The 255,085-nt window shown below is 41.2% G+C and overlaps 1 protein-coding gene and 2 long non-coding RNA genes across 8 annotated transcripts; all 3 read left to right on the top strand.

Moving 5' to 3' along the window:
• Positions 1 to 29,766: 29,766 nt before the first annotated feature.
• LOC119909590 lies at positions 29,767 to 60,172 on the top strand. 2 transcript variants are annotated; one of them, XR_005445487.1, is made up of 4 exons: positions 29,785 to 29,821; positions 48,961 to 49,008; positions 58,682 to 58,760; positions 59,137 to 60,172. It is a non-coding gene; the product is annotated as an uncharacterized LOC119909590 (long non-coding RNA). The 2 variants fall into 2 exon arrangements; XR_005445488.1 differs by lacking the exon at positions 48,961 to 49,008 and having other exon boundaries at positions 29,767 to 29,821.
• A 57,174-nt stretch (positions 60,173 to 117,346) lies between these two features.
• On the top strand, positions 117,347 to 215,241 carry fut8b (fucosyltransferase 8b (alpha (1,6) fucosyltransferase)). Of its 4 annotated transcripts, XM_038726715.1 has the most exons (12): positions 117,347 to 117,543; positions 135,526 to 135,613; positions 161,437 to 161,609; positions 167,671 to 168,287; positions 176,411 to 176,529; positions 177,625 to 177,787; positions 186,652 to 186,766; positions 191,258 to 191,495; positions 201,600 to 201,846; positions 210,627 to 210,803; positions 210,956 to 211,106; positions 213,503 to 215,241. In XM_038726715.1, the coding sequence occupies exons 4-12, from the start codon at positions 168,085 to 168,087 to the stop codon at positions 213,839 to 213,841; spliced, it is 1,752 nt and encodes a 583-aa protein (XP_038582643.1). In that variant the 5' UTR covers positions 117,347 to 117,543; positions 135,526 to 135,613; positions 161,437 to 161,609; positions 167,671 to 168,084; the 3' UTR covers positions 213,842 to 215,241. The 4 variants fall into 4 exon arrangements, with proteins under 4 accessions (XP_038582643.1, XP_038582642.1, XP_038582644.1 ...); XM_038726714.1 differs by lacking the exon at positions 161,437 to 161,609; XM_038726716.1 differs by lacking the exons at positions 135,526 to 135,613; positions 161,437 to 161,609.
• A 2,716-nt stretch (positions 215,242 to 217,957) lies between these two features.
• LOC119908460 lies at positions 217,958 to 245,866 on the top strand. Of its 2 annotated transcripts, none has more exons than XR_005445280.1 (5): positions 217,958 to 218,067; positions 222,348 to 222,474; positions 242,475 to 242,722; positions 244,278 to 244,421; positions 245,592 to 245,866. It is a non-coding gene; the product is annotated as an uncharacterized LOC119908460 (long non-coding RNA). The 2 variants fall into 2 exon arrangements; XR_005445279.1 differs by having other exon boundaries at positions 245,589 to 245,866.
• Positions 245,867 to 255,085: the final 9,219 nt, after the last annotated feature.

Here is a 255,085-nt window from a genome sequence, read left to right as displayed (position 1 = left end):
TTTATTGTGTTATGTGTCTTTTCTGGGCATGTAATAGATTTGCAAATTGAGAAAGCCCAAATTCCACCCCAAAGGGAGTCCCCATCTCCCACAGAAAACACTGCTCCTGAACTGCCTGAAAACAGCTCCATTGTAGTCCAGCCTTTACTTCCTTAACCTATCTGTGCCTATCTGTGTATTTAACAAATGTCACAATACTCGCATAGCTGCTAGTGTAGCAAGCCTCCAAAAAAACTGGTGGAGAAACACACTGAGCTGCAGCATGCAGTGAAAAGATGTCTACCCGCTGCCTCCCCTCAACCCCACCCTCCCTACAGAACGTTAGAAACCCTTCAGGCAGTCAGTAATAATATAATAATAATCCTTATTTGTAGAGCACTTTTCAAAAACAAGTTACAAAGTGCTTTAACAAGTGTAAAGAATAATACAAAAAAAACAAGATAAGAGCATGAAAAATTAATACAAAATTAGTAAAATACAATAAAATAAAAGGGATAAAATAAAGTCAAATAAGATCGGGAAAGGCTCTCCTATAAAAGTATGTTTTAAGAAGGGACTTAAAAGAGTTCACTGACTCAGGCAGGCTGTTCCAGAGCCAGAGTCAGTGGACATAAAGTAAACGTCTTGCTCCAGTCTAGCTTGCCAAGCTGTTTTAGGTTGTTCTGCCTGTGTTTCGGGATCATGAATGGCTGAACCGAAGTCATGGTTGCCGTCTGCAGCAGATTTGTTTTGGATCACACTACCTTGCTTGTCAGGACCTACCCTCTGCTTCTGATTGGCTAGTAGTCCTTACCTAGGTGCTGCACATCTGCAACTCTCAACAAAGATCTAATAGAAGTGAAATGCCTCACTGGGTAGCTAATATGGAGCCTTTAGCACACAGAGTGATAAGAGGAGCTGCAGCAATGTGCAGTTTGACAAAAAGATGGTGTTTTTTGAAAATGAAGCCATGTAAACCTTTTTCTGGTACAACCACTAAATAAAATTATGAAAATGAGCATTATATGATCTCTTTAAGCAAGTGGTTTTAAGCTGCAGCAGACAGCTGTTTTTAACGCTAAAGTTTTAAAAATCCACTGTACACTACCTGCTCAACACCAACATTATGTTTACTGTGTGCCTTTTTGAAATAATCACTGAAGTGTTCTCAAGATTTTTGGCAGCAAATGTGCATTTTTAATTAAACCAAAGTCAGTTTAGTCAAACTTGATCAATTTACAAAACTTGGGAAGCCTAGTTTCTTCTTAAATATCTATTTTTACAGAACATATTATTCTGAAAATGTAACATTTGTTGTTACATCACAGCTTGACTGTAAATGTTTCTTCTGTCACCGTCACTTATTCAGAAAGAAGTGAGGAAAGTATTTTAGTGCTTGAAGACATGTTAAAAAATGCTGAAAATATTATGTCTTCTCTTCCTACCCTTCAGGTTGTGTTTTTTTTCTGTCTCTGCACCAAAACACTGTACAGAATCCGTAGTCACTACTTCTGGTGCACTTACATTCTCTCAATGTTCTTGAGTTCTGCAGCAAATATGCATTTTTAACGCTTGATGCACACACTGTGACAGCTGCAAGCGACCCTCCAGTGACCAAAGGCGTTGAAGCCATGGTCTCCCCTGGCCTGGCCTAAATTTACATAGGCTTAGAACTTAGGTTGAGCCCTCGGGAGCCAAAAAGAAACTGGTTTAAATGAGGTTAGCGTTTCAGTCACTGTGTTTGTGTGGCTAGCAGCTACTTTCACAGTTCCAGCCTCTACCCATCTGCCACTGACCCTTGTTTTGCCAAAAGACCAATTGCGATTTGTGGCTTCCAGATTAGTCTGTGGTGACATAATGATTGTGTCCCACATAAGGGTGATTTGACATGCTCTGCTTGCCTGTCTGTTGCTCGCAGGCTCTGCTCCTCAAATCCAACACTCTGCCTCTGCCTCATTACTGTCAAAGACATCAGGAGATGGTTCCTCCGTTTGGTACACATGAATGCATGAGTATGTGCCACCGCATCCTAAAAATCTTCTTCAGTTATGTGTCTCATATTGTCTATTTAAATGCAGCTCTTATTTGGGAGTCTGTTATTTGTTCTCATCTGCATGATTTCTACTTGCTATCCATTATTCATGTTTTGTCCACACACACAACTTGCGTTATTTCGCTTTTAGGCTTTTTCCCATGTTAAGCTTTTATTTTCCCCCAGCTTCGCTTCTGTATTTGCTCTGAGCAGTGCTTTGATGTCATGTTGCTGGCCCAGCCCAGCTGTCTGACCAGGTGAGTTGGGATTTATTCTGAGTTAATTAATAACAGTTTAAATAACTTTAAATTCACTTGAACTAAAATACTTTTCATGGCCAATACTCATACAACTTAAATTCTGTGTGTTGTGCATTGGAACATTTTCACAAAATCAGAATGAGTCTGAAAAAATAACAACAAATCAACCAAAATCAATGAAAAGAAGCTTTGAAATTCTCGTTTAAACCATTTACAGTATACTGATACTTTCTGGCTCATTAAAATCAATATGTTCGCCAAACATCACTATGGAATTATTTTTCTACAATGCTCTTGTGATTGAGGATATCTAATAAGGTACAGAAAGATGAAACTTTAATGATCCCCATGGGGAGAATGGGCAGTGCGGTGTAACAAAACATAGCAATGCAGTGTAAATAAAGAGAAGGGGGCTACAGCGCTCTCCTTCTTGCTTCTCACAGATACACTTGCGCATAAGTACACACATACATAATTATGTAGGTTTTAAAATGTGGAGAACATAGATTTGTGCTGAACATAGCCATTTACAGACCCCTTTTTGGATGTCCATGCATTTTGTACCTCTCAAAAAACCTCTACGTGAACCTGTTTCATGTTCTTTATCCTTTATCAAAGGAGCAATAGAGAAAGAGAGATAAGAAGAAGGATGCAAACAGATATCGGGAATAAATCCTCCCAGGGAACAGTGGCAGTGGTGTAGGTAAGGTGTTGGCTGCTGAAAAAGCCCCCTCTTATCCTCCCTTCCCCTTCTACATACACGTCCCCCTGCCACCCCCACCTCCCCCTCGGCCTTGTGCATCTCCTCATGGCTCACTTTCATCTGCACTGCAATATAAACAGAGCTTCTTACCATTTCAAAGCTCATACATACCTGTAATGGCTCCTCTCTCTTGCATCCCATCTGCAATGGTGTAGGGCCAAGGCCGGCAACACACCGCAAGTACAGTGGGACAGGACCTGATCGCGCAAGTGGTGGGATTTTGCCAGGGCTTAAGAGTGTATGAGGAATGATAAAGAGCCAGACTAGAAGCACACAGACAGTCAAATTATTACAAAAAATTATATGTGGAGTATAAAGGATTAGAAACCCATACAGCAGAGCAGGTAAACAATAAGGTAGATTTGAGCAAGACCACAGTCTGACACATGTATCCTTGGTTTGTGTTTAGTCAACGAATGTGTAAATGTGGAAGGATGTCAGTGAAATACACAAGGAAGTGGCTGCATGTCATTATGTGTGTGTTAATGCATTGGTTTTTTGTATTTATTAGGCAGACATTTGGCATTTGGAAGCCAGCTAGGGGGCTTTGTAGCATATTGTGTGCATCCGTCTATGTGTTTGTGTGCACGCTGATACGTGAGTGGAGGTGAAGTGCATTAAAAGCCTGCCTGGCACTCTCTGTGGAGAGACAGGGGCCCTGTTCCAAGATGAAACTAGACTTAGATCAGCATCTTGAGTTTTTGGCAGAATTACATCCCTAAAAAATCATTTGCATATTGATTGTGTATCTGATGAAGCTAAATGTAAAAGGTAACATGTTTATTACAGCCAAGGGACTGACGTCCAGCTCTTGTGGCACATATGGCTTCATGAATATGAATTCCTTTGTTGCAAAACTTATTTTGGCTGTGAGTAAATATGATGGCTTACCAACTTTAATCCTTGCTCATATTTACGGCCTGTTGTTTTATGTTTTCCCATTTATTTCGTATATACATGTTTTGGCAAGATAAGCATTTCTTGTCCTGCGCTAATATAGGAAATGAAATTGAATTGCTGGGGTGAATTGAATGGATGAGTAGGATGAGTGTGAGAGTGAGAAAAGGAAGGGGTTGGGGGGGTGAGATTAGAGGGGCGGGGGAAAGAGAGAGGGATTAGTAGAGGGCAGAGTGAAAGAGAAAGAGTATTGCTCTGCCAGGTGAGCCGTGAGGTGAGCCAAAGCATTCAGAGATTATAATGGGCCACAGGTCAATCAGAGTGACAAGCTGTTAGAAACCCGGGAGGCTTTTTTTACCTCCCGCAGCTCGATCGCCATAGTGACCCATCGTCCGTTTGTGCCTCATTACCCATCCTTGGATCAGCATGTTCTGAAACAAGTTGCTGAGGAGAGAGGGAAGCAGCTCATTGAAGGGATGTTGATAGTTGTTGATGGAACAGAATGAGGAGGGGGGAGTCGGCGGTTAAAAGGGGGGTCGATGAAAATGGAGGGTTTGCAGTCTAATTTTGTGTAGGCATAGCAGCACAAAAGATGGGGGACTGGAGTAATTCCGGTCAGAAATTGTGAGGTTACGAGACCTTTTTAAGCTGAAAGGAGCACTGACCAGCTCTGTGTTAAAAACAGAATTGTTTGAGAAGCGATTTCTTTTTGTTTTCTGTCTGCACAGAAAAAATCACAAAGAATGTTATATTTTATATAACATAAGAATATATATAAGAATAACATACAGGACAAAACATTCCTAAAAAGGGACTTAAATGATAAGGAAATATTCTGTATTTTTCTTATTGTAAACAAATCGCGTTAAAAGAGTAAAACCACCAATGTGTTTATCCATCTCTTGATACTTTGACTTCCCTGCCCTGTCTGTGACACTCAGCCCAAGTCCCACTTGTTCCTGCTGAACAAGTAAATCCCTCCATACATGTTTTGAGACATATAAAAATACTCACTTGGAATAATACTGTGTATCTGGTATGGTTCTTCTCTACACGTACTTACAGTAAACTCAGATCTAAGGTGAGTGTAGAAAAAATGTCCTCCTTCAGCAGATGAATGTGAAAACAACCCTCTACTCAAACTCAGCAAATATATCATACTACTCAGTGAAGCTCAAACATCTAAGTGAAGTATCAATAAGAAAAATACATTTTTGAGTGGAGGAGGATTTTAAAAATGGGTTGCTGTCACCGGACGTTGTACGTGGGTTTGACTTAAAATAAACTACTCAACATGTCATGTCGCTGCAGCTCACTGATGTGTTTTTAATATTTTTTGGACAACAATGGAGCTATGGCTCAGAGGAATAAGCTATCTCAGTGTTTGGCTACACAGACAGCACTTGTTAGCAGAAAATCATCATTGGTTTTAGTCTTTTTTTTCGATTTGAAGACAGTAACAAAAAATTAAATATCACCACCCTTATCCTTGAAGCTTTGGAATAGGAACTTCATCACTATTGCAAACACAGCTACAAAGGTAGGTAATGTTATGCTGCATGTCTATTAGCAGTGTCAATGCACATGGTTTATTTTTATCTTATCCCTGTAGGATAGTTTGAGCCTGTGACCACTTCTACTGTTTGTCTTTGATAAGCCTTGATATCGCTTAATTCTTTTTTAATTGACAAACGCTGCAGTGAACTGGGATTCAAGCTAATATGATCCACCTTTGATTTTAGCTTTTGTTTTACGTCATTTTGTCTCGTTCATGTATGTGTATATGTAAAAACAGATGGACAAAATGTTATTATTTTCATAGTGTAGCCTACATAAATACACATTATATTACGAAACCTGAATGAAGCATCTTCACTAGATCATAGGTGTCATTTACACATGTCCCCACCACATTTTGAAATTGTGAAAGCCTTTATTAAAAATATTCTGAAAAATAGCTTCTCCAAAAAAGTAACAGGCTGCTGATTACTGCATTATATTCTGATGTATTTTTCTATTTATGAATTGCCACCTGCCTGCTGAATTTTTTGTTTCTCTTTTTATAAATGAAGTCATTTCCACCCTAAATTGGAGCAGAAAATGTCTCCAGAATGCAGGAAATCAAGTGTTTCATGCTCAACCACCAGAACCCCAACTCATATATTTCAGTATTTCACATTTATTCAAAATAGTGTGAAAAATCTTTTCATCTAGTTTTTGAACATCTTCAAGTCCCTTATGCCCCCATCACTTTTCAACACAAAGTGACGCCCTTGCATTCACGACATGGTCTAGACTGGTGACTCTGCATGTCACTTCAAATTAAGACACCTGATAAGACACATATTTTACATTATTCATACCAGTAAATGTCAGTGTGCTTCAATGTTGTCTTTGGTTAGAAATAGACTGATGTTACAGCCGAAACAAAACAACATATTAAAGCAAGCTACATACTGAGAACTGTCTAGAGGTTTAGATCTCACTCTTTTTAATAGGATTCCTTTAGTTCTCATTCTCTGGAGCTTCACACATAGTCCCAGACCAACTGTTTGATCAGCCTCTAGTGGCATGAAGGTGCAGCCAGCTAAGACCAGACCGAGCAGAAGGCGGGCAAAGGCCTGATATGATTGTCTCCTTTTGAACAGACCATGAGATCTGTGCATTGACGAAATCTTGCGTAAGACAGCTAAAAAACACAGTTCCCTCACCATTACTAATACTAATTAGCTTTTCCACCAGGCTTTCGTCCCACTTTGATTGATGATGTTTCTTTAGATTGACACTCTCAAATTGCAAGTTTGCCTGGAGGTAGACAGGCATGATTAATAACTTGGGTCTGGATGTGATTACTGTGGTCCCTGCTATGACTGCTGAGGGGCTCACGAGCACTGCGTTGAACATCAAGTTATTTAACATGCACAACAGGTGACTCTCCAGACTCGCACATACGCAGAAAATGGATTTGAACTATTGCTTTTTTGACAGGTCAGCCCTCATTTGTGTCACAGCATTGCTCCCCCCAAGCTTTTAAGTCTAAGAGTGCAGTGAGAGTTTATTATTAATTAATCGTGTCTAAAATTAAAAACTGTATCACTAAGACAAGCATTGCAGTATGTTATTTTAATAAGAAATACTTACTGTGGGGAATTATACTTGAAATGTCGTCCAGTTACGATGCGAAGACCCATAAATTAGAAAGGCAAATCAACTGCATTACAACCTAATAAATGTATATTTCATTGGATTCCTCTCTTCATTTGTGAATTTTAAGATCTTAAGTTTGACAGCCGGTTTTGATTTTAGACACAAAGTCAATTCATGTCCAGAAGTCATGAGTTAATGAATTTTATTGACTATGCAGCTCACATTTGGGTGATCCTAAATCATACAGTTTGATAGCAGCAAGAACCCTCGTGTTTCTTACATTATTGGCCTGTAAAACTTGCTAACACCCAGTAAATAAAATCCTGTTCTTGCAGTAGAACCTTGTTTTTAAGACATTTGTTGTAAAAAGGCCTGTTTAGAAATTCTGGTTTTCAGCCCAATTAAAGTACAAAACATGCATGCTTTATGAATTGCTATACTCAGTATAGTTTGTGGTTTAAAAATTCATTTAATTGCATGTTTAAACCACGGCAGCTAATCAGAGCGTTTTTGCTTCTCAACATTTTTTACTCATTATGCAAATTCAATGAGTGGATTAGATTAAGAAAAAAAGAAACTCAATAACAAGCAATGACAAATACATGTTAAGAATAACAAAGTTCTGCTGGATAAACTATGTTTTTGTAAATTTATGTTTTAATTTATTTAAAATTTATTTAATTTATTCTTCCTGTAAAGGCAGTGATACAGTTAAAAAGTGCAAAAGGTCCCAGGGCTGGTTGAACAGATGATGGATAGAGTTGCAGGAGGACGAGAAGTGCAGGTGAAATAATTAGAAGACGGTAAGAACGGGAGGAAAGATGTGAGGGGTAGATAATGGAAGAAGAAGAGGTGAAGGACACAAGAGCAAGATAAGATACAGAGATCAGCAAATGGGAGCTACAGAACATTGCTGTAGAAGTAAAAGAGGGAAGAGTTTGTTTGCTTGAATCAAGGTTTGGAACTTTATGTCATGTATCCTTCCCATTTTTCACAGTGGGTCACTCTGGGTAACAATTATAAAATAAAATATTAAAATAGCAATTATGCCTAAAATTCAAAACTCAATTTTTTTTCAAATATCCACCATTTGTGACGTGTTTTAAAGTGGTATTGCAGAAAATGTATCATTATTCTTTTTTATTTGGTCCCATCTTTGCTGCAGAGGTATTTCTCCTTGTCAGTGTGTCACTGTGAAGATGACTTTTTTATGTTTGCGCTCTGCACCTGCGACAGCACTGGCCAGGGGCATTATGTTTTTGGGTTGTCCGTCTGTCCATTGTGTACAATTATCATGAAAGCGATATCTCAGGACCGCCTTGAGGGAACTTTAAATTTGGCACATACATCCACTTGAACTCAAGGATGAACTGATAAGAATTTGATTTTCAAAGGTCACGGTCACTGTGACCTCCAAATTACCTTGACAAACACATTTTTGGCATAACACATGACTGAGGCAGTAATTATAACAACATTCACACAGATGTTTAATGTAATACAACAGTGAAGCGATTACATTTTCTACTAAAAAGGTCAAAGTCAACTTCATTGTGAAATCATAAGCCATTATTCAACACTTTTGACTTAAAGGTCAAAGGTCATTGTGACCTCAAAATAGATTTTTAGCCATAATTTAAGTATGACTTGGGTGATTCCAGATTCTACACACTGGGACACAATGAGTAAACAATATTTATCAATGTAGGGGCTTTCCTACATCTCATCAATTCTGCCTTTCACATCTTGCCTATTTATGATATAATTTTGAGCATCATCAGGAATCATGTGACTGCAAATAACGCATTGGAGCGTGCCGTTGGTAACAGTGATCCTGTGAGTGAGTTTCCGTATACAGTACTCTACTCTATATATCCCTATATAGAGAAGCTTTGCATCTAAAAATACCAGAAGAAGACAAAAGCACCACAATTTGTGTAGCTATGCTCTATATAGCTACTTTTACACAGTAAATAATTTCAGGTTGTAAACTGCAACTTGACCAGTTGGAGGAGGAATGAATTCTAATTTAGCTATTGATGATGTTGGAGTTTCTGTAAACACTGCTGTGTTCTTTGTCTGCTTGTCCAAAATGGCTATTACTGCTAAATAATGTGCTGCTGGAAACATTTTTTTTCAGTTTATTTGATAGGGACAGATGCTATAAACACAGAGAATTGTACAACAATTTTCCAATGCACAGCATCACAGCATTTTTAGTTTCTGCCAATTTCCAATGCCCGTCCCTAGAAGGGATTTTAACATTACATATACAACAAACATTAAACATAGTAACAGTAAAACAACTGAGCACATACATGTATACCACCCAACCATCCCTCCCTCTACCCTTCACCCCCATTGCTACACATGACTACACAACTGATTATCTTTTAAAAATTTCTTCAGTTTAGTTTTAAATTGTTGATGATTTTAGCTCACCATGCAGCTCGTTCCAGATATTAGCTCCCTTGACTGAAAAGTTAATATTAGTATAGCGCCTTTCTAGTCTTTTCGAGCACTCATAGCGCTTTATTCCACTACATCGCGTTCAATATTCACACACTGAGCCTAAATGCTCAAACAGAAACTAACATTCACACACTGGTGAAACAGCCAAACCGACCTTCCGATTAACAGGCAACCCACTCTTCCTCCTGAGCCACAGCTGCCTTAGGAAGTCTGGCCAAAGGATGTTTTCCTGTAAGTTATATTGCAACTCTCTGCAGTTGTATTTCTATACCATCTCAAAGGGGGCCTGAGAGGTCTGTCCATGCAAACACTTCATGATGAGGTTTGCGTTTGATATAATTATCAAAAAACATGTTCAGGTCTCTTAGGACGTGACAATGATGTCATCTAATGGGCTTTTTGTTTAATATTTTTAAGGCACAATTATATAAACCTTTCAACGATGTAATCACACCTATACCAGCCTGTGACCAAGAGGTAACACAGTAACCAATGTCTGAAAAAAATCATTGTATGAACAAATGTTTTAGCTGCATCAAGTGTTAAGCAATATCTAATTAATTTGAATATATATAAATTGGCTTTTATCGTTTTCCCAATTATTTTTAACATGTTTATCAAATTTCAAGTGAGGGTCCAACATTAAGTTTAGATATTTAACTTCTGAGACTTGCTCTATATGTTGATTATGTATCTTGACTTTTGCAAAACTGACTGTCTACCTGAGGAAAAACAAATAGACACAGTTTTTTTTTACATTAAGAGTCAGACATGAATTTTGTAGCCATCGGGCTATAGCCTCCAGTGATAATTGATCTGTCACTGCGTTAACTGATTTACCATATGCGTCTAAACATGCGTCATCCTCCTACATTTGGAGACCAGCCGCCATGCAAGAAAATTGGTCCTAACACTGACCCCTGTGGGATTCCTGTTTTACAATTTAAAAAGATGATGTTTTGTAATTGATAATAAGATATGATTTAAACCAAGCCAAAGTTTTTTCCAGAAAAATTTGGAAATGAGAGCATTATGATTAACTGCATCGAAAGCTTTTTTAAAGTCCAGAAAAACTGCCCCCACCAAATTTCCTATATCTATGTATGATATTATTTTTTCCAACAAGTAAAAATCAACCCAAATTGCAATGGGTGGAGATAATTATTTATTTCTAAATGATTGATTAATTGCATTGTCACAATCTTTTCCAAAACCTTTGAAAAGACAGGTAGGATACTTGTAATTACCCACCTGCTCAGCTGCACCAGATTTAAAAATAGGTAGCACTCATGCTTTTTTCCACATTTCTGGAAACTGTCCACTAGACAAAGAAATGTTGAGCAAGTGAGTTAGTGGTTCAGAAAATACATGACAATGCCTCTTCAAAAAGGAATTATTCAGATTGTAAAGATCATTTTTGAATTTACTGATAACAACTTGATTTTTGGTGATTTGTTGTAGTTTAAATACTCCGTCTTTCTCTTCAGTTATAGTGTTATCCATGGGCCAGCCAGGCTGTCCAAAGTTATTGTCAAGCTCCTCTACTGACTCGATAAAATACTCATTAAAAGCTTGTGCAATTTTTAGTGTGGGAAAAAACAAACAAACTTAATAAATAAATATTTAACTCTTTTGTAATTAGCAACTATTTAAATGATCAATTCATTGTTAAAGTCGTTTTTCAAACAAAAATGCCAGACAATAACTTTAGATTCACTACTGAATTTAACAAGAAATTGCATGACAGAAATGCCAAAATATATTTGATAATTTAGAAACAGCCTTTAGAAGTTTATGTTTCAGCTGTTAAGGGCTGTATTTCTTACATACTACACATTCCACCAAACATCAAATCTAATCATTGAGTTTAATAATTCTAATATTGGGACATACTAAACTGCAGCCTGTCCCAGCCTGCAATGAGCTTCAGGTGCAGGCAAACACATTCCCCGGCTATTAGCAATTTAGAATTTACCTGTTTTTAGACTGTGATAAGAGGCTGATGCAGCTGTAGATAAAACATGCATACCTGGACAAAAGATGCAAATTCAACAAAATGAGAGAGTTACGTATACAGCATATCTTCATAAACATAAAAAAGAGACAGTTGACCTGTACAGACTGGAGTAGGAGGCAAGGCCAGAAGCAGCAGGGTGGCAGCCAGCTCTGGTGTATTAGCCTTCCGGCGTTGTAGTGATAGATTTACACAATACTCAATCTCTGACCTTTCAGTCTTGCCAAAGCAGCAGAGAACGCTCACATTTCTCTTGCTGTCTCTTCCCTCTATCTTTACCTCTCTCTTCTTGTCCTCTTGAGTCTCCCTTTCAGAAGCCATAAGCTGCCTAAAGACTCTCCATTGTTTTCCCCAACTGGTCTTTTGCACCTCTTTGTGTTCATTAAAGGAGAGTTTGATCTGATTTAACCGTTGAGCTCCACTGGAAGAAGAACAGAAGAAGAGGATGCACATGAGTTAGCTCAGCTGTTTTTTTCTGAATATTGTATACTTCCTGATAGGAGGCCATGCAGGCTGAAATCCATCCACACACAAAACGAAAAAACCTCGAATCCATGGCTTCCTGTAATCACTTTTCTAGGAGGCATCAAGAAACCAAACAGCAGCTTATTTCTTGCCAACTGTGCTTCGGCTCCCTGTTTTGTTATTGTTCCCATTTTTTTCTGCTTCTATTTTTCTGCTTTCCTCTGCGTGTCTCTTTTCACATAGACCACATTCTCATTATTTATCACTCTTCGTACCGCGCTGCTTATCATTCGCTCTCTTCTCCTTTCTCCTTACCTTCTGTGCCACTCTCTCACTTAAAAGTGTGGCTGGGTGGAATCTCTCCTCCCAGTACCAGTGACCTAATTACTCTAAGTTGTCCCTCCCTGGTAGGATGTAGCAGTGTCCTTCCCTGGAGACTCAGCCCGCAGAACACAGACGATCCATCACTCTCCGCTGCCACCTCCCTCTTGCCACATTTATTACTGACACACACACACAGGCTTAGAGGCGTGCACATTCCCCTACATGCACGGATGCCCTCAGATGCTCCAGAAAAGACAAACACATCAATAAAACACAAATGCATGCATAATTAGACATATGGATGAATTTAATTTACATGCATTTATATACACGCACACATGCATATATTGTTGCGTAATTACTGGTGGGCGTCTGACACATGTTGACAATTATTTCTTTTTCCTCTGACACCTCATTACACCTCCACTCTTTGTATGTATAATCCTGTCTGGGTTTTTCACAATCCTGTCATTGGAATTTGATGAAAGGGGCAGGCATCATGAAGGCAGCGTGCAACCATTGATTTGCTGAAATCACCCTCTGCTGCTGCTGGGAGGAAAAAAATCCTGTTCGAAGTAGGTGTTGGCAGGTAGGGTTGCATGTAAAAGGTTTTCATTATCTATTCATACTGTAAAAAAACATTTCAGCTCTCTATGAACATTAATATAGTATCTTTAAAGGACAATATTCTCTTCATTTGTTGAATCTTAGATAAACAATGGTTTTAAATGGGTACAGATTTACTGTGTAAGCCACAGGAAAGCTCTATTGGCATTGCTTCTTATTCTGCAGAGGAGGGTTATACAAAAATTGGATGGTGGGAGTTAATATGATCGTCCATGGTTTGGGACTGTGCAGTTCCCTCCAGTCTGTAAAACAAAAACACCATTTGGTCAAAAGTGCAAATCTGTGTCAAAGTTCACCAAAATTGAATTTCAAGCTAAGGCACCTTGCAAACTTGGCCTCTGCAAGTAAATCCACAGATTGTGGTTATTCTATTGAAATTGCAACTGGATTACTAGACTTCTTTGGTCACTTGGGGGCATCTGAACAAACTGTAAACACAACATTAACGTGTTATCACCTTATAAAGTTTTAATAAAGCAAAACTCTCCTATATACACAACCAGCAAATACGGAGCTAAGCCTGAAGAATGTAAGTCCAGTATCTCTCCTTTCATCTCTGTATTGCTCTCCACAAATTCCTCAGGAGTTTTTAAATGTTCAACTATGTTCCCCAGCTAGTTGAGAACTTTGTCTATCTGCCTGTTTGGCTCTGGATAGGTAGCATAAAGTGTTTTTTTAGATTTAATTAAAGCTGAAAAAAGCTGCCTTCTGAATCCAGAAACATGAGAGTGGTGACAGTGAATCAAAACAGTAAATTGGCAGGCCATAAAACCAAAACAAGTAGAGCTGAGGAGAACTGCAGCTTCAGAGGATATTATTCTGTGGATTTGTCACTATCAGCAACTCCCTTGACGCTAGACATAGCCATTTAAACCTTTGTTTATATATAGATATTGACTAATGCAGCTTTAACAGATTTCTGTCTGAAATTTTATAAATGCTGTTGTGACTGGGCCATTAGAGAGTAAACATTTTAAAACTATTCAGTCACTTTCAGGCAAAAATATAAGTACTATAAATTAAATGAATCAATTTACCTTACTGTTATTCAAATCTACATGATTAATTAGGCCTACTGTTTGTTTGAAAGTAAGTCACATAAACAGAAATACAAAAGAACCAATTTTGCTTTGTTTAACTTCATCTTGAAAACCTATTGATCACTCTCCATTATAAACCATTGTACTGGTTAAATAAATTTTGCTTAGTAGCTCAAACAGGCCTCAGTACTCTCATCAACAGTATTAGGACTATGATGTGTAGTGGATGCAGCCCCAGCCCCAGCAGAGTATGGACACAACAGTATGTGACAGTTTGTGCATGTTAGTCTTTCTCAGCAACGAGCAACTCTGTCAAATCAGCAAAGGAAGGAAGAGTAAATAGGGTGCGGTGGGGAAACATGATTATCTCCAAGCAAGAAACTAGACCAATCAATAAACACTAATAGATTAATGGAGACAACAGGGGCCTGAGTTCCATCCCTAACTCTGGGCATTAGTTTAATGATCAGAAATGCTGAAACAGGGTTCGATTGAGTTTAGCCAATGCATTGCCTGCTGGACCTCTAATGAGTCCAAAGTTGATTTCTACTTCTGTGTTTCTGTCTCTGATTATTTCTCTGTGTGTCACTTCCCTTCTGGCTGTGTAGCTTCTTATGCTTCTTGCGGCTCACAGGCTCCATGGTGATTGACAGATGCTGGGAACAGAGGCAGAAGGGTTATCAGCCCATCTGACAATCAAAGCCTGCTGAAAGTAGCAGCATACAGCCTCGTGCAGGAAATAGGCCCAGAAGTCGGGAGGAAAGATGTACTGAAGTTCAATAGATGGTTTTTTAACCCTTTTTACCCAAAAAGGCTGACAAATAACACATCCTGCTTTCATACGCTGTGGATAAAATGAGCAACTTGATAGATCCAGAGTTGAGTGTATCATGGCCAAATAGCCTCGAGATGATGGAAAACAGCCCATGGAGTTGTCATTATGGGACCTCGACTGGTGTGGAGGCCCCCAGGAAAGACAAACTTGCTGCCTCATGTTCTCCCAGCATGGCAGCCGTCCAAGTAGGTGGGCTGGCCTTGAAAATATGTCCTGCTGAGCATAAAGGGGGATGAGCAGGGGATTGTGGCCAAGAAATCAGCTTACCTCTCTGGAAATCACCTCCATAAATATCTTGCAAGGTTGGTCCTTTGATACTGGACCTGCTGCAACTCCTTCTTTTTTGTCTTCCTCATTGTCCTCCTTACCTGTCATCACTGCCTACAGCTGAACAATGAATTTGGCAAATTTATGTGGATGCCTCACTCAGACAAGCTTGCTGGGCTGGAGATGTTCCAGATGGTGGAAGGGAAGTAGGATGTTGTTCTCTTTCCACAGGCAAGCAGTCTCAGCCAAGGCCCCAGGTACAGCACTAGTCTCCACAGTTGGAACTGCATGTCATGTGCTTGTGACCTAACAGGCAAGCACCAAAGGTTGAAACCTTTCGTCCAGTATGCAGTCAGTGAACATCTTTTATTGGAAGGACTATTTGGAACACGGCGCAGTGACAGAAAAAGATTGGCTTCTCCGAATTCTCTTGTCCCACAACAAAACAAACAAATCATGATTTTGCCTGTTGACCGTAACCCCCTTTTCCTCTCCAGCCACAGACTACAGCCGCAGGAAGAACAAGCTAGCACCTAGGTTACCCTAACATCAATCTAATTGGTAGAATGGTTAGCAAGCTTTACAGACAAGAACAGTCTTCACAAAGGTGAAATTATTGTTTGATTGAAAAATAAAATATCAATCAATAAAATGAATCAATCAAGAAAATATCTCAACATTAAATAAAACAGTGACACTGTTGCCTGAAGCAACATGTTCCAAGCTTTGTTTCTGAGGTGTTGACGTTATTGCAGGAGGTCTTCCTCTACCTGAGTTCTCTAACAGGATAATGAAGTCCTCCTCAAACCTTGGCATCAGCGAGTTCATTTGTAGACAACCAACCAGAGGAATATTTGACGATTATATTCAGTACCATTATCCTTGCATAAGCACCTCTCTCAATCAGTCTGAGGGTATAAAATGTTCTTAGCCCAAGAACCTAAAAATCCTTTAAAAGCAGTGATTTGAAGAAACTTAAAACTTGTGCCAAATATGATATATCATTAATCCAGTTGGGATAGGGGGATCTGATTCTCACTGGGGTCATAAAGTCTCCTACCATGAGGCCATAGTCTGAAGGTAGATCTGATGTTAATCCTCTGGGCAGCTTTTCAATGGACTGATTTTGTTAGTGCTCTAAAACATTGTACTGCATTTCCAAACATTTTTATGTAGTGGGTCCTCAAGGCGCAAATTATGTCTCAGAGGCACAGAGGACTGTTTTGGTACACACTGTGCTGTCTGTAGACACTAGCAACATGGGAGTGAGGGTGAATACTGACTAGCTGTGCCACAAATTCTTTTCCAAAAGACTGTGGCAGTTCTCTGTACCTTCCTGTTCTACCCCACTGTCCTCTGTAAGCAACAAACTAATTTGCAAAAGACAAAAGACTTCTCTTAGAACACTGTACCTTTCTTTACCACAAACTAGTAGTCTCAGCCAAGCCCCCTGGTACAGCACAAGTGACCACAGTCAAAATTGCATGTGATGTGCTTGGGCACTGATATCTAACATTGTCTGTATAGTGTGTGATTCCACCATGTGTCCAGTGGTATAGGTTTGTTAGATCACGAGCACACTAACAGTATGGTAGAATGAATGTCCTCTGTATGAACGTATGAAATACTAACTGTAACAAGTGGATGTAGTGCATTTCACAGAGCTAAAATGGTCGCATAACATAAAAAAGAAGCTAACAAGCACTAAAAACATTTTATGTGTTTGTTAGGAGGCGACTGTAGTGAGCCAACTGTATGACTGACCAGTACATATATTCCTTTCCTATCCAGACAATAACTGGCAGCACATAAATAGATGCAGGGCTCCAATCCATCATTCCTCCACCTAACACAACACAGTGTAGACTCAAGGGGTTGTTTAACTAGCCAGTTTCTGTGGTGTCCGGCTGCTCTCAGTTACATCAAGACACACATACAAAAGCATTACAGCTATAACAGCTCTAGAATGCAGAAAATGTATAATCACAAACACTCAGGAATAACAGTTGTCAAGATTTAAGCCATTAGGTCCAAGAAACAACTACAAGCCCTGTCAGAATATTATTCTTGTATGATTTGTGTGTGGGAAAGTTTCAGCCAGAGAAGGATACGCATGTGGATTTGCTATGGGCCCCAAAACACAGAAGGCTGAAACCTTTCTTGGCATACAGTATGCAGTCAGTGAACAACTTTCATTGGAAGGAATGGAGCAATATTTTGAACATGGTGCACTGAACACAGAAACAGACTGGCATCTATGAATACTCTTGAGAGACAAACAAAACAAACAAACAAATCCTGATTGTGCCTGTTTGCCATAACCCCCTCTTCCTCTGAGCCGCAGAAAAAAATTGCAGAAAATAACAACAACCTAGCATCTAGCTTACCATAGCATCAATCTACTTGGTAGAGTGGTTAGCAAGACACTGTTGACTGAAGCAACATTTTCCAAGCTTTGTTTCTGAGGTGTGGATGTTATTGCAGGAGGTGTTCCTCTACTTGAGTTCTCTAACAGGATAATGAAGTCATCCTTGGACCATGACATCAACCGTAGGTATATTCAAACTTACTAATGGAAAATCTTTTTTAACAAATGCAAGTTGATTTGTAGACAACCAGAGGAACTATTGACTATATTATTCAATACCGTTATCCTTGCATAAGCACCTCTCTCAATCAGTCTGAAGGTGAGAAAATGTTCTTAGCACAAGAAATCCTTTAAAAGTGGTGGTGTGAAAAAACTATAACTTGTGCCAAATATGATATATCAGTAATCCAGTTGGGATAGGAGCGTCTGATTCTCTGTGAGGCCACCATTGCTAAAAATAAGGGTGTTTTTTCATAAAGTCTCCCAATACAAGGCCATATTCTGACAGTAGATCTGACGTTAATCCTCTGGGCAGCTTTTCAAAGGACTGATTTTGTTGGTGCTCTAAAACATTGTACCACATTTTTATGTAGTGGGTCCACAAGGTGCAAATTATGTCTCAGAGGCACAGAGGACTGTTTTGGTACACACTGTGCTGTCTGTAGACACTAGCAACATTGGAGTGACGGCATGCGCTGGCTGGCTGACTAGCTGTACCACGCATTCTGCTCCAGAAGACTCTCTGTGGTAGTTCTCTGTACCTTTCTGTTCTTCCCCACTGTCCTCTGTAAGCCACAGCCTCATTTGTAAAAGAAGAAAGACCTCTCTTAGCACGCTGCGCCCTTCTTTACGAAAGGAAAAAAATTGGAGAGATTATGAGAGCTGCGTTAATATGATGTTGTGAGGGAGCTGTGCATAATAGGGTTCATGTACTCAAAGTATGTGTATTGCGTGGTATATTTGAGTGTGTGTGCTCACTAAATGAATGTGTGTCGTTTCATTTCTGTGTGTGACTTTCTGAGTCACTGTGTGTGCACTCCAGCACTCATTGCGAGAGTGGAAATGAAAATCTATGCAAGTGCATGTGTGTGTGGGGCTATCTATCTAAACGTCAGTGTGAGTGTGCGTGCCCATGTGTGTCACCGTGCTCCTGTATGCGAGCTCAGCAAGACAAAGAACCCATTGAGTCATTGCGTGAGACTCCCATTACAAGCAATAGCTCCTATTTTCAGAGCTCCCTCGCTCTCATTACGGGCTCACACTGCAGAGAGAATATGGCTGACATTTAGCCATTATACTCTGCCACATCCTAGCCTGTCCTAGCTCTTCTGCACTAATCGACTGTGTTAACGAGCAGGTTAAAGACCATGGTGAATAGAATTAATGACAGGCCAGTGTATACAGTGGAGGAAAGGAAGCCTTTGCGTACATGATGTGGGTGAAGGCCAGCTCGGAATCAGGCAGTGAGTTTTAGCCAGGCAACCAGGGGCTTTGTAAACTCCCTGAGGATATAGAGCTGTGCTGACCACGATATCAGGAGGTTTTAAAGGAGTGCTGCACCGTGTGGGAATCGCAAAGTCCATGGCAAAGCAATTAACACAGAGGCACCTGATGACCCCAGCATGTCGGCTGGGCAGCAGAAAGCACTGTGACATTTGTGTCACAGACAAACAAGTGCCCTGCCCTGCTGCTGAACATGATAATTTCTCTTGTCAGGATGTGATTATCTGCTCTGAGCTTGCGCTGGTCTTTTTTCCCCAAATTATGGTGCTCTGAGGGAAAAAGGCATCATGACATGAAGGCATAATGCCACAGCCAGTGACACTTTCCCACAGAGTTGTCATCTCAGTAGGAATGGGATGGAGATGGCGTGTTCCTGTACATTAATGATCAGCATCATGTTGCTCCTTAAAGGTCTACGAATGTTCTGCCCTGAAGCTTTCACTGGCTATGACCACAAGGCCACAACAGTAAAACAACGCCTTCCACTGCAAAAGGACTAAATAAGCAGGAACACAAAAAGTGAGCGAAAGAGATGAAGTCAGGGAGAGACACAGAGAGGGAGGGAGGGGATGGCTGAGCTGACTGTGCCCAGTCACCATGGCAACCCCTTTGACATGCAGCTGCCATACCTGCTGCCAATATCGGAGCTTTACTCAACCATTTACTTTGTGTCTTTGCATAAAAGACACACCAGACTATCATATATAAAAACAAAATATGTTAATTGAATGCATATACACCGTATGCATACTGTGTGTGAATCTTTTCAGCCTTCCAGTATTAATGTACCTTGAGTGCTTGCAGTAATTATGTCTGTGAGCTGGTGTTTGGCAGAAAAAAGCTGCTTTAAAGGGAGTTTTCAGACACCTCTCACTGGTAATTACTTTGAATTATTACCATAGTTTAAAGTGAGGGGCCCCGGTGTACGCATATGTGTGTTTATGTGAGTGTTTAGCGGTGTGCATTCTGCAGTGAAATGGTAAGGCTTCAGGGTAGATTTCTAAACTGAATACACCACTCATCTTACCAGAAATCCCCTCTGTGTGGTGGTGCTCTGTGCTGAGGAGTTGGTACTTGATATCAAAGGAAGGAGGACTGTCAGTTCTGAGTTGTGCAGAATGACCAGTAGGTACTGCCTGAGGGTGGGTGACAAACCTGACAAACTGTGACAAAACACCTGCGGCTTCACAACCTCAGGTGTGTCAGACACACACACGCACTGCATGCAAAAAGAAGATCCCTACTAAGACTACTGTGATATAGATGTATTATGTCTATGGAGTATATACACACACTGGACACACATCTGCATGAGCATACACACACATAAACGCACAAAGGAGTACTCTCACTGGGCCCTCAACATCTTGAAAATACCTGCATAGATGTAAATTTCCTGCGGGTTCTGCAGAGCTGCTGTGTTTGTATTTTAGAAGTAAATACACATGGACATTCATAAACACACACACACACACACGCACACACACACACACACACATATGCACCTGCTCACACACATGCCAACCAAGAAGGAGGCTTTTGAGCTTTGAAAAAAAACTGCAATAGATAAGATTCATGAACACGCCAATGAATTAATAATGGTGCTGTCAAAATCAGCTCTCCACTCATGCTGCTGTATCTGGGCAAAACTCTCCTCACATGTCACCTCTTTGTCACTCTTCACACAGGGATCGGGACACAGGTGGTCATGCAAAGCAAGAAGCAAAGTTGCACTTTCCTTTATCTTTCAACACCCTTAGGCAAACCAGACGGCTTCAATTGAAATGTCAATAATTCCCTAGAATATCATTCCTTAGACAACAGTGTTATATACGTTTGTGCCATAGTGAATGATAGGAGTCCTGGGAAGTATCTGAAAGCACACAATGAATTAGAATTAGGTTTGAGGTGAAATGAAAAACACATTTTCTTTTGTACTCTGCATGTGTACAGCATGAAAACGCTTGATTCTCCTTAGAGGCTAGCCGGCAAGGTAACAGGAAAAGGAGTAAAATGTAATCTAGTGCTGGAGAGTAGCTATGTGTTTACTACGATCCTTTTTCTTTCTATATAGTCCAAACGTTCTAATTAGTGCTTCCGCATAAGAGCTTCAGAACTCCCAGATTGACATCTTCTCATTTAAATAATCTTTGATGAAACATGCACACAGAAAAAAACAGATGGAAGGGTGGATAAAATAGACAACATCAGTGGTTTTACTTAGTGAAAACTAAGTGTGTAACAGACAACTGCTTTTATCGTGAAATGCTGGCTTTCACAACCTAATGGTAACAAAAGTTGAGTTGTGGTCAGAAAGGTTGCTTGATGGTTAAGGGTGGAAATTATATAATAAAATTGTTGATCCAAAGTCAAAAATTTTACAGCAGATGGACATGACCCTTATACAATGTTAATTCAATGGCATTTTTCAACATGTAAACAATATTATCTCAATGTGCCTACAACCAACTTTCCTGTCGATGTATTTTAGATGAGGAATGGGGGAAAGCATTTTAGGGGTGTGTGGAGACACATTTATTAATAAATAAGATTTCATTTTCACTCTCAAAGGCACCAAAAGTTTTCCACTTAAATTAATTAAAGTAATGTAAGATTTAATAGACCCTCCCAAGCTAAGGAATTTGGTGAAAATGTCTTTTCTTGCAAACATGTTTTAAAACTTGAACATACTGCAGTTAGAGTGGGGCCAAAAAGTATTTAGTCAGCCACTGATGCTAGTTCTCCTACTTAGAAAGATGAGAGAGGTCTGTAATTTTCATCATAGGTACACTTCAACTATGAGAGACAAAATGAGAAAAAAAAATCCAGGAAATCACATTGTAGGATTTTTAAAGAATTTATTTGTAAAATCATGGTGGAAAATAAGTAATTGGTCACCCACAAACAAGCAAGATTTCTGGCTCTCACCGACCTGTAACTTCTTTAATAAGAAGCTCTTCTGTCCTCCACTCGTTACCTGTATTAATGGCACCTGTTTGAACTCGTTATCTGTATAAAAGACACCTGTCCACAGCCTCAAACAGTCCAAAGTCAACCATGGCCAAGACCAAAGAGCTGTCAAAGGACACCAGGAAGAAAATTGTAGACCTGCACCAGGTGGGGAAGAGTGAATCTACAATTGGTGTGAATAAATCAACTGTGGGAGCAATTGTAAGAAAATGGAAGACGTACAAGACCATTGATAATCTCCCTCGATCTGGGGCTCCACGCAAGATCTCACCCCGTGGGGTCAATGATCATGAGAACGGTGAGCAAAAATCCCAGAACTACACGGAGGGACCTGATGAATGACCTGCAGAGAGCTGGGACCAAAGTAACAAAGGCTACCATCAGTAACACACTACGCTGAGAGGGACTCAAATCCTGCAGTGCCAGTACATGTCCAGGCCCGTCTGAAGTTTGCCAGAAAGCATATGGATGATCCAGAATAGGATTGGGAGAATATCATGTGGACAGGTGAAACCAAAATAGAAATCTTTGGTAAAAACTCAACTCGTCGTGTTTGGAGGAAGAAGAATGCAGAGTTGCATCCCAAGAACACCATACCTACTGTGAAGCATGGGGGAGGAAACCTCATGCTTTGGGGCTGTTTTTCTGCAAAGGGGACAGAAAAACTGATCTGTGTTAAGGGAAGAATGAACAGGCCATGTATCGTGAGATTTTAAGCCAAAACCTCCCAACAGTGAGAGCCTTGAAGATCGTGGCTGAACGTGGCTGGGTCTTCCAGCATGACCATGATCCCAAACACACCGCTTGGGCAACGAAGGAGTGGCTCCGTAAAAAGCATTTCAAGGTCCTGGAGTGGCCTAGCCAGTCTCCAGACCTCAACCCCATAGAAAATTTTTGGAGGGAGTTGAAAGTCCATGTTGCCCAGCAACAGCCCCAAAACATCACTGCTCTAGAGATCTGCATGGAGGAATGGGCCAAAATACCAGCTACAGTGTGTGCAAACCTGCTGAAGACTTACAGGAAACGTTTGACCTCTGTCATTGCCAACAAAGGTTATGTTACAAAGTATTGAGTTGAACTTTTGTTATTGACCAAATACTTATTTTCCACCATAACTTACAAATAAATTCTTTAAAAATCCTACAATGTGATTTCCTGGATTTGTGTTTTTTTTTTTTTTTTTTTTTTTTTTTTTTCTCATTGTCTCTCATAGTTGAAGTGTACCTATGATGAAAATTACAGACCTCATCTTTATAAGTAGGAGAACTTGCACAATCAGTGGCTGACTAAATACTTTTTGGCTGTGTAGGTTGTGCTCAAACTGGTAAAATTCTACACATCCATGTTTATACTTTTACACTTCAATGCTAACCTATAATTTCCTGTCAAAAGAACATGACAGACTTATCAGGGTAGTTCAAGTCCAGAGAAACAAAATTCTTCAAAATAATTTTACAAAAATTTTAAGGGATCCTTTCTATGGGTTCCTAATCAGGACTCATTTTAACAGTATCTACTATGTGAGCTGACACCTCCTTTGAGTCTGGTGGGCGTGTCATACATAATTTGCACTTGATTTAATTCATAAAAGTAAGTCAAATTATTGTGCAAAGCTGCGCAAAATGTCATTGTTTGCCAACAATGCGAAGTATTTTTAATTTGAATTACAATTGTGTTTTCATAAGAATCCATCTCAGGCCTTATTGTTTCCCCACAACTTGAAAAGGTTTGGTTTCCGGTAAGTAATTAGTGTTGGTTAGGTGTTTACATTGTTTCAATATATCAAACTCAATTAAAATTCATTATTTTAGATAATGGCCACCCTAGCTGCTCTGTGAGGCTGTAGCTTTAATGTTCATTGTAAAGAAAAAACTGTTAGCTGGATAAAAGTAGAGTTGTTTTTTAATCTTTCGCAGTCATGGTGAAGTTAATGTAATAAATGGAGGATGGTGTCAGAATAAAGGTCTTTAGCAACCTATAATGGCAGCGTTCATTATGTTCGTGTAAATAGATGTCCGCTGCTGTATTGCATAGTTTATTTGTGTGAAGTTGGTGTAAACAGAAAAGTCAACATGTTAAGTGTTGGTGCCAAAAAATAGTTTGTCTGACAGAAGGCACTGTTTATATAACGTTAAATCCTGTCAGCTAACAGTCGACTCAGCACATTATCGCCTGAATCTGTTCCTTTGCGGCTCTCGCTGAATTTGATTCACAGCATCTTTGTGTTATTGTGATGAAAAAAACAACAACTTGACAGCAGGAAGGATTTTCTTAGAAAACAACTGATATGACCGCAACAGCAACATAAAACATATATTCCCACAGTGGCCTGTATCAGAAATAGTCATCAGCTAGTTAGCATGTCATTGGTAGATGTGTTTAAATATTTCAGTAACATTTCATCACCCTTAGAGGCTTTTAGCTTACAGGAGGCTTATGTTTTCTCATTACAGAATTTAGTTTTTTTCTACCTGTACACTGTAAGGCAGATATAAACGTTTGTAATATTCATGTGTCTGTCATTTTATAAAGACAGAAACAAATGTCTTGATTTCAGACTAGAATTTATTAGATTAGACACAGTACTTGAAGCTCTCGGTTATTCCTCTGATAATATAACATTGAGGGAGTCTGTCTGAACAGGATGTATTCCCTGAATGAGTCTGATTAAACTTTGAATTAACAGCAATTTCCCATCCTATACAGTACCAAAATAAAACAGGGAAAAGCTCTCAAAGGTGGCAGTTGTTGTTTTCATAAGCACACTAAAAGCTTCAAGTGCCACATCAAACCACCGTGATGCATCTGCTATGTCCTCAGTTTGCTTGCAACATCAAAAGAGGCCCAAAATGACTACTTTTAGTGAATTCTACCTTGAAAAACTGACCATTCACTGAACTGCTGCTGATCCTTCAAATGTTCCACCTGCAAAGCAGAGGGACTGGATTAAAAGCATAAATAACATGCATCAATTACTGCTGTAACGCACTGCTGGTGCGTTAATTCTTATTATAACCAAAACCTTGAGAATATTAGTAACCTACATATTACTGTTGTGAGAATGAGATAAATGTGAAGAAAAGGACACTGGAAGCAACTGGTTCTGGTTCATGGGGGGCCTTCATAGAAACTGTTTGACTGCCTGACACATATAGAAGCCATATAGTAAAATGATTTGCCTTTGCTTTAAGAGTGATAATCGTTAACTGCTTAAGCTCAAATGTTAAGTAAGAAAGATGTTTAATTTGAGATACTCTTTATTTCTTCAATAAGCCCTACATCTCTTCATCTCTTGTACCTGACCTCCTCTTTAGTGACCTTAGAAGTGGATTTAGTGATGAAATAGCGTGTGGAAATTGTAAAACAAGTTCTGTTGTTGTCTTCTAAAGAGAAGACCAGCTGTTGTTACAGTTGTAGCGTGTTGCATTATGGGAAACAGTACGTGAGATAGACTGGTCTGATGCATACTGGAGATTTTTCCCAGATCAGTACGCCATCCGGGTATTTTTGGCATACTGGAGATTTTGCTTTTGTTTGCATACTGCATACTACATACTACATTTAGGCCAAAACAGTACATACTGCTAGTATAGTAGGCGGTTTACAGCCATTGTTTGAGAAAGAGGTGGGGTCCTCCCTGTGTTTTTCTTTAATTAAGTAGCTGACTGGTAGTTGATATGATTTGACTTTGGTTGTATATAGAAGATTTGCTCTGCTGTTAATTATTTTTCTTTTTGTGCACTTAGTTTAAAAGGTCACTGGTGAGGAAGAAGAGGCACTCCTTTTTTAAAAGGGGAGGAGCCTACTGCCTGAAGGTCCCAGGTGGAGCCTAGGATGTTACAGAGAATTTTTGTGAGAACTTTGTAAACGCTTTTTAGCATTAGTTTTTTAAATAAATACGTTTCTCTTTGGGTGAACGCCCCAAAAGGAAACTAAAAGGCTTTTCCAATTTGTCTTCATTTTCTTCCCCTCTTCTGGACTGGTAAGTTAGTATTTACTTACTTTAACATCCACACTGCCTAAACCAACACACCTCATTACAGATACCCAGAGAACTGGCCTTTTGAGGAACTCATTCCATATTATGAGTCCAGTGTCCTACTCTCTGGAATCTAAAGTGAGAGAGGATTGAAATGGTTGCCTAGGAAACTTTTCAACCTGGAGTTAGAAATTTAATACAGTCAGGCCAGTATTGAAACTAGCGTGTTATCACCCCTGATAACAAGCTAGTTTCCTAAGTGGTAACTGAAGTCATATTGCACTAAGGGCGCCGGAGTTTGGTGACCCGAGAGAGCGAGGTTTCCTTGCAGAAGGGCCAGTTGTTGCTACAATACACACACTGACGTACTGAATGTGTGCTTTGTACCAAAGCTAGAAGAGCACAATCTATACAATATATGTTCCGTTTGTTCCCGACAGCGCAAGCTTTTGAGGATCCTGGAAATGCTCATGGGATCTGCTGCAGAATAGTGGAGTGAGTGTTTGTTATTGTTCATCATTTTTATGTCTTGTTGTGCCTTTGTCTTGTGGCAATTCAGTATCGTTCATTAACTTCATATTGTTATTTTTGTTGCTCAAAAGCGAATATTTCACTTCAGTAAAGCTCATTTAAGTTGGATTTGAAAAAGGAACAAAGACAAACAGAGACAGAGAGAGACAGAAAAAAAGAGACAGTGACAATATTTCTGCCTAACTCTGACAGACTAGAGTCTTTCACATCTCCACTGACTTTGAAAGTCATGAATGGAATACTTAATATGAATATTCGCATTCTCTTTCCATTGTGTGCTTGTGTTTGTGACTGCTCAAACCCCAAAGACGGACACTTTCAGCAGCCTATATATTTTGCTGTTGAGGCGATACGGTAACTGAGATAGAGGGTTTTGTTGCAGCTCATTGCATAATGTCAATAGACAATTAGGCATTTACTGGATTCTACCCACAAGCTAATTAGTGTTACGTAATTAGCGGAGGGAGAGTCTTAAGTGTTCCCAAATGGAGCACCAGATAGCCACTTACGCAGTGCTTAGCTGTGCTTCGGCCTGACACTCCAATCACAGCCCCAGAGACACTCAGACGAGGACTAGAGGTGCTTGACAAGGCTCAACATGGCGTTAAGTCAGGATAAGTGGTGTTCAGTAGTGACAAGGCCGCAGTGCTGCTTGGAATTTTATTTTTTTTTCAAAAATGGTCAGTGCTGTTTCTGTATGGCCTGAACACTCATTTTAAGCAACGTCCTCAAGCAAGGAGGAGAAACTGAAAGGCTTTACACTAGATTTTCACTTTGGAAAGGAGTGCTGCTGGTCTTTGCAGAGTTTTCTCTGAGCACACTTCTTCTCTGGAATGACATGTTCATATAAAAGCTGACTAAACAACTTTTGAAGATGCCAAACACAACTTTTCTTAGTTACATATTCCAGTCGTGCTCATCCGTTTGACCTCGCATCATCTTGCAACACATCTTGTTTCTTTGACTCCCTCTCCCCAGCCTGTCTCCCTTGGGTTCGTTTCAAAAGTGCCTCATCTCTTTAGCTCTGATGGACTTCCAGCTGTGATGCAAGCATTTCCAAGACTGCCATGTCTCTTTGCATCGCCCCTCTGCCTCCTTTACATCTCTCTATCTATCCGAACTCCTCCATGTGATGTGCTTAAATCAACAATTCAGTCACATCTATCCCTGGCTATCTGTCTCTCGTCCATCAGTTTATTCTAGATTCTTTGTCTTGTTTCTCAGTCGGAGGCACCAAATGGCAAATTCAGGTCAGACAGCCAGGCGGCCATCAAATACAGCTTTCATGAATGAATGAATGAAAGGAGCTTGGGGCAGCTGTGGCTCAGGAGGTAGAGTGGGCTATCCACTAATCAGATGGTTGGTGAGTCGATCCTTGGCTCCTCCAGTCTTCATTTCATAAGCTATGTTCAGACTCCAGTGATCTAAATCTGATTTTTTTTTTTTGCTCATATGTGACTCAGATCAGACTTTCTACAGTGTGAACAGCCCAAGGAACACATCGGATCTTTTCCTGTTCATATGTGGTCCAAATCAGATACAGGTCAGATTTTTTGAAATGCAACCTCCTTTATCACTCTGATGAACAGTTGACTCCACACACACAGTGTCAGGAATAATCTCTGGGCAATAACCCTGTGACTCTAACATCTACCTGAATATTTAGTACTTACTATTTATTCCTAATTGTAGCAATCAACATGCACGCAAACTCCTCACCTTTTTGCCGTCAGTCGGTTATATCTATCGAGTCCACTCGGTTGCATATGCCTAACCAATCGTCACACCTAATGGCTAAACCCGTCAGCCAATCAGAGTCTGAGTAGGGCAGGTCTTTTGTCAAGTCTGCTACACTGCGGAGTCTGACAACTGAACACATTAGCATGTTACTGCTGAACTGCCGAGAGTTGTATGTTACTGTTTTTAGGGTTGTATTTGTTTATTTATTGATTCATGTCAATGTACAGCACTTTGGTCAACCTTGCTGTTTTTAAATGTGCTTTATAAATAAAGTTGGACTGGATTGGATAGTTTTGATTCTGATTTATATTTTCAGTCAGATCGGAATTTATGCAACTCTGACATCACTCTAAAGCAACCGTCGTCTCAGTTCTGCGTCTGGGCAGAAACAGTAGAGAGAGAGTTGTAGGGCTTATACATACAGTACAGTGCCAGAAACTGTAATCAATGCAATGGAAAGTACACAAAGTTGTGAACATTTGTCATAAATCAGGAGAATTGTGACCCCGGGAGGAAACAAGAGAGGGCAATGAAAAATGGGACGTTTAGCAAGAATGAGCTAACCTTTGTGGCCTCCATGTTTATGTCCTTAGGATTGCGTGCTGCGTGTGATGTCGTATTATTATATTATCTTTTGCGCTTGCGGGTCACTTTCAGGCCGTGGCCAGTTCACACTAAAGTCTGATATGGGCCACATTAAAAAAATAATGTGGCAAACTATCAATCAGAAACACTGGATCTGGACGATAAATCGGAATTGAGTATTAAGGCCTGCAGTGTGAACGTAGCCAGTGTCCTTGGGCTAGATATATGCGTGTTTGAATCCATCTGATGAGCAGTTCGCATGGGAGCCACTGCCATCAGTGTATGAGTGTGATGAAAAACACTTTGAGTAGTCAGAAGACAAGAAAAATGCTATACAAGTACTGTTCATTTACCATGTATGTGAAATGGCTGTCATAGTCCATTCGTTTTAAAGGCCCTGTGCGTCCAAAGCGAGAGCTATGCACGGATTCTTGGCAGTAAGTTGGGCTCGTTCCAGGTGGGGATTGGCCTCCAATGGATGATGGATCCATCCGTGACTCCAAGGGTTTTTCTTTGTTTTTCTTGTGTATTTTGTGTCTCTTTCTCTTTGTGGCCTTTTGTGAATGAGTATGTGTGAGTGTGTGTATGTGTGTGTGTGACTGGGTGTGGCTTTCCTAGGACAGCTGACAATCTCCTCATCATTCCAGTGTTTCCCACGCCTTCAGCTACACCACACGGCAACAGGACCACTATTGCTATACCTGTTCTTAACCTGCCAGCTTACCTCTACAACCATCACACCGTCCTAATCCTCTTTGAAACCTTTGTCTTTAAAAAAAATTTTTGGCAACAAACCCCTGCAAGTCTGTTGTTGAGCTGTTGCTGCTGTAGTGGTGTGTACCTCTATGCAGACCCACAGGTGTTTAGCTGCTCTTGAACGCACCTCTAGAGCATCAAATTAGCTCCACCCAGAGCAAACCCCCTCATTAGCAGATCTTATTTAAGGCAGCTGTGTTATCACATCTGCCTTTTTGCCTTTTACCTGCCTGTAGGTTGCCACATGTAACCCTCTGTGATGTTTAGGTAGGTGATTCAGTTAAAACGAACCTGTCTTATGTTTGCATTGTGGTTTCCCAATGACTGAGGTTGTATGTTTTGCGGCAGTCTGCTGCCCAAGTGTTTCATGTGGTTTGGCTGATTCCAAGGTTCCCTGTCTGGAGTGGCGTGATGTGTTGTCCTGTACAGAGCACTGTGTGTTAAGGTATGAGAAGCTTAATGAGCAACAAGTAGGGGATAACTACCTGAGGTGACATTGCACATCTATTACTTTTATAAAACTGTTGCTAATATGTATGTGGTTTTTAATTGTAATTTGTCAGCTGCTGTTTTGCATTTCATCACTACGTTCTTGTTGAATTCTGGCAGTGTAGATGCCAGAGATGGGGACTCGAGTCAGAGACTCAGACTCGAGTGCTTAAGTCGCACAAAGTGACTTCAGACTTGATTCGGACTTGAGGTGCGGGACTCGTGAACAATGTTTATTTTTTAGGAAACTTCTGATGAGCTTGCTGTTCCCTCACTCCGTTACCTATAACCTGCCTACGTAACATCTGCTGCGTACGGCTGCACGTGAGAGGACAACAAACAGTGGCAGCTGCTGAGCCATTCATCATAAACTTTGGCTTTAAAACTTCATACAAGACCCAAAGAAAGAAGTGCTGAACGCAAATAGGTTAGTAACCTGTAGTGAGTAAACATGTTTAGCTCAGCATTGGCCATCTAACGTTAGCTTGCTTCTTGCTTTAGCTACGACCTACAAGAGGTTTACTCCGACTGTCGTTATGACCGTCCCGCTGGCTGCCGTCACCCATAGTCTATGCCATCACCTTAATTATTGCCGTTGGCTGGAAAGAGGTTACAGGTTTATTGTTGTTCATGTAGCCTTACAGTTTTATTTATAACATTACACTGGTTTGAGAGTCTGCAGGGTGTGCTGACTCACAGTAGTTTAAGCTGTCATTAACTGCATTGCAAATAACATGGTTGTGCTCTGTAAGTTAAAAACAGGTTACAGCTTTATTGTTGACCATTTGACTTTACGGTTTTATTCAGTTAACTTTAGACTGGGTTTGAAAATCAACAGGGTTTGTTTACTTAGAGTAGTTTATAAGTTGTCATTAATTGTAGATGCATTGTACATTAGGCTGCATTGTTGTGCTGTTAAGTTAAAAATACAAATTTGTTGATTATGCAACATCAGTTTTATTTAGTTAACGTTACACTGGGTTTAAGAGTCAGAGTGACTTGCAGTATTTAATAAACCAATAATTGCATTGTACATTACATGGTTGTGCTCTGTGAATGAAAAGCAGGTTACAGAATTCCTTATAGCTATGCAGTTTTATTAACAACCTGGATTGAACACAGCAGATGATACAACATTCGTAATAACCACGAGAGACTTGAGAATTGACTTGGACTCTAGCTCAAAGACTTGTGAGCATCTCTGGTAGATGCTCATCACTACGTTGAATACATACGTTTCGAAGAAGGCAAATAAGCTTTGAATCGCAGCAGTCTTTTTAGTCATTAGATGGTGGATGAGAATATAAGACATATGTACTCCCTCAGATAATTTGATTGGTTAGCTCAGTCAGTAATGTGCAATACACTCACCTGGAATGTTGTGTTTGATCCCACGGTGGGTACATGTCTTGCACTTTTATTTTATTGGCAAAACCACTAAAGAGGAAGTGATATTATTGCTGGCGGGCAGTTTTGGTGAGGATACATAATCAGAGAAACAATGTTGTGAAATGCTTTTTAATAAACTTCCATTCCACAATCTACTATGTGGTTTATAATGGACTATGTTGCAAAAACGGTGACAATGTTGCTCACTCTTGGCTTTCATTTTCTATGTTATCTGTCAGTGGCCAAGTCGAAATAACAAATGGTTTTACTAAATAATTAAATATAATTTATTATATCTAAAAGAAATGTAATTTCTTGACTTGCTACTCTTTGCTGTCTCAGAGTTTTGTCCTGTGTCAGCCATACTGGTTGGAGCGGTAGACTAGACAGTTGGTTGCAATTAGCAACCTCACCACTAGATGCCACTAAATATTACACACTTTACTTTCACATGTCAAACTAGAGAAGCAGGAAGTGATCACTTTGAAGTACAAGTCCTGTAAGACAGCAACTCATCTCTGGAAGACTGATTTGATTGGTGAAAATGAATAAATGACCTTTCAACTGAAATGCTTTTTGATCAACTTTGAAATACACCAAGATCGACAGATGCTGTAGACAGGAAAGGGAAAAAAATACAGCATGTCACTTAAGAGTCACTTAATCCAGTACAAAGTGAGATCAATAGCTGTTATGATTTGATCACTTAAGCATTAAAGAATACATTTTCATGCTTCACTTTTAAGACCGCATGGGAAAGAAGTTCCAGAAGTGCTATGATTAGAATAACTACTAATGAGCTCGCACGTTAGACCGATTAGATCATCACCATGACAATTCACCAATATCACATTTGGATAAAGGATTATAAAACTCTGTGAGAACTCCTATGTTAAAGTTTATTATAGGAAGAAACATGGTTAGAATCTGTTGCTGTCTTGAGGAGAAATCCAACAACTTATTTTTTTTGCTGTGGGATTTTAATGCAGATCGAAGGAACAAATCAGCGTGGTTTCAAAGCAAGGAACTAGTGTGTATACATGATTGCAGTGAACAGTTTTTCTTGGACTAAGACATTACTGTTTTTTTGTTTTTCTTCATATAACCTAATTATCCTTTGTTTGTACCAGAATGTGCCATGGGCTCGTACAGATTTTCTCCTTGTTCAGGTCTCTTTTTTTCAGTGTCTTGCATTCTTCTGTCCTCTCGATCAATTACCTCTGTATTTCCCTTTGTTTCATGCCATCCACAAGTGATGAACCCTCAAGCCAACGGTCTATAATGCCAGTGGCTTGGATTCAGTCTCCCTCTGAGCAGAAAAGGGTTTGCATTTGGACTCAAGCTTCAAGCGCGAATCTGTCTGCTCCTGATAGAAGCCTCGGCCTCACTTGTTATCATCAGACACTTCATAAGTGATTCACAATTGGACGCTTTTCTGAACCGGGACCCAGAAATCAAATCGTGAATGACTTTGACACTGCAGTATCCCTCCAGCAGTGTGCTTAAACAGCTCTCCTTCCTGCTGAATGACAGCAACCTGCCAATAAAACCCATTTAGTGTTTGAAGAGGGGACGTTGTCTACAATGGCTGCCTGGACCACAAGTCCTTATAAGTCTAATATATAATTAGAGTGGTATTTCTTCTTAATATATTGTAGGTTTTGTAAATGTAAGTTTACACAATTACATTTGAATTGTGGCTCAGACACAGCATGGGTCTCATTTAACATCTTGTCAACAGCAAGTTCTGCAACAGGAAATCAGTGTGCACCCATTAAAGTCTTCTGAATTTGTCAGAAATTTGAAGTCTCCTCACTCTTTGTGTCAGAAAATATACTTTAATGATGCTACTATGCATATTTTTTTTTTTAAAGGAGAGAAAAACAATTTATAAGTGGGAACAGTGGCTGAGGTTAAGGCCTCTCAATTGGCATTTACCATGTCTGTGATTGACAGGCATCTGAGGGCTGGTGTTGCTAGGAAACACACCTACATGGTGTGTTATTGACTGCAGCATTTCATCCTGTATATTAGTCCACTGTTGTTACAGGGATTTTCCTCCCTATTTAGCCAACATATCAATGATTATACACCATTTAGCTTGATTTAAGTCAGTCCCCTTACAACATTCATTCAAGATTGTATTCCCCTCAAACTGAAAGCCAAAATGGGCTAACTTCCCCTACAAAAAATGCTTCAATAGCACGAATTCCCACTAAACTGCCAATGACTGACTAAAAAGAGGGGTCTAGCCAGCAATAGCATTTCTTTCATGGGACCAGTTGTGGTGGCAAATCACCAAATGATTAAAACTTGCAGCAGTGGGTAGTCCTGAAACAGCACTTTGTGCCTTACCCTGCAATTTTAATCACAACACAAGGTAAATACTTAAAGCCCCCTCCAGCCAGTTTAAACTGCTGTTTTTGGTTAACGTCTCAAACAGAGAATGGGGGTGCGATTAATAGTCGGACGTAATTACCATGACAACCAAAAACTGACCGGCTAGAGTGTTCACTAACGATATGCTGTGTTAATATCACTACACTGTAAAGTTTAGTACACTTTACTGTCTGGCAGCAGTAGCTATTAGCCATGATAGAAACTAATGTGCTCGTATCAGCTGTTATCAATCATACAGTCGATGGTCCTGTCACACACTGCACACGATAAGTCCCACTACGTTTTATGGTGCGTTTACTTTATGCATTGGTAAAACGACTGTCAGTAAAAATGCATGTTGCAGACTGTAACGTAAGATACGTTTTCTGTCAAACAACGCACGCACAAATGTCATAATGAAAATGAACAGCACACTGAACCAAGAGGACGAAACTAAAAAAATTAATTGAAGACCCTCTGTTGGCTAACTTTCTGCAATAACTACACCTGGCTAACTAAACTAGAAAGACAAACCAACAATCAGACACAGAGACATACCTACTAAATTGGTTAGCTAGCTCACAACGATGTTTCAGTTTGATGCTCTGACTTAACGAGGCGTGACTGCGTGACAGTTTTTTAATGAGGCATGACTGTGCGCCTGCACAAGCTTGGAGAATGACATGACATCACAACCCCGTTTTAACAACTATGCAACCTTTTCAACTTTTGAGCACAAAATTAAACCATTTGTCAAAAAATATTTGGCGAACTATGTGGGGTTATCAACATTGTAAGGAAATGACTCAGAAAAATATGAAATATCATAGCAATGTCAAAATGCACTGGAGGGGGGCTTTAATCAGAGTAAATGGAGAGGGTTGGGAGTTAGAGGGTGCTCAAATCACATATGGTGCAAACAGCTAACAATGTTGCCACCTCCAGCTGGTTAAGTCCATGTGTGGCTGATATGAAGTGATATTACAGTTTTTAGAAGAAAAAAATTATTTTTGGTAATTTCACAATGTTGTCCAAGTAAGTATAAAAAACAAACACCGGCGACACAGAGGATACTGACTGAAATTTTAATTCCCCTTTAAAGGCCACGTACTCCCACTCAGGTTGAAAGCAGACCATCATTGGAACTGCACCTCACACTGTGTACAAATGATGTGTATTTTGCTTAAGATGTGCAACAAAGTTAACAGGAGAGGTAAATCAAGCACAATCAATACACACAATCTTGATGAGAGGACTAATCAACCAAAACAATTAAAATCACCTGTGCGTTATGAGGACCGTTTCTGTCAGTGTTCACAGCAGATGCGAGAAGAATCCTGCTAAGAGTGAGCATGAATAAATGAGCTGGGCCTGGTAACATTCCTGGCTGTGTACTTGATGTTATTACTGACATCTTTAATATATCACTGTCACAGGAGAGTGTTCCCACCAGTTTTAATCCATGTCTCAAAAAAGTCTGAGACTTGTCTGAATGACTGTGTGGCACTCACCCCGATTCTGATCAAGTGCTTTGAGAAACCTGTTCTGCGCATAAACCTGCGCATAAAGAACAATTTCCCAGGCAGCCTGGAACGTCACCAGTTTGCTTTCAGAACCTACAGATTGAGTACCACACACTGCAACTGGATATTGTGTACTCTCATAAACAGACAGTTCAGATTGGCAGTCACACATCCTCCACTCTGGTGCTCAGCCCCAGAGCCCCCTAGGGTTGTGTGCTCACATTCCTCCTGTTCACGCTGTACACACATGCCTGCAACCCCTGCTGTGAAGTTTGCTGACAACATCACCATCATCGGCTGGATTTCAAACCACGATGAGACTTCATATTGGGAGGAAATCAACAATCTTGCAGAGCGCTGCACAGAGAACAACCTACTGCTCGACATCAGCAAAAGCAAGGAACTGATTGTTGATTTTAGGTAAAAAGAAGGGAGAGACATGCACCCTGTCTACATCAGTGGAACTGAGGTGGAACAGATGAACAGTTTTAGGTTCCTGAGTCACAGAGAACCTGACATCAATCAATCAATCAAGGTTTGCACCACAACCACCTCGGCATTTCATCATATAGCACAGAGATAACCAACAGACAGTGCTTGAAGTGGGCCGGAACGCACCGGTGCACAGTACCGGCACCTCGACATTTTTCTCTATGGTGTACCGGGACATTTTCTTGTGTACGGGGACAACGCCAAGCTGCCGGTACTCTCCTCTGCCCTCTCCATATCAGGTTCTCTGGGCGCTACGTGACGCTCACCTGTTCCCGTTCTCGCCTGCCTGTTGAACTCTGTCGGCGGAGAGAGACTTGAAGCTTGTGTGCCTCTCAAGCAGCCATGTGCTGAATATAGCTCGTCAGTGTCACTTATTGTGGACCGACCAATCACAGCCTGGATGGGGCAGGACAGTATTGAAAGATAGGTGTCATTTACACTGTTGATGCTGGCGACAAGTCAGTATCAGAATCTCTCCATCACATTTTGAAAGCTTTTGTTAAAAATGTTCTGAAAAACAGCTTGCAACAAGAAATGTTGAATAACAAATGAAACGATAAGAAAAACATGCAGTGCAACTGAAATATAGAAGAAACAAATGTGCATTGTCCAAAAGCTGATTACTCCATTATATTTTTATATTTTGAATTTTCACCTGTCACCTTAATTTTGTTTTCCTTCATATAAATAAATAAATTGGTGCAGAAAATGTGTTCAGAATGCAGGAAATTAAGTGGTTAATGCGCAAAGTTGTTAATGTTATAATATTTACTAGTTTCATCTTGTGGTTGAGGATAGTGCAGGAGGGGGGGATACATTCCATACTTGATAACTTAATCCCTAATAGTTTACTGGCCGTTGTTACTGTTTTCCTAACAGACTTTTTCAGTAGCATTGCAGAAGGCCAAAACACTTCCAATAAAAGCACAGAAAAACATCTGAAGCATTTTGTTGTGGATGTGGACATTCTTCATGTCTTAGTGCTTATGATGTCCTTTTCAGCCTCTTCAATCAGTGTGGAATACCTCCTATACATCCGTGTTTTCGCTTAGACCAAAAAGTTATATTCTCTTCTATACTGTGCCAATATCTTATTAACTTTAACAGAAGAGCAATAGAAAGCATTCTGACTGGAAACATTACAAACTGGCGTAAGATCTGCAGGCCCATCTGCAGCAGGTGATTAAAACTACTCAGAAGATCATTGTCTACCGAGCACCAGTGATATCACTGTGGTGAGGTGCCTATGCGGAGTCCAAAGGATACTAAAAGACAGCACACACTCCCGCTAGCTGTAGCTGGGGTGCGTGATTTCTTTTAGTGTCCTTTAGTATCCTGTTCACCCTGCTGCTGTCTGGCAAGAGATAGTATCTGCTGTAGTGAAAATGGACTTCAGAGCAGCTTCATTCCTCAGGGTGTGAGACTCCTAAATTCATACTCAGCACTGCACCATGTAAAATAGTTTTGTTTCCGTGATGTGGCCACCTAGTGTTTATTATTTTGTATGTAATGTTTGCTTTTTGTGAGTAGCATAAACGGAACTTCAACTTCATCTCGTTATACCATCCTGTGTTGTAAAATGTTATTTCCTTGTACGAACATTAAAATGATAAAATCAGCTTCACAGCCAAGTCATTATGCTGGATGTCAGTGGTAGTGTGTCAGCTTTAAAATATATCCAACAGTTATCACTGTTATATTGTGTTCTAAAGTAGGAGATTGTTTAAATAGTTAAACAGTTTCAAGGTCTGATAGACAACTACTGAAAAATGTATTTTGAAGTGAGTGGAACACTCTCAAAACCCAGGACGATAAACACAGACAAATTGAATTGGCAAAAAGTAATAGAAGTTAAAAAGTAAAACTCACAAAAAAACATGAATAGACACGTAACACAACAGCTGCTAAACAGTTTAAAACCTGTATGCCTCACTGTAATTGCCTCGGAACTGAGTCAGCAACTCAGCAATGCAGTCTCAATACATGTTGTGCACTTCAGATTGCTGGTGTTTATCCCTAAGTCAGGAACTATTTCTATCCAAAGCCTAAACAATGAAACAATATTCTGTTGTGAGCAACACAAATTGTTGGGTGCTGATTAGCGGGGAGTTCTCCAACATTGACATCTTCAGGACTGGAACCTGTATCACAAAGCAAGTTCAACTTAGTCTGGCTCTTTTACCTGGGTTACCTGGTGAAATTCTTAATCACTAGCCAATCACTGGCAACAACATCATCACATCAAGAGCCGTTTATTTCATTTATTATGTCAACGTGATAGCCTCACGTTGACACACGACAGTCACGAAACTTTACATATTTGAAGCTGAAGTCAAATAAAGGTTGAGTTTGAAGATGGACGTGGTTCAACCCATGATTACGTAATATTCATGTAATAATCTAGTCATGAGTACTCATTACATTATTACATAAATACTAGCCCGTTATCATGGGTGTGTATGGTACTGGAGCGTGTGTGGTAACGAGGCACCGTTTTGCATCATTATTCAACACACTGAGTGGAAGCCCTACAGCACATTGTTCAACGCTAAAAGTACTACTATATATAACCAGAAAAGTCCAGATAAGGAGATGGGTGGGGTGGACAGGTGGATGGATGGAACGGTTGGACGGGTGGGACGAAAACCAAACTTTCACCGAGGAGGCCGGTGTTCGTTTCCCATGTGAAACAAAAAATCAATGTTGATTCCTTTTAGTAATGCTGCGAAAGTTACTGAACTTATGTAATTTAAGTCACGTAAGTAACAAAGTTATTTTAACCCAAACCATGATCTTTTCCTAAACCTAACAAAGTAGTTTTGTTGCCTTAACCTAACCAAACTGCGATGTTTCACACCGTTGACCGCTAGTTTTATTTTGATGGTCTAACTGGACGTCGCATATTTTTTCTTGTTAACTTGACTGGATGTTGCATAGCTATACTTGGATTGCGGAGCACTACACGTACAAAAGGACGCTAAAGTGTACCCAGGGGGTTAAAAAAGCAGCGCCTACGGGTCTTGACAAAGCATCCATATGAGATGCCCTGGAATGAGAACGGGTTGAAATGCTATTTAATTACACTAAAATGGAAGGAATCTAAACACGTAAATACTAAAAGCAAGGCTGTGGCTATAAAAAAATTTTCAACATCTTCTGTATCCCAGTATTAGAAAAGAAAATGATGACAGATATTTGTGCTCTTTGATAACATGATGAATAGTCTATTCTGAATAAGCAAAATGCTTCAAAACATTTAAAAATAATATACTTTCTGATGTCAAAGCTAGAGAGGAAAACAATAGATATTCTAAAAAAGCCTTGAACAAAAGAACAAAATGATAAGGTCTGATTAGATCTATCTGACCAAAATATTGCATTTGTAATTGACTCAGAGCTAATTAACAGCATGCGGCTACAGTGGAAATGCTTCTTATTTAGAATCATTATCTCATTGAGTCTAAAATATCTCTACACTAAAGCAGTGACTGTCAGGGAATCTAATTAATTTGCAGCTGTAGGCAAATCAAGACCACTAGCACAAATCAGCTACAGTCTCTCAGTTTAATAAAATTATAGATTGGACACATGGTTGTGCTACAAACATTTCTTCTATTGCTGGTATAATTATCATGGAAAGCAAGGTGTTTCTACTGACTCATAAATATGTGTGGTGTCCGAACTATAATGTTGAGAAGAAACCCCGCTTGACACTGTTCTTGATCATAAAAGTGCAGTAGCTTGGAGAGTGACCCAGCCCGATGGCCACTCTGTCTCTCTGTACATCAAACATAGCTTATATAGGATATGTTTAGGTATCTGTTAGGTACCATAGAACCATAGGTACCATTTTAATAAAATCAAAACAATGGCCGAATTCAGGCTAGTCAACCCATCGGACCCTCTAACGAACCTTTCCCTGCCTAGACCCTATATCCCTAAGCATCAAGAAAAAAGAAAAAACCTGAGGTCCCCATATATTAACCCCATAACTGAAAGTATAAGTCTTTACACAATTAACACAAAAATAATATGATAGTTAAGTAAGTATTATTCATTCAAATATGTATTCATATCTATATCAAAGCAGACACAGGAAGGTATTCCACTGCAGCATCCAGAGTCCTTTCATATTGTCCTTGTTTGAGTATCTGAATCCCCATCTGTACATCCCCATATACTCCAACCAGTATCTGTTGCAAAATAACACATGAAAATTAAAACCTTGCTACCCTTTTCCCCAAACTCCATCTGTAACGTAGACTTCTGAGGTACGTCTACCATACCCTTTACTTCCAGAAAAGTTGTAGTCGGTGTCTGTCATATGTACAATGGTTGTTTTCACCGTTGTAACATTCATTTCTTCCGAGGTTACTGCTAAAATAATTGCATAAGTTGAGGTATTAACTCTTTTAGTTATTTCCAAGGGCAAAATGACAAATGTCCTCTGTGTATTATTCACTCTTGGAGTGACTACTATAGTATATTGTTCCCGAACTCCTTTGGTGACTGTTGACACTTCAGCAGGCTCTAAATCTTTCATCATAAGCGTCACCTTACGGGTCACATAACCTTGTATCCATTGATTTTGAAACGGAACAAGTTTAAACTAAATAAGGATGTGTTTAGGTATCTGTTAGGTACCATAGAAGGGTTTGAGTGTGCAAAGTAAAAGGTCAAACCCATAGAAGGGTACAGTACTATCTTGAGGTAACAAAACAAGGGGTTAGAGGTCAAATTCTATAGAAGGTTTCAGTCCCAACATAACCACCAATCACTGCTCTCACCGTAGAACACCTCCCCAAAGGTCACTGACCCTCTGTGTTGCTGCTACAGTGCTATTTTGAACTGTTATGAGTCAAATGCATAAGTATTGGATACTACATATGTCACTGTATTTTTGAAAACGCAGTACTTTGAAGTTAAGATCTTGCAGGAATGCTCACTCCTTGACCGGATTGATCAGCAGGCAGACATGGTGATGCACTGAACTTTACACCATAGCAGGGACTCATTTTCACTACATCTGCAAAATGAAAATCTTTTATGTTTCAATGATCAAGACAAGCACCCTACTTGCAACCGCTGCATGAGCAACCAAGAGCCCTGTAGGACCTGCAAATGTATCTGCAATTTGAGAGAGCAGCACTCATTTGTAAAACGTAATGCTATCTGTGCTGTCTGTGTGATCTGCATGTAAGCAGCAGAGCTTTTGTAAAACTGGCTAGTTGCGCAGCACAGGTTACCATTGTGATCTACCAGCCAGCTTTGTGATACTGTGAGGGAAGCCAGCTAACCACAGATCTCACTACGCGATACTGGCCCCAGGTCTGATGTTTGTGGCCAAGAAATTGATGCATGCACCCCTAAAGTTCAAACTCTGTTGCCTCGTGATTTTTAACCAAATTGCAAATTTCATCCAAATTGCCATGATGCTGTTTTCTAGAACTATATCTACAGCCACTCATCTTATCACTAAACCTTTGACTTTAGAAGTTAGATTTCTACATTCTTGACCCCTGTAAGAGCGAGAGAGCCAGCATCCACTACACACAGCTAAGGAGGCATGTGAAAGAAATCCAAAAAAAGCTGTTCTGAAGACCAATGGCGACTGTACTTTAAAATCTCTTTTTTTCCCCTCTTTCTGCACAATATGTCTGGAAATTCCTTCCCTACCGTTTCCACTCACTGTCTCTTAATCCTCCTCTCTATTTTGGGTGTCAGGCAAAGAGAAAGGAGTGGCTGCTGTACTGGTGTGACAGAGGGGGGTTGCTGAGCTTTTTTGTAGCTGCTGCATAGCTGTCAACCGGTCCCCTAGGGAGGTAGACGTACAAAGACAACGAGACAGGAGTGTGTCACACAGGATTGAGCTGTCACACATTTTGAGGAAAGCCTTCCGTCATCAAGCTCTGTCTGCTACACAAGAGGTCACAGAGCAGGACTGAGAGTTAAAATGAAATCTGAATGCTCAGAATGCTTAGTATTTCATTCAGCCTGTCCTCACCAGAAAAACGACCATATAGGTTGTTTGTTCAAGCAGGTTATTATGACCCGCATTTACCTTTATTGTGGCTGCGACCTCTAGAGCCGTATGATGGTAGCAAAGGAGGAAGTCAGGTGATGTATGATAAAGAGCTAGAAAGTCAGTGGAGGTGGCTGGATCGGTGAAACCCAGGACTTTCACACAGTAGACCGACGTTTGAGTCCTACGTGAAACCAAGTAAATGTTGAGTTGTTTAGAGTTTGACTTCCGTCACATGACTTACTTAACTACTTACTTTAACCCATGTCTTCCTAAATGTAACCAAGTAGTTCTGTTGCCTAAACCTAATCATTCTGCAACCATTTTGCAATGTTAACCATTTCACCGGACTTATGTAACGTAATTAAGGTCCGGTACACCTGTGGCTGGACTGGTACGGGAAAATATGTTGTTTTGGGAGGCCTTGCCAAACGACCTATATACAAACAATCCCATATGGCTAAGCCAGCTATTTGTTTTTTTGTTTGTTAGAATTGTGAGGTCATTGCTTAATATGTAGGTGTAGTTGTGTGAATGAAATGCATATGTGGGAAAAAATCTGGTTCAAGAAAATAATGATTCAAATATCTGAATAAAAATACCACTCTGTAGTTGAACTGAAACTTTCTATTACCAGAAGTTTTTTGCAAGAAGACAGTTTAGTTTCTTTAAACTTTGATAGTCAAAGTTTTTATTGTAGCATGAAATTTGAAAAATATGAATTGCATGGGGACATAAAAATCAGTTCAAACCATTCTGATCCTTCCTATTTCTTGGTGAAGATTGCTTATATAAAGAATCTTACATGGAATGTTTTGCCTGTTGCCTTCAGTCCTTATGTGCATGTGTAAACGTGGTGTGTTTGCTGTGTGTTTGGTTAACATGGATTGTCTGATTTGACACTGATAAATGGTGTTGCACTTTGAGTAGCGGCTCTCAGAGACTCAATCCCTCCTGGCTGTCTTTGCTCATTGCTCCCTCCCTATAATTTTTCTGTGAAGAAGAGAGGTGGAGGGCCAGTCTCTATCTGTCAGAAGACAATCCATCTGCACGAAAACCCAGTCCTGTAACCTACAACTTCCACTCCCTCTCTCATTTCCCCACACTAAGGACACTATGATTCCCACTGTCATACAAAACTTTTCCACACCCAAAAATTTAATATACAAAAGCTTGTAGTTGATGTTGCTTTACTATGTGGGTGTTTTAGTATGGCAGAAGTTTCACATTCAATCATGCCAAACTGTCTGCCTTAAATGTGAATTCTCCTCACTTTTTGTTCTGGAAAACATAACCTATAATTTTTCTACAGTTGTTGTGCATATTACATTCTTCAAAACTGTATAAAACTATTTGTGGAAACCAGTGTCTAACCTTAAAGCCTCTGCATGGACATTTCTCATGGTATCAGTTGAATGACATTTGAGGTCCGGCATTGCTAGTAGACACTCACAGTCAACTTGTATCATATTGTATATCCTTTGGACGTTCATACAAACGTCAACAAGCGGACATAGCATTTTTTTATGTACTATTTGAAACTGCGATTCAAGTGATCTGTCCCTGTACAACATTCAGTATTTGGGATTACCACTTGTTTTAAGATTACATACCACGTGTGGAAGTGGAAGCTAGCAAAGTCGCATTAGCATTGATTCACACTAGATGTTACATTTCCTACACCTTCGTCATCAAAACGTGTGTGTGTGTATATAATATGGGTATTCTGGAGCTGTGTTTGACCCACAGTATACAATGATGTCCAGCTAGCGTTAGCATTTCTTTCATGGGTCCAGTTGTAGTGTTGGCAACAAGACAGTAAAACAACAGGTAGTTTTGTCACATAAGCAGTCCGTACTCCATTACTCTGTGATTTGAATCATAGCACAGAGTAACATGATGACTCACATAGAAACATAATCAAATCAAGTTCACAAATGATAGATGGGATTAAGCTAACAATGTCAATTTCATAGTTTATATCCCTGTAGATTCCTAAAATAAATAATAGGCTAATAGTAGTACTTGTCAACGTGCATGTTTAGTCACACATAACAATTTCAGGATAGGTTGTGTCTAATAAACACAATGCTGTCTATTACTGCTGTGGCCATCGGCCACAGCATGCGTTGCACTCTATGCTGCCTCTGGCTGATAAATCACGTTACCAGTATTACTTGCTTGTCCTTCACCCTCCTTCACCGCATCAATGCCTGTTTTTTTACCTTGTTTGACAACCACAATAAAATGACTGGTCTTTCTAAAGAAACTTCTGACACTCAGCTTCCGGGACATTTTGATAGCTAGGCTATGTAGCAATATTCACTACCAATGCAATGGCTAAAGCCAGCTAGATAATGAGGTCATGGACGTCAGGTCAAAGACAAGACTTCTAGACAACAGCTGATCAATATGCACACTCGCACCAACTGGACAGGGGTTCTACATGCGGTTATTGGCAGTGTTACATGTAACTAACAAAACGGTAGATCGCCTTTAGCCTCTGTCAAAATGACAGACGGCCTTTAGATTTTTCCGTTATTGATTTGTACAGTACTCTCCCACCCTGACCCCAGAAAAATAGGGTCTCCCTGAAAGCCACCATGTAAATCAAACCCAAAACACCCCCTGGAGAAAACTAATGAAAAACAAATTAATAAAACTTCTTTCTTTCTTGGAAATATGCCTTTTTCACAGCAGACATTTAGCTTCTTATAACATTAACATTCACAGTGGCTCTGTTTTGTGACACTGAGCCGGCATGCCATCATTAAATGTAGCCTATTGTTTACACCTGTGCTTTTCATGCTGTGATTCTGGGAAAAGGGCCTGTTACATCGACACACTGACAATATACCTACTGATTTCTCTCCAAAATGTAATTGTCATTTCAGTTAAGTTTTTCTTTAATTACTGCTATTCTGTCAGTTTAATGCAGTGTAGTGCCAATTGGTTCCAGATGCAGTGTAATTCCATAGTCCTTGGTCAATTAAATCAAACTGGTGAAAAAGGAATGCTAATCTGGGAAGATGAATAGGACTGTTGTGTTTAACTTCAAAGACATTATTGTGTTACATCTCCACCAGTATTTTAATTAACTGGGTCAAGGACCACATCTCCACTCCATTGTGCCAGTTTGAAAGAGGCTGTTATGCATAAACAATCAGTTCTGCCCGCCAGTCCTGCGTGTTATCTGATCACTGTCACCTGGTTCAGAGAAAGGGCACAAAATCCTTTTGGGTTTTTTTTACATTTTGAGACATTTTGTGTGGCCAGCTGGGGGCAGTGAATGAGGAGACAAATATGATGTGGCAGCCATCTTTATCAGGGGAAACGCTTCAGTCATTATTTAAGATGACTCTGTAGGGTGTTTAGATGCATAAGTGGATCCTTTTAAAAAGCCAGATGTTGCTTTTCTGACTGTCGATTTTGTAACCAGAGGGTCAAAGAAAGGGGTGTGCAGAGGAGGAGAGAGAGATGAGGAAGGAAAGAAACAGAGACTATGTAAAGGTACCAGATAGGCCGATACAAGCTGTATACAGACAGGCAGCTGCATCTAATCCCCAAAGAGAAAGGGGAGGAAAGAAGGAAGCACCACCAGGAGGGGAAATAGAGTTTTGTGGTTACAAGAGAGTGACTGCCCACTTCACTGGCATCTCTTCTCCTATGATCTGCCATCCACTGGCTCATATTCTGGGCAACCATACCCAGAATATGAGTCCAGCCTGCCAACCTGCTTCTTGTTCTGCATCTGCCCCTTTCACACTCAGTCATGCCTGCAGCTAATGGGTTTATTCTGTGTAAGAGTTCAGCTGTTTGCTTACGGATTCTGTAAAACATGTGAATCAGCTTCAAAAGCAGTCCGAGTGTGTATTTATGGGTCAGTGTGAACACACATTTTCAATCCTTTTTCTGTGCGATAGAATACATTTTCAGCCAAACAGATTTTCAGCCATGTAAGATGTATATAATTTCATTGTCACTACTTTAATATTTATTTTTAAGTAATCAAGGATTGGGTAAAGGGTATTTAAGTGTAGATTTTAGGTAAGAATCCAAATCAAGTCACAAAAGCAAACAAATATAGCAGCAACAACTGTTTTTTAATTCTGAAAGGTAGTGCATCACATACTGTTCTTAATTACTTTACAAACATTTTACCACCATTATTTATCTTAAGTAAATCCCTAGTCCTTAGTTGCTACTTTCCATATGTCCCTGCCAATGGGTAAAACACTGATCATTTTCAGAGTTTTGCCTTTCCCTAACAAAATTAAAAGCTCATGCAGTCATTGGTGTGTCATTGCCTGCAGGGTTTCAGGGGCCCATTTTCTAATTTTGAAAATAGTATGAATGAGAAATTAACATTTTCCCCTTCACTCCTGAATAACGCACTTTTCTACAAATATGACTTTGTCCAACATTATTACTGTGCAATGTGAGGGCCAGCTGGTTATTGATATGAGCTGAGGAGCAGGTACAGTGGCCGGGTTAATGAGGGTCAGAGTCACTGCTGGCTGTCAGAAAGCTGAAAGCAGGGAGGATCCAGTACATATTAACACAGTTAATTGTGGCTCTAATGCAACATTGCCTACGGCTGCCCTCTCCTTGTAAAAGACCTGAACCGTACCAATTGCCCTGTCTCTTAGACCATCTCATGAGGTCTTGACCAGCATCACTATTAACACAACACTTACAGTGACTTATTTGACACTAAAAAAATCATTTGAAATAATAGAACAATATAAGCCAATCTAACAGGAAAACATTTGTCCTTAAAACATTTGTGGAGAAAGGTGTATGTAGCTGGTAGAAACTGTGGCTCCCATGTGAGTAAACATCTAAAAGTAAAACTTCAAATCACTGTTGAAAAATAAATCTGTTTTATGAGATGACCACTATGGAAGGTTTTTAGTGAGACTTCTTGGAGTGACCTGCAGACTGGTCTCATCTTCGGTATGGCAGAAGCGAGGGATGGAATGACTTCCTGTGTCCTGTTCTTCAGGGTGTATACTTGAGCTAGCTCAGAGAATGTGCTGTCGGTGTACATTTTAAGTTAGTACTGCACCATCCATAGGTGTCATTTACACTGGGGACGCTGGGGACATGTCCTCACCACTTTTTGAAATGTCTGATTTGTAAATATTTTTAAAGCATAATTGTATTTTAAATGTTCTGAAATATAGCTTGAGGTTAAATAACAAATGTAAATGCCTTTAGAAAGGTTTATTTGCACATTAAGAAAACATGAAATGCAATTAAAATACAGAAGAAACAATTGTCCAAAAAAAATAAGCTCCTCATTATAAAATGACCCAAAAACAACAATTTCAACAATTTCTTGACAGAGTTTCTGTGTGGCCAAGTTTTCTGTTCTGCCCCTTTGAACATGACAAAGGAGGAGGGAAGCCTAAATCATGCCTACACATGTGTTGCCTCAGCAGGGTTGATATATTGAAAAGTTGATCTACAGGAAAACTAGATCTGAAAGCAACACAGAATGCCTGAGAGCTGCACTGCATTATATTCTATTATACATATTTTGAAAGTTCACCTGCCACCATAATTTTGTGTTTCCTTTTTCATAAATATAAACATTCCCACCATAAATTTGTGCAGAAACTTTCACTAGAATGCAGGAATTGAAATGTTTAAAGATCAAAATTCCCTGGGGGAGGTCCCCCCAGACCCCCCACTTGGCATTGAGGACATTTTTAAAACACTGTTTAAGGATCTTTTCATCTCCTACTCGTGAACCTAATATCGTGTATTGTGATGTCTCGTGAGCATAGTGTCTCTTCACACCCCTAATCTCAGCCCCTATGTCCCCACCGCTTTTTCAACACAAAGTGATGCCCTTGGCACAATCTAAAGATTTTGCTAGTTGACTAGTAGTTGTTGGTTCAAGCCATTGATGTGTATGATATTAATTTAATTATTGAAATCTATACAGGACTTTGGGGGCAGCAGAACATGGTTTGAGTTCCGGAGCTGAGAAAGAATGTTATAAGTAACACTGTTAACACTGCGCAGAGAAAAACAAAACCGTAATAATAAGCTTAAATATATATCTTACAAGACACATGAAGAGAGCCAACTGTAAAATGGTAATGACAAAAGTGATAATGATTTGATGACGTCGGAAACTGAACATGTTGTTTTTATTTCAACACAGTATAACAGCTTATAAGTCTTTTTGTTCAAAACACGGAAATAAATAAATTCCAACTTCACAAGAACAAATACTTGCCGACTTAATTATTGCTTTAACACAAATTTGTAGGATGAATATATTTCCCTGTTCTTTTTATTAATTTATAACCTGACTACATGCCTCCCATCAACAGTATGCTACCACACACATATAAACAGTACATTGACATAAAGATTATATATCTAGTATAGTCCAATCTGAAAATATACATTTAAAAAATGGTATTACACAGATTTGTATTGGTGGGAATTTTTACTTACTTCATTTCTAATTGACAGATATAATTACTTGATACAATTTTGTAGAACAGCTGATGACAGGTAAATTAATATTTGATTATTTAGGATATTACAAGAGATTACATCATGATGAGTGATGAACTATTTAAAGATATGACAATGATCAGCTTTGTATAAAAATACAGTCCCTATTAAAATGAATTAAGCTGTGAATTTGACAGTCGAAATAACAAATTTGTGCTTAAATTAAATTTCTAATTGATAGTGTTTTCATACCTAGAGCAACAGGTTCATTTAGATGAAGTTGTTGCCGGAGAGCTGTTCTTTAAAGTGATGCTCATAATTAGAAGAATCCTAGTTCGGAGGTCATATTGTGTATGTTTCTGACTGCACCTCATGTCAATGAGTTTTGACTTTTGTGAGGATTCATGGCCATCTGTATCGAACCTGTGATAGCTCTTGCACCAGAAACTTGACAAAAGTCTTCAATGACAGTAGGTACTGCTTTATTGTTGTTGGTGCCTTTCCAGATGCATATAATGTCATGACCCATCTTATAAATGCATAAAGATACAAATCATCTGAAACCTAACTGCTCTTTTGGGAAATGAAAGATCAATTTTGATTAGATCCACATTTTCCCTGTCTATATATTTCAGATGGACTGCTGGCTGCCCCTCTCTTCCTCCCCATATATGGTGAATCAGGTCGGTTACATGGCATGCTGTCGGACCCATGTTTTCAGTTTTTTCCCATGTTACCATAAACTCAAGGTTGCTTCTTTGATTGGGGTATAAAGTAGAGTAAAATGGGTGACTTTTTGTACTATTGATAAACCTATGAATATTTTGAATTCAGTGCTTGTTATTGCTTTAATGTAACAGACCATGGCCAATTTTATTACCTCACACCTACTGTGAACTACTGTAGCAACTGCTGCACAGAGCTGGGTGATAATTACCAATATGGTTTATACACAAATGTGCCAAATATGCTTGAAAATTTTACAACAAATAGACTTGCAAAGAAAAACATAAAGCTTTTAAATCAGAACTAATCAAAGGTGGTAGATATTTATTTGGTGTATATTTGAGTAGAGGTGTCTCTACAGTCTCTCTGCAATTAATTATCTCACAGGAAATTAATCAAAGGAAGGGATAACATCATCAAAAAAAATCAAAATGTTTTTGTAGTTGTTTCTCCCCTCCAAAAAAACCTGCTGACCTATTACTGATTAATGAGATTTCTTTGATGGTGGTAATTTGATTTGGGACATTTTCCCAGGGGGTTTGGTCGAGGGCTCTGGGTTTTTCTCATTTGTCCAGGCATCATTTTTCTAGTTTGGTGCCTCAAGGTGTTTTTTTTCTTCATTTTTCATTTCTGTGGGGCCATATCCTCTCTATTATATTATCTCTCCATCTGTGTGGGTGGCTCATCAGAGCAACTAGCTGTACCGGAGAGGTGGGAGTGACAAAATGGCTGCTCTCCCAGGCAATGCTCTCTCTTGCTGGGCAGCTTCAAAGTATTAGTAGTTTAATTTAGCTTTACATTATGTTACAACACACATACTTACATTCATCTGTACATTACTTACACCACAGACTTCTTCCATATTTCCAAACCCATCTTATTTTCTTCTTTTATTATATATTATAATAATTCGGCTTCTAAAACCTTAAATGTTTCTCTTCATTGTTAAGTAGTTACTTTGCTCTGTGGGGAGATAAATACATTTTATGTGTGTGTTTTTTTGTCTATTACTTTTAATATTTTATTTTATTTTTAAAACACACACATTTTTACTGTTTTATTTATTTTATTTTATTTATTTGATGAACCATTGGAATTGAATTCACAGCACACACACAGGCTTACTGATTTATTTATTTATTTTTACACACACAAACACACACACACACGTTTTATTTACTTAATCTTAATGAACTGCATGAAATGAATTGTTCTTTTGTGATTTATTTGTAACTTTGGCAATATTGTTGTTTTACATTCATGCCAATAAAGCTGAACTGAATTGAAAATGCTCACTGCAGAGACCAGCTAACCTCCTTTACATGGCTTTAGAGCTGCTTTAACATTTGAGCAGCAGAAAGAACTGTAAATGTTACAGCATTAGCAGGCATTGGAGCATGAGCAATGTGCCAAAGAGTAGACTTTTGAACTTGAGAAGCTAAGGCTAAATGTCCAGCTACGTGAAGCTAAACTAAAGCAGGAGCATCAAAGCTCATAGCTTACAGCTATCATCTGCCTTGGTATAGTATATTTTGGGATTTGGGCTTGCCAAGTTTTGGTGATGGAATATAACGTCCTCTGACTTATCTGATTCTGTGATAGCAGATGTCTTTTACCCCACTGCACTGTCTTCATCTAAATCTCTTATCATATCTGGCTTCGTAATGTAATGTATCCCATGGTAGAAGACCAGAGGGCCAATGCTGCTGAGTTGTTGGAGGGATGACATATTGCAAATTGGGCTGGCTATATTCACTGTAAGCACAGGACTCCAGGAGCCAGTACTATAACTGTAAAGAGAGCCTTTCCATCATGGTCTTGGCTGTTGTTGAAAGCTACCCCTTCCAAGTCAGTGATGTTGGTGCCTCTGGCAAGAAGACTAATTCTGGTTCACTCTGTGAATCAGCCTTTAGACAGAGACTAGGACAGCACCCTGGTAATTCCAACACCTAGACCTCCAGGAGCTGAGGCACAGTCTGGATGCCAGAGACCCAAAGACCCAATAATTTTTTTTTAATGATTAAAGACAGTAAAGATCATGACTGGTGGTTGACTTTTGGCATTTCACTGGAGGATTTATCAAACATGAAAAAGCCACATGTGCCCACCACAGCTAGCACTGGGGGACTGCCCTGAAGCCACCAAGTATGAGTTGGCCATGGCAGGTGATAACCTGTCCATTGTCACCAGCAGACACTCAAGGGAAGTAATCCAAAAGGGCAGGGAAGGCACAGAACACTCAACACAGACGACACAGATAATGCGGACAATACAAGGACGTGGCCAAGACTGAAGAAAACTGGGGACAATATATACACAGGTAAACGAGCAGGGAGGGAAGCACAGCTGAGATACATCAGGTAATCAGACAAAGCTAGACAAGGACACCAGGTACAGAAGGTTACCAAAATAAACAGGAAGTAAAGTTCACAGGAACACACAAGGACAGATGTACCAAAGTAAAATGCAAAAACATGGAAAGACAGCAAAATCAGGACACAGACAGAGACGGGACCAAACAGGAGACAAGACTACCCTAAAACATGAAGATAAGACTAAGGACTAAGACAGACCATAATGAGAAAATACAGAAGTACACCGATAAGGAAAACACTAAACATGAACTAAAGCACAGGACCAAGAACTAAGATGAGCGATAAGACAGTTACAAAGAAAACTTAAAGCGAATGAGCCTAAATAATAAACTAGACTACAAATCTCCAAACCATGACAATATCAAATAAACACAGGAAAAACAACAGCACAAAACCAAATCCTAACATTGCTTCTCTGAGTTTAGTGCTCTCCAGGTCCGAAAGTAGGAGTGCTCACAACGCTATGAACCAATGAAGATGTTATTAGATAACAATCCATAACTGCTTTTCACCCACTATATCTCAAAGGTAACACACACTTATTCTTACCTATCATTCTCCATTATATATCTACAATGTGTACACCTTATCATATCCTAACATAGAGATTAACCTGATCCTGAGCTGGTGTGGCCTGTCACACTGTCAGTAGTCCACAGACAACTATTGTTGTCTATGGTATTGGCTCATTTGTAATGTAATTATATAAATGTTGCTGCTGATATAACAGAACTTCATATGCGCCTTTGAAATGCGAAATGGTAAATCAACTAAATAAAAAATTTTACTGGTTAAAAAAAAAGAAGATAAGTGGACTCTAATGAGTTCCGTAAAACTACCGTCTCTTCTCAGTACTGAGCTGGAACATTCATACAAATCGTTCTGTTCAAACTGAACAGGCCTGCTGACAGATGAATACTGCATCAAGAGAGAAAAACAAAAGGTGATGCACAGCCAAAGATGATGTGTTTCATGCGCAATCCACTGATTTACATTTTCCTGTTAACTGTCAAAGCTCTGTTATTCCTCATGGTAGTGTGGTGTCATATATAATGGATGAATATGGTTTCAGCAGTTTTAAAATTTTGTTGCAAAATTTAGGAATCATTTTCTGTTAAAGGTACTTCAACAAGAGCTGCATAAATAAATTTCTTTCAAATATAAAGCCACACAGATTTTGAGAGCACCATTGACTCAAGTACTTTAATATTCCTCAGTATGATAATAAAATGACTGAATTGGCAATTCTTGTCATTCCAGGAGAGTTTTGTCAAGAACAAAAAAAAAGTGTTATATAAAAACAACAACAATAACAAGCAAACTAGATCTATTGGCAGCCAATAATTGTGGGATTTTTCATTAACTAAACTTCAACACAAGTAAAAAGAAATAAAATACTTATTGTCAATTTTAGAATTTTATTTTAAAGAGGTCCTGAATGAGCGGCCCGTGAAACTTCCAAAATACTGCTTCTTTGTATGAACAAACAACTGATTTAACACACACCACATTTCGTGGCAAAATCAATTTATTCAGTAGTAAATCCATGAAAAATATTTGCATTGAGTTCAACTTGAATGTGAACTTTGACATTAAAATTTGTGCCATGGACCAATTAATGCTTATCTTGGTGAGAACAGAGATCTGAAGAATCCAAAATGGAGGAAACTATTGTAGCTGACTCTAGTGCTTTACAAAAAAGGAATGGTTTGCAGATAGTTGTAAGATAGGATACGTCTAATACGTCTCTTATACTATATAATCTGTGTTACTGTTCCGTTAGCATCTGAGCTTGGCTAAGCTAAAGAGCTTGTTAACTGACAGCTAGTTTCACTGTAAGTAGCAGTGAGCAACTTCATCTCTAAGCAAAAATGGCATATACTTGACTGCACTGGATATTTCCTACATTTTTACCATTTCACCTACACATACAAGCAGGGCTGGCCCGGAGTATAGAATATAACGCAGTAAGGCTTTCAGGCATTCTGCAGCTATTGCTTTTAAATATGTTTTCTCCTGTAGATCAACTTTTCTAATTTAATGAAATCCCTGCTGAGTCAGTACACATGCTTAGCCTTCCTTTCTCTTTTGAGTCTCCGTTTGGGGAAATAACCTCTTTTAATAGGCCTACATGGGACCTTTTCACCTCAATGAAAAATGTAATGTTATAAACTCAGTGTTTCAGCAGGTTTTCTGTTCATCTTCAAAATCCTCTTTCTGCACATTCAGAATATCTCCTATAGTGTTCTCTGACATGTCCAAAACAAAAATCGCAATATTACGAGACTAACGTCATCATTTAATGAGAATTCATAATATTTTTAAATCTACCTGGCCTCCACTGGTATACAGCCTATCCCCTTTAGACCACTAGACCAACAGGATAGGACTCCATGCTGCATGTGAAACCGAAACCAACCAATAAAAACTGCTGATCAAACAGAAATCTCACCAGAAATCCACACACATTAACTTCAGCAGCTCACAGTCCAAAACAGAGCAAGGCTGCGCCTGTCTGGACTCACAGCACAAGGTGCACATGATTAAAATTGCCCTTGCATCAGCTGATTCACGCGGAGTCAAACTTTTTCTTGCGGTGCCCCCTGACATTTTGCGCCCTAGCCCTTTACCGGCTATGTCACCTATGCCACAATCTGTGTTATAGAGAAGTTGGTACTTTTCAGCTTCACGGTCTCCTTCTTTTGTAGTGGGAGCCATTTAAGAATTGGCACAAGGCTTCTGGCACACAATGTGTCTTCATAATATGGCTCATCTTGTGCCTGTTTGGCATCACTAGCCAAGAAATTAAAAGGGGCAGGCTGGTTGCATCCATGGCACCTGATTCCTGGGTTGCTCCAAGAACATTCAGCTACAGCTGAGACAGAGGGTGAACAGTGGACTGGGGCACTAGCAAGAGAAACAGTGGGCACAGGAGGGTAAGGCATGGGGGCTGTGGCAGTGCAGAGAGGTATGGATGGTATCACCGAAGCCATGGTGCTAGAGAGGGGCTCCATGTCTTTAATGATGGAGAGAGGAAAAAGGACTGCAATGGGCAGAAATGTTAGAGAGAGTCATTGGACCCCAGGCAGTGTAGACAGGCAAAGGGTCGATGGCGCTGGAGTCATGGGGGCTGGATCAGTAAGAACCATGGAGCTAAAAATGTTCACAGCAGGCATGAACTCATTGATGTTGGCAGCAGGAGACAAGGCCATGATGGTGTTGGCAGGCAGGGAGGCCTCAGCAGCTAAAAGTAAATTACAGTTGGTGTCTCTCAGGTTGTAAAATAAAAAAAGGGTCCAAGAAAGACAGAATCTGCAGGAACTTCCAGAGCTGTCATCTTGTCACAGCTGCCTCAGTCCAGGCCAGTCCCTTAGCCCACACCGGTTTGATAGCAGTCAGTATATTATTCCAACTTATGTTTGTGACTCATGAGGAGGGATTGTCATCTGTAGGGTGCTTCACATCAATGACAGTGTGTCCCTGAACACATTGAGATTGCCTGATGTAGCTTTTGAAGAGCTTTTAATACAGCTTAGGCCAGATGCATAAAGCTCTGTATAGATTCACAACTAAAACTCTGTGTACATACAAAGGCAGACACACATTCTTTTCATGAGATTTATAAAGCTGTGTTACAGATGAACCACAGTGCATGTACACTATAGATGTCCTGCAGTCAGTTTTAGTGTTCTTGCAAGCCACTTTTTATCTTATGAGATGTTGCCCTGTTGCACACTTGGACACAAAGGGGACTTCCAGGCATGCATAAGTTTACAATAACTCCTTTACTTTTGTATTCTGTGAATACAGAAACACAAGCACATCAGCAGAACGTTGTCTCTACGTACAGCAGGCTGTTTATGTCTACTGACTGACGTGTGTGCCCTCCTGTCTAACCCGAAGGACCCCACACGCTGCCCAAAGTGCCTGTGTGAGCCTTACACATTATACCCATAAACTGACCTACTGAAATATTACAGTTATTATTGTACGATAGCACATACAGTGCCTTGCGAAAGTATTCGGCCCCCTTGAACATTTCGACCTTTTGCCACATTGCAGGCTTCAAACATAAAGATATAAAACTGTAATTTTTTGTGAAGAAATGTAGTCTGCACACTTGTTTATCAAACATGACTACACTGCTCTTTTAAATAATCACAGCACAAATGCTCATATTTTTATCTACAATGGTGACTTTTCTTTATTAGTGAATATAAACAGAAGAAAATCTCAACATTCTTCTTATTTGCATGTTTTTATGTTTCTGATATGAGAGCTTTGCAGGTTTTATGGTTTTCCTTTGTTATTTTAGCCTTTTGTTTTTGATTTGGAGTTTTTTGTTAAAACCCTGCTAATTAATTTTGTTAGTAGTTGTTTGCACGAAACCACACTTCTTTTGTCACCTGCCTAATTTGCAATTGGTTTTGTTTGCCACTCTTATGTGAATGTATTCACACTCTGCATGTTGATTTGATTACATATTTGTTGCTTCTGTTTGGTGCTATAGTGCTAACTATATTCAGTGCTGAAACACAAAGAATGGTGACCCATCCAGAAAGTACCCTGCTTCTTATCCCCAGTGGATGGATTTTTAGTCCATGGCTGTGATGTTTTAATGCCACTGTTTTTTTCATTTTAACCTTAATCAGTGCCAGTGCAAGTTTTGCCAATACAAGTTTCTTAAAGTCAGTGTCTTTTTTCCTCTTCAAGTTATGATTTCAGTGTCAGTGCCCTTTTGTTTAACGCCAAAATACTGTTTTAAAACACCATTGTTTTGGCTTCATACATTGCACCATTTAAAGAGGTGGTAATGCTCATTTTCAGGTTCATCATTCTATTTAGGGGTTGTACCAGAACAGGTTCACATGGTTTCATTTTCAAACACCATATGTTTGTCATACTGCACATCGTTGCAGCTTTCCTCTTTTGCATATGCACAGTTCCTAGTTAAGGACTACTAGCCTTCGGTTCAGCTGTATATGTTCCCCTTACCAGCTTAGCAACATGGACTGGAGCAAGAGTCTCAGAGTGGTGAGTTATTAATGTGTAACAAAAATATCTTTCATCCATAAAGTTTTAACTGAGCTCTGTCTCTACATCACATTAACAACTTTATGTCCATTGAATGCCTGGAGGGTAGCTAGCGTTTGGAAGGGAGAGGTGAGGTGTGTGCTGCAGCTCAGAAGTTTTCCACTGGTGTGTCAGACTAGCCGCTAGGCGAGCATTATGACGTGTGTTTTCTTGTGACGTCACAAGAAAGCAGAAGAAAAGGCTGGACTGGATAAATTAATTCATTTTAATTCAGTTAGAAACTCCTGGACTGAATGTTCAAAACTTTTTGCATCTATCCCACAGAATTGTGTAATCTGACATGTCCAGAAAGATTTCTTAAAACATCATCATTTAATCACAATTCACAATATTTTTCAAAATCTCCCCGCCCTATAATCTGCTGTACTTGCTCTGCTAATATGATAGAATCCCAGACAGTCCCCGTTTGGGACTGTATAGATGAGACCTGTGCAAAACAAAACTAACTGAAAACATTTCACCACAAATCCAAACATGTTAACTTCAGCAGCTCTGTGCAGCTCACATTCCAAACAGAGCAAGGCTGTCCTTCAGAGAAAATTGATGTATGGCGTGTGAAAAGTGTCAATAGCGAGAGTCTCACGCTCAATGCGTGAGAGTTGGCTGCTCTGGGTTAAGTAAGGGAGAGGGCAGTTAAGTGACTAAACTCTTGTTAAGCCTAGTTCACAGTACCGATTTGCCGGTTGGCGAGCTCTGTGACTGTCGGGCTGTGATCAGGGTAAATCGGTGAGTGATCGGAGGTCGGCAGTCGTTATGTGTGAACTACTCAAGCATGGCTCCCCAACACATTTCTGACACATCACCGACATCTGCCAGATATCTAGCATGCCAAATATATGGAAGAGTTGGCCAACTCGACATCCACATCCAGCCAATGAGAGCAGGCAGCTACTTTTCACCGCAAAACACTTTTTACTCACCTCCAGCTCTCTCTGTAGCTCAGTCAATCCCTGCTACCTGCGTGTGCTAATCCATTCTTTCACTGATATTCTTTGTCCTTATAATTGCTATATTTAGAATAACAAACAACAGTAGTTTTGCATGTATGTTCGCGTCATTTCCCATTTCATATTTCACATGTGTTTCCTTGACAAAACATGGTTTGGATACCAGCGTCGGGTGACACAGCCGCTGTCAGCTCGTGTAGTGTGTGACCCCCTGTCACCGATCAGTCACGTAGTGTGAACGACTTCAAGACTCCCCTCACAAGATGGCAAGTTGTGTAGTGTGAACAGCACAGCCATTGGCCGACACTGAAAGTCGTGTAGTCTGCACGAGCCTTTAATGTGCATTGTCATGTAAGTACAAGACAATTACACCTCTGACGCCAGACATCCTCAAAGGTGCATCTTCCATTGATCTGAATTAATGCAACTTTGCATGTGCTGTCCTTTGGTATAGGTGTGATCTGTAATTAGTTGAGTTATCTTTCCATATCTGGATAACATGTACATCCCTGCATCATTATTAAATCACTTGACAATCCATGTAGTTCCTACTTTCATGGTATTTCCCTTAGCTTATTCATCAAAAGTGATTTCCTGCCTTAAAGTGTCATCAATTCACAGACTTGAACAGCTTGTGTTTACGGTATTTGATGCTAAAAGATAGTCCCCATAGGAGTCCTATCAAATACATACCACTACGATGTATGAGGTTTATAATGATAGTAGTTTAGAACAGACCAGCAGAGTCGCTGAAAGGGAAATCAAATGCAGCAGATTTCACTTATCATATTAGATTACTCGTTTGTGACATTGTAAATTGAGACAAACAGCTGTTCATGTAGCCGATTAATTCACCCACGCTCTTTGAAGTTCTGTCTTCCAGTGTCCTCATTTGTAATTTCAACACCTTTAAAATGATTTTAACCCCGTTTGAATGCTGAAATGATGGATCAACATTGCCCCTAGTCTATTTTCCCACACATGTACAAACACACACAAATACACATTCACCCTTGGTTCCACTCCAATGTAATTTACAACTGGGATGGCCGCCATCTCTGAAATGGGCTCTCGGTTTGTTTGGAAGAGAAACGACATACATAGCTGCAGCCAGAGGCAACTTGTCTGTCAACAGTGAGCAAAATAATCTCTATTAATCATTTACAACTTATTCTCATCAATTATTTCTATTTTCTGTCAAATAACATACACAGGAACATGAAGGTGCTGTGCAACAATGGACTCATTCCAGTTGAATATTCCTGGGAGCTTTGACAGGCCACCCCTGTAACTGTGAGTATCAGTTTTAGTTAATCCATCCAGAGGCTGCATTATGTCCCTTTCTGAAACATATTTCCTCTAGCTATAATCCTGCTGAACCATTTACTTGTTCTTCATCCTGCTAGCCTTCAATCTTGCTTTCTTCCAGAGGAATCACAAACACTGTGTCTGTTCTATCCACAGGGGAGGATTACAAAGGGTTTCGTGCAGAGGAGAAATGTCTAATGCACTAATGTACCTTGCTCTGGTATTGTGACTGAAGCCTGTGTGTGTGCAAGTTTGTGTGTGTTTCCGTGACGTCTCTGAAATCTGCTCATTGTATCCCAGCAGAGCTGTACTGTACATCAACTGACAATTTGTCAGTTAATGTACCTCTTCTTTGTTGCAGGGATACCGTCAGATGATGCTCCAAAATTTGTCTGTGTGGACTCTCAGCTGTTTTGCATCCTCTCATTGCACCACTGGGGTTCTCCAAAGCCCTTGTAGTCCCCATCACAATGACTAAACCCCACCTTTAGAGCTTCTTTGGTGACAGAATCGGGACAGCTCCACCATCAGCAGGATCAAAGCCGCAGCAAGACAGAGATGGATTAATAAGTAAAGAAAAGTGCAACAGAACAAGAAAGGCGCCCAGATCGCACAAAGGCGGTAAAGTCACCTGGGGCCTCCAGAGGAGAAGAAGTTTTCAGACGTGTTTGTTTTGCTGTACTTGCCGAAAGAGTTTCTGTGCATGAGTGTCTACCATTCCAGGAACAGCAGGAGCAGAGGAGGAAGGAAGATGGACTGCCACTGCTGTAGCTGGCATACAGAAGTTTGAAGAGCAAAAGAAGGCATGTGCTTACACCGGCATTCACCCAGCATGCCGCTGTTCATTATTCCACCAATCTGTCAGCTCCTACTCCTGAATCATCGTGGTGACACAGAAGGAGGCGCGGCCAAGCCCCCCAGTCCCGTACAGTTATTTTTGATGTTTGAGGATATGAATGGTTCATTGATTGCAAGAGAACGTGAACAATACACATTGATATGCATGAGAAAAGATTTGAAGTGTGTTCAAGCTTCATGCCTTGGATGTCTACTCATGAGTCATATGATTCGAATTTTTCTTATGTGTTGCACTTTGTCTTTTCCCACATTTGTTCTGTTTCCTAATTCTCTTTCTCTCTGTCCCTTGCTTGTTCTATAATTTCTCCTATCCATATGTGTCCCAGTGCCTCAGGACAGCCTGTTGAGTTTAACACTGTCTACAGCACGACATCTGTCATAACTGCAATAGAAATTCTTATCTCAGAAGATCATTTTGAGGCTGAGGCCCTACTCCTAGTATCAGAGTAGAATACAGCTACAGGCTCCGACGCTCTGTTTCCCCTGCAGTCAATCACGATGAAGTTCAACTCTATTTATTAAAAAACAGCAAAGCCTGATGATAAGGGATAAGTTATTTTTTTCTTTTTTGGTATCAAATATGTCCTGCTTGCAGCAAGGGGTTTATCAGATGCTCAGAAGTTTATGAGGCATCACTGTTTATCAGCTGCTATCTGGTGATTAAGTATAATCTTTATGACACCCGAAAAACAGCTGTAAAATTTACAGAGCGGCGGGAAGGTCACCCTGCTGATGGGCTGTGGCTAACTGCTGCCGGAGTCGATCGCCTCTCCGTTGTCTCGCCAGGCGCAACCAATCGAGGCCTTAACCCGCCCAGCCACTCGTGTCACAACAACCCAACACCTATCATGGTTTATTACCAAAGACACACAAACAGAAACAAGCACATGAACGCACAAAATAATCCGTTGAAGTGCAGGCGTTCCTGTGCTGCTATGGGATGGCATCCTAGCACTTTATGAAGTCTGAGCCAAAACACACAAACACCAAACTCCCACACTTATAGTGAATTTGTATGACCCAGGAGTGAGGGCGAGGCATAATGAAGCTAGCTCTGCTCCCTTCCTAATCTGGTCTGACAGGGCCTGACTCCGAGAGTATGATTAATGTGAGCTGCAGCTGCAGCTGGACGCATTTAATGTCATCTGCAATATCACCCAGCTCCAACAAATGAGGGCCCAAATGCCATAAATTCCTGTGGCACGTTGTCCATATCCATTAACAAACAATTTATTGCAGAGGTGAGAATTTTGTTGTTATTTTTTGTTCTGTGGTGCCTCCGTATCCATCAGTCAGTCAGCCCCTGAGCCCTGGAGTGGCATAGAACGTCAAGGAGTGATAGCCTGTATACAGCTGCCATGAATCATTCCTCTAGTATTCGCTCATTAACCAGGTGGTGGTTTGAATTAGTCTTTTCACAGGACTCGCCTGGTTTTCCCCTGAGGAGGCAGAAGGGAAACAACCTGAGCATATGGGCTATGAGCATTCATACTGGAGTCTGTTAACTTGTGTGCCCATGAGTAAAGCCAGTGTTTATGGGTGTGAGTGGTAAGGAGCACCTTATAATGAGAAGGGAAATGCCATTGGTCAAAGGAGTGATTAATTCAAGGATTCAGAGCTCAGAACAGCTGTACTTGTCCCAGGGTTCATGAAATTCCTCTGCTATCATTAAAAAGTCAACATTAGTATAAAGGAGTTCACAAAGTTGGATCCAAGCTGTGAATAAGCCGATGAATTTTAATATGAGCAAAACTTTCTTAGCTTCCTCAGCTGTGCCTGACCTTGGGGCTTAATCTTCAAGTGTTTTGTTTGCTTGTTTGCTTTGTCTTTCATAAAATCCCACCTCATGGTCCCATCTTGATAATGTTACACTCACCACCAAATAGGCCACCTTTATGTGTTTTGAAGAGTGTGAAAAGCTGCTTTTCAAATCTAGTTCTAAACTCAACAGAGCCATGAAAGTCAGACTAAACAAATGGTTTAAGGCTCAAATGGATAAAGTAGCATGTAGTTGATGTTTCACAGCATTGCCCTGGATTCAGCATCTGCCACACCTTACATAGATGACACCTCCCACCCCACACACACACCCCACCCCTCTCTCCCCTGCAGACTCAGCCATACAATATTTTTCTCATTCACTGCACGTTGCATGGTACCACATATCTTAATCTGAAGAGACGGTTCCATTTCAGCTCAATCCCGATAACCTTCCCATTCATCGCTCCCCACGTACACCTTCAGTGAAAAGAGGGAAGCACCCAGAAATAGAAATGAAAGAAGATGATTTCAGTGGCTGAATCATAGATTTAGAGGGAACAACTTGAGAAAAGAAGAAAGAGCAAGTAGAGAGAGGAATAAAGAGAAGGGAGCAAGTTAAGACGAGAAGACAGGAAATGGGGAGACGCGCAGAGAGAAAAATAACTACTGTGTTTGGCTCTGTGGCATATTAACTTTCTTGGGTTAGAGTATTAGAACAGAATCTTATTGCCGCCTCTTGGTTAAAAATACGAGGGAGCAGCCTTTCAATATTTGCGACGAGGTGAACATAATGTTGTGTCATGACAAATGGACTGGTTAAATACTCCACTCCTTCTATATCATCTTGTTTAAAAAGCAATCAGTCTGCTTCCCTGTTTTAAAAGACAAACCCCAAGGGAGCATCCGGAATTTGAGAGACAAATGAGGTTCAAATCGGAAACGAAATAGTCTAGAGGAAAGTAATGAGTGGATCCCGCTTTTCTGATGAGCTTTATGCTGCTGACAAATTACTGGAAGACTTAATATAGAGTTCTGATAGACTGCAATGGTAAGAAACCCTATGGAGACTGAAGGCCTATAGGCTCTTTTCAATTTTTCTATTGTCTCCTGGAATGAAAACATAAAGGAGGCTAATAAAGAGTGGCCTTGATTTAAATGTCATTGAGGCAGGTTTTCGTTGCCATGGAAACATTTCAGTCAGACTTTGTTGATGTGATGTCTGGTTGATTGTCTCGAGCAGACCGAAATAGGCCACAGAGGCTATATTTGAGTGTTACTGTTACTGTATTTGTCCCCTCCTAATAGGTATCCTCAGCAGGGCTTTTGGTAAAATGAAGGAGTACACGGTGTTTGTGTAAGAGTGAAAAAAGGAGGGAATAACAATAACAATAGCTACTCACCTTTTCCCTACCAGTGGGGTGACAGAGCAGCGAGATGTGTGGTTTTGGTCCTCAGGCTGCCAGAAATGTCAGCAACACAAACCGGTGGTCACCAGCGGAGGTGGCAGGAGGGAGGACAGAATGCTGATGAGAAAGCTGGAAGGAGCAAAGCCTTTGCTCACAGCACATGCTACACGCCCCCAGAGGCATATGTGTAAACAGACGGCGAAATTCACCGACATGCTCGGACATAAGTAGTCACAGTGCAGACTCAAAGGAGATAAAATACACAGACTCACATATATACATGCACAAATGCATACAGTAGCCTTAGTCTGACCTCTGCGGCTCTGATAGCTGAGAACCGGCTGTCACTGAGCTGTTGTAGAGAGCAGCAGGAGCAGACAGACCTTCTGAGGGAGCTGACCTTTTTTGCTGCACCTCTGACCTTTTGTGGATAACCTGTTCAGCTCAGCTACATCCACAGGGAATGTTTGCTCTCTCAAGCTGTTCACAGTCCCATTTGCTCACTCAATGAACAAACTGCATTGCTGATGCAGTGGATAGGCTGTGTGGCTTATGAAGAATAGATAAATAATCTGAAAGAAACTGAAAAAAGTAATAGATAAATAACAATAAAGAAGCTCCAAGATACACTAGCACCAACTCAAACTGGATTACACCTCAAGGGATACGTCAGACTGAATATTTTAACGTGTTAAAACCTGCCAGTGGGTCAGTCATTACAAAGTCATGCTCTGGGGCCAAACATTGTTCAAACTCACAGAACTTTTCCTTTAAAATTCAAGTCAAGATCATAAAGTTTCCAAAGTGTGGGCGTGTAATGAATAACCTACACAAGTCAAAAATTCAGCTACAGTAAGACACAACCACAGATCCGTCCAAAATTCTGCATGAAGTTCAGGAAAATGTTTGACGCAGCTGTGGAAAAAAAGTATTTTCAAGGGACTCTCTGTCTCGGCCTCTAGCATGTGCCCCTCTCCTGCTAGCTTGCTACAAACACATGCCGTGTCAAGCTATCTACAACATTCCTGCCCTTACTACTGTGTACAAAGTGTAAAAATGTTTCAAATGTCGCTGCTCATTTAGCATGGACACATAATCGGCAGCAAACTTACTGAGGGGAGCAGTCAACATAAGGTGTGCAAAGCTAGCGTTAGCAGCTACCTCTAGCAGTTAGCTAGAACTAAAGACCCGATCAGACAGAATGCGTTTTTTCAGTGAGAGGCGACTTTTTAAAATTGTTTTCTATTGGCAGTAAACGTCCTGCATGCTGTTTATGCGCCCTGGGCGCCTCGCGTTTTGCGATTTCAAAGGAGCACTCTGAGCGCAAGAATTTTTTGAAAATTCAACTCTAAGCAGAAAAGCGCATCATTAGCGTTTTTTTCCTTGTCCAATCAAATGAATGAAGAGGGGGGCCCTCCGTTGTGGTGACGGAAGTTTACAGTTGTTTGGATTGTCCAGAGACTGCAGCAAACTGTTCCCGAGTCATCCTAAAATAAGCCTTGAACCGACCATCCTTAAGACAAAGCTACTGGACCAGCTGGTGGTACTGCCAGCGGTGTCTCCTCTTTCTGAGGGTCTCATGTACCCACACGGTTTCCCTGTCTGCTGCATGTTTCTACACCTCTCACCCTCAAACAATGCCAGAGCAAGCGCCCACCGTCTATTTTTTTTAAAGCAGATGTTTTTAACAACAAAAGACGCAGAACTGTGAGTTGTGATCAAGTTTCTTCTAACATGACAGTTATCACTTAGCAGCAAACAAAAGATTACAGATCGCTGGCGCTATAATCTTTGATTAGACTGACAGGACAGCTGATTTGGTGGTTGCTTAGCAACAGAAAAAAAAGCAGCGCACTGCTCTTTTCCAAATTCAGCCAAAAAAGGCATTGCTGTGCGCCTCGCATTTCAAACCTGCAAAGCACTTTCTGTCTGATCGGGGCCTAACGCCTCCCAGATATAGAAGCCAAGTGTTGTTCATTTACAGGGATATGCTGCCATACACTGACGCAGGAACTCAGGTAAACATCACACAATCAGTGGAATTTTAGTGAAAGATTCATCCTCCATGGGGACTGGCTAAAAAGTTAACCAGTTAATTGCTGCCCATGTTTACTGTTGTTGATGACAAAATTTGCAGACAGATTCAGTATTTGAAATAAAAAATAAAACTTGATTATGTATTCACACTTTTCGTCGTATAATTACTAGTTAACTACGAGTTATTTATGTTGGGTTGTTTTATCAGATCGCAGACTGTGCATCTAGTAGACGCAGCAAATCATCTGAGAGGAAGACATACACACCCTGCTATAAATATGTCAGACTGAATTTTAGAGAATTGATAATAAAATGATGTTAAAGTAAAGAGTTACAGATGGAAGGCACAGCCATAAATACTGTATTCTTCAAAGTCTTGGGTTTGGATACTCCACTCAGTAAAATAAAGTATAAAATGCAACTCTGGAATAATAATAATAATAATTTCAAATGTTTGCTCATGGCGAAAATAAATATAGAAAAGTGAATGTCAGGCTGTTAAAAGATATTCATAATTTAATCTCCCAAAAGTGGCTATTTTGTATGCCAGTCAAGAAAGGTGATAAGTCAAGTACACTAATATTTTCTAATTAGTGAGATAGGATTGTTTTTGTGGGCTAAACCCACTTTATCTCTACTTTTACAACCTTCATTAGTCAACTCATAAACTCATATGGTAGCTAGACAAGAGTCAGTTTTCCAGTAGAAAAACCCATAACAATTATGGTTTAGTGTTTTTTTGCACCTTTTTTCTTTATTTTAGCCCCAATTTCAGCTTGGCTACCTCTCCAGGGAAATCACAGTCAGTCCACAAATTCACACTAACCAAATCTGTTAATTGCAAAATGCTAAATGTCTGTCACAAAGGGTAACAATTCTCACATTCACAACTTTTGGTAAGTGAAAATGATTCTAATCATGATTTCAGCTCAAAGTTGTTACTACTGTATTTTGTGAAGTTGTAAGAGAGCTTGTAAAATCAATAATATCCCCTGATGAGCTTCACCTCTGCTCAAGGCTTCACAACTAAAACTCGCGAGATGAATAAATGGAAGCCCATTTTGTAGTGGCTTCACTACATCCCTGCACAACACAGTACATATGTTCATTATGTGCCCCACCTCCCTTCTTTCTTCCTGCGCTCTTGTCAGCCTCACTGCCCCGGCTATCTCTGCCTTGTTGAGCTGTCTGTGTCCGTCTCGCCTGTCTTTCTCGCACCTCACTCCTTTGCAGGCAATAGATGCTGAAACCTATTGATTTTTATCCCGGCTACTTCTTACTGTGCATCTGGGTGTCTCTTTCACTTATACTGTGAGCAGCACAAAAGGCTTTTTCAGGTCAGTGAAAGAAAATCAATTACACTGCCCATTGGATTTTAATTTCCAAAATTTTAATTCATGAGGTGCAGCTGACATTGAAGCTCTTCAGCAGCATCGAACCAAGGGGGTTTTCAAGGTTATGTTGTGAGGTCTCATATTAGCACCCCTACTGAGGTACTTCAAGGACTAGCTCCCCACTAAATGATGGGACAGTTTGGAAATAACAGACCATTTGTCCCTTAAGCACCTCATAAAAAGCCTCTAATGTTGTTTTCTCCCCATTAATCCAAAAGTAGTTTTAAATCACCACAAATTGACACCCTTGAGCAGAAAGGTCCTAGTTGCTCTTTAGAAAACGATGCCTCTCCTCCTTTCCTCACTGCATGTGGTAATGAGGGGAAATTGAGCAAAATGTGTTTTTAATTAAAAACAATAACGCAGCCATATTTCAAGCCAGAAATGCACTGTGACATTAACCCAAGATGCAATCGAGAGTGGGCAAGTCAACAAAGTCACAGAGAAAGCATGAAAACAAAGACAGAAGTATGCCCAGATATTAATCAGGCTGTCGAGGGGTGTCCAGATAATAATCAGAGATGACACACATCGCCCCAGTGTGTAGTATCTAATTACTTGACAATCTCTGACTCTTGGACACTGAGAGGCAAAGTGGATAAGAGCAGCACGAGCGCAGTCACCCCGCTGCATGGTGCCTCTAGGCTCTGTGTTTGAACAGTATGATTTTTCTGGTGCGCTACAGCTCAGTAATCATTACTCAGAATGGGAACAGATACTGTAGCCTGGTCGGGGACTATTGACAAGGGTTATTTTTACAGTGCAGTTTGGCTTGAGGGAAAGGATAATCATTATAACGTATGTATTATTCTAAAAGGGTTTTCTTGTTGCCCCCTGCCCTGCACGCACAGCGGATCGGAGATTGTTGTAGGGCTGTCCAATGTCCTCAGTCACTCAAAAAACATTTGCACTACACTATCCAATTAGTTCAATTTTAGACCTAAATATAACTATAAGTTTTCTTACGTACAAAACTGAATCAAATACAATCTTCTTTACTGTTACAATTGTTCCTTCACAAAACTAAGTGGAATTTTGTTATTGTTGTTGTTATACAAACTACATGTAAGAGAGCAGAGGGCCCAGTATGTAATGTAACTGTAATATATAATTAGATCCACAGTCAATAAATAAAACTAATAAGGTTAAAAACATTAAAGTAAAATTCTCATAGCATTCTTATAGCAGAGAATACCCACACATTTGGTTTCATGTAAAATGTTTGCTTCTGGTCGTTGTTTTCTCTCGAATCAAGGAGGAAATCCCTATAACCTGGATGTGGGGGGGTTAATGAATGGTTGATTCCAGCATAAAATGTATCCCACAATTCACTGCAATCCAAGGTTGCACAAATTGGGGGCTATATGTGTGCTTTGGCAGGAAACCTTACCTAGAAATATAATGTGATGTTTTAATGTACACCTAAAAAGTTTTAAATTGCCTTTACTTAACCATTAACCAAGGAGCAGCCCCGTTTTTTTTTAGATCTATTCAAAGATAATGTTTCTAAGGGAAAAGTGGCTATCGAGGGTTCAAGCTACTGGGAAGAATTAACATTTCATGAACTCAATTAGTACAGTACATTAGAAATAAAGTGATCTTCAAATTTATAATTTAAATATGTCAGTGAATGTCACTGAATACCATGAGCAGGACCAACTGTAAAATTTGCACTGTGTCTATATATATATATATATATCCAAGAAAAACTCATGAGGACGGAGCAGATAATCTTACAGGGGGGAAAAAACAAAGACACAAAGCATGTGCTCCACTTAGAATGCATGCTTATATATCTTTTCAACTGGTATGTAGTGCATTAGCTACATTTCACCAAAGCCCACGTATACATTTATTCATTTAGCTGATGCTTTTATCCAAAGTGACTTACAATTGCTATATATGTCAGAGGAGGTTAAGTGTTTTGCTCAGGGACACATTGGTGGATGCGTCACAGTGTGGAATTGAACACAGGTCTCTCACACCAAAGGCATGTGTCTTATCCACTAAACTATCACCACCCCACACGCGCTATGTATGAAGGTACTGTGGTTTAGTTGGCTGAATTGTCTGACACCACATAGTACAGTTGCTGGGAGGGTGACTGATCTCTGTGTTTGTTTGTGTGTATGTGTGCTTTTTAGCTCAATGTCTCTTGCTCAGGCAGTTGGACACAGCAATTTTGCAGGAGTGAACAATGACCTTTGACTCCATTACAGCTGATTAGATTGGTTCTCCCCCTGCAGCTGGCCGGCTGCCCAGCAATACAACCTGCAGTGACACAGCCAGGGCCACACACCCACACAGCATCAATCCCCTTTACTTACCCCCTCCTTGTATCCATCCACCTCACCTGTCCTATTGTAGCTCCTTCCTGCTTCCATTCATCGATCTCTGCCTCCCTCTTTTTACTCCCTAGCTTCTCTTTCTTTCCTCCGTACAAATCATCCTAGATGCCTGCCCCCCATGATACATCACTCCTCTTCATCCATCTATCTTTGTCTTTAACCATTCCTTCCTTTATCATGCCATCTCTCAGTTCCTGCTTTCCTGTCTTCCACCCATTAACTTTTTTAAAACACATTATAGCATTACAGCCATTTGTGATTGCTGAACATCTCATCCAAAAACAACGGGCATTAATATTCTGCTTTAACCCCCTTCTGTGAAAGTTTTCCACAATATTCTGCCACCTATCTGCAGAGATTTGTTCCCATTCATCCTCAAGAGCATTAGTGAGGCTGTACCCTGATATTAGGCGATAAGGCCTGGCTCACAGAATCCATTCCAATTAATTCCAAAGGCATCAAATTGGGTTGAGATCAGGCTCTGTGCAGGTTAGTGAAAGGGAGGCTGTAGCTCAGTTAGTAGAACAGCTGGGCCATCAATTGAAGGATTGGTGCTTTGATCCTTGAGCAAGACAAAGAATCCCTTCTTGCTCCCAGTTAATATATATGGGGAAAAAAACATACGTTGTATTAAACAAAAGCAAGACAAACAAAAGATAAATATGGCCTATACCAATAAACAACTAAACAATTAACACAAGGACACAAAAACTTAGGACTTGGAAAATGACTCTGCGTCTCTAAGATTTCCCTTCATGGGGAACTAAGGGGCTGAGCACAAACCATGAAAAAAAAGCCCCCAAACCAAACATAAAGTATGTGAACATAGGTGTGCATATACTTATGGCCATATTTATTGCCTTCTTGCCTTTCTCCATGTCTCTACTTCTCTCTCTCTCTCCTTCCTATTATCAGTCTTTTTTCCTATCCCCACTTGCAACTCTTCCTTCCCTCCATTTCTTGTTCCTTGCTTCTGTTATCTCCATCACTCCATCTCTTACTTTTCCTCTCTCCTCCCGCTCTTTCTCTGTATCTGTTCCCCTTCCTGTCTCCTTCTCTTTTTCTCTCCATTATCGCCTCAGAATCAGAATAAGAAAACACAAAAAAATAGAGTGCAAGACTGAGGCTGACATCTTGTTATATTTAACGTGCTGTCTCTCTCCCTTTCTCTCTCTCTCTCCCTCTCTCTTTCTCTCTGTCTATCTCTCTCTCTGTTCTAGCTCATAGCCCAGAGCTTTGTTTCCTGGTTAAGGTCACTGTCAGCTTACATTAACTGTGGCTCAGTAAATCCATCACCCGAGCTGTGTCTATGTATTCCAGTGCACAAAACCAAACACAGCCATGTTGCTCCATCAGGTGAGTTGTGTAACAGTCTATGTCCAAAATGTCAACATTTCAGGCTAGCACTCATGAATTTAAAAAATATACAATGGGTTTTAAAGGATATTACATAGATTACATTTATCTGTCGCATACCTCTGGAACAACTAGGGGTTAAGTGTCTTGCTCAGGGACACATTGGTGATTTGTGGGGATTTGAAGCTATGTCTCTCACACCAAAGGTATGTGTTAGAGTCCTCCAGTGTGACCATGGATTTGGACATTTGTAAAAATATATTTTTGTTTATGGTGGTGCAAATAAATTGTACACTAAAATTTTTAAAGGCTAGTAGTATATTAAGGGCAGCTTTGAGCGCTCTCGTGAACATGCATACATCAGGGGGTAGGAGCGGTTGTGCAATAAAGCCATTTAAGTACCCTAAGAAATTCATGATATTACCTACAGTTATTATCCCTCTATATGCAGCTAAATTATGCTAGATATAGTGTACTATAATCCTTCTGTATCATCATGATGCTGGGAGAAATATCAAGACAGATTTTAAAGCATATAATGCAGAGAATCTTGCTACCTCTTGTGTTGGCATGACTGCGTAATATGGGATGTGAGTGTGTGAGTCTCTGACTCTGACATGCAGTAACACCTAGTTGTGAAAAGAGGAGTTCGTGGTCCGTCCCATAGAGGAAGGAGGGGGTGATGAGAGCCAGTGTGGATTTTATGTATGCTTTTTCTTAACTGTTAAACTGTCTCATAGTAAATAATAATGAAAAAGCTGTTTCAAATGCATGAACAGATTATTTATTTTATTCGTTCTTGTTTTAAACTTTCTCAGTAACAAAATGTTTCAAATGCATGAGTGATTATTTCTGGAGAAAACCCGGTAGGCTAGGCCTATGTCTTTTGTGTTATGAGGCAGTTTCAGAGATGAAAGATCAACGTTAGTTAAGGCTCGTGCAGACTACACGATTTTCAGCATCGGCCGATGGCCATGCCGTTCACACTGCACAACTTGCCGTCTTGTGACGGGAGTCTTGAAGTCGTTGTGGCTTTCACACTAAGTGACTGATTGGTGACAGGGGGTCACACACTACAAGAGCTGACAACGACTCTGTCACCCGACGCTGGTCTCCAAACCACGTTTTGTCAAGAAAACACAAATGAAGCTGTTGTTTGTTATTATAAAGACAGAGAATCTTGGTGAAAGAATGGATTAGCACATGCAGGTAGCAGGGATCATCTGAGCTACTGAGAGAGCTGGAGGAGAGTAAAGAGTGTTTTACAAAGAAAAAGTAGCTGCCTGCTCTTATTCGCTGGATGTGAAAGTGTTGTTTTACCCCTTCCTATACTTTAGTCTATACTATGCAATAATGTTATCAGGTATGAAGGTCTTAGATGTTGCTAAGAACAAACGCCAGAGTTAGTGAATCGGGACGGACTATTTGTGAAAAACAAAACAGATGGCGATCAAAGAGAGGTGGTGATCCTCGATATGAATATGTTATTACGGGGTAGATCCGTTTTTTAACTGTATGATGCAATGAACTTTTTTGATGAGTGAGAGAATAGGAAGTGATCCTGGCATCAAATAGGCATCTGTCAGCTTGACACGTTATTATGGTTGAAGATCCGCGTGTGACCCCCTCAGCCTGTCAAAAGCAGTCATCTGTCAGCTTATGATGAAAGAGTAATTTTCGGATGTAGAGAAAGGAGGGGGGTGATGAGAGTCAGTATGGATTTTATATGCTTTTTCTTAACTGTGGCGAAACTGTCTTATAGTAAATAATAATGACAATTAAACTTTCTCTGTAACAAAATGTTTCAAATGCGTGAGTGACTATTTACTCTTAATATCTTCAACTCAAGCAAGAAAGTCGCATGACGCTGAGTTGCGATAGCCCAGTCCCGGCGCCATGGGCGGGCATTAGAGGGCCTGGCCCACCCTAGGAGTCACTAGTGCCCGACCGCGCTGGACGAGCCTGTCTCTGTCACCACCAACTGCACATCCCACCAACCACCTGACCACAGGTGTTTGCATGATATATATATATATATATACCTTTTTTAATCAATAGGCTACTGCTATCAAAGTTATCATTTTGTATATTCATAACTGTTGAAAAAAAGTATTTTGTCTGAGTTTTAAAATAATATAAAGATTTGATTGGTTTGTCGAAGGCAAGCGCGACACACCGATCAATTCCGGGTTATTTGCTAAGCATAGTAGCGCTAAGTTAACGTTACAGTAACGTTACAGTTGAGTTAACTTTTAGTGATTTATAAACAACTGTGCTGAGTGAGCCATGATGTGAATATGGATATAGGGCGTTTCTTTAATCAAAGACCACCAAGGCTGGCAGGAGAGAGCTGTGAGGTAACGTCAAGCGACAGCCAAGGATGTAGCAGTTCGCAAGAGGTTGATCCAACTGCCGACAGTGCAGAGGCTCGCCATTGCAGCAATGCACGCCATTACAGCGATGCTCGCCATTTCAGCGATGCTAGTAGGTCCAACGTTACTTGCCAAGGCCATAACCTCTTCAAGCAAGGGTCGTTGCTGGCGACAACACCAGGGGATCTCGGTGTTGAGAAACCCAACCAAGTAATCCTGAAAAACTTTCCTGCACATTTTTTCTCAAGCAAGAGAAGATCGTTCAGCAGCTCCTGGTATGGAAGCAGAGACTGGCTGGAATATTCTATTCATGCAGATGCTGCATTCTGCTACCCTTGCAGAATGTTTGGAGCTCCCACCTGTCACACAGACAACACATTTACGATTAGTGGATTTTGTGACTGGAAGCATGCAGTGGAAACTGGGAAAGGACTTAATAAACATTCAGCGTCAAAAGAACACCTGAGTTGTGAAGCTATGTGGCGGGACAAGGAGAAATGGATTCAGACCGGTAAAGAAATCACAACTTTAATCAATGCAGAACATTTGGAACGCAATAGATACTACTTGTCATCAATAATTGATGTGGTTGAGTTCCTTGAAGTGAACCAGCTACCTTTTAGAGGTGACCATGATGCTTTTGGTAGTATGACTGAAGATGGATGCGGATTATTTTTGTCCTTATTTGAGTATACTTTGCGGAAAAATGCCGTGTTGGCCAAGATAGCGCAGACTATCCCACACAATGCTAGGTATACTAGCCATGACATTCAAAACTGTTTGATAGACATTATGAGTACTTTGGTCATGGAGCACATTGTGAAAGAGGTTGGGGAGTTGTTTTATACAATAAAAGTAGATGGAACCCGACAGGAAGAGTGAATATTTCAATAGTTGTGCGTTTTGTGAATGAACTGTGTGAGCCAACTGAACGTCTTCTGACAATCGCCACCGCTGACCAGGGTGACGCAGAAACACTGACTGACACGATCATTGAAGAAAAGCAGGACTGAGTTCTGGGAAAATCATCAGTCAGGTATATGATGGCGCCTCTCTGATGTCGGGTAAACTTGGAGGGGTGCAAAAACGTCTCCAACAAAAGCTGCACCGAGACATACCATATGTCCATTGTTTCAACCACCAATTGCATTTGGTAGTCACCCATGCTTTGGCAGCAAAGCAAGCTTTGGTAGACTTTTTTACTATGTGCAACATGCTCTACAAATTCTGCAGAAAACCTACCGTTGCCATTCTCTACAAAGGAGAGACGTTGAAACGCCTCCTAGAGCAACGTTGGACTGGTCATTTGGGCATGGTCTCTGTTATTCTGAGATCATTTGATGATTCGAGAAATCAACAGCACCACAGCCTATGGAGCAGATGTGCGAGTTGAAGCAGCTGGTTTACTACGGGCCATGTCTGAACCCAGCTTTAGGTTCATTGCCGAGGTGGTGCACAAAATCTTATCATATCTCGACCCCCCTAACAGCGAGAAGACATGGATCTGCAAGGATGAAACAGCAGAGCCTGTGCCAAATAAGAGACGAGGCACACTAAACACATCCTTGACTATGTATGTAGTCGAGGAGTGTAATGTACACGAAGATCCCAGTGATGAAACCAAGCTACGCAGGATGTATTTCAGTTGTAACGATGCAGTTTGCGGGGAAATGAAGGAGCGCTTTGGGGAGCGCAACTGTATGCTGATGGATGTGCTCAGGTCTCTGGACCCAGAGGATTCTGCTTTCTTAGATGTGTCAAAAGTGAAACCTTTGTTGGACCTTACTAATACACCAATTGTGGAGTCTGAATACACAGTGGCTCACCAGTTCCTAAGCATGCAAATGAAGGACTCATCTCCAGCCAGCGGTTGTAAATGGACAATGAAAAAACTTCTACAACACTTTCAAAAACCTCTCGTAGCAATGCCAAGTGTGATGACGGCGCTTAAACATGCTTTGACCTTTGGCGCAAGCACGGCACTCTGTGAGAACACTTTTTCCACATTAGAGAAAAATCCTCACCGAGCATCGCCTTAGCATGCTTCATCGACGCAAGGCCAATTTAATTAAGTTGGCATTTGAAAAGGACTTAACCAAAAAGTTCAGGGATGAGTGGAAGGACAGCGTTTTAAGGAGATTTCAGAACGTTGCCTACCGCTCTACTAATGGTGAGTAGGCCTAAACCTATTTTATTTTATGCAGGCTTTAGTCCTTGTCCGAGCATGGTGAAAACATAGTTAGTCTAGGCCTACAACGGCAAATAGCACTTTGATTAAACCTAGTTTTATTTTATTTTTCTGTTTAAAGTTGTTGGAGGTGAATTTGACTACCTTTTGGTTATATTGTGTACTATTCTAAAGTTCCTGCCATTTAAAAAACAAAATATAAGAAAAGATAAATCCAAATCTATAGGACATAATAACAAACAATAAATAAAACGTGTGTTTAGACTGCTTAAGTAGGCAATAGAACGGATACTTTAACTGTCAGCTCCTCTATTGTGTCAATAGAGTGGTAGCCTATACTAATTATTCTTCATTTTTTTGTAGATTTAATTAATAGTTAAGGTTGCAATGAGGTTGATCTCAATGCCCCCTCCGAAAAAATGTAATGCCTGTCTTTGAATTTGTGTCTGGCGCCGGGTCTGCGATAGCCTATCAGTGTTGAGATTGTCCGTACGTCACCAATGGCTTCAGAACGATGTGTGAAGAGGGCCGGGCAGAGCGGGGGATTGAAAATTTGCTGGCTGGCAGAGAGCTGCTAAACTTGGGGGAGAGGAGCATGGAGCAGCGCTGCAACTTTTGGACAAATAAACACCTGTAGTCGGACTGGATTATGCTCTGACAACTACGCCGTTTACTCGCGGGAGGAGCTCGGAGTAAACTGCTTTTATTAAATTAGCTTTTTACTATAGTTTTTGGGATTACAACATTGATTTATCTTCACTGGCGCTTCTCAGCAGCTAGCTTCCGTGCACATCTGTTTCCAGTGTTGTTGTTAGCATTGTTAGCTCTGTCGGACTACGACTTCATATTTATGTAAAAACCGGACAAAACTGGATATTACTTGGAGAAAAGAAAGCGAGAAGGTTGAACTACCTGGTGAGTTCAGAAAACATGTCTGTAACTTTATTCCAGTTATCATTGTACTTTACTGTGACCAAGTTAGCATAGAATAGCACTGATCGATCCAAACTCCATTCACAAAACAAACATTTTTGAAGTTGTTGTCCTGCAGTCTTGCTGACAGACCTGACAAAGCACAAATTCATATGTTTAACAAATCTGCATCATGTTGTAGTTATTTCAGCATCAGTTTAATCCGTTTATTGCTATTTAATCACAGCAAAATGTTTACTTTGGGTTCATACAGCTGTAGTAATGGCAAGGTGTGTTTATTCATGTTATCACGTTAAAATCGCCTTCTCGCATTGTGTGTGAACACTTGCAGCGAATGTACTCACGCGAGGAAAGCGTCGCGAGGAGAAAATTCGCGTTTGGTCTGAATGCCGCATTAGACTTTGTGCAGCACCCTCTGGAGCCACAAAATGCTTTACACAACTTTTTCACAGATGCAGTAGTTCTATGGGTAAAATGATGCCATAATCATTGAAAATGAACAGACTAAAAGTCACAAATAGATATTACAACTTGTAAACACAAAACATATTCTACAAATAGATCCAAAATCCACAAGCAAAGTCCTCATGATCTGCAAATGTAAAACAAGATCTACAAATAGATTAAAAATCTGCAAACAGACTCTTCTCTTCAAAAAAAAAACAAAAAAAAAACAGACTCTTCATGATCCACTAATATAAAACACGATCTACAAAAAGATTAAAAATCTGCAAACAAACTCTTAATGATTCACAAATAGAAATCAGTGACTTGTACTTGACAACTAGAATTTGAATGAATGCGAAGTGATTTGTCTGCGCATCAGGGTTATTATATGTTTGTAGATTGTGTTGAATTTGTTTTCAGAATTTTGGCACTACTGTTTCATTGTTTTTCCCATTAAAATTTCTACAAATGCCCTCCTCACAATTTGCAAACAAACAAAGTCTAACTTGTATTTTGAAACCACTGTAAAAGGACATATTTACACATTATGTGCAATTCACAGCATGCAAGTGTTGAATCTGTGTTTGCATATCACAGGGCATTTACAGATCCCTCTGCACATGTCTACAGATCGTTTTGGCCCTATCTTTCTGCAGAGTGTGTGACTGCAATCCACACATGTAGTCAGCTAATCGGGGGTATTGCTTCAATGTGATGTCACGTCCCCTCAATAAGCCCTTTTCAAAATAAGAGCTGACACCTCTCGGATGGGTGGGCTCACTGCCTGTTTTCTGTTCTCTGACGGCGTCAGAGCGCTGACAGGCAGGCAGACCCTCTGCAGACAGAGCCTCGGCAGCGCTGGGGATGGACAGACCGACGATCGTAAATTGGGTTGTCAGGTAAGCGGTCGCTCGACTAAGTAGCTATTTTGTTAATTATGTGACATTTAATAAAAAATAACGATATCGCAGCCCAGTACCGTTAACGTTACGCACTACCATTAAAATTTCTGCAGAAACTGACTCACCAACAGCTTGGCATTAGCTAGTTAGCTAAGTCCCAAAACTTGTCCAACTAACGTAATATCATTTAGCTTTGGCTATAGCTAGCTAGTGTTTACAGCATGAACAAGAGCACATCCAGTTAAATAGCTAGCTAGCAGTTCTTGCACCTTTTGTGCCAACAGCAACAAAATAAACATTCCCAGGGGAAAAATCAGCATCGGGACCCCCACCGAAATCTCGACCTTATCACTGGGAACTAATTGGCACTGTGTCCCTGTAGCATTAATTTATATGGCATGGTAAATATGTAATGACAAACTGAACAGAGCATTAACGTTAACTAGAACAACCCCTCATTGTCAAACTGTCGGGGGCGAACTATGGGGGAGCCAGGGGGAGCTGATATTTTGGGGGGTCTCTAAAATATTGACAGCACGCTTTATTGACATTAATTTCTATATTTCTCTATCATCATGGATCATGCGGAGCATGAGAGTTCATCCAGCCAGAGGGAACTATCACCTGACCGTCCACAGCGGGCCAGTCGCTCAATTGGAGAACCAATTGATCAATCAGAGCTGGTTAGGCAGGATTAAAATGTGGACATTATCTGGCAGTTACAGCCAGAAAAACAATGTACATGACAAAAGCAACAGAAACATTGCTACAAAAATGGCAAGAAGCTGGGATGAGATCGACACAGCTGTAAAAGTAGCTGTAACTGGATTTCTAGAAATATAAACACTTAAATTGGGAGATTATATTATATTATATTATATTTACATAAATGTAAATATTTACATAAATGTAAACACATAAGCTACATGTCACGTTTCACGGTATTTTAGTTTAGTAAAAACAAATTATTTTTAATAATTTAGAGCATGTTAAAAACATACTCGTGGTGACTTTGGTCCTGAATCTATGAATAGATGTATGGTTTTTGTATAAATTGTTCAAAATGTAATTCAATACAGACGAGTGAAGGCAAGAGCTGCGTGTGTTTCTTCATCCTTCTCCCTTTACTTTTTCCATTGTTATAGGGCCCAACATACAGAGAAATAAGGCTTTATAGATCTTAATTTATTTCAGGCATCGAGGTTGTGAAGTTGCTTTGTGCCTCTTTATGTCCTTAAACCATGGTTTTGATGTATTATTCAACAATGAATCCAAATAAAGCATTTCAAATCAGTGTGGGTGTATGAAGAGGTATGTATGTGTGTTTGTGGATCTATAATCCAACAGTGAATTCAAATAAAGTATTTCAAAAACTGCACACACATGCATGTCTCTCCCTGCATGAACATTTGTGTGTGAGTGTTTTGCTATTACATACAACCCAAAAGTCAGCCTTGAGTTCATCAAGTGTGGACCGTGGCCACAAGGGCACCGTTAATGAACCAGGAACTTTGCTGCTATTACTGAAATTAAAAACGCAGCATGATTTACATGCTAATGAAAGTGTTTGCTGGTCTTTGACACAGCTCCAAATGGACAGAAAACAAATGTCAATTAACTCTTTTAATCCTTTGATGTGTTTCATATTCCAAAGCAGATGGGATGGGGGGAAGGAGGTTTGTGCACTTCAGCCTGACAAACCTTTTGTTGACAATAATAATGAAGCACTAATAGATAAATTAGTGCATTTCCTGTCTAGTGACGACAGTTTTTGTTTTGTGTGTTAACATGTAGTTAAAAGTACTCTGCCAATTTGGCATTTCACTCCTATAAAATTGCAAATGCTGCATTGAGTAGATCAATGCAGCATAACCAGATATATTTCATTTCCCCCCCTATGCATTCTTCTTTCTTGTCAAAACTACTCCTTCTTCAAGTCCAACCCCCAGATTGTTTTCATTTTCAAACTTGTAGTCTTCCCCAACAGGCATCGACTCAAGTCGTTGACTCAAGTGGTGTCATTTTATGAGACTCCCTCTGCAGACACAAAGCCTTTAAACAACTTTCTTCACATATGCAGTGGTACTCCCCAAGACCTGTAAACAAACTTTGATTTGTAAAATTCACCTTTAAAGCTGCAGTGGGCAATTTGAGCTTGCACAATGCAAAACCTCCCACCTCTCTGCTGCCTTACATCACCCCGCTAACCCAAATGATGCACCATACATGCGCGCGCATTTTTCTGGCTAGAAGCGGAACGTCGACACTTGCGCTACTGTTACTGTTACATGTAGTTTACACTACATGATTTTAATCCCGATCAGTTGAAAATTCCTATTATTTAGCACTCTCTCGTTTTTTCTTTCTTCTTTTTTTTTTCTTTTTTTGTGTGCCATACACCTTTGTAGACAAAGGAGGTACTGAAAAACCAAGACACACAGAAGCCGGATGACCCTTGTTTGTCCAGAATTGCTGTGAGTCAATACTTGCGTTCTAGCTGACCTTGATTGGTTGCTTGATTCAGACCGGGTCCAGTTTATTAAAAACTAAAAACAAAGGGGCAGGTGTTCACAGACACATTTTATAAAGGAACCCTTCAATTAAATATTGTCAGTGACATGCAATGGACAAAAGATCTCCTCTTTCATCCACCCAATCTGCTGCTCAATCACTTCTTTAGCCGCGTACAAAGCCAAGAAACCAGCGTTTTCCAGAGTAAAAAACTAGCAGGGGAAATCAGATTTCTCTAATCCCCTATCCCAGTTACTGTTTAAAAACCAGGATTTTGTTTACATGATGTTTAAGAAATCTGCTTACTGGCGAAAGCTGTAACCCAGTTACTTGAGTGCATGTAAATACACTGACTGAGATAGATGTGTTTTTTTACCAAGATAGCAGCTGAATCAGAATCAGGTCATCACAGTAAAAGGAGGAGGTTTTCACAGTGAATAGGAGACTCTTAAGAAGCAGAGAATCCGAAAATCCTTGGGCTGCCCCCGACTAAAGATTTTGCTTGTTGACTAGTAGTTGTTAGGTCGAGCCACTAGTCAAGTCTTCGCACATTTATGATGGTAATTTAATTATTTAAAAATATATATATTTAGGATTATATCTATATTAAAAAAAATTACACGGCGCACAAAGCGAGTTGCCTGTGTAACGGAAGCCAGATGGCTGTGCAGTCAGTGTACCTCACTCCCCGATGCTTAAAGAGACGCACTTGTGACTGGCGCTAGTGCCCATGGGTTTTAGCCTCCTCGTTAGCGTGTCCGAGTCAGGATAATGAAGTAATAGAACCTCGAGGGGAGAATCAACAAAAACACTAATGATTCTGATTTGAGGTTGTTTTTCTTCCGCGATTAACTGACTAATGAAAATTTGGTTAAGTCTCCATCATCTGTTAACGGTTAAGTCGACTATTAGGGGGTGGCCCTAGAAAATCCCATTAGCCTCGAAAATACCTGTGCAATGTGTTGGGTTACTTACAGTAACTATTCCCAAACATCCTGAGCCCACAAGAGTGATGAAAAAAATGTATGCCCACATTTTTCTATAAGGACCTTGGTTTGTGTTTTTATACAAGTGAGTATAGAGTGTGTGTGGAGGTTATCCCCAGCTTCTTTTGAGTTTGCCCTACACTCTTAGACAAAACCCTGACTGGGCTTTGATCACATTTCTCTCTCTCCTAACCTCATCCTACTCTCTGCCATCATCTTGTTCTTTTGTTTTCCCTCTGTCTTTCTCCTTTACCCACATTTCTTTCTCTGTCTCCATCTACATCCTGCCTCCTTTCACTCTCTCGCATCCCTGTTTTATCTCCATCCACCCTTCCTGGACTTTTTTGCTTCCTTCTTTGTCTCCCATTGAGAGCGAGAGAGAGAGAAATCAAAAGTGCAGGGCGTTGCATCTCCACATGAATTCCTACACACCTTGTAATTGCTGTCAGCGAGCCCTCCGACAACTCACTTAATTGCCTGCCATCCAATTTATGGCGAGATTGGGGAGGCGATGGGAGTCTGAGCAAAAGAGGGAAAAAAAGCAAAGAGAGATGACAAAGGGAGTAAAGAGTGCAGGGGAGGTGGAGAACCAAACCCAAAAGGATGTGGTTGCTAAGCACTGAAAAGACGAGCTGTGGGTCCATTTTTTTCTGGTGCAGATGAACAGAAAGAGTGAATAATATTTCATAAAAGAAGATTTTCACGGCATGACGCACAGTTTATAGATTTCCCACAAACTCAGAAAAGAAAATCTCAGAATGGACCTGCAATTAGACCCATTAGTGACATGAGGTAATGTTTCTAGGTGGGAGTATTGCACAGAAACTGCCATCGTTTGCACTGACATTCTGCTACAGTGTAATTGGTATAAGTGCTGCCGTTTAAGGATCCATTGAGGTATATACTGTATGCTGTTGTTTTAAGCAAAAGTGTCTTCGGGGCCCTTTTTGGCTGCTGCAACACCTACTGATAATTCTGCATACAAGAATTAGACAAGTTGTCTGTACTAGCATTTGGCTGCCAGGACTTGTAGCATATCTGCAGGTAATTTTGACAACAAGACTTAAAAAACCACAAGCCAGAGAGACGGATGCAGAGAGGATAAAGAGAGAGACCTTTGTACTGGTGCTGCAGGAAGGAAAAAGACGAGAAATAAACACCAGCAGTCATCACCAGCCAGTGCTGAACTCATAGACCAATCCGCCCAGGGGATGTAGATACGCAAGTAGAGTCGGGGCAAAGTGGGGAAAGAAGTTTATAAAAAGAAGGGGAAAAAAGAAGGCTGCTGCGTAGTCCCTGCTTTTACTGCAGGCTCCCACTGACTGAACCCACGTTATTTCCAGATAACTGGTGAAACAAATCAAAATGCATCCTTTGTTGTTTGGTCCTTTTATTCTCTGCCTGTCAAAGCACAGTTGACTTTTACAGATTTTGCCTTCCTTTGATGTCAACAGTCTTGAGAAGTGATAACTTTGCAATGCTAAGAAGCACAGAGACAGGCTGCTAGCAACAACAGTTGCAACAACAGCAAAAAAAAACAGATCCAGATGTGCCTGTGGGAGTATTCAATCTGTGAAGGAACTTGTAATCGTCAATAATTATAAGATATTCTTATTTGCCTCATTACTTAGACAATGTACCTCCGCACATATACAGCAAGTTTCATATTTTCCACCAAAAGAAACTGGAAAAACACATTGAGTAAGTTAACACTTATCCACTAGTCAATTAATAGTGGATAAGTGCATTACTATTACTATTACAAAAATAATGATTGCCTATGCTCTGCTCCCTCCAGTGTATTTTTTGTATGTCGGTACCACTGAAGCTCTGACAGAGGGTTCCTTCAGCACTCGTTGTAATTCAGCTCTGTTTGGCCATTATCCTCAGTACAGCACTACAGTTCAAGAAACTGGAGGGTGGGTGCTACTGTTTCAGATGGTCAAGTGGAAGGTTGTTAAAGTGTGTGTTTGTATTTCTTCCCCTAGGGCGTGTGACAGGAGAGACCAAAGATAGATGAAGAGGTTGTCGCTGTGATGACAGGTGACGTATGGATCAGCCAGTAATTCAGAGCCCAGAGGTTAGAGGTCACAGATGTAACAAGTAAACGTGTGGGTGAGTGATAATGTGTTTGTCTGTTCTTGTGGCAGTGTTGGATGTTGTGGCTTGTAATACTCCCCAGGCTTACATCAACTCCTGTCCAGGAAAAAAAACGGTAAGTAAGGACAGAGGTATCAATATCATGCTGGTGTACGATATAAGTAGCAGATGTTTAAAGTAGCACAAGACGACATTATTTTTATGCCGTTCTGCCTTTGTTTGACATTTAACAGTAGTGAGGGAAAAGGAATGGAGCAAAAGGATAAAGACATGCAATAAAGGTTCTTTGACGTACTTGATAGGGGACTTTGCAAGTTAAATGGTTTGTATCCTAAAGGCAAAACATAATGGAAATGTTATGGTGTGTTTTCTTTTTGTGTATTTTTAGTCCACACACCAGCAGTGTCAAGGTGCTCATATAGAAACACCATTTTCCTATTTGCCATTTTATTGCATTCTCTCCCTCGATTTGGCCCTGACAGGCTTATATACATCTTCTGTCTATACGGCATATCCAGTGTGTGCTACAGCGCACACAGGGCGTGTGACTGCAGGGATACCAGAACACCCACAGAAAGGAAGCTTCTGAAAGACAACAACTCGCAATCACAATTATTATAATAATAATAATAATAATAATCTTTATTTGTAGAGCACTTTTCAAAAACAAGTTACAAAGTGCTTTAACAAGTGTAAAGACAATAATACCCAAAAGACAATAATACAAAAACAATACAAGATAAAAGCAAGAAAACATTAAAAAGACTAAAATACACATTTAAGATAAATATAAAATAAGTAAAATAGAATAAAATAAAAGGGATAAAATAAAGTCAAATAAGATCGGGAAAGGCTCTCCTATAAAAGTATGTTTTAAGAAGGGACTTAAAAGAGTTCACTGACTCAGCTGACCTGATTTCCTCGGGCAGGCTGTTCCAGAGCCTCGGGGCCCTGACAGCAAACACTCTGTCCCCTTTAGTTTTCAGTCAAGACTCTGGAACAGACAGCAGACCTCTGCCCGAGGATCTCAAGGTATGTGCTGGTGCGTATGGGACTAAAGGGTCAGAAATATAACAAGGCGAGAGGCCATGAAGAGCTTTAAAAGTGATCAATAAAATTTTAAAGTCAATTCTAAAACATACTGGGAGCCAGTGTAATGAAGCTAAAATAGGGGTAATGTGGTCATATTTCTTTGTTCTGGTTAAAAGCCTGGCAGCTGAGTTCTGGACAGTCTGGAGTTGATCAGTAGATTGTTGGGTTAAACAAGTGAAAAGGCTGTTGCAGTAATCCAGGCGTGATGAGATGAAGGCATGTATAATGGTCTCGGTGTCCTTAAAAGTTAACAAAGATCGAATTTTTGCTATATTTCTAAGTTGATAAAAACATGATTGAACAAGCTTTGTGGTGTGCTGCTCGAAATTTAAATTACTATCAAACCAGACACCAAGGTTCTTTGCAACAGGCTTAATGTGATTTACTAGGGAACCAGCAGATGGCAGTATTATACAAATACTGCCATCTGCTGGGACCCAATGACCAGGATTTCTGTTTTGTCTGAGTTCAGCTGGAGGAAATTATTTGACATCCATTTTTTAATATGTCCAAGGGGAAGCAGATACAGGGAAAACAGAATGGGTCCTAAGACCGACCCCTGAGGCACACCATATTTAACTGGACAGAACGAAGAGACATAGTTGTTTACAGACACGCAAAACTTCCTATTTGACAGGTAGGATGAAAACCAGTCTAGGGCAGTACCAGAGATCCCCACCCAGTGCCTCAGTCTGTCTAACATGATGTTGTGATCAATGGTGTCAAAAGCAACACTAAGGTCCAGGAGGACTGAGCACATACCTTCATCAGCAGACATTAAAAGGTCATTGGTGACTTTAAGCAGGGCAGTCTCAGTGCTGTGGTACTTCCTGAAACCAGACTGAAACCTTTCAAATAATTTGTTATTTTCCAGTACAGTGAGCAGCTGTTTGGACACAATTCTTTCTAAAATCTTTGCAATAAAAGGCAGTTTTGAATTTGGTCTAAAATTTTGTGGGAGGGAAGGATCTAAACCAGGTTTCTTTAAAAGTGGGTTCACGCAAGCCGTTTTAAAATAATCAGGGACACAACCAGTAGATAGGGAGCTGTTTAAAACAGAGATCAAATGGGGCCCAAAAGAATCCATTACTTTCAGTAAAAACTTTGTAGGTATTACATCAAGTGGGCTGGAGGACACTCTCATTTGTGATACTGTTTTTTAAAGCTCAATTATAAGTGATGCCTCCAAAGATTCTCATTGCATTTTGTATCAGGGCTTACCTGGGATTTGGTTGCACCAGCCAGTAAGTAAAGTTAAGTAATAGTAATAAGTCCTTTCTTTGAAGTTCCTAGTAACTTCTAGTTTCAACTAGTGATTTACTAAATCAGCTTACACTGTTAAAAGTAGCACTGTCCAATTAAGTTCAAGTTTATTTAAAGTGCTAAATCCCTAGGAACATGGTCCCAATACACTTTACAATATAAAATACAGAAGGTACAGAAAGAAAATACACAAGGTAGATAAAAAAAATAAATAAATAAATACTTGAGGGTAAAACGACAAGATAGTACATGAAGAAACCTCTTTATCAAAAAGAAAATCTATTCATTTCATCTATCAATTTCAAAAATGTATAAAATAATCATTCAACTATATTATGTAAATAGGAAGTTATTATAGCATCAGAAGTTGCAGCATAACTTCCAAAAGTAAAAATAAAGTATTTGCTACTCTGTAAATACTCCATTATAAGTCAATACCCTGCATTCAGAATCATGAACATCTGTTACGTTCAAGCCCTTGCCAAACAATTCACACGATGCTGATTAAGCCTATCACCACAAGCCGCAGCTCTCTGTATTCGCAGTATTCCTCAGTTTTTGGCACTGGGACACCAGTAATTATGCTTTTTATGCCAACCAGCAATGATTGGTGATTTTCCTGAGCTGAAGTGGGGAGCAGTCTTAGCGACCTAGCCACAGAGTTGGGTAAAGAGGCATAGGTCATGTGCATGCATCGACAGTGTTTGTGTAATTGCTCTCACTGTCAGAAGGGGGAGACAAAGGTTCCCGTGCTGCAGGTTTAAATAAAAGTATATAAAAAAAACAGGATAATGTACTGAAATTGCCAAAATATACCCAATGCAGGAATATTGCCCCTGTGACTGTTACACCATTATTTGGTGATCACTTTTAAAGCATGTCTTGGTCAGGCCCCATATGAGCCATTTTGCAGCCTTAGATCCTTAGGCTTATAAAAAGTGACCCCGGCTATACTGGTAAAATCTGATGTGCTGACATGTTTTGGAAACACATTATTCATCATTAGTGGCTTTCTGCTGCCCTGTAGCCTGGCGAATGTGTGAGAATGCTCCTTCTATAGCAGGTGTGATCATGGAGACTGTAAGCTGTAGCAGGCTAGGCTGCAGGCTACACCATGGTGCTGACAAGAAGAACGTCACAGTCAATGAGAGTCTTATGGGATGTGGAGACACCTTGCTGTACACTGAGATGAGCTTGGAGGACATGGGGCAAATCAGATGACATCAAATTGTCTTGACAAATCTCCACCATCGGCCTAAAATAAATTCTAGACACTTTTCTAGGGGACAAACTTTCCTTAGGAAGTGAGCGCTACAGTGCACCTCTACTAAGATGAAATGTATGGATTAAACTTGATACATGGTGTAAAAGTTGGAGTGCTAACATTTAAGATGTATGCTATTTAAAGATTTATAGCTATATATTGTAGAAGTCATTTTTTTAGTGTTCCTCTATATCATGCTTACCAAGTTTAGTTCAGTGTTAACCCAACTTTATTTTTACTTCTACAACAGTAAGAGAAAGAGAGCAGAAGCAGAAAATGAATAGAGATAGTTGGGATGGAAAGAAAAGAAGGTGAATTGAGGGGTTGGGGAAGATCAATGGAGGAGGTAGAGTTTGAACAGTGAAAGACAGTAAGGATTATGGTGGATCAAAGAATATTGTTCTAGGCAACACAAAGAATCAGACCACTGAGACAAAGACAGACAGTGAGAAAGATTTTCGGAATCTTAACACTGGGGAAACAAGTTTAAATGACTTATTCAGCAGAAGAACCATTAAATCACGTCATGGTGGGGGGGGGGGATTGTAAAAATACACTCTATTGCTAATAGTTATAGCGTGTATGTGTGTGTATTTTGGCAGGGGAACAGGTGGGATGTAACTACAGCGGTTTCCATGCTGATGCTACCAGCTGCATCACAGGGATAGAAGCCCATATCCCCAGAAGCCACCGGAGAGAGAAGAAGCTTTAACGGATGAATGGTAAAAATAGTAATGACTGTGAAACAGAGACCGATCCACGCTGCCAATATCACCTTGTAGTCCTACGGAGGGAAACGGAAAACCAAACTGGCATAGCTGCCAACACTGTCTCACGTCCCCTGGGTCACACTACAGCACACTCGCCTCACAATCAAAGTGGGAAGGTTGTTCAATTTGTTTAGTCAGTACTTTTATTAAATGTTTGTTCAAAATGTTTATTTGTCCAATGTTTTGGTTTATAACCAGAAAGCTTAAAAAATAATAGCATTCCCATCCCAGTTTTAATGTATGCTTTTAAATTATGCTTTGCAGTAATTTGCAAATCTTATCATGCTAAAACTCTACACCAAGAAGGAAACAGTAATAAACTTTGATGATAAAATGTCAATGTCTAAACTGTATACAAATGACAACCATCATCCACATAATAAGTACCTCATGCCTAAATGTTCAGAAAAAAAGACTGTACAAAGCTTGTTAATGAGGTAATGTTTTTAATGAATTCTCTGTCTGTAATTAAAAATGCTACAAAGTCTCAAGCCAGACCTTAGTAGTAATGGAAGTATTTGACCTCCAGGGGACCCACCTGAATAAATAAAGGTTACAGTGGTTGAATGAAAACTAACAAGATTGTTCTTATAACCTGACGTCAGTGATGTAAAACATAAAAGAACCTGTCTGGTATATATATATTTATTTTTTTCTTTTCGTGGAGAGATAGTCAAGATGTCAAGCCTGTACACAATGGTGCGGGGAACGAAGAAGTATGATCTTGTGCCAGTGGCTGCTCGAGACAGATCTCAGGTCGGGATATTGTCATAGCACTGACTTCTTAGTTTGGATACCAGCAGCCTGACTGACTGGAGAGTGTATTGACTGAGAATGTGAATGGGCTCTCTTAGATATTTATGACCACCCCTTCGCTCATGCATTCCTGATGCTGTGGGAAAGGCCAGAGACAGATTGAGATTGCTCAGTGAAAATTACATTTCTGTGTGTACAGGCAAGAATGATACAGTATATATGGGTGATTTATCTGTATGGGCAAAGGAAGGGTCAGGGGTTGTGTTTAGTTAGCTTGTGTGTACATGTGAGTTTTGGAAACCCTATCTACTACAAATATGTTATATGCTACTCAACTGCATTGCAAATCATACTCTACACTAAACTCACTGGTAATCTTTTTTTCCACCCCAGAAAGTGAGATATTTTTAAGTGGGAGGGAGGATGTTGCGGTGTACAAAGTACAAGGTTTTGACAGTAGAAACAAGGGCTCACATTCTGCGTCCTTATGCTTCAGGTCAACATAGACTTTTTCCTTTTTTTCCCAAGACCATAATCTTTCCTCAGCCTTAACATAGTACTTTGAGTTGCCCAAACTTTACCTTAAAACTATTACTCATGCTTGTTACTGGAGCAGGAAGAGCAGTGAACAAGAGCTGAAACAATGAGTCGATAAGTCAATCAATGGAATATTATATCTGCTACCATTTTGATGAATTATTAATCATTTTAGTAATGATTAGAAAAAGCTTTGTTTGTAGAGGACATTTCATACCCGGGGGAAACACAATGTGCTTTACATGAAGATTAAAAAGAAAAGAAACAAAGAACAAGAAGAGAGAAGAGGAAGAAGGAGAGAAAACATAACAATACGAATAGTAATAATAATAATAGCCATTCACAAGACATATAGATTATTCAAGGACGTATTGCACATGATTGAAAGGCAAATAAAAAACTAAGAAAAAAGAAATGTTTAATGAGAAATGTCAACATTCCAGCTTCTTGAATGAGAGGATTTACTTTTCACCATTGAAAACGTCTCGAGTTACGTATGTAACCCTTGTTCCCCGAGAAGGGGAATGAGACACTGCGTCGGTGATGACACTATGGGAATGCCTCTGGGCATGGCAGGGCTGAAACATGAATGAAACTACTCCAATCCTATTGGCATTGCTAGAACGGTAGCGTGTGACAGCGTAACTGGAGGCATATATAAGCACGCCGGACACATTAGCCCTTTTCTATGAAGCAAGGCACTCCAGGCGGGTTGAGGTGTGGCGGACCAACGCAGTGTCTCGTTCCCCTTCGAGGGAACTCGAACTGCGTCGGTGACGACACTATGGGAACGAGAATATCCACTTAGGCTGCGCCGAAACCCCGCCTGCCTTCAGCGTGCAGTACCTGACGGCACGACTAGGAGGAGAGCGCACGGGTGCCGGGTGCAGAAGGAAGGTCCAGACTGTAGAACCGGATGAAAGTGTGAGGGGTGGCCCAGCCAGCCGCATCACACAAATCCTGGAGCGACACCCCTGCGAGGAGGGCCCTGGAAGCCGCCATTCCTCGAGTAGAGTGCGCCCTTACGGCTATAGGTGAAGGTAACCCGCGCACCTGATAGGCCAGGGAAATAGTCGATCTAACGATCCAGTTGCTGATGGTGTGTTTGGAAGCGGGGAGCCCAGCCTTGGGGGACCCGAAACACACCAGCAACTGGTCTGCTTTCCTCCACCAGGAGGACCTCAGAGTGTAAATACTCAGTGCTCTGACAGGGCAGAGCAGATGAAGTCTCCCGTCCTCCGCCGTCACATGAGGTGGGGGATGAAACGCCTGCAGCACCGTGGACCCTGCCAACCTGGATGGGACCTTAGGGACATAGCCCGGACAGGGGTGCAGGATGGCTCTGACTCTCCCCGGGGCAAACTCCAGGCATTGCGGAGACCCCCCTGGTGATTCAAATAGGCCACCACCGCCGTGTTGTCAGTCCTGACAAGGACGTGGCGACCGCGGAGAGCGGGCAGAAAACTCCTCAGAGCTCTGAAAACCGCCAACATTTCTAGGCAATTTATGTGCCAAGAGAAATGATGCTCCTCCCAGGAGCCTCTCGCGAAGCGGCCGTCCATGACCGCGCCCCATCCCGTGAGTGAGGCGTCTGACGAAATAATTGTCCGGCGACATGATGCTCCCAACACGGGCCCTTGGGACAGGAACCAAGGTTTCCTCCATGCTGACAGGGAACGAAGGCACCTGCTCGTAATCCGTATCAGACAGAACGGATTTCCCCTCGGGGAGAATCCCTTGGATTTTAACCACCACTGCAGGGCTCTCATGTGCAGCAGGCCAGACGGGATTACGCTGGACGCTGCTGCCAGGAGACCCAACACTCTCTGAAAGTCTTTCACAGTGATGGAGCGGCCTAGCTTTATCCTGGTTACTGAAGACACAATGGACCCGACGCGTGCAGGCGACAGGTGGGCCCGCATCGTCATCGAGTTCCACACCACCCCTAGGAACGTAGTCTGTTGGGCGGGTGTCATTACGCTCTTCTTCGTGTTGAGCCGCAGCCCCAAACGCTGAAGGTGGGCGAGGACGACATCTTGATGCTGAACCGCTAACTCCCGAGACTAGGCCAAGATGAGCCAGTCGTCGATATAGTTCAGTATGCGGATGCCCTGGAGCCTCATCGGGGCCAGAGCTGCATCCATACATTTGGTGAACGTGCGAGGAGAGAGTGCTAGGCTGAACGGGAGAACCCGATACTGGTATGCCACTCCCCTGTTGGCGAACCTCAGGAACTTCCTGTGAGATGGACGGATGGAGATGTGGAAATATGCGTCTTGTAGATCTATCGTGACAAACCAATACTCGGATTGGATCTGACTGACGATGGCGGGGATGGTGAGCATCTTGAATCTGAATCTCCTCAGAGATTTGTTCAGGAGCCGTAGATCTAAAATAGGACGCGATCCTCCGTCCTTCTTGGGCACTATGAAGTACCGGCTGTAGAACCCGGACTCCCTGACTGGCTGGGGCATGCGTTCTATGGCCCCTTTGTTTAGTAGAAAGAAAACTTCTAGTTCCAACACCTGGCTCCGCCTTGAGTGCACTGCAGTCCAGACCACCCCGCTGAAAACGGGTGGCCGGGCCCGGAACTGCAGCCTGTAGCCATCTACTATGCCGGCCACTCCCCTCGGGGCTGGTGGCCGGTGTTCTGCATCTGCCCTCGGCAGCACCCTGAAGTGGAGCTCCGCCCGGGAAACTCCGGCGACAACCCACGGTATGTGAGCGGAAACTCCTGCCACCTGCGGCCCCTCAGGGCCGGCAGATTGGCACGTGTCTGCTGGAGGCCAGTGTGCCCCTGGTGTCGATGCAGCGGGATAACAGCGCCTGCTTCCTGAGCTGCCCTGAGGGCTGGGACCCCCGGGTAGAACCCTCAGGAGGTCTTCTCTTTCTCCTGGATGCCCGACAAGTTGAGCCATAGGTGCCGTTCCGTGGCTACCAGTGCTGACATGGAGCGACCAATAGCGCGGGCCGTCTCCTTTGTGACTCTTAGTGACAAGTCTGTAGCTCGGCGGAGCTCAGCAATATCCTCCTCAGAGGGGCCTGCTCCCGAGTCTATGTCCTTCAGCAGATTGGCCTGGTATGCCTGCAAAACCGCCATTGTGTGCAGGCTTGCACCAGCCCGGCCTGCCGCCATTTAAGCTTTGCCCACCAAAGCAGATGTCATACGACATGGCTTGGTAGGTAGCGCCAGCTCTTTGAGGGATGATGCATGACCGGGCGAAAGATAGCTAGCCAGAGCATCCTCAACCTGGGTCATCATCCCATAGCCAAACCCCTTGACTCCTGCTACGTCGCTGTAGACCCGGAGCGGGGGAGTAGTCAGACGAGCTGAGAAGGGCTTATCCCAGGACTTGCACAACTCATCATGCAAGTCTGAAAAAACGGCAGAGAACGGCACGGAGGTGGCGCACGGTGTTGCAGAAAGCTCTCATCCAGTTTGCTCGTAGCATGTGTCTCTGGTACATCCTGCGACCAATCGAGCTGGAGCTTGCTCACTGCCCGCGTCACCACCTCTAGGAGTTCGTCATAGCTGGGCGCTGACTGATGACGCTCCGCTTTTCTCTCCCGGAAGTCTTCCTCCTCCATGACGCTAAGCATGTCCAGCTCCTCAGAGCCGGATAGCTGCAGCCTCTCCTGGCTCATACCTCGAGCGGGAGAATCCATGAAGCGGGCTCCCGAACAAGACCGAGGGGAGTCTGAGTCAGCAGACGAGACATGGGAAGCCTCGGCAATCCCGATGCTGTCAGAGATGTCGCGCTGGGAGCCCCATGATCGAAGCCGCCGCGCCGCCTCAGCGACCGCCGGGCCTGATCCACGGGGGAGAGCGCAACCTGCCGTCTTGGGAGAAAAGAGCCGCACAAGTCCTCAGCACCCTCAGGGGCAGGGCCTCGCAATGGCCGCAAGCAGCCCCCTCGAGAGCTGCCTGGACATGCGGCATCCCCAAACAGGAAATACACAGGGCATGAGTGTCGCCCGCCGTGATGTAACATGGGCACGGGAAAACACATCGCCTGAATTGATCACCAGCCATCTCTCTGTCTGCCATCCTTCCAGGTAAGAACTCTTCTTTTGGATACTAGTAGTCTTTCTAAACATGCCAGAGTGCCTGCTGAATAGAAAAGAGCTAAAGTGTCCAGTGTGCCGGCGTGCTTATATACGCCTCCAGTTACGCCGTCACACGCTACCGTTCTAGCAACGCCAATAGGATTGGAGTAGTTTCATTCATGTTTCAGCCCTGCCACGCCCAGAGGCGTTCCCATAGTGTCGTCACCGACGCAGTTCGAGTTCCCTCGAAGGGGAACTGAATAAATTAAGGTTTTTGGTCCGTTGGACAGACAAAACAAGAAATATGAAGACCTCATCTTGGGTTCTGGGAACTTTTGATGGGCATTTGTCACTATTTTCTGATGTTTTCTGAACAAAACAATCAATTAATCAAAAAACCCAATCAAACAATCCACACATGATCCATACATTTACCGACAATGACAGTAATCAGTAGTTGCAACCTCATCACTGAACATTTTGCAGTTCAGACAGGACAAAAACGGTGTGACTCTGCTCATGCGATGCTCTGGAACAAATCGAAGTGAGCTTGACACACATCGACCCTGAGCTCACAAACCTCAACACTGATGAACATGAACGCACAGAGAAACCGGGAGGAGGGTGGGGAGCTGGAAGGAGTTCAATTGCAAGCGGCAGGTACAGCAGGAACATTGAGGAGCAGTGTGAGTGTTGACAAAAGCAGAACAAATGGGTGCTTGAACGGTTTGCAGATGCGTTTACTATAAGCATGTCCTCATTATATATACACTGTGTCAAAAAACATAACACAGGTGTCATTGTGATTCCTATTTAACATATTTGCAACTGCAAATTAGCTGTAATAAACATAATGTTCAGGAGACAGAGTTGTTCTGGAGGTTTGTGGGTATCTATAAGGGTCTATAAGGTTTGTCCAGGGGCATCATTCTTGTAGTCATGTGCATGTGCATTGGGCTGAAATGTGCAAATTGGATAATATGTGTGTGTTTGAACGAGGGTCCCCAGTTTGTGCTACATTCACTTTAACCGGCTGCTGCCATTCATAACTCCTTGTCATGTTGCAAATAGCTTTAGAAAACAGAGGAGGGAAACACGCGCCCCTGTTATTTTGTCAGTGTCAGTGTTTCAGCGCAGTGACAAGGATAGTTTGAGTGGGTTGAGGAGGAGGCGGGTGGTTGGACCTTGAATTCAAGCAAGCAATTGACTGGACCCAGCCAGAGAAACAGGCTGGTGAGGCAGGTGAAAATAAACAGCGGGTCTGAAGAATCAATTCAGCGTGCCTGTCAGAGGACTGTCAAACTCCCCTCTATGATGGACAGTCTGGATATTCACAGTCTATTTGCCGGCAGGCTCTGGAGCGGTGAGTAAGTGAACCGTGCCGGGCCGAGCACAGACAATATGAAGAGGGAGTGCAGAGCAATATCTGCTGTTGCCATGCTAGATCAGCATAAACGTCAAGGCCACTCTGGCGTGGCCTGAGGGGTCTTCTGGGGAGAGCTATATGTGTGTGTGCATGCCTGTAGGTGGGTGTCTGTGTGTGCTCAGGGTGTCAGTATGTGTGTGTGTGTTTGCAGCGTGATACAGATCTATCAATGTGTGGTTGTAAGTGTAAACTCTTAACATAAATCAAGCTTGAAATCTTAATTAACTCAATCCATTTACCTACCTGGTTTGATTTGCTTTCACAATACACATACTGCACATACACACCCCCATGAGCGGCTCAGATTAACTGAAAATTCAAGATAGTAAGTAATTAACAGCAGCAGTTTCAGTTCTCAACATTAGGCAGAACAACCCAAAAACAAACAGTATCGTCTGTAATTATTCGTAATTATCACCCATGTGGTAGCGATGCTGTGCCACCCACAATAACACGTTTGCACATTCATAATGGAGTTCATCCAAGAGCTGGTGCCAGACAGTCAATATCATTCTTCATGTTCTGCATTCCAGTGTTTCCCTTGAGCTTGAGTCATCATTGCTCAATGGTGAGTGGATTTTAGTTTAAACAGATTACTAGTTAAACATGAAACCTTCAACATTAGCCTCTTGCTGAACGAATGTACATGTTACCAATTTTTTTATCTTTGCTTTAAAAATTAAATAACTGCCAGTTTTTACCAGTAGCCTACCATTATCAACAATTTACTGGAGGATTTGTAACATGATACCTGCAGTTACATGTCTGTATCTATAGTTAGGCAGTTATTGCATAACATTTAAAGTAATTCTTGTTTTTGTTTAAAAACATTTGCATTCATAATACAACTTATTGATTACAATTCCCGTGCTACCCCGATGTTCATCACTGACAGCAGCTTCTCTTAACACACAAAGCACTGACTTGAAGACTGAAAAAAGTATTTTCCTGCTTGATGATGAAATCTGGAGTCACACTGAAAAACCCTCTGTCTTAAACATTATGAATCTGTAAATCACTCTCTTCTCCAAGCAGACCTGTGTTTTCTGGGCAATGACATCATCCTCAGCATGGGATTTTGTGTCATAATCTGCCCTTAAAGCCTAGTGTTTCCTTTGTTTTCCCCTTCCTAGTGTTTTGTTTTCTGTCAACTTTTGTTTCTCCCTCTGTTGGTGTGTAACTGTGGGTGTGGCATTCTCAGGTTGTCAGCACCTGTTGGCCATCCAGTAATCAAGACATGCAGTATTTAACATCGGTTCAACTCTCCATCCCTTGCCAGATTGTCTGTTTGCATCAGCGGTACTATATATATATATATATATCACGGCCTACTGTGGGTTTTGAAAAGTACTAATTTTTGCTGCTTGATTGGTTTTGCCCTGTACCTGACTCCTGTCTTTTTTTGCCTGTGTCCCAGGTTTTAGCTTAGAGAAGAGTTACCCAAGTATGCCTGTTTAGCCTCACGGGCACTCAGTCCCAGCCATCTGCCTGCTCACCACACCTGCTTGCCCATACTGAAGACTATTCCCTGAACTTCCCCTTTGCACCTTTCTGAAAACTTTTGTCAATAAACCCCTGTGATTTTTGCCCATCTACTTCTGCCTCTTGGTCAGCATCTGGGTCCACTTTAGGACCTGCCTTGACATATTGGGGAACAGCACATTCCTTCACACAGATGGATTTTTAAAATGAAACTCTCCAACTTCACTTGACCGGACAACTCAAAACAGGTGAACGATTGTAAAGTTGGTTGTTCAAAGGTTAAAAATATTGTGGGTTAAAAATAAAGCTCCATATCCATTAAGTTGAATTCAGAAGTTTTGCAAACACAGTGGCTGAGTACCAGCCACAAGCAAAGAAAGAACTGCCAATCCCTCCTTTGCATAGGCGAGCTATGTTGAAAAAAATCTAATATGTGGTATATGTCACTAATACTGAGCGGGACATTAATGGTTAAATAATAACCTCAAACATATCGTAGGCATTTCTGTACAGTTATTTCTTGTTACTTATCAGTCAACATATACTGATACGATATATCTTTGACAAGCTCAAATTAGCCAATAACAGCTTGGGGTTAAAGGTGTCCTGTCGTGTTTTCTTGTAAAGTTTTGTTTTCATTCAGCATTAGACACTAGCAAAACAGGGACCATTTAACTTGCATTTAGCCTGCATTTGTTTTCTTTCAAAAGTACTATTTTGCAGTGAGGTGGAGTGGTAAGGTTTTTAGTAGGCTGGCTGGGTGACAAGATGGTTTGTATTTAGAAGGATTCATATTCGAAAAGAGGAACAGAACAGTGGGTGCAAACCAATATTGTCAGCTGTATGCTGACACAACTTATGTTGTTCGGGGACAGAATTGGAATAAAAAACAAAACAAAGTCCATTATCTTTTCCGACCTCTGTAGTCGCTCCTCCCTGTTTGTATCACAGCGGCTCTCGTTGCGTTCATGCTCCATTGCTCTGGTCTGAGCACTCAGCATGCCTTGGGGTGTCTGGGTCCTGCAGCACAAGACAGTAAATCCTCCCGAGTCCTGATGGCTATTGATTAGATATTCACATCCTGCCTCCTGCCCACCAGAAAACAGCTCTGGCCTCCAGTCTCTCTCTCACTCATCATCCCCCTCTCCTTATTCATAGTTGCATTTCTACCAGCGGGCCCTCACACAGATATGACAGCATACAGTGCATTATGCAGGACAGACACAGCTTCTCACTTTTCTCTCAGCACAACAAACATCTCGCCTCCGCCTTTGTTTATCTGGCAGTATGACTTTCCTCCCTTCTCTCTCTCTTCCTCTCTCCGACACTGCGACCCTTTCACTTCCTCTCGGCTGTCATTTTTTCTGTCTCTCTGCCTGATTTCATCCCTCTCTCCTTCTCTAACCTGTCACTCTCGTCCGGTCTCTCTGGGATGTAACGAGCACTGTGGCTGTAATTACCGCCCGCGGAGGGTGTGTGAAAGCATGCCCTGGTCACCCCTGATCATGTATGCAGATGAGCCTGCAAATATGAATGAAATGTTACCCCTTGGTGGAAGGCTTAAACTTAGCTGACCAGGCTTTCACCGTAACCACTCCGTGACACCAGTTGCAAAGTGCTGAGCGAGCAGAGGCGGTGAACCCGGCGGCGTAAACAAACAAACAAACAGGCAACCCTCAGTGGAGTCCGAGAGTAGCTGTACTAACATATACAAATGCACAAAATAGCAAAGACTTCAAACACAGACAACAAAGGATCATCTCGACATAAGTGCAATTCTCTCTAATGAAAAACAACTAATTGACTTTGTGCTCATTCTGCCCTGAAACTCACATCCTCAAACACTGAAACAGTGTCAAAGCAAGGCAGTAAAGGTAATTTAGGAGGAAAACATTTGCAGCTTTGCTATTTATAGCCATGATGTGAGTAAACAGTACACAAGTGCAAGTTACAATCAAAACCTGAATACATCATCTTTATTTGCTCAGTATATCTCCATGCTGCATTTTACTGTGTGTATTTACAACCCCTCCCCCGTGTCATATTTCAACACATAGCTGTTACCTAAAAATATGAGCGTAATATAGTTTCCATTTTTTTTGCTGCATTGACTCAATCTCAATCAGGTTTTGTGCTTTGAGAGGTGTTTGTGTGGTGTTTATGATTGTGTGTGTGTGTGTATGTGTGAAAGGAGACATGGTGTGCATTCATGATTTTGTGTGGGTGAGTATGAGCCTGTGTGTGCGTAAAAGTGAGCAGAACTGCACCTGTGATCGTGTGCGGTGCGTGTCTGTGGGTGTGTGGCAGAGGGGAAAGCGAAAGAGAGAAAGGTTGTGTGGGTGTCAACGTGCGGCTCTGTGTGCATATTTGCAGTCGTATGTGTGCGTGCGAGAGATGTGCTTTCAAGACTTTCTTTAGGGATTGTCACTGTGGATGTCTTAGTGTGTGTATAGTGACAGAAAGGGGATTACTGTACATGTGTAGGTGGGTGCATGCACATATTTCTGTTGGCGTGAGATTGTTACAGAAAAAGAAAGGTGTGCACTCTAGTTTTGCAAGTGGGTGTGTGTTTACTTGAGAGACACATGAAGATATGTGTGTTTTCAGAATTGTGTGTGTGTGTGTGCACGCATGCGACAGAGGATCCATAAACTGCCATTCCTTGAGCGGAGGGCTACCCAGGAGCCTCTCCTAACCCTCTCTTAGGTGATTTAGGAAGCTATCGATTTCATAGTCCTGCTTTGTTTTTCCGCTTTCTCATAAATAGCAGATAAAACTCGCTATCGCCCCTGTTTGTTTTGTTCTCATTCTCCTGCGGCTATTTACTCTGACATTTCCACCACTATCCTTGTTACATGGTGCAGGAAAATCATTTCATTTTTCTGCACCTCTGCAGACTATCAGAGGCAATACCTGTGATGATGAAGATTCAGTTCACTTCAATTCAAATTTTTATTTGTGTAGCATCATCTCACACAAAAAGCACTCCAAAGTGCTTTACAGGAAAATAAAACAGGAAAAAAAGGTAGGATGATTTAGAGCCTGAGGACAATGAAATACCAGGGATGAAAAGCTTTTGTTAAGTACATAGTGATGATCATGATGCAGCTAATAGAAAAAGTAACGTGGACGCTGGCAATGTTAATGCAGGGGCATTTAATACCTTGTTCTTTTAAATGCTAAAGGGTCAGTTCACCCAAATTAACATTTTAACATATTACCTCTTCCAGATATTGACATATTGTGTCTAAGATTTCTGCCTCCCAAAATGGATGTGAATACAATTTTGTTGTGGTACTTGCTGCATTGAAAAATGACTTAATAAAATTCAGTAACATTCAACAGAAAGAAACCTGGACAAAAGAAACCAAAACTATCTGCACTGCCATAGATACCACAAGATGTGAAAATATTTTTTTAAGGTTTTGTCATTTGGGTGAACTTTTTTTCCTGTACTTGTGTTGTTAGCATATGACTAATCATAGTCATGCAGATGTGCATGTTTTACCTGACTCTGTTGCTGTGTCTCAATTCACGCCCTTCCATACATCCATACACTTGCTACATAGAGTGCATAAGTGCATTTCACAATGACAAGAAAGGCAAAATGCAGTGCACTATGAGTACCCGGATAGTGTAGTTATAATGGTCAAAAAGCTGAGTATGGACCGCTTCTGGACACTTCTTCTCAATGGTCGCCATGTTGGCTACATAGTGTAAGGGGAGGGATCACCAACCTATTTTCAAACCTGTGACAATGGTGTCCAAGGAAGCTGCAGCGGTTTCCCACACAAGCAAGGAAAAGTATTTACATAATCCATAAAATTCAGTTGAAGTCAAGTGAGCCTAGAAGAAGAAGAAGAAGAAGAGTTCAAATGTTGCAATCGTCATTTCCGGTTAGTGCCGTGTTTGACACACCATATTCAAAATGAAACACAGTGTACTATTCTGCAGACATGCTAATACCAATGTTGTTTGCATGCCTCCTTGTGTGTGTGTGTGTGTGTGTGTGTGTTTTTCGGTATTGTTGAAGATTTACTTTTCATGTATGTGTGCATTACCTGTCTAACAGGGGATTTTGCTCTCAACTAAATCCTTGTACTCAGATTCCTTGGGAACTCATTTTGAAGATGAGCAAGAAGATGACGACAACCTAATAATACTCATGTTAGCTGGAGTAATGACATTTATGATGATGATGATAATGATAATGGCCATGATCATTGTGAGGTTGATGAAGATGATGATAGGCTGTCTGTAATAATGATGACAAATAAGTTGAAGAAGGCAGAGGAAGAAGGTAATAATGTTTTTAATAATGAGCCCATGTAGGAGTTATTTTGAGAAGTCCAATGTTTGTCTGGCTCATACTGGTTTATTTCTCACCTGTATTGGTTTGGTGTTTTGGGGATTAGACAAGAGCATGACTGCACTGAAGGGTGAGGAGAAGGTGTGTTTTCTTCTGTGCTATTTTTAAGGCTTTTAGTCAGAGCTGTAATATCAGATTGCCAAAAGAGACTAGGTAATGTCCTGGACGATTATAATATCCTGGAATAGCTTAAATGTTGTTGTTTTTCTGGCTTCATGACACATTACACAAATGACACAGTTTTCAAACCTTATTAGACTGTTATATCTAAGTTAATTAAACAGTAACTATAGCTGCCTGTTTGGCTAGATCAAGGTAACCTGTGTGAATGTGGATTTTGTGACACGGCATTAAAATACCAATTTTAAAGTACCACTTTTGTCTGTCTGCTACAGGAGGGTGTTAAATTGCTGTGCAGTAATTAAGACCTAGCCAGCAATACATAGAACTTGCTGGCTGTTTACAAATCAACAAACCTGCAATCAATGACTTTATGCAATGTAATCAGACAAAACACATTAAATAAAATAAAAATAAAAAGTAATTTAATAAAAAACAACATATGAAATTGAAATTGTGGAGTATAATTCTTTTTACTAAGGCCAGCAAACATGATATGTTTGCTTAGTGTATGGTAACACTGTAGTTGCAGCAAAAGGATTTCATGGAGATAATTTTCAATGAAAATGACTGAATGGAGGTTGAGTTCAGTTTTAAGTTTATTGGTCATCAGTTGATACCAGCATGACCCACTAAGATGTTTTTTGTAACTTGTAGGTGAAAAGATTTTTAGTGTTTTTTTAGGTATTTAAACTGGGTACATTTTTGTTTAAAAGTTAGAGGTCTTTATTATATCCTTTGTTGCAACTACATCTCAACACTTATCTCTTGCCGTTTTAACATTTATTCCTTAAAACTTACTAGTTGCTATTTAAAAGCTACTAGTACTTCTTTATTACATTACACTTATTCATTTAGCTGACGCTTTTATCCAAAGCGACTTACAATTGCTATATAGGTCAGAGGTCACACACCTCTGGAGAAACAAGGGGTTAAGTGTCTTGCTCAAGGACACAATGGTGGATGTCTCACAGTGGGAATCGAATCCAGGTCTCCCACACCAAAGGCAAGCATCTTATCTATGCTCCATCACCACCCCTTTACTTGTAACTATTCCATTAGCTACTAGTAACTAATCTTGTTTTACTAGTAATAATTGATTAAATACTAATACTTGATGTTTTCTTAACAGTGACTATTCCATTAGTTAATAGTAACTATTTTTTTAGTTATTAGTCACTAATTGCACATTTTTTCCATTGAAATCAAGCCCCATTGATTTCAATGGCACAAATGCGCAATTAGTGACTAATAACTAAAAAAATAGTTACTATTAACTAATGTCATAGTGTGACGCCCTGTGGGGTCATGAGTGGGTGTGGCCTGTCTCTCTCTTTCTCCCTTTCTCTCTCTCATAGAGGAAGAGCTGATTGCAGTAACTCTGGGCACCTGGGCCAATTGCCCTGTTGAGTATTTGGGACTGTCTTCTCATTCTGCAAAGAGGCTGCTGTGGAGGCCAGGTCAGACCTCCCTGCGGGCCGGCTCCCTGGTTTCCCATTTAGTTTGGTTTTCTTTTTTTGGACTATTGCGTTGTGGTATTTATCTTGTTTTGCATACTACAACACCTTCACACATACTTTCATGCAACCATCATCCTGCACAGACACTACTGAAACCACAGACTACATACCTCATACTTTAATGTTAGTTTGAAATACTTCTTAAATTTAGTTAACTGTGGTTTGAATAAACATATTTCGTTAAACTTTTACCATGATGTGTCTCCCTTTTGTTGTGGTCTTTTGAGCCAAGTCATAACAATAGTTACTAGTAACTAAGGAAATATTTACTAGTAACTAAAAACTAAGTACAAGTATCTAATCAATCATTACTAGTAAAACTGGAATAGTTACTAGTAACTCATAAATAAGTACTAGTAGCTTTCAAATAGTGATTAGTAAAGTTTTAAGGAATAAATGTAAAACGGCTTGCCATATTGCTGAAGCACTTAAAAAAGGGAAATACTTTACTGTGCAGGTTTCCAAGTGAGATGCAACCACAGTAATGGTGGCTTGTTTTTCTAGGACTACAACCCGGATTAGTCTATAAAACCAAATTACTTACTGCCTCTCAACAAATGTCTTCTGAATAGAATCCAAAACAACATTACATAATTCATTGGGGTATTTGGACCTACATATTGTGACACTCGCCTGTGCCATTACTACCCATCCATACATTTTCTGTATGATAATGATGACAAATTGTTTTTTCCTCAAGAACAGGAACATGTTAGTGAGTGGATGTAAATTTGGGAAAGGGGAACATGATGAATGACATGATGTGTGAAACAATCAACACTAGTGTCATCTAAATCAGTGGGAATAGAAGCGAGTGGCAGGCTAAAACTAATGGAGGCCATTTTGTGTCTGAAAAATCCTTGCAAGTCAGCAGTAGTGCATTTCCATGTCAAGACAACAGACTAGAAGACTGCTCCCTCATGATGATACAAACAGTATGACAAGCTGAAAAGCAACCATAGCAACCATTTATCTCAGTTCACTCTTGGTGTAAGGGTCCACATTAGTTACAAAGCTTTAATTCATACTGCATTTAACTAATTTCCCACAGAATTATCATCCCAATTTATCCTACAAATGGCATCCCAATTTGTCTCTCTTTTTAGGGATTCATTAGGGTTTTGAAGCAGGCCCTATTCATTGCGGATATGCATCCACAAGAACACAGATGCTGCGTTGTTTGCCTCGACGAGAGCCTCTAACCCCCCACAGATGTGCTCATTTCCCTAGGCAAGGGGAAATGACATGCCTCTGTGCAGAATTTGGACATATTCTCCACTAATGATATAGAAATACTCTGCTAAGCATTTCTGCTGGGGACAGATCCTGCCTCATTTGGCAAAGATTTTGTTTATATGTATATGATGTGACTCAAACTGTGTCCTTATGTAACTTTCAAGTTCCAGTGGTAATTAGTTTGGAATCAGAGGAAAAACACCCCATGATGTGTCCATAGGATCAAGTGTCAACAGCATTAATGAATGTGCAAAATGTGAGCACACATGCTCATAAAACTGAATCAAATTAAAGAATAACTGTGCGTAATACACTTCATCTGCCACTGATTGTGGTTTCTCCAATTGTCCGTTGTAATTATTTTGTTGGAGCATCGCAGAGAGGCGCTGACCACAACCTTGCCCTGGGACATGCTGCCAGCAGAATAATAATAAAGCACAGGAAGAAAATTGAGGCCAGTCTCTCCAGTCTCAGGTCTTTCATTTGACACAAGTCAAACAGCACATCGTGTTTGTATCATTTTGCAAAACCTAAATTAAATTTAAGTAGATGAGAGCAGGCCCCACGGTACTCCAAGGACATTGTTTCAGTGGAAAGAAGGAAGGAGGAGAATTTAATATGGCTGAAACTAGCGTTTGTGTTGGCTGCGCTGATTGTCTGTATGAGAATGGTTTAGAAGACGCTAGGCCAAACTGAACCACTGGAGTGAGCTCTGGGGATAAAAGGGAGGATTAAGGGAAAAAGGGAGAACAGGGGAATGGGAAAGTTTTGAATGAGAGAGATAGTCTACAGTGCACAGAGAAGCGATAAATGAAGATGAAGTGAGGCAGATAGAAAAGGGGAAACTGTCTAGAATGTGTTGAGACAGAGGATGAATGTTTGAGGCTATTGCTTTTAAAAACTCCAATAAAGCCAGCTGGCTCCTGGCCGCATTGGAAAATGGAAAAAGGAGGCTTTGAGTGGCTAGTCCAGGGGCCAGTGGAGCGAGGCGGGGCCCAGTGAGGCCGAGCAGCAGGGCAGCCTTCCTTTGTGAGCGAGAACTCATTTACAATGGTTAAGGCAGGGTGAGCCGCACTTAGCTGGGCCAAAACATTACTGCAGCTTTCATACAGTCTTCAAGAGGACTCCAATCCATCATGAGTTTGTAATGAAACACTGGGTGTTCACTGTACACAATTATTCACTATAAACCTGCAACGTGAATAAAGGCATGCTTTCTGGTGTGCCTTTCCATTTCACCAGCTCTGTGCATGACTTATATCCAGCACAAAGCTTTGCCTTAAAGCAGCATGTGGTGAAGTTGTGGAGAAAATGAGCCTGCTGGGCAATGATATGACTAAGAAGATGCTCTGCTCACAGTCAACACCAGTCCTGGCTGGGTTGCAGTAATGACTGAAGAATCCTGCTGTGGCCTCCCTGCCAGCTCCACTCCACCTTCAATATTAACATATTTTTTCAAAGTCAGGCAAAAGCTTGAACTACTTCTGGCTGTGAGTTTGTTTTGTTCAACCTAGATGAACATGTTTCCTCTACGCCAGTGGTTCCAAACCCTTTTGGCATTATCCCAAAACATAAGCATTTAGGGAGAGTGAAAATAGCTTAGCTTAGCATTAAGACTGTAGATAAGGGGGAAAACTAGCTAGCTTGGGTCTGCTAAAGGGTTTAAATCCACCTAAAAACACCTCTAAAGCACACTGATTATCATGTTCTATCTTGTTTGTTTAATCTATACACAAACAGAATTGCTAAATAATTTTTTGGTGCAATGACTGTGTACATTCAGTGACAGACATGATTTGGTACCACCATGCCTGTAAAGAAACTGAAATTAAAACCTATTCTCACCCATTGCGTCTGAGGTACCATAATGTATGTGATTAGGCTGTATCACCAAGCTTTAATAATATTCCCCACTGTGAATATGTTCACGTCTTTTATTTACTTTGTAATACAGAGTGGTGGTGGACTATGATGCACTTAAAGAGAATACATCAAAGATAGCAGAATTGTTGAACTCTTGAACTATTCCTTTAATATAAAGTAATGTCTACTGTCTATGGGTTATAACCAGGTCAAGCAGAGGGTTTGTTTCAGTTTTGTTAAAAATTATCTAAAACTAGACAAGAAAAAAGCAAAGATTTGATTGATGCCTCAAAAATAAATCACATTTTGTGCAGCATAAATCCTATCCTATTAATCATCTTGCTACCTCTCAAGTTTATCTTGCGATTCTTTGTTGGTGTTCCAACCACCTGATTCGGAAACATGCCATAAATGTGTGAGCTGTTTGCTCTTAAATTGTTTTGCCATGACAATAAACCACTCCCAGGAGGAAAAACTGTATATTTGGGCCATGAGCACAGCATCATCCAGGCCGAAAGCGTGTCCTAAGGGTATAATCAATGTTTGAATATATTTAGCAAATGTGTATTCTACCTTTCCCACTTTTCTAAAACCTGTGAAGTGTTGAAAAGTTCGCAAGTGAAAACAGGAGAGAGTTCTTTCTTCGCCAGAGCCGTCCCAATATTTCTTCTTCATCTTCTTGGCAACAAGGCCTCCTCACTGTGATCTGCAAATATAGAGCAGGACTGGTTTCATCTGAGGAACTGCCATCGCTGGTGCTGAGCAGTGCAGACAGATTGAAAAGGCGCTGTATGCGTGACATCCACAGAGAGGGGCTGTGAGTCAGTGGATTTGGCCGGAATTGAGAGCCCGTGCCCGTTGAGAGATGGGGCTCACCTCGCTGTTACCCATAAATCCCAAATGCTCTCATTATTAAGTGAATTCATCTTGTCAGAAGCCAGGACGTGGCTCAATTTAGGCTCCAGATTGCTATCCAGCTTTATTGAGTGGTCTCTCTCCTCAGTCAGAGGGAGGAGTCGCCCTTGCCAAACGAGGCCGGCGCAATGACGGCCGCCATCGACATCTTTACAGCTTCATCCTCCACTGACTTTGCATACGCTTACGCCACACGCTCTCACATTGTGCTGAGTAACGGTGATTTGGTACCAAGGATTGGTTTTGTTATGGGGGAGAAAGTTTGTGTAAATGTGTGTGTTTGCTCAAAGTATGTCCACCTATGTGAAGTCATACTTTGGTTCCTTTGTTTTTGGCACCGAAATCACAATAAAATAACAGTCGACTGAGTTACTTTGATCGTTTTGACTGTTGTTTGCTTTCCCTGCAAATGCATCAAAATCAAAGTCCAGACGCACAAACCTGCCTCTGTGTTGGTGGATTTCTGTGGGTGGCTTGTCATTATTCTGCTTTGCATTCTCTTTAACATAGTTATCAGTGATAAAGGAGCCCTGTCTCCAATCCTGCTGGTTAGCAGACTAAAGCCAGCATGGCCACTGTTGCATCCATGCTTGTCACACTGGGTGTGTTATCATTAACGGAAGGCAGATAGCAGGGAGAACTGAAACACCAGGCAACTCCGCCGTCGATTTAGCAGCTGTCTCTTTCCTCCTCTCTCTCTGTCTGAAACGGTTAGGTGTGTTGTTCTTCAGTGTCGTAGAGCTCAGTGTGCTTTAAGGTTGCCGAATGGTCTGTGTGATAAGCTGGGGGAGGATTTATTTGTGATTGGGTTTATCCCTGGGTCTTTGTACTCTGCCAGAAGAAAATCAAATGCAGTTTTAGTTAGTTTTCTGTTTGTCCAGGCTCAGCTGGCCATTATGTAAAAGTAAGTAGGTAAAAGCATGGGGTTTTAATACTTCTTCATAGTCTTTTGTAATAATTTCTTGTAAACACACATGCATTCAGTGTTTGTCATCAAAATGATTTGCGTGGATGCGTGTCGCCGAACAAGGATCGTGGTGAATGCAGTTTTTTTTTATTCATCGTAACACATTTTCAGAGCTGATTTTTTTTTTTTAAATATGAAACCTGCACTGTGTATATCCATGTCTACATCAGAAGTATTCGTTTCAATATGTTGGTGATACATTGCTACCTTATTTGGCGCATTACCGCCACCAGCTGCCAATCAATGGAATAGTGTGAAACCAATGCAGGCAATCATGAAACATCTGTTTATTTTAGTGTTAACATTCTGACACGATAGTGACATTGAGTTAGAGATATTGGCTATACACCTACCACCAGTCTTTTTCTAATTACTAGCAAGTTCATCCGCTTTTAATGTTTTGTATAACATCCCCTTTCCACCACAGGGACTCTTCCAGGGGCCTGACCTGTGTTTTTAATCGGAGCCTGCCAAAGTTCCTGGTGTACAGCCTCACTGACGCAGTAAGCAAGTGTGAAACAGACTTTTAGGATGTTTTCACAACTGAATTTTTTTCAAACAAACATGAAGTTATACAGACTGTCACTGGACACTTGGAGGTGATGTCATCCTGCAACATCAGTATCAAGAATTATGAGACTGCAAATCAACCGCACATTATGAGTAATAACTAACAGCTAGATAAAAGATGAAAAAGATAAGTAATGTACAGCAATATTTCTGGGGGCATTTACAAAATATGACACAATCACAACAGACCAAAGTTTTAACTACTTATGTCTGATTTATCAATGAAAATTCGTGCTGATGTGCAGATGATGATATCCGTGAATATACCGTATACATCACTTACAAATATCGATTATAAGATAACTTTGTCTACAGTTCAAGACCAGCAGACAAATTGATTAGTAGTCTAGCTTTTGAAATCATGCTAAAAAATCCAAACATCAAGTGTTTGTTCTGTTTGCTTTAACACCACAAACAGAGTCCTCTTGGAAGCACACTGAGACCTTCCTTTTCAACTGATCTCGGTCAGGTTGTTTGGTCCGCACTAGAATTTCGATTCAGCTTTCAAACGAATTGTACTAACTGGACAAATGCATCAGGGTTTGTTCCTTTTTTAGATTCTTAGTTTAGTTCCTGTGGCTCCATAGATCCTGGATCTATTTGGTCAAAAAGTGCTATTAGCTTGTGTTTTGTTACAGCATTTTTCTGAAATGCAACATTTATTAGCAAGTGTTTTGTCTATTTTTTGTGCGTGCGTTTTTGTATGTTGCAGTATGTTGAACTCCCTCTGCCACCATGTTTGGGGTAGAAGGATTTTTTTCCCTTCATTTTGGACGTTTGCTCCTGTCCATGTTAGTACACAATGTTTCAAATACTGTGAAGACTTAAGTTAAAAGTTAAAGTCACTCTCCTTAATTCTTCCACACCTGCTTTACCAAATACAGAACATTTTGAAGTTCTTGAAAATAAACACATACTCGCTACTTTCCATGTGGTTTAGAACTTGCTCATACAGTCTACAACCTGCACAGGCATGCAGTAAACGCTGATACCTGCCACACACTCAGTGCACACAATATAAGCGATATCTCTCTAACCATTCACTTGCAGCTGCACCTCCCATTTACAGCAAGAGATCTCCCAGATAACCCACTATCTCACAAATTAGAATAGTCACTCAGCCAGCTCCTCTTCAGCAAATTCTTTAACGGCTGCAGATTTGTGACAGTCTCAACAACCAGGATTCAATTTAAATCTCCACTTGACATGCTGAGTATGAGATGGTGCTTTAGCACAATCTTTCTTGCAGAGGTGACAAGATTTTCCACCAAGGCAAGTCTTGGTGCTGAGTACAGTTTCTGATTTGAAAATGCTTTTATGTACAGAGCTTGACCTTGCATGCTTGTTTTACAATGCAGTCAAATTGGTGGCATTTTCAAACTGAGTGTAGCTACTGATGAGTTTCATAGTTGCACAGCTTTACTTCCTCATTAAGTCTAAATGTCAGGCACTGCCACAGATGGAAGAGCTAGAGTCATTAACCTAGCTTGTGACAGTAAACACAGGTACTGCCATCAACCATGAAGTGGTACAGGTAGAACAATTTGGGAGCAGATGTCAGCTTCACTGCCAGTGGAGAGCTCTTACAACCACGTCATAAACTTTGAAATCTCAGCTTAGTTCAAAATACTGCAAGTCATTGACCTTAAGGTATTGTGAGCAGTTTGCAACACAGTCATTCACTACCTCAGTGTCATGTGACTCAGCAGCTTTTATGAGAAATAAAAGATGTGAATCACAAAACAGAGATGAAAATGGAAATGCTGGGAAGTGTGCATTGAAAATGAACAAATGCTGGGTGCTCGCCACAAGTCATTAGAATTAATGAATCCGTATAATTAAGTGGTGAAATGTCTGACAGCAAATGTTTACAGCTTATCACTTACTTAATACAGAGGGGTTTCGTTGCAGCTAACATTATTAATGAATATATTCTATTCATTATTTTTATTGTTTAATCAGTAAATCGTTAAAATGGCCATGAATGTCACCCTGAGCCAAAGGTGGGTCACAGCAATTGCATGGCGTCTTAAACCAACAAAAGACAATTATATAAAATAGAGAATAGCTGCAAATGCTCATGTTTGAGAAGCTGGGACCAGCAAATGTTGGTCTTGGACTTTTAGGGATTAGTTATTTCTGAAAATTATTGCCATTTATTTACTGTATATGCCCATCTACTAACAAAGTAATGGACTTGTCATGTCAGCCCTATATCCACTGCAGTTTCATGTTTTCAGTCAAATTTAGTGTTCATTAATACACAGAAAATTAATCCACAACTGTATTGATAATCAATGAATACTTTCAAGCATTTTTCAAGACAATATTCCAAACATTTTCCATCTAGCTTCATCCTCAAATAAGAGGTTTTGCTGCTATATCTTTTGGTTTGGACAAAGCAAGCAGTATGAAGATGTAATCTTTGACTATGGAAAAAAGTGCACTTTTCAGTATTTTCCGACATTTTATGGACATAAATCTGCAGATAAATTGATTTTGAAATAATCTGGCTATTTGCAGTTCAAAACAAAATAACTTGAGACAGCAACAGTACCCCAGCATTGTATATGGTGCTGTGTGATCATTGTAAATGTTTATAGTGACATTCTCTAATTACCACTCTATCCATGTCTTTGCACCTCAGTAATCCTACCATCTTCGTACCATATATGTGTAAGTATGGCATCATGAAACATTCCCACATGATTTGAAGAAGGATAATGCTGATGATTATGATGACAATAGTGGTGATGGGAGCAGTGAGAGTGGACAAGGATAAAGGCATGGTCACAGAGGGGTACAATAGAGACTGCAGTGAGAGCTATGTTGAGGTTTCAGTGACACCTGCTGGAAGCGTGACAAGTAACCCCTGTAACTGCAACGTGTATCTGAATTTGGCCAGTAGTAAGGTGTCACTTTCTTTCCTCTGTCAGTTTGACCACTAGGGACATTTACATTTCCTCTTGATGAACTAGTGTACATCTTGTGAAACAGCAAGGTAAACAGGGATTACTGAGTGCACATAATAAAACAAAGGGATATAATCCATGGCACCAGCATGTATAAATGCTGCTGTGGCCTACTGGATATACAGTGGCATACAGGACTGTGAGTAGCCTGACAATGCACAGACATGATGTAACACCGCCATCTACTGTTTAAAATATATAAATCAGAGGTAAATGTCACCAAATATTGACTTTCCTAGAGGCTGCTTCCACATTCAAAAGCAGTTAGTTGTACATAAAGTGCATTTGGTGCAGATCCTGATATTTTATGATATTGTATGTTATGTTAGAATAAACGGGGACTGTGACCTAATGTAATTTACTTGGGTATGCAAGGTATCTGTGGCACCATTTCATGGCTACATTACATCCTAAATGATTAACTGGTCCCAGGACTGGACAGTATAACAGGAACTGCAGATATTTATTATGCCAGAAGTTGACGTGTTTTATTGCATCAGACCATCCAGATGACATCCTAAAATTTCTTGTTTTGTCCACAACCCAAATATATTCTAGTTTACTGTCTCAGAGGAATAAAGACACCAGAACATATTCACATTTAAGAAGCTGAAATAAAATAATTTTTCTTTAAAAAAAATTACTCAAACCAATTAATTGATTATCCAAATAACTGGGCATTAATTTAAAAGTCAACAACTAATATATTATTCGATTAATCATTGCAGCTCTACAACACGGTAACAAAATCTGTTTTCTTTCATCTTAAAAACCTTTTTCCAAAGTTACACCATGCATTGTAACAAGGAATGCATCAAGTGACTCCAATGAATCTCAAGTGACTGCCACATAATGACTCTCATGTGACATGCGAAGATTACAAAGTGCCTGGAACAACCAGTTTGAACAAAAAAAGGCTTCTAAAAAACTACCTTTTTACCCAGCACTTAAATAAAATTTTCATTATATACATTATCTTTCAATGTATCCTTAACCTCTGCTTTGTCCTGTATTTCTCCCTGTTTACTTTGATTCTATAACCTGTTATACTGAGACAAAATAAATCTACCTACCTACCTATACATTGTTGGATAATTTTGTCAAATTGAATTACTTTCAATTATGTTAAACTCTGTACAAACACTCACACTGTTACATTGGGTCATTTACAGTTGGCCTTTCTTCTTTTTTTTCTAATTAAACGCAGAATTTGGTTGTATTGGTGCTGCAAAACTTATTTCAAACAGTTGGCAGGACATAATTTAAGCAAACTGGTAATAGTATATGGTAATAGTTTACAAATAATCATCTTTGTTTTTTCATTGAAAACTAGTGTTATGTTTCAGCAAATTTGACCCACTAACCTGCAGTCCCCCATAGATCATATGCTGCGTTTAAAATAATTTATACCATGAAATGTGCCGTGAAAATCTTGACTTGCACCTCAGGGTCCAAATAAATTGAATGCCCAAAGTAAATTAAATGTAAGGAAATAATACAACGTAATTGGTATACACCAGAGTAATTTTGCAGTTGCAGGAAAATGCATGTTTCAGAGACACTGCAGAGTTTAGTATGTTTAAAATTTGATGGCAAATGCTCTCACAGCCAGAAGGTTGTGGGTTCAAACCCTGGTTGCCCTGGCCTTTCTGTGTGGAGTTCGCATGTTCTGTCTGTGTGGGTTCTCTCTGGGTGCTCTGGCTTCCTGCCACTCTCCAAAGACATGTGGACTAGGTTAATTGGTGACCCTAAATTATCCTTAGGTGTGAGTGGTTGTTTGTCTATGTGTGGTCCTGTGATGGACGGATGGATGGATGTCTATGAATTCATTTTGAAACTTTATGGATTAAATAACCAGATAACCAGATGTACTTGTCTTATCCACCACATTTAATACATCATAATCACATTGATGCTAAAATGATATAAAAATCCATACAATCATGTAAAATTGCCATAAAGCGTTTGCTCATTGATTTGTATCATTAAGATAAGATATACTTTATTGTCCCCAAAGGGAAATTTGTTTTGGACTCTGTCCGTTCTGCAGCTTTACAAAGACAACACAAAATACAGAATACATGTACAGAATACAATACATTGCTCAACACACCCAGTGTAAACAGCATGGTTTGGCAAATGGATATTTTCTCTTGATATATCATCATATCACCCAAGTCTCACGCAAATTGCAGTTTAGTGACATTAAATTCTCAACACAAACACACAGGTGGTGATGGGGCAGTGGATAAGACGCATGCCTTTGGTGTGAAAGACCTGTTTTTTTTTAATTCCCACTGTGACACATTCCCCAATGTGTCCCTGAGCAAGACACTTAACCCCTAGTTGCTCCAGAGGCATGTGACCTCTGACATATATAGCATCAACATCACAATCTTCAGTAAGTACAAATAGACTCCACATATCTGTGGTATATGGAGTGCAGCTCAGCAAGGTATCATGGTATTGTCTACCCTTATTCCATCTCCACTCCACATGTGTGAACTAGAAATGGAATTTCTTATTATTGCCTGACATATGGGTGCTTCATGTTGACCAAAATATAACTCAATATAAACAATATAAAATCTTGCCTCACACACAGAACCTAGTGGCGTGACTGCAAGCCAACACAATATAATCGCATTATTATAATTCCACCACAAGTTAATATACAATAACACTGAGTCATTTCTCTGCCCTAGATGGCTGACTGTATGCAGGCAAAGCTTCACTCATAAGCACCTGAATGCCAATACAGGATTCAATCAGCTGCAGGGAAAGTAGAGACAGTCTAACTCATTGCACACCAGTGAATCAATCACCATGCATCTGTTTCTGATAAATCATAACAAATGGTCTATTTTCCATCAATTTCACACCTATATAAAACCTAAATTACACTACATGGCAGCTGCAATTCACACACTGAAACTAAACAGAGACCCCCACTTGCTAACTGATTAGCAAAGCATTGATGATGCAGAATCACAAACTGCTGCACTGCTCATTAAACCAGCAATAAACATTAAAGAGGCTATAACAGAGCGAGCTGTCTCACCCTGAAGCAGGTGTTTGTTCTCTGCCTTCCTGTGTAGAGAAGCAGGCATAACATTATGAGGCACTGAGCAGATTTTTCTTTGTATTTGTTTACTCTTCAAGCCAAATGTCCCAACTTGAAAACATAAAGCTCTCACAGGTGTGCACTAGTTAAGCTAGGTGGTTGCAAAGGTTAGGTGATAACTTTCTCCCCGAGACTCCAGGTTTTAACCTCCTGAACTGTGCTCAAAATCTGTATTTTCACCATCTTCCTAAGTGAAATTGTCTGTTGTTTCAATTAATGTGTCAGTTCAGTTTCCACAACCCTCAGTTTGGTTCATATTAGGTAATTCTGTGGCTTGGTTAACCTGCCATCTAAAATTTGTCATACAAATGAAAGAAGCTCTATGCTCATTACTCTGTGCTGGGCAAGAGTAAATGTGGAGTTGATAATGATGGACATAGAGCGGTGGAATGTAACTAAGTACATTTACCCAAATATTGTACCAAGTGCAAAGTCTAGGTACTTGTACTTTGCTTGAATATTTTCATTCTGTGCAACTTTATACTTAATATTGTACTTTCTACTCCACTACATTTGTCTGAGCTTCAGTTACTAGTTACTTTCAGATTACAGTTTTTTATACCCATCCTGGGGTGAATTTGTTTTGGTTTTTTTCTCGATAAACTGAAGGACTAGCTGGTTCTTTATGGGGGTGATAACATGTTTCTACTTTAATTAACTATTAAGAAGCCCTCTTGGATTACCAGAACAAGACATTTGCTGATAATACTTCCATTCTTTTACAGTGAGATTAAGTGAGGTTTTGAATGCAGAACCTTTACTTGGTGTGGAGTATTTTCACAGTAGCTGACTGGAATACTTCTTCCACAACTGAGTATGCTGTACTTTGTCAACTTCAGCTTCTTATATATGTCTATTATGATTATCTGACTTGTTTCATATACACTGTTTAAGTACTGCACACCTATACATACTAACTCTTTAAAAGGTGACAGGGGGGATAGGTAGCAACGTAGCCCATTGATGGCCATGCTTCAGATACCTCACTCTCATACCCTGAGTGAAGTCCCCATTATTAAAAGCATGCTTGACCTTTCGCCAGGCACACAATTAAACAGGTGATAATAATGCTTCTGCCGTGATTAACAATTTTATCTGTGCCACTCACTCCGTCAGTATTAGAGGTTCAAGGGGTTTTATTGGTTCTGACCTCATTCCAAAATTCATTATAACTTTTAATTGGCAATTGCCTTGCAAACATTGGCAATATGCCCTTTTGTATTCTAATTTCTTTTCATTTTGACTCCAGCAGACACAGTACAACATTTTTAGTTTTTGCATTTATCACAACTCACTTACCAGCATGTCTGGCATACTTAGTTTACTTTTTTTTTTACTAAGGCCAGACCAGTCAAACCTTAATAGCAATTCACATATGGTCTGTAGTAGCCTTTCTGTATACTGTAAATCTCTGTAGTATTCAAACCATGAATCTGTTTTTTCAGTATTATATGTAAAACTGTTTACGAAATTGACCACAAATCATTGTCATGAGTTCCCTGTGACGTAAACATATATTGTGTCTTGTCCTCAATGAATTTTTATTTATTGAAGCCAGTATTTCTTCCTCATTTTGATAAACTACAAATGCCATGATGATATTAAAAATACCACATTTTCTAATGTAGCCCCACTCAACAACCAATCTTATAATATAACACTCAAAATTCCAGTCTATTTTCACTTTTCCAGGTATTAACCTTGGACTAATTCCCCAACTACAGGAATTGTTTTTGTGTAAAGAGTTTGAGCTTATAAGATCTTGCTTTGCTAACCATGTCTCTTGAATGCAGATGTTTCTATCCTCAAATTGCTCTTCAACCACAAAGCTCCCAGGGACAGAATTTAAGTAGTAGTAGCAGTTGCATGTTATGAATCTAAGATCTCAGACTGCATTTAATATATTTCTTCATTAGAGTAAGTGAAATTTCATGAAATGTCTTGTCGCACAGAATACATTTTTACAAGTGCCAAGATGATGCATTCCTTCCTAAGTATTACAAATTAAGGGGGTAATTATATTCTAATGACACTCTAATGGTATTTTAATTATTCTGTTTCATTTTGTTTCCGTTCAAAGCATGAGATGTGTATTGTGGCATGTAAAGTGACACCTGCTGCAATATGCACTGGACTACAACTTTTGTTTCTGGTGAATAGAGTTCACACGTTCTCCTTTGGAAACTCTTCCTCAGTGTCTCAATCTGAAAAGGTCAGCAAAGACAAAAAGGTCAGGGGAGATGGACCTGCCTCCACCCCACTGAGAACAACACTGATGATGATATCACAGCTGACTGACAAAATTTCTTTGTGGCTGGGAGGGTGGGGATGGAATGTGGGGGCAGGTGTTTCTCTGCATCAGCACATATACAGCTGGTGTTTTGCATGCACGTGTGCCAGTGACAGTTACAGAGGACCCTTTGAAACATGACTCATTTTCCTGGATATGAGATTAGCCTGGTTGATTACACAAACCTGTCTTCTGAGTCACATTTCCTCTTTCAGCTAGCATCTACACTGTCAAGGGTTTGTCCCCTTCCCTCTCAGAGACAGTGCACTGTGGCCTTTTTGCCACATGATGGCGCAAGTGCATCAGCTATGAGAGTCAAGACCACTACATAAGATGGAAAATATGTGTGTGTGTGTGTGTGTGTGTGTGTGTGTGTGTGTGTGTGTGTGTGTGTGTGTGTGTGTGTGTGTGTGTGTGAAGTGTGTGTGTGTGAAGTGTAGGTGGGGGTTGTTATTGTGATTCAGCTCCTCACCACCGGAGAGAGACCTCTCAGAGGCACGCTGGATATGTTTCAAAGATGGGTGGAGAAGCAACAACAAGTGAAAATCCTTTGGGTATTATGAATTTGATTTAGTGGCTTAAGTAAGACTGAAAATGGGATATAGAAGCATCCAGAGCCTATACAGCAGTCCACAGAGAGTGGTACAGTATATTACATGTTCCTAGGAAACCTGAAAGCCTGTTTACTGTTTTACAGCACCCATCCGCACAGACACACAGCTTATCTTTCCTTTCCTTTTGCCTGGAAAAATATTGACCCAGACAGTGGTCAATTCATGTGGATTAAATGGATGTTATCTATACTAAATGGGAGCTTCTGCACTAATATTCTTCTCATATTGTGGCAAAAGAATACTGACTGAAAATATGTCTTTGGTGAGTCAGTTTGAAATTAATGAACGTTTCTCCTTTATAAAGTTGACAAGCTGATATCATGCAATCTGAACCATGACTCTGAATCACTGAATAAGCAGGTCTCCACAGGAAGACTGCTGAGTGTGATTATGTCCAGCCTTTACAGCAGTGGTTTATAGCTTAGAAACTAATGACTTGTTCAGAAGCCCTGTTCACTCAGATATTCTATTTACAAACAGAAATGGATGAGCTTTGCACCCGAATTATGTAATTTATTATAGTATATAAATAGTCAACTTCTCAAAAAGCTGCATAGAGTTGTGAATTGCATTTTGTAAAAAGACAAGAAGACTGGTGTTCATTCTCATCTCATCCCAAATTATACATTACTTATGCTGGGAACGTCAACTTTAGCCTATATCACCTTTCCATTTACTCCTACAAATTGCCAGTGAAACCAAATGTATGCTAATTGATATCCATTATTGTTCTGCTATATCTTATATATATATATATATATATATATATATATATATATATATATATATATATATATATATATATATATATATATATATATATATATCTGTATGTTGTCATTATGTGATTGTTCTCACAGCAACTATCTAATAAAGATATTTGGTTTTACTTACCCTAGGTACTGTGGTTCTGAGATTTGACATTTTAAAAATAACCTGCTCTCTTCTGAACAAGAAATAGTCATTATGAAAACACTCTTTCAGTCTCTCCGTTTTACCTTAGACACCTCTTTTTGTCACTTAGATGTCCAGACTGATAAATATAAAATGTTTACATCATCATTTCACAACTAGTGTGAAGGTTAAGCAGAGTGTCAGCCTTCAGGGGCAGTCGTACCCTCCATCGACCCGGTGGCACCAGGTCTGTCAGTCTATGAACCCGACTGCAGTACAACAACAAGACGCTGGTGTGCGGACTGCAGCTTTCACTCCACGCTGCTCAGGGTCTGCATCAGCCAGAGAAACACAGACACAAACAGGAAATCACAACACTTTGCCTTCAAAATAAATTACCAAATGATTAACCGCTAAACAGAAAGTAGGTAATTATGTGTCTATTTAAAACGTGTCCCCCATTAAAATGTCTAAATCATACGTAAGGATGTACTCAAGACATGCATTAGAGGAAAATAAAAAAATATATAATTAATTGAAGTAGAAAATAGGCAAAAATCATTGACCAAAAAAAGTAAATTCTGATACAATTTCAGTGCAGTAAAAGTAGCCCAAAGTTTTACGCAGGGAATAAAATAGGTAGAGAGAGGGTGTGCTGTAGGTGACTATTTTGAAGGCATAGCTTACATGAAACAACTTGTTGACTTGACACCAAACACAAAACGGGGAATTCAAGTTATTTTCCATTAGGATGAAGTAGTCAAATATACCTCCCTAAACACAACTAAACAAAGCCCAACAAAGAATCCTACAGCCTATTAATTTGAAAAGTTGTGACCGGATATTAAATTTCCCCCCTCTCTAGTCTGCGTTGACACCGGCCACCCAACACAGAGCAGCCTCGACTGCTGTATTCAGAGATCCCCGCTCTCTCCTAGTTCCTGTTTCCGCCGCAGCCTTTTCTACAAAAAAATATATATATATATTTCTGGAGCAGCAAATCTCGGCTGCCGCAGCGTCAGACCCAGCCTCCGCAGCCCCGGTCGGATGCCGCTGGAAGCCCTTGTATCATGTCAAGGTATGTGAATGATAACCCCGCTGCATGGCGGATATGTTAGGGGCTACGGAGGCAGCCCATAGATTCTTTCCCCTCGCTACATCCCGGCCTGTTGACTTCGTCGCTGCTGAGATCACGTAGCGACTGGCGGTAGTTAGCCTGAAACCTCTTTTAAGACCGCAACATTACCTGGGCTGAGCAGTGTGAATGAACGGGTATTAACGTGGTTTAATTTGGCAGCCTTATTAACGGCTAAAGGCATCAACACAGCTAGAAGCATGTGGCCTATATAAGCTAGCTGTGTGTCTGTGTGCGTTTTTGTAGATTTGTTTACGGTTTGTCGGGGGCATAGACGCGTTCCCACCGTTAAATGAGAGTGAAATGCATTTGACCTCCACCCTCGCGCACACATCATGGAAATACAGACACATGACATGGTGTGGGTGTTTGACACTTCGAAGTGTGTATCCTTCAGTATTTTTATATCGTCATTGTGGTTTTATGTGTGGCGAGCAGACAAAGCAGCTGCTGCCTGTGTTTCAGCCTCAATGCACTGCTGTTAGTTTCAGGAATTGCTTTGTATAAATCACCCGGGCGTGCGTTTGTTTTCAGTATTTGGAGGTGTGGTTAATGTGTAATAAGGCTCTCTGATATGTGATTATGAAATGAACACGCTCAGCTCAGCCCGTGCTTCATCCCAACAGGACAGTCAGAAACGGCAGCCAGCAGGGTGATTTCTGCTTTCTGTCCCCTCCTCGCACGCAAACACTTTACAAAGATGACGATAATATAGTTGGCAGCACCTACATGCACAGACACTGTTTGTGGTTCTGTGTTCACTGTAGCTCGACTGATCGAATCTGGCTTAAGTGCTGGTGAGGATAGAGGTTCAATTCCCAGCTGAGGCACCCATTGGATGATGTATGCTTTCATAGTGAAGTAAAAGTGCCATCAAATGGCTTGTGATAAATGTCTCGCTATATGAATGTGTGTAATGTTGTCATGATCTCAGAACTGCAGCTGAAGTCAAAGCATGTCAAGGAACAGTATACTGTTCTTTTTAATAGTACTGTAAATGACAGATTAAATGGAAAATAACTAATATTTTATTGCTTTTGCATTAAATCGATTTGCGATATGTATGATGTGTGGCTTTTTTTCACCTTAGCTGTAGTATTTCATTTTACTTAATGTCTGCAGTGGATATTACAAGGCATATTTCAACTCTGGGAAGCACACTGTGATTTTTCTTCCATTGACAGCATATTGTCTGACAATAAATTATTACCTCAGTGTTTTATAGTGCCACAATTATCCCCAAACTTCAATCCATTTGCAGCCAATATCCTTTTGTGTTCTCATTTGAATTGTAGTTGCTGACGAGGGAGAAACTCAACACCTATGGACAACTAATGCATCATTAATGTTATCTAATAAAGTCAGCCTTGGGAACTGGAAGCAGATTGATTGAGTTAGTAGCCCTAACCCATCCATGAATAAGTAAACAGCCATATATATTGCAGTGACAGCAGTCTATGCCATGGCAGGGGAACCCTGTCTTGGATTCCAGTGGCGAGGAATGTGCTGCTTCAGGTTTGTCAGGGGCCAATTATTTTACATAAAGCAAAGTGACTCACGCTTTGGCAACAAATTGCTGTGATCTGGGCATTGTCATTTTTTTTATTTTTAAATGAATAGGCATAGCCATGGGTGGACCCATTTATATCAGCCAAGTGCAAATAATTAACCATGAACCATGACTCTGAATCACTGAATAAGCAGGTCTCCACAGGAAGACTGCTGAGTTTATGTCCAGCCTTTACAGCAGTGGTTTATAGCTTAGAAACTAATGACTTGTTCAGAAGCCCTGTTCACTCAGATATTCTATTTACAAACAGAAATGGATGAGCTTTGCACCCGAATTATGTAATTTATTATAGTATATAAATAGTCAACTTCTCAAAAAGCTGCATAGGCAGAGTTGTGAATTGCATTTTGTAAAAAGACAAGAAGACTGGTGTTCATTCTCATCTCAGGAATGTGCTGCTTCAGGTTTGTCAGGGGCCAATTATTTTACATAAAGCAAAGTGACTCACGCTTTGGCAACAAATTGCTGTGATCTGGGCATTGTCATTTTTTTTATTTTTAAATGAATAGGCATAGCCATGGGTGGACCCATTTATATCAGCCAAGTGCAAATAATTACATTAGAGTAGTTCATTCCAGGCTGTGTAATTTTTGATGAAGCACTTAAATGAAATAGTAGTGATAACACTCAAGCTAACCCTTGAAATTTACTTGGCAGGTTTGACATTTTTTTGCAGAATGCCTCCCAGATTGTGTTTTTTCTGCTTGTTGAGTTGATTGCATTGGACAGATGTTGCATTTGCTACCATGTAGCTGCTACAACACATGATACTGCATCTATAATACAGGAGAATTTGCTTTCTAGAGTAGTATCCCTCTCCTCACTTTAGCTGGTCTATTATATCTCTTTCTCATTCCTTCCTTTCCCTCCCTCTGTCTCTGCCCTTTGTGCTTCCACCTTCCATGTCTCATGCCACTGTCTGTCTTCATTTTTGACTAATGAGTTCATTAAACATATTAGTGTTGCTCTGCCAGAGAGGTTAGATGCAGTGCAGTGAGCAAAAATGGGTGGTGACTCATTTCATCGTTTTATCTGTATTTAACACTGCACATTTGTCACGTGGCAAGCTCCATTTCTCTGTTTGGTTTAGTGCAGCAAGCCACTGCCAAGTGGAGTTTTATTTAAAACAGCAGTTGAATTTGTTTTTCCTTGCAATTCTGTCTGCAATACCAGCCAGTCACCTGCACAGCAAGTGCCTCTGTTTGCATGAAAAGCCATTCTAATTTCAAGCATCACAGTGTTTTTGGCGCACTGTATAGTGTGTGTATAATGCTTGATATTGGCTTCAGTGTGTTGTTCATACATCCCCTTTGCACACTGTTGTCCCAGATATATCCCTTTTTTTCCCTGGAAATGTCAGATAGATGAGAAGAGAAGCCTGAATAGTGCTATGGAGGAAAGAAACAACACATTTTGAAGACATGTTCCCAGTTTGGGGGCCTCATGCTACAAACACAAAGAATATTGAAGTGAAGAGGCAATGCAAGACACGGCAATGTTTGTAGCGAGCTGCTGTAATAATGCTACCAAAAGTGGAAGGCTCATCTGGAAGCATTGTTTTGTTGGTATTGTTAATCTCTGTGCAGGGTATTTTTGCTCTCCAGTTCTTGACAATGTACTGTAAATAGAGCAAGAGAATAAAAAGAAGCTTTTGCCTTTGTTGTTCCTACTTTGTGGAAGGGAAAGACTTATATTATTATATATGGATACATGGACGCACACCCAATTCTAAGTTATATTATCAGAGACTTGGTCTGTCATGACAAGAAAGATAAAGAATAGCTCATTCATGCATACCGGTTCAGTTAGCAATCACTGCATGTCCAGTATTGGCATTTTTCATGTGGGACTGGTGTTTAATGTCTGTTTTCTTTCTCCTCTACCCTCTAGGATTTTGAAGTCACCAGTAAAGACATGAGAAAATACAGATGATGATGGTTTTTTGGAGAATCTTAGTGTCGTGTGCATTAGAGTGTGGAGCTGTAGAGCTAACCATGCCATGTACAGGAACATACCTGTAGTCTCTAGTTTCTTGTAAGCTTGTTGAATGCAGCCTTTCTAAAGGACAAAATCTGTAAGAAAAAAGCCTTTAGGCCATCACTCTTCTCCTGCTCTCATCCTACCAGAGGGCCATTATTATCTGTATTGTAAGACAGAGTGTCTGTCTAGTGATCGTATGAGCCAATCACAGGGCGAGTGGGGGGCAGGTTTCCATGGAGAAAAGCGGGCCGGACCGTGAGGCTGCTGATGCTCAGGTTGAGCAGCCTAGCCTGATCCAAGCTGATAGCATTTTCCGGCAGCAGAAAAAGAAAAGGCCCCAGCAGGCCTGCCCTGCCGTCTGCTTGTCGAAATGTCTCGGTGCTTGTCTACCTGTCTTACTCAGCTGAATGTCTAAAGACAGGGTAGAAGAAGGGGAGTTCTGAATAGGAATTCAGTCAGAAAGGCACAATAGGAGCTTGGCCCGATAGCCATGTGCAATCAGATTGGATTTGTGTAGGGACTGGATCTAGATCACATAATGCCTTAGCCACAACTGTCTTGGGTGTGTTTGGAGGATGTGTGGATATGTGTTGGATCTGGTTTGAGGGCTAAACTAGTCAGAGATCCTGACCTGGGCTCTCCCTCAAAGAGTGTTCTGCCCCAGCTCTGTTTGGTCCTGCAGGGAGGCTGCCAGCCTGCAGTGCACTCACATCAGAAAGGATGTGTATTTGTGTGTGTGTGTGTGTGTGTGTGTGTGTATGTGTGTGTGTGTGTGCGGATTCACTTATGTGTGCTTGCTTTTGCTATATCTCGGGGAGTTATTGCTGCTGCAGCCTGAGCTGGGAAGTGGGTCTTAAGACATTTCTTCTCAGCTCATTGGAGCCGTCCAGAAATGGGCATGTACCCATCTACTTAAATTCTCTACTTCCCCTTTTTTCCCCTCCTTTTCATTAGGAAGCTCTTTACAGCCCCTTGTTGTACAGCCTCCGGCTTGTCTTTGCATTCATTTGTGTCTATGTGTATATATATACAGTATCTAGAAGTCTGTGTATTTATTCTATTTCTTTAGCATTTCACCAAGATACGGTGAATGCTTAGCACCAGGACAAGAGGAATACATTAAAGTTTGTGGCGCCTCCTCTGCATGAGGAACTGAATTCGCATGAGTATGACACACAGAGAATTTTTAGCTCATCAGAAGTTGCTGAGGGACTCACTGTGAGACACAACCAGCCCCCCTCTCCCTGCCAAGCACCCACCCACCCACCTACCCACAAAATCCCCTGATGCTCTGTGCCTATGGCCCATCAAACAGCCTTGTCAGCTCCTCTGAGTCCACAGCTCAGGCCAGGATCACAGCAGGCATGGAGGGCTGGAGGGATTCAGGGAGGCTGCATAAAAATTCCCAGCCGCCTGATAAGATACTGCACTGTCTGGGTCTTATGCACCCCACTGCGTCGAACTTAACAGGGTCTAAAAACAGGGTCAAAACCTGCTTCAGTCTTTAAAAGGCTCCTTCTAGCATGGGAGCCTCTTGAAAGCACAATCCCACACTAGTGGCATCTATGGATGGATGGGACAGAGATTTGGAGTGTAGAAGAGGCAGATGGATACAGAGGGGGACTTAGGAGAGTAGTGAGGGGTAGTAAGTGGGACAGCTGCGCAGCTTGAGGCAGTCAGATCACCCACCTCACTCCCACCCCTCTACCCCCCACTCTCCCCACCCCAAAATATAAAGAAGAGCGCCAGAGAGCCAGATGCTGGCCATTAGGATCACAGTGACAATGGCCCAAATTCATTCTGCAGCCAGAACACAGAATGCACAAGCCCACAAAGGAATAGAAAAGAACAAGACTATGAGCTCATCTGACAGAATGGGTGCATTTCCCACACTTGGATAGAAAGGTTGTGTGACAGGCCTGCCTCTGCACGGGGGTTTGTGGATATTATTCTGTTTTTCAACAGGAAGCTAAAACTCCCAGCAGCCACTCCAACTCTACCCACACACACGAGAACTATTGAATGGGCTCCATTTAGCCAGTGGTATCTGATCCAGTACTGGACAGTATTGGGTGGCCTATGTGTGACCTCCACACAGGTCCAGAAAGGGTTCAACCCTAAGCCCCTGCAAAGTGGGACCTGGACTATGATGAAAGGCCTGCATTATCTTTCTCACAAGTTGAGGTCTGTTAATGTCACCAGTCCTGCTTCCTGGAGGGTTTGTTTGCAATGGTGGGGAGAGTGTTTGTGGATCTTTGCTGTTACACTATTGATCCTCAAGGGGTAAATGCATCTCTGTGACCTCCATTGAGAGGTCAAAATGTAGGGTCAGCTACACTGTGTAGTCCTCGCAGCTGGAAGGGATTCAGTGTTTCGCTTAGCACTAAGCCCCCCCCCCCCCCCCCCCCCAGTGCCTGTGCTGGGTTCACAGGAGGTGCTGCAGTTAATGTACATCTGTCCATCTCCATATGTGTCGAAGGGTTCATTGTAAGTGTGTGAGGCATGTGCGGTGTGTGTTACAGATGGTTGGCAGTGTAGGGCGGTGGCTGAGAGGATTGTGTAGGATCGTAGAGGCGCTCTGGAAGACAGCAGGGGTAGCAATCAGACTGCAGTCGCACTGTGAATATACTGCAAAATCTGCACTTACGCACTGCAGACACAAACATCCACCAGAACATTAAGATAAAGATTCCTGATTGTCAAGTCATATTTATATAGCCCAATATCACAAATCGCAAGTTTTCCTCAAGGTGCCTTACAACATGCTTTACAGAATATGACACTGTCTTTCCTTAAACCCTTGATATGTACGAAGACATTTCAAAACATGTATGAAAAATATGGACCCAGGAGGACGTTATGCAACTTCCAGGTGCTGCATACAGATAGGACCCGAGCCACACTACCTGCTATCCACCACTGAGGCCTGGAAAGAGGACAGACTACACAATCATACAAAGCTCAAGCACATTCACACAGACAGGAGAAAGGAACAGACACACAGAGGGAGAGAGAAAATGACAATATTACAGGGAGAGACAGAGATAGGAGGGGAGAGGCTGCGTCTCCTGGAAGATGAAGATCCAGATCCAAAACATCTGAAATGAGGCACCGGCAGCCAGCGGAGTGAGAGGGGCCCAAGGATGGTCCAGCACAGAGAAGCCTGAGTGAAATGATGGGATAAGGACAAGAGACTAGGTAGAGAGAGAGAGGCACAAAGCTTGGGTGCTCAATTGCTTGTGGGACAACAACAAACAGAAGGAATAGGAATGCATAGGAAAAGTCCTGCAGCCTACTGACTTCTTTTTCCCTCTGGGAACAGATAGGAGCCATGTATTGTGAGAGCGGAGAGCACAGCAGGGAATATAAGGTTTAAGAAGATCAGACAGGTGTCGAGGCCCCTGCACATTTAGACCTTTATTTTAAGATTTCAGAAGTACCAACAAGTTGTAGAGAACTTTTGCCAAATCTTTGATTCAGTTCTTTTAAGAGTTGTTAATAATATTCCCTTTATGGGAAGGTCCACTTTAAAATAGTTAAAAATGTTTAGATTAGGAATTAATGGTAGTGGTACTGATATGCTTATTATTTTTACCCCGTACATATTGGTCTATAAACGCTGAATAAAACAGCTTCTTCCATTGAGCTTGTCAGGCTTTTTCTCTAGGGGTTGTTGAAAAGCACTCTGGGAAATATAGGAAATCACTAACTGAAGTCACATTAGAAGTGGAAGGCTGAAAGAAAGTGGGTACAACAAAATTGTAATTATAAGAATCACAGAATAACTCCTGGAATGCATTGTTCATCACATATTGATGGTTTTCAACAATCTAAGAGTATTTGAGGGTCGATTGTTCTTTTTAGTTCTTTTCTTGCAGCTCTCCTTTAGGACTGATGCAGATTTTATTGAGGGTGTCAGCAAATTATCAGGGTGGTATTTTAAAAAGAATTAGTAAAGAACTAGAATTTTGACAGGAAAACTGTGCATGGTATGTTTATTTGTAATCGTACGTGACTGAATTCAATCCCTAAACCTAACATTTTAGGCTTTGTGCTAATGATTCAAATCAGTTTCATCATGATGTGGTAAATAAGTTTTTGTATACTACCATTGACTTTGTGTTGGCTACGCCTGGTCATTAAATTATACAACAGTACTCGGATGTGGACGATTCTGGTGTTTCCCATTTTGTTCATTGAGTGCACGCCCCTGAAAATAGGCAGACCTATCTGCATATTCATTGTATAAACAAAGGGATGACAAAAATGCTAAAGAGTAGATTACTGCAGTGATATAACATTAGTTCTTACCTGTAATGCAATATGCGTACCCTAAGACAGAACAGAGTACCACAGAGCTGGATCTGCAAAATGTGGACAAAACATCACATCAGCATTATTTTGACATAAATTTCAGTTGCAGTGCATTTGAAGAATATGTTATGTTATTTTAGCTTAATAAATGTGACTTGAAACATTTCCAGGAGCTTCCCCATTGGATGATTGTGGGAATATCTCCCATTGGACCTCTCAGTGATGTCTAATCTGTTGTTGCTTAATGATATTTCTGGGCATTAAGGAGTTCTGTGTGCCAGAAAAGTCTCATTCCCAATGTTTCAGTTATCGATTGAGTTATAAAATAAATTTATAATGCTCATGTTGCAGGCCTTGCATTATAGATATTGCATTCTTTTATACTGCAATATCAATAAGAATTTTCAGCCCATTTATAGTGAAGCACTGTACTACACAGCGACTGCAGACAATGCCTGTGTGTGTGTAGGTTGCAGGGGCAGTTCATATAAGTAATGTGCATGTCTTGTGAAAAGTAACGCATTACTCTCAAGACAGCACAGACCTCATTGGCTGCCAGGGGTTTTCCATAGGAAAGGGGCAAATTGATTTTTCAGTTCCACATCACTTCTTAAATAAATAATTGCAGAGGTAAAAAAGGCTGTGCACTCTTGTTTTAACAGTAACCATAATGTTGAGGGTAAATTGAGCTGTACAATTGCCAGAAAGCTGTGTGCAAGTTTGACTCATTATCTTTGTTACATTTCTCTCCTGGCCTCTGCCATCTTCCTTGTCACGCCTGCTGCTTCACAAATAATGTCTGAGAAACAGACTTCTTCCTGCGTTATTTGCTTTTGAGTGCAGTGTGAAAGTTTGCAATACCAGAGTGTAGTGTCCAGAGTATGGTGACATTGAAGAGCACATCGAATTTATGAAAAGTTAAACATGTTTCAGCAAAAGGCACCTGATAGTTAAATAGCCAGCAAGCCAAACCCAGACTGTGCTTATCATTTCCCTATTGTCTTCTGTCTTGTGTCTTCAGCTGCAAAACCTTGACTAACAGTTGAACTGGTATGGAGGATCTTGTGGAGGAGGATGTGGGCTGGAGCATAATCAATATGGGCCAACAATGCATCTCTCTTGCTCTTGTTTTTGTATAACGGGCTCACAGAGCGACTGGCCCACCAGGATTTCTTCAGGTGCTCCCGATGGCCAGTCTGACTTTGGGTGGGGGTCTGAATGATCTTTTGTTATGAAAAATGAATCAATAGTTTGTTTTGTTGTTACCCAAGGGCCAACAGATAGCACAATCAAGACGGGGGGCATATTAGCAAGTCGCACTGGTGCTCTTAGGAAATTTAGTAGCGCTGTCTACAAAAGTGGTCTCAAAATGTGACTAAATAGTCACAGTCTGGAGCCCTGAGTGGAGGGTGTTCTCTGATCTCTCTGAAGGATCAGTCAGGCATAGTGTATCTATAGTTTAGCTGGCTGCATGTAGGGAGGACTGAGATTTTAGCAGTGTGAGCCTGAGCCTCGAAAATTTGTGAGTTTGAGGGACAGGATGATAGTGTGGTCTTTTATCATTTTAGAATTTGGGAAGTACAGTTGCTGCTTCTGTTTGATGCTTCTTGAGGCTTCATGAATCCCAGACAGGGGAACACATCAAAACACCCTGTAATACTTAATGTCCCCTCCTGTTTGTCTTTGTACCTATTCTGATCCCTCCTTTCTGTTTCTTCATTTCTGATTTGTTTCCAAAAAAACATTGCAACTCTTCACATCTAGGTCTGCTTTGGCTAGGATTGGGGTTCGATAGCATTTTATCATATGTGAATCCTTTCATATCCTTTATCTCATTAAGTGTAGCTTTCATCCTTCAACTAACCGACTACAACTGAAAGACTTAGTTTAAATCTGTGATTGCCTGTTATCGGGCAGGAATCCAGAAATACTGTTTTAGTGGTTAATAATTATTATTAATTATAAGCATTTACATTAATTAAGCTAGCCTAATTCATTTTCTCAACCTGTAGCTACAACCTTGAAAAGGTGTTGAACCGTTTTGAAATGTTGGCTTTTAATTGATTTTGATTGTTCTGAACGTTAGTAACACAATGACATTTACGTCCGATTTTTCCCAAACTGCTTGATTGAAATTTATTTCAGAACTGTGAGGTAATGAGGTAGGGCTGGACAATTATTTGAAAAATGATTGAAACCAAAATTCAGAGCCTCTAACCGACATAATTTCCCCATGTCGGTTATTCCGGTTATTCAATCCTGTTAATATTGTGTGTGTTTATGTACTTTCCCTTGAAACATCCTACCACGTGTGTAGTCACATGACTCCGCCCTGTCCAGTCCTGTTCAACCTTCAGACCGGAGTCTGAAGCACAGGGAGTTGTTAGCTAGCTCTAATTGCCTTCACTTTCCAGCAGTTGTGGAAACAGACAGAATTTTAATAACGGACACACTGTGACCTACACTGGACATTTACTTCCAGACTGACAACTTATTACTGGCTCGCTTTCAGCGTCACTGAAATTAATAATTGAGTGAAATTGTATTAGCAGCTGCCATTATTCAGCAGCGGGGATGCGCTGAATATAGAGGAACCATGTCTCTATAATGTGTGCGTCAACATTACCTTATTAATTAACATTTAAAGGATTGGTGAAATCTGCGAGTAAATAAACCCAGCTTTAATGGTTGAGAATATTTACAGTACAAACCTTATCAGTGAAATATGAGCGCAAAATAACAACATTCAAAAACAAAATAATCGTAATCGAATTGAAATGTTCAATTAATCGTTATTTTGATTTTAGGTGAATATATATAATGAGGTCAAAATATTGATTTGATATGCATAAAAAGTTGGGACCCTGTGTTTAACATGCCACGCTCTGACAGGTTATTTCTCTAGAGAAGAGAGACTCAGTTGAACTGCAAAAACAAAGTTCCCTTGCGGTCGTAGAGTGATATTTAAGAGTATTGTATCTTCACCCCACCCTAATCAGCACTTTTCTATTAAGCTTCCCTCTGCCAGTGCAAGCTTGTTGACGCCACCTCCAGTCCTCCTCCAGCATTTGTGAGAATGGCAGCACTGGCATTCACCTATGGCAAAGCACACAGCAAACCAGCATGAGACCATTTGCATCTGACATGCCTGTCATGTAGCCCCAGGGGTGTAGCATCACATGGTGTCAACCCTCCCCCTCTTCTGTTTTCATGTTGGCATCGTACCACCCTCCACCGCAACATTGCCAGTGCTATCAAGGCGGAGGGGACTTTAAAGGGCCCACTTGGCAGACCCATTCCTCAGTTTTAGCTGTGGTCTTGGAGAGCAATAACAACATGCCAGTCACATATAAGAGCCCCTAATAGGACTCAATGAGATGACACAGCAGCCCAAGGCCTATTATGCTGTAGATGTGGGACAGACGGGGAGAGGAGGAGGAGAGCAAGAGCAAGTGACTGACCACATACCAAATAATTATGAAACATTCCTCATGGAAACAGCAGGAAAGAGGACTAGGTGGACAGGGTGGAGGTATTCTGAACCATCGGGATGTATACACTCTGTCTTTTGGTAACCCAGAGCTATTTTTTGACGAGGACTGAGGAGACACTCGTGTGATCTCAGCCATACTATCAGGTTTTCAAATATCTATCCATAAAATAGCTGTGTGACAAGCCGCTCCAGAAACAGAAAACATCCTCCCCTAGTCTGGTTTTTACTTTTCTTTGATCTTGTGACAACAGCAAGGAATTGAAGTTGGCAGCGAGGGCTTTGCCTCCTCACTTTGATTTGTGGAGTAAATGAAGGATTATTATAGATGAAATCCAGTGTTATGGTTGTCCTCCAACTCTTGATGTTTAAACAAAAGCTAAAACAGTACAACCACCTGAACTGCTGTGCTGTCACATTAGAGGGTGAATGAGGCAAGCCGCAACCCTGTATGATATACTCAGTCATTCCACACGCACAGCAGAGAGCACATTCTTGAGAGTCATAATGGTACCCTGTAGTTGTTGCACAATAACATACCCTGAGTTAATTACATGTTCGCCATTGAAGTACTTGTCCTAGTGAGTGGTGAAGTCTGTATAGAAGGTCAGGCCTGGCGAAGGTCAAGCTGGGAGGGTCAAACTTCATCTGTAAGTTTACCCTTCTATGTAAAAGCTGATCACTCAGTTGAAATGAAAAAAACGAAAGGTCTTCCGCACTCTTTTTCTCTTTTCATAGCAGCATCATTGGCCTCACTCGGTCTTTGCTCTCCTCTGGCAATCGGCGCCCTAATTGACGCACTTTTGAGCCATGTTTATCACCGTAGCAACGTTGCTCTTCAGATAATCATTGTCTTGTGGATTAGCATAACAACAGAGGAGAAGCTTTACTTTAATTCCACTAACACTGGACCAAGCTCCTTTGTGCCGGCTCGCCTGCCGGGCTTGTCTTAACTGTGATTAGAAGCATGGGCTGCTTGCACCCACTAGGCCCCCACATTGCACTCATACTTGAGTGAACCCTCTTCGTGCCCTTGGATGGCACATCCAGAAAATCTCAATTTTAACCTCACCATTGTGTCATGAATGTTAAAGTGGTGGTATTATGCTTTTTGGCTTTTCCCCTCTCCTTTATTGAGTTATATATCTTTTTTGTGCATGTAACAGGTTTGCAAAGTGAAAAATCCCAAAGTCCAGCCCAAAGGGAGTTCCCATCTCCCACAGAAAGCTGTGAAGAACCACTTGAAAACAACTCGTATGTAGTCCAGCCCTTCACTTCCTTGACTTGAGACGTGCAATGCAAATGAGTCATAAAGCTGCTTGGCTCATTTGCTAGTGGGTCAGGCACGCCCTCAAACCAAGCTAGTCTCTGCGGAGGCCCTTTGGCTCGACTCGCCTTTGTTTGGTTTTCCATTGTAGAAATGTTGCACCTGTACCTGCTTCCAGGTACTTTTTTTGGTATCACTTCACCTCGGTTGAGGTTCCAAGTGAGCTGAGGGATACTAAAATGTAACGTGAAAACACGACAGGCTGCTGATTGGTCAGAGAGAATATACACTATTCACTGCATCATCATTGCGTGCGCCAGACAGAGGCCAGCAACAGAAAGTTTTATATTTTACAGTTTTCGTATGGTATTTCATCACTAAATCCACTTCTGAGAAGTTTTGAGGTGAGAAATGAGATGTATAGATTTCGAATATTGACAGTTTCACGAGAAGTGATGGCGGAACAAAAATGTACATGAATATTTTCGGAGTTGAGGAGCTCCGCAAGTGGCTGCGAGGATCCCTGTGCCAACCCACAGGAGGAGCGTGTGAGGCCGGCCAGCCGCCCGCTCATAGAGCCCTCTGCTCCCGCCGTCACACAAACCGCTGCAGCAACAACGGCAGAGGAAAACACAGCTGGAAGGTTTTCATACCGATTATCTGTCTTTTAACTTAAAAAAGAGAAAGCTGTGTGGATCGCTGGTGTGTGTGTCGCATTCATAGACTGTATATAAAAAGTCGCATTGAACATTACGTCGCGGCAGTTGTGTGTGGCGTCGCTATGACAAGCTAACGTTACGTACCATCTCTGGGTACTATCTACAATGGAAAACAGAGCAGGGTCGAGTAGAGTCGAGTCTGTCGATTTGCGCTATGGTAGCATTTTTCGGCAAGGCAGCATAGATCGTCAGAACACCGGCAACAGTTCAACGTTCAGTCCTGAAGGTAAGATGTGGAACAATGATGTTGTGTGGTTGTGGACTGGTAATAACTTATACCATCTGCTTACAGTCGCAGTCTGAAGCGGCTTTGATTTGGATCACACTACCTTGTTTCTTACGATCAGCCCTTCTCTGCTTCTGATTGGCTAGTAGTCCTTACCTGGGAACTGCGCATGTGCAACTCCCAACAAAGATTTTGTACAAGTAGGATGCATCACTCTGTAGCTCAAGAGCGGAGCGTACAACACATAGGGTGAAAAGAGGAGCTGCAGCAATGTGCAGTATGAGAAAAATATGGTGTTTTTTTGATAATTAAACCATGTAAACCTGTTCTGGTACAACCCCTGATTAAGATTTTGAAACTGAAAATGAGCATAATACCACCTCTTTAAACTTGAGCACTTTGTTCCAAACCTTAAATTGAAAAGACAATACAAGAAGATTTTATTGCAAGCCTGCCGGGCCTAAGTTGACCACTTTGCTGGGTGGCATTTATAGGGCTGCCCTCTAAAAGTCATGATTGAAGAGTCATGAGTCATCTGTCGAGAAGACTTCAAGTTAACTCAGATTTTGTCACTTGCATCAATGCACTTTTGGGTTTTAGTAGGGCTACAGCTAACGGTGATTTTAGTACTTGAAGCTTCTACAGATTATTTCATCGATGCATTATTTAAGAAGTACGTTTACTTTGGCTAGCCTGAAACTCATCAATCAATCATGATTTCAGTTAAATGCTAAAGTTGCTGTTTCTGTTACCTTGTCTGTGATCCGCTCAGTGAACTTGATGTTAGAACTGGTGCTTTCTGATCAGATTCCATTGTGCTGTTGCGGTAGGCGACATAAATTTAGTTTTACGGTGGACAGACTGTAACATTGCAGAGTTGTTGTTTTCTTTTAGCTTGAAGTAATCCCATAACTGGGACTCTTTCTTCTTCGTCCCTCGCTATTTTCGCGCCATCATAATCATGTTGTATTCACATAGCGTAAGTGCAAAGTGCGACAGTAATAAATGTCCGTGCGAAACAGTGTGCTATATAGTTGTATGGATTAAACAAAGCTTTTTGGTAATCATATTAATCGATTTTAATTGATGAATCGATTCAGCCCTAGGTTTTAGCTGCATTACTGTACACAGAGTAATACAGGAGCAACAGCATGGCAATCTGTAATCTTTACAAACTGATTTTCAAAATGACCACACACCACCAAACTGTGAGGGCAGTGGGCACCCCATCAAAAATGACACTTGCCACCAGGCTTAACAACTTTTCTGGGAGGAACTCTGGTAAGCCAAATAACATGTGCCCACAATGTCCAAGCAATATTTACAGCATTGTGGTTTTTTTTACCAGTAAGTTACTTATCCTGGAACACATCCATGAACCATCCAGCCCTTCTGAAGTAAACTGTGTATAGACAGGTTTCTGTGCAACGTCATCCCCGAGGTGTGTGCGCAACTAGGGGGCAGAAAGTAGCACTTTGTTTTCGTAGCATATCAGTTTATACGCCATATCTAGCAGCAGTGTTGGGCAAATTATTCAGAAGTTGTAATGAGTTACTTTTATTCTTATTACTCATTTAAAAAGTAACAATATTACTTTACTTATTACTGGGTATTAAAAGTAAATAGTCATGTTATTCTTTACGTTACAATTACTTTCAACCACCGCACCCCATCCTTTAAAGTGACGTGAAACCTGTTCAGCAGCACATTTTAAATGAATCCACTGTAAAGGAACAATAATTAACCTGAGGAGTCAACAACCAGCCGAACTGAAAACACGGCAGCCTCTCAGACCAGAGGGTGCTGTATCATACAGGCTATGTATATGGGCTATTTAAAAATAATAAAAAACAAAGCAGGTCCCCCCTGACATTTTAACTAATCGTATTCATAATGCAGCAACGAGTATGATTTTACGAAACATAACGTTTTTTTTAACGCCACTGTCTGAGATTAAAAAAAGTGTCTCGACTTTTGAACTAACGTTACTGTTTTGCACATGCATGCATAAGTTTAGTATTCAGTGCTTTTACAAAATGCAGAACGTTGATTAACGCCACTCTCCTGCAGAGTGGATGCTTCACTGGCAGTAATGTTAGCTGCCGGAGTTTATTTATACAGGCTACGTTTCACGTTGCTGTGCTGCTTTAGTAGGTGCTTCAATTTCAATTGTTTGCGGTTGAAAGCTTTTTACTGGTCGCACAAAGTTTACAACGGAAGACAAAGTTCTTTGCATATCTGAGTGTGACACAGCTGGATCTAATTGCAGTACTTACAGCTGTGGAAAGAACGCTTCTCTCCCTTGTTCTCCATTCTTCCTTTAGCTTTTTGGCTAACAGCTGACTTGAACAACATTAGGTCCAGTGCCGCTGAGCTGCAGAGCGGTCGCACATGTTATATTAATATGCGAAATGAAACGCACACAAACAGATCCAACTCTGAAATGGCAAGTGGCAAATGGTTTATTATTATAAAGTCAACAAGAATTTAAAAACTACATGTTATCTACGTTGATTTCAGTGATTAACTACAATCTTGACTGGCTACCAAGGCTACTGGCTACCGTTTTTGCCTATTGTGCAGGGTCCAGTAGGCTTCAAACAAACAAATTCATACAAAGTGTCATCCTAACGTGTTATATTTATTTATACCTTTTCCGAATGGCCACAGTCAAAAATGGGACGAAATGCTCTCTGTCATAGAGAGGGACGTGATGGATGAATAGTTACAATAGAGGTTTTAAACAGTGTCTCTTTAAAGCCATTCATGGTGTTGCACTTTGTTGAATACACTAAAGGTGTAGTTGTAGTTAATGCGTGAAGTGAGCACGTTGTTCGGATTGCAAAGTTTGGAAATGCAGTCCCCTTAATTCAGAGTTTGGAATGGTTGAGGGGATTTCAGATGGTGTTCGAGGATCCGATAAGCACTCTGCTTAAAGCATACTGACGCTTTAATCTTTGTTTGAAATCATAAACTATTAGACACCCAACTGTAACCCAAAAGACTTGAAAAATACTCCAGATTATTAATTAAAATCAGGACACATTGAACTGGCATGTAGAACTGCTTGGCTGGTTTTTATGAGAAGTGAGTCACAGTTGGTAGCAAGTGGGTTTGGTTGGCGGCAAGTGCAGGGGAGGAGGCAGGCGTGTAGCAGGAGTGTGCCATGCTGTCCTATCCTGATCAGTCGGTGCAGTGCAGTAGGAGCTCCATGGGAGTGTAACCACTTGTCTGTTTCTGCTAGCAGAGGGGAGCTGGAGAGCATAGAGCGGAGGAGTGAAGGGGAGGGGAAAGGCGTAGGGGGGAGTGGGGGCAGCCGCTGACCCCATAAACACACAAGATTAAGAGGAATAATAAAAAGAGTTCCTGGCAGTGCTTCACTAATATGCGTGGTAATTTAAAGATGCTCCGAAAAGAAATGTCAGTGACGTGTGGGTGGGCACATTTTGTGTGTGTGTGTGTGTGTGTGAGAGAAAGATGCACACATCAACAATCTCCATGGAGGATTCCTGTGGTAAAGCATTCTCTGCGTCTCAAGCAAACAAGTGGTGAGGCGTGCAAAAGGAATTTCAGGCCCCCTCAAAAAGATGACCAAACCATTGAAAGATTAGCAGTCTATATGCTCTTGCCACAGACAGACACACACACACACGCGTAGACACACAGTTCTTTGTCTCATAGCTGATTTTATTTTGTGGGATGGTGGTTTCACACTTTATCTTGTGGCTGACATTATCTAAGTATGTTTCCCTCTGCCAGGCTTCTTTCCAGGCTAATTTACTGTGTTTAATGCCTCCAACCCACCAGCCAGCAGTGTTTAATTCAGTTGAACTTGCAGTGTCAGCACTTGGCAAGGCCACAGCCACATAATATAGCCAGTAGCCCTGGACACACTTCTCTTGTTTAATCTGAGCATCTGTTGTGGACACTTGTGATCAGTGACACATGTGTGAATCAAAATTTTCAAAGAAAACAACAATTTAGAATCCAAATAACAAACAACACCAGTGTTAGAGCTGCTTACAAGTGGGCAAGTGGTGGGGGAGGGCGAGTGGTGTGAGGCAGGCTGCTGGAGCAGGTGACATCTGTGACCCAGCACAGCAGTGGTGGATGCCGGACACATGCTCCTTCCTCAAAGGCTACTGGCATCCTTTCTGCCTCATTGGTCTCATGCCCACATGCATGGCCTGAAACACACACACATTTGAAATACTTCTTCTTAATGAATTCACTGTCCATATGGTTTTAATGAAACTACCATGATCCAACATACCTTTAAAGATATAAAGGATACAAAAATCATTTTCCCTTCTTGTCTATTACAGAGATTAGAGTTTATCTTTTTTTCTTTCATTTTAGACTGCTGACCTACACTCTAACAGCTACTCTGTGAACATGACAGACTGCCAAACATCAGGATCATCGGCTTACAGAAAATGACCTACCGGTATGTACAACTAAGATGTGATATTAGGTCAGTTTTACTACTTCATACTAAAATCTAATGGAAAACCCATCTCAGGAATGGCCACTGCTCTGTGCTCTTCACTAAACAGCTCACACTCACACATACATACTAGGGCTCGACAATATGGTTTATAATAATATTGCGATATTTATAGGATGTATTGTGATACACCATAGGTATATCGATAAACACATTTTGCCTAACATAACATACCGTACATTCTCAAATAGCAAATATGGTGATCTCATAGAATATGATGCATTGCTGTAGATTAAACTATTCAAAAGTATATAGCATAGTAAAAAATTGCTCAATCTTAAACATCCACAGCAGTAAAATGCAACATACACATTAATGCAGCAATAATATGAAACCAAATACATCATGTATAATAGTAAAATGCTGATGGGCACCATTTTACTGCACATTGAATGCTGTAAATATTGCTATAGTACTTGCAAGCTTTTACCTTTGCAAGGTTTAGAATTCAGAACTTTTACTTGTAGTGGAATATTTTCAAAGAGAGGTTGGTGTTAAGTAATGGACCTGAATATCCAACAAAGGTTGAGGTCAAAGGCAACTGAACTTGGTTGAAGATACTAGAAGACAGTTCGTCCCTCATCCGACCTGAATACTTCTTCCACCCCTGGTTAGCACACCCACAGGCTAACTGCACGTGTGTGTTACGGGCCAAGCCTTCCACTTTAATGAAGGTGGCTTTTTGGGTAATCTGTGTGCAAATGCGAGTCTTTCCCGGTGTATGGGGGGTAGGAATGTTACACAGGTTGCAGCATAATGGTTACTGAAAGAGTGTGTGTTGTTTGCCGCCGTAAGATAACGGCGTCTTCTGCCCTTTACAGCAGAGTTGGTCTACACTGTGAAGAGCTAGCTAGTTAACAGCTACAAGTCGGGCTAAAGTCAATTAAAATAGCCTAGAGATGGAGGTATCCCAAATACGTTTCGGAGCCAGAAGTGGTGGTAAAATAATTAGAGCAATCAGATGATTCATTGCGTTTTTTCTTGGGATTTCTTTCCGCCCCTGTGAAAAAAATCACAGTTACCCGCAGCAGCAAGCTAGCTTGCGTTTCACTGTTTGTCCGTTTCCGTATTACACCCCTCATCAGCGACCAGCGTGAGCACTAAAAACTCGAACACGACGATATGGTCATCTGCAATATCACACTTTAAATTATATTCGAATATATTCAGCATATCTTCCAGCCCTAATACATACCCAGATACATAGTCCATACTATATATACACGCGTGTTCTTGTGCATGCCTAAATTGGAACTTTCTCCAGCTTAACAAAATGAAAATCAGATCATTGATCTTGCTTGCTGAGCTATTAACCCATTATATTTACCAAGTCATTAGCTACTTGATAATTTAACTATTAATTAAAACAAAGGCCTTAGTTTCCCCCTATCGAGTCCCAAACTCCCCTTGCGGAGCTGAAGACCATTATATATGGTCAAGAGCATAAATATACAGTAAAAAGCAGAATATTAAAACTCCATTCTTTTTCCTTCCATGTCCATTCCCTAGGATCGTCCAAAATTATCCACACAGGTTTTAGTCATTACAAGTATTACAATCTTGCAATAAGTCAAAAAGTATTATTGTTTAATTTTCTTTTAATGCAGCTCTGCATGATTTATAATCAGCTGTCCCTATGTGTATTGCCCATTCCTTCTCCTCCCTTCTCCCTGGAGGGAGTGAGTTTCTCCTCCATGTATCTCGTTGCATTCTGATAAAGCACACTCTCCCTCTGATGTGTCTTATCTCTTCTCATCTCCTGCAGTAAAGACAGTCTGTGTTTGTTTTATGCTTCCTGCCGGTTTTTCCTTTGTTTTTTTTCTTACCCTTCTTAGGTGACGCCCAGTGCCTTGTCCCAATATTGCTTGCAATGGATCAAAATTGTCAGAATAACTTAATGGTGTGCTGACCTGCCTCCTGACCCCCACTGTTTATCAAATTCTATCATATACTGTAGCACACCACACCATCCCATTCTGTGAGGGGTATAGATTTGTTGCTCCATATCTCTGGCAGTGCAGTGCTCTGCTTGCTTACTGCCGTTGACAGAGTGTGTGTCCAGTGCAGGCTACGCTTGGCTGCATCAGCGTAGTGCTGCTGGCTAGCTCAGATCCAGCAAATAAACAACATATATTATAGTGGAAGCATGGAGAGCGCTTGTATAGCCAAGGGGTCTCACTGCGTATGTGTTTGTATGCATACTAGTATGTTTGTGTACATTATTGTGTTAATGTGCACATTGACCTACAGTGTAGGCAACAATGCAAGAGGCAATAGACCCAGACTGTGTTAAGACCTGCTCTGAACATGCTTAAGGCAGTCCTGTGATAACATCAAACTCTCCTTGCAGCAGAAACAGTCGAGCAGCATGGCCTACAAATTTGTGTACACTTACTGCAGCTTTGCATTGTTTGTTTATGTGCACTCCTTGACAGTGGTGGTGTAGGAATAAAGAAGTAACCACAACACATTGAAACCAGGAAAATAGAGCTGAAATTATAAGTTGATCGATTACGATCAGCACAAAATTAAGCAACTGTTTTAGTTGTTTACATTTTTTTTTTAAAGCAAAAAGACCAAAAAATCTATAGTTCCAGCTTCTTAAATGTGAAGATATGCTGCTTTTCTTTGTCGCATGTGATGGTGAACTGAGTATTTGGGTGGTTTTGTTGTTGTTGTTTTATCATTTTCTGACATTTTATTGACCAAACGACTAATTGAGACAATAATTGTCTGAAATCAGTAATGAAAATAATTGTTAGTTGCAGCCTTCACTTTAAAATCTTTCGGCTTTTTGTTTAAGTATTGGTGAAATTGAATAAGCCGTTTGAAGATGTTTCCTTGGGCCTGGAAAATGGGCATTTTACACTGTTTAGTTACGTTTCATGGACCAAACAATCAATTAATTGATAGAGAAAATAATTACATTAATAATAAGATAATGATGATAATCTTTAGTTGCAACGTTACCGGAAAGAGATCCACTTTCAGTCTCTTTTACAACCACACAGTTACACAAAAACCTTAAGAGTGCCTCAGGTGAGGGAATACCAGTCTAAAGAGTTGGTTGGCTATAAAGGTGAAGATATCATTTTAACAAGCTAAGTAAATAATGCCTCAGAATGAGTAATTTTGAAAAAGCTGACTACAGGATGTTGGCAAAGACAAGAGAAAAGAGAGAACTGAACAAAGAAAAAGGAAAGCACCATTTGTTAAATATTTAATAGAGGTGCATATAAACCATACAAACAGTCTAAGGATTTCATTAAATACGTCAACTAGTTCAAGGAAGTACGCATCAAAGAAATGAATTAATATAAAGTAACTCAACATCATGTAAACCTCAAGTTGTGTATTTTATATTTTATTATTCTTTACATTTATTATAGGTGGCACGTTGGTACAGTGGTTAGCGCTGTCGCCTCACAGCAAGAAGATCGCGGCCTTTCTGTGCAGTTTGCATGTTCTCCCCGTGTCTGCGTGGGTTCTCTCCGGGTGCTCCGGCTTCCTCCCACCGTCCAAAGACATGCGGACTAGGTTAATTGGTGACCGTAAATTGTACTTGGGTGTGAGTGTGTGTTTGTCTATGTGTGGCCCTGCGTCCAGGGTGTACGCTGCCTTTTGCCCGATGTCAGCTAGGGTTGGCTCCAGCCCCCCGCAACCCTGTACGCAAGATAAGCGGTTGACGATGGATGGACATTTACTATAAAGACTGTCATTTCCTTTCTGAATAACCTGAGGGAGAAAAGGATCAGTGCAGAGCATGAGAATGAATGTGCCTTATCAGCACCAGTACTGATGTTGTAGATTCTGTTGGTGCACCTCTGATGTTTTTCTTCCAGCTGCACTCTGGCATGCAGTGGGGACCTGTTTGCGAAGGATTTGATTGGTCTAGCCAGCTTGCCTGCCTGTCCACACTGTGGAGGCTTTGTTTTTCTTCACTAACTCTAACCCAAATGCCTCCTTCTGTCCGCAAGAAACCGCTGAAATTAATTTTCACAGTACCCAAAGAATGTTAAAATTTTAACCTTCTTTGGACACCTATGACCTGGATGACTGAGAATCTTCACAAATTTTCACAGTAGGTTTACCATTAGCTTTAGTCTGAGAGAAAGACCCTGATCTAACGTAAAAATACAATGTTGGACACACACTATTGTATCATTCTCGCTAATCATATTTGTCATTCCTTTCTAGGGTTTCTGTGCTTTGTGAACACAAATGGCTCAGGTCATGTGATTAATATCAAAGGAACAGTAGTTCTGTTTAGAGATGCCCCTGTCAATATGATCTGACACACTTGTGATATCTCATTTTCTCTCCATCTGTCATTGCTCCTCTGAGTTTTTTATTTATTTTATATCTCAATGGATTTTCCTGTCACTTGGTCTGCTGTATAAACATAGGCAGCTGATGGATATGCAGAGTTGTATTGAATGGCCATACAACCCCCCCCCCCCCTCCCTTATTTTCATTTTTTCCTTGTGCTCAATCCCTCTCTGTCTCTCTATGTGCACATACTCGCAGACACTGGCAGAGATCAGGAGCATGTATGAGGTGACAGTCTGCTCTCACTGTTAGGTCCTCAGCTCCCACTGGCCTTCCAGATGGCCATGGTGTCAGCACCACACCTTTTGCCCACACGACACTCCCTACATCCGTCCAACCCCCGCCCACATCCCTTGCTCCCTGTAACAAAGTACGTAAGTATTGCAAATTAAGCAAAGATGTCTTGTAAGAGATTCCCCATTAGCATTAATCTGGAAATGATTACAGGTTAGGGATTTCAAAGGTGCAAGGAGAAGGGGAATTGTCTGAAGAGGTCAAAACTCCAGTAACACATGTAGTACACTTTATTGTGAGACACACATGTGACAAGATGAAACCTTCTAGAAATCTTCTTGAATGGCAAGAAATATGGAAGGTGTGTCAGTCTTTAGAGTCTAAGGTGTCCTCCTTTAACCTTTTGACATTTTAATGATCCTGTATTTGTATTTCTTTACTTGCTTTTTTTAAGAGTTTCTAAAGAGAAATTATACAAAAATGCAAAAGAACTAAACCAAAATAAATTATACGCATGGCTAACTGAGAAGGGTGGCTGACCAATTTCAACCACAGTGCTTTTAGAAAATGCAAGCATTTATCTTTTATGTTAATCAACTGCATTTTTGGTTTTGATTTAAAAGGCAAGCATACATTAGAGCAAAGCAATAAGGTTGTATGTGTTTCAAACAAATCTTGTTTTTGCATAATCACTAGACCATTTTAAGTGAACCAAAAAAAGGAACGATCACCAGCAGTTTCTCTGTGCAGGATGAGCTTCCCTATGAAGGACCTACCAGACACTTACTTGTTTTATAAGAGAAAACGAAAGCTTTCGCAAACTGCCCTTTTTAGATTGAATTGCTATGGCGTCGGATCAGTCGGCAACAGAAACTAGAAAAACAGACTTTTATTTCTTAAAACACAGATCATTAAATTATTCAATGAAAGTTTGCAGAGGATGTGCGCTCATGTTCTGCAGTGTCTTGTTTCACATTCACAAAGCAACTGAAATTCACTCGAGGAGTTCCGCAGTGTGGTTACACGTTTTCTTCTTCTGCTACAGCGCAGCTACGCCAGAGCAGATTGGACAGTGTGTGCTTTGCTTTTGGGTCCATGTGAATGGGGTCACTTCTGGTCACGATATCATCTCTTTGACTTTTGCCGCTGATTTCAACTTTTCAACTGATTCAGTCCACTTGTTCGTCTTTTAATTTGGTTCCCGTCATCATGCCTTTCAGTCATTATTGCTGCCAGGTTCAGCTATTCAAAAGATGTCATTCCATTTGCTCTCTGTGCTCAGCAGCACCCCTTTTCATTAAGGTGCTTCGTTCACTCAGTGCTGTTCTCTATTAATACATTCCTCCTTTCACCCCCTGGTGAATTCCTCTCTACTGTACATATAAACTCCCCATTTGTTGTCCCTATCATGGTCATCTCTCCCGCTGCCCTCATCTTTCTGTTTGTCTCCCTTTCACTCTTCCTTCTCTTCGCCAAGTGCTCTCTGTTTCCTTCCTCCCCCTCTCCTTGCATTTCTGTCTCTCCCTGCCTGCCTCCATCCTTACTGCAGGGTTGAATCATCCCCGTTTCTGCTTGCCTTGTCATGTTGGCCCCCCCTGCACGTCTGTCCAGGCCTCATCACACGGCAATGGCGCTAGCTGGGCTGACATCTCACCACAGCGCTAAGGGCCTCTGATGTCAATGACGCTAGCACTGACCTGTCCCTCACTCCTCAGAGCATTGACATCATCAAAGTGGGACATATTTTCTGCCCCAGGGTCTATTAATTGGAAAGTATGGTATAAGCCACATTTTCACCAATGCCATTTCCAAATTAGAAGGGAAAGGAGACAAGGAGTTTTACATCTTTTTTTCTTTTTATCAAAGACGTATTCTAGCTGGCTGCAGATTTTTTAGCCTTTTCATGTAGTTCGTATCCTGCTGTCTCCTCACTTGGTAGGATCTAGCTGTTGTCGGAGTGAAGGACCACATCAGCACTATTTTCTTCAGAGCTTTCCCTCACAGGGGAGCCACCGCCTCCCCACGCAATCAGCTTCAAACGACACACCGGATCACACCCTCGCATATGCTCATATGCGCTCACACACTTCGAAACAGCCGAACCTCCATCCTTGATGCAAAAGTGCACACAAATGAAAGCCCCAACATCCTCCTTGGTGGAAAAAATTGAGTCATGGTCCTTCTGCTTGCGTAAACTGACAGACAAGCCAAGCGAAAAATGGAATCAAAATGTCCTCATATTGGGGGAGTGTGAGTGGGAATGAGCAGAGGCGCTGTGTGAGTCTATAACAAGCACATGCAAATCAAGTCAAGGCAACTTCAGGCTCATTAAATAAAACATGGCAGTGAGGACAAAAGCCTGCTTCTACTGTAACCCTGCATATTCATAATGAGCGCTCTTTTCTCATGTGGAGTGGAAGGATGTTAAGCAAGTTGACAAATTGTGGCTGGGTCCTTCTTTGGGTGTGTGCTGTTGTTCGGCAGACTTTGAGCAAGGCTGTTATACGAGGCAGCCCTGTTTTTCAGTTGTCTAAGGTGAGGATGGGAGACTTTTTTCACACTTAATTTGACCCCCTGTGAGAACCCTGAGCGGAGGTTCCGCTGAGTGTTTATCTGTCACTATAATGAAGAAATAAAATGCAGTGAATATGTTCAATTACCATTTTTAAATGCACTTATTGTAGAGATCAGTATGCATTAGGGCACTCACGGCTACGTTCAGTGTTTTGGTGGAAACTGACAACTTCATTTTAGTTGCAGTCAGCTGGGATTTCCCTGGTACTTCTGGACAGGAATAATTTCCTTCTCTTCAGAAATATAATTGTGTTTTAATCATATTACCCCTAAAATGTGAATAAGTAGTTTTCCACAAATTTGAAATCTGTATAATGCCTCTAATCTGCAAGTAACACAAGGAAGTAACATATTCCGTTTTAGCTGTAAGTAGAGATGTTCATACATCAGCAATATTTTTAGACTTGTGCATATTTTCAGTATTTTGTTTTTGACAGTTGTAAGTGAGATTGTGGCCCCTAAAACTGGGTAGGCTTAACTTATTGAAGGTAACTAATAGCTGTGACATTTAGTAATGACACTAACAAAAAAACTGTTCTCCGTATGGATTGGTCATATCAGATTTGTTTAATTGACCCTAAGCCACGCCCCCCTTAGTTACTATTGCTAAGTCCGACAAACCATCGGACCTTTCAGATTTATTACGGCGCACCATTACTGCACTCCCTGGAGAAATAATGTCTAATTTTTGGAAAAATTAAAAAGCAATCTCAGAAAGCAGACAGGTTTGCATTATACATTTTAAGGTTGTATTCAGGCTGTCAAACTGATGTGAAACAAATAAAGACAGAAGCTAAAGCCTACCGATCATAGAGTAAAAGTGAACCACCACATCACCTGATGACTGAGACAGAGGACAACGATATTAAGGATTAACACTGTTACTGTACAGCTGGGTAGGTCTCTATTCAATATTACAATGATTAAAAAGCAAAAGCAGAAGGGATATATAGCGTTACATTCAGTAGTAATTTAGCTAACTAACATTACATTTGGAACAATCCACAGCCTACAATTTTCTGGATTTGTTTCAACGATTTGATTCTGGCTTCTTAAATGTTGCTCCTCTATGACAGAACACTGAATATCTTTGGGTTATGGACAAAACAATACATTTGAGGATGTCATCATGGGCTATGGGAAACACTAATCGACATTTTTCATCATTTTATAGACCAAACAACTAATCGAGAAAATAATCAACAATGAAAATAATCGTTAGCTGCAGCCCTATTAATCAGACAACAAAATGTTCCCTGCCCAATCACTGACATTTAGTTAAAAATCCCGTACAGGAAATGGAAAAAGATTCCAAATTATATTGTTTTATTTAAATTATATTTTGGATTATTAGAGTACACGTAGGCGCATTTGATGTGCCGATGTAATTTCCAAAACTTGACCTGAAAACCAAACCGCACTGAGGTGTATCCTTCCCTGGAGTTTTTGCCGAATTATCACAGAATGATCCAACAATGAGTGTCATTTCACTTTGATCCTGATTATAACTTGAACGCTACCAAAGTAGATGTAAGAAACATTCGAGGGAGGTGGGCAGAAAGGCCAGAATTCGTTGCCCCCACTGATCTCGATGATCTTCAGCCAGCAGAGCAGGCTGCGGGGAAATAAAAGTAAAAGAGAGCCCATTTAGATCCGGCTTCGCTGATCCATCGCCTGGAGTGATGGGTGAGCGATCTGCAAAGAGGACTTGGACTGTGACAGGCAGTGTTCATTAATGCCTCAGCCTCTGCTGTAGAGTCCAATCAAGGGGCTCCACACACAAAAACCCTCAAACACTAAAGCTCTCTCGCACACACATACACACGGCTATCCAAGCAATGAGACAGGCGGGCTAAGCGTGGGCACTGATGGCTTCACTGCCTCAATTGATGGGTGCTTAGAGGGGAGTGAAAAAGGAGAGCTGGAGATACGAGGCCAGCGAGACTGAGCGTGAGAGAGATGGAGTGGCGGGTCTGCTCTGTCGATGACTCTCTGATAGCTTGAGCTTAGCACCACTTCTGCTCAACATGCAAAGCCATTACATTAACCCACATGCTGCCCAGCTGTTTCCATTAAACGCTTTGGTCCTGAAAATGTCTTTAGCTGTCACTAGATACACTACAACCCTAATAAAGCTGCCTCACTACCAGGTGCTGAATTATACTGGTAAAAAGCGGTGTTATATTTTATAGATATTAGGCTTTAGCCAGTGCTTGTATCCAGAGTGAGTCACAGGGAGGGCAACGATGGAGTTTATAGTCGTAAATTGCCAACATTAGAGGGAACCAATATTGCATAAATATCAGTCTCTACAAGGAACAGGCATAGCTGCGTTGAATGTGATAGTGAATCTACAGTTGCTGCTGTGTGACAGACTTGGCAAAGCAATAAGGCAGTGTCTGTCACAGTACTGTGTCTATTTGTACTGTCATTCAAATGTTTACCTCCCAAATACCCATCTGAAATGTAATCAGCAGTGTGTGCTTTGATTGTAAGCCTGTTTGGGGGTGTGATTGACTCAAATGCCGGACAAATAGGCAGAGTGCCTGAGAGCATTTTCCTTAGTGAAAAAAAGGCAAATGCTGACTGGAGGCACGTCGCCCCTGATCTGTCCTTGACCCAGCTGGTAGGGAAGACAGTAGGAAAACGAGCCTGTGCAAAGCAGAGAATGAGTGCATGGGGTGCTTTGAGAGCAGATCAGGATAAATTTGTTATGGACAAATAATTTTCTTATATTTTGTGACTTTGAGAGTTGTTAGCTACTTGCTTGTTTTAGTTGTTTTTCCCTGTCAATATGTGGAATCTAATTGTGAATGATTATCAAAATGTAATGCCACTAGGCTCTAATTATGTACAAACAACTCTGTGAAAGCATGTCTTTGGATTGTGTGTTGGCCTATACAGGAGGCGGCTCCATAGATAACCACAAACAGTTTTAAAAAAAGAAAAAAAAAAAAGAGGAAGAAAAAAAACTTCCCCTTGTCTCATTTCTGCTCCTGCATTGTTCTCAAATGTAATCATTAAAATGAAACAGGAGCTGCAGCTCGTCTCAAAATGGGCAATTTTATAGCCTGATGCAATTTTACAAAATGGATTACTGAAATTCAAAGTCTCAAGTGTTGTTTTGTTTGACATTTGGAATTAAATGGCAATGAAGAGATTTGGTAAAAGGGGTTTGAAAATATCTTTTAATCGGGGTGCATGCATGGAAAAGATTTTAAACTTAATTTCACATTCTCAGAAAATAATTCTGGGAATGTCCTTTTTAGGGATGCGTAGTATTCAACAGAGAGCGCTTAACTATCTCAAAAATAGTTTCATACCAGTTAAATTGTAGCCTTCCCTTCCATTTTAATTTTAAAAAATCCACTTGTCTATTTTGGCAACATTGATATTAACAGCCTTCATTGAGTCCTATTTGTTGGTCATGCACTCACATTCTTTTAAAGGGTTAAGTGAAATGTACCAGTAGCTCTGACTCCCTCTGATTTGCTCATATCAGGCTTTTCTGTGGCAAGCCTGTATGCAATCACATGAGACAGCAGGAAGCAGGAAGACGACTGATCAGTCTCATTAGATGAGCTGATGTGTGTGTCTGCTGTATGTATGTGAGTAGTTTCGAGTGGCCTCTGGACACGTCACAATCAACATGTCTGTTTTATTCAGGGCTCCCCTCAGAGCGTCCCTTGGAGCAGTTGGGAATGAAAACAGATCAGGTTGTTCTCCATCAGGTGTGCAGCATTGAGCGGCGTAATGAATTCCAGGAGGCTGAGCATGCTAACAAGTTCATTATTCCAGCTTGGTTTAGGAGTAATTACCATTTTACATCCAAAGCCATTCAAGACTGGGTTGCTTTTGTCTAATTAATCCACATGTAAATTCAGATAAATATTTGCACAGGTGCAAATGCACAAGGTGCGTCTTTGTGACAGCCAGAGATTGGTGTGGCCATGTTTGCTGATATATCCACATGTAGGCTATGTCCTGGAGCTAAAGGGGGATGTAGGCATGTCTCTGATGTGCTGACAGCTTCCAGGTTCAGGATCTGATGATGAGAACATCACTGAGAGGCCTGACGTGAACTTGTGACGCCCTTCCTTTTCATGTTAGGCTGCTTTCTAGCTCCAAACCTGCTCTCTCATAGGTAATTTATAGATAAATTGATATGGTGTGATCCTAATAAGCAGCCATGTTTAGAGCCTAGATCAGATAAGCAGAGTTTTCTGTGTTGGTACACTTATTCCCTGGCTTCCCTGAGTGCATAGTCACAATGGTGCACATGGATCCACTGCAAGCGTCACGACTCTTCTGTACATCATTAAATCCTTCTTACAGAATTCAGTTTGACTGAAAAGATGGATTCAGGTACATCCCAGCTGGCACCCTCTAACAAAATGTGTAGTATTAACCGCAGGTTTATAGCTAAAAATCAGGACCTTCAAACAATGCTTCCACAATTCAGTCCACAAACATACATCGTCACAAAATTATTCATAGTTTGTGCAGCCAAATTAGCAATTTTAAAACCTCAAGTGAACAATTTAATTTAACTAGTAATTAAGTCCTTTGAATGTATGATTTGTTCCTCTTGTCTCTTTACCATAAACATGTATATTACTGAAAAGAAAACAGTCTTTCATTACACATGCAAGATTTCACATGAGAACTATAATTATACTTAATTATTTTCATTATTTGTTATAACGTAGTTTGTCTCTAAGTTGTCTGAAGTTACTGTTGTACCCATGATTAAAGTTAATAATGCCCCTGCAGCTGTTATTAAAACATACACAATATAGTGGCAAAGAAACAAGTTGTTCAGAAGAGGAAAAAAATGAGCCGTCAAAGTGACACTATTTTTCTTAAAGAATCAGAATTTTAAAAAACGTATTTGCACAAATAAATTGGGATAACATTGCTGTCTGTGGCATGAGACACATTCTGCAGCGTTCAAACACAACTTCTGACTACCTAAATGTTGACTCTGTGAATTGTGAGTCCCCATCCAGTGGTATTTATTACACACGGTCTTTGTTGTCTTGAATAAAAAGACATATTACTGGGAGTCCAGGGTTCGGCCCACACTACCGGCTTGCCACAGGCACACACTCCATCTTCAAGGGAAAAATATTGTCACTGCTTAAGCATTGGGACAGGAATGACACCAGTCAGTTGAAATAGGAAAGCATCATAAACGCAGTAGAAGTGAAGAATCTCCTAACTGAGATAGTATGTATTTCTATAAAGACACATGATAACAAGAAGTTAAATTAAGTGAGTGTGGTTTCAACAGTTGCTTAGGAATGAACACCTTTTATACCTCCTTTAAAAATCCAAGCATGCATAGATACATTCTATGCACAGCAAGCCATCTGTAATGTGGTGTTTACAACCAGTACATTTGGTTGGTTTCAGTCGTTATTAACGCTCTTCTAATTTCTACATATGCCCTGAATTAGCTGTAGTGTCTCTGCGACTGTTGATGTCGTAGAGAGTTGTGCATTTCATTTGAACATACCACTGCTTGTGCACCACTGGGATTTGTAAACTTGAAATCACAAATACAGCTTTTTTCTCTCTCAGAAATGTGAAACTTGGAAAGAAATAATAATCTAGTGGATTTCTGCAGGGTGAATATTTAGTTGCTAGGCAACAGTTGTTGGCATTCGACAGAAACCCTCAAGTAAAGAAAATGGTGAAAGGGGCGGGCGGGTTGGGCTGCATTTGTGGCAAAACGGAAACATGAGTGGATCGAAATAGGTTGTATGGACCAAATGGCAATTTCCCCAGGCTTGAAGTGGCTATGCTGTTTTGACAAATTGGCCCACATGCAGGACAGTTGTTTACTAAACCAAGGCCATTTGAACAGCTTGTGGCCATTTTAGAGAGCACTTGTTTGAAGCTATAAAAAAATTTTTCCCCCTACATTTCTAACTGACAACAGTGAGCTTTTAAAGTGTTGTGTGTGTGTGTGTGTGTGTGTGTTAAGCTGCTGTGCTTATAACTACATTGATTGCTAAAATGTAGGGGGTCTCTGCTAAACACAGTGCTGTAATTTTTTATCTACACACACATACCGTTTCCTCACAAAACTCCCCCAGCAGCAACTGTAGCTGTCCATGTAAACCCTCTCTCACCACAGCTGTTTGTCTTTGTTCCTTCATCTTTGGCTTGTCATAGCCATTACCCTCCACACTCTGCCCCCTGGCAAGTAGTGAAGAAGTCCATGACATTGATGCAGGGTTTTCGTAACACGGTTCCCCATCCGAGCCCATTTTCTTCATCAGATTGGGAGTTTGGATATTTATAATCTTGGGGCACCAGCTAATGGTATTTGCAGAGCAAAATCAGTTTAGCGCGTGTTTTCTGTAATGGCCTTGACTGCGTGGCATTGCCAGCGGCCCTGTCTTGAATGGTGGAAGGATGGCTCTAATTTGGGCTAATGGGTGACTCAGCCATCATCATCATGTGTCCCTCAGTGGGCTGCAGATGGCTGGTGAGCAATGGTTGCAGTGGAGCCACCGCTATATATACACACACACACACACACACACACACACACACACACACACACACACACACACACACACACACACACACACACACACAAAGCACAACACAATGCATCAAGTCAGTGACACATGCAACCAACACTGACATTTGCAGAGCCACATCCAGTGAGGGTGGGTGGGGGGTTATGAAATTAGACCTGCTCAGCTATAGGTGCACAAAACAAAGAGGAAGAGGTTAATCAGTGGCCAAGGTAATTGAATCATTTGTCATCAGATTAGATTAAAGCATTGAAGCTTCCCTTGGGCAATCATCTAGGAAGATAACTGCGGCTGTGCGAGGCACAGGTATCACATAGCTGTGAAACGATAATGCGTGGTATGGTAATGCCTCTGTTCAAAGTCTACTGATCTGCACATGCTTGAAAATAAAGGCATGCCGTGTAAATCACCATGACAACTGGAACGCAAGGTGGGTGCCAGGCAGGTTGTTGGGTGATGGCCACGTGTGAGGGCGAAGGGTGGGGGGCATTGCACGACACGCTGGATCCCTGGTGGGGCTGACTGAGGCCAGGCAGGAGTGCTGCAGTGGCTAGTTTACATTCCACAGAGTCGGCTAAGCTTCACCAACCTCTGTTCTGCTTAGACACAGAGACACACACACACACACACACACACACACACACACACACACACACACACACACACACACACACTATTATTACACATAGTGTAATGTTACACACATTATTATTGTTATTATATGCTGATATATTTTCCCAGAAACATTGACATTCTCTCACCAGTACAAAATTCCTATATCTCCATCAACCCATCGCTACCTGTACCACCAGGACACAATCATATTTCATCTCACATCAACCGTGTAGACAGATAACAAACCACCTCATCTGTACCACCTAACCCCCGCCCCCTCCCATCCCCAAGTTACCTAGGCAACAGCGTCACTGCGGTGGAGGGTGAAGGAGGGAGGGAAGGTGATGAGAGGTTGCAGCGTGGGGTGGGGGGGGGGGGGGCAGTCCCAGGGGAGGGGCCAGCCAGTTTACAACTGCACAGAGCTGAACAGGCTTGGCTCTCCTAAATCAACCCCCCAGAGACCCATTACCAGGGGTCAGAGCTCTGGTATTGGTGCGGCTCTGCGCAGGCCTCTGCGTGCAACCTGTCAAAGATCAGCCGCGTGACCTGAGTACATAAGAGGGGACATGCCTGAACTGTGAGGAGGTAACTGGTGTCTGTTGTGTATCACTGGTATGTGAGCTACTGAAGGAACAAGAAGGGTAACAACAGCTGTTGGCAGATTCTGCATTTCTACACACATTGATTTTATTTCGGCTGCTGTGGTGCAACACACTGGAATTTATGCCTGGTATTTCCACACAAAGATTTCAAGCTTTATTTACACGCTGTGTATTTATAATGAACCCAATGTGAAGTACGTCTAATCAACTGCTTATGTTGTGATGGTTAGTGTAGGTGGCCGACTCAAGTACATTAGCACTTGTAAACTGTAATGCAATCCAATGCAATAGTCTTGCAATAAATACAACTGTAAGATTTTGGAAGCTAATAGTGTATTTTTGAGTCAGAGAGATGTTGATCCACTCTGCAGTCAGTTTTGAGGTCATGGTTGTTATAGTGTATGGTGCTTCTATGATGTATTACTATTATTACCTTCACAAATGTAGATCTATTGCAGGGCTATTGCATTGGGTTGCATTAGAATTTATAGATCTTATGATATTTTGTCCACCTTCTATATGGAGACAGCCGTAACTTGACCATATATTGAATACAGAGACATCGTTTGAACCATAACCTGCACGAGCTGCTATGGAGATAATTGACTGTATAGTCAAAACTGGCTATGATCAGTTGGAGTATAATACTCCAGTAAATTTGCATGAGCAAGTTGGGTAATGCTAGTCTCATTAGCTTATAATAGAATGAGAGACTTTTGTGCCTGAGCAAAGATGAGATATTGAGCTGACTAAATGAAATGTCAACAGCAATGCTGCCAAAATACAGCCCACTTCAATATGGACACACTGAAAATGGATGAAAACAACTGTCAAACAAGTGGTGGGCCGAGGATTTAAGAGTATTTTACAAGTCTTTAATAAACATATCCCACGCCTCAGTCCCCCATCACTGAAACTGACTGCCAACTATTAGGAAACACTGCATATACTAGTAAGTTTGTGGGTCTTCAAAGAAAGCAAGATGTGCCTCTGTGGGTATCTGTGTGTGGGATGATGTATGTTTTTGTGAGCATGTGCGTCCGTGCTTTGGTTAAAGCCATGTATACTTGAGTACACATGGACTGTGTGAGTCCTGCTGCCTTCCCCCTGTGTCGCCCCCAGCTCTAATGGAGCCACTGGAATCAAATCAAATCAAACTCATTTCATGCCCCCCCCCCCACACACACACACAGGAATTCCTCCGACATCTTTGGCACAAACAAAAATATAAAATGACATTAAGGAAGCGTGTAAACATCCAGCTGAGTGCACGTGAGGACGACACAGCATCACTACATAAATATAATTCAAAGCACTGGCATGTGACAGGTTGTGCACATAATGTTCTTTCCTCTCTACCCACAATGCCTAGTTGAAAGGACCTGTAGCCCAGCATGTACATTTTTCTTTCCCCCAGAGACAGCATATAATGAGAAAGCACCATTATGGGTCCAGCAGGAGCCTATGCCTGTGTGCTGCTGCTGCTACCACAGTTACCCGTGAGGTCTTTCTCTTTGTTAGTTAAGGGGAAGAGCAGCCACAGACGTCCCTCGCTCTCTGCTTGTTAGCCAGCAGTAATGACTAGGCTGGAGGGAGCCAGGCTACCAGTCCAAGGCGCTGGAAGCCTGTTCCCCTCTACTGGCCCTCAGCTTACCGACAGGAAGGGGAACAGAAGCAGACGCTGCAGAGGACACACTGGGAGGATCAGATCCAACAGACTGAGGAGTCAGGAAGGGAGCGTAGGGGGAAGGGGATTTCTACCTCCTGAGAGACCCGAGACCAAACTAGACCATTACTGACTCGCACACAGGATCCAGCTAGCAACCTGCCCGTTCACAGAGCTGAGCAGCACTAAGATCAATGCATACTTTGTACAAAATGTCCCCCGTAGGTTTATATGGTTCTCCAGGATCATGTACTCACAGGGATGTGATTAGAATTTCTAAGCTAAGCTACTGTTTTAATTGGAGAAGTTTGTAATAGGCAACATCTTAGCTGAGGAACTTCCAACACAATCAAATAAGACAAATTTTTTCCCCCTCAAGATAAAAACGATCCCTGCCTGTGTTGTTTTTAGTACATGAAAATGAGTTTGTGAATACATTTCACAGTACAGTTGTTTCTATGATCTCATATGTTTAGTAGTTTCCAGATGGTATATGTTTATCCATGATTAGTGATCTATGCACACACTCGTATCCTGTGTGCTGTGACAGGGAGGTACTGTCACGTCTGTTTTATTGTGTTTACGTTACACATGAGCAGATCAATAATTCAGAGGGAGGCACACGGGCCATCTACATTACAAGGCAATATAACAGCAATAACACTGAATAGCCTGTTTGTCACCATGCCCATTGCGTGGTCACCAGGAAAAGCAATTGGAATAACACTTGTGTATGTCATGTAGTAATAAATGTGTGGATACGGATGTTGTATGGATAGGCCCATAAACGATGAGCAGTATGACGGACAGAATACTGAGGACACAAATGCCTGCCAGTGTTTTGGTTTGCAGAGATGAAGATGAAACCATCGACGCTGCCTGAGTGGTGGATTAGCCATAGAGGAAGCATTTCGTTGCTCAGCTTGGCTAGTATCGATAGTTTGTAGCAGGGAAGTTGTTGTGAGCTACACACAACAACTTTATTTACAATTAATTGTATCAAATTAAGTAGTTATCACTCTGTGAGTGCACAAGAAAAGAGGAAGTGTTTTTATCTATGTTCTTATCATTATTTTACTATCTAGTTCCTCAGCCCAGCGCCATAGTCTTGTGGTCTCACTAACAACATCTGCAGCAGCAGCAACCAGGCCCTCCCTCTGTGCCTCCATTCTCCTGCCAAGTCTGTCCACGTTCCCTGTCATCTGCTCAAGCCATCATTCCTCCTCCACTTTACTTGCTGTTTCTACTGTCACTGCCTTCCAGAAGAGCCATCTTTCATGTGGACTGTTGCATAGGCTTAGCCGATCCGGCACCTAGGTATCACTTGAAGAACTGGGCAAAGCTGACTGCAGTGCCGAAGCACAATAGGCAGTGCATTATTGATTATGTCTGTGATCTAACCTTGGTGCTCAGGAGTACCCCTCCTCCTCCCACCTTCCATGTGTCCATGCATAATTTCTGCAGCGCAAGGGTGAATTTTTTTTCATCACCCCTGGATGGAAAGTTGGGTGAACTATGAGAGATTTGCAATAACTCTGGATTCTGCATTCAAGTTCAACTCCCTCTGTTTACCCAGTGGTGCATTCTAGTTCTGGACCTGTCAAAGGTCAGCAGGACAGACTGAGACAAACAGAGAGAAAGTCTGTACTAGAGCGAGAAGAGAGAGCTCTATTATAAATAGATGCCATCAATCAGGGGAATGTCCTTCATTTGGCATGCGTCAGTCCTGGAGGGAGAAATGCATATTCAATCTTGAACAATGAGTGTCAGTCACACCGCTTTCAGCAGACACATGACAGCTGTGCGCAGTGGCTGCTTACACACTCTGCGAATAGGAGCTGCAAGCAAGTGAAGGAAGTGAAAGCCCAATCTTAGCACAAGGGAAGTGAATATAAGCAACAAAGCAGTACCCTCCCCAGAGGAAGATTGATGGAGTTCCCTCTGCTGTCTAGACTATTGTCAGTTGTTGTTAATTGACAAGAAGCACATGTAATATTACATGTATGCAACATTCCACTGTGTCTAATGTGCAACATGGCAGACATGCAGTGCCCTAGAGCGAGGTGGAGGAGAGTGACAGAGTCTCTCGACTGATCCTCGCAACTGGAAACGGGACAGTTTGTTGTTGGTGTGTTATTGAAACAAGGATGCAGCTGCTCCCAGTTGGATCACAATGTTCCGCCAGCAGTTGAAGTGTTTAGTCTCTCCCTTCACTTTCAGCTTTTGCAAAGTCATGTTGTGTAAACTCTTGCTCTGGCTTTACTGAGTATTAATAAGGCTTCAGCGGTGCCTGCACTGGATAGAAGGAAAGGCTACACAGAGTTGCTCCTTTTTGCAGTAACACATGATTTTATTTCTCTATATTTTGCTTTGTGAGAGACTGTGTAGTAAAAGAAAAAAGACAGTGTGTCTTTAGGTGTGATTGCATCAGCTCAGCGCTAGCACAGCCTGGCACGCTGTGTATTGAGTTTTTTCATCTGCTGTTAGTTAATGTGATTTGAGCAACAGGTCCCGCTTAGTGGTGGGGTGTTTGGAGAGGAGAGATGAGGTAGATGTTTCCTCAGGCTCCGTTAATAGGGGTCAGGGAAGACAGTGTGCCAGTATTTCTCTTTAATCGCATTTAGGAAACTTCCTCCCCTAGAGCTAAGGCAGGTTGTTGTTGTTTTTTTTCAATGAGTCTTGTGTCTTTTTATTGTCCTCTGGAGGAATACAGAGTTGAACCATTTAGGGCCAAGCCCGAATGACTACACTAAAAAGGCCTCTGGTTTTGAAAAGCCACAGAGGGAATGTTTGCACTGTAGCCTGTAATTGTCAGTTTCATTACACTAACAACCAATGCTATATATCCAAGTCAAGCAAGTCAAGGCTGGATGTAGTGAATGTGATTAGTATCTCCAACAAAGCAGAAACCCTTCAGCCCAATGACAGGATTGTTTTCCTACAACACTTGAATAAACTCTTGTTGAACCGGTCAAACGAAATCATGCCAGCCATTTCTGCAGTGCTGTATGAAAAAATAAAAACTCCTTCCACATGAGGGTCCACACATGGAACTGTTACACAATCTATATATTAACTACAAAAGATTTACAAACAGGTCACATCAAGTGGAAGGAGCATCCAAGCGGAAGCTGATAGGCTGAGCAGACACACACAGTGCCAGACGCAGAGTCGGAGTGGAAGAGATGGAAGAGAAGTCAGGCAAACAAACGAGTGCAGACCCGAAGCAGAAAACACAACCTGACGGGGACGAGGAGTTCTGTCAATATGGCTTGTGTTGTGACGCATGCAGGCTGCCATGGTGGATGGACAGAGAAGGCTCTTAAAGAAAGATGGAAGAAAAAGGACAGATGGGAGTCGTAATCATAGGGTATGAGGTGCAAAAATTGGATCTGAACTTGGAAAATGTGTACAAGATCTCTGTGTCTCTAGTCATTTGTGTCTAATCTACATCCAAACTCGGTTATATCCAAGCCCCCTGAATCCCAACATCGCTAGTAAGTAATTTCTCATCATTAAGTGAGGGTAAGAGTGTTTTAACATTTTCAAACAATCCTGACCCAAAGCAAAGCAGTTACATGGAAAATTCGGTGCAAGCTTGCCCAAAGTTTGTTCTAGGCAGGTCGCAAGGGGGTTGGGTTTTAATGTCAAGCTCTAACAAACATCTGTAAAGATGAGGAAGAGGAAATGGAGTTAAGAGGAAGCCAGCGACCAGAATAAAGCAATAGAGAGTAGAGCAGAGAGGAGGACATCGTTCCGGCTGGAGCACGGCACAAAAACACCCATCTCAACTTGTCAATTATTAATTTTGTACTAGTTGCCAGTCCATCACAGGGCCAATACAGATGGACGAATGCATACAGCTGTGGGCAATTTTGCGTTTTTATATCATCTCACGTGCACTTCTTTGGAATGTGGGAGAACATAGGAGCACCTGGAGGAAACTCGAAGGGAAGAGCATAAATGGAGGGTGAAAAGACTGAGCTGAGAGTGAGGGTTGTCTTGCTTGGATGTGACATCAGTGACTATCACTGACACACAAGGCCGTTTTCAATATCTGCAGAATTGTCTTATAAGAGTCATTTTAAAGTGCTTTAATGTGTCTTATACTTTATTTCAAGAGGAAGGCTTTGGCTTGAGCAAATGTCTATGATGTTATCTCGTATCCAGTTGTCTCCTTCACTTGCCAGAATTTTTTTTTTCTCTGTTGTATTTCACTTACAGCTGACGTGTTTTTTGCAGTGTGGGGATTTAAGGTCACAGAGCAAAGGAGCTAAGGGTTGGAGACAGGAGAGTGGAGGTAATGTAGCAGAGAGCGATGAATCGTTGTGTGTTACTGCTGTTTATAGAACTCCTTCTCTGTGTTAGTCAGGACTCAGCACCCTCGGGGAACACTCTTCATCTCCCCCTCTGTCTGTGTCTACAGCTGCCATCTTTCTTCTGATTACTCCCCCACCCCCCGGTGTCTCTCTGTGACTGTTTTTTTTTTTTTCTTGCTGTCCAGGCAATCTATGTCCCCTCTTCCTTGTTCTTAGTTTCCTTCTCTTCCTCCTCTACTGCTGCTGCCTCGGCCTGTTCTGCTACAGCTCTCCTCTCCATTTTTTTCTTTCCCCAGTTGTTGCTTTATCTTTCAAGCCTCAGCAGCCTCGGAGAGGACACTGTGACTTGTGGCAGGGGCTACTTTTGCCCTGAGCCAGGGTATAATGGGAGTTAACTGCTGACTGTAAATTCAGTGGCAGGAGATGAGTGAGGGAGGGAGTGTTGAGGGGGGGGGGGTTGCACTGCTTATTGTGTTGGAAACGTAACTTATTGCACAAGAGACCGCTGTGTCCCCTGTTCTCGTCAATCTTGGCTTTTATTGGGAGATTGCGATAGATCAGGAGGACAATTTTTCTCAATGTCTTCCTCTCTTGCTTGTGTCCCCTAACTGCTGGTTTCAACCTCAGACACATTCCCTCTGTTCTCACTGCGGTGCCATTTCTGATTTTCTGCCTTTAGTTTCCTGCCAGCCCTGTCACTCTGACTGTGGTTACGCTTTAGTCCAATGCCGTGTGATTTTTGATACCTGATCACAAAGAGCGTCTCACTGTTTCAGGCAGCTGGACATCCACACTTAACCTGAAAATGCCTATAATATCTCCTATGAAATACTCTGTTTAGAGCACCTCCTTTCCGTATTTTAATGCAGCTCTCATTGTGGATTGCAGCCAAATGACATAGAATTTTAATCATAATGTAAGCCTGACCACTTCCAAGACTTGTTTCAAAGGTCTGATTGTAATCTGAGCAAAATCCATATTCAGTGGATCCAGGCGTATCACATTATGCGTCACCGCATATTCAGATGATAAAAATCACACAATTTAGCACAGTGTAACAGTAGCTGTTCTCTCTCCCTGTCCTCTTTCTTTCTCCTCCTCCCCTCCCTCCCTCCCTCCCTCTCTGGCCAGTGATTCTCTTCTATTGTCGCTTCTGTTCGCTCTCTCTTCTCTCTTGTGTATTAAGTCAGTCATTAGGCCTCTTTAAAATGACTGAAGGAAGGTTGGCACCCTCTGTATGGGGTCACCAAAGGCCCCTCCACCCTCCGTCACTGCACCCCACCTCCCTTGCTCTTCCCTGGCACCCCAGGCCGTGAAAGGTCAGCTGTCGTTGGGACTCATTACGAGGAACAGAAACTAGAACAGACAGGAAGAGAGAGTGTGTGTGTGTGTGTGTGTGTGTGTGTGTGTGTGTGTGTGTGTGGACCCAAGCAGCAATATACTGTAGCTCAAGGTAGATAGACCTTCTGTTTATTGCAAATAGCGATGGGCAAGGTTCTTTTTAGCGCGCTTTCTGACGTTCACAGAGGATTGTATTTCTCAGCACTGCTATGTAAGTTGATCAATGATCAATTTGTAATGATGTTTAGCTCCACAATTTCTCTTCAAACCTCCCATCCCCAAATAAACACATAAAACAGACTCTCTCACACATACTTTGATACTTAGGCCGTCTTGTGACGGGAGTCTTGAAGTCATTTTGGCGTTCACACTACGTGACTGATTGGTGACGCTGGTCTCCAAACCACGTTTTGTCAAGAAAACACACGTGAAATGTGAATCGGGAAATGAAGTAAACCTACACATGAAACAGCTGTTGTTTGTTATTATAAAGATAGAAATTATAAAGACAAAGAATATGGGTGAAAGAATGGATTAGCACATGTAGGTAGCAGGGATTGTCTGAGCTACAGAGCGAGCTGGAGGTGAGTAAAGAGTGTTTTGTGGTGAAAAAGTAGCTGCCTGTTCTGCCAGCGGCCTGCTCTCATTAGCTGGATGTGGATGTCGAGTCGGCCGACTCCTACAGATATTTGGCATGCTAGATATCTGGCAGGCGTCGCCGCTGTGTCAGAAATGTGTCGGGGAGCCGTTTTGATCCGTCGTTGAGTAGTTCACACATAACGACTGGCGACCGCCGATCAACCGCTGATTTACTCCCGATCACAGCCTGGCGGTCGCCGAGTGGCAAATCGGGCTAAAAATCGTGTAGTGTGAACTAGGCTTTAGTGCGGACAGCTGAAAACGGAGGACTTTGAAAACACTCACGTTTGGTTTCCTGATTGGGTCTTATCAGTCATGCAAAGCACACATCTACTGACAGTGTTTGTTTTGGTATTTTTATTAAATATTTTGTTCTGTGTAAATTACAGTTGTACTGGTCATGTCGCCGTATTTGCTTTGCGCCGATGTTTCCACCCCCACAGTTGCTTTTTATGTGAATGGCCATCTGATGTGCATTTTCAGTTTAATATAGACGTAGATCAATTCTGAAACGCAGATAAAACATTTGTGTGGATGGGGATTGTTTTTGTACAAAAACGGAGTGGTATGGATGTAGCTTTAATGTCCCCTCTGCTCCAGCCATGATACATGCAGCTGCTTGAGTGGCATTGACTCTTGCCCTTTTTCCCTCTCTCAAAGACACACACACACGCACCGTTGCAGAGCCAGTTCATCACCCTCACTGACACGGTGAATTTACAATGCTGTCCTTGACCACGTCTGAGCCCCCAGATCCACCTTCACTCGTCAGGAGACAGATTGGGTTGGCAGGTGGGGCCCCCGCCCAGGTCCACGTTTTTATTTGGACATAAAAAGTAATAAAAGAGAGGGATGATTGGTGCTTTTTACTGCTAATCATGTCCCTCTGTCCCAATTAAAAACTTGTTTGCATAAACCGCCAGCACAAACATGCTGCACCCACCGGGGCCACTGAGGTGTGTGTGTGTGCGTGTGTGTGTCGCTGCATTTGTGTGTGTGTGTGGGTACCTATCTTTGTGTCACTGCGTGAGCGCACGTGCATGTGTGAATGCGTGTGCATGTATATCCTGCTGTCAGCGAATTCTCCACAGAGATAACCTTGAAGGAGAGGCTGTGTGCTTAGCTCTGATACTGAATGCCAAGCTGCAGCAGGCTCAGCAGTTGCATGGCTAGAACTTTTCTGAGACCTTTAGGCACTTCTGCACGACTTAATCCCAAAGTTGCGACAAGGTGGGCTGCCTTCACTGCTCAAGTGGCCGCCCTCCTCAGATAGTTGATGCTTGTTGATGAAAGTGTGTGCCTCTTTGAATACACAGCCTTCTTTGAAAAGAGCTGACAAATATTGGATTTTTATACTCTCTCTCTTGGTAACTGTCCAAATTATACGTCCAAATTATATGTCTCCATTAGAGTCTGACATTGGCAGGCCGATTTTATTGGCCAAATTTGATACACTTCATCTGCACGGCTGAATTAACCTGTTAAGATTCTCTGGAGCCAAACAGTTGCTGTTGCACCCTTGCTGACCTCCTCCCTACCATGCCCCTGCGGAAATTTGCAATTAATCAGTTTTAACAAAACCAACTAACATGCAGTGAATCTGAGGCTTTTGGGACCCTTCAAGGAATGGGGCCAGGGGGCAGTTGCTTCTTTTGCCACAATAAAAAATTGCAGAACAGTGAACAGCAGCAATAAACGTTTTTTTATGTATGTTTGACATTTCCCAATTCAAGTTTAATGTAGTTTATGAGATGATGTTGCTACTGGTACATTTGTTTTGTCCAAGCATCCACAATCCCCATTGTGCTCATAAGCTATTGCATATTGAAATCAAACTTCTTAAATCAAACTGGTCATATGCTAGAATTCTGATTTGATATAAATTGGTATTATATGTATTTATTCATATTTACTTTGTAAATTGTGTTGTTCCAAATATACCAATATTTACTCGTACTATTTACTTCAACTGTAAAATATCTTGGACATATATTTATATCACAAAATATCTTTTTTTTTGTGTTTATGTATCTATTATCTATAATTGCCTCAGCAATCCTTTATCAGTCGGTCTCTAGTCTCTATTTCTCAAGTAGTGCTAAGTTATAGATGTACAGTCTTCTTTTTCTGTCGGTCGTAGCCAGGATTTAAAAAACACGGAGGGTACAGGAGCTGCCCTAGTGAAATGGAGAGGATTTGCGGGCATCTACAGGCTGACGTGTGTAAAGACTTTTTTTTTTCCTTTCCAAGTATCAAAAAGGATGTTTGTTTGCGTTCAGCTACCCAATTCCGCACTTCATCAGTGTTACGTAACGTGTTGGGCAGTAAAAACATTACTTTTCACAGTAAAGAGTAGTGTAACGGATTTCCAAAACAGTTATATTATTACACTTACTATTCCAAGTAACGCTGCGCTACTGAACGCACCTTTCTAACGTGAATGACGTGCTGCAGGTCATGGCACCGGACCTTATGTTGTTTGAGTCAGCTGTTAGCCAAAAAGCTAAATGAAGAATGGAGAATGAGGAAGAGAGGCGTTCTTTCCACAGTTGTAAGTAGCTACTGACATTATTGTGTCACAATCTAAGATGCAAAGAACATTGTCCGTTGTAAACTTTATGGGACCAGCAAAAAGCTTTCAACCGCGAACAATTCTACATTGAATTTATTGAAGCATCTGCTAAAGCAGCACAGCAACTGAAACTTACAGAAATAAACTCCGGCCGCTACTGCCAGTGATGCTTGGACTCATGGGGAGAGTGGTGTTAGGCTAAGCAACGTTTTATAAAATCACTGAATATTGCTCTTACAGCCTAAATAGCCTACATGTGCAGAAAAACAGTAGCCTAGTTCACGTTATAAATTCATTTCCCCCGTTTTTCGGCTTTTTCAGACTGCTTGGATCCGCAGGTCGCTCTGCGCCCCTCATAATTCAACACAGGCAGACAAGAGCTCCGGGAGTCAACGCCAGGCGCTCCATGGGTGGTAACCATAGCAACGGCTTCTGCGTACTACTGGGCTCGATCCCGTGAAGCTGCCGCGGTTGTTCTCGGAGTCATTTCTCAGGTCGTTCAAATATCAGAGTTGAAGTGTCTTGAACTTTTTCCTGCAGTTTATCAATAGACAAGAGACTGATCTGGCTGTTTGATCGGAGTGTGAATGTTAGTTTCTGTTTGAGCACTTAGGCTCAGTGTATGAATGTGTGTGAATGTGATGTAGTGTAAAAGAGCTTTGAGTGGTCGAAAAGACTAGAAAGGCGCTATACAAATACGGAGCATTTACATTTAAAAATAATCTATTAACTTTAACTGAACTAATTTGAAAGTTAGTTGTTATATTATTTAGTTATTATTATTATGTTGCATGTTGCCCATTTAGCTGTTGAAGTTTGAGGAAGATATAAATATATTTAAATTAGTTATTGTCATGGACATATTATAATTATTAATTATAATAACATCAACTATTAATTATTAATACTTTTTATTGTGGAGAGGTGGCAATGGATTAGACACACATGTTATTAAGTTATTGTCATAGGTCCTGCTTTACCATCCATATGCTATACTAGAGCCACCACCAGTTTGATTGTGGTGTGGGGGGGGTTCTCCGTATAATGTCCTGCTTTTTTGTCCTTTGCCAATCACATGCCTGATATATCTTTCTTGTGTTGTTTCCTGTAAGTATTAGCTTCCTACATGATGGTCTGAATTCTTCACTCTGCCAGACGTATAATTCTGGTGGAGAAACACTAAATCCCTCCATTTATTTCAGTTAAGATAATTGTTTTGCCTAAAAATATTTAAGAACATTGACTCTAAAAAATATCTCGCCTACTTCACAGAGCATTAAAACCCCCAAATTCCCATAAACAATTCAGCACATGACCCTGGTGTAATCTGCGTTTGTTACGAGCCTTTCTGTGCGTATGCATTAAAACCCACTTCAATTTCCTTGGGGCTTTATGCCCTTTACTCTCCCAGGTCGCCATCTATTTGTTTTCTTTTCTAGAAAAGTCCTGTCCCCACGCCAGGCTTTCTCTCTGCCATTTAGCCTAGTTAATGGACTCTTCTACACTCAGCTGAGAAATGCTGTGAAGTAAACAGCAGCTCATGAAATATTCAGTACTCTCCTGTATGTGTGTGAGGGTGTATGTCTGTGTATGCGTGTGCAATCAGGCATACCTGACTAGGCCGGGTGACTCCCGCACACCCACTCGTGGGCACACACGTGCATATAAAATGCCAGGGCGCCCCAAAAAAGCCAAGGGTGTCTACGCATCTTGGCTCTGAGTCAACAGAGAAGCGAAATGGAGCACTGGGAGTGGGAGCACTCTGCTGCTGGATGAGTCAGACGCTTGCTGATATTCATATTGATGAGGGGGGGGGGAAATCACAGTGTAACTCTCAAAATTTAATCGTAATGTTTTTGTTGCAAATGGCAGGAAACAGGGGAGCAAACATTTCAGGTTACAATCACTCTTCCTGAATCATTAGTGTTGTTTTCCCCTTTTTGCTGCTGCTTTTTGGAATGAATACATTATGATCCCCTGATTCTTTTGGGGTCTTTTTCTGTCTTTGTTGGATCCAGTACTATGAAGGTTCTCTTTCTTACATTTTGAAATGTGTCAACCCTGTGTTCCCGACACTAGTATGATCCATCCCTTGGGAACTGGAGTAAAGGCTGAAAGGTCACCGGATTAAACCTCCTGACCAACTGAGAAAATAGCCGGACAAGATGCTCAGTAGGAAACTTTGATAGGAAACTTTGGCTATAAAGAAGGCTTTTTCCTGAAGAACAGCTTGTTCAGCAAACCGTCCCTGGATAAAAAATAGTTGCCAGAGTTGGAGTTGATATTTCTCTTGCTGCATTTCTGTACTCCAAACACCTGCAAGCTGCCCCCTCTGTTGTGCTCATAAGCGGATACTGAGAATCAAACTTGTCATATGCTGGGTTGGACAATCTAAAATTTGTCATCTGTCAAATAGATATTTCTGCATCACAGCTATAGATGTTTCATTTTTTTGCCATTGGAATCTTTTAATGCTGCATTGCATTTTTCCCTGATCTCCTCCTGCTACCTGTCTGTTTTCTAGACATAGGCTTCATATCTCTGCCACCACGCTGCACGCCATAACATGTCCCACATCTTGCTGCATATACCCCTTAGGGTTGCCCCTAGCAACACACACCAATACACTCTCCTGCTCCAACATAGATGAGAAGCGACATATATATGGTATAGATGACGCTTCCTTGCAGTTGTCCCCGAGCTGCAGTAGTTATGTTGATGTAATAGAAGCCGCCCTATGCCGAGCTCCATGCATAATTCAGCAGTGGCCCTCATCGCGGTGCTTATTGCCTGGAGACCGGAGTGTGCTGATTGATGACCTCTGCTGTGGCCTGAGTTATTTTGAAGATTCACCAGCAGGACTGAAAACAGGTCATGTCTGCTGACCCCTCAGGCTCTTGCATGTTGCCGGATCACGGGGGCGTTTTGTGACAGTGGTGACAATCCGCCCCACAGTGCACATGTACCGCGCCAGCCTTTACCGGCCGAGCGCCCTCCCCCCACCCCACAACACACTGGTTGCCATGACAACAAGGTGAAGGGCATTGCGGGAGAATGATGGTGTTTGAAACATAAGGTCAAAAGGAAGATTTGGGAGCGAATGTGTAGGTGGAGCAGAAAAGAAGCTCAGACAGTTTATGAACAGCATCGGCCCACTTGCTCCTTCCACTTATAAAGTAAGAGGGCTTCAAAAAGGAGCAGCGACATATTTCATTTTGTCTAGAGTAGTTTCCGCTTTACTTGGAGGATGAGGGAGGATGGGCTTGGTGGAAGAAAGCGGAATAAAAAAGAGGCACTATATGACAAACTTCTTAAAAATCCCACTGTCAGCATATCTGTCACACAGTCCAGCTTCGAAATGATTGTGCCACAGCAGGGGACTTTTCTTTATTTATTTAACTGACATTATTATAATTTCCATTATTTATGTAGCCGCCTGTTCATGGCAACTCGAGGGCAGATGTGAGAGGTTTGAGAAAATGCAAAAAATCTTAGCACTCTGCTATATCTCTGGAATATTACACTGCCAGATCTTCATCAGTGGAATAAATTGTAGAAGGGTATCATTTTCTATTTAATCAGGCCACATTCTGCTGACACAGGACTCAATAAATGTCTCCTCATTCTTTTACTTCTAAAACAAAGCACAACACCATCTATCAAAAGAGGGCCTGTGAATGTGTTTGTCCTCTGTTTTGCCATTTCATCACAACCAAGGCTAAGCTGAAAGGCATGTTGAAAAGATACCAAAAAACCTTCTTCACTCATTTTCTGAAGCCATTGACTGGATTTGATAATTGTCAAAATGTGCAGTTAGTAAAGATGGCTTTGATTTTAGAACGGAATTACCAATAATCTTTCAGGTTTTTCACCCTCGGAAGTGTAGGATATCTCTTTATTGATTATAGGGTGCTTCCAGTATGGAATTTTGGCTTTTGATCTAACCTCTATTCACTGGGTGCTCCCAGTAACGTGACCAGATTAGCTCACACTGTTTTATAACCTAGAAGCAAACATTTGCATTTACCATTAACTATTAATAAGAAGTGTAACAACTTCACCAAAATTGTGAGGTCAGCAGACTCCACTGCCATTTCCAACAATAAAGTACCCACATTTATGAACTTTAGTGACAGATTTTTATCTGATTATGCTGATTGTCTTTCTTTTGATTTGTAAAATGATGTTAGCTTTGGATTTTAAGGCTACTGAAGGGGCACTCAAAAGTTGGAGGACTTCCATGAGACAAATCTGGAAAAAAAAGTATAGTCAAAATCAAAGCAGCAGGGGGTGGTGACTTTAAGTCTCTAGTGTGAGTGCAGATTCACAAAAACTGGATCCTACAGTTCCCACAATGCAACTCCATAGAGTTTTTCAGTAGACCTTCCCTGTCTATTAAATGCCCTCATCTTCCAGTGCCATGACATCACTGTTTTGAGAATAAAGTGAGCCAGGTTCAGGTGTGATGAACGAGTTTCAGAGACTGGTGACAGCAGTACCAGCATACAGCATCATGTGAACACATGCAATACCAACTCCAAACCTGAAGAATACTTCCTGGCTGGGGATTGTTATCCTTCCTATATCTACAGGGATTCATGATTTAAGTATCCAAAAAGGTTATTGTTCACCCCTCTAAACATGTATGAATATTCTATTGGATATTGGTTCAAGTCCAGACACGTTCCATACTTTCAGCATAGAACTAGTCAGTCTGTCTGTAATGAAACAAAATAATCTCAATCTTGGGTTACCTAACAAATGGATAACTGTGCATCATTATCAAGGCAGCTGTGTCAGTCAGTCAACCAAGCATGCAGAGAGGAGAGACAGAGTCTGACCTACTGTTTTGAAGAGTCCCTGGCTGTTACCTTTGGCATACTTTTAACTAAGCAATTGACCTTATCGTAGCCTGTGTTATAGTAGCCCTAAATTTCTTCACAATCACCAGGATTATTTTGTCAGACTTGAGAAAGATTCCTCTAAGACCACAGAAGAAATGATTGCTTCTGTGTTATCTGGACTGATATCGCTGACTAGCTAGTATAAACGGTAGGTCATTAACTGCAGGGAATTCATGTTCATTTCCCCAAAGTTTTCTTAAGATACTATATAACTAGCTTAGCTTGACTTTCATATATATAAGCAGAACGACTAACTGGAACTGTTATCTCAACATTTTTCCATATCCTATTTGGCAGCAGTTGCCTGCAGTTTTATATTTATCAGTTTTAGTCTACTGAACACAAACCTCATTATGGCTCCTCAAACATAGTGACAAGGGTTTTTTTTCAGCCTGCCTTTTAGTAAAGTCCCAGTCGTGCATTAGCTGGTGTAGTGCTACCCTCTCGCTGCTCTTATTTTCCATAATAAAACACAGCTCAGCACATCCTTGTGGTGCATGCAAAAAAGAGGAGCCACCCTTGTGTCAGCCTAGGTTAGTTACAACAGGAGCACTGGCAAGGAATCAGGGATGAAAATTTGCACCTCGTTGTTTCAGTTGTCAGTGTCTCAGCTGCTGCATTCTGGGCCGTTTGCACCAACGAAGCATGAGCAGTCTCTATGGTATTACAGCATGGCACCATTTATATCCTACATATCAACTATGATGCCATGGTAAACATGATGAGCTACTGTTAACCTACTTCTGTGCTGCCAGGCGAACCCCAACACACACACACACACACACACTTAAATGTTGTACACACACACACACACCTGCCAGTCTTTATCCCATCACACGACTAGTCTCAGTTGCGTGGCAGGGCTTTGCTGGGGAGTTGACAGTGAAGGTTGCTTCATAAACCCGGCACGTGTCCATCTGCGTCTCCCCCTGCTGCTTTGGGATGAAGGGAAGTGATGATCTAGGGATTTTTCTTTCCCTTTGCTCCATTGAGCAGCACTGTATCACCTTGACAATGTTACATTCTATCACAGAGGCTACGGGGATGCAGCGGGCACTCGAGATGGAGGAAAATGCTTGGGGAGAACTTAGTGGGATTTATCCGTCTCTAAGCTAAATCCATTAAATGTTGAGCGAGGGAGAATGTGGTGGAAGTGGGTTTTGGTAGGCTGTGGTTGAGGATGAGGTATGATGAAACAAAAGGTTTGTTCTTGGTTGTGTGAGTGTGTGTATGTGTGTGTGTGTGTGTGTGTGTGTGTGTGTGTGTAATGTGTGTAATGTGCAAGCACACAGAACGTGGACAGTAGAACATCCCTGTCCTGCTTCGACAGCAATGCAGTATAGCTCAGGGACTGCACACCACTATGTAAATGCAAATTGCAGTGTCATGCTGATCAATCCTGTGGGCTGCTGAGACAGGGTTATGTCGGGACCAGTCTGCAGCAGGGCTGTATCTGTCGGTTTGTCTCTGTTTCCGTATGGCTATATGAGACATGCCACGCTATATGTGGCATGTCTCATGCTTTGCTCTCCTATTCAGAAGTGTTTGTCTGTCAAGCTGGCCTGCTGGCCCAGCTCTCAAATGGTTTTAATTTACAAAACAAAACTTTGGGCTTAGCATAACTAACTACTGTGTCTTTCTTTGTTCACAGGACACAACTCTAATAAAAGAATCCTGTGGGACAGGAAGGAAACAGCAAGACTGTGTGGGACAAGGTGGTCAACACGGAGCTGGGTGGAGGGGAGAAGACACCAATCGGGCTGACAAAACGCAGACTTCTGAGCATGCTAGCCATGCTTTAGCACACACAGGAAAGGCTGGTTGATTGCTGGAGAAACACTCGCTGCCTTTTCTTAAACATTCCTGAGCCACAAGTGCACGCATCTCCCTGTCATCTGTAATTCACTGTACACCATCCCTGCAAAGATGCCAATGCCAAGATTGGCGCTGTGGCACTTGTGGTGACGAGGGCACAGAGCGTGTGGGCACATCCGGCAGGCAAGCCGGTGGGTCGGTGGGTGTAAAGGCACACCAAGAGGCATTTTTGGGTGGGTGGGGTTGAAACATGCGGCCCTGGGCGGGTTCATGGCGTTGGATTACCCTGGTGCTGTTGGCCTGGGGCACGCTCCTCTTCTACATCGGCGGTCACTTGGTGAGGGACAGCGATCACCCGGAGCGGTCCAGCCGGGAGCTCTCCAAGATCCTGGCCAAGCTAGAGCGGCTCAAGCAGCAGAATGAAGACCTGCGGCGCATGGCCGAATCGCTCAGGTAACAACACGCTAGATGTTTTTAGAAATGATCTGCTTGATTGTTAACAACATTGTTTCTTCAACTTCAAGTGTTAACTATAAGAATTACAGAATGTCAAAATATGGTTATGCCTAGCATAAACCTTACCATCTCAGTTCACAATTTACCTATCTTGCAATGTAAACGAAAGTAAAAAAAAACAACTTATGTTTCTGCTCCAAAATGTAATGGGTTCTTCCATGGCTCATGCTACACGCTTCCAACAAGTTTCATGATTATCGGGCCAGTACTTTTTCTGTAATCCCGCTGACAGACAGACAAACAGACAAACAAACAAACAAACAAACAAACAAACATAGGGCACCGAAAACATAACCTTTTTGGCGGAGATAATAATGAAAGTGTGACACAACACCGGTAATGCAGAGGATAAACTGTATAAGTGCTCTCGGTTTCCATTACTGGTGATTAAACAGAGAAGCCAAATTGAGCAGAGTGGTAAATGCAACAGAGTACAGGCAGCCAGAAACCAAAGTGGCTTAATCATCAACCACTGAGGTAACTCAGTCAGTACAGAAATAATAGAGTCTGGCCTATAGATGTCAAGGAGTGAAAAGACAAACAGTACCTGCATGCAGAAAATCAGACACCTGGATACTATACATATACAAGGATATAAATGACCAGGTTTCTCCTTCCTCTTTTAAACATCATCTCCCAAATATGATCAAAACTAAGATAAGACAAAAAATTGGGATATTAGTGTTTAAGGAAACATACTTAGGTAAGCAGGGTGTTTTAGAAATGAACCTCATCGCCATGTTCCTTTTCCTTTTATAGTGTACAGCTCAACATGTGCTTATCTTTGGCTTTGGTAAGAAAGCATTAGCTTTTCTGAACATCTGCATGAGTGAAGTAAAATAGTTTTTGCAGTTTTGATCTGTATTTGCAGATCTTCCTAAGGCCAGTTGATGTTACACCGAAGTTCTTTGGTGAAATCCTTTCCCAGAGTTTTGTCTTTACTGCATCTGTGGATCTGAACTTGTGCTTAGTTGAGCAATCAAATGTAATGCACCCCTTTTGCTTGCCTGGTCAGTATACTTTTGTTTTTAAAATTAAAAGAAAAAACAACTATGGTGCAATGCATCGTTCTCATAAGTTTCTTCAAAGTCCTGCAATTAAGTACAGGCTCTAGCTCCCTGCTAGTCCAATCAGAGTAATTTTACAAATGCCAGAATGTGGCAATAAGATGTTGCTTTAGTTTTGTGACAGTTTAATCAGCATCTAATTAAATCAGCATCTTGTGCCGCATACAACCAAACAAAGTTTCATCAAAAGCTGATCAGTGGTGTCTAAGATGCTGTGTGTGATAGACAAATGGTTAGACTGTCACACACCTCACCAGATTTCATTATGTTCTTTTGGTTGACAATAGCACATTGTACGAGCCCATTAACCACACAGCATCATTCACACATTCAAGCAATGTGTAATACAGAGACAGATGGTTCTGCTCTTATCTCCGCACGCCGTCAGTGTCTGTCTTTCCACATAAACACTGAGTCTGAATATGGTTGTGTGAGTCTGAGTGTGCATGCATGTGAAGGGAATGCAGTAGCGTGTCCTGGTGAGCGCCATATTAACAGGGAACTCGAGCTTCAGATGTTGCCATTGCTACTCCTCTTGTGATACTCTGATTCACTTTGATGCAGGGCCCTCATCAGTGCACACAAACATAAAAAAACACACGCGCACACGTTGCTTCAGACAGCTGGTCCCTGATTAAATCCCTTGCTTTTGTAATTATTCAAAATTGGCTCGAAAACAAAGGTGGAATTCATGGCATAAAAAACAAGTGCAGCTTTCAGTCGACTAGTGTCCAGATGGGTCCCCGACACACTGCACGCTTGTTGCTTGTTATTGAGTTCGGTTGTTGATCTGGGACCGAGGCCTCCACAGTTGTTTACTGGGGCAGCGCTACAGTGCCTTCTCAAGTCCCTCTAAGCTTCGGCTAAGTAGCACGCCAAAAGCAGGCAACTGGCTTGCTGGGGTTAAGCTATATGAGCTATCGACAGAGACGGGTTGGTTTGTCCTGTTCAATTCTGTGTCTTTCTGCGTGTGTGTGTGTGTGTGTGTGTGTGTGTGTGTGTGTACGCAGTGGTCAGATACAGGCCCATGAGAGAACTCCAGCACCGCCTCATCCTGTAGTGTCTCTTATCCTTGTATTAGAGCCCTAATAGACGCAAAGAGGCTGTTAGTGAGCTGCCCATCATTGCTGCTACAGCCCCTCCCTTCTTTGTCCATCACCTCATCCCATTCCTTGCTTCACTCCTTCCTCACCCCCCCCCCCCCCCCCCCCCCTCCTCCTCCTCCTCCTCCTCCTCCTCCTCATTCCACTACCAAACTGCTGACAGAGGCATGGCGCCGAGCCAGACTCCAGCCGGCAGGTTGTCACAGACTGACTGACTATGTAACAACTCACTAGCTCAACGCATGCCTAACCCAATCCACTGACTTACTCGTTTTGCAGATTTGAACTGAGAATATGAAATCTCTGAATGTTGTACAAGGACCGGAACCAGTTATTTGCAAGCATCCCACTGACATTGGATAATAAAGAAAGTTTCATACAAAGCACCTAACCTTCACATTAGTTCATTAATTTTTTATGAGTGGCCTCAGAGAGATTAAACCCACAAAACTGACATTATCACACCTTTGTGTTGAGGTGTTGTGCAGCAGAAACCCACTGCGTTGAGACTGATTTATAGTTAGAGTTGGATTTAACTTGGTTAGTGCCATCACACCACAGCAGCACTAGATGGATGTGTAATGCATTATTGGGCAGTGTTGTGAGTGAGTGCATTTATTACCTACCTGAAGGGATCTTGTTTACATTGTTCATTCGCATTGTAATAGAGAGTGATAGTCATGCTGGAGCAGTTTGCAAGGAATATTGATTTTCTTGATCACAAATTGCAAGTTTGTGCAGCATCACTGGGAAGCTGAAGATACTTAGTTATTCAGCCTGCTCAAGGGACTTTGTACACTCACACATTTTTTTGACCTCTCCATTATTTTTTAGAATGGTCAATTGTCTTGTGAAATTAATCAATCTATCTATCAACACTCATATTCAAATTAGTATCACCTGGCTGGCCTACAGATTCAGTCCAGTGATTCAGGTCATTCTTGAGTGATTTGAGTGACAGGCAGCTTGCCAACCTACCAATCACCCAGCAGCATTAATGAGAGGTGAGCACGAGGTCGAGTTGCTCAGTCTGTCTGGCTCCGCCCTCTCTGCAGCTGTCAGTCACCTCGGGCGCGAAGCCACGGCCCCTGCAGAGACAATGACATGCGGCAGCCTGATGGTGTGACATCGGAAGGGAGCGAGGGGTGAGAGTGACAGCTGGGCTGAGCGATGAGGACCTGATCGATCCTCTAGGCATGCCAACAGAGGCATGGAGGCAGGAGGGGGCGATGCAGAGGAGGCGAACAGGAGTGGAGCGTGATGGATGGTGTGAGGACTGCACTAAGTAAAGAGCAGCAAAGAGGAAATGGAAAATGAGGACTGAGGGGGAACAGTTGCAGAGTCACTAAAACCTTTTCTACGCATACTTTTTACATACGTTTTGCATATGGGTCCCACTTCCACCTATGTAAACAGACAGTGAGGGGATTAATTTATCTTGTTATGACCTGTCCATCGCTCAGGCCCGGCAAGCGATGGTCTGCTACTGCACACACTAGCCCTATTGTTGGAGCTGTCTGTGATCAGGACGTCTCTGTCAAGTAGAGCTCAGAGCGAATGCTGGCTTGCTCTAGATGTACCGAGGCGTTGAAGAATGCGAAGCAAGAATGCACCATTCAGAATCACTTTACTTGGAATTATACTGTTTAAGCCGTTGAACTTAACACAGATACAGCAAAGAAAGGATACTTAGAGACAAGATCAACTGATTCGACACAATGCAGTATTCGCACAAAACAGCAGATACACACATCTGCTGTAGTACATACAGGCTTAAATTAAGTGCCAAATGTGGTTAAATTTTAGGTTTGGCGGAAAAATAAATCGGGGTCACCGGAAAATAATTTAGAATCATATATATGAATATCAGCTGTCGCAAAGTATAAATATCAGAAGACTGTAGCCTGTAACATCAACAGGATAAACAGCAGGGCTACAGCTACGTACTGACACTCCCCCACAGACACACACACACACACACACACCTGAGAGCCTCTTATCCTCACTGAGCTGCTAGCTCAGCTACCAGTGGTAGCAGGTTTTCATGGTAATACCAGACTTTTCCACTCAGATGTAGTTTTCTTTTTTCCCACTGGCACATTCCTGTGGTTTACTAGCTTGACTTATTGGAGTCAAGTGGTTTTGTGTAACACAGTGTGTGTTCCCGGAAAGGCTGTGACATGTCAGTCCAGTCTTTGACACATTACAGTGTAGCGATGCACACGTTTGCACATGTATATACACATCCAGAGCATAGGAAGATTGGATCAAAGTTAATTTTTTATGTAAAGAAAAATCGCTGTCATGTAGCCTGCTTTCATCTACACCTCCCAGAACACTTTACATCTCCATCCATATGTATGGCTTCCCAGGTCAGCACATATGTTTTCTTTTGATGTCAACCAGAGTATATTAAACCTTACTACAGAAATATGTGTGCGCCTTCAGTGCCACCCAGGCCCCCACCGTTTAAACTGCTTCGCCCCAGCTCTGATCACCCTGTGAACTGCATGGTTACCGGGTGAAGGGGCAGGAGCCAGTGGAGCGACAGCTGGGGCAGCATTTGAGAGGAAACTGGGTTGCATGCTGAACCTCACCAGCTTTCCGGCTCAGTGCTTAGTGCCGGTGGGGCTCATCACCCCCTGCTTTCATAGCTTGTCTTTCACTCCGCAGTACCCCTCCCAACTCCCCCCCCCTTTTCCGCCCCGCCTCCCTCGAGTCAGGTTTTTCTCATCTATTACCTCTGCTGTATCGTTTGATTAAGACGCTGTTGAATCCAGCTGCCTCGTCTAGTCTCCGCTTCAGGTCTTCTAGAGATACTGTCAGGGATCATTTGTGTATTTGTGTACGGTGTTTGCCTCCTTCCTGTGTGTATCTGTCTATGGGTTTTGATACCGCTGAGTGTTTGGATTTACTTTATATCTACGTATTTTGGTTGGGGATGCTTGTGTTTTGCCTGCACCAGCATTGTGTCTCAGCAGTTTATGTCTCTTTGGAGCATGTTAGCTAACCTCTGTACCACGTCTCTACTCATTTGCCTTGTGCTGGTCTGGCCTATTTCTTCCACCTTGTTCAAGGAGATATAATGTTTCTCTATGTTACAGCTTTAGCAGCTCTTAAACCCCCTGGGAAATTATGTCACTTAGGAAATAGTCCTACTTCCTGTACAATGAAGTGTAACCAGTAGGTTAGGGTGTGGCCTTTGGGAGATCCTGTTGAATACCGTATGTGAATACAGTGAGGACAGACAGTAGAGTTGATATTGGAAAGGAAATATACCAGGGTCTTGTTTCAAAAGATCCGTGTCAGGCTGAAATGGGCACACCACAGGTTTCGCAGGAAAAAGAAGTGTGGATTTAAGACAAACATCTAAATACCTGTGATGCCACAAAGGTATGGAAAGGTTTATCCTTGTCCATCACACGGTTACATAGTGTAGGAGTAAAAATATCCTCCCTTTTGTCTTTGCTTATTTCCATGGCTTTGAAGCACAATGCTCAGTTAGTGCTCAGTGAAGTGGGAGGCCTGGGCTTTCTCAGGGGCCGAGGCTTGAACAGTGAAGGGGGAGTTGTGCAGCAAGAAGGGCTGTTGCAACTTTAAACGTCTCATCTTTATGCCTGCCAGCGACTGATGTTCCTCATTCAGGGAGCAAATTGAGTTTGCATGCCTTGATGACTCATTAACATGGCCTTTGCAGCACTTCACCAATGCCCCTGTGCATTCAAATATATTCCATTTTTTAATAGTTTTATGTAGAGGAATTGATAATGTATAATGTCAGTGGCTGTTCTTTTTAGTCTCCTTGGCTGATTTGAACTGTGTTCTGAGCATGTCGGAGTGCTCATTTGTATCTTCATTACATGCATGCATTAGCCTAGTTACTCATAGTTCATCGACACAGAGCGGTGAACATACGTATTTATATCCAATTGATATCTGTATCAGGATGCCACAATTGACCGAAACGCCGAAAATGTAAAATTTGACACACAGATGCTCTTGAAATAGTTTATTACATTGATAAGGAATACATTAAATGGACTGAATGGATGTCCAAACATAATTTCAACTATAATGAGCAATTAGGCTTTGCAAGATTATCCATAAATTTTCTACGCCTTTTAAGTTTGATGCTTTAGAGCACAGATCTCAGTCATGCATCCTCTCATTTTATCCAGAAAAGTCACAAGACACCGCTACAGAAACCATGTAGCTTAGTTGTGATTTCAATGGCTAAAACTGTGTAACGGAATGATTAGTTGTTTGTGACGTATGTACATATTTAGTTTGACAATGGATCTTTTTAGTTTTCCATCATACAATAAGAACAGGCCACCATGACCACTCCTGCACCAATCAGCATAGGGGATTTCCAGTGCTGCACAGTTAGACATTTATGGTTAATCTATTTACAGCACTCGAATAGCTTTGATGTAGTTGTTAAGTTAGTTTTATTTAAGTTTTGACTTGTGTGTATTTCCCTCCACTAAATTAAATCTGTACTATTGAGTTAAAATGTTGGCCCATTACATTACAGCAGGCGGTCATTCTTAGAGCCATCAACCAAAGTCAAGGGAGAAGAGTAATAGTATTTTCTTAATTTTTAAGTAGTTTTTAAATCAAAGTCACAAAGAAATTGCATTTAATTGCCACTTGTCTCCATAATTTGATTTTCAGTCTTAACTAGTCACAGGATATTGAATATAATGCTTGCATTTGTTGTTCAGTAGTCGTTAGGCTGGACCAATCAAACCTGGAAAATTATTCAGTACTTTCTTAAGAAATAATCTTGAGAAAAATAAAATAAATAAACCGAGATATGGCTCCAGGAGGCTCCACTGTGGTGTCTCAGTAAATGAAATAGAATTTTCATTGGTGAGCACTAAAAGATGTCAGCCATCACAGCTTAGTTTTCACCGCAGCTTTCAAGTCTTGAGACATCCAAATGAGGATCGAGTCACCCAAGTAAGATGCAGTACAGACTAAGCAGTTGTTGGGTAATAAAACATTCTCACTGCTTCTCTCCTGCACCTCGTTAATGACTATTAAAACCAAGTGTTGTGGATATAAAATGAAGCAGAATTCTGCAAATGTGTGGCCTCCATTAATTCTTGACATATTTACTAGGAAGCAGATTTTGGTTTTTCACAATATTTGCAAAAGCCACCATGTTTTTACAGATTAAAAATCATGAGCAAAGAATAATAACAGCAAAGCAAGCAGTGTGTATATCCAGGCAGGTGTAGGAATGGTTGAAGTCTAAGTGAAGGAGAAAACTGTCAATGATCTAATGTGGTGTCTGTCTTAATTTTATTTATTCATGGGAGTCCAAAATGAGTGAAACAGAAATTTTGAGAAGAGAAACAGTGTTTGCTTGCGTCTGAACTCTGTCCTCTTGTCTTGGTTTGTATTGGAAATCATGTGTAACATTTTTTTTACAAGTGATCCAGTAATTTTACATCAAGTTAGTGCTGAAGCAGTTGTCTAGTCAGCGATGGACATCAATTTTAAAGATTGGCTCTGTTTCATCATTTTAAGGAAAAATGCCAAACAGCTGCTCAAATCTGAGGATTTGCTGTTTCACTCTGTTATAGGACACTGTAAATTTGATATTAGTAATAAGCAACTTGGGTTGTGGAAACTTATAAGCATGATTTGTCAGATTTGTTTTATTTAATGAAAATAATTATTGCTTGCAACACTATACTACACAATGCAATTTTACTGAATATTTTTTAACATTAGATTTTTGTTTGTTTACTGGAAGTTTTACAATTACTGCAGAGTATTTCTGCAGAGTAGGGAATATTTGCTCTCCCTTCCTTCTATCGATGTGCACATGCTCCCTCGCTCGCCCATCACATCCTCTCCTTGTGTCTTTCACCCCCAGGATACCAGAGGGTCAGGCAGAAGCCGGGTCCTTGGCTGCAGGGAGGCTGCGCTCCCTGGAGGACCAGCTAACCAGAGCCAAACAGAAGATCCACAGCTTCCAGAAACTCACTGGAGACGGTAAGTGGGACAGGACTGTCTGAAAGGTTGCAGGGAAGGATTTGGCACAGAGCTTGGAAATATGAAAGGATTGATTTTGAAGGTGCGAGGGTTGACTATATATGGTATAAAACTAGTCAAAGGCTCTTGTGGGATTTCGCCTGCAGCGAGAGTCTCAGTCTAGTCCAGTGTTAAACCTGCTGTAGCTTAGCAGCGATGATGGCAGAGCCACGCTGTCGGATGGGCAGGGTTATGTGTGTATTTGCCACGCTAAGCAGTGGTCAGAGGGGCAGGAAAGCTGTCAGTTGAGTGGGGAAACTTGTGAATGAAGTGGAAACAGTGTGAATGCCCCAATGGCAGAGCGAGAGAGAGGAGAGAAAAGAGACAGACAGAGAGAAAATAAAGAAGGACATGTGAGCGTGGAGGGCAGCATGGGGTCAGCCTTTCCATCTTGCCGCAGGGGAAGAAAAAGCTAAAAATACCCTCCAGCTTTTTTCCACCACAGGAGGGAGTAAAAAAGAAGAGAGAGTGCGAGATAGAAAGGGGGAAAAAAAAAACATTTCCCTCTCCGCCACCAACTCCTTCTCCTCCTGCTTGAGGCTGTCCTTCCCTTTGCTTGATTTTTTATTTTTTTTTGTTTCTTTTCCGTAGAAACCAGAGCAGGCAGCTGTGTTATCCATGTGAGTTACACCATATTGTTTCGCTCAGATGGTGTATAGAGTTCCTTCCTGTAGTTAGAACTGTGTGAGAAAACCCATGAGAGAGGGAGAGAGAGAGAGAGCCACGAGGCACAAAAACAGTGACCAAGTGCTCCTTAATGAGGTCAAAGCATGCAAGCAAGTATGGAAGCGGAATATTTTAATGGCTTTAATCCAAAACCTTGCTTTATGCCATTAGCCTTTTTAGGCTCACATAATCTAATGCTCAAACCTTCCTAAATACCTCTGGGCGTCCTTTCCTACCTTGTTCCTTCCAGCTGTATACCCTCAGAGGTGCTTTGAAGTTAACGTTATCAATTCATTGTTTTAGATCAAACGTGTGCCTCAAATGTCATGCCAGCTGAGTCTCTTTGTTATATTTTGTTGTGAGCTGTTCTTCTTACCCCCCCTGCTGCAGGCCCTGGGCCCACTCAGGAGGAGATGCGGAGGAGAGTGGAGAACGGCGTTAAGGAGTTCTGGTACTTTGTTCGCAGTGAGGTGAAGAAATTGGCCAACGTTGAGCCCAGCGAGAGGCAGAAGTACGCAGACACGCTCCTGTTGGACCTGGGACACCAGGAGAGGTGGGCAAATAGTTGATTGGACTAGTGGGAAATAGTCACAAGAGGAAATGTCAAAGTGTTCCACAGGGATTTGAAGGAAACTATGAAAACCATGGCAAAGCTAACACTGGTGAAGGTCTAACAGACCTAGCTGGCGGGCCTTCCTGTGTGGAGTTTGCATCTTATTCTTATGTCTGCCAAGGTTTCCTCTCAGAGTCCAAAGTCATGCATGTTTTGAATATAAACCCTCCCAGTATAGTGGCCTGAAAACTTCTGAACAAGTCGTTATATTTCTGTAATGCTGTGAGTGTTGACGGTGATGTTCAGTCTCACAAATAAGGATCAAGGATTATGGTAGTTTATTTATCAATATACAACACAAGGTTGTCCCTTCATGCTACACACACATAACTTAACATATAAAAAATGTATATTAAAATATGGTGACATATAATAGTAAATAAAATGAAATAAAACAATAAATACTACAGTTCTTTATGTACATATATATAGGGATGGGAATTGATAAGATTTTAATGATTCCGATTCCATTATCGATATTGCTTATCGATCCGATTCCTTATCGATTCTCATTGGGTGAGGAAATAAGTACAAGTTTGTTTGTTTGTATTAACTCGCTTTAATTTCTGATCAGAAGACACAGCACAGAGTATACACAAATTATGTGTAACAACCTTAGAACAAGCCTAAAAGTAGGTGAGCTACTTCTCAAAGTAAAGTCCAGGGACCCTTAGCCTAGGGCAGTGTTTCTCAACCAGTATGCCATGGCACGCTAGTGTGTGTCTTGTAAGATTATCAAGAGTGCCTTAGGATTAGGAAATTGTTAATTTTCACATTAATTGGTCCAGACAAAAAAAATAATGTTTGGCTTTTTATGCCCAACTGCCATTTTGTGCCATAAAAACTAAAAACACAGACTGAAAACAGTCAAGGAAGAGCTTGTGCCTTTTGGAATATTAACTGTGCTCATTTGGACTCAACTTGAAACAAAATAGTAGTAGTGGTCTTGACTGAAACTAGTCCAACCATCTGCTGTGATGGCTGCATGTGTGACATGTTTCTCTTTTCAACCCCATACCAAGCAGGAATCAGATGATTTGTTAAACTGTCTCTGTTTGGGGCATTGTATTTTGGGTTGAGAGTCTTTATCATCTCCCTACAGAAAATATAAGGTAGGACTAGGAATAAATAAAACAACTATACTGACATAAAAACATGAAACGTTGGTCATGCATTTGTTATTTTCATTTGAAAAGACATGCTGGACAAAATACAGCAAATTAACCTACCGAAATGCAGAGGCATCTACTGTGGCAAACGGGTGCAAACCCTTTACCACAAACTTAGTCACTGCTCGGTGACATTCGTTGATCCTAGCCTCGGTCATTTTGTTCTTCCCTGCCTCTGTGAACGGAGTAGCTAGAGGTGCACCAGAGCTACCTGCTGCAGCCTCTGAGCCAGCTAGACTCTGGCCGTCTTCATCATCATCTAAATTTGATGGACAATGACAATGATGAAATTATTCGTATAGTAAAGGTTTACACAATGAAATGGCGCTCACATTAACTAAGTAGACAGGGCCTGTCCTGCCTGGAGAGTTTAAAGTTACCTTCGGCATTAGTAACAGATGGCGTCCCGTTAGCTCCGCTGCCGCTTGACTCACTTGCGTCGCTAAGTAGTAGTGTATCAAACACGCGACAGTCCTGCAAATGAATTGCATGCTGTGTGGCCAAATGTTTCTGCATATTGGCGGTAGTTCCCCCCTTTGACGAAATGGAAACTTTACAAGTGTTGCAAATGACCGTATTGTCGTCTTTTCGCGTGAAATATAACCAAACTTTAGAGCGCTTCTGCCTCGATGCCATGTTTGCTGCGTTCTGAACCAAAACAACGCAGCGCGTGTGTGACGTCATGACGCATTTGCCACGAGCGGAACCGATAAGTAGAATCGATAAGCAGGCGTGCTAACGGTTCCAAGGAATTGATTCACTGGGCACCGGTTCCGAAGAAGAACCGGTTCTCGATTCCCATCCCTACATATATACATACACATATACACCCAGAACATGCAGCAGTGCATTTTTTGAATTTGCGTCTGGGGAGAATGTAAACAGCAGCAGCAAGATGATAATATGGTTCTCATCTTCACATATAAAGTCTGATATTTTGGAAACCGTGTCCATCTTGATTGTGTTTGAGCACCAAGCATCATCGACGTAAAACACAGAGCACAGTCCGCCCTACGTATGCTTGGTCGAGGAATCTGTAAAGATGTGAGCACAACAGTCTCTGGTTTCCCAATACTTGCCAACCTGAGTCCTATTTTATGCAGACCGGACCTTTAGAAGCCTTAAGTCCTAGCTAGGCCAGCATGGCTCCTATCCCGGCTCTCTTTCCGCTCCTCTGGGCAATCACCGCTCCCGCTGTGCTGCCTGATCCGGTGGATATTGATGGGTGGATCATCTAAGGCCCCCTGCTCTTTAATTCAGTATCTCTATCCAATATTTAATACAATATTTATAACTCATATATAGGTCTTTGACTCCATTGGCATTTACTGATATTACTGAGCAACAGATATATTCGTAGCACAGATTATCAAACCATCAAGTACCAAAAGTACTTGCTTTGTTTGATTGGTAATTTTGTGTTGGCAAAATTCTTGTTTAGACAAAATGTAACATTTAGGAGCCTCTTTCGTTATATGACAAAAGTGTTGATATTTCTAAAAGTGATAACAAATAAATAAACAATTTTATCATTGATTTATCATTTAAGTAATTTTTGAAGCAAAAAGTGCCACCTTCTCAAAATCAGATGTTTTGCCATCTTAAAGACTAAACAACGTTACTTAAACAAAATAATCAACATTAATTGCTAATGAAAATAATCATTAGCAGAAGCACTAGGTGGGTAGATGTTAGTAGTGTTAATGGTCTTGTGCAATGGCTAAGTGTTCTCTCACTGTTTATTCTTTTGTAGATGCATTCAGATTAGAGACTCACATGCTGTTTTACTTGGATATTTGTAGGAGAACTTTGGAGCAGCACTTACAGTGGTTGCTGAGAAACAAAGGGCAAAGGTCATAAACACACCCTCTCTGTCGGATGGCCAGCTTCCACACAGTTGAAAGAGGAAAGTCCTTGTGTCACTTAGCCAAGTGGTTCATTGTAATCCAACTGAAGTGGCTTACAGGGCCCATTGTCTTAGTCATTGCTGCCTAAGCAGCTTTCCAAAGACTGATTCCTCAACCCGTCCACACAGACACACATATACATACACACATCACTTGCCGTCTAAGCCCCCCAGCTTTCTTTGTATGTGCACCAGCCAAAGGCTGGCAGAGCCCTGCGCAGATAGGGGCAAAGGTGGAAAGAGCAATGAAATGTATGACTGGAATAAATGCATGGGGGGGGGGGGGGGTAGTAACGTCCTTGTCTTAAACATGTCCCAAGTAAAATAAAAATGTAGCACATAAAACAAAAAGCATGCAATTAACTTACTAGCTCTCCCAATGAAAAGGATCACCACATTATGAAGAAGTTTATAGACACACGATGAAACGGTGTGAATGTTCTGCCAGGAAGTACAACCGTTCAAAGTTCAAATATCTGTAACAGGAAATGCTCACAATACTGGTGCCAGTGAATCAATAACATATACTGTGGGAAAACCCCATATTACAGGGTATCTTGATATGAGGTATATTAAACTAAACTAAAAGTTAGAAGGTACTTTAAGAGTTCTGGAAAAATGATAATTTATACTGGACCATGAGGTGGGATTTTTAAAAACAAAAATAATCATATAATCTTTATCTACTGATCTTAAGACCTGCAACTATCGATTAGTTTCATTATCGATTAGTCTACAAATCATTTTTTCAATTAATCATTTAAATCTACAATGCCCATCACAAGTTCCCGGATCTCATGGTGATGTTTTTAAATATCTATATTCAGTGTGCTGTCATATAAGAGATAGAAAACCAGAAATGGTCACATCTGAGAAGCTGAAAATCAGTGAATTTTGACTTTTTTGCTTATAGAATTAGTTTAATAAATAAAAATTGTTACAAATTAGTGTTGTGTCCTATCAATCAATCGACTAATCATTGCAGATCTAATCCACTTATACAACAAAGGAAAGTTAGTAAAGTATACAGATATTGAATTTGGCCAGAGAACAGTTACTGTTGTTTTAATGACTGCTGTTGAGATAATTACTACATATTACTACATGAGATATTTAGGCATGTGTAAATTGTATCACACAGTTCAAGCTGCAAACATTTGAAATGTGCGGCCAGAACTCATATCATGTAGTTAATGTCTTTAGAAAATAACAGCCTCATTACAACTGAAACTGAGATAAACAACCAAATATTTGTAGGAATGCTAATAGTACTAATATTAAGAATCCCAAAATCCCATTTTCAAAAACTGTGCAATATTAACATCTAAAGGTTACTGTGTAGTCACAGACTGTATATAAGAAGTGGACATAGTCATCGTGATGTCACCCATTTGTGAATGGCCGTTTTGAAGCCTCGAGTTTGGCCGATAGGGCGCCGTCATGTTGAGTTTTTGCAGCCAGCGGCACCGGATATGACCATATTTGGTAGAGACAGTGGAGCTAACGGCCGTGTGTGGAGCTAGCTAGCTTGCTTAGCTAGGTGCATCTGTAATTCACGTTAACTGTCATTTTAGCAGGGCTGACAATTTTGTCTAGAAAACAAAAGGCTTAAAACTAAATGTACTCACCAGAGAAAGTGAACAGCCAACTCCTAATAAGCTTTTTCAACAGTGCTGGTTAAATTTACATAGCGCAGCGCAGCATAGCATAGTCACTCTAGCCGGATTTACACGTCGACATGGTAACGACTTGTGAATCATAGATAATCCCACCCTGAAGCATAGTCTACTCTATGGTCTATTTTCCTCTAAATGGGACCATAATTTACTAAATGAACATCATGTTGTATTGAAGAAGACAGGAAACTAGTGATTGAGTCCATAAACTCATTTGCAAAGTGTTTACTGAGGTAATTATTAAGCTAGGAAGTAAGATCATTTTACCATTATTTCTATTGGAACCGGACTTCTTTTTGCAACCAGAAGAGTCGCCCCCTGCAGGCTGTTCAATAGAATGCAGGTTTAAGGGACTAAGCGTTAGCATCAGTTCTCTGACCGGAAGCCTCCCGCTTGTGTGTAACACTGCGCACTTAAACCACAAGATGGGTAGGACAGTATGGCTGAAGCTATCATGTTGTAAGTAGAGCAACGAAATGAAGGAAACTGAAAGTTAGGGATTCAGATTCAAGCTGTTTAAAATTACTGTTAGCGTTAAGTTCCCACCAAATAGCTCACATCATGGCAAAGAACAGCACTTTGTAGGTATTTTTGTCTTTCTTCCCTTTTACCAATGCTGTCTTACCTGGTGATTTCCAGGCTATAATGTATGTTTGAAACCTTGTAATTGCTCTGTCGTTGGTGCTGCATCAGTACTCAGAATAACTTTGCTCTGCTGCCAAGCCCAGTGGCTGCAGCCTCAATATATACCGTCTGAGCCGATCAGAAGCGCCGGGGAAGCCCACAAGCTTCACATATGCAACAAGACCGCACACTTTTATATACACACAAGGGCGTACCTGCCCCCCCCAAAAAAAATACATAGGGATGTCACGACTGCAGGGCTTTGTGGCTGTGCAGTGTTCCCCTGTCTTGCTGTCAAATCCCTCAGGGCTCGTCTGTTGATTCATTCTTGTTAAGTTTTGCGGGCAGCCAGGTTTGCTTTTCCTTCCCACAGAGGGTCGGTGATGGCTCCCCTGTGCGCTTCTGGAAGACAATTTGACATCCACTCACACAATATGGTTCCAGCTTCAATATGGTACAATGAGTAATGAGTCTGTCTTAGTTGTAGAGAAAGGCGCTGTTCACCCTGCCACACTGTTGATATGGGACATGGTATGTTTATCTGATTTGTGCGTGTGTCTTTATATGCACTACAGAATATGTGCATAAGGCCTCTCAGTCACACAGGATGTGACTGATTTGGGTCAAAGACATGAGTAATAAATTAAGCTTGCATAAGTGTGTGATGTGTTTGCATCTGCCCTTAGCTGCATATATCAGCGCTCTTGTTCATGTTGAAGTGGATGGTCATAATATTTGGCAGTGTGTGACATGGACATAAATTCGCTGTCAGAGGCATGCAGATGGAAGACTTAATCCAAAAAAGCGCTAAACATCCAGAAAGACGCTGTTGTCGTTAGCCAGTGTGACAAGGAACGAAGGTTTTTCTATAAATATCCTGAAAGCATGTTGAGCCTTTGTAATGTTTAACACACAGTAATCTGTTAACATTATGCTCTCTGGTGGATGTTCTTTTCCAAGCACCCTGATCTGAAATGAAGATGAGTAAGACTGGCATCCTATTTGGTCAACAAATAAGGTTGCAGAAAAGATATACAAGTATGTGTGCAAGTGCAGGAATTTTGGAGCCAATCTGAAATGGACCCCTGCAAAACCTACTGAACCTAACATGTGTGTGTATGTATATATGTGTATATATATGCGAGCAGAGGACAGTGCGGTTCAATCTCAGTAGACCTGATGATAATCAGGCTCGGTCCAAAATGCAGTTGACACCAAATAGAGAACACTGGCAGCAGTAACATGCTTCATATGTTAACAAGCAGCCGTGGTCAAAAAGTCTAGCGACATATGTACTTTTTCTCTTATGTACTGACCACATGATCAGAGCGGAGTACACTCTCAGAAACATTTTTCTATTCAATCTATGACTTTTTTAATCCAAATGCAGCATTCGCTTATGGATACAGTCTTATTTGTGATTGCGTGTGTGTGTGTGAGCGTATGGCTGAAAACCTCTGGATAGTTATTCATCATTGCTTTCAGTACACATACTGTGTTTAGTAGTTTCTCTCTAGTTTCCCAACCATTTTAATTGCATCATGAGCATGAACTTGTTTCTGAATCCTTGACACACTTTCTGAATGGCTGCTATGGGTATAGAGCGCTTTACAAAGCAAGGCGTGATAGAGTTGTTGATGTTAGATAAGGACATAAGGTCACATGTTTCATCATCAAGCCAAAGTAGTCCCTAATATGTTTATACTGAGTGGTACAATGTTGATGTGATACCCTAACAGCTTAAAGGTAGAAGTAGAGTAGGATTTTCCTAAAAAAAAAAAAAAACAATGTATAGACTCACAAACATACAAAATAATGTGTGTGGAGGTGTATGTGTCTACAGACACCCTGTCCTCTGCCTGTATTTTCTTAGTTTCTTCTTATTTTGCTATACTCTGGACGTTTCTGGGCGTCAACCTTTGGGCAGTGAGCAGCCCCTAGCCAATAACAGCATGCTGGGTGTGAGGTCAGGACTCTATAAAAAGGCAGCGAGCGGGCTACATCGCTGTATCCGTCTCTTTTCTCTGCTCTCTGCCTGGTCTGTGTGTCTGTTTGACCGAGGGCGCGGCTGAGCTCTTCATATACAGTCTATGGGCTGAGCTATACACACACAAACAGGCAGGGCAGAAAGGCCAAAGCAGACAGGATGACGTTGCACTCTGGCTGCATTCACACATAATCCTTGGGTGTGCAGAGGTGTGGGCATGTTTATTTGTGCTTTAGAACATAATTGCTGTGAAACAATCAGGAAACAACGTTTTATTTCACTTTTTCACTGCTTTGTCCACGCTAATGCTGCTCCCTCTCGTCATTCAAGGTACAAGGTGTACAACACAAGGTTGTATAACAAAAAGAAAGTTTGTAGTGTCATCATCATGGAACACACAAAGTACTTAACAGATAATTAATTAAAATATGGTAACATATAAAGTAAGTAGAATAAAATAAAACAATATATAGTTATTTATATACGTTTAAACCCAGATCGCTCTGCTCTGTGTTTTTTGAATTAATAAGGTTTCATTTTCACATTAAAAAGTCTGACATTTGGGAAACGGTGTCCATCTTGACTGTGTTTGAGCTCCAAGCATCATCGATATAAAACACCTCCTCTCATTTTGCCGGAGTCTTGCTCTCTCTCTGTCAGCTCAGAACATGGCCCACCCAGAGAGTGCTTAATCCGGGATGTTGATGAGCAGGTCTCTGTAAAGATGTGGATGCAGAAGTCTCTGATTTTGGTTGCTTGGCCGACCTGAGTCCCATTTTGTTCAGACTGGGCCTTTAGTTGGAGCCTTAAGTCCAAGCTCGACCACCATGGCTATCACTCTCTTTCCTCTCCTCTGAGCGATCACCCCACCTGTTGTGGTGCCTGGTCCGGTTGATCTGGCCGGTGGACAAGCTAAGGTCCACTGCTCTGTAATCCAAAACCCTGGCTTCCTTTTCCAGTGACTGTATTTCTGTCAAAGGTAGCAAGTGTTTCAGTGCTAAAGCCGGAAAAAACAAACCGCAACCGACAAATGCTACTCATTCTACGTTTAACTATTTAGCCAGATATTGTCATTGCTAATGAGGGGAAAAAGAGAAGTGTCTGTCCAGAAATGGGATGTTATGTTTAATTACAGTGTGTAAGAAAGGTTCTTAGCAACGGTTATTAAGTACCAACCTCTCTGAGATGCTGATTTGCTGTTTGAATGTGAACAAAGGCTATTTGTCCTTAAATGAGGCAGTCTGGGCAACATTCATAAATTTGATGAGAAGTGGTCTGCATTAAACACTGATGTCAAAGACAAAGTACTAATGACATACTGCTCTGACACATCTGAGAATATGCTGCTACATGTGCATTTTATTCCAAAAAAAATAGTTTGTAGCAATCAGTCAGCTCAATTTTTAAATAATTACAGTTTTGAAATGTGTATGTTGATGCAGGTCCATCATGACAGACTTGTACTACCTCAGCCAGGCGGACGGAGTAGGCGAGTGGAGAATGAAAGAAGCTAAAGACCTGTCGGATCTGGTCCAGAACAGAATCACCTACCTACAGGTATCTATAGACACACCTGCTGCTTAGTCACCTGGCCTTGTACTCTCCCTCACTCTCTCACACACACACACACACACACACACACACACACACACACACACACACACACAGTCATGTACTCACCCACATGTAGACACAAATACGTGGTAAGCATTTATGCGAATGTTTCCTTCACACATATTCCTCACATATGCGTTTTTGAGGACATCTTTCACACTTGCTCGTCTCATTTGCACCATCTATAACTGTCAACATCAGTTTCCATGAGGAGTAGGTAAGGAGTATGATAGCAGACTGTTTCAGCAGTCAGATCTGACAAGCAGGATCCCTGTTGTTTGTCAGCGGTTTAGTGACACACACACATGCACGTCGCACACACATGCAAAACACATGCAGATTTGCAAAATGACAAATCGGCAGACACGCATATGCAGAAATACAAAAAAGTCTAAGCGGTACAAAGGCAGACACAAACACACATATTTACTTAGACTAATGTAAATGCGCATATGCTTACAGATCCACATACCCATGCACAGCCTGAGACCCATGACACATCCACTCAGCCCCAGCCACCCCGCTCCCCTTACCCAGCTCTGGTGCTGCCTGGTTCTCGGGTGGGGCGGTGTGCCGTGGCACCAGGCCCTGCAGCATTAATGAGCCGGTGTGTTTGATGAAGAGGACCCAGTCAGTCTGGCTGGGCGGAGACAGCACCACTAACAGCTGCTGTCACCACCGCTGAGGGATCACACCGCTCCACCAGCTGCCATCACTAATTCATCACACACACACACACACAGTACAGATGGATTCACCTACACCTATGCAAGCAATTGCCGCACGCACACACACACACACACACACACACACGCTCAGCCACAAGATTGATGCACTCGTTCGCAAAGAGATGCCCTGTGTGTGTCTCTTGCTATCTCTCTCACACACGCTCACACATCTATATGTACACACACAGACAGACTCCTCCCCCAAATCCCACTCTCTCTGCCACCCGCACCAGACTCTCCCTTCATTCCTGGTTTAACTAACTCCATCTCTGCATCTGCTCCATCTGTCCACTCATAACATTCAGTGAACATGGCTGGCTTCTTCAGATGGATTTCTGCTGGACATTCTCATCTATTTTTACACTACGAACCTTGAAATATTAATTGGTAATGAGCAAGATCATGTTTTTGATCTTTGCCATTTCTGCACTGCGTTTCCCAGAGATCACTTGTCAGTCAACAAGCGTGTCCAGTATCTTTTAAAATTCATTATCCTTAAAGCAGTTATAATCAGTATTTTTATATGAACACAGGGTTCCTGCAGATCCTTAAAAAGTCTTAAAAGACATTGAATTAATTAATTAGAAAATAATTTTTTAAGTAATTTTCTGAATGCCCTTGCATTAATGTCACACAGATCAGGATAGCAGAACCAACGAACACTTGTTTTGTGTGTTCGCAGACTAGGGTTGGACGATCTATTTCCTTATCGTCTGATCATGGCTTCTTGAGATCACCAATTGGCAATCTGATCGCCAGGGAGCAGGGCAGCAAATCATTGAACTGCCAGCATGGGAGAAACAGGCTTCTTAGCTTTAAGAGAAACCACCAGAAACATCTGTAAAGGCACAGTGCAGTGTCCCACATAATTACCACGCGGCGTCGAAGGAGAGTGCAATCAATAGCAGCTTTGCATAGTGTGTCAACCTTGACAACCCAGCTGTATTCAACGTTAACATACCGTCTCCGACATTGACAGCGTTGTGTTAAGAAAAGGGATTAACTATCTTCTCAGAGTTAACTTCAATGCATTAGTTTTTCTATAAACACACTGTTTCAATGTGTTTGTGAGAGAGAGAGGGAGCCAGCAAGCGGAGGTGGTGAGTGAAGCTATGCGCAGCTCCACGATGAATTATTATTTTACTCATATTAAATAGTATGTGGTGGTCAGCGTTGATATTGTGGAGTGTCCTGTCACCACAAATAAATCAATGACTAGGAAACACTGCAGTGGGGTGCTTAGTTCTGAAAGTGAGTTAGTTAAAATCGCCTTAATATCGGTGCATGAAAAACCAACCATCCCTTCGATCGTCGCTAAGCGATCCAATTGCCAATCGGACCAACCCTATCGCAGACACAGAAAGTGGACGTACTGCGGAGTCTGAACACTGTGACAATAAAACAATCATACAAGTCAAATAAGGGAGTAGGAGACATACTCGCGCAATGTTCCAAAAAAGTCATGTTTTATGTTACAATAATCATGTGGGCAAAATTGATCAGTTCATGTTTTTTTTGTCTTCTATTTTGGTTATTGTGAAATTGGTCTTAAATTTCATTCCGAGCATCATTAAAAAAGTCTTAAATCTAACTTGCCTTAAGGCGTAGGATCCCTGTAACAATAGAGCACACAGCTACATGTATATGAACCTTTGTTAAAATGTTGTTTCTGCATTATATGACTGCACTGGCTTTGTTTTTTCAGCATCTCGTCCAGTGCGTACATGCATCCTTTTCTGTGAATACCTTGTTTGTAGTTACATAATTTGAATCCAGCGGCGGGAAAGGCAAACAATGAAATCTGCTTTACCAAGAGGCAGCATTAAATAGTACACAAAATGGAGTTTGATATAATAAAAAACTTGATGAAATGATAAAAACTTTAACGTGTGCAAAAATCTCAATGAGTTGTATATAATCTGCTGGTGACAGAGAAGCAAAATAGACATTTACCTATACAAAATGTAGTGAAGTCTTACTTCAGACTTAAAGTGTGCGCAACTTACTTTCATCATCCACCACGGTTTTTTAATGTGGGCACCACATACTATTTCTCATATCCAGTTGTTCTCAGCCTTGTTCCCTACATAAACACATGTCACTGTGGTCTCCTTGAACTGAATCATTGTGCAACTGCCTCTGTGTTTTGCAAAAAAACCCCCACACCATTTAAACAGGCACTTAACCTACAGTAAAGAGCGGCACTCAGAGCCTGGCTTTGTGCATACATCTGCCATCATTATTCTTGAACCTGAGTCTCTCAGCGATTCGGAGGCTTTCTAGCCTCATCATCATCAACCCAGGATCTAATGGTGGCCTGCACACCACATGTCACACATTGCTTTCATGCAGATATTGTGGCTTAGATCTCTGCAGAATAGTGTTAGGCAAGTTTTTTGTCAAGACACTACTCTAAATTATTAGGAAGGTGAGTTAGCTTACACCTGTGGGGCTAGTAGTGAACCAGCAGCCTGTAACTCAGAGGAAATACCTGTGTGGCTTGTTCTGTCAGCTCGATGGCTGCTGTACTCTGTTATGTTATTGAACAGCAGTGGTGGTAATCAGTTTTCAGCACCTAAAGGAGCCCCTCCTCTCCTCTCTCCTTTTTTTTCTTATTTCCTCTCCTTGCCCCTCTTTTTCTATTGCCTCCTGTCCTCTTTCTCATTTCTTCTCCACTTGTTTTTTATCCTCTCATCTCTTTTACCTCCTCGCTTCCTTCTCCTTTCCTCCCCCTCCCTCTCTTCCTCCTCCTCCTCCTGCTAGTGTGTGATAGGCAGCGTTAGCCGTTGGGTGCCGTGCGGCCTGATTACTGTGAACCATCCACAGCTGCAGCAGCCTAATGAGGAAAACACTCCCATCAGCCGGTAATTGCTGTTTAGGAAGCTGGTTGGCACGAGCATTGCGGAGTCGCTCAGACCGGCTGCCGGCGACTCATCGACAACACAGCATGTGTCACTCTGTTGGTTTCCTTTTTTTTCCTCTTTTTTTAACGCAGAAAAAAGAAATCCTTGTTTTTTTCCCCAGCGCCTCTCATTCAGTATTCTTCCCCTCAGACTTTGTATGCAATTGAAGCTAATTTATGAGACGGTAGGGTAGGAAAAAGGAGTAGGGGGGAGTATCAAAGAAAAAGGGGTATGAGGAAAGAGACTGGTAAGAAAATAAGGGGAAGAGAGAGAGTGAGCGGAAAGGGAAAAATAATGAAAAGGACATGGAGCAAAAAATGGGCAGTGAAAAGTAAAGGAATGAGAGAACACAAGAGCAACAAAAGAGAAACGAAGGAGGAAGAGATATGAAGGGATAAGGCTGGTGGGATTCTATATTGTTCTTATTGTCAACAAATCCCCAGGAAAGACCCAATGAGTTACACATATGAGTACATATGTCAATATTTCCCACCATCCCCTGTTGTTGACTACACAGACAATGCTAAAATATAAAATATTACCAGTTTTATCCCTTAACAATAAGAAGGAACAAGGAAGAAAAAACAGATGGAAAAAGTTAGTTAGGTTATCATGGAGATAGAAGAAGAGAAAAATTGTAAATTAGAGCCAAGTGGAGAATGAGATAGACAGGCAAAAAGGGAACAATGAAAATAATATCAGCCACATGTTATTACAAGTCAGAGATCACGGCTTTGAGAGATACAAGACGAAGGTCAAGCAATAAAAAAATGTTGAAACATTCCTTCTTCTCCTCCTCACAGAACCCCCCAGACTGCAGCAAGGCGAGAAAGCTGGTGTGTAACATCAATAAGGGCTGTGGTTATGGCTGCCAGCTCCACCATGTTGTCTACTGCTTCATGATCGCTTATGGCACCCAGCGCACGCTCATCCTGGAGTCCCACAACTGGCGCTACGCCCCCGGTGGCTGGGAGACCGTCTTCCTGCCTGTTAGTAACACCTGCACCGACCGCTCTGGGGCCACCACCGGACACTGGTCTGGTAGGTACACACATACAGCACCACTGTGAGCTACACACACATCTAAGCCAATGCAACTGCAACAATTGTGATTGGTTTGCTTAAAAATCCAATAACTCTCGCCTTTTATTTTGACAATCCCAGCTAAAAAATAGGGTCTGCCAGACCCCTTCTTTTGTGCTGCCACAGCGAAAACAAAGTGTGAATTCCCTGGCTAAGCAGGACTAAAGCACTTTGGCAGCCAATGTAGCAGCAGCAGGTTATTGTTCAAAGGTTTCATTGCCAAGAATTCCTGTGACTTGATCTAGTAAACAACCTGCTTCTCTGACCTGCAGTAAGTTAATAGAGACAGAGATTGTAGGGGATCATTTTTGCAGAAGTGTTCATGATCATTGTTCTTTAACTCAGGGTCCATGCACCGTTTTGATGCATAATTTCTTGTACGCTGAGAATATCTTTCAGAAATTAATTTCAGCATTTATAGCAAATTTATGGTGTTAACTGAGGAAGACAAGGTAGATTTATTTAATTTTAAATTAAGTTGTAGTTCCCCTTTATGCTACACACAAAAGGCAAACGATCTATGCAAAAAAGACACACACTAGATGGGTGGATGAATAACACGTCACAGAAATAAAACTATTTTACCTGGTACAGTGCCGAGGATGAATTAGGAAGTCTCACAGCCTGGGGGAAGAAGCTGCTCTGGAGTCTGGTGGTGCGACAGCAGATACTTCTGTATCTCTTGCCAGACGGCAGCAGGGTCAGAAAGCTGTGACTGGGTGGGTGCTGTCTTTTAGGATCCTCTGAGCTCTGCATAGGTACCTCACCACACTGAAATCACTGAATCTTGGTAGATGGGTACCAAGGATCTTCTGAGTGGTTTTAATCACCCGCTGCAGAGCCCTCCAATCCTAGGCTGTGCACCTCCCATACCAGTTTGTGATGTTTCCAGTCAGGATACTTTCAATTGCTTCTCTGTAAAAGCTAATAAGAACTTGGCACCGGGATTTTGCCTTCTTAAGTTTCCTTACGAAATACAGCTGTTTCTGAGCTTTCTTTAACAGTGTGGAAATGTGATCATATCAGGTTCTGCATGATTCTGATTCTTGCATGCTGTATATATGCATTTGTTGTTGTTACATTACCATGAAAATAGCAAGTCTCCAGCTTTGTCAACACAGCCAAACATCAAGTGCAACAACACAGGACATCATAATGTTATCAGCAATATTACTAGTTAATGTTAGTCCAACTTTGTACACAGACAGACTGCCAGCCCGGCGTATTTCTCGCAGCCATTTATGTCATGAACCTCGCTTGGTCGCTTTCTTCTTAGCTGACTCTGTCACCGTCCTCTTCTGTATTTTAGCCTCTGCCATTAGCTAATATTATGTACATAGAAGCTGCTGAGCCCGGTTATGTTTCCCACTTTCCCGGGTCCGGCTCGACACCCCCATCGCTCTCTCCAGCAGCATAATGTTGCTTAAACTTGGGTGGCAAGCTAGCCAACAAAGCTAGGCCCCAACCAATGCAAGAGTGCTTACAGTTAATTTACCGATGTCCGAGTGTGTTATCTAGTAAGTTTGCTGACATCAACTCAAAATTTATAGCTAGGGGCTGAACCTCTGTCTGTGAAACCGCTGGCCAACACACACAAACATCAAGCAAACACAACACAAGCCAGCCAACCAGCTAATAAGTCATTACTTACCAGTCCAACACAAAGAAGACCAGCTCGGCATCTGTCCTGCATCCTTTTAGCTTTTCGCTCATGCCAACGAGTAAAAGCCAGCCTGATATTAGCCTTGTTTCCATCCAATTGTCATGTGAATTTTAAGCGTACTTTTGAAATGTCGCAAAAAGAAATTGCAAAATAAGTGCGTTTCCATCTGCTGGTTTGGCGCGAAAAAAACAGGCTATGGCAAGCGTAATAACGTCAGTAGCTGACGTTACACATGGCTGTAATAAACAAGACGTATTGATTCCAAACCAGAAACAAAACCTTGCATGAATCTGATGGCCACTGATCTTAGAAAAATGGAGAGAGGTCCTCAGGAATGTGTTTCAAATCAGGCAAGTTGCCAGCCATGTCTCAGCACGATATGGGAATATCCGGTGTTATGCCAAGTTTTGCATGCCTGCCGAGAATTGTATGCACCTCAAAATAATGCTTTTAAACGCTATAATATCCTTTATGGGGTTCATCAATGGTGATAAATGAATGAACGTTTAGAGTCGTTAATATTTTATTACACTCAGTAGAAGTGGCATTCATTGAGATTCAGCAAAAATATGCAGTGATAACCCCCGTCAGTGTGCAGGATAAAGTATCTGAGAAGGAGCTTTAAGAGGTGAACGCGTAATTCGGCAGAACAGCTGATGAAGGCTACCTGCCGAGATTTGCATCCACCTCTTTTCTCAGCACAAATGAGCGTTACCAGCCGCAAGGTGCATGAAATTCTCGGCAGGCATGCACAACTCTGCACAACGGTGCAAGATGCCGACAGCAGAGACAGCTGATCAGTCCTGAGTTACAAGTTCACTACATCAGAACTTATTCGGAAAAAGTGTTTCCATCTCCCATTTAGCGCATTTAATCTTTTTCGACAAAGGCAAAAACCACCTCAAGCAAGCGTAAAAACTTTTTAGCAAAATTAAGAATTTTTTTCAAATTTTGATGTTTCCATCAACCTTTTCTAATGCGATACTTCAAAATGCGCATTAAAAAATGTTGATGGAAACACGGCTGCTCTTGTCTGGTCGCCTGCTCCGGCACACTCTCTTTTTCTCTTCCTCTCTTTCTCCAATCCAGATTGATCTCTAGTTTGTAGTACACAGCTAGGGATTTACACATAGTAGCTGTGTTTCCATCAACATGTTTTATGCGCATTTTAATGTATCGCATTAGAAAAGATTGATGGAAACAGCAAAATTAGGAAAAAAAACTTAATTTCGCAAAAAAGTTTTTACGCTCGCTTGAGGTGGTTTTTGCCTTTGTTGAAAAACTGTTAATGTGCAAAATAGGAGATGGAAATACTTTTGCCAAATAAGTCCTGACAGAGCGCACTTGAAACTCGAGGAGACGTGGCTGGTAGCAGTTTGCCCGCTTGAAACACATTCCTGAGGACCTCTCTCCATTTTTCTGAGATCAATGGCCCTCAGGACCATGCGACAGGTTCTGTTTCTGGTTTGGAACCCATACGTCTTGATTATTACAGCCATGTGTAACGTCAATTACCAACGTAACTACGCTTGCTGTAGCCTGGTTTATTCGCTCCAAACCAGCTGATGGAAACTCACATATTTTGCATTTACTTTTTTTTCAACATATGGGCAGCACGGTGACATAGTGGATAGCACTGTGGCCTCACAGCAAGAAGGTCCTGGGTTCAAACCCTGGCTTTTCAGTGTGAAGTTTGCATGTTCTCCCCGTGTCTGCGTTTCCTTCAGGTGCTCCCGTTTTCTCCACCATCACAAAAAAAACATGTTAGGTAGTCTCCAGTCAGTTTCGTTTGACCAGACACTACATTTCAATCTGGAGCTGGTCCCCAGGCTCTGTAAAGTGGCTGCCCACTGCTCCCTTAGGGATGGGTTAAATGCAGATGATGAATTTCACTACATGTAAATGAAAAATAAAGTACCTTTATTTCAAAAGTCTGCTTAAAATTCGCATAACAATTAGATGAAAACATGGCTATTCACTCTCAGAAGGAGTCTTCTGACATCAGCTGTGGATACTGATAAGAGTGCATGTGTTTCACAGTTGCAGCCCCAGATTGTGGCACAGACTGACTAAACGGTCCTATATATTCACATTGAAAGCTTGTCATGTGCAATGTAAATATTTCCCTGTCAAAAATCCACTGACATCAGTATTTAATCTAGTGTTGAATGTGAAAATTGGGCTTTTCTTAACAAATGTAAATCGAGGTAGTATTATGCTCATTTTCAGGTTCAAAATCCTATTTAGGAGTTGTACCAGAACAGGTTTACATGGTTTAATTTTCAAAAAACACCATATTTTTTGTCATACTGCACATTGCTGCAGCTCCTCTTTTCACCCTGTGTTGAACGCTTCATTTTAGCTATGGAGTGATACATCTTGTCTCTAAATGATCTTTGTTGGGAGTTGCACATGCACAGTTCCTAGTTAAGGACTACTAGCTAATCAGAAGTAGAGAAGGGCAGGTCAGTGAGAAGCCCGTAAACAGGGCTTTGATTCAGCTGTAGGCTACATGTTGCTGACCAGCTTGGCAACATGGACTGGAGCAAGAGTTTCAGAGTTGTGAGTTATTAATCTGTAACAAAAGTATCTTTCATCCATAAAGTTTTAACTGAGCTCTGTCTCTACATCACAGTAACAACTTTATGTCCATTGACTGCCTGGAGAGTAACGTTAGCTAGATTACTACACCCAAGGTACCTGGCCATGGCTGTAGACTATTTTTCTTATTATTTAGGTATGTTATTAGAATTCTGCACCAGTCATAGACTGTCCATAATGAACACCATGTTAAAGAATAAGGTAGTTCAGATGTGTACCTTGTGCCAGAATACCTTAAACCAAAGATCAATGTGCTTGTTTGGGGTAAATGGATCTTCCTACTAATATAGAGGTAGCACATCCATTTATAAAGGAGATTGCGTAGAGGCATGAATTATAATTGTGATTTTAATATGATAAATGGGGACTCTTACAGTATGAGTGTGTTTGCCTCCGCTAAGTTGACAAAACCAAAGCATTTGTAAATGAAGATGAGTGATTTGGAGGTTTTAATATGAGACTGCGACTCACCCTCTCTATCCTTTTCTTTCTCATTGCTTTCTTGTTCTCATTGCTGCATCGTATCAGCTCTTTATTTTTCTCCTATCGCTTCATTTGACTTGTGCTCTCCTGGGCTCTCCCTCCTTATCTCCTGCTCTCCCAGCGCCTTCCTTCTCTTATTCTCCTGCCTTTCATGTGTCCTTTTCCACTATCTAATGTCTGTCTCTGGTGTCTGTCTTATAAACACCCTCCTATAGATCCATATATGCCATCCGGCCGCTCACAGCTAACATCCAGCTACGCCACTTCCAAACCCAGGCCTTTTAGTGTTATGAATTCTTGTCCTTTATAAAGTTTTGCAATCTGCAGAGGCTGTATGTTCTGTTGACCAAGCTGGCTAACTAGCTAGGCATAGCTAATGTAAGCCTGTTGGGTACTTTGCTACGCCTGTGGTCATGCCTATTTTGTAAAGAGTGCATGCAAGAACATTCCTTGGGGTACTGGACCACAAAGGGATGCTAAATCCTTGGATTAATAAGTAGATATACATTGAATATCTCATTAATTAAGTGGAAGTGGAATCCTTGCCATTACAATTACAGTCTTTGAATGTAGTGAATACTGATATTTTGAAAAGGTGCTGCACTGCACGTTTTCAAAATATCAATACAAGCCCCAAAATTTGCATGCATTATGTTATGATGACTTTTTAGTTTGTGGTTAACCAGTTTTTGTTTTGTGTTTTTTTTACATACAAGGCAAATGAAAACGGGTTTTGCGTAGTGCCCGGATGGCAGGGAACTTTGTACCTTCATAATCATTATGTTACTCTTGAACCCTTATCATCCTGTCTCTGCTATATTATGTTGGTATTTTAGTTAGCAGCCCTACCAGATTCCAACTTTCCTCGTTTATCTTTACATGGTTGGCCCACTTTCTGTTAAGTGTCAACCATAGGATGTGAGACATGTACAGACAGAGAAAGGATGCATGGTATATGCATCTGTCAGGAAAACATATAGCTTGTGGGGGTGGCATCAAACATAGCGATAAAGTCATTATGGAACTTGCTCATTTTCGTTTTGGAAATGGGAAAAACAAAACATTACAAGAAAATCCACATTAAAGAAATCTTAAGTATGCACAGTGTGCCCCTCTATGATTTGCTACATAAAATGACTGAAAGCAGAAAACAGGTTGTGTGTTGATGTTACAAGAAAGACATACACATACACATATAAAACATATGCATGAATTATAAATGATCAGCATAATAAGAATATTGATAAAAGCTGGTCTCACCCATTGGCCTGTCCTTCTCTAGGGGCTGGATATTGTTTGAAGTTTTTGATTCTGGTGCAGAGAAAATACCAAAATTATGGGTCTAACAGCAAAACAGGACTCTTTTTTTTTTTCTTTCTGACAAATCTTTATTCTTATTTAACAAAAGCAGCCAGAAGTCTCAAACATTAAACATTCTCTAAACACAAACAACCTTACAAGAACTTAACCTAGATAAAAATACTACCGGCAAAAATGAACTTTGAATTAGGAAGTGCAGTTAATCTGAATCTGTTTTATTAGATCATCAGAATGAAATGGGAATATTGAAGGTTGACCTGCCTTGTACCTTTCTTTGGACAGGATTCTAGGCTGATACGGTACCCACAAGGTAGCAACTAAGACTTTAAATCTGAACTGACATTCAATGCTAGTTTTTGGTACTACAGACATATTTCTGACAATACCAAAAGAAAATAATGAGTTTCAATACCTAGCCCTGCGGTCCATTTCGCACACTAGTGCATGTTGCTGTTTTACCTAACACTTTTATGTTCACTGGACAGCATGAGAGAATTTAACACCATCTCACAGGCCGGGTATAACAGACTAAATTCTGAACACACATAGGGAAACCAGTCTTCTTGTTGAACAATGGTTCGTTGATCAAAGAGCTAATTTGCCAAAGAGAGTGTATTCCTTTGAGGTTCTCAGTAGAGATATTACTGCCTTGTGAGTGAGTCTGTGAGCAGCAGGAGAAACATAATGTTCCCTACCATGTAAAGACTAGAACAAGAGTTCTCCAAGTTCATAAACCCTCAAATGTATTATGAATGGGGAGGCTCCGTATTTTGTGTCTGGATGTCACTCTCGGTTCTCCAGTTTCATAGCTATGTTAATCTTATGAAATATTGATTAGGCTCTGTATACATCGTGGGCTTAAAATACAGTGTAGGATTTCTTTGTCAGTGCAGACCTATATGCTTAGAGTCATGATGCATACAGGAAATTTATGCAGAAGCTTTGGAGTTGAGATGAAATTTAGAAGAGCTTTGTGATCTAATTAAGTAGCTGTGGGAGGAAGACATACTGCATATCTGTACATTTGTGCCAAGAAGAGCAGGCCTCAAAATATGCCCATTCCCCCTTATGTGAATCATGCCAATGCTGTTATATAAGCAAAGACAGGCCTGGGAATATTTTTCTGTTCAATATTTAATGCTTTTACCAATTTATATTCAGTTCATGCTCGGGCATGCACACACGCAAATTAAAGCCTCTGTTTCTGTCCTTGTTTTTAACATGTTTTTTAGGTACCCTTTCTCTGAAAGGCCATTTTTAATGAGTCATTATGCCATTTATTTGGAAGTGTGTTGTGGATGTGTTTGCAGCTATATTAAGGCCTGTCTGTGTCGGTTAGAGAAGCCACTTTAGTCTGACAGAACACAGGCCTCAAACTTGTTTTTACGTAAATCGGGGGTTTAGACACACACGGACAAGAAAAAACGTTGTTTTAAGACTGAAAGAGAGTGAAGGTTTTTGTTTGCCAGGCATATCCCTTCTGGTGAGATGATTAGCTGGGTGTGTGTGTGTGTGTGTGTGTGTGTGTGTGTGTGTGTGTGTGTGTGTGTGTGCGCGCGCATTTGTTTTTATGGTTGTTTTATTTGGATCCCTCTTAGTCGTCACTGTTGGATGACCTTTTTTCCTACTGTCGACAAGACACCATACAGGTGCCTATTGCGTGTATGTATTTCCACGTACATTTAGGTGGGTGTGTCCATGCATGTTTGCATGTGTATCACATGTGCATATGTACAGTATGGGCCTGATTGAAGGTTTGCGTGAGTAAAAATGTGTGCAAACTTGATATCACCAACAAATTAGCACGTACAGTAAGCTGATCTACTAACGGTGTGCACGCAGAGTGACGTCTTTCAAAAGCGCAAGATAGCACCTGTTGTTCCTTTAGTGCTTTTGCCTTAATGAATATGCAATTTGGGGCGTAACAATATTAGATAATATTATTCTATATGTAATATATAGAAATACAGTAATTTTATTTATTCAATGAACTATATGAATAGATTTTTTTGTATTTTCCTTTAGCTTTGGCAGTACTGTTGTTTTAACATTCATGCCAATAAAGCAAATTTTGTTTCGACCTGATTTATTTTCTCCGTGAGATGGAATAGTTTAGAAAGTTGTGTGGCGCTGCGGAGAGCCCCCAGCTGCAGTAGAGCACCGATCACGCGTAAAATGCATCCAGCCAGAGGGAACAATCACCAACTGTTCACAGTGCGCCGGTCATAATATAGCAATACAACCAATTGTAGGTATCCGAGAGGGAATTGGGCGTACAGGGCCAAGGACAGGAGATCTCGGAGCGACCGGGCACGATCGGTGATTGTTCCCTCTGGCTGGATGAAGCACGATCTGCTGGCATTTCCTCGCGTCTGGGTCATTCCAGCATACTGTAGCTGTTTCTACTGGGATTTCCCAAAGCAGTTTTTCCATGTTCTGTCCTAAGTACTTAGTGCAATCTCAGGCAGGTATATATGATTTCCACATACTCGGGACGCACTGAACGAAACAAACCAAGGTTTTTACACTGTGGCTGCTTTCCCTCCCTTGACTCTCCATGGCGGAAACCATTAAAACACGCAAAACCCTCATTTAAATACCCCCACCTCCATTGTGTTTGCTCCTATTGTCATCTACGCAATAATTCTTAGTAAATCACCCATAACAGGTAGTAAAATTGCACATGCAATATTTTAGAATGCATACGCAATTTAGCACTCTTTATTCAGGATGTTAGTAAATCGAGCCCTATGTGTCTTAGTGTATGGACAGTTGGCCTTGATGTGTGTGGAGGTCTGACAGTTCACAGGGGCTTTATGCGGCCCAGAGAGGTGACCTTCGTAATCAGCACTCCTCAACCCTCTGCCCAGGGCTCCTGCCAAGCAAGACCCAGCCTGTAGGGGCCAATGCCAGACACCCCGCTCCCCACCCCCTCTAATACAGGTCCTTGCATCAGCCCCTGGCCATACACAGCCTTGATAGAAAGGAGCTTACCTTGGCATTTAAGTTAGGACAGGCAAAGAGCAGCTGTCAATCACAAAAGCTGGACTCACAGGGTATCAGAGATTTGGATTCATGTGGGAAACAGAACAGGAATGAATGTAATAAGGCTGAGGAATAATGCTTAAATGTCTCACTGCACCGCAACATAATATTTTTTTACATTTTACTAATATAATGTATAGTTTTGTTTTTCAGGGGAAAAAAGGCTCAGTAAACCTACAGATGTTAGTCAGTTTTGTCAGAAAGTGGTGTCTTCAAACTAGAATAAAAGGTGCAAGTTGTCTTTCCATCAGAACTAAAAATGAATTGTAATCCTACAGACAATCTGTTACTCACACAGGGTTTGGGCTTGGTTCAGTCAAGTCAATTAAATTTTCATAGCTGACAATAACAAAAGCATACCAGCATATTTGAATGAGGCCAGACCGGCAACGCAGTAAGGGTGCCAACACAAAGGGCCCCAGCAAAAAAGTAAACCTGGCTAAACTTTTGCTGGACCACAGTGGCATGCATCATCTGGCAAGGGGCTTTGTAAACAATGTATTTCTACTGTTTACCTCGCTGCAGTAACTCTCCACAGTTGTAAAATCCTGTCTCAAAGTATTATAAACCACTGTGCAGTGTTTTGGTGTCTGATGAGCATTCAAGGTTAAAGAAATGTTACTCAAACAGGGCTTCCTGGATCATATTTCATGTCTCACCAGTACCTGTGCAGGTATAGCTAGCTAAGCATAGAAATGTGACCATTTGCTGCTTTTCTCAAGCAATTTGAAGTCATTACTTTGGTCTCTGGGTGAGACGAACTCACTGTGATGAGCATTTTTAACTCGTTTCTGACATCTTGTAGACTAAATAATTGATAATAGACAAAAATAATGTTTGTATTAACGATAATAAACTTAATCATTTGTTACAGCCCTAAACTTGAACTGTGCTGTCAAAAATGTTAAATAAGTGTATAATGTCAACGTGCTCCTCTTCTACCCATCCAGGAGAAGCCCATGATAAGGACGTTCAGGTTGTGGAGTTGCCTATAGTGGACAGTCTTCACCCTCGGCCGCCCTACCTGCCCCTGGCAATCCCTGAGGACCTGGCCCCACGCCTGCATCGTCTGCACGGTGACCCCTCTGTCTGGTGGGTGTCCCAGTTTGTCAAGTACCTGGTGCGGCCACAGGCGTGGCTGGAGAAAGAGATCCAACAGACCACCGCCAAGTTGGGCTTCAAACACCCCATCATCGGGTAAGAACACTCAGCTATCATTTCTCACTGTGTGTGTGGCTTTGTCATCTCCTTATTTTGTGGTTCTAAACACTTCAATAATAATTACTTTGTTCTTATAGCATATCTCTACAATTACATTTACAAAGTGCTTCGCAATCAAAGCAAACAGAAGGCATAGGAAAAAGAAAACAAAGACATAGCCGAAAGGGCTGTGGTGGAATACAAACACTGCTTTGGGTGAGGTTAATACGAGGTTAATACAATAGTATTAAAAGTAACTTAATTTGATGGTAGTGTTTTGTTTGGTTAATTTTCTACCTTTATTAATGCTTGGAAGGCTTTTGCTTTTTCATTACTTCACTGCTTTACACTCGTACAGCTCATATTCATGCAAATTCACTTGTTTAAAGAAATGTCATTACTCTGTACTCATCACTCTGTTGAACTACTTTAACATCAGGATTTGGTTTCAGCAGTATGAAATGACATGGATTGGACTAGAGGCTTAAAAAAACCTGATGGGGACATTTACATTATGTCATAATGCATAAAACAAGGCAGAATCAGACATATAATACCACTACTATTAAAAATAACTGAATACGGAATAAATAGTTGGCTGATTTTAAAATCAGTAAAACCAAACAAGAAAAGGGAAGAGAAGCGAATAACACAGTTAATGACTGCATTAAAAATGAATAGCCTGGCAGATTTTCCTTTGTCTTTAACTGTCTTTGTTAATTAAAGGATAAGGGATTGTCAACAAATCCCATGAAAAGACCAAAAACAACAGTGAATATATCCTTTTAACAATTATTGTCTATGTGGCCAAAGCCTGGTTTAGCTAATTCCTCTGTGCCAAAGACCTCCATTGTTTCCCAAAGACTATTAAAAGCACATAAATGAACCACACTGTTGGATGACGTGTTCCTTCATTACAAGGAACATGAGCACCAAAGTTTATTTTGAGTTGACCCTACATTACACCCTGCTGGTGTCATAAATACTGTCTAGTATTTATCCTCCACTAAAAATGGCCTTAACTGATGCACTTTTTGCTCCTGTTTGAATAATGTTTGCTAAAAGCTACAATGCCCAGCTGTTTTGAGAAAGTTACTGAGCCTTATTTATTTATTTATTTTAAGATTTATATTTTCAGTAGGAAAGAACAGGCTTGGGGCTGTGCGCCACAGGCAGGGGAGGGAAGTCGATAAGTATTGAGAGACAGACTAACACACTTTTGTTTTTGGCCTTTGTTGACAATAAGAACAAGACTGCAGCCATGCTAGCAGGTCTGTGAGGCTCTACTTAGACACAGTGGTGCTTTGAGCTACATGCGAACATCAGCATGATAACATGCTCACCATGACAATACTAACATGCTCTGCATGTATGATGTTTACCATATTCACCATCTTAGTTTAGCTCAGTTTATTTGCTATTTAGCACTAACAAGATGTACAGCTGAAGATGATGGGAACGTCATTTGTTTTGCAGGTATTTTGTCATTGTAGTACTTCCATCCATCCCATAGCTTGTTGAGACATGTCACTCAAAACCACAAAAGTCAACCTGTTTGATGAAAAATCAGGGGATCCCTATTATTATTATAATTTATTATTTAACCATTTTAATTCTGCTTTATTCTCCAAGTTTATTTGAGTGTTTACTCACTAGCCTACTTGAAACTGCTCCCTTTCCCTTTAGTACAGTTCACACTTTAACCTTCAGTACACCTCTGCTGCAAACACAGCAGCTTGCCCTGCTTCTTTCTTTCTCTCTCTCCCTGTATGTGTCTGCCCTGGTGACATTCTCCATCAGCAGTATGCTGTGTTTTATAAAGTCGCTGAGATGACACAGAACTCGAGATTTTCACCCGCAATTCTGTTTTTAGCCACAGGTGCGCCGCATGTGGAGGAGGGTTGTTAATGACAAAGCCTACAGTATCGAAACACAAACCAGCGTTGTACGGAGTGACACCTGCACCAGTGTGTTCACTGTTGTTTACCTGGTCCGTGCTTGTAAAATATCCACCGTGTCTGCATCTTAACGTAATAGATAGCAACTCTCTCTGTGTTTTCTTTGCAAAATGCTAAATTGGGTCAACAAATATACCAGGGGAGCACACCCAAGTAAAGTCTATGTGTGGGAAACACTGTGTGTATAAAAATATACAATAATGCCATCCTTATCTTTAAACAATCCTCATGGAAGTGCACTTCTGCATTGCAGACAGGATGGTTTCCACATTCCATACAATGCACCTCAGTGTCCTAATATCTGACTACACCACCTAGGGATTACTTTTCCATGAAACATGGCATTAATGGTGAAGATGAGATGATACCAACAGTTTCAAATATGCCATTTTGAGGTCTGATTTCTGTCTTTGAAATTGTCTCAATTATGATTGTGACTACTCAGCATTGTGCTGTCTCCAGAGATTCTGCTTTCACAGCTTGAAACTGACTTGGGACTTCTTATAGTCCTGTACGGTATAACTGGAGAGTATTCATCAGTGTGAGGTTCTCGGTTCCCATGGGGACCACCCCTCGTGGGAATGTATACAGTCACAAAACTGTAAGCAACTTCTGAAAGCAGCTTCTAAGAAATAGGTTGGACACGTTTACCTGCTTATTTACGATTATTTTTCTCTGTATCCCTGTCAGGCGCTTAGTCAACCAACATTCATGTGCTGTCTGCCAGCCTCTCTTGACTCGTAAATATTTCCACCTATCTTTGAGCAGCGTTTCAAACCCGGATCAAATAGGCCTTTGCAAATAATTTCCCTCAGTTGTTTAAACCTACTGGGTCTAGCAGATGGGATGGGATGAGAACATATTAGGACAATGCACATAATGACTGGTAAGCTGTCAGTCATGGAAAAGTATGTGAAATTACTTTTAGGGACTTTGCTGAGATTGTCTAAAGTTTCTGCACCATCCCATGAGGCCAACTCCACCCGCCTGGTAAAGGAAGTAGTTTAAAACAAACGCTAAGGGTTATATGCTAATAGTTTATGAAGCCAGCCTGGTTTAGTTCTGTCATCCCCTTCATATCTCTGTCATCCATATGTTCATTGTCTCTGTGCCAGCTCCTTGCCCTTCATAACTCCTCCTTTTCACACCTTCTTAACATTTTGCTGCGGGCGATCATCACCGTTCTTCCTCACTTTTCCTTGTCCTGCTCTGCTTAGTTCTCACTCCCTCTTGTTACACTCTCTCTTTTCTCTGTCTGTCTTTTTTCAGATGCTCTCCTCTTTGGTTTCTACCTCTCTGTCTTTCATCACCACAGCAGCTGCCGTCTCTTTCTCCAATCCCGCTTTGACCCCCCCTCCCCCCTCCATTTTTTATTTTCTGTGACTCATCCCAACTTTTTCAATCTCCCCGTCCTCTCACATCCTCTCATCTGTGATCGTTGCTCCTTCTTCATTTGTTCATCTTGCTTCAAATTTTTATATTTCACACTCACCTCTCCCTCACGTTCCCCGGGCGCACATCCCTACCCACAATTCTCTTGGTCTCATAGTTTTACAGACATCTCTATCACTGTTCTTTGTGTTTCCCACTCCCCCCACATCTCCACCCCCAACACACGCACACACACACATACACACACACTCATATATCCCACCATTTTCTCCCTCTATATCACTGGGGGAAAGTGTTATTGAAAGTGAAGTGCTGGATAGAACAAAGTTTTAATCCCTCTTTTTCCCTTCCCTTCTCAGCTCTTGATATATCCACTCTGCTCTGCACTGATGTTGCAACAAAGTGCCTATGCGCTTCTATCAGCACTGTGGGGGAAGGCCGATATGTATGTGCATGGAAAAGTGATGGAGGGAGGTGAATGTGAGATGTAAAAGTTTCATTGAAAGAGATCCATAGTGTCAGTGGTGCAAGACAGAGGCAAGAAGGTGGCAGCGGTGGGAGATGCAGAGGTTGATGGAGTGAGTACCATGAGAGATAGAAAGGCAGCTAGTCCTGAGAGCACTCAACAACTCATACCAGCTGACCCCCCCACGTCCTCAGTCACCAGCACAACCAACTGCTGCAGGAAGGCTGGAAGCCACCGACTAAAAGAAGCTATCAGCCTGCCACCATTTAATGCTTCTTAATGGTTGCAAGGATTGTCAGAGAGAGAGAGAGAGAAAGTAGGGTTACTGGGTCTATTGCAGATAGCAGAGCAGCATTATTGCCATGGCAATGTAGTTACCAAGAGGTGGATCTATTGTATATATCTTTTTTTAGTAATATCTTGTGCCATGTCGGTTCCCTATGAATTAAGCTTCCTTTGTATACTTTTTTAAATCCCAGAGCTCTCAAAGTAAAACACAGGTAAAAACTAGTATATTTCCCCCTTACATTATCAACAACTAATTAACATTCTCACAATTTTGTTTTAACTCGCCGTCAATGCAAGAGAGCACAATTTATAATAAACTAAAAAACTACCCTTGTTTATACAGGTGCTGGTCATATAGTTAGAATGTCATCAAAAAGTTGATTTATTTCAGTAATTCCATTCAAAAAGTGAAACTTGTATAATTTATACATTCATTCCACACAGACTGATATATTTCAAATGTTCATTCCTTTTAATTTTGATGATTATAACTGAGAACTAATGAAAACCCCAAAATCAGTATCTCAAAAAATTAGAATATTATGAAAAGGTTCAATATTGAAGACACCTGGTGCCGCACTCTAATCAGCTAATTAACTCAAAACACCTGCAAAGGCCTTTAAATGGCCTCTCAGTCTAGTTTTGTAGGCTACACAATCATGGGGAAGACATGCTTACTTGACAGCTGTCCAAAAGACGACCATTGACACCTTGCACAAGGAGGGCAAGACACAAAAGGTCATTGCTAAAGAGGCTGGCTGTTCACAGAGCTCTGTGTCCAAGCACATTAATAGAGAGGCGAAGGGAAGGAAAAGATGTGGTAGAAAAAAGTGTACAAGCAATAGGGATAACCGCACCCTGGAGAGGATTGTGAAACAAAACCCATTCAAAAATGTGGGGGAAATTCACAAAGAGTGGACTGCAGCTGGAGTCAGTGCTTCAAGAACCACCACGCACAGACGTATGCAAGACATGGGTTTCAGCTGTCGCATTCCTTGTGTCAAGCCACTCTTGAACAAGACACAGCGTCTCGCCTAGGCTAAAGACAAAAAGGACTGGACTGCTGCTGAGTAGTCCAAAGTTATGTTCTCTGATGAAAGTAAATTTTGCATTTCCTTTGGAAACCAAGGTTCCAGAGTCTGGAGGAAGAGAGGAGAGGCACAGAATCCACGTTGCTTGAAGAAGGTGTAAAGTTTCCACAGTCAGGGATGGTTTGGGGTGCCATGTCATCTGCTGGTGTTGGTCCACTGTGTTTTCTGTGGTCCAAGGTCAACACAGCCCATCTACCAGGAAGTTTTAGAGCACTTCATGCTTCCTGCTGCTGACCAACTTTATGGAGATGCAGATTTAATTTTCCAACAAGACTTGGCACCTGCACACAGTGCCAAAGCTACCAGTACCTGGTTTAAGGACCATGGTATCCCTGTTCTTATTGGCCAGCAAACTCGCCTGACCTTAACCCTATAGAAAATCTATGGGGTATTGTGAAGAGGAAGATGCAATACGCCAGACCCAACAATGCAGAAGAGCTGAAGGCCACTATCAGAGCAACCTGGGCTCTCATAACACCTGAGCAGTGCCACAGGCTGATGGACTCCATGCCACGCCGCTTTGCTGCAGTAATTCATGCAAAAGGAGCCCCAGCTAAGTATTGAGTGCTGTACATGCTCATACTTTTCATGTTCATACTTTTCAGTTGGCCAACATTTCTAAAAATCCTTTTTTTGTATTGGTCTTAATATTCTAATTTTCGGAGATACTGAATTTGGGATTTTCATTAGTTATCAGTTTTAATCATCACAATTAAATGAAATAAACATTTGAAATATATCAGTCTGTGTGTAATGAATGAATATAATATCCAAGTTTTACTTTTTGAATGGAATTACTGAAATAAATAAACTTTTTGATGAAATTCTAATTATATGACCAGCACCTGTATCTTGCAGCAGAAAACAGAACAAGTATGAGTACGTGGGGACAAAAAACACAGATGAAAAATTGGTATAAACTGAAATCTAGTAAATGTGTAATTCATGAAAGGGTGTCTCACTAATAAATGTCAGCTTTAGTTGTATGGTTCTGAAAATTAAATCTTGCATTAACTGCAAAGACAAGCTGTAAACACAGCATTGACCTTTTATGTAGGTATGATGAACTTGTTAGCAAATAGTTGCTTATTTACACATTAGGGAGATTCGAAACAACATTATCATTCATCTTGAGTAACTTTTCTGGCCACATGATAAATGCAAGTGCAGTATGGACTCTCCTTTTAGCTTTGTTTTGGTCTCCACCAACTCCTGAGGGAACTATCTGACTCTTGGCTGTAAAATGCTCTACTATGTTCACCAGCTACATCAACAACATACAGTGCAATTTCATAGCTTTTTTTTGGTAAGAACAGCTGCCTGCTGCGTGTGTAAATTACATAAATGAGAGAGGTCATCATTTAAACACCAGTCTTTTAGAAGAATGGTGTTTATCCCTCAAGTTGAATTCCACAGACTTGTATACTCTATGCTAAGAGCACTTAAGCTCTTCTGGAGGCTCATGGTGGCCCAAAACCTTATTACGGTAAGACACTTTATGTTGGCCTTTCCTTCACTTTGTCACCCTTCTGTAACTATGAACAGTGCAGGTAAATCTTAAGAATAACTTTGGCATGTTTAGATGTCTGTTTGAAAAAACAAGTAGCCCAAAGTTGCTGTATTCTTCTTCGGCTGATAGGCATCACTGAGGTCTAAAAAAATGTATGCAGTCTATATGCTATTGTCACAATCTTCCAGAATCAGCACTTGGCTGTGTCTAGTGTGGGTGTTTGATGTCTTTAATGTATGCTTTTACGCCCACCATGAGGATTGCCCTGCCTTCCCAGTACTGTATGAATACACAGAAATGAATTGAATTATTGTGGCGGTAGTGTGGGGCTGGCGGGGGGTGGGGGGCTAAGGGAGGGAGGAGATGGCTAAGAGCTAAGCAATGCCTGAGTGCAGCCTCTGTTGCTCTGACGGAGAAAGAAAGGGGCAAGACAAAAAGAGGGTTCACAGGAACAACAAACAGTAGACATGAAAGAAGCGAATGAGCAGGAGAGAGGGACCCTGACAAAGGATGGAAAAGCCTGGAGTCAAGACCTCTGTCTGATCAAAGACTCCGACACCCCTGCCACCCACTCATTCGCAATCCATTCTTTGGGTTCCATTTGCCACATAAATAAAAGCTCTGTTTCTCCGGGCGAGCATCCCCTATAGTCACTGACTGATCACTGGCAAGTGGTAGAAATTAGGTACAACCTGTTTATTCTCTTTCTCTGATCCTTTGACTGTTTCTTTTTTACTTTTTCTAGCTCTACTTCATTCTCACAAAAGAGTTAGCTGTAGCCTTGAGGTTAAAGAAGCAGTTTGAAACCCTTAAGTAGTCGGGAAATCCCGAAGGGGGGAGTAAAAGACTTAATATTCTTTATTGTCCTTAAAAAGGCTTCTTACCCGAGATGTTCCAGTGGAGCTGCTCCTTGCTTAGCAGTAGACAGCTGGTTGCACTTGTGGGGGGGGGGGGGACACACTCAATTTTCCAGTCAATAAATTAAAGCTGAATTTTTTTTTTGTTATTATTATAATTGAATCTGCTCCTCAAGGCCAGAAGTCACAATGCAGATGTGGCTGGGTAATATTGTAATTGAATAGTTCTTGTAGGAATAAAATTGTGTTTCAGCGTCCATCAGTTTGAGAGATGCTTGTGTGTCAGGAGAAAAAAATATTTCCATTCTTGCCCATCCTTTGTTCTGTTTACAAGCTGCGCTCTTTTTCTCATATGTACAGCCAGTGACGGCACTCTCTGTCCTTGCTTACTGGAAGCTATGACAAAGACAGGTTATTTCTCTTTCTGTCTATGTTTCTGTCTCTCTCCATTTCTTAAACTTCTTCTTTATCACTGTTTGCCTTTTCCCCCCCTTTTTTTCTTTGCATGTATACCAGCAATAAAAAGATTCCCCAAATATACTGTCATTCCTTTTTAGTTTCACCACTGTAGGTTTTTTTAGAAGTAAGCTCAGTGTTGTTATTGATTTATTACCAGTGAATGATTTCCCTTCACCTTGTTTCCCTTTAATTATGATTCATTTGTAGATCATCCTCTCTTTAATACAGTGCTTTAGGACAGCCTATCAGACTTGTCCTCTTGTTACGCACGTGACAATAGATCATTGCGAGTATTTGCAAATCCTGTGTGTCTGAGAAAAAGTTTTCTATTTTGTCCAAGCACTCTTGCCTAGATGTTTCTAAACACAGACATTTGTTTTGAGGAAGCAGACGAGATTTGCATGGCTCAGCATTAAAGCAGCTTATACTTAAAAGTGTACTGGTGGCTCTAAAGCTGTTTTGCTTTACAGCACAAACAAACTTTGCTTCGTGGTGTAAAACAGGAAGTTCCTGTAGCCCGAAATGGAAGATATATTACCCTGGGTGTGAGACAAAAGCAATGGGTTATGGTTCAGTTTCAGCCAACTGTCACAGACTTTTGAAGTTTCATATGTAGCAGGAAGTCTTGAAATTGTGTTCTCCTACTATCCAAAACCAAACAAAAAGCAGTGAAATAGAACTAAATTATTCTCAATAATAGTTAAGATACAACACTAGTCTGTAACCCTGTCTGTGTCCCTGTTTGTCTTACTGTAGAGTCCATGTGAGGAGGACAGACAAAGTGGGGACAGAGGCGGCCTTCCACCCCATTGAGGAGTACATGCTGCATGTGGAGGAGCAGTTCCAACATCTGGCCAGACGTGTCCACGTCGACAAGAAACGGGTTTACCTGGCCACTGACGACCCCTCTCTGCTGCAAGAAGCCAAGACCAAGTCAGTGTCCAGGAGTGTGTGTGTGTGTGTGTGTGTGTTTATGCCTACTCTGAGTCTGTCCATTGGGTATGTCAGAGTATGTTTTTATCTAAGTATCTAGCCATATTTATTTGAGGTTTGCTTAATTCTTAAGCCTTAATTGTCCCTTCCAGGTATCCAGACTATGAGTTCATCAGTGATAATTCCATATCGTGGTCGGCAGGCCTTCACAACCGATATACCGAGAACTCACTCAGAGGAGTCATCCTGGACATCCACTTCTTGTCTCAGACTGACTTCCTGGTCTGCACCTTCTCCTCACAGGTCAATCCACTCTCCTCAGACCACATTTAGAGACTGCATGAAATGGTATTTTGAAGTGTTTTCGCATGAAAGTGAAGGTCGGGATGGATTTGATGTTAAGATGAAAGCAGTCCAAACATGGAGAGCTGACTAGAATTTTGATGAGTGCTTGGTAGCTGACAAGGAAGCATGGATGTTGAATAAATTTAGAAAGCTTTGGAAATATAGTCAAAAGTGCAATTATTGTTGTTGTTCTGGGGCATGTGTTATTAACAATACGTACATTGGTATGTAATGTTTCCTATAAGAATTCCTTAACATGCCTTTGATGATGCACATAAACTACCGTTCAAAATAAAGTATTGGCTTTGGAAGTAAGTGGACCTTATACTTAGATTTAGAACCTAGATCTTGTTTCCAAGATAAATAATGGACATTGTTGTTGAATTAACAATGATAATAAGTATAAAGAAGAATAGGAATAACCAAGTAACAGCAATTACTTCAACTTTAATAGCACACTTTTAAAAGCAGGTAAAGAATTACAAATAAAAATCAATGCGATAAAAACAAAAACAACTTGATTACATTATGAATTATGAAACAGGGCTGCAAAAAACATTATCTATTCAAATTGATAAATGCTTTTGCATTAAAACGGCCTGTCAGAGCTTTAGGAAAGACAATCATCACTTGAAGTTTCCAGTTTGTCACAAGACAAACCTTGCACCACTTTGTCATGTGATTGTCAACAACATCATTGTCCCATTTTCACTCACCTGTTTCAAAGCATAGCCAGCTTTGACATAACAATGGAATCTATAACACGCAGAAAACGGGCCTCCTGCTGCCGGCCCTTAAAGCAATATGTGTACCACGTAATTCCTATTCACACTCTGGACTTGGTCCACTTCAAGGATCAGACCTGGAATGAGTCGTTTAGCACATTTGTTAACACACTTGTATATAGCACCCTTTTTTTTAATTGGGACTGAAACGAAATGTGTATGTGTTAAGGTCTTCTCAGACTGGGAGCGGTACTCCACCTGCATACTCGTTTGGATCTGTGGGGTCTCACTGCGCTCCACATGTGAACAGACAGGCAGGTGCTCTACGTGTGGTAACCATGGAAACGGCTTCCGTGCACTACTGTATCCCTGCCAGTACAACTCTGTTTTCTTTATTGCCTAGCTTAAGTTAAAACCATACGTAATGTTATCTGACACATCCAGTCTTGCACTGAAGATCTTCCGTGCGAAGGCCCTCCTGTTTATGTCCTAATAGATAGGATCAGTCTTCATCGATTTGCACTAGGGCTGAATGATTAATCATTAATCAAAAAATGTGATTATCTAATTGTGAAGACAGCGATTTAAAATGTAGGTTAATTATACAGAGCATCTGACCCGTTTTAAACAGTCATGCAGTTACAAATTCATGCCGTTGTCATCCTTGTGTGCTTGCCAATCACAAGCGCCATGCTTCTCCTTTTTATGGTCCTACTCACCAATCAGAGGCACAGGGCATGTACATTTTACAACAACAAACAAAACTAGAGAAAAACATGGGATAATGGCACAGGCAGCGGCCGTGCCATGGTTCGTTCAGCATCAACTCACACTGAAGTGTTTTAGCAGCGGAGCGTTCAGGCTGCCCCACGTTGTTGACGTGCTGTTAATGTCATTTTCTGTGCTTCAACTACGGCTCTCTGTGAGCCTGTTTCACTCCGCTCTCTGCAGGCTAAATATCCACATGGTGCATTTCAGAATAAGAGCATTTTGCCTGCCTGATTTTTGCTGACTTGTTCAGATTTTGTTAATTTGTTCAGTTGTCCTTGATTTTTGTGCTTTAGGCTACGTAAAATAGTTACATAGTTTCTTTTTTGTGTGTTTTAACTGTATTTATTGTTGATATAAGATCGGAAGTCTGCACAGCGTGTTTTATTTTGAAAATCAAACGTTCATTCTCTATGCCATTCTGTGTCTGACTTCCCGCCCAGTTCATCTTCTCTGTGCTGCTTGTCGCAGCTTTCGTCAAATATAGACTGGCAGTGAATATTGAACTTTTAAAAAAATCACAAATTGAATCGTAATCGCAATTCGATTTTTTCCCCAAATTGATTAGCCCTAATTTGCGCTGTGCATCACGTAGAAAAAAAGTTCAAGACAATTCAACTCATGGTATTGCGCCCCCTTCTTGCTCCGCTTGTCACATTGCCCATGCCTCCCTACCTGCCCGCCAACCTTTTATTGAAAATTAATTACTAAGCGCGTCAATCGCTCCTCGTCTGAAAAGACAGTGAGAAGTCCCTTTGTCTTTCTAGCAGCATGTTTTCTTGCCTCTACAGCCTCTAAATTTCTTCATTTACCTTTACAGATCTAAATATAAACTAATCCCTGATTCTGTTCCTGTCTCAGGTCTGCCGTGTGGCCTATGAGATTATGCAGATGCTGCACCCAGATGCCTCCTCCTTCTTCTACTCCCTGGATGACATCTACTACTTTGGAGGTCAAAACGCACACAACCAGATTGCCGTCTACCCCCACCAGCCACGCAACAGTGAGGACATTCCCCTGGAGCCCGGTGACGTAATCGGTGTGGCCGGCAACCACTGGGACGGGTACTCCAAAGGCATCAACCGCAAACTGGGCCGCACTGGTCTCTACCCTTCCTACAAGGTCAAAGAGAAAATCGAGACCGTGAAGTACCCAACATACCCCGAGGCAGACAAACTGCTCAACTCTCAAAAGAAGTAAATGAAGAAATGAAAAAAAATTAAACAAGAGAAGGACTGAGGAGAAACACGCAGACTCCGATTCCAGGGAAGGAGGCTGCTTTTGTACAGAAGAGAGAGGCGTACTCAGTGCGCTAAGCTGAGAAGAAATGAAAAGGCCTGTACCCAGGGGTGATTGGGATGAGAATGCACTCTGTATGTTTATGGTAGAGCGTGTGTGTGTGTGTCTGTGTGCGCGAATGTGCGTGTGTGCACTTGTATAATTGCCTGTGCATATGTCAGGTCATGGAAGACTTGCACCCTACCACTACTCCCCCGCCCGATGCTCCAACGTTGGGTCTGTAGAGATGTAGACGTTGAACATTGATTTTAAATAAAGCAAGAAAACAATTAAAATCCACACAACTGACCGAGCTCGCTCTTGGGAGACAAGACTGGGGGCTACTGTAAGACTGGTACACCCCAGAGATAGCTTCGAATCAATGACTGAAAAAAAAAATATAGAGACAAACTGGAAAAAGGTATTTTGATTTTTATTTAATTCTTTTCGGTGTTTTTTGATTTTAATCTTGCCTTTTTTTTCTTTTTCTCCAGTTTTATTTTTGTTTACTGAATGTACTGTATCCTCTTCTTGCCATGATCACCGCTGCACCTCCCCCTCTTCCTGCTTCACTCACTGTGCTTCCTCCATCTTGTCTCTACTTGTGCAATTAATTTTATAATACCATATTGTGCTTTTATCAAGTGTTTTTAACAGTCTTAATTTGTGTGTATGGGGCATTGTGCATTGTATACTGTACAGTGTGTGTGTGTGTGTGTGTGTGTATGGATGGATGTATGTGTGTCCAATCAAGTGTGCCTGTGTGCGCTATTTTAAGTCTAAGGGGCCAAGTCACGACCTGGTGCCTGGTTATTGGTGAGCAGTGTGTGTTTTTATTTCTGGCTTTCCTCCCGACTGAATAATGTTTGTGTGGCCAGTGGGAGGCTGGTGGTGACAGTGGGGATTGTCCTCAGCCCCCAGCACTTGGAACAATGGTGAACTCCAGTCACTCCGCTGATGACCTCTAGAACAATGGTAAGATTATGTGGAGAATGGTGAACTCATGGTGCACGCACACACACAGACACAGGAGCCGTCCCAAGGCTCACCAAAAGAAGCACTCCACTGAGATAATGTCCTTTACAGACATCTCTGCTGTCTGTTCTGTCCATCTGTTTGTTTGTTTGTTTTTTTACTTTTAACATTGCTGTTTTAAGATAAATGAGGAAAAATATGCTTATGTTTGAAAATGGTAATGCTATGTCATATCAAGTCCCCATCATGAAGGCTGTTTTTTTTTTCATAATTTATGTTCTTGGGCATTGTCTTTGATAACCACAGATCGAATAAACTTGAGAAACCAACACAGTTTTTTTTCCCCATTACGGTCTGATTCTCTTCACCATCTGCTCCTCTATCTCTTAACGTATGACACCTGCTCATTTAATCAGGCTGCACATGCTTCAGCTACATTACACACATTCCAAACTGGAAATCAAGGCTTTTTTATACATATATATATTTGAAGAGTTCATTTCCTGAAGGGTATCCATTTATTTTCGAAGAGTAAGTCATTACTGTAAGTTTATCTTTTGATATCTCCATAAAAAGAAGGACCCTGAAATTTATATCATTTTGGCATCCCAGGATTAGAGCTGCCTCCTACCTTCAAGAAGTAGCACTAGTTTGTTTTATAAATCATTCAGAGGATCCATATTCTAGTCATTTCAGAGCAAAATCTCTTAAATCTGTATTTGATTTACATTTCAAACTGATGAGAAAGATCATCACCTTCAACAGAGACATAACCGTCCTTATTTGAATATGCCTTGTGACAGCTGCATGACATTTCTGCCCCAAATACCAAACATCTCTCCCTGTGGAGCCACAATGCAGGTGCATCATTTAAGCACTAGAAGACTTCCTGCTCTTGTCTAGTGTCCTACTTCCTGCTTCCTGCATGACTAAATCGTTTATGATCTCGTTCTCTGTGTCTTATTTATGGGCTGTCTTGTTACTTTCTTACTGAGGGGGCTCTGGGAGTTTCATTACAGATCCCTCTTTAATTTCAACACTGATCTGCATGCTTCATTGGACACCCATAAGGAAAGCCGTAGCACTGGTAGCGGAGATGAGCTTTTTGGTGTGTGCGAGGGAGAGTAATAGTTTTATTGCTTTATTTTCCCCTGCCTGACAACAACCCGTAACCAATTTAGCCCACGTTGACAAAGCGTTCACAATGCACATGCAGCGTAAAGCAGTTCATTGAACATCTCTTTTCACTGGGAAAGACTCCCTCATGGGCTTTATAAACGCACACCGCTAACTGGAGGGCACTTTAATTAAAATACACTCGTTGCTGTCACAGTGGCCTGTAACAGTCGTTTAAGAGAGGCATTAGTTCAGTTAATTATTCTGTTAATTGGACTCTGCTCCTGATAGAGAGCATTCAGGTTTATAGCGGGGAGGTTTCTTTCTCTGCATTTGTAGTGTAAATGTTGCGGCGCTCGTAGAGAGCACAATGAGGGAAATGACTGAACATAATTTCTTCTCCTTTTTCTCCTTCATCTTGTCCTCCTCCTCCATCTTCTCCTACTTCTTCTCTTCCTTCTCCTCCGTCTCCTTCTTCTTCTGCTTCTTCTCGAAGTGTAACAATATCATTTCTTGTACTAAATTTTTATTAAAAATTAACACACTTTTACTTGCTTTTGTGGGCAGTTGCTACAGCTGCAGCTTCCTTGGCCACCATTTTTACGAGTATGAAATAAGTTTGTGGTCCCTAGGTAGCCAGCTACGTTGACAGCTCCCCAAAGCCCCTTACCCTAATCATCACAGGGGTGTGTGCCTAAACTTAAGTCAGCAATTGTATGCATGTCGACCGGCTAACACTACAGCTGTGCACATCAGCCGGGGTTAGGCTCCTCTGTGTTGCTACATTGTTGAATTGTCATTGTTAGAAATTAAAAATGTACTGTTATTCAAGGTTTTTCATATCTTAAGTATATTCGTATTACATCATAGTGGACACTTTCATTTCCAGTGATTAAAAACCATTTTGTTATCTCAGAATCAGAAGGAGCTTTATTGCGAAGTAGTATTTTACACGTAGAAGGAATTTGCTTTGGTGATAAGATGCTACACGTAGACAAACATACAGTTGATATAGATAAATGTAGAAATAAATAATGTAGAATAATAAAAAGAATTAGAGAAAAATAATACAACTATTTGCAGGGAAAGAATAACATGGCAGATATTTACATGTGCATTACTCCGGGTTTGTTGTGCAGACATATTGCAACGGAAGAAGATATTGTGTACATAAATATATAATTGACAAAATATAGAACAACAACAATTAACAACAAATATGTGCAATATGCCATGTTTGTGCATGATGAAATAAAATAATATTTACACATGCAGAGACATTGGCATTATTTGGAGTAAGGGGGGAATGTCAGTGGGGGACCCGGGCCTTGTTAATGAGGCTAGCTGCAGACAGGAAGAAGCTGTTTTTGCGGCGAGAGGTTTTGGTCCTGATGGACTACAGCCTCTTTCCTGAGAGGAGAGTCTGAAACAGTTTTTGTCCAGGGTGGGAGGAGTCAGCCACAAATTTTCCTGTTCGCCTCAGAGTCCTGGTGGCATACAGGTCCTGAAGTGATTTAAGATTGCAGCCAATCACCTTCTCCGCAGACCGAATGATACGCTGCCACCTGCCCTTGTCCCTGGCAGTGGCAGCAGTGTACCAGATGGTGATGGAGGAGGTGATGGCGGTGTATCAATGCACGATCATTGACTTTGGCAGGCTGAACTTCTTCAACTGCCGCAGGAAGTACAGCCTTTTTGGTGAGGGAAAGGAAGCAGAAGGAGTCCACAGTGGCGACGGGGGGAGTCACAGAGGATGATGGGGGAGGGTGGGGCTGGGCTCTTTTTATCTTGATTTGAAAGATTTAGTTGGATCATTTTAAATAGGCACATTTGTGGAAACCTTTGAATGATGCGCATGTGCAGAAGGGATCAGGCAGCCATGGATTGGGCACCTACACTCCGTCTCCTTCCGCTACATAGCCAATATGGCATCCTTGGAGGTGAGAAGTGTCCAACGTTCCACACTCAACTTCTTTGACCGCTATAAGTAGCTTACACCATGCGGGTACTCATAGCGCACTTCAGTTCATTCTTGTCAATGTGAATGCACTCAAAATGTAAGTGTAAATGTCAAAGTGTAAGTATGGAACGGTGCGAACTGAGACCCAATTAAAGTTTCTACAGTCATGCTAACAGTTCTGTGAGGCTGTAGTCTGAGCTAAATGCTAACTTTAGCATGCTAACACAAGGACGCTGTTAACATGCTGATGTTTAGCAGGTAATAATTATTAGGATCACCATCTAATGTGTTAGCATGCTAACATTTGCTATAAAATCTTAAACACAAAGTACAGCTGAGGCTGATGGAAATGTCAATAATTTTGCAGGTGCAGTATTTGCAGGTGTTGTTTTAAAACCAAGTTGAAATATTATGTACCTGTCCTTTAATGCTCCAAGAACATGGACCAAGATTTCAATGTGGCCGTGTGACTCTGATGGAATTCATATTATATAGAGATAAGTGGGTATGCCATCGCCTCGTGGAATTCTAATCTTGTAAAGGGCAGCCGAATTAATTCTGACTGACTCATGAAAAAACGGAGAGGAAATGGAAATGCTTATTGTAGTGCTGGCCGGCTCCAATCAGTACTCTGTTGGCGCAGCAGTAGCAAGTCTGCCCTACGGTACCTGGCTCACATCAAAGATGAGGGGAGGAACTCTAACAAGAAACTGTCAGGTTTTCACAAGGCGGAGAGAAGATTGGAGGGTGTCAATCTTTCTCCTCTTCACCTTAAATCAACTCAGCAATTGGCTGTTTGGATTTTATTATCTCCGAATTTTATTCCCACCTGTTATCGCGACTCACTATAAACCTGATTCTTGGCACACAGCAGGGCCAACTTAAGCCGTTGAGGAGTACATCATCACTCAGAGGAACAAAGGCATTTTATTTGGCACACGTACTATACTTAACTGTGATCCCTGCTGTGAATCCAGTAAATCAGTGTTTCTAATGGAGTGCTGACACACCGGAGGACTTTATTGTTTGAAAAACAGATATGTCTTCTGAACATTTTGCTACCGTATCACCTGTCTTTATGAATTCAATAAGGAATGTGTATTTTCTTATTTGTTTCATTCTGTTGGTCTAACACAGCCACTCTACTCCCCTTTTGAAGGCGGAGGTCTGCCCAAATTAATACAAATTTGATTATTTTTGATTGTTAGACCCTTGTGATTTTGGACATAACGTTTTCAAGGGCACTATATTTGTAAGCTTCCAGTTGGATACTTTGGCATGCATTGAGCCTAGATTATATTTACTAAAAAATCTAAAAGATGCATATATTAAATGCTCATATTCATGTAACATTGTACACGCAGTCTATAAAAGTTCTACATATTGCTATCAGCCTGCAACCATACAGTGCAACGATTAAAATTTTTAATCGTGATTAATTGCATTGTTAAGCATAAAATTGAATAGCCTAATGAATTCTAAAATAGTGTATTGCGCAATTTTTATTTTAATGTACTGCTATATTCACAAAAGTGTAATAACGTGTGGTTTGCAAACACTTTAAACAAATAAGGTGCATTTTACCAGCAGTATTCCCTTTACACAGTAGCAATAAAATATTTCTTGTAAATCTCAACTTAAACAATGTAATCAAATCAAATATTAAACCAAAGCTATTTGCCACTGCCAGGGCATTACCTTTTATCTAGCTTGTTAAAACAAGTTGCCATCACAGTGCAATTTTCTTGTTTTTTATCCCTGAACAGGTATCGGCATCAGGTATCTTTTATCAGTGAGCAGCAGAAACAGTCTGTTCAGTAGGGTTGGGACGATGTCTACAAAACTACATTGAAATAATTGTCGGCATTAATTAATTAATGCCTTAACAATAACGCCTTAACGTGCCCAGCCCTAGTTAAAACCCATTTTAAGCAATTGATTCAGTGTCACTAGGGCCGCAACATCCATCAATTGTGAAAATGATTGACAGATTAATGATTAGTTGTTTAGTCCATAAACTGTCAGAAAATGTTGATGTGTTTCCTCAAAGCACCAGATGACGTCCACAAATGAAATATATTCAGTTTACTGTCACAGAGGAGTAGAGAAACCAGGAAATATTTGAGACACTGAAATCAGAGAATCACTTAAAACAATTAATTGATCATGAAAATAGTTGGCGATTAGGCTACTTTAATACTTGACAACTTATGGCTTAATCGACTAATTGTTGAAGTTATAAGTGTCACTATAACTATTCACTTCAGGTATATCAATTTTTATCAGAAATAACAGCAGGACATGCTTGTCAACAACTTTCTGACTTTCAGGTAGGCTACCAAGAGTTTTTGACAGTTTTATAAAGAGCACAGCTGGTCCAAGAGCTCTGCGATGTCCCACAGATAAATGAGCTGCAGTCACTTGACTCTCTGTAGCTTCCTTTTGTTGTAAAACAGACAAAGCGCTTTGTATTACCAGTCTGATGAAGACCGAGTGTGTTATTAGAACTGTGACAATGATGTCGTAATAGTGCATATAAATACATGGTAATGATGGCAATGACTGTAATATTGTGAAAGCACATGATGATGTTTTAAAGGCTAATTGTCACTTATTACAAAACATATGTTTTATTTTAATAGTTATGGCCGTTATTTCTATCAGTAATTGTTGAGATCTGGGAATGTGTCTGACAAGGAAAGAAACACGGTCAAACAATTAACCAGGTTTTAAAGAGGACCTATTATGCTTTCACTTATTTTCCGTCATATATAATGTTACAGTGATGGATGTTCATATTGAATGTGGCCACAATTTTAATTAAAGAGTAAGAGCAAAAGTAATTCCTGTAAGCAAAAAGCTCAGACTGTTCTGATTACTAGGTTTCCAACGTTCTTTTCTTTTTCTCTTATACAGTCTTCTGCTCACGATCTGCTGCAGGCACAGCACGCCCACAAAGTACAGGGACGCGCCCATCCACCCGCTCAGTCTGTCTAAGTTAGTGGACCTTTCAGCAGAGTTCAACAGGCAAAACCTCCTATGAAATGCTTTATCATGACTGTGTGGGTGCTGTGTCATACGATTTCACAGACAGTGACTGAACAGCCCAGTCATTCGATTCTGATTCAGATGTTGCTAAACTTTGATTGGTGCACAGAAGTCTGTGACATCACCTTTTTCCAACGAAGCCCTGCCTAACTCAAACCAACAAGAAAACCACAGAGGAAAATGTGTGTGCCTTGTGTGTTCATGTAAGACTACATTGCTTAAAGAGTAAAGAAAACTGACTGAGAAAATACAGTATGTTGTCAGGGCCTGTGAACAAACATACAGTTTAAACTTATTTGGAAGAGAAAAGGAAGGCAAACTGTAAACATATTCCCCAAACTGTATGTGGTTAACATTCATCAAAGTTTACAGACTAACTATACTGTACAGGGTTTTCCTGTGCCATGAGGGATTATTACTGTTAATTTTTGATTTTACCATTAAATAAAGTGCTTCAGATAAGAGGTTATCAATCCCCAGGCCATGGACAAGTACCGGACCATGGATCAAAAGCTACTGGGCCAGTAGGAAACGATATGATTGGGGGGGGGGGGGACTGAATACTAATTATATAACTTCATACGCTATTTAGGGAAATTAATTTTTTGTGGTAATTAACTTTAACTTGAGGCAGTCTGTCTGTGCTGCACTTTTCCTCATCACTCCCTGTTAAGCCTCCAACAATATCCAGAATTTTTCCACACTAGGTCATCAGCATGCAATGTAACCAGTCTGTCACCACCTTTTTGGCATTTAGCAGATTAAATGTTTTTATTTAGGAATCAAACAACAATCAAATACACACCAAATAAGGTGTCCAATTTTTGTTTGGTTTCATTTTCATGCTCATCCACTCAAGATGTTTATCCTCATAAGACACTCATGAGGATAAACAAAAGAGCTCACACCTGAACTAAAACTTGCATGATTGATCGATGTATATGTGAACCCACAAACAAACTAATGAGAGACGCCCTATCTAACTTAACTTTCAGTGTGAACAATCTCTCTGGGCTAATTCACAATTTGTCAGAATATCTTCTTCCCATTGGACTTTGCAACTTTGTTGTGAAGCTGCTGTTTTCCCAGATCTCAGCAAATACTTTAATGAGTAAAATATTTCCCTAAATGATGGACAAAATTCAGAAAATAAGACCCAACTCATAAGAAACCAGAATAATCCTTTAAAATGCAGTCTTTAATACCATAATTCTGTCTGGATATCACTCTTAACAGTAAGTAATGCTTTGTGTCCACGAGACGTCTGCTATACTGTACAGCACAAAGACTAATGAAACATCCACTCTCCCTCTGTGTGTCCATGTGAAGCCTGCTGCAGCAGCGGTGGAGTCCACAGCTCCAGACATCGCCCCGCCTTCCCCTGCTGCTGCTGCCTGCGGGGTTCAGCCCGCTGTGATGACCATTAGCGTCTGGCTGAGGCTGCAGGAGATAACAGGTGATTTAAGACCCTGTACCTCAACACAGCCAGAGAGAAATGGCTGGCTGCTGCTTATCTCCCACTCCGCCATACTCCACACACTTTTACATTAGGCTCCCCTATTCAGAGCCATCTGTCTTCCCAGTCAGGGTTTGATAAAACCGCCTGCGTACCTCATGAAAGGGGAGGAGCGGGAGACTGAGGAGACACACATCGACACTCCACCTGCATACTTATACACACAGCAATTCAGAGGATCAGGGTGGAAGTCGACAACAGCACACTTGCTGAATACTTTATCCACACAGACTTAGAGCCCGGGGCGACACAGTGGGACTCAACAACAATAGCTGAGCGCAGCACACAAAAGATACTGTACCTGGTTGTAAAAGAGAGACCTGAGTGTGTAACATCACCCCTGGACTAATTGCAAATCAATGGTCTTGGTGAGATGAATGTGGTGGGGATAATAATCGCCTAGGGCTGCCATACATCAACCATTCATACACAGTGCCAAACACTTATCACAGTAGGAGCTCTAATAAAAGCTCCGGAGATGTTATCATTCCTCAAAAGAAAAAAGCATTATATGTCCATCAGGGCCTCTACCTCTGAGCAGGGCAGCGACAATGATAGGAATATCATTCCCACTGATTGCTCAGAAGGCTTTGGCATGTCTATAGACTGGTCTTAACATCATAACCTATTTGGCAGCATCCAGCAGGAATAGGGACCTTCTTGGATGTGCATATGTGAGGAAGTATCCACTGTCTATTGGACCTGAGAGAAAAATACCTGTTATGTTAAGGAAAACACACTGAAGATCCAGAGGAGATTGTATGTAAAGACAGGGACAGTTAAATTCAGACATGGAGCAGGAGTTGTATAATTGCCCCTGCCTGCTGAGTCTAAGTGGGCAGTTGCTGTCTCCCTTTAGTCCTTCCTCTGTAATTATGGTGTCACTGTGTGACAGCAGAATAGCCTCAGCAGCAGCTAAAGGACAAAAAGTTCTCTTTTGTGTCTGGACATTTGCTGGGAGAAGAGTGGGCTCTCTTCTCCTCTGTCCATCTAGCTTTCTCCTCGACATCCATCTCTTTCCTTTCTCTATCTTGCACCTCTCAGTCCTCCATCTTCCCTCACTCCCTTGAGCCTTTGTCCCTTCAAAACCTGATGACCAAGCACAAGTGAAAAGCACCTGCGCATTTAACTTTATTGCACAGGTTAATACATTCCTCATGGCAAATTATGGCTTTGAGTGCAGGTTGCCATTGGCAGAGCTGAGGTTAGGTATATGTCATCTCTGTAAGTAGTAAATCAGAGGAATTGAAAGGCCTCATTCAAGTTTGTTTGACCCCTGTACTCAGGTGATCAGGCTATAGTTGTGCCTGGGTGACTTAGTAGTTAGAAAACAAGACTAAGAGTCTACACTCATGCTAGAGGCTCTTTGAGTGCTTTAAGCTAAATGCTAATGTTTGTATGCTAACATTGACAGTGCTGACATTTAGCAGGTATGATGTTTACCTTGTTGACCATCTTAGTTTAGTATGTTAACAAAGCTGAGGATTATGTTTTTTCAGGTATTTGGTCATAACCAAAGCACTGGATAAATTGATTGTTAAGGGATCTCCAAAGTTACAAGTCCGTTTTTTTTATTTTATTTTTATTTTGTCACCGATTGTGATGAGAGTGTGTAGAGCAGGTTGGTGGACCCAAATGCAGGACACGGAAACAGGAAGATTCAGTTTGATGATTTATTAGGCAAACCAAAAGCGAACACACTTACAACTTAGTGGCTGAGTCCAAAGGAACCAAAGTGAATAATCCAAAAACAAACATCCAACAGAAAAATCCAAAACGGGTGAAATCCAAAATCCACAGAATAAACAAGGTACAGGCAGGTTTTAGGTTGGAAACAGGCAGGGCAAGACAAGCAGAAACCACAACAACGGACAAAGACTGAGGGAAACAAGTAAGCATATATACACAGGTACTAACGAGCAACGCTGAGGTGACTGAGATGAGACACAGACAGGCAGAGAGACAGCAGGGGAAAACAGGCAGATACTAACAGGTTGCAAAACACAAGACTCTAATTGGAACTCAAAATCCAGAACACACAAGACAGTAGTAACTGAGAAATACAGGCAACTCCACTAAGATGGCTGAACGGAACATAACAGGCTAACCGAGTGATCATAACCAAATGAATAAATGAAACTGGCAGGGGACATAAACTGACTTAGAAGAAACAAACTGGAACACAGAACAGACTACAAGCTAATCATAGAGATAGACTACAAACACAGCAGGGAAAACAGACTGAACAAAGAACAGAACACAGAGCAGACACGGGCAAAGTAACAAACACCGAAGTACACAGACCAGGAGTAAACACTAAGACTTGAACTAAGACACAGAACTGAAATCCAGGACTAAGTAGTAAGACAAGAAAACAGAATGAGAACCAACACAACAATCCTCACAAGAATAAACCAGGCGAAACAGTGTAACATAAGAGATGGACCTAAAACACATACTAAATAACAGATACCGAACAGACCAATAAACAAAACTCACAGACACCTAAACTAAACAGGGCCGATCAGATAGGCAGTGTGACACATTTAAACCACAAATGTAAACCTCATAGTGTAGCTACCAGAAAAGTCATAGGATCACTAAAGTCGAAGGATTCATTATCTGGAAACCATGAATGCCCTGCACCAAATTTTGTGCCAATCCATCCAGAACGGATGTCTAAAAAACTTTGACATTCTCACCCAGGTCATGGTATATTTAAAAGTGCTGAACCATAGGCAGCTTGCCTTATGGTGGGTTCCATTTACCTCGGAAGTCGGAGGTCACAGCTGGGAATGACGTCACGCTCGAGTGGATGGCGTTCAAGTTAACAAGTCGGAAAACCTTGCACGACCAGCCATTGTTTACAACTACCCAGGTTAGCCATTGTTACACCGTTTGAAAAAAAAAATGCATTGTGCGGTATTTATGCATACTAAACACTGTAGCTGCACTTTGTGTACGAAGATTTATGAGACACAAGTACACAGAAGTGCTAATAAACAGTATAAACTACAGCTTTCACTAACTGTTGATACTCAGAGTAGCCATCTTGGATCACAAGATCTTCAGAACTGAAGAAGTCCTTTGGATGAGGGACGAAACGTCTTCCAGTATCTTCAACCAAGTCCAGTTGCCCTTCATTTTAACCCTCGTTGGATCCACTACTTTTTGAGATATTTCACCAAAAATCCAAAATGTCAACCTAATGAGGGCACCAGAGGGAAACTCAGGGAACCATCAACATCAGTGTCATCCTCTGAATGTCCATGCATAATTTCATTGCAATCCCTGCAATAGTTGTAATATTTCAGTACGGACAACAGTGGTGGAACAACCGAACAACCGAACAACCGACCGACATTGCCATCTCTAAAGCCACACTACTGGCATGACTAAAAAGATTCTAGCTCCAGTCCCTGCAGCAGGCGGGCAAAAGTGTCCGTTCCCTCCTGTGCTTATTTTGGCTGCCTCTCTTCACATCTACTGTACATTTGTCTGTGTCTCAAACGAGTAATGCAGAAAGGCAAAATTCTAATTGCATGCCATGGAGTATGATAATGGAAGTGCTCTAAAAATGTCTTCCATTAACACCAGAGATGGACTGTGCTCACGGTGTTTCAATGGAAACTAGCCACTTTTGCCAGTTGGCACCCAACCAGCTGAAGACTTATTCATAAATGTCTCCAGCTATGATAAATTCACTGCCAGGCTCTTTTTAATAGACCCCCTGAAAAAAAAAAACTTTAACTGGCCCGAATTCCCAAAAAAGGTTTCAATGTCACTTTGATTATACACAGTTTAATCATATGTTAATTCAAGCACATGTATCTGACATCACCCCACAATTATCCAGTTAATATTAAAGGAAGCAGGTGTTTAAAGGAGCCTTGGATGAAAGGTATTACCTATAAGCCTTATTATGAATAAGCCCTAATGTTCCCATCCATGTTAGTCATCAGTGTAATTCTACAGAGGATATTTTCGCCATCATTGAGTTTTGTTTCTCTTTTGGGGGGATTAAAGGAGAGTGCTTTTAAGCTATTTACAGGGTAAAACTCTTTGATTTGTGCAGATAACTAAAAACCTGATATCTGAGTGAGTTTTGTTATTTTTTAAAGCACAATATTCTTTCTTGTTTCCAGCCTCTCCATCCCTCTAAAGTCGGGTTGTGAGGGCTGTTCTCACGTAAGACATGAGCATGTAGGCCTGGCTTTTGAAGCTTGGCCCGGCGAAGGGTTTATAATTCCAAATGGAGTTTTTATTTATTTTTTTACCCATGCAGATGGGTGAAGTCTGCAGCTTCGATTAGACATGCTGTTAGATTACTGCCTGGAGCTCGACCTTGACATGACACTTACCTGCTTCTCTGTGATCCTAGCCACTGTCATCTCGGGTATAGTTAAAGCTGCTGCCTGCAGACTGTGAGTGTGTTTGTGCTTACATGTGTGAGGACAGACACGTCTGCTGGGCAGAATGTGTCTGCACATGTTAACACATCGATGAGCTTTTGTACAATTTTAGTATTCTTTTTTGATGACCTGGAAAAATGTCATATTGCGTTCTTTTATCGCTGTCTTTCATCCGACCTGCCTGATCCCTCCAACATTGTCTATTGTTAGCCCTGCCGATTGTGCATTGGCTCGTATTTCCCTGTGGCCTTGGTGACAGTGTTTTCAAGATCAATCGCCAGTTTTGCTCCCTTTGTGGATGTTGTTGAAAGGGCATACAGCATATAACTTTCTGTTTTATTGTCACTATGGTGTAATTTCACTCTTGACACACATTACAGTTGGGGTCAAACCACATTTCAGCTAGTGTGTTCAACTGTTCAAAAGGAAAAATGTTCTATCAATTAATTAAACATTAAGCAATATTACTTTATTAACTGCCGTTTCAGTTTGTGTTTTGAATTGAGAGCATAGACAGTGAATTATCCCAACTCTCACACATAGTGTTCATGGTGTTTTATTCTCATGCCCCCATTCAAAGCAGTGAGACCTCTCCAGCCGCCCCTGTCGCCCTCTCTCAGCATGAGAGCGAGTTGAAATTATGAGCAAGTATTTATTAGGATGCCTGAACACGCTGTTCATCAGCCGCACAGTGGGGGTTATTTCATTTCCCAAGTTTAGTGGAAAATTCAGGTTATTCATATCATCCCAGATGTTTGCAAATTTACTTAACATCCATAACATATGCAACACCCCAAAGCAAACAAGCTCCCCAGCTAATCACAGGTTATTCACTGAGAGGCTGATACTAACGCAGTCAGTTTCCACGCAATATGACATAATTCTAATGTCACCCAGCCAAAGGGGCACACAGCGGAGGTTTAGTAATGAGTGAGTGTAACGAGCTGCATACTGCTAACACCTTGTTACTCTAAGTTCTTTACCCAAAATATAACAAGACATATTTTCACACTTACCTGCAGTGGCATCTCACCATATAGATAGATTTGGTTTTCTTTGTCCTGCTTTTTTTAAGATACCTGTCACTGCAATTTCTGCATCCCCTCCAACACAATGGGTGGGACAGCAGTTTTGATTGTGGTGCTCACAGCAGCGAAAAATTCAATAACGTGTCTTTCCAGAAACAATGGACCTCATGCAGTAAGCGCTCACGTGAACAGATTTGTTCTTAAGTTGCACGCATAAGTGATTTAAGAGAACCTGTGCCACTCGCTAATCTTCTCGTATCAAATAAACCTTTAAACATTGTTTATCATTTCAATGTGGTTTGCCAGTTTACTTAGAGTTTGACAGCAGAATTTTTGCTCTTAGGTTGTATTGGCAGTATGTGGCTTTACAGCTACAACAGTTCAATACTAGCAAGCAAAATTGTCACACTCCAATAGCTGCATGCAAGTGAGGGAACTGAGAACTGTCATGTCTCCTTGACCACCACGCATCTAAGTTATACACCACTTTGCTTTGGCAAGACCTTTTTGGCATCTGACTTGATGTCAAACCATTTCTTCTTTATTTCTGTCACCCAGAGCTCTGCAATGACAGTGTTGACAGCTTTTGTAATATTTTGTTCTCTTCTCAGAACTGACACGGACACAAATGTATTATTCGTCTGCTGATTTCAGATAACAGCACTTTAAGCTCCACTTTGTAAAGTTCTTCTTTTCGCTCTTGGGAGACATTTTTGTGAATGAAACCCACTAATGGAGTGTAACAGAGTAGCCTTATATAGCAATTTGGGTGTGTGAATTATGCTAATGACCAAATCTCCATAATGGGCATCGTCTCATGAACAGGTGACATTCATCAAGTGGAAACAGGCGATTTACAAGTTTGTGCCGTTAAAGAGGTGTTTTGTGAATTCAACCTGGAACACTTGCATGAACAAACCTCACAAAAAAGCTTAGAAAGGTTTAGGTTAAGAATACAAAAATGCCCTCACACAACAATTTCCATGGAAACTACTTTCTGCTGAAGATACAGCCCCTAAGAAAACAGCTTTTTTTTTGGAAATGACAGTGACATTTACATACAGTTTCCCCCTTTTTCCCTTTACATAGTTCTAACAGTAGAAAAAAGATGTCATACTGACTGACTATCATATATAATGTTTATCAACGTGTTCCAGCTTTTCATTTAAGCTACTGGATGTGATGTTTACTGAGTGAAACATTCAAACCCACGACTCAAATATTGTAGGTGTTTCTCACACAAACCTGACACGTTTGGCTGCACAGCAAGAGTTTGTAAAGGCTGACCCACCTGCAGGTGAGGTTTAAAGGCTTATTATCTGCTTGTGATATGCTTCTTCAAAACCAGGACAATGTGCATGTGCTCCTCTTTGGGTTTGGCAGATCAACATAAATATGCTGTATACCAGCTGCAGATTGTGATGGGCACCTTCTGTATGTAAAAGTTCTACTTGAATAATGAGATGCTAAGCAGTTACGTGCAGAACTATTTCTTCAGATTGTCACAGGATGAACTTAGTTGAGCCTTTATTCATCCAGGGAATGTTTTTGCTGAGCAGACATGTTCTTTTGCATACTTGCTCTGTTTTAGCTCTGCTCTACTTCACAGTCTGACTGACTCCTATATACAGTAGATTCCCACCTTGGATCTGCCCAGTGCAACCACATTGTTCCACTGTCAGGAGCTGAGCAGCTTCATTTGGGCAATTCAGTGTCAAATTTGTTGCTCAAAAGCACCTCAGCAGCAGTTAGTGCAGTCAGAGTCTTCATCTCTGTCAGGTTTTTCCCAGCTGGTCTGAGAGAGCCAATAATGGTTTGTCTAGCCTGTGGGGTTGGACAAGACAGAAAATAGGCCTCAGCCTCCTTCTAGATTAATAATGCAGTGACACTATTCAGAGTCTCCACGACTAATCCAAGCCCCTGCGAGCCCCACAGTATGCTGATACCTCCATGCAAAGGCTTTTTCTGCTATGCCTTGTGGGCCACCAAGCTTGCTCAGAGCTCATAACAAGGAGCTAAAATCCCAGTCTAGCTGTCCCAAAAGAGTTCCTGCTCTATCTGCTGTGTGCCGCAGTTGCAGAGAAGGCCTGCCACACAAGGGTGTCATGATCAATATTCCTGAGAGTGCCTGCCAAGGCCCCTCTGAGATGAGGTAAAGACAGATCTTATCTACTGTGTGTGTGTGTGTGTGTGTGTGTGTGTGTGTGTGCGCGCGCATGTGTGTGTGTGTGTGTGTGAAAGGAGTGGGGGTTGTGAGAGACAGAGCGAGTGAGCAAGAGAAAGACAGATGGAGTAAGAGTTAGATGGAGAGAGTTCGACACCGACTGAACAGCCTGGCTCCATCGGAGATAAATGTAGGGGGATGCACTCTGAATAATTTATACACGCCAAAAATAAAATCAAAAACCTTGTTCTCGCTCCTTACAGATAGATGAGTTCTCCGGGATCCCGGGAGACTTGCAGACAAAGTAGTGAGGCTGGGAGAGTGAGCTGGGACACGGCAGCACGCACATCTTACGTATTATCTAGCCGCCATTAGTGCATGATTCATAACTGGTTAATTATCATTTATATTTCATCATGGAATTCATTTAGGTTCATTTGGCCTAACTGGTATGGATTTGGAATTAAATGATACAGAGGCAGGAGCATAATTTACACTGTATGCTTGCGTTACCTGCAAAAGCCCTGCATCACCTGTATTGACAGAATGTGCAGAATGACACCAAGTTGTGTTTTTAATCTGTCAACGCTGAAACACGGATGTGCTACCATAAGGTAAATACCAGATTTTAATGTCAAAAGCAGTACTTTGTATAAAATTGGTAATTAATTAAGAATATCTGTGATAACAAATACATATTTCTGTGTTCTTCGACAGCTGCCAACTGTGTATACATTTACATTATTTGATGAAAATGTAAAATGAATGCAGCACAAACTGTGCATAGTGGCAAAGGGTGTTCTAATTTGAAAAGAGGCTATATTCTGTTATCAAAGTTTTATTGCATTTTAAGTACAAAGCATATCTAAATTAAAACAAAAACAAAAAATCTAAATTATATATAAACCAGATAAAGTAAAATTAAATAAAACACAATTAAAGATTCATGTGGTATTTATTGAAAAAACACTAATCACATTTTTATATTATTAAAAATTAATGTTGTGTGTATTTGCAATGTAGATTAATATATCTTTTTACACTTTGCATGAACTTAAACTAGCAAGGGTTCATTCCACTGACTTACAATCTTTGTGGGGAAAATAACCCTTAGTACACCCCAAGTAAAATAGATATCCAGTGTTCTTATGGCACAAGGAGATCCCCAGGCAACTGCAAGCCACCTGAAGAATATCGGCTGGGTGTAAATCAGATGTCTTAACCAACAACAAGCTTGATAGTCTCACATGTTTCTAACCACAGGTTCTGACCTTTTGGGCATGCCTACAAGAAATGGATCAGAGAGCTATGATTGTCCCCACACATAGTGAGATATTAGTCTGACCTTGTAGGCACACAAAAGGAAATCCTGTTTAACATTTCAAACTGAACTACTTTGGTTCTAAACACGTGACGATCTGCTTCACATCCTCGAAATATCTCATGTATCACCATGGATACATCATAGGAAAGGTAATGATGTTGTATTAATTATGCATTTATACACAATTTAGAGTTACGTCTGCATGATCCTCATTTAACATATTTGTTGACCCATTCATTTCCATCCATTTTAGCAGTAGCTATGCTAAGCTACCACCTGCTGGCTCTAGCTACATATACATCCATACATAGAGACATGGGAGTAGTATTAATCTTCTCTTCTTATTCTCTGCAAGACAGCAAAGTGTATTTTCCCAAAACGTCCTTTATATATTCCTTTAACAAACTTAAGTAATCCCATTTGGTGACGCCAAAGAACCCCAGTTTTCTCTAGCTAAGCAGGGTAACATTGGATTGAAAACTGGTATATAAGAAAAGGCAGGAGTAAGAAGAAGAAAGCATTGTTGCTGGTTAAAAAAACTGTTTTGGAAACTTATAGAGAACACCAGCTGAGCAAGTGCCAAAGCCAGGGATTGTCCTTTGACAGCACAAAAGTCCTGCCACCCAGCCTCAAGATTTCTCATTGTGCCTTTTAGTTGCTCTGTCCAACAACTGCAATGTGACATGGCCAGCACTACAGTCAGTTTGTTGTGGGACTGCTAATGATATCTCTCAAACCAACACTTTTCACTTACACACAGTGGAATTTTCCTGACAATCTGATGGATCATCTTTTACTGTTTTACCTGCAGAGTCAGACATCCAGTGGTGTCCCTCCTCATTTCTTACAAATAATTTAAAGTGGATTGGCTTCATCTTTCCTCTGCCTTTCTGTGCCTCTCTGACATCTGTAGGTAACAAAGCCATATTTCTTCTGGGGTTTATGAGATTTATGTTGGAAAAAAACCTACATTTAGAATTTTACTTCCCATTTTTCTTCTGTCACTTGTATCCCCATATTCACAAGGACCTGCTTTCCCATTACAATCTAGCATCAAACATACTGCTCAGACATATTTCAAATGTTTGAAATGTAATAAACACAAGATGCACTTTTCATCAAAACATGCTTAGATTATTTCACTGGTCTATAACACCATTGTCAAAGCTTTGGAGAAATTTGTAATTTCAATGTGTTGAAATACATTATGAATGTTACAGTAATCTGTGTTCCCATTTCCTCATAGCGTTATTTATTTCAAGTCAAGATAACAAATATAGATTGTTTTGTGGTAAGGCGGCATATTTTCAACAACTACTCAGTAATATATCAAGTAAAATATTTATGAGCAAAAGCAATATTAGAATACTACAGAATTTGGTTCATATTCCTGCAATGTTGCCATAAGGCAGCAATTTTGTTCCAAATAAAGTGCCCCCTCTAATCCCTACCATCATATTTCAATGTTTTTTTCTGTGCACATGAAAAATGATTATTCGCATGTAATGCTAATCATGCCATGTAGTGTTTGAACTCTGCAGCAGCTACTCTGCACTACCAAATCTTGCTGGGATGCTTGGTTTAGTTTATTTGCACATCTCAAACGGACTAGAAAAAGACACTGAAAGACATGCAGGAGAAATGATGAGAAAAGTTAACAAGAGATTCAAATACCAGATACCTAATTTTGACAAAACTTAATCACATCAATACCCTTACTCAACACCCCACTCTGCCAAACAATTCACAAACAGCACACACATGCGGATGAAGGTAAACAAAAGTAGCAGACCATAAAATGTAGCAATCAAAGCAAAAGTAGTGGAAAAAAACACAAATAGTCTCTTGCCTTGTTAGCAGTCCCATGAGGCTGCAATGCTCATTACACACCATGGAAACAAAATTGTTATGTGGATTAAAAATTTGATTTTGATATTTACCACTTCTTGGGCAAAAACAAAACATTTGGCTTGAGACTGCCACTAGAGGAAAGGCCATGTTCCATAAGTTAAATGGTTTGTCCACACAGCTCTGCAATATTAAGTTTTGGCCCAACTTCCATCCAATACATATGTTGAAATATTTCATTCTGGACCAAAATGTGGGACTGACCACAAACTTGGTTCAAAAAAATCTCCATAACTTGTCAATATTTACATATCTTAGGGCCTCCGTGCTGAACTTGACCGTGGTTGCAAGTTTGAGGAAATCTGGGTTGAAAACCATATCTGATCATATCATATATTTATGAGCAATATTACCAGGGGTAAAAAGAAAAAAGTTTTTATTTCGTGAACCATGGAGAGATTGAGCTACTGGCATGTGTGACTGACTTGGTAAACATTTAATAAAACATTTTAATGCAACAGAGGTAATGTCCGTATCTTGGTTTTGCAGATTTATTACAATTTACTACATGTTTCTGCTGCCTGAAGATAAGCCATAATTTAGATGAGTGCTAGTCAAGACAGAATTACAATAACTAATAATGAGAAGATAAAACAGTAGAATATAGAAAATGTGTTACTCTTGGTAAAATTTCCAAATTATTTAGCCTCAGATGAATCCACAATATCCCATAAGAATATCAGTACTATTTCTTTTGTTTTTACAAGATCCAAGTGAAATTGGTTGGCGTTGTTAAGCTTTCAACTATTATATTAGCCGATATTTCCACATTTTTGTCTCTTACTCTCATCAGTCCCTGGGAGGTCATTGGTGACACTTTTACACTGGGTCAGAGTTCAAATGGATTGAACTTTTAGCCCAATGTTTAACTGCCGCCACCTGCTGAGTGCTGAACTGACGGAAAAATGCCATAAGCTGCTTCTTTTAATGGCCACTACAGGCTGGCTTCAAGAAAGTCACCAGGGAGAGTGAAACGGGGAGCAAAAGACGGACAGTGATAAGGTTGATCTCAGTGACCACATCCTTTGAAAATTTGCCAATAATTCAGTTATAACCAGCAAACACCCCATGAACTCTTTACACTCACACAAATCTTCCAATTAACATAGAATTTGTACAGAATTTGTTTTAATATTTTGAAGTGGTACATTCACCAGAGAGGTAATGGAGCAAATTAGGTACAAGCTGTGTTTCTTTACAAAAAAGAGACATGGTGTATAATAAGAATAAATTCAACCACATGAAAACCAGTAAATGCCTGCGAAGTCTATTTTCCTTCTCTTGTCTTGAGGTGTGAAAAAGGGCTATCAGACAAAAATGATTATCAAACGAATCATGTCACCCTGGGTTATTATTAGGGATAACAGGTTACTGTGAACAATGTGAGTACTTTACTCAAGCTATCACCTATGGTTATGCACAGGGCGGGCAGTATTTAAAATGCGGTTTTCAAATACTAAATAGGATTTTGTCATTTATATTTGATAAGGTTGATGAAAATGGCTTCATATTAAGTATCAAAATAATTATAGTAGTAATAGTTTTTTGTATTTTGTAGTTTACAAATAATGTAAAATACTTTGTGAGAAGTCTACGTGATGACATCATAAAAACGCTGCCTCTGATCGGTGCCGACTCAGTAATTTGCCAAGACTTGTTGAGATCAGAAAAGAAAACCAATCCAGACCCAAAGAAGAAGGTCAATAGATAGTTTGAATGTTTGAAAAGTCATTTCATGGTACCTTGGGAAAGTATTTTTTGAAATACAAAAATACAGTAGTTTATTTTGATTCATGGTGTGGCTGCTGTATTTTGTAGTTTATTTTGATACACTTAAAATTAGGGTATTTGGTGTGTTATTTAAAAATGCATTTTGATGTATCTTTATCCCACCCCTGGTTAAGCACAATAGTCAGGTACAGTTTTCCCACTTTTCATGTGCTGCCTTTGTCATCTTCACAGTATCTATATCACATTAGACTACAATCTCCCCTTAAGCCTCAAGGGGTCACTGACTCATTTAAATTTTCAGATTTTCAATATTGGATTTGTTTGTTTTTTCATAAAGGGAAAGCAAAAGAATTATTTATTGCATTGAGGGTATCTGCTGCCTATACCAGCGTCCAATGAAACTAGACCAGCGTCAGTGTATCAGTGAGGCACAGCTTCTACTTTAAAAGTGTCATCAAATCAAGTGTTTCAGTACCGTTTCTGAAACTCTGCTTGAGAATTTGTCCTTTACATGGAAAATTTAGTAACGCCCTGTCCCTCCCCTCAACCCCTCCTCTCTCTTTTTACTGGGATCTGCTGAGTGTGGGGGTACACGTGTATTCTGCTGACAAATGGGAATCCAATTATTTGATCTGACACTAAAGTGCTGACTTCACAGAGACACAGAGAGGCTGGCTGTCTGCTGGATCCCCAGGCATGGGGACAAGCTGCTGGGGGCATGGCCCTGAGGGTGTGGGTGCGTGTGGGTGTGTGTAAGTGTGTGTGTGTGTGTGTGTGTGTGTGTGTGTAAGAGATCCTCACAGGTCTTTTTTTGCAAGTCCAAGTCAAGTCTCTTATGGTTGTAATGAGTGTCCTATCATCTTCTGTGACACTGCATAGCTAAAGGAATGCCAAACCTGTAGCCTACATGAAGTTTTATAAACTAGATTCAGGAACTAAGACCACGCCTTGAACTCATCCAATTTCTGCACACCAAGTACTTAAGCACACCTTTTCCGTTCACCTCTTCTTGACTCAGCTTTCTCTTCGGTCCCACCCAAATCCCTTTCGTTTTCTTTCTTTCTCCCACCGGTCTGCTCTTCATTCCCACATCTGTCACACTCTGCCTGTCTGCCATGCGGTGTTTTGCACTTTTGTGTTTAGTTAGCGTTATTTTGGTCTGTTGGGTTTTGGGGGTCCGTCTTGTCTTTCGTCTAGTATTCGGTAACCCTTGTCATGTCTGTTACCCCAGTGATCCCTCTGCATGTCTGTCTCTGTTTTCCCCTGCTCTCTCTCTCTCTCTCTCTCTCTCTCTCCCTACCTGTGTCTCGTTAGCCTCATGTCTTTCACCTGTGTTGCTCCCGCCCTGCTCGTTAGTCCCTGTGTGTATATATACCTGGTGTTTCTGTCTTGTCTTTGTCGGGTCATTGTATGTTGTCACCCTGTGTAGCAGTGTGTTTCGTGTCGTCAGCCTCACTCGTCGTCTCTCCCTGTTTCCCTGCCGTTATTGGATTTTGTATTTCTGTTGGACAGCCCTTGTTTTTGGACTCAGTCTATCAGCCACTCTGTAAGTGTGCTCGCTTTTTGTTATATTAAAACCACTGAACTATACCTGCTCCGCTCTGTGTCCTGCGTTTGGGTCCTCCAACCTGCTCCACCCTGCTTTCACCACAAAACCATGACAACATCCATCAGCACGGATCCAACTCCTCTCCTTCATCCCTCACCTGTCCTCCCCTCTACCGTTCATCCATCACAACTCGACCCCTACCCCTTATCCCTCGACCCTCTCCCCTATCCCTGCATCCCTCAGCCCACCCTGCGGGCACTTGATCTGTTCTTTCCATACCATCCCATCTCAGCTCCATTATAAGCAATAAACCATCTTAAATCTACATTTTTGCAGGCGTGGTCTTTGTTAGTGAATGTATTATCATCACTCCTTTCAAATAGCATGCAGTATTAGCATTGATTATTTGTTCGGTAAACTGTATTTTGCCTTGTAACATGACCAAGTATTGGTCATATCGTACAACTGTATTGTATAATTACACTGGGTCTCCAACTAATGACTTATAATCTACTATAAATTAACACATCCCTCTAGCCTCTCAAACCCACTGTAATAGAAACCTAATAAGCCTGCAACATTATGTTATGTGTTATGAACTTTAAACCTGCCTGTAGGCTGGTCTTTCTCTCAGTTTAACATTAACCAGTAGATGTTGACAGCAGAATGTGGATGATTATGTTGCCTGACCATTTTTTTGCTAACAAGTGTGGCAAGCGTACAAAGACTCACTCATCTTTTCAAAATATTCAGCTAAATATGTTTTCTAACCAACAGGTGACTTACCTATCTGGGTGCATTTTTAGGTGCCTGATAAAGTTTGATGTGGTCATCCAGCATCCTTTATTTTGTTCTGCAGATGCCCAATTAGAGATTCTTTTGTTTGGACCTTGTGTGAAGTTATTATAGCCAAAGGTTATGAAAAATGGCACAGCAGCTGTGGGAGCCCTGGCCATGGTGTTGTTGCTGCAGCTTTACAGTCATCTGTGGCCGTGCGTACCAGATGCATAAGTTTACGTATGAGTGAAAGAATGACATTCAGCTAGTCAGACATTTTATTTCCCACAATCCTGTTAAGGGGACTCAACTCCAATGTAGGGACAAAAAGCATTAAGACCGTTACTTACTTATTTAAGTTACTGTTCCTTGGATAGACTGGTTTAAAATAAGACGCTGGAAGCATCCTCACATGTACAGTAATACTGTAAGTGCATGTATGTGTGTTTCATGAATACAAAATCATACTTCTAAGAGCAATTACAGGACCTGTATGTGAGGTGTGATAACACGCTAGTGTTGTATGAATCATAGATCATCTTGAAGGTCACTCTATAGGTTAGGTGCCTGTTATTAGCTTCCCACAGGAAGGATATTACATTTAGGCAAAGGTGAAAGGCTTGTGCTTATGAAAGATGTAACGAAAAGTTATTTCCCAGAATATGTATATTCAATAATAATCAGCTTCTTTCATATACCTGTCTTTCCAGAGTTTTTGACTCAACTTAAATCATTAGCGCTTCTACGCTCATGCTCTTAAATCCTTTTTATTTATTTTTTTAGATTCCTGTCATTTTACCTTTTGTGAAGTGAGAATATTTGACTTTGTCTGACCATATCTCACAAAAAGATAAGCCAAGTACAAGCCAGAGAGCAACTTTAAATCCACAAACAGGACCCTTCCGAGCAATTCTGACATCTCTGAAAACAGACGATGATAATGTCGTCCTTTACCACAGTACAGAACACAGGTGTTTTCACTTATTGTGCCTTATTAGACCTTCTTTTCCTGACTGTGCAGGCGTGTCAAGACTTGATGCACCTTTATCTGACACTCTGTTAGCTTTGTTGCACCTGTTAGTGTGGGCTAACTTTATAATTTTCGTGAAAAAGTCAGATGAACATTGTTTCCCATTCATGTGAAATGCTTCCAGTCCACAGTTCAATCTGACTGAACTTTGACACTAGAAATTGTAAAGCTCTCCAAAGACCAGTCTGTTTAAGAGAGGGGGAGTAATTGGCCTCTTAGGAAACATTGTTCTATAAATAAATTTGACTTGACTTGATTGGTGAAATAACACAAGCAGCAGAGAAGGAGTGGGACTGCTTGGCTGCAGTGAGTTCAAGGACAGTGACAGAGGTTACTGAAGATAAAGTGTTTGATAAAATGCTGTAATTTACAACTTTGACTGCTGTTGTTAGCCTGCTACGCTAGCCCAGACAATTTGTGTTTAAACTCCCCCCACACTATTTCCTGTCCCCTCCTGCTTTTTGACACATTGTGAGAGTACATTTCGACACGCAAAAATTTGGTCTGACTGCAGCTCAATTGATACATCTAGTGTAGATTGATGAGTTCATAAAAGTCCCTGCATAGCTCCACCCAGCTTCAACCCCGGGCTCGGCAAGCCCACCTGTTTGGGTCTTAGAGGTCGTTAAAGGAGTCGTAATGGTATTTAATTAATAATGGAAAATCTATTTCAATACAGCGGGAAAAAAACTATAAAAGGAAAAAATAGACAATATCAGCATAGCTGGATGGGTGTAAAGATGTGACAACACTCTGGACGGGCTTTCCCAATATCATTTTCTTGAAGTCTCTTGCCTTTGGGATTTGTTTGGTTTCAACCAGTAACCATTTACAAGAAGATTTAATAAAATGTCATTAAGTCATTAATTATGATGCTTTACTTTACCTACTTAAGGGGGCACAGAAAGAGTAAGCAATGGCAAGGTATTTTGTGTACCTCATTGCTAGGTGGTACCGGTTTATATTTGGTTTGATTGCATTTGGTTGTTCCCATCTTAGCTATGTTTTTTGCCTTTTTTTTCTTGTTAAATGCTGTAACTCATGTGTGGTCTCCCCATCAAACCACAATTTGAAAGGTAGTTTAATTTTGAACAACACTAGTGCTGATTTGACTGGCTAATTTTACCAAGGGTTCATAGCTTACAATGATATACTGATGTGTGTGAATACTCCATGTGTCACCTTTTAATCATATCTTAAAACAAACTTGTCCAAATGGAGTTCATTTTGTTTTTTGCTTCATTTATTTGTCTTTTTTATTCTATTTTAATCTGTTGTTACTATTAGAATGTTTCCCTCTCCCCCTTGCTCTAGTGTTGGCCTATGGAGAGTATTTTGGGAGGCATTTCTTCTACCCTTATTTGATTGGACAGATGAGAGTTGACAGCAGGTAAAGGGGGAGAGAGAGAGAGAGTGGAAGTCATTCAAACCAGTATATGGTATGGCCATCAGGATGTCCCAAGAGAGTAGACTACTGCCTGCCTCATTTTACATATAGTATATACAAAGGGACAGCATGTCACGTGTGAAGGTTCATGCTTTCTCCATGAAATGATGTGGACACAGCTTGTCTCTTTCCTGACAGTGTATATGGATGTTGTGTATGGATGTTTGGCAGAACAATGGTAAAAGGCGAAGTCATTCACCAGCATGATACAAGATTTTTTAGAGCCTCCAGTGGCTCCTTTGTCTCTCTGTTAATGATGGCTGACGACAGTTGATGAGTGGGATCTGTCAGACATTGTGGAGGAGCCTGATGAAAAGTTCACTTGTCTCAGAGCAATTAAGCTCTTGGGAAGTTGGTGTCACACCAAAAGGTGAAGTAAGAAATGGACTGCTGGTAGGGTGTCAGAGAGTTTTTGTCACAGATGACTGCAGAGATGGCAGTATTGTAGGAGTGTTTGAGGGAGATGGTGCGCAGAGTAACCAGAGGAGAATGGTTAGAGAAAGATGCGCAAGAAACAGTTTTGCTTGGGGGTGGAGGTCCCTCGGGTTGACAGTGATGATGATAAATGAAGGTCTGTTGTAACAGAGCCTGAATACCAGAGGGAGCAAACAGGGCAGAGGAGATTCTTGATCATTTCACTGTGTTGGACAATTTTACAAAAGTATCCTAAGAAAGAGATGTATTCAAGTACAATGGCAAGGTGGGAAATCTTTGGTTAAGATGTTTACAGCTCAGAAACATATACCACCTGTGACAAGGGCTCACAACTATTGCTTAATTCTTAAGAGACACACATAAAGAAAAGGTTGTGCTCTGAGGGTTCACAAGATAAATCTGTGGGGTCACGAGATGATTAACAAAACAGAAAATAATTATATTAAATGTCCAAGCATTTAAAAAACATTTAAATAAATCAATCTGATAAGGGAACGTCAGTCTTAATCAGTCAATCAATTAATCTTTATTTATATAGCACTTTTCATACAAATACAAGTAACACAAAATGCTTCACAGTACAGAGCCATTTAAAAGCAATAGTTTAAAAACAGCAATAATGTAATGGTACAACCCCATGTAACGCCCATCAGCCCAACCCTCCAACCACTAGTGATTAGATTAGTGATTCGAATGTGTCACTTTAAGGAGAACCACTGGTGTAAGGAAAGCCATGAAGTAATTATTTAAGGCAAATGGTTTATTTTTAAACTGTCTTTGAGATGTTTTGAGAAGTGCAAGGCATGGTAATAAAAACAATATTGATGTAGTTAAAGGTCAGGTTATAGATAACACTAAAACATAACAATAAAATATTATTGGCTTGAAGCTGCTATTTCTTGCCTGGAGTGCACCAGATATGCATTTAGTGCAGTCATCCATGGAGCCACCCAGCATTAAAGTCACATGGTCCTTCCAATCATATGTAACTATGACCTTAGTCAAAAAGCTAGGCAATTCAAATAAATAAATTTGATTCGTTTTTACATATTCCACAGCTCAGCACTGCATCCTTTTTGCTTCCGCCCCCAACCTCCTCCTGTATTAGGATTTAGATCTGTGTGAATTCAGCATGTTTGTCTATTCAACGGTGGGATTGTGAGCTCAGAGGAAAGCGTGTGCAGACTTGTGCTGGAGCTATACGGCCAAACAAATATTATTGTTGCAAAACATGTATGGTGTCTTGACTAAAATGTAGAGGTTTCTTTTTTAACACCTATGGTGCTGCTTCTAGCTGAGCAGGATGGACATGCGTTCTTTGCTTTAATTCAGTTCTTCTCTGCCTTCATATAAGTCACAGTAAAAATGCTTATTTACTTGTACCATTTGTCTACATTTTTCTTCTCCTTCCATTTGAGTTTGTCATTATTTTATACTTTCATTCATTGTTCATGTGTTTTGTGATAACTGTGTCTGTGATTTAGGGCTTCACAAGTAAACTTAAAAAAACACAAGTTCTTGTGTTTGCACGAAGTCGAGTATAGTTAAATATCACAGGGTTTTCCTTCAGAAGAAGCAATGTGCTTCCCTACATTCTTTCACAGTGTGAAAATTAAGTTTCACAGAGTGAAATAATTTGTTAAATGAAAGAGGAGACTTCATTTGGGTTTCCCAGTGTTTCCATGTGTTTATATCAGCATACACATCAACTCATGCTACTTATACTGTCACTCACCTGAAGCTCACAGGAAGAGATGAAGTCTCCACCAGGAAATAATCCATCACAAACATGTTAACATAAACTTGTCACATCCAGATTTTTATATTTAGGACATCTTTGTAGCTGAGACTGCAGTTAACTTCAAGCTATGTTTGACAGCTTCAACTCTGCATTTTGAAAAGCACAAAAAATAGAAATGCAATGAAATGTAATGCATTGCAAAATGGCTTGTAACCTAAAAGTATAGACTTGTACATTAATTTAAAATCAATTCATATGAGCATCAGTCCAGACTGATTCACTCTTGGTTCATTGTACTAAAATGTTATCATCCATCATCTCCTAACAGTTGTTTTGAGGTTCCTTCCTGCAGTCAGAAATGTGAAATGTGTTCTTTTCTGTGTGGATCTGACAGTTGGAGAGTTAATGAGGCTGATATGAAAAGGCTGGAGTCTTTCCACAACAGATCCCCAAGAAACGCTTGCCTTGTTTTCTGGCTCAACAAGATATCCAACCAGGAGCTTCACACTCAGACCCAAAGCCATAAAATCCTTCATGAGATCACAGTGATGCTAAGCTGGCTAGAACATTTTCTGAGTATAGACCACAACCAGATTCTACAAAACAGTCTCCAGATGAATCCTATCCGGTGAAAGAAATCGAGTAAGACATCGAGTTTGTATTATCCTTGAAGCTTTTGGCAATATTGTTCTTTTTGACATTCATGTCAATAAAGCAAAATGAAATGACAAAAAGCTACCATGTGAGAACACTAACAGACAGGCTTGGCCAGATGAATGAGTATCCGTAGCTACTCTCATTGGCTCATTGGCTCCACATTTACCAGTCCATTTAAGTTTAGTTAAGTCCAGTTTAGTGGTACTATACTTAAGTATTTCCATTTTATGTTCCTTTGCACTTCACCGTCACTGTTTTTACAGGCAGCTATAGTTCCTTCTCTAACAAACACACATTTTATAGATTAATCCAAAATCAGAAAAGGTAGCAAAAACTAGAGCGTTGTGACTAAGTGGGTTGTTCCCATTTAAACATCTTACATTGTTATCGCAACAGAGCATATAAACAACACGCAGACATTTACAATATATTATATCAATTTAATTTCTAAATCCAACAACAAAAAGGCTAAACTGTATGTTTATGTTATATGTTAACTGTAACATATGGTCCTCTTATAATATCTTTATATAATATAGCCTACCCCTAGCAAAGTTTTCAAAATATGTGTCTTCTTATATATTTGTATACTGTTCTGTATACTTCTTTATGTCCCATGTCTCCATGAATGCACCATCAGTCAGCGCTCACCCCTCCCTTTGCAAGAGAGCAGGAGAAGCTATGGTGGCCGACAAGCTCTGTTGGCTGTTGTGCTAAATAATACATGTGGTCTACTACTACAACTTATTATTATTATCGTTTTTCATACGTATTCAATCTAGTGACAAAATGTGCTCTGTAAAGCAGTTTGTCAATTTCGGCTACTGCAGAAACATGGCGGTGCAACATAGAGATTTCCATGAAAGGGGTCCCGCAGTGTAAGTAAATAGAAATGGCTAATTCTAAGGTAATAAAAACGTAACCGTTCAATATGTAAGGTCTTTATACAGCACTGAAAACATAGCTAACATATTATATTGCGTTTCTGTCAATAGATCCTCCTAAATATTACACACTGAACCTTTAAGTTTGACTCTCATCAGAAGTGTGTGGGCGTGGTCTCACAACCCACAACACTCATTAGATTCTTATTCTTACATTGTTCAATTCTGATTGGTCCTACATTACATCTTTTTTTCCAGCAAAGCCCCACTCACTTCAAAACAGTGAGAAAGGCATAGCCAAAAATAAAAGAAATCTTTCACATGAAATTACCAGTATGGTTTTAACTTTAGCCGATAATCGTGTGTTCGTGTAGGACCCCATTACTTATGGTATAAAGCTGATTAAGGAAATGGGTTTTCAGGGCCTTTTAGCTTAGCTCCACCTGGACCAGCTGCAAAATTAAGCTGCTGTTTACACATTAAGGCATCCATTATTTAATACTCTGACAGGCCCCAAAGCAATGCTTTAATGCTAGTGCTTTAAGTACAATTCTTTAGCACATTTTGAGAAAAAAACAAGTACACAGCTTTTACTTATGAAGGGGTATTTCTACTTTTGCACAAGTTAAGGATCTGAATACTTCCTCACCACACAGGTATGAACTCGCTGCGTGCCAATCTCCCCCTATGGAGGGAGCTAAGAAGGGAAGAGGCTCGAGCTGTAGCAGCAAACGCTGGGAGTGAGCTGTTAACTCCCACACATACCAGGAGCTGAAAGGTCTGCAATGTTCACTTCTCAGGTATACACACAGGTATTTCCACTCGGCTGCCTTCCATCTATCGCGTGTGACAGGTGCTCAGGCGCTGGCTTATGATGACATTGTTTTGGGGCCTGAGCAGGTGACAGAGCATGACGCCCAATCTATCGCTCATCTGTACCCCCTGCATACACACGACCACATGCACACACATCCTCTTCATTGTCTTCCTCACCCAATCATCTGAAATACTCCACACACACATTTTCCCCCCAAATGGTGCCTCTTCCTCCTCCTCTTTATCCTGTGACAACCAGCCAGGCTCCCAGGTGGCTGGTGGATTAGGCTCATGATGTTACTTTATGGCACATGAATCAGGAAGAATATTACAATGAAATATGTAGATTCTTGTAAACAATTTTACATCAGAGTGATTTATAACACAGTGGTGGATTGAAACAGATGCCTGGAGGTTGCGCTGTTGTGCTATACATGTAAATATAGAGTAGCAAAGTGGGTGGAAGCACTTGTCCCTGAAGTATGTTTCCCAACTGTATGTGATTAGCATTTGAAAGATTTCTTTAAATTATCATTTTAATGTTCCCCAACATAGCTGCATAGTGTTCAGGATAATGTTGAAACGCCATAGTTTTCTATTATGGCCAACAGCTGTAAGTAGTTCAACTTTCTTTCTGTCCATTTAGTATTGCTTTCCATTCGCATCAGCAGCCTCTGCTATGACACTTCACAAAGACATGAATCAGAGCTGCAGCAAATTCAGAAAGCTTCATTATCACAATTGGAAACAAAATACAATGCCATAGTTGTTTATTTGATCTAACATTGACACTATCTGAAAGTGAACTGTTTTTAACTGCTAAGTGTACTCTATGGCGTGTAAAGTTTAGCTTCAACTCATCATTAGGGGCACATGCAGTTGAAATATATATTTATTTTATATTTAAAAAGCGTATTATCTCATATCTGCCCTGCCAACATAATTTTCAGTTGACCCAGCAGCTGCAGTAGCCATAGGAGCAATTAGCTTATTGTTTTTCCCCAACATTCAAAGAAATGTATTTCTTGTTGACATACTTGTTTTCCCCCATTTTGGCAACAGATGAAGAGGAAGAATTTGATATTCTAATGTATTTTTGGCATCTGGTATTTGTGTGCATCAGTGCATGTTAGTGTGTGTGTTCTTGTCAGCAGAAGCAGGACACTTCGGAGACAGTCCCTGTGCTGATAATCTTTCATGGTGTGAGAACAAATCCTGGATGAAGCTGGCTCTAACACCAAGCCTAATACTTTAGCCAAAGGTACAAAGAAAGACAAACTGCTTGGCCAGACTTTGATCCTCCCATACGATGTTGATGTGTTAAACGCTTTCCTATCAGATTGTGAACCCAGGGGCCGGTGCTACAGATGAAATTTTAAATTCGGAACACAGACATCCTGGATCCCGCCATTAAAAACATTGTTTGCTGTCAAACCTCGCTAAGTTATTGCTAAGGGGGGAGAATAAAATGCCCTCATAAATTCCAAAATGAAAAGGTAGGGCGCCATCGGAGAAGACCGATGCTTGGGTAAATGGAGGTTTCCTGTGCTTCGGTGCGTTTCATCCCAAGTAATGAAAATTAGGTCCCTCAACACAGAAATAACCCCAAAGATGAGACATCCCTTTATCTCCCCCTTCCATCCGACAAGGATTATTGATTCATGAATGTAAATGATGATCGTTCAGGGTTTATGTGCCCTTGAAGGTAGTCTCTCTCTCTCCTTTGAATCTTTTATCATGTCCATGTTAGCTGGCTAAAAGTAAGCGTGATGCTGAGGTTTGGGGTGGGGGTATTGTTCATATACTGCAATATACATACCCTGCTGTATTATTTTAGCTTTTTTATCCCACCTCAATAGGAATTCCACATTTGCTTTAAATGGCAGCGTAAGCTGATGCCTTCCTTGCAGCTCTGCAATGTTGATAGACATCATTGAATCGGATTATTTTTTTGTGCAGCCGTGGACTAATCTCCTAATAATGAGGTCCATCTGCAGCAGTGACAATAAGTAGAGCACCTTCACTTTAATACTCAATCTTGGTTGACACAGACGGCATCGTATTTCCAAACTAATCCACTGTCCGATGTCACGGCGTCGTAAATCTAATTTACCATTCCATTTGGGGCCCAGATATTGCTGTTGCCAGTACACCTGTTGATTGCTAACACTGCTTTCCTCATGCACCTGCCTGATACACACACACACACACACACACACACACACACACACACGCCCTGCCGCCCGCTCTCCCTAAAATGGTTTCTCCCACATAGTTTCCATAGCAACAGTCCAGTTTTAGTGTTCTGTTGTTTTTCCACAGATGGAGAGTGGCTAATTTTTCAGAATGAGGGTCTTTGATGATAAAGAAAGCTAGGTTGTGTGATTTACATAATGAATGGATGCCACGCTAGATCAGTCACCACCAAGCACTGATGATTGCTTTTTGATGAATTTCTTTACTCCATGTCCTTAGGTTCCTCAGCTGGCAGCCCATTGTGTCCAGAAAGAGCAATGCACACATCCGTCTATTTAGGTCAATCTTTGTCTCTTGGTGCCATCATAGCCTTAAAATTGTAGTCAAATTGCACCCTGAAGGCAACGTCAAAATGTCACTTGAAGCCTTACACCAGGGTCATGACAAGGTAAAATACCCTACACATTTCTGTTTCGATGGGAAGTTGTGCTTTTGAGGTCACACATACAGAAGTTGCACCTTGGGGTAAACATATTATGCTAACCTTTTCTCAGGCCCTCTCATGTTTCTGTTTTCTCATCTGCCCTCTTCCATGTGCAAAAAGTGCATTTCTTAGTGTGCAAACATGTGTACATTCATATATCTGTGTGTATGGGGTGGGTGATCTCAAGGGAATGGGAGAATTTAATCACATCCTGACAGATGTGTGCAGTATTGATTTGTGGCTGTTTTGTGAGCACTGCTTCAGGACCTTTGGGAGGGACATAAACCCCTCTATCAAAGCAACCTCCCCAGAGGGTTTGCACCGCACTAACTCACCACATCCCATTTGTGTGAGTAAGAGCATGTGCGTGTTTTTTGGGGAGTACAAAGGTGAACCAGAGGTACTCGTTAAACCTCTCACAGGGCACTCACAGGGGAAATGTATAGATCTCTACAAATGAAAATGGTCGATTCCTCCCCTGGAGAAAGCAAACCTTATAAATAAACAAAAATTGGGATGAAGTTCACGATTCAGAGTACAAAATATTGCAGCCGTAGTTAGGGTGCACTGAAAGAATGCCAAATGGCCAAGGAATGGGTTGCCTCACAGGCAAGCATCCTGAGTATTTTGGTCTGGTGAGTGGTGGCTTTGATAAAAGGTTTTTACTTTCCTGCAGTCAGAATTCCTGTCTGAAATTACATGACTGCTAATGTGAACTGGTGCCAGTGTGATCCGACCCCTCCTAGTGGCACTGTCTCTTCTGCCTTGTGTTTTCCAGCTTGCCACCCCTTTACCCACACCCAAACACACACACTGTATTACTCTGTGGTTATGCTTGCCTTAGCAGCCAAGGGGGCTAGAAAAGAGACCTAAAAGTTAGACCTGTCCTCCCTTCACCTCTTCCCTGCCAAATGGATCGGAAAAAGGGACTGTGTTTACTGCCATGGCTAATATCCTCGTTAACGCTAATCTGTGGGGAGGGGGGAAGATGGAGGAAAGGAGAGAGAAAGAGAGAGAAAGAGAAGTGAGGTATGGCTTGAGTTTGGAGAAAGAGTAAAAGAACCAGACAGAGTGAATGACCAGTGGACTCGTCTGAGCACTTGATAGCTTCCCTGATGGACTATGATTGGCTCATTAACCCATCCTCTTCAGGCTGACTATACTGCATGCTCCTCTGCCATATATTCAACACACACACACATATAAACACACTACCATGCAGACTCCCACATACATACAAACAAATATGCTCATTAACAAGCCAATAAAGTGGGCAAGCATCCACATATAATCTATTTCTTCATTAGACACACACAGCCAATGGATCATTACACTAAGTACGTTCTCTGTCAATGCCTGAACAACAACGATCCCTGATTGGTGCAGTGCCATGCAAAGTTCAAATTTCATTGGCACATTCCAAAGAAATGGCCTATGGATTAGGTCTTCGGTCAGAAATAAAAGTAAGAGCTATAGTCCATGTTGCAGAGACAGAAGGTTTTAACCTTTCAGGGTGTAAAGATGCAACTGACAATTAGGATTTAGGCCTTTTAACTTGGTTGAGGTTTAGTTTTTGGAAATAGTTCATTTCTGCAAAATGCCTCTATTAATCTGTTTTTATTGGATGAGTCAAATTCAAAGATGTAAAATTGCTTATAAATACACACCTCTGATGGCTACAACTGTTCATTTTGACAAACAACACAAGAGCTGAAGTATTTTCTAGCGTGTTATTTAGTTGCTGCTCAAAGGTTTTTTTCACTTTATGTGATATCTAATTCCACCTCAGCTGTTCGTAAGCTGCAGTAAAACAGACTCTCATGGCTCATTGCTCAGTTAAAATGATAAATGGCATAAACAGAAATGCATGATACTTAAAAACTACTCCAAACACAGATGGAACTGTATAGACCCAAGCTTATAATTTCATGACACTCAGCAGTACTCAAACTTGTGCTAAAAGTCAAACTGTGCATCAGCACGGAGACGAAAAGTCAGGGAGGATGAGAACACTTTGGCTGTCAACTTGACTGGTCCTCTGTTGTCAGCCATTTCTCAAACATGGCCAAACATTTTGTTTTCGTTGTCTACCCTTCCTGATCGCATCTCTCCTGTCAAAACAGAAAGCTATTTTTCTTTCAGTTATGAATCATCGCTGCAGATCTGTGTCACAATTTCAAATAATAAATTGAAGTCTTGGACAGAAATGTCCCCATGCAGCCGTGTACAATCATAATGTCAACATGACTGCTCCCATCTAGTGCATTATCCAGTGTAAAATTGCCCACACACTGAATAAGCTACTAACAGCTCAAACTTGAACTTCAACAACTGTATGTTCAGTAGTAAAATGAGTGCAAAAATTAGTCACACATCACTGCCAGACCCTTATTTTTTTCTGAGTGGCAGAGATGTAATGGCCAGGATGTTGTTAACACTAAAATCTGGTTGTGGTTTGTGATAATATTGCTGTAATACAACCCTTTATCCTTTCACGCATGCTGCCTATGCTGTTAGCATACCTGGCTAATTAGCTTACTACCTACAGTACTAGATACTTCCATGGCCAAGGAGGAGCATTTCATTAGCTAGTACCAGGCCTACAATTTCGAAATTTTAGGGGCAAGCCACTTGGCCTGCAGTGGGGCAGTTTTTTTGAGATAAGTAAAAAAATGCAATTTTGATTTACTTAAACAGATCAATCATTTTCTAAAAGCATTAATGCTTTTATAATAAACAGAGTAACATTTCTAAAGAAATAAAAACAATTTTTTTATTAAAAGAATAATGAATTTGTTAGGGGAGAGCAGGGTGATTTGAGCCTGTGGGGAAGTTGAGCCACCCCTTGTTTCTCGGCAGCCATAGACAAAATTGGACATGTGACCACACACTTTTGAAGAGTCATCTATTTTACTCACCCTGTGATGGAGAAAGGCCCATGGAATAAGTGATAAGCACATTTAAGATTAAAAAAAAAAATGTTGCCGTTCAAAGTGATTTTTTTATGATCAAGGAGTCGTGATTCTTGTGTCTGAACAATTACAGACAGGTTTGAAAAAATCTTATGCATGTGTTAGTGCTTTACGAAGTTACAATACGAGGCTATACTGCTGGATGGCACGATTTTGTTAAAATGGCAGGGATGGGGTAATTTGAGCCAAAGGTTCTGGGGGAAGTTGAACCAGATATTCTATTGTTATTTTACATTACATTCTTATGCATCACCGAAATGATGTGACATTATGCATTTTAGACCTGAAAGCATCATGTCATGCTTCTCTAAGTGGAACAAAGACAGGATTCAACTCCTTTTGTGGATTTGGACAGAGTAGTGGGAGAAGTACAAAAATGGGAAGTCCATACATCAGGTGGCACGGGACATATTGATCAACAGGATGACTTTAAAGCGATACATTGATATGAAACAACTAGGAGACATAGCTGCAATGTTTCACTATCTAAGTGCACTTGAATGTTGGGACCTGGCATTTGAGTTTGCACGATGAAATGACATTGATGTCCCCGATCGCATCACTACAAAGTCTGCTGCTTATCTATGATGCCACCTTGTTCTCCTCCTGTGTTGTATGCATGTTCTATTCCTGTTTTGTCTGTTCTCCTCCTGTGTTGTCACAAAGTTTCAGAGAAACAGACAGACAGCATCCTCATAACCATTGTAAGTTATTGTCATTCCTGCCTGCGTGCGCACGGTGCGAGAGGAGAAGGAGAGCCGCTGGCTGAGATTACTCTGAGTAGCATGCATATAATAGACGTTTGTATATTTCTCACTTTCCCCCTGATTGTACGAATAACTCACTAGATTTGACAAAAGTTGCTTTGTAGAAATAAAATCACTAAGGCTCTGAAAAAGGTAGGCAGCGGACGAAAACACTTTGAGGCATATGGGAGGAAGACAATCTTTAAAAGCTTAAAAACACATTGGACTCAGTAGAGAACGAGAGCTGTTAACTGTTTGTGTACCAAATACACTAACTAGACACTGACGGACAACAGTGGTCATATTCTTATTTTTGGATGCTAGGGACCATTCTGTAGTCGGTGGATATTGGTGGGGACATGTCGCTACTAATTTCTACGCCCTCGATTTGCTGTCTTGAACACACCTCATTCCTCCTGCGTATGAATGACATGAACACAAATCATAGTTGAAATTCCTGTCATGGCTGGTACATACATCTTTGGACAGATTACGTTACAAATGTCTTACTACTGTGCAGACTCCGGCTCCAAATGATGTCACCAGCGCAAGATGGCAGCGCCTGTATCCAGGGGCTTCCTTTTTGTACGACGGGAGGAAGTGAAAACGCGTCGTCCACCTTTGTATACAGTTTATAGGAGGAATCGAATGATTGATGAATTCTGTGTGGCAAATCTGCAGCCAGACAATCTAGAATGAACAGGCTTGACAGGTGTTGCAATTGTAACTAAGGTGGGCAGGGCTTAGCTAACAGTTCTATTTGTAAGTTATTTCTGGTCTGTTTGAAAAAGGAGTCTACTTGTGAGTCATGTTGAAGATTTTAAAGCCTTTGTCATGAGTATAACCTTTTTTCACCAACAGCTATTCTTGACACGACATTGTTTCATTTTCTTATCAGCACATTTACATTAGTGAGTTTTTCAATAAATCTATGGCTATGGATTCAAATGTCAGCCTGCCATGAACTCCATTTACTCTTCATTTATTTCATATTCACTTGTTATTTTTATCTCATGTTGGGGAGGATTCGATTTCACGTCTCTCGCTGATTTCTATTTAATGAACGTCATTGATTTGCCCTCATCAAATCTTCATTAATCTCCATGAAACTGTCTCAGTGTGTGTTTATCATGGTTACTCCACTGGAAAGTAGACACAAGCCTGCACAGATTTTGGTCGACTGAGCAAATAAATGAAGAATATTTAAATAAACCTTGTGGCATATCCTTTATTAGTCATTCACAGTATGTATTTTTTTCAGGCCTCAATACCGCCTAGGGGTTTAAAACATTAGTATGTCCAGCTGTGTGCACATGCATGCTTATCAGTATACATGTATGGCAGGGATTATGTCTTATTTTAAGGCATGCGTGGCTGCATGCGTGGCTGCATGCGTGGCTGCATGCGTGGCTGCATGCGTGGCTGCATGCGTGGCTGCATGCGCACACAGTGTAGCTGAAAATCTAGCAAACCACAATCACTTCCTCACTCTTAACAGTGTTTCTCATGCAGCTCTTCTGGGGTGAGAGGCACTATCAGAATGTATATTAAACTCCATCTCTCATACTCCGCATGCTCCAGCACCTGGAGGATGGGCCAAGCATCAGCTCCGGGGCTCTGAGTCAATATTAATCTGCCAATATGAAAGACTGGATTATCACTGGGGTCGATTGCCCAAGCTTCATGTAAGAGAAGTGTATAATGGAAGGGAGAGTCGGAAGCAGGGAGCACGAAATGGACAGGGCAGGGAGAGAGATAGAAAACTTCCACTGCTTCTGCATGGTAAACCTTGTCGCGTGTCTTGCAAGTGAAGCGCCCTGAAATTGATTTGAATCAAGAGGAAAGAGTTACAGCAGTGGGCAGAATTACATGAGGGGGAGGGGGAATATGAGGAGGGAGCCAAGGACACTGTAAAGGTGGCTGTCATAGCATGAGCCCATCTGCTGGTTATGTGTGTGTATACATTACTCATGTATGTTTGTGTGTGTGTGTTACGATGAAAGTTTGCAGGGAGAAGGTTGTGAGGGACAAAACACGATGTTGGCCTCAAGGCTTGAAGAAAACAGGCCGTCATTTAGCTGCATTCTCCAAAGAAAAACATGGAGGTTAAAACAAAGTTTCAGTATGATTTTTAAACTATTAGGAAAAAACTCAAACCAATGCTAGTGCTGTTTTTGAAACCAGTCTATTTTTTATACATTTCTCCGCACCACCTATTTGTTCCTATATTTAGTATGGAAGCCAAACACTTCTAACATCTTTTGAATTAAACTCCATACTGAAGAAAAATATTTTAAAAAATGTAATTAAATATATTAAATATTACTAAATACACTGCTCAAAAAAATGAAGGGAACACTAAAATAACACATCCTAGATCTGAATGAATGAAATAATCTCATTAAATACTCCTTTCTTTACATAGTTGAATGTGCTGACAACAAAATCACACAAAAATTATCAATGGAAATCAAATTTATCAACCCATGGAGGTCTGGATTCACACTCAAAATCAAAGTGGAAAACCACACTACGATTCATTACTTTGATGTAATGTCCTTAAAACAAGTCAAAATGAGGCTCAGTAGTGTGTGTGGCCTCCACGTACCTGTATGACCTCCCTACAACGCCTGGGCATGCTCCTGATGAGGTGGCCAACTCCTGGACAGTCTGTGGTGCAACGTGGCGTTGGTGGATGGAGCAAGACATGATGTCCCAGATGTGCTCAATTGGATTCAGGTCTGGGGAACGGGCAGGCCGGTCCATAGCATCAGTGCCTTCCTCTTGCAGGAACTGCTGACACACTCCAGCCACATGAGGTCTAGCATTGTGTTGCATTAGGAGGAACCCAGGGCCAACCGCACCAGCATATGGTCTCACAAGGGGTCTGAGGATCTCATCTCGGTACCTAATGGCAGTCAGGCTACCTCTGGCGAGCACATGGAGGGCTGTGCGGCCCCCCAAAGAAATGCCACCCCACACCATTACTGACCCACCGCCAAACCGGTCATGCTGGAGGATGTTGCAGGCAGCAGAACGTTCTCCACGGTGTCTCCAGACTCTGTCACGTCTGTCACATGTGCTCAGTGTGAACCTGCTTTCACCTGTGAAGAGTACAGGGCGCCAGTGGCGAATTTGCCAATCTTGGTGTTCTCTGGCACATGCCAAACGTCCTGAACGGTGTTGGGCTGTAAGCACAACCCCCACCTGTGGACGTCGGGCCCTCATATCACCCTCATGGAGTCTGTTTCTGACTGTTTGAGCAGACACAGGTCATTTTGCAAGGCTCTGGCAGTGCTCCTCCTGCTCCTCCTTGCACAAAGGTGGAGGTAGTGGTCCTGCTGCTGGGTTGTTGCCCTCCTACGGCCTCCTCCACGTCTCCTGATGTACTGGTCTGTCTCCTGGTTGCACCTCCATGCTCTGGACACTACGCTGACAGACACAGCAAGCCTTCTTGCCACAGCTCGCATTGATGTGTCATCCTGACTACCTGAGCCACTTGTGTGGGTTGGTAGACTCCGTCTCATGCTACCACTAGAGTGAAAGCACCGCCAGCATTCAAAAGTGACCAAAACATCAGCCAGGAAGCATAGGAACTGAGAAGTGGTCTGTGGTCACCACCTGCAGAACCACTCCTTTATTAAGGGTGTCTTGCTAATTGCCTATAATTTCCACCTGTTGTCTATTCCATTTGCACAACAGCATGTGAAATTGATTGTCAGTGTTGCTTCTTAAGTGGACAGTTTGATTTCACAGGAGTGTGACTTAGAGTTACATTGTGTTGTTTAAGTGTTCCCTTTATTTTTTTGAGCAGTGTATATAATAACGCGTTATCGCGTTAACGCATCAGCCCGCAAATCACCCACCCAAACAAGCAGCGGAGGGAGGCTTCGGCAGACTACGTTGGATGTGGGAGAAAAAGACAGCGCTCCGCGAGAAAACAGCAGGCGCTCTATTGAGAGTAACCATGGCAATGGCTTCTGTGGGCTACACAGCTGTAGCCTATTTAACTAAATAGGCTGCATAACTTTACCTGATGGGCCTACATCTAGTTTTGTGGGGATGCTCTGCCATGCGAAGTCCCTCCTGTTGATGTCCTATTTAGTAAAGATTCTGGAAACTCACAAACAGCGAGGATCAGTCTCTGTTCCAATGATTTGTGCTGCACGTCAGGTACAAAAAGTTTCAACTTCGGCAGTGGGTGGGCGTGTGTGTCAGGCGAGCACAATCGCAACAGTTTCACGGGAACG

Source organism: Micropterus salmoides, unplaced genomic scaffold, assembly GCF_014851395.1.
Source record: "Micropterus salmoides isolate LMB-PRFRI ecotype aquatic unplaced genomic scaffold, ASM1485139v1 Ms_hic_scaffold_18, whole genome shotgun sequence".
NCBI classification, from domain to species: domain Eukaryota; kingdom Metazoa; phylum Chordata; class Actinopteri; order Centrarchiformes; family Centrarchidae; genus Micropterus; species Micropterus salmoides.
Note: the sequence above shows the minus strand (reverse complement) of the source record. Positions and strands in the feature narration are given on the sequence as shown.

Bases quoted from the DNA above. Each gene is read 5' to 3' on its own strand.
- fut8b (XM_038726716.1), top strand. From the start codon at position 168,085: ATGCGGCCCTGGGCGGGTTCATGGCGTTGGATTACCCTGGTGCTGTTG. The intron at 168,288-176,410 runs GTAACAACACGC...TTTCACCCCCAG, and splicing joins CGCATGGCCGAATCGCTCAG to GATACCAGAGGGTCAGGCAG. The intron at 211,107-213,502 runs GTCAATCCACTC...TTCCTGTCTCAG, and splicing joins TCTGCACCTTCTCCTCACAG to GTCTGCCGTGTGGCCTATGA.